Below are 251395 nucleotides of genomic sequence, written 5' to 3' on the forward strand. Positions count from 1 at the left end.
ACCTGCTGGAAAAGGTCCAAGACAGCATTTGTGGGTGAGAAGAAAGCGAGGGACAAGATATTGAATGCACTGGTTCTCTACAGACACCATCCCATTTCATCACAAAATAATTCTATTTTAGAGAAAACAGGCTGAGAGAAGTGGCTCCCCCAAGGACCCCACTTGGTCAGGAGCAGATGCCAGCCCCAGCCCCTGATGATGCCGTACTCCAGGGCTGCTCCAGGCCTGGTTGACTGGAAAGTGAAAGTGAAAGTCACTCAGTTGTGTCTGACTCTTTGCAACCCCATGGACTATACAGTCCATGGAATTCTCCAGGCCAGAATACTGGAGTGGGTAGCCTTTCCTTTCTCCAGGGGATCTTCCCAACCCAGGGATCAAACCCAGGTCTCCCTCATTGCAGGCAGATTCTTTACCAGCTGAGCCACAAGGGAAGCCCAAGAATACTGGAGTGGGTAGCCTACCCCTTCTCCAGGAGATCTTCCTGACCCAGGAATCGAACCGGGGTCTCCTGCATTGCAGGCGAATTCTTTACCAACTGAGCTATCAGGGAGCAGGTGGCAAAGCAGCTCTCTGGACTCTGCAGGATTTCAGGAATTTAGGGGGCTTCTGCAGGGTGATGGCAGGGCCTGGGCTCTTTTTTCTGGGGGTCCCAAGTCTAGGGGCTTGGGGAATTCAGAGGCCAAGGCTCCCATCTGGTTCCCCGCGGTCGCGGGCAGCCCCCATTATGAGGCCTGAGTGTCCACAGCTGCTCTCTGCTTCCATCCGCCGGGCTGTTGGTCTCACACCCACAGAGCCTGCAGACCGACCTCCACTTCAAGGCCACCAGGCCAAGGGGTGCTGGGCTATGCAGCGTGCCTGAGCGAGCGGGCAGCCAGGAAGTGCATGCTTGGCCTCTGCAAGAGGGCACGTTTGTTAGTAATCCCAGTCTCTGGGAGGATGAGGTTCTGGCCTTTCACAGGCTTTCAGAGCTCGGCCTGCCTGGCGTCAGGGTGAGAGCAGGGCCCTCTTAACACTGTCCTGACCCACTCTGAGGGCGGTTCCAGGACTCCAGCATCTCCCTGAAACTGCCACAGAACCCGGAAAGGCTCGCCAGGGCCGAGGCCTGATCCAGCTGGGAGGGGAGAAAGCTAAGGGGCTGGGGGCTCCCAAAGCGCTTATCACTGAGGCATGGAGCTAGCAGAGGGATGGGAGGATGGAGTGTGTGTGTGTGCGTGTGTGTGTGTCTACACGTGCATGCATGTGTGTGTGCATGTATTTGCATGTGTGGGTGTGTGTGCGCACGTGCGTGCATGTGTGCACATGTATGTGCATGTGTGTGCACATGTGTATTTGCGTGTGTGTATGTAAGAGAGCTCACTAATGGAATGGACTACAGTTGGTGGGGTGGGGCTGAAGATTTTAAGACTTTCTAGAGAATTTATCAACTGACTTGACAAAACAAAGGGAAAGAAGAGGAAAGGAGATAGAATCAAGGGGCTGATGTCCCTGCACGGGGCCCCTCCTGGAAGCCGCCTGTCAGTCCGGGCCTCCCCTCAGCGCCTCCTCTCCATGCAGGCTGGTCCCTGCAGCTGCCAGTGGCACAGGGCCTGAACCAGCCCTCCCGAGGGGCTCACGGCCCCCTCACACAGTGATGAGGTGGGGTGGGGGATAGGTGAACAGCCAAAGGCCCCCAGAAGAACAAGAGTGGCCCAGCGTGGAGCTGCCAGGGCACGTGATCTCTGCATCGTCAGGTTTCAGCCTAGTGGAGGCGCTTCTGACTGGGGATAAGAGACAACGGTGGGAGGGGGTGCATTGGTCACAGGGAAGACTAGGGGAGCGGGCGCGCTGAGGGAGAGGCCAGGAGCTCTGGAAAGAGCTGGAGGTGGGGGCTGCGTCTTCTGAGCCCCCTGCCCCAGGCCAGAGGTCAGGACATGAAGGGCTGCATCCATGTGGCTCAGATGAGCTCTGTATCCATGATGAACGGTGGGCTCTGCACTGGCCTCACCCCTGAGCCAAGGGGCGGAAGGCACCAGGCTCACCAGATAACCCCTAGGCATCTGCAAAGCTGCCCCCAACCTCCAGAGTGCAGGGCATGGGGGAACACGTGTCACTGACAAGCTAAGCCCTTGAGGGTATGGAAGCCTGATGAGTGGGGTGTCTCGTGAACCCTGATGACTCGTGATTTGGCTGGTGCCAGCCTCCTCTCACAATTCCACACACCCCACCAGCCCCTCCCCACTGTCTGCCCTTCCTCAGAGGGCATCTGGGTCATGGCTGGGCCAGGTCTGAGCTGAAGCCCCTCAGCCCCACAGACAGCCGTGACGTGAGTTCGGGAGACTGGGCTCTTTCCGCAGATCCAGGCACTGCCAGCTATGGGACAAGTCCCGAAATCTCAGGGCCCGGTTTCTGCACCTGGGATGGAGGGCAGAGAAGAGACTAATGCTCCAGGGATCATGCTCTTCCTCCAAACAAGGGCTTGGTAACCTGGTCCCCTTCTCCTTCAACTGCATGGTCCCAACTCCTGTTCTCCACTGCATGCTTGCATGCCAAGTCACTTGAGGCATGTCTGACTCTTTGTGACCCTATGGACTGTGGCCCAGCAGGCTCCTCTGTCCATGGGATTCTCCAGGCAAGAACACTGGAGTGGGTTACCATGCCCTCCTCCAGGGGATCTTTCCAACTCAGGGATCGAACCCCCGTTCTCATATGTCTCCTGCATTGGCAGGTAGGTTCTTTACCACTAGAGTCTCCAGTGACAGGGTCTCAAAGGAATGCATGGGAAATGAGATGCTGGGCTGGTAACCAGGGGTCGGGGAACACCCACAGGTCTGCAGAGACCAGTGCCCCTCACCCAGACCCTGGGAGGGAGCTGTGGCTTGAGAGACTCTGGACCAGAGAAGAAAATAAACAAGCCAGTTCATGGGAGGCTGACAGCTGCGGCTGTGTCTCAGCCCCTTTCCTCCTCCCTCCCCTCCTCCTCCTGACACTCATCTCTTCCCCACTTCCTGGAGCCAGGAGACCCTGACATCCCGATTTATTTTTAGTCTGCTGCCTCTGGAGCAGGGCTGTTGGCCCCAGACCTCATGCTGCCCTGCCCTCTGCCCCTAGGGAGAGGCAGCCTGGGGCCAGAAGGCATCTCAGAACGTGGGGGAGAGCACACCCGAGCCACAGTAAGGCCCAGGCCCTCCCCTCCACCCTTTCCCGCCTAAGACTCCAGCCACCAGTCCTCTGCTGCCTGTAACCTCCAGAAGGCCTGCTCCAGCTTCTTGCCCTCACCCAGCCCAAGCCCTGCTGAGCTCCATCCCTCAGCGCTCTGTGACTTTGTGCTGGAAGCCCCTCCTCCACCAGGGCACAACTCAGCACCAGGGGTCCGGCTGGTGCTTGTGGAATCCTAGCCCAAGGCCACAGATGGGACCTCAGAGTCAAGGTCACCTCTGAAATTGTCTGAGCCCCTTTGTAACCATTGCTAAAAGCCCCCCTGATTGTCACTAGCTAGCTTCCTCACCCCCTATTAGGCAAAAATGCCCACCCCGGTACTCATCCTATAGCGTCCCAACCAATCGCGTAATACTACCATTCCGTAAAACATTTTCTTTGCCTTGAGGCTATAGAAATCGGTTACCAGCCCAAGAAAAACTTAGGCTCTCCCTTGAGCCGGCCCACTGTTCTAACACTGTCTCATCTGCTCTCCCTGATCTGTCAGAGGTCGGCAAGCTGTGTTCTCAGCACCCACCTTATCTCTGCTCTTTGTTTTTAATAAACTCACTCCCTTCTGAAATGCTCTGGGTCTGGAAATTCTTTTCCAACCTGTGCTCGGACTACCTCGTCAGTGTTGGCTCTCTCTGTGGCCCTTTGAACAAGTCACAGAGCTTGGCACACTGAAAGGGCAAGGCAGGAGGGGACCCAGATGTCCAGGCAGGTTCAGCACAGGGCCCTCCCGGCTTATCCCGGACCAGCCAGCCATCCCGAGACGGCAGCCAACATGGGCGTGGGGGCAACTGACATCACAGGGGCCACCACTGCCCATCTCCATCATCCCCCAATTCCCTTCCACCCGAAACTTGCACGCTACACTCTGCCAAGCTAAAGCTGTGCAGTGGGGGGGACTCACAGCCCACCCTCTGGGCTCCCCAAAGATGATTCGGCCAACAGCCTACATCTGCCTACTATTCTTCCCTCCCTGGGAGGAGTTCGAATAGCTGTGACTTTCTCCACCTCACCACACCCCCAGGGACACATTAGTGCCCTAGGGACTGGCGTCGGGGCAGCTGACTGCAATCCCTTGTGTTTTTGCTCTTTGCCAGGCACTGTCAGTCCTGGGATGCACAGTGAACAAAGCAGATGAATATCCCAGCCCTCTCAGAGCTTACAATCCAGGAGAGGACAATGGTAAGGAGCAGATCAGATCAGGTCAGTCGCTCAGTCGTGTCCGACTCTTTGCGACCCCATGAATCGCAGCACGCCAGGCCTCCCTGTCCATCACCAACTCCCGGAGTTCACTGACACTCATGTCCATCGAGTCAGTGATGCCATCCAGCCATCTCATCCTCTGTTGTCCCCTTCTCCTCTTGTCCCCAATCCCTCCCAGCATCAGAGTCTTTTCCAATGAGTCAACTCTTCACATGAGGTGGCCAAAGTACTGGACCTAACAGAAGCAGAAGATATTAAGAAGAGATGGCAAGAATACACAGAAGAACTGTACAAAAAAGATCTTCACGACCCAGATAATCACGATGGTGTGATCACTCACCTAGAGCCAGACATCCTGGAATGTGAAGTCAAGTGGGCCTTAGAAAGCATCATTATGAACAAAGCTAGTGGAGGTGATAGAATTCCAGTTGAGCTATTCCAAATCTTGAAAGACGATGCTGTGAAAGTGCTGCACTCAATATGCCAGCAAATTTGGAAAACTCAGCAGTGGCCACAGGACTGGAAAAGGTCAGTTTTCATTCCAATCCCAAAGAAAGGCAATGCCAAAGAATGCTCAAACTACTGCACAGTTGCACTCATCTCACTAGCTAGTAAAGTAATGCTCAAAATTCTCCAAGCCAGGCTTCAGCAATATGTAAACCGTGAACTTCCTGATGTTCAAGCTGGTTTTAGAAAAGGCAGAGGAACCAGAGATCAAATTGCCAACATCCACTGGATCATGGAAAAAGCAAGAGAGTTCCAGAAAAGCATCTATTTCTGCTTTACTGACTATGCCAAAGCCTTTGACTGTGTGGATCATAATAAACTGTGGAAAATTCTTCAAGAGATGGGAATACCAGACCACCTGATCTGCCTCTTGAGAAATCTGTATGCAGGTCAGGAAGCAACAGTTAGAACTGGACATGGAACAACAGACTGGTTCCAAATAGGAAAAGGAGTTTGTCAAGGCTGTATATTGTAACCCTGTTTATTTAACTTCTATGCAGAGTACATCATGAGAAACGCTGGACTGGAAGAAACACAAGCTGGAATCAAGATTGCCAGGAGAAATATCAGTAACCTCAGATATGCAGATGACACCACCCTTATGGCAGAAAGTGAAGTGGAACTCAAAAGCCTCTTGACGAAAGTAAAAGTGGAGAGTGAAAAAGTTGGCTTAAAGCTCAACATTCAGAAAATGAAGGTCATGGCATCTGGTCCCATCACTTCATGGGAAATAGATGGGGAAACAGTGGAAACAGTGTCAGACTTTATTTTTCTGGGCTCCAAAATCACTGGAGATGGTGATTGCAGCCATGAAATTAAAAGATGCTTACTCCTTGGAAGGAAAGTTATGACCAATCTAGATAGCATATTGAAAAGCAGAGACATTACTTTGCCAACAAAGGTCCGTCTAGTCAAGGCTATGGTTTTTCCTGTGGTCATGTATGGATGTGAGAGTTGGACTGTGAAGAAGGCTGAGCACCGAAGAATTGATGCTTTTGAACTGTGGTGTTGGAGAAGAGTCTTGAGAGTCCCTTGGACTGCAAGGAGATTCATCCAGTCCATCCTAAAGGAGATCAGTCCTGGGATTTCTTTGGAAGGAATGATGCTAAAGGAGCAGATAGGTAGGTTGAATAGCTAGTATGATAGCTGGAGATAAGTGCTGAGGGAAAAACTCACAGCAGGGAGGGGAGGTAAGTGCTTGGTTGGGCAAGAGGCGGGGTAGGTGCAGGAGTGACAATGCTCATGGGTGGATGGGGCTGCTGGGCTGGCCCCGCTGCCATGGAGCACTGTACCCGTGAAGGGAAATGAAACTCAAACTCCTCTCCTGGAGCAGAGGGACAACAAGTCTGCTCAAACCAGGTGCTCAAACTCACAAGCAGCATAACAGGCCATTCAGCTGTGGGGACTGGGTGGCTCTTGAACCATCCTTACCTCGCTTTGCACACTTCTGAGAGAATAAGACCTCCAAGGGGCCCCAGCATCCCTTTCCTACTGCTACTGCTCTGCTCCAGCCCAGGTCAAAGTGTGAAGCCCAGAGAATTCCCTGGAAGTCCAGTGCTTAGGACTCTGAGCTTTCATCACTGAGGGACCCCATTCAATCCCTGGTGGGGGAACTTCGATCCCACAAGCCACATGGCACAGCAAAAAAGAAAAGTGTGAAAGCCCAGGAAAACCCCCATTCTCACCCAAATCCACCATGATGTTTAGCCTCAATCCTGGAAATCTTCTCCCAGATCTCCCCTCTGCTGGAAACTGAGAAAATGCAGTTTTCTCAGAATCTCTGGGGTCCTCCTGGGATCTGACATCTGATCTCTGGGTGCCCGGATGGCAGCAGCAGTACCAAGACCCTAGACGTCTCCAAAGATGGCTCCCGTTCTCATCCCAGTGGCTCCCCTCACGTCACGCTGGCAGCCCTTTCCCCATGCCTACAGAGGACAAGGCCAGGACTCCCCTTAAACCTGAGAGGCAAATAGGTTTCCTCTTGTACATTAGCTGCAATCGTTTGATTATGCCTTCCTGGCACCCCCTTTAGCCTCAGCTCGTAGAGTGCGGGTCTCTGTTACTAATGTCTGTCATGGGCATAGTAGTAAGGCTGTAGGCACAGGTGTGGTGTGGTGTATTTGACATTTGCCTGAGAACATTTCCCTCTCAGCTACACACTAGAAAAAGCCTGGCAGAAGCTCATGGAAGCATGGGGTGAGGGAAGGTGGGTAGAGGAGATTCCATGAGCAGGATAGGGCCATTTTCCAGGGCAGAGTCCACCCTCTTTCTATCAGGCCACTGAACAGTGAGTCGGGGCACACTTGGGGGACAGCGGCTTCAGCCAGCTCACCTCGGAGAAGACCCAGGCTTCCAGAGGGGTCATCATAACGACTCTGCCATTCACAGTGCCCACTCTGCACTCCTGCTCTCTATCAGGACATTTTATGTGTCATATCTTCATCTCAACACACCTTCCCATCTTAAGGAAGTTAACATAATCCCACTTTAAACATGAGGCAATTGACGCTCAGAGAGGTTTTACACTTTGTCTGAGGCCACATAACCAGCAGAGGATGGAGTCAGGTTTGACTGCAAATCCAAGAGCTGCTTTCGTGCTGCCCTGGGATAACCTGGGAGGCCCTCTCCCTGCCTGTGCCTCCTCTGCCCTGCTGCCCCTGGGGTCACCCGGGCAGGCCCTCTCCCTGCCTGTGCCCCTTCTGCCCTGCTGCCCCTGGGGTCACGCGGGCAGCCCTCTCCCTGCCTGTGCCCTCTCTGCCCTGCCACGTTAGCTTGTCCCCACTCTGGGACAGGACCCTGCCACCACCTCCCAGGATGCCCCGGTGCTTCCCCAGCTCCACAGGACAGTTCTCTGCCTGTAACTCAGCCAAGCCCAGGATGGAATCTTCCAAGAGAATTTCTCTAGGAAATTGTGGGAAAAACATAACAAATCAAAGCAGAAAAATTAAACATCCAATCAGAGATGCATTCCTGGAGCACAGGGTTCTCAGCCTTAGGTGACCGAGGCCAAGGCTGTCCCAAATTACTGGGAAAACAAATGTTTCTGTGTGCCGTCTCCGTGCTGCTCTGTGCTGTTAGGCGAGGAATGGGCATCAAGGAAGATGAGTCCCCGCCCTCACCCGGGAGGCCTGCAGGCACGTGTGCCCATGGCAGGGGTCACTTAAGAACCGTATCTTGTCCTCGCATCATTCTGGGCCATGACCCCATGGGAGCCTGTTTTCCCCGGGAGCCCCCTCCCTTGCCTACTCCTCCTGGAGGACCTGGGCTCACTTCCTCCTCTGTGACCCCCAACCCACATCTCAAGTCCCCTTCCAGCCTTACTTTAGACACGATGTCAAGCGCAGGCTTGCTGCTGTCACCCCCAGGCACATCCTGACCCCCTCCCTCGTCCCACCAGCCCCCAGCCTGCCTTGGGGGAGCATCCTTCAAGATGGCCCTTCATGCCACCTAGATTTCCCTGGGACACTGGTGTCACAAGCAGGCCAGGGAAGTGACTGAGGGTCATTACTTGAGCCTCGGCTGGGGAGGAGATGGTGGCCCTAAGTGCCAGCAGAGGAGGAAGCCTGGTGGGTGGGGCGGGGGGCTGCTTCCTGAACGATAGACAGGGGTGAGGTGGGGGTGGGAGGCCGCTGACTCAATCCCCTCTCCTCTCTGTGCCCCAGGGCATCATCTGAACCATGCTCTAGTCTGACTCCACCAGACGATGAGGCATTTGAAGCCCAGAGAGGTGAAGGGATTTGCCCAATGTCACACAGCCATTTGGCAGCCTGGCTGGGGCAAGCTTCTGGACCCTGGCCGGTGCCTCCAAACCAGCCAAGGAAATCCTTCTGAGGGCTGCCAGCCCTGTGCCCACCTTAACTCCAGCAGGGGGAGGAGAGGCCATAGCTGGGATTTGCGGCTCGGACAGCCTTGTCCCATGAGCAGCTGAAGACAAGGGGCGCCCAGGGAGCCTGCTGTCTGTGACTACCCCGCCCACCCTCCTCCTGCCTGGGACAGGGAGGGCCAGCTTTAACCCTCGCCGGCCCGAGTGTCCAGGGACTCCAAGTGGCAGGATCAGCCAGCCTCCCACGCTCCCTCCCTCCCAGCTGCAGCTGGGCTGGGTGGGAACAGGGACGACTCAGGGACAACCGGGCTCCCCACAGCCTGTGTGGCCCAGCCCTTTTCCCTCTGGAAGCAGCCCAGGTCCCCTGCCATTTGGAGGTACTGGCATTGCATCTGAGCCCTGGCTGCGCTAAGATGGAGAGTTCCCCCCACCCCCCACCCGCCCACTCCCCAGCCCTGCCTGACTCCAGAAGGGGCATGCCCCTCCCCAGGGAACTCAAGAGGTCAGGACCTTTGCACACTTGGTTGGAGCCCAGCACCTCCCCTGCCTGCGGGGGAGCCCAGGGGCCCCAGAGGGCTGCAGAAATAGCCAGAAATAGCTCCGACTCGCCAGGGAGGGAGGCTCTGTTTTTGGTCCCCAGTGCATTCTGGTCCCCTTGCCATCACGATGGTCCATGGAGCCGGAGAGCCCCAAGAAGAGCCAGGCCCATCCGCAAAGGCAGTCAGAGGGTCAGCAGCAGACAGAGGGGAGACTGAGAGAAGGTGGAGAAAACCCCTGAGGGCCCGGAAGTGGGAAGAGCCAGAGAAGGGAAAAGAGGGGGGAGAGAGGAAGGAGCAGGGTAGATCCCTGGGGGTAGAGGGTGGATATCACCAGGGGTGTGCCTCTCCCTTTGAGATCACTGTTATCAATAATCTGTCACAAGGTCAAGCCAAGGGCAAGAGCCTTTGGCCAAAGGCCAGGTGAGGGTGTGAGAAGATCAGAGGCAGTGAGCCCTGGGGAGGGTGCAAGCTGACATCCAAGACTCCTCAAGCCCTGGCCTTCTGACAACCACCATCCCCACACGCCACTGCCGGATGGAAGAAGGAGCGGATGCGGGAGCTCGAAGAATCTAATTTTAGCTGAGTGCTCCCTGCTCCCCTGCCAACAGCCAGCAGAGCCTGGAAGGGTGGCGACCTCCCACTCCCTGCCCAGTGCCAGCAGCAGGGAGGCTCCCCCCAAAGCTATGGGGTCTCTGCTGGTGAGACCCTCCAACTTACACAAGGCAGGGGCTTTGCTGGGCTGGGGGCTGCAGGGTCTGCCCCCCGGTCTTGAGGAGGTGGGCACTAGGCCAGTGAGCGCCACAGTTGAGGTTAGATTGGGTGGATTTGTGTCCTGCTCTGGGTGATCTCAAAGAAGGTCTTCAACCTTCCTTGGCCTCAGTTTCCTCAGCTGTAAAATGGGTATGTCAATGTCTCCAATCTCAGATGACATGTGTCAGGCACTGGCCCTAATGACTCACAGCAGTCACTCACCTCAGAGGGCCGTAAACTGATTCCAGACCCGGTCTGCATCTGCACTGAGGTACAAAGATGAGGAAAACAGTCCTAATCTGCCCAGGATGTCGACTCTAAGAGCAACCGTTTAACTCCAGGAGTCTCTATGTCTGGACTTTCCTGGGAGCTGGGGTGGGAGTGGGGCAGAGGTGAATCCTCAAGCTAGGGGTGATCCCTCATGGGCAAACAGGTTCATCAAGGCCCCGAGAGGGACCCAGCCCTGCCCGGGAACAGATGGAGAGATGACAGCAGAAGCAGATATGACCCTGGCCTCTGTACCACCTCCTCCCTGGGATTTTCGCTGGAGTGGAAATCCCACAGCAACCAGGCCCTCTGTGCAGAACTCCCAGCCTGCACAGGGGACATGAAAGGGCCTGGTGTCCACCCCAGCTGGGCAGATGCCTCCTGAGGCGGCAGCAACCTCATTAGCAGGTCGCATGTCCCCTTCCCGGAAGACCCACCCGCTCCTCCAAAACACACAAGATGGAGATCAGACGGAGGATGGGGAGGGGCAAAGGCCTGATGGAGCATGAGCCTCCCTCCACCTACAGTCTTGCTGGCAGGGCAGCACGCCCTCCTGCCATGGGTACCTTCTAAGCTGGTGGATCTGAAGTGCTTCCTGCAACAATGCTCCAATGAAGAATTCCCAGCACCCTGGATTTCTCAGTAGCTGGCCTGGGGCAGGGGCTGTGTCTAAACTCTGTTTCAAGGTTATTCCTTGTGGCCTAAGGACCCAGATTCCCACAGAGTGGATGCAGATGAGGGGAAGGGTCTTCCTGAGCCCTCCCCACGCTGTGTCTTTTCTGTCTTTTCTGTCCGTGCTTCCCTTTGGTCAGAGAAATTTTTTCTTAATTTATTTATTTGGCTGCACTCTTAGTTGCAGTGATATCTTTGATCTTTGTCGAGGCATGCAGGGTCTTTGGTTGCAGCATGCAAACCCTGAATTGCAGCACATGGGTCCCTCTCCAGTGCTGGAACCTGGACCCCTGCATTGGGAGTGCGGCGTCTTAACCACTGGACCACCAAGGGAGGAGTCCCAGGGACATCTTAAGGAAAGGGGCTTCCAGAAGGTGGAAGTGCCTGGCCAAGATGGCTCACCCGCTTGCCTGCTGTCCCCTCCCTCACCTCCAGGCCATTCACCGAGAGTGCTCCTGGGAGGAGAAGGGCTGCACCCCACCCCCATATCTCTGCTGGTCTGAGCTCAGCTCATTGAGCCACTAGCCCTCAGATGAAACCTGAGGGCTCAGGGTGAAATCAAAAGTAGGTGCTGCTCACACAGAACAGCAGGAACAGGGTATGAGAGGAGGAGAGGGCCAGGGTGGGAGCCAGGGGTCCTGGGATCCAGCTCCAGCTGCACAAGCCTAGCACAGGACCTGTCAGACAGAGGACTGTCAGCAGACGTGTCCTGGGTGTGGACCTTTTATTCCTTGTGTCTGGATGCAATCCCTTCAGTACGAAGCTGTGGTGTGGTGGGCTCAGAGTCAGACTGCCTGGGTCCAATGCCTGGCTCTCCCGCTGTGTGACTATGGTGCTGGGGGATGAGGGTGAAGGCTCCAACCCAGTCATCTCTCTCTCTCTGGGCTTCCATCTCTTCTTTAACAAAATCCAGGGATTGCACTGAGCTGTCAGGAACAGAAAAGCTGTGACACACACTATCACTCACCCATTCCCTGGCAGCGACAGACATGAGCAGTGGATCACAGCACCACCACTAACTGAATCGAGCCAGATGCAGCCTCAGCATCCCCTGACCCCCAGCAGCAGCTGGGTGACCTTGAGTCCCAGTTTCCTCTCCTGTAAAATGGCCACACCCAGCTACGTTATGAGGATTAAACAAGATAATATATCCAAATTGGACTGCCAGCAGTCGGGCTCTAGCAGGGGTCTTTTTCTGCTATTGTTTCCAGAGACTAGGCCGGGAGAGCTTCTTCCAGAACAGCAAGGAACAGTGTGGTCCGGCAGAAAGAGCTTGGGCCTGGATGACCTCAGGCAAGCCATCTTAGCTTTCTAAGACTCAGTTTCCCCAGAATAAGATGGGCTGATACTTACCTTATAGGATGAGCATAAGGATGAAACGAGTTAATCAGACAAAGACACCACAGAAGCCGTGAGCTCAGTAAATGGGAAGAGGAGAGCTACCTTGTGGCACTCGTGGTGAAGAGCCCGCCTTCCAATCCAGGAGACATAATAGACGCAACTTTGATCCCTGGGTTGGGAAGATCCCCTGGAGGAGGGACTGGCAACCCACTTCAGTATTCTGGCCTGGAGAATTCCGTGGACAGAGGAGCCTAGTGGGCTACAGTCCATAGGGTCACACAGAGTCAGACATAATTAAAGCAACTTAGCATGTGCAAACATGAGCTACCTTGATCTGCCGTCATCTGGCTGAGGCTTTTAGGGGTGAGTATACAGGCTGGTGTGAGGTGATGGGAGTTCCTCAAGGCAGGGCGTGGCTTCCTCGTAAACTCTCCCTTGAAGCCCCATTTCCCAAGCCCACCAGTGATGATGAACGCATTAGTCTTGGGTGGTTGCCCCTCCTCCGCCGGCAGAAGCCATGGTCCCACTGAAGTATGAAAGCTTGGTTGTGGTGGGCGTGGCCTCCCCCCAGCAGATCCGGGTCCTCCCCTCCCAGGCCTCATCCTTCCCTGGGTCTGCCACTGGTATCAGTCCTACCCCTGCCCTCTGCCAACTGCTACTATTAATACAACCAGCCTGCTTCCTGGCCTCCCCTGCCAACAGAACCTGGCCCACCTAGTTCGGGCCCCAGAAACTGCCTTCTCTGAGGCGACAGGAAGCCTGCTGGACTCAGCTCCTGACCCAACTCATGGGGTAACTTGGGGCCACAGATGCTTCACCTGGAAAGTGGGGAGACTGACAGGAACCACCTGCAGGCCTTCCAGTTCTGAATCCTCATGCCAGACAGCCTGACATAAAGCAGATCCATCCCAATCTCCTGCCCCTCACTGAAGTCATTGATATTGTTCAGTCTCTAAGTCGTGTCCAACTCTTTGTGACCCCATGGACTGTAGCACGCCAGGCTTCCCTGTCTTTCACTGTGCCCCAGTTTGCTTAAATTCATGTCCATTGAGTCGGTGATGCCATCCAATCTCATCCTCTGCCACCCTCTTCTCCTTTTGCCTTCAGTCTTTCCTTAGGCATAGGGTGAAGGCAGCAGCTTCAAACCTTCCTTTGAGTGACCTTCTTTCCCTCCCTCCCTCCCCGTGTTCCTCCCATTCTGTGTGGGTGGTGTCAGCCCCCATGTGCTGGTCTCCTGCCCAAAACACCCTCCTGTCTTCCTTCTTGGTGTACTCCTGCTCTTCACCCAAGGCCCTGCCCAAAGGTCACCTCCTCTGGAAGCCTTCCCTCCCTTCCTTCCCAGGCAGCCAGTCTCAAACTCCCCTGGCGACTCTCACCCCCACTGACTTGTAATGATGAATGAGGGAAGCTGAGTGGACAAACTCAGGCAGGTGGGTGGGGACCAGCCAGCCACACCCAGAGGTGGAAAAGGCAACTGGCCCTGGGAGGGCCCCTGTGCCGGAATCTGCTACACAGGTAGCTGAGAAATAACTACTATCGGTCGTCTTTGGGCAAAGAGGACACAGCTTGCTTATTACAAAATATCCTTTATTGATAAAATAGCTCAGACTTTAAAAAAAATAAAACCTGCATATCACAAGGGGACACCAGCAACATCAGCAGTGGTCCCGCGGGGGGCACACGTGAGCCTAGTCAGCAGGTGACACAAGTCAGCCCCTCCCAGGCCCAGCCTCCCTGGCCCTGCCCCCAGGCCAGGCCCAGCCTCACGCTGAGACCAGGGAATGAGCTGGATGGCCTCCTGCCCCAGGAGCGACTCTGGTCCCCTCCGTTCTCTCCACCCCAGAAAATTCCCCCAACATCCCTCCAGATCCAGCCAGGCCCATCAGTGCCTGTGCTGCTCAGCCCAGCCCCCAAGATAAGATGCTCACTGGCTTAATGGTGAGCCACGCATACCCATGGGGAAGGCTGGGAAACATCTTCCCAGTGCTCCCAGTTGTTCCAGGAGGGATGGGAGAGGAGACCAAGAGGGAGAGGCCCCTGGAGCCCCCGCAGTGGGGTGGAGCAACACGGCTGGGTCTGAGATGGGCAGACGGTACCCACCAGGGGCAGGGTCAGCTATGCATCACAGGGGCCCACGTGGGGCTTGGAGCCCAGCCTGGGGACTCCAGTGGGAGCCCCCTAGGAGTCCACGGGCCCCTACCCACCTGCTCCAGCCCCAGCACTCCGTCACACACTCTCATCTCACCCCATTCCCTTGCAGTGGGTATCTTTAGAGATCTTGGGGAAACATTCACCAGCTTGATGACAAAAGATTTCTCCCCCGTTGTGGGGGAGGGGGGTCCAATCCAATGAAAACCCTCTTGGTGTTGCAGGTGAAATGTTGGGAAGTTGTCATGCAGCATAATAACTCAAATCTTTGCAGGCATAAGAACACATTCTCAAAGAAATCCTCGAACTGAAACTGTGGTTCTGTCTGCCACTCCCCACTTCCAGTTTGGGGTAGGAATTCACACCCCAGGCACAGAACAAAAGTCTACAGGAAGACAGGCAGTGGTAAACACAGAAAAGGGGGATTTTTGTATCACTGAATAATCACATTTTCTGGTTCTCTAATGCGTTACCCCCATGGAGCTCAACGCTTTCAGCCATGCCTTTCGTCTCCCGGTGGCAAGTAGGCGGCAAGCTATTGTCACCCCAGTTTTTGCAGGGGGTGAACGCTAGTGATCAGGGCCCTCCCGTCGAGGAGGAGGCCAGGCCTCCAGACCACCCCACCGAGGCATCCACACACCCACCTGCCTTCCAGAGGGGCGCCGAGTGAGGAAAACGATCCGAGACTCTGGTCTTTAAAGGAGTTACAAACCCAAAAGCAGGACGAAGGTGAAGAAGGGCCCAAAGACAGTGTCAGCCCGTACACCCCCACCCAGGGCCTCATCGGGACCTGCGCACCCAACGTGGGTGCCTGTCGTCATTTCTGCTGCTTCCTCCGCAGCAGGCCCTCCCGGAAAAAGTGGAAGGCTGGCTTCCTGCTGTTTTCCAGGGGAAGAAGAGAAAGAAAGAAAACACCGCAAGTGGTCAACCAGAAGACACGGGATTCTCAGGGGAGGGAAGCCCACCAGTGGTTGGCAGGGGTCTCTGGTTCTGGGAGGGGAGCCCAGAACATTCAGCTACGTTCAGGATGGGCCAAGCCTCGTCCATCTGCCCTTGTACAGGCAGTGGGTGGAGAAGATGGCCCCCCACAGCCAAGCCAGCAAGTGTGTGTGTGTGTGTGTGTGTGTGTGTGTATGGGTTAGTCGCTCAGTCGTGTCCGACTCTTCTTGACCCCATGGACTGTAGCCTGCAAGGGGAGCCTTCAGATAGACCCCCTGACCCTCCCAGGGGGTCCCCAGGATGAGGCTTCAGGACCGGGAAGGGACCAGAAAGCCCAGGGAGGTGGCCACCTAAGACAGGGTGAAGCAGGGTGACCCGGGCACCACCTGGCACCACCCCACACAGGCAGCAGGCTGGCGGGCTCACCAGGCTGTCTGGGTCCACTCGCGGCACAGGATCCTCCGGAAGGCACGGCGAAAGTCCTGGTTGAAGACAGTGTAGATGACGGGGTTCAGCGAGCTATTGCAGTAGCCGATCCAAAAGAAGAACTGGAAGAGGCCGTGGGGCACCTTGCAGTGCTGCGGGCAGATGGCACCCAGGCTGTAGCTGAAGAAGAAAGGGAACCAGCAGAGCACGAAGACGCCGATGACCACAGCCAGCACGAAGGTGAACCTCTTCTCTCGGCTCAGCTGCGTCCGCCGCCGCCACCACTGCGCCCCCGCGGTGCCTGTGCCCCTGCCCAGGAGCACCTGGCCACGCAGGGTTGCCAGCACCCGGGAACCCTGTGGCTGCTGCAGGGGCGGGCTGCAAGCTGAGGCAGGAGACGCCGGCAAGGCCTGCGGCTCACAACCCTCTTCTTCCTCCTCTTCTGCCTCCTCCTCCGGAGATGAACCACAGACCCCTTCCTTCTGACCCTGGCCTGACTTGGGGATGGCAGGCCAGCTGGGTGGCAAGGCAGGAGTGCCAGGGGCTTCAGGGGTCTCCCCGTCACCCTTCTCCCCTGGGCGAGGTTGGGAGCATCCGTTGGCCTCTCCAGGAGTGGCCAGTTGAGAGGCCAAGGTTGGCAGTTTGGCTGAGTCTGAAACTTCCCCAGGGGCAGGGTGTGGCTGCTTAGACTCCCTCTCCCCAGGCCCCCCTTTGGCCCTGGGGCCTCTGCAGTGGCTGCGCTTGGCAATCAGGTAGATGCGCAGGTAGACCAGGATCATGATAAGGCAGGGTGCAAAGAAAGATCCAATGCTGGAGGCAAGAATGTACCAGGCCTCTTGGTTGAGCTTGCACTGAGGGCGGGCCAGGGGCTGGGGACCCTGGTCGCCCTTGTAGATGAGGGGCGGCAGCGAGATAACCGCTGCGATGAGCCATACGATGAGGATGATGAACTTGATGCGGCGCGGGGTGCGCTTGGAGTTGTACTCCAGGGCCCGGCTCACCGCCCAGTAGCGGTCCAGGCTGATGGCACACAGGTGCACGATGGAGGAGGTGCAGAAGAGCACGTCGAGCGCCAGGTACACCTCGCACCAGGTGCGCCAGAAGTACCAGTAGCCCAGCAACTCGTTGGCCAGCGAGAAAGGGATGATGAGCGTGGCAACCAGGATGTCGGCGGCGGCCAGCGACACTAGGAACAGGTTCTGCGGGGCGCGCAGCGAGCGGCTGGTCAGCACAGCCAAGATGACCAGCGCGTTGCCGAAGATGGTGAAGAGGATAAGGAAGGTGATGACCGCCGCGATGGCCGCAGTGGCCTGCACCGAGTAGGGCTCCTGGTGGTCCATGGCGGGGCCGGACGCGGCCAGAGCGGGCGCTGCTCGCCCCAGCGCGCGCACAGCCGGCGACGGCGCTGTCCCACCCAGGTCGGCTGGACGAGGGGTCGCCCCCCTGGCGGTGCTAAAGGCGCTGGAGCCCCATGGCCAGGCCGAAAGGGGTCGGGGGACGCCCCGGAGCCGGCCACGGCCCTCCTACATCCCGGTGTACCGGCGTCCGGCGCCCCTGCCGTCCGCCCCAGAGAAGTTTACCAAGTTGTCCCTCTGAGGTCCCCGCCCCGCCGGGAACCAGGGGAAAGTTGCGCCCTGACGCGGGGAGGCTGCTGGACTCACGCTGGGGCGCGGGGCCCGGCCAGCCGGGCAGGGGGTGCGCAGCCGGTTCGGAGGAGGCGCGGAGGCAGATCCGCTCCCAGAGCTCCTGTAACCCGGAGCCGCGCCTGCAGGCAGCACGCGCCGAGGCCGGGGAGTGGGGAGGAGAGCAAGCGCGGCTGGAGGAGGGAGGAGACTGGAGGCGGGAGCGGGAGGAGGAAGGGAGGCGGGGCGGGGGGTGGGAGGGGGACCCAGGGTGGGTGGAAGGTGCGCCTCGCTGGGGGGCGCGCGGGCCGCAGCCTCCCCGCGCCCCTGGCCTCCTCTCTGGCGCCCCTACCCTTTTCCTCCCAGCCTCCACTCTGCGGCAGGTCAGAGAGGCCGGCGTCTGGGATCTTCCGGACCGAGGGAAGGATGCTGGCAGAAGTGGAAGGGTCGGTGCACCAAAGGAGCCGGGACGCGGCGCTGGAAGGTCCGCGGGCACGAGGCTGGATGTGTCTCCTGCGGATTGCGCGGCTAGGGCCGACCCCTCCGGTCTGGGGGGGGGGTGGCCGCAAGTAGATCTCCCCTTCCCGCTGCCCAAGAGCCCCAAGGAGAGGGTGGGTGGGTGTGTCGGGGCTCTGGAGCATCATAAACCACACGCGCTCCCCGGAGCCCGACAGGCCAGAAGCCGAGCGGAGGGCGTGAGGCGAGTGGGCAGACCCTTCCCCAAATGCTTTCCCGCCCCGACTGGACTCCGTCGGGCCTGCGGACCCCGAGGAGGAGCGCGTGACAAGGTAGCGAGCGCCCCCTGCCGCCGCCCGCCTGCGAGCTTGTCCTCGGCCACCGGGGACCCGAACCCTCACAGCGTCTTGGGGTCGCTGAGAAGGCTCCCAAGCCGAGGGTCAAGCAAGTGCTCAGAGCCTGGGATTGCCGACTTCAGCTTTCCTGTTTCTCCTGCAGATGCCTCAGTTTCCCCTATTAAGGGCAAAGAGGTAAGAAAAAACTGGCCTTGGACTCAAGTCTCGGCAACACCTGAGACTCGGGCGGGGAAAGGGGGTTGAGGGGGGCGGGCGGTGTCGGGCAGTTGCAAACTCCGACCTCCTGACCAGTAGGAAGAGGATGTCGCCTGGTGCAGAGCGAGGAGATCTAGTCAAAGGCAGGGTCTTTTGACACAATTTCTCAGACAGTAGAGAATCTGCCTGCAATGCAGAAGACCCAGGGTTCCATCTCCGGGTCAGGAAGATCCCCTGGAGGAGGGCATGGCAACCCACTCCAGTGTTCTTGCCTGGAGAATTCTATGGACAGAGGAACTGGTGGGCTACAGTCCATGAGGGTGCAAAGAGTCAGACTTGACTGAGCAAGTAACTTTCATTTCAGAGAAAATGTAGGTTTTGGGGGCAGCTTGCAAGGGAAGAGCTGTGCAGTGACCCCCTCCCTGCTCCAATCTTGCTGATGGCGCCCGCCCCATGCATGCTGCACACCCCTCTTGAAGTGGCCCTGGAAAGTACATCTGGGGTAAGAAGAAACTTCCAATTAAGCACACTCAGTCCTGTCTGACTCTGTGACCCCATGGGCTGTAGCCTGCCAGGCTCCTCTGTCCATGGGATTTCCCAGGCAAGACTAGAATGGATTGCCATTCCCTTTTCCAGAGGATCTTCCCGACCCAGGGATCGAACACAGGTCTCCTGCATTGCAGGCAGATTCTTCACCATCTGAGCCACCAGGGAAGCCTGATTAAGCACATACCCCACCCTGACTGCCTTCTGGCCTCAAAGTGCTTCAAAGGACAAGGACTCCCCATGTACCCTCCTCCTACCCACACTCCCTGTGGCCATTGCAGTGCCAGCCTGGGGAGCTTCAAGGGCATTTTTTCACTGTTTCCAGAGCCTTTAATGCTATAACCCCAGCCTAGACCCAGCCCTCATATATCTAGCCCATAGCCATACGTGGCATCCTCCCTATAAATAAGCATCAATCTGCTTCTGAAAGTAGGGCTCCTCTGACGACACGGCCTTGATCCAACATGCCTGCTCCATCTTCATGGGAGCAGGGAGTGTGGCCTCAAGGTGCCCCAGTGTCTCACCCCCAGCCAGGTTCAGAAGAGGTGGTACCCGCCCCTAGCCCCCAACACAGGGCAGGACTGAGGGGGCTCTCCCTTGATCCTGGGCTCTCCCTGCCTCCTGCCAGCTCCTCTGTTAGATGTGAGTGCCCACAGCCTGGTGGGGAAGGTGCTACCTAGGCTCGGTTGGAGAGGCAGCCAGCCTCCCTGGTCCCCTCCAAAGACAGGTGTCGTGAATGCATCCTTCCACTTGCTGGGCTTCCACCCCAGGGTCACCAGGGATGGGGAGGTGTCATCAGACCCTTCGCTGAGGAAAGACAGACAGGTGGCCATTGGAGCCTGGGAATCAGCCACTTGAGCAAATTCCTGCCTATCCCCCTGGTCCCTGCCCCATGCTCTCTGTCCCACGGCAGGGAATCTGGGCACTCTGGTGACCCAAATAGGCTTTGGGAAGGACCACTTCTCATCCTCTCCAACCACTGTCAGGCTGGGAGGCCAGTAGGTATCTTCCCAGACACTGCAACTCACAGCAGCTTTTTGTCTGCTGGCCTGTTTTCCTTGAAAGGCCACGCCTCCAGGACTCTGCAGAACTGAGGCCAGGGCTCCTCAATCCCATCCTGCCCCACCCTCCGCATGCTGATTCTCAGCTGGGCCTTCCCTGTAGAGGCAGCTCCACATCCACCTATCCCTGGGCCCTGCTGGGTACCACCCTTGGTTGAGGACAGCCAGAAAGAACCCACAGGAACCCACGAGGCTCAGCCAACACCCAGGCTCTGTGTCACCCGCTGCCGTCCCCCAGCCCCACCCAGCCCTAAGACCAGCAGCTGGCTCTCGGGGCAGTGGGGGCTGTTACATAACTCAACTCCCTGCTGCTCTCTGCCATCTCTTTCTCCCCTACACACACCCCTTCCCCAGCTGCCTGCTCTGCTGAGCCGTTTGTGAATCAGAGCCTCAGGCCGCAGTAGGGCTTCCTCCCGCCCTTCCCAAACTAGCTCTGACCTACCAGTATCATCCTGCTCCACCAGGGCTGGCAGAGCTCAGTCCCAGACCTGCAGCCAGCCAGCAGTAGCTGCTGCTGTTACTCCCAGCCACGTGTGAGGGGGAGGCCGAGGCAGAGACAGGCTCTGGTCCACCTTCTGTCCCACACCAGGCTACATACTGGTCCCTGGATGCGCCCTGAGCGCCCGCATCGCCAGTCCTTTCCAGGACTGTTTGCTCTGCCAGAAACACCCTCCTCACCTTTCTTTCTGTGCTTGGCGGAGCCCTACTCTCTTCTCAAGGAGTTCACCCCTCACCACCTCTCCTCCCTTGGTGCCACTCTCACGTCCAGAGGCTATACCACAATGGGGTCTGAGGGCCTGTTGTACCACCTCTTTCATCAGAGCAGACATCCCTCCTCGGTCCGCAGTACCTGGCCCAGATTGTTGAAAAGTGAAGGGTAATGGCAGTAGGCCTCAGCAGATGAAATACACATAAGCTTTTTTCAGACAGGTGGTGCCCAAATGAAGGAACCCCCAGGGATGTCCTTGAAAAGAGGGGCCATGGTGGAAAGGTGACCTAGTAGCATCTTTTCCAAGAAAGGGGAGACAGTTGTCCTATCCTGGCCGTGAGAGGACAGCAGGAGATGCACCATGTTAGCTGAAAGCCCTGGAACCACTTCTCCAGGTCTGAAGGGCAAGACTGGCCCCACTGTCTCCTGGGCCAGGACGCCAGCAGCTCAAGCTGCTGCACTTCCTACCCCGAGAGCCCATGGGGACGATCCCCAGCCAGGCTGCACCCACCCCCAGCTTTCCCCAGAAGCCCCAGCCTTTCAAATCCCCAGGGACCTTGCCCCCAGACCACCCTGTACCACCCAGCCTCCCCACCTCCCCAGACCCCTGAGCGTGCCCTCTGTGATGTCAGTCGGCCATCCTCTCTCCCCCCATCATACCTCACCCGACAAAACCCCAACCCTGGTCAAACCTAAACCATCCACCCTGCCTTTGACCAAGCGGCTGCTTTTTCCAGAGCAAAGCGCTCAATTGTCGGCTGGCTTCGCTTTAGATTCGTGACCACAGATCTCCAGATGTTCCCAGTGTGCTCACTTCCCCACGCCTCAGAGTCGGCGTCTGTCTCCTGCTCCTCTTCCTGCCTGCGCCCTCCTCGCAAGCTGTGGCTTTGCCTTCTACTTAAGAGAAAAGGGAAGCCAACCCACAGGCACGCATTCCCCGCACACCTGCCTCCAAGCCGCGTCTCGGCTCTTGGGGCAGGTCCTCTGCATACACCCTGGACCTCGAGTCCTCTCGTGTCCCCTGGGGCTCCGCTCTGTTGATTATCCCTTCACCAGCTGTCACTCCCTGCACTTTTAGGAAGCTCTCCACACCCTCTGTGTGCATGCATGTGTGTGCTAAGTCACTTTGGTCATGTCCAACTCTTTTGCGACCCCATGGACTGTAGCCCACCAGGCCCCTCTGTCCGTAGGATGGATTCTCCAGGCAAGAATACCAGAGTGGGTTGCCATGCCCTCCTCCAGGGGATCTTCCTGACCCAGGGATTGAACCCGCGTCCCTTACCCCTCCTGCATTGGCAGGCGGGTTCTTCACCACAGGATCATCTGGGAAGCCCCTGCAGCCTCCACATTCTTGTCTGCCTGGTCCCTGTCTCTAGCCCCTCACGTTCTCCCTTCGCCCTCCACTGAGCCCACTCCTGGGCGTCACTCATGCCTCCGCATCGCCAAGGGCCAGGCTCGCGTCTGTGTCCTGGTCCCAGGCAGTTTCTCAGCCGCATTTTATACGACAGACTCTTCCCCGGGGCCACTCCACAGGCCCTGCTCCCTCCTAACAGGCCACTCCTCCTCAGCTTCCTTTCCCTTTCCCAAACCCCAAATCAGAGATTCCCACTAAGACTGGTTTTTGCCCCTTCCCAGGGACGTTGGGCAACGTCTGGAGACATTTTTGACTCACCACAGGAGGCAGGAGGTTGCTACTGGCTTCTAGCGGGTAGTGGCCAAATATGCTATCAAAACACCACACAAGGTCCAGCCCAGCCCCCTCTCCCCAGCGAAGACTCATCAGTCAGAAAATGCTGCAGGACCAAGACTGAGAAACTGCAGGGAGCGATTCAGCACTGGTTCAGTCCTGGGATCCTTTCCTTCTGCGCCTGAACTCTTCTTGGGGAATTTCACCTGGATGCTAACCACTCTCCAAAGTACGTGCCCTGCCCTGAACTTTAGGCTCACTCAGCCCACGCACTTCCTGACCCACCCATTTGACATCCAGGAGCCCCCAACTTACCTGGTGGCTCAGCTGGTAAAGAATCCACCTGCAATGCGGGAGACCTGGGTTCGATCCCTGGGTTGGGAAGATCCCCAGGAGGAGGGCATGGCAACCCATTCCAGTATTTCTTGCCTGAAGAATTTCATGGACAGAGGAGCCTGGAGGGCTACAATCCACAGGGTTGCAAAGACGCGACTGAATGACTAAGCACAGCACAGCCCCCGACTTAAAACACCTATTTGCCCTGAACTCTCTCCCCTCAGTTCTCAAGGCTGAGACGCCTTCATCCCCTGCTCATCCAGCGGCAGGTGTGGTTATTTCAACCTCCAAAACGCACTCCAGAGCACCCACTTTCGCCCTTTCCCATCATCCCCTCACTCTCACTCGCGCGGCTGCAGGGGCTACCAGCTGTTCTGCCCGATTCCAACTCGCTTTTCAAGGCACATCCAGAATAACTCTTTTAATATAATTTTGTCTATTTGGGGCTGCTCTGAGTCTTCGCTGTTGCATGTGGGCTTTCTCTAGTTGCGGTGCTCGGGCTTCTCACTGCAGCGGCTTCTCTTGCTGTGGAGCACGGCTTAGCTGTGGCGCACACGCTTAGCTGCTCCGCGGCTTGTGGGATCTTCCCAGACCAGGGATCGAACCTGTGTCTCCTGTGTTGGCAGGTGGATTCTTTACCACTGAGACACCAGAGAAGCCTCTGAATGACTTTTTAAAATTTTAGATCAGGTCTTGTCACACCTCTCCTTAGAAACTCCCAGCAGGGGCCCCTGTTGCTCTTGGAATAAACCATCCCTCCATGACTGAGCAGGCCCTTGCCTGCCTCCTCCTTACCTCCCCCACACACACCTCTCTCCACACACGCTGGCCTGACACACCTTGCTCCTTCCTGCCTCAGGGCCTTTGTACTGGCTGTTCTTTCCCCAGATGGCCCCAGGATAGCAGCGTCCTGCCATTCAGGTGAAATGCCATCCACAAACGCTCCCTCTTCCATCACTTATCAACCCCAGATGCTTCATTTGCCTGTTCACTGTCCATTCCTCTCCCCATCCCCAAATAAACTCTGTGAGAATAGAAAACCTGCCTGTTCCCTATATTATTCCCAGTGCCTATAACGGAGCCTGCCTGGCCCCCAAATACAACAGATGTGTGTTGGGTGAGTGAATAGACTGATGAATGAGCCCACAGAGCTATGTGGTCGGGGACTGGTGAACAAGTCGCAGGCCGTGAGAGGTGGCGGGTAGCCCCCTGGGCCCTGGTTGACACCCCAGGTCCCACACATGTCACACCCTCCATGCTGGGGCTCCGGGGACCAGACCATGACTGGATCATCAGGCCAGTGTGGGGCTCAGGGGACAGGCCTGGGCCCAGAGCTGGCCTGGGGCCCGGACTCTACTGACAGGCATCTTCTTGGGGACGACAGGACAAGGACAGCCTTGTCCCTGATCACCACCAAAAGAGAGTAAGCAGTCTTCCCCGTGAGGCATCAGGATTAACCAGCCCCACCGCCCTGTGCAGAGAACCCAGCATCCAAGATCAAAAGCCGCCTGTTGATGGAGGCTCATGACAGCAGCCTCTGCGAGCTGGGCGGGTCTCGCAGTGCAGAGCACATCACCTCCTCTGACCCACAGTGGCCATCAGGAAATCCCAGCCTGGTGTCAGCGGCCTGGCTCACTACTCAGAGACCCACAGGTCATGAGGCAGCCATGCTGATAAACAGGCACACGTACCATCTCTAGCCTAGGGTTGGCCCAAAGTCTTTTCTTGGGAATCTTCCAGGGGAGCGGTCACCCTGCTAGGATCATGGCCAGAGCCCTACTTCCTTACTGTAAACTGTGGCACCCCACCTCCCAGGTCTGGAAGCAAGACAAGGGACAGCTTCTCTACACCACAGTCCTCCCCTGACATTCACACCTGAACTCAGGCCCTTGCGCAGTCTCAGAAAATCCTTGACTCAAGACTGAAACCACAGATAGACTGAGGGCAGAGGCTCCAGGCCCCCTGACACAGTGAAGAGGACGGCAGAGGGCGCGTCTCAGCCCTGCTGCTCAGCCCTATTTCCTTGGGCACACCAGTTTGCTTCCCCGAGTCTGTTCCTGACTCTGAAATGTGGGTCTCAGTGCCTAAAAGGCCCCTCCCAGGGCAGTCAGGGGAGGTCAAGGCACCGGGTATGAGGTAGACAGCACAGCCCAGCACCAGACTCCTGGAGCACGTTCCCAACTTTATTTCTACTTTTCCCAAGACATCAGGGGGACCTGGCCCCACTGGGACGGGCAGGGGCTCCTGCTGCCCTCCCACCCAAAGCAGGCCCCTAGACCTGCACGGGGTCGCTCACTGCAGTCCCTAGAGACTTTCTTGACCCTGAACAGCCCTCACCAGGGAGGCCGGCAGCTGAAGGAGAGGAGTGGGGATTGGCTGAAGAAAGACAGTCAGGGTGGCCCCGCAGCCCCTCCCCACCTTCCAGGGCGTCGTCCTCGGGCCAAGTCTGGGGGCGCGGGCTCTGAGCAGAGGCAAAGTTCCTGGAAAGCGCAGCGGGGGGGACAGCTCTTGAGTCCTGACTTCAGGTCCTCATGTTCTTGCTGAGTTTCCCGCAGCAAATTTCCCTGCACCTAGGGCCCCCACCTCTTCACCTCCCCGGGAGGCAAGGGAGGAAGTGGGGCTCTGGAAGCCTCCTGGAGCGCAGGGCTGCTTTCCCAGGTTCCCAGCGCTCAGACAACCGGGAGAGGGGCTGCTCCCAGGGTCCCGAGCACGGGGCGGCCTGAGGGTTCGTTAGTCCCTGCGGGGGGCTGCGCCTCAACCTCAGAGGGGCTCCCGGGGCCTTCAGGGAGGCCCAGCCCTCCAGGTCCCTTGTCCCTGGAGCCGTGGAGAAGTCACCTCCCATTCTCCCCAGGGGCTGAGGCAGGAGATGAAAGCTGGCAGAGTCAGCACTCCCCCGACTGACCTAGAGGGTCTCTCTGTCCTAGGAGCCCTTGGGGAAACATGACCAGGAAGGAAGGAGCAGAGAGAGGGGCCCAAGCCTCAGATGGGGGAGCCAGAGAAGCTGGAAGGCAGGGGTGCTGCCCAGAGTGGCCAAGGGCCACAGGCTTGACCTCTGGGTGTCCTCATACAGTGATTTCTGGGTGCACGGGCCCCTGGCAGAGCAGGGTTCCCCAGAAGAGCCTAGACGGATGTGGATTGGTCTTCTTCTAGAGATGGGGCACTTGGTGCTGCCGGGGTGGCGCCAGGGCAATGTCAGGAAAGACTGCCCCAGGCCTTGGCCTCAGGGAGGAAGCTGGGGGCTGACGGGGCAGGGTCGGCAGAGGCCTTCACTTCGGAATTCCTCAGGGCGGAGGGCTTCCATGCACGAAGGCTCTCTTCAGACTTGGCAGCAGCATGTTGGTCTTCTGCCCCGAAGCCTCTGGGGTCAGATCTCCTGGATTCCTCCAACAGTGCCTTCAGAAGCTGCTGCAGCCGTGATCTAGAGCCAGGAGTGGGGCTCCTACCACTCCCGGGGGTCTGGAGCCCTAAAGCAGGAAAGACAGGTTATGTCCCAAAGTCACAGAAGGACAGTGTGAGAGCCAGAGCACCCTTCAGCCTGTTCATAGAGACCTAGAACCCACCATGTTCCTGCCATGCCACTGCCCAACACCTTCGAAACCCTGATCCCCAACTCCCCAGAGAGACAAGAAGCGTGGAGCCATGCCATCCCCTCCCCACTTGGCCCCAGAGGTCACTGTCAGACGGTCAGCCACTGGGACCCTCAGTGACCTCCTATCATACCCTGGCTCCGCTGATGGCCAACCCCCTTACCGAGCACTGCAGCCCTCAGCACAACCCCCCCGGGGCCACTCTACACAACACCACCTCATCCCTTACCTGTATCTGAAGCCTTTTCCAGAACTTCTACACTTGCAGCTACACCCTGACCCAGGGTGTCAGCAGGACACACATGACTGTCAGGCCCATGAGCTCAGCAGAGTGGGTCCTGCTGGCCCTTCACCGCCACTCCCAGACCACAGCTGGCTGCCACCGGCTACTTCCTAAGACTCTTCATTTTGGGCCCAAGTTATCTGGCTGGCCAGCCACACCCCCTAAGCACTGCTTTGATCCTTGCCCATTCTCCAGCTGCTTCCTAATGAGGCCGTATCTTCCATCTGTGAACACTGGCCCATCTGAGTTGACACACTTCAGCCAGTGAGTTCCCAGGCCGCTCCCTGCCTGGACCTGCAGAAACCACGCCCCCTAAAGTCTTGGGCCCCAGCAGCCCACCCTCTGACCTCTGCCTCCTCTGCTTCCAGCCCACTTGCCTCAGCACCATGACCCCCCAGCCCCGCTGAGCCCCAAAAGCCCATCTTCTTGCTCCATAGCCTCCTCACTTCCAAAACACCCTCCACACCTGGCATGGGTCCCCAAGACATCCCCAGGCACCCCCACTCTGGCAGAACTGCCACAGCACCCCAGTCCTAGAGGACGAAGTGACCAACCTGGGCCACCTCCGTCGGCTGCCCAGCACCACTGCGCCCCCACCGAGTGTCTCTCAGAGGTTTCCTCTCCTGTGCCCCAGTCAGCCACTCCACACCTTTCCCTCCCCACACATCCTCTTCTCCCCAGCCTCTCACCTCACTCTTGCCATCAATGCCTGGGACGGAAGCCCCTCATAGCACATCAAGACCACACACCAACTGGAGTCTGCTCCCATCTTCTTCCTTGCCACTAGGTCCAAGAAAGTGCCTCTGCTCCCAAGAAGAACAGCTCCTTCTCGAATATTCTAGATATTCTTCTGCCCCATGAATCCATTCCCCCTTCTCCACGGGGTCATTATTTCCATACCCAAACTTGCTTGTATATCCACTATCTTGATGCACTTTCCATTGATCCATGACCACTTCCAGCCACCTCTCAATTCTGTTCTTAAAGCTAATCAAACCTCTCAAATTGTGACCCACAAAACTCTTGCTATTGTCTCTTATTGTTTAATGTTTAATCTTTCTAATATTTGATATCATAGGAAATAAGTCTGCAAAATGGTGCTGGAGCTGCATAATCACATGCAAAACGACTGAACTATTAAGCACAGCGCACGTCCACCTCTTTGACACTCCATGGACTGTAGCCCACCAGGCTCATCTGTCCATGGCGTTTTCCGGCAAGTATACTGGAGTGGATTGCCATGTCCTTCTCCAGGAGACCTTTCCAAACCAGGGATTGAACCCAGGTCTCCCATATCACAGGCAGATTCTTTACCATCTGAGTCACCAGGGAAGGCCTGGTGTACATGCAAAATACATTGGATTAAATCTACATGACCTTGAGTTAGGCAAATCCTTCTTAGATATGACACCAAAAGCACAGTGATAAAAGAAAATGTAAGTTGGACTTTGCTTATAAACATTTGAAATTTTGACGCAAAGAACACCATCTAGAAAGTTAAACAACCGATAAAATGTGAGAAAATATTTCTAAATGATATATCCTATAAGGGACACGTATTCAGAATATACAAAGAACTCCCACAATTTACCAGTAAAAGACAACCCAACCAAAAAACAGGCAAAAGATTTGAACACTTTTCCAAACATATACAAAAGACCTATAAGCAGATAAAGAGGTGTTCACAGCCATTCAGGAAACGCAAACCAAAGCGACAACAAAATGCCACTTCACACCCACTTGGGCATGGTTATAACCAGAAGTGGTGACAAGGGCTTCATATGAAACTTCATATACCTGCTGGTAGAAGCGGAAAAGAGTGCAGCCAGTTTGGAAAACAATTTAGCAGTAAAGTATGGAGTTACCAAAGAACCCAGAAATTTCACTCCTACGTATATATCCAAAAGAAAAGAACATACATGTCCACATAAAATCTTGTACATGAATGTTTGTCCCAGTAGAACTAGAAATGGCCCAAAGATCCTTTGATAATGGATAAACAAGATGTGGCATATCCTTCAATAAAAATGAAATACAGTTGACCCTGAACCACACAGGTTTGAACTGCACGAGCGCACTGATACGTGACTTCTCAGCAAACGTTCTACAGTACCACACGGTCAGTGGAATCCTTGGATGTGGAGGGCTGACTGTGAAGCCATAGGCAGTCAGAGGGTCTGTCGACAGAGGGTCAGCGCCACTAACCCTCAGACTGTTCAAGGATCGGCTGTACTGATATGCTATACTGTGGATGAACCTTGAAAACAGAATCCTACGTGAAAGAAGCCGATCACAAAAGACCGTCTTGTATGATTCTGTTTATACGACATGCCCGGAGTAGGCAAACCTACAGACACAGAACGTAGAGTGGAGACTGCCTATTGCTGGAGTTGGGAGTACACGTGTGCGAAAATACTAAGGAGTAGATTGAGTCGTGGGGTATACACACGTCAACTTTGCAAGCTGCCAAATTGTTTTCCAAGATGGTGCAGCATTTATACGCCCATCAGCAGAGTATGGATGTCATCATCGCTTCATCATCTTATCTGTATTTGGCAGTATCTGACTTCTAAACTTCTGCCAACTTAAGGGATAAAAAAGGGTACTGTGGTCTTTATTTGCATTTCCCCAATTACTAATGAGGTAATGGTGATGAGAGAAGGTCACCAGGGCAACCAACTTCAGAAGAATGTTTCTTCACAAGAAGAAATAACAGTTGCCAACTGATGGGTATCTCACAAGCTAGAAGGCAGTCACCTGGTCATGCCCAAACGCAAGGGAGACTGGCAAATGTAGATTTTATCCTAGCCAGCCATGTGCTCAGCTAAAAATCAGCGGGCCTGGTACTATAGTCAGGGAACTATAGTCAACACGTTATAATAACCTGTAAAGGAAAAGAATACTCGAAGCCGTCTCAATTCTCTTTCCTGTGGATCTTCATCACGCCTCCTGCTTCTCCCTTGCACAGCCACTGCCCGATTCTGCACTCTCACCCCTGCCTGGGCCAGCTGCATCTTTTTAAAGGCTTAAAATGTATTTTAATAAATTGATGCTGCATTACAATACAACTGACTTTTGTATATTGATTCTATTCACCTTTAAAAATTCTTATTAGTTCTAGTAATTTTTTTGTAGATTCCTTCAATGCAGATTGTCATCTATGAATAGCGACTCTTTTCTTCCTTCTCAAACCTCAAGACTTCATTTTTTGTTGTACCACAAGGGCTAAGACTTACTACATTGTTGAATAGATGAGACAAGAGTGAAAAACTTGTCTTAATGTTTTGACATTTAAAATGATTTTTGGTCTGTTTTTTTTGTAGGTACGTTAAAGTTAGGAAAGTGACCTCTATTCCTATTTGCTAACAGTTTTTAATCATAGCTGATTGTTAATTTTTTTTCAAGTGCTTTTTCTGCATCTGAATGGTGAGCCCCTGGTCTGCCCTGCTAACCTCTACAGACTCACCTCCTAGCACTTGACCCTCACTAATTCCACTTCAACCTTCTTCCAGCTCCTCAAATCGCTCTGCTCCCTGTCACTCACCTTTCCCACTGGGCTCGTGGCCACTTGGGCTGCAGTCATAAAACCTGAGGACCCGTGCAATGTCCGAGTTGCTGAGGTTCCATCGCTGGCCAATGTGGACACTGGGGGCCCAGAGTGGAGTGATGGTGGGCAGCCCGCGCCGGCTGAAGGCGAGCCTGAAACCCAGGAGGCAGGGGCCTGAGTCCAGACTGGCTGGGCTGGCAGGACAGTGCAGAGGGAAGAAAACCAGAAAAGGGGTCCTCACCTCCCGTAGTGCATCACTGAAGAGTAGTCATAGGGCACCAGCATGTTGCTGCTCCGAGATTTGATGAAGTTCATTTCAAAACCTGAAAAAAGCACTTGGCGATGGGGAAGGGGGGCAGGGGAGGAAGGGAAGGCGGCAGGGGGTTCCTGGAAGCGTCCAGCCCACCTGAGGGGGTCCAAAACTACACCCAGAGTGCATCTCCTCACCCCACCCCCGTTTCTGATCCCCGTCTCCTCGGTGCCCTGGGAGGGTTCCAGATCTGCGCCAGCTGATGTATTAATACAAGCACAGGGACTTGGTGGCTGGCCCGCCATTGCCTGCTAAGACTTCTCTCCCCCGTCTCTCCTCCTCTCAGGCTCGCCCTGTGTGAAACTATCTTTATACTAATATAGTCCAGCTCTCAAGAAGTCCCACGCTGCTCAGAGCCTTGGATGCCCACTACCAGTGAGACCAAGGGCCTACTCCTCACCCCGCTCCTCCTCCCCACCCCAGGCTTGGAGACCTGTGAGCCCACCATCCACCGGGGGTATGCCCCACCCCCAGAAGCAAAGCCACCCGCCCTCCCTGCCCCCAGCCAACAGCACCTGCCCCACCCCCAACCCCAGGTGTGGAGCTCAGCCTTTTCCCATTGGCCAGAGCGCTTGCTTCTTCCTGTCCCTTGGCCCCTGCAGGCCTGGGAGCAACAAGCTTCCCTCCCTCAACTTCTCTCCTGCCCTTCAGTGAGCCTCTGAAAGAACGGCTGTACCCCCATCTTTGCTCCCCTAAAGACCCCAGGCCCAGCCAGCTGCCTTTACACTCACCCATGGTCACCAGCAGCCTCCTCACCACTAAAATGGTAATCTAACACCTTTATATCCCATCCCTGCCTGGAAATACCTACCCAGTAGAGTGCTTACTTTTTCCTTTTAAAATCCTTTAAGTTATTAAACATAACTTTGAGTAGGCAACATATTCATCTGACTCAAATCTCAGAAAATATGAAGATACATAATGCTCCCCACTCCATCTCCCTTGAGTTACCGCCTCCACAGTTAATTGATGTTACTGGCTTGTGTATTTTAGCCGTTTGTTCTTTACATATTAACTAAGTACAAACATTCTCATTTTTCCTTGTTCTTTAGCAATTTTTTCCATTAGGGTAGCTGCTGTTTAATTTTATTGTTAAAAGAAAAAACAGCTTTTTCATTTATTAGTGCTGTTTTGTTTTCTAACTCATTAATTTCTGCTTTTCCCTTCACGAATTCCCTTTTTTTGCTTAACTTGAATTGAAATGCCGAATTTGTCCTCTATCTTTGTTGATCTAAGTATTTCAGTCTACATATTTTCCCCGTGGGTTGCTTTAGCTATGAACCCTTGGTTCTAATTTTCATGCTCTAAGAATTCCTGCAATTTCTTTAACTCCATAGCTTCAAAAAAGGTTTGTTGTTTTCTAAATTTTAATTTTCAAATAGATAACATTTTTCACTTGTTACTAGCTTCTACTTTTTACATCATGATCAAAATGTTTGTATTAACTCTACTTTTTCAAATTTGAAGGTCTTGTGGCTATCATAAGTCTTTACAAGGATTCCATGGGCACTTGAGCTTTTTTTTTGTCTTCACTGCGCAGTGACATGCTCCCTAGAACGGAAGCACGAAATCCTAACCACCAGACCTCCTGGGAAGTCCCTCCATAAGCACCGAAAGGACTGTATTCTATTTTTATAGCGTGGTGTCACTATGGCCTCCCCACGTCTAGACTAATCTCTGATCTCAATCTCTATCCCCCATCCCACTAAGAGGCGCTGCCCATTTTCCCATCCCATTCTCGGCATGGGGGGCATCCATGTACGATGGCTGCTGTCTTGGGCCTCCTCCCCTCCGCGTAACCCCACAACAGCAGCAAAGGCACTCATACCAGAAGCCCCCCTCTTACACAAAGCCTTTCAAGCGTTCATTTGCTTCCATACCCTCAAACCCAAATCACTCACCTCCTCTGCTCTCCTCCCTCATGAATCAATTGTCTCGACTCCTCTCACCTCCTATGTCAGGCTGTCCCCCTCTGCCAAGGACAGGGCCTCACCGCTGCTGAAGTCAGATCCTCGGCACCTTGCCCAGCACATAGCTTCAGCTCCCTGGCATCCAGTGCAGTGACCCACTCTCCAGACCAGCCTCAGCCTTCCCACTGCCACTTTTCAGGACCTGGTCCCCCTACACTTTATCCCAGAGGCCCATCAGCAGCCATCTCACAGCCTCTGCAGGGTTGCCCTCTACCTCCTGCATCGGGCACTTGGCACACACACATAGCCCACTACCTCTAAGATATCTGTCTTGGCTCAGCTCCTCAACCAGAGCACAGTCCCTGCCCTGAGCCTCAAGAGCAGTGTCTAAGGCATGCAGGGCTGCTGGTTGAGTATAAGTGAGCAAGAGTCATAAGACCATCAACTCCATCCTTAGGTAACTGCCAGTGTCAGTGAGGAGAGACGAGACAGGGCAAATTGATGCCCTAGTTCAGGGTAACTCTGGGTGGCACTGAAGCCTCAGGGCCCAGAGCAGCAGCATCTGGGTTATTCTCCATGTCTTGGAGGAAAGCAGGAATCCCACCTTCCCCATGGGAGACAGGCAGATCGTGGGGAAGATGGACAACCTTTCCCAAATAGCCAGGCAATTCCCTGGGCGCAGGCCATGCCTGCCACCTTCTGGCAGGACCACCTCTCCTCCACCTCCCCCACCATGCACGACCTGGCTTACCTGGGAGGATCTCATTCCAGTTCACACGGATGTAGTGGTCCCGGTCGGCCCGCGAGTGCTCATGCCAGAAGCCCAGCACGTGCATAAGCTCATGCAGGACGATGCCCGGGCCCCTCTGGAGACAGCTGGGCCCTAGAGATACCACCTGCATCCCTCCGCTGCGGCCAATGCTCGAGAAGCACCTGCAGGGCCATGAAAGTGCTGGGTGGGCATTGGCCAGGAGAATCGGCAAACCCAGGCCCCTCGCCCCTCCTCCCAGGACCTGGGATAAGAGAGCACCCAGAGCGAGTCCCCGTCCTGGGCTGTAGCCAAGTCCCCCCACTGCTTGGCCCTCTGTGAACAGGGTGTGCTGGAACCCTGTTCCCAGCCTGCACTGTAAGGAGTTGGTGAGAACTGATGTTAACATGGATGATGGAAGCAGCTGATTACGTGACTGTCTCCACACGGGGAGCCCCGAGTCAAAGCTCTCATGCACATTCTCTTAGGGCCCTAGCAAGCTAGGAAAGCAGTATTACCGTCACCCACATTTCAGAGAGAAGACAGAAGGGGCTCAGAAGTTAAGGGACTTGCCAGAGTCACCTGGCTCCTGCACCATGGAACCTGGATCCGAGCCCAGGTCTGCCCCATGACACCTGCACTCACGCCCCAGGTCATGTAGTCTCCTGGGAGATGGAGTGGAAGGTTCTTTAAAGGATTGAGCACCTCCTTGCCCACCTCTCCTGAGTATTTGCCCTGAGTATTTGTAGGTCTAGCTCATGCTGAGCAGACCACTCAGATGGGCAGGGGGACTCTAGACTAGGGAGGACAGGCCCAGACACAGGTTTTAGACAACAGTTTTGTTAATTTCAGGCTGAACTCAAGACAGCTGAGGCTCTCACCATGCACACATAGGCACACTCACACACTCACCAAGAAGCACTTACCCAGACATGGGGATGATGGAAATGAAGTCCCTCTGGCCATCATAGGCAACAAACCTGATGCACGTGAAGCGTTCAAACTCGGCAAATGCCTCCAGGATGACTTGGCGGCTAGGCTTATCTGGGGAAGAGACCCGCGGGCTAAAGCCCCAGCCAGGCTGCCTGCACTGTTCTCCCCCAGATGTCTGCACGGGGGGAAGGAGCTGAGCTTTAGATCATTCTCCAGTGTAGAACGCCAAGAAATGTCAGCATGGGGCTTTCCTGGTGGCCCAGTGGTTAAGACTCCATGTTTCCAGTGCAGGGAGCATGGGTTCAACCCCTAGTCAGGGAACCAAGATCCTGCATGCCTCACAACATGGCCAAAAACAAGTAAGGATGGATGGATGGATAGAGGGGTGGATGAATGGGGGCGTGGATGTATATAGATAGGAAGAAAGGGCAGCATGATGGTGTGGGAAGGAAAAAGCAGGGCTCCAGGTGCACCCTGGCTGTGTGACCTTGGGCTGGTCACTGTCTTCTGGGCCATCTGGTCTTGAAATGGATCAGACTGTCCCTAGGTGTGGCTTCCCCATCAGCTCCTCCAGGACTTTAGCATCCCAGCTCAGGGGCCCATGAGACAGAGGGCTTCTGACAGAAGGATTCTTTGGGTGATGGTGGAGGAAGCACAAAGGGGAATTAAAACCCATAGAGGGAACTTCTCTGGTGGCTCAGTGGTAAAGAAGCCTCCTGCTAATGCAGGAGACATGGTTTGATCCCTGTTCTGGAAAGACCCCACATGCCACAGAGCAACCAAGCCCATGAGCCACAACTGCTGAGCCTGGGGTCTGGAGCCCACGAGTGGTAACTGCTGGAGCCGGCTCGCCCTGGAGCCACTGCTCTGCAACAGGAGAAGCCACCGCAACGAGGAGCCTGTGCACACAGCTAACGAGCAGCCCCTGCTCACTGCAGTCAGAGAAAGCCCGTGCAGCAGCGAAGACCCAGCACAGCCAGTACAAATAAATAAAAATGAAAACTAAAGTCGCTGTATGTCATTAAAGAAAAACAAAGCGAAGAGGAGCCGGGCTGCGCAGGGAGGAAGGCCCACGGCTCCGGGGCCTGGGGCCGACTCACCGTATTTGCTGGAGAGCAGGAAGGGGACCTCCACAACACCGCCATTCTTAGGCCACTTGCTGCTGGTCGCCGAGAACAGCCGGAAGGGACTCTGAGGAGAGAGGGCGGCTCAGGGAGCGGCCGGCCAAGCTTCCCGCCCCGAGGCTGCCACCCCTCAGGCCCCAGGAGCCCTCAAGATGTGCGCCGTGAGGGTGGCTGCTCATCAGAGAGGGGCCAGCAACAGGGAGGTCAGTGGCCAGCTGTGTGACGCGCAGCACAGCCCTTTGTTGTAGAGAAAGAAGTTGCCACTTACTCTATTGGGCAGAGAAACCCATGAAATTCAGAATGCTTATCTTTTCGACAGTTTTTCTAAATGTCCTGTGGACATCTAATAACAACATATGAGATACAAAATTTTAAACACTTTCTGTAGGATATGATTAATAAAATTAAATATAAATCTATTATATTTAAATTATTAATGATATCATTCAAGATCTTAATTTTTTCTGCACTTGATAAAATATTCTCAGGAATGTTAATATGTCTCACTATGATCATATATTTTTCTTTTTCCCTCATATTTCTTCTGATTTTTGCTTTATGTATCTTTGTTTGTTTGTTAAGGTAACTAATGGTTTATGATGTCTCTTTTTTGTGAATTGTACCTTTTATCATTAAGAATATTCACCTTTGTTTCATTTAAAAATAAATTAATTTTTTTAAAAAAAGAGAAACCCAGACAAAATATTTCCTGCAGAGGCTACCAAAGGTTTTACTGGATCCCGCGTTTACCCTGTGCATTCACTAGGTAACTGGGAACAGGGGCCCTGCCCTGCCCTAGGGGTCCCTGCCCTGGCCTGGGCTGGCCTTCGGCTCTCCCGCCCAACTCAAGCTGAGCCATCAGTGGACAGCATCAGACCAGCACCGAAGTCTTGCTCTCGCCAAGTCACTGTCCTATTCAAGAGCCTTCTGCCATCCCCAGCCTCCTAAAAGAAGGCCCCGATTTCCATCCAGCCTTCTCCCTTTCTGACCCGCCCCTCATCCCTAGGCAGGATGGTTTGTGTGTTATTCCTCATTCTGTCTTCCTCAGACCATCACTGCCGCCCACGATGTTCACCACAGACACCTCCCCACATCCCCACCAGCCACTCTGCCAACCTGTGCTAGCCTCTTCCTTCGTCCCAGTACTCCCTGAGCGCCTCCCCGGGCCAGGGTAGCAAGCTGGGGCTTGACATTCCAAAACCTGTCCTGCAGGAAGCCCTCCCAGACTGACTGCTGCCACCATTCCAGATGTCACACCCTCCGCCAGGCTGGCTTATTCCTAACAACATTCGCGCTGACTTTGGCAAGAAGAGCTGTGAGTAGCAAAGAAGGATGGCTCACAAGTCACACCCCCATGATGCCTAGGGATGAGCTCACAGGTCTGACACTGCTGTGAGGTTATTTTACATGTGTGTGTGTGTGTGTGTGTGTGTGTGTGCGCGCGCGCTCACACTCACCGGCCGGAGGATGTCCCCCTCAAGGAGGAAGCTGCTCTCTGGGGACTCCTCTGGAATCAGCCCTGAGAAGGAAGGGACACACGTGTGTGGTGCATGCCCCCACCCCCACAACAGAGACCTCCAGCCAAGCAACTCCAGGGTCCACCCTTCCCTGGGCCCTGAGGCTGTGTGACCAAGTCACACAGCCCCTCTGAGTCCCCATCTACAAGCATGTGCAGCCCTTCTCAGCCTGATCACACCCTTCCCTGCTCAGACAGTACGTTTCTCCCGGGACCCACACATGTACACTATCCAGTCCCAGCGAATTCTCTGGCGGTTTAGTGGCTGGACTCCACACCTCCACAGCAGGGGACATGGGTTCAATCCCTGGTTAGGGAACTAAGACCCTGAATGCCATGCAGCCCAGCCAAGAGGGAAAAAAAAAAAAACAACAACCCAGTCCCAGCTCCTGCCTCCTGCATCTGACACCCTCTGCTCCCAGGAAGTTGCCATTTCTTCCAGCTATCTCCACCCTCCGCTCCAGCCCGAGCCACGCTTCCAGCACACGCCCTGGCCCTCCTGCTCCACTCACCCCCAACCCATCCGTGTAGCACTCTGGACCCTCACTGCAGCAAGTCCCAGAAAGTCCAGCCCTCGCTATCACGGCAGGGGGGCTACGGCTCCACCCTCGCCTCCTACCACCCCCCCACCTCCCCCTGCACAGTGGGCAGCCCCTCCCTGCACAGCCTCCCTTCTAGGACACCAGCCCCAACAGGAGTCTTAGAAGAGTGCCTGGCATCCTGAAGGTTAGGCTGTTTTGGTCAGTCGCTCAGTCATGTCCAACTGTGCAGCCCCACGGGCTGCAGCAGCCAGCTTTCCTTGTCCTTCACTGTCTCCCTGGGTTTGCTCAGAGCCCTGTGCATCCTAGAAGCTGGGCTCCCCAGAGCAGAGCCTGAGCCAGGGGGCCATCTGCAGGTGATTGAAGCTGGAGCGCCGGGGGAGGGCTGGGTTCAGCAGGAGGGCCACCCAGGCTGACCTCACAGGACCTTCGGACCCCAAGACTTATCCCGCCTTGACATGTGCCTGTGCATGCCCCTGTGGGAGGGCCGCCCCAAGCAAGGGAGGAAGCACTTTCCCCGGCATCCCTGGATGAGGGCCTTGGGCTACAAGAGGTCTGAGCAGCAGCATCCCCAGCAGCTGGGGAGGGGGTGTGCCTCCCGGCAAAGGGCCTCCCAACTGTCACTAGGCTAGGCTCACAGGCTCAGGAGTCCTCGGGCCACCAGCAGCCCTAGCAGAGTGTCCTCCACAGCCGCTGAAAAACAGTGCCAGCACAGCCTCAGGCTGACCTGGAGTTGGCCAGCTCCAATTAGTGACCCCAAGGTGGTGAGCCACCCTGCTCCAGCATCTCACAGAGCAGGAGGGGGCGAGCCACACCCAGCAGGTTCATAGCTCCAGGACAAGCTCTCCCTCCGCCCCCTCCACTGTGCTCTGAAATCCCCGTCTTTCTTTCTTTTTCTGCTTCCCCAGGCAGGAAGGCCTGAGACTCGCACTTCCTGAGACCCGCAGCGCCTCACACCTGCAGGTCATCCCACACCAGGTGGAAGGCATGTTTCCTAACAGCCGCTAATAATTCCACTCACATCAGACTCGGCCTGATAAAAGCCAAGTGTGTGTAGTCAATTGCTCAGTCACATCCGACTCTGCGATTCCAGGGACTGTAGCCTGCCAGGCTCTTCTGTATTCAGGCAAGAATACTGGAGTGGGTTGCCCTTCTCCAGGGGATCTTCCTGACCCAGGGATCGAACCAGGGTCTCCTGCATTGCAGGTGGATTGTTTACCATCTGAGCTACCAGGGAAGGGGCTCGCCATATTTTAAAACCTCTGCTTTTCCCCCTTCTTGTAAAAGTAACACCCCAGTAGAGAAGACACAGAAAAATAGACTTAAGTTTCCCATGAACTACTGCTCACCATGGCCCCCTTAGCAAGCTGGCACATCTCCTCGCAGCATTTTCTACTCATCTGAGTGTCCAGCATGGTTTTCATAGGCTACATGGACAACTTCATACTCCTCACCCCACGAGAAGACAGTGTCCTCACCTTGGTTTATTGCAGGGATGTCCTTGTCCCAAGATGTCTGGGTCTCCTCAGGGGTGAGGTCTTCTGAGAATCTGGTCTCACAGGCTCCAGCGCAGTGAGAGGCTGAGGGTGCTCCTACGATGAAGCCTGGCCCAGACGCAGGTACGTACGCACAATGGTTACGCAGGACAAGAGCTCGTGGGGTGAGGGGAGTGGGCTGTCAGGCCTCAGGACCCAGGCCCTTCAGGCAGGCCTCCAGGAGGAGTCCTGGGAGCCCACCTGGCCCTGAGGCCTGGACAACCTTGCGGAAGGAACTTCCCTAGGGGGACAAGGGTTAGACGCTGAGTCGTGTCCAACTCTTTGTGATCTCATGGACTGTAGCCCGCCAGGCTACATGTCCATGGGATTCTCCAGGCAAGAATACTGGCGTGGGTTGCCATTCCCTTCTCCAGGGGATCTTCCTCGCCCAGGAGTCAAACCTGGGCCTCCCACACTGTGGGCAGATTCTTTACTGCCTGAGCCACTAGAGAAGCCCAGACAGTAAAGAATCCACCTGCAATGCGGGAGACTTGAGTTCCATCCCTGAGCCAGGAAGACCCCCTGGAGGAGGAAATGGCAACCCACTAGGAAGACCAAGACAGGGCTTCAAAAGGCAACCCTGGGCTCCAGGTGTCTGGGCAAGTATGAGGCAGGGGAGGGAGGGAAAAGGAGGGAGCAGGGGGCAGCCTCAGGCTCCAACACTGAGGCCACGGTGTGGCTGAGCTTCAGACCCTGCCCCCAGCCCCCTCCTCAGCCCATGCCTCGGGAAGCGGGCCAGGCAAGCCTGGCGCGGAGGGCAGGGCATGAATGTCTGGAGGCGTCAGTCCTGCTATCTCCTGCGAGGCAGGCCCTCCACCCCCAGCATCCTCCGGAGGTCCCCCTGGGACCCCTGCGAGCTGACTTCTAGGAGCATCCCTGGAAGCCCATTCTCCGAGCCATGCTGGTCAACTTACATCCCTGCAAGCTGCAGCTATGCCCTCTGGTCATTCCCCACATGGGCTCCACAGGCTGGGGCCAAAGTGAGGGGGGTAGGAGAGTGAGGCAACCCACTTACCAGGCAGACAGACCATAATCAGGACCCATGGCCAGAGACCTTCCATGCTCATGCTACCCGCAGTGGGCCCCCGTGGCCCCTCAGCTAGCAAGAGCACCGATCCCTGCGAGACGAAGCAGCCTAATCACAGACAGGACCACCGCCTTCCTTAAATAGCATCTTCGCCAGCCCCCACCTGCAGGCCCTCCCCAGCCAGTTCCACCTGGAGCCCAGCCCAACAGCTCCCAGCTGCAGCCCTGCCCTCTCCTACCTGCACTGCCCCTCCCAGCCCAGGCCTGCACCTTCCAGACCCTGGCCTGGCTAAGCGGGCCAGCAGGGGTCCCCAGCCTCTGGGCTCTGATGCCCGACGACCTGAGGTGGTGCTGATGGGCTAATAATGAAGTGCGCAATGAATGTAACGTGCTCGAATCATCCCGAAACTGCCCCCCACCCCCACCCATGGGAAAGTTGTCTTCCACGAAACGGGTCTCTGGTGCCAGAAAGGCCGGGGACCCCTGGAAGAAGCGGGCACGAGGCAGCCTTTGGCCTCCCCCTGGGGGTGTACCTCTTCTCAGGTTCCCTCCCACCACCAGGGGGCAGAGAAACACTGCAGAAAGGTGGGAGGCAGCCAGCGCAGGGCGGAGCTTCACCCTCCAGTCTGCGCAGACCCCTTTCCTGCCCCTGCCCTGTGCTCAGACGTGGGGAGCACTACCTGAGATCCTGAGGCACCCCCAGTCTGACTGTGGAAGGAGGAAGAATCACTACGTTTTTATAAGCTTTTATTATGGTATACGGGCTTCTCTGGTGGCTCAGACTGTAAAGAACCCGCCTGCCAATTCAAGAGACCCGGGTTTGGTTCCTGAGTTGGGAAGATCCCCTGGAGAAGGAGACAGCAACCCTCTCCAGTATTCTTGCCTGGGAAATCCCATAGACGTGCAGAAGAGTAAACAAGAGCAAAAGCAGGGAGAAATGAACACGGGGGTTGACAGCGCCCCCAGAGGAGCCTAATTTGTGGAAAAGTGGAACTTCTGGAGAGCTAGGCCCTCGCAAGGACGCTGCCTGTCACCCTCGCAATAGTCTTGCAATATCAGCGTTTATCCCCATTTCATGGGTTCAAGAACTAAAGCTCCTTCCCCATATTCCCCTCCTCCATACCCCCCTGGCCTCTCAGAAGCCCCATCCTCAGAGCTTGCTCACCAAGGGACAGCCTGGATTTAAATCCTGGAGGTGAAGGGTTTGGGGACATCCTCCCCACCAACACCCAGTAAATGGAATGACAGAGCCAAGTGGCTCGGCATCCTGCCCTGCCTGGAATCCAGCGCTTCTCAAAAAGTAGGAGTCAGAATTATGGGCAGAGGGACTTCTGTGGCAGTCCAGTGGTTAAGACGTCATCTTCCAATGCGGAGGTTATGGGTTCAAGCCCTGGTCAAGGAACTAAGATCTCACATGCCTCCTGTCCAAAGAAATAAAACATAAAACAGAAGCAGTATTGTAACAAATTCAGGAAAGGCTTTAAAAATGGTCCACATCAAAAAAAACCTTTAAAAAGAAATCATGGAGAGAACATGATGAAGACAGGCACCCCAACTGCCCAGGCAGGGTGTTAACATTTGTGCGTCCATGGGACGCTTCAGTCATGTCTGACTCTGTGCGACCCTAAGGACTGCAGTCCACCAGGCTCCTCTGTCCGTGGTTAGCAGTGTAGGGATGGAGCTGACCGCTTCAGATGAATGCTTGGTAAAATAACCATAACCAGAAGAGAAACAGATGAGTAGTTTAAGAAAATGCAGCTTGCCTTGAGGGCATTGTGCTAAGTGAAATAAGCCGATCACAACAGGACAAACAGTGTACGGTTCACTTACAGGGTGTTTCTAGAGGAGTCAGACTTAGAGGCAGATGGTGGGACGGTAGTTGTCAGGGGCTGAAGGAGCAGGGAATGGGGAATTGTTTAATGCGTACAGCGTTTCAGTTTTGCAAGACGAAAAAGTTCAGGACATCTGTTTCATAATAATGTGAATGAACACTCTTAACATAAAGTGCACACTTAAAAATAGTAAAGATGGCACATTTTGTTACATATTTTTACCACGATTGAAAATTTTTTCACAAATTAAAGGAAGGAAGGGAGGGAGAAAAGAAGGAAAAGGAAAGAAGGGAGCGGCTTCTCCGATGGCTTGGTAAAGAATCTGCCTGCAGGAGACTCGCGTTTGATCCCTGGTCCGGGAAGATCCCACTTGCTGCTGAGCAACTAAACCTGTGCTCCAGAGCCTGGGAGCCCCAACTACCGAGCCCACGTGCCGCAGCTACTGGAGCCCGCTCACTCTCGAGCCTGTGCTCCTCAGCAAGAGAAGCCACCACAATGAGAAGCCTGCACACCGCAACTAGGGAGACCCCCACTTGCTGCAGAGGAAAAAAAGCCTGCACAGCAAGAAGACTCAGCACAGCCAAAAATAATAAATATTTTCTAAAAGATCCTTATCTGCAAAGTCCCTTCAAAAAAAAAGAAAAGAAGGGAAAGAAATGCAGTTTGCTTGAAAGGCAGACTTAAGAACAGGGAAGGGAGGGTGGAGGGGGTTGGGGGGTGAGGTGGAGAGAGGTGGGATGGAGCTGGGTGACGGCGGGGTAAGCAGGGGCCTCAGTCCCCTGTCCTGCTGCCCCAGATGGCCCCCCATCCACCCCGAGCTGGGTGTGGGGGTTGTGTAGACAGAACCAAACAGACCCACTCAGGGCCTGCAAAATCCCTGAGAACAACCCCTAGCTCTGCTCAGTCTTCACTGGAGAGCAGCTCCCCCACCCCTAGAGCAGAGGGCACAGTGCCCGGGGGGAGGGGGCCCAGCGGGGTGGGGGAGGGGCACGGCAGGTTGGGGGTGCGGTAGGTGGGGCGGTGTTCCTTCCGTCTGAGCACAGGGCTGAGCAGACCACAGGCCCTGCCCTCCAGAGCATCCAGGCTGGCTGAGGCGCACAACTACACACCTGAACACCTTCCCTTCCCGGGTCTTCAGAAGCTAACATTTCCTGAGCACCTACTGTGTACAGGTGCTGAGCTAAGCCTTTACTTGAATTGACTCACTAATTCTCAGTACCACCCTACTCAGCGGGGGCCAATGACAAAACCCCATTTTACAGACCAGGAAACTAAACTCCAGAGAGGTAAGCCACATCGGGCCCTTAACTGTCAAACTACACTGCCCTCCTCGGGTGTATCCTGCCGGACAGTCAGAACGCCCGCAGTAAGACCCAGCATACTGCAGAGGTGGCCCTATGCTGAGTTTGGAAGGACAAAATAGAGTTAGCCAGATGACACTCTGAGGCCTAGGAGGATCAGCGTGGAGGCTGACTCAGGACGGCTGCTCACTGAGCTGTCCCCCAGGGCCTCAGTACCCCTGCTCTTTGGAAAATCACGGCACCCCCTTTCCAGCACCCTCTGCTGCTGGCTGGGCCCAGGTCGCGTGTCTCCCCAGACATGCAGTCCACTCTGGGCACATAACTCATGCTCAGTGAAGACATGCTAGCTGGCCGGTATGAAGAGCAGCGAAGCCCACCCCAGGCCACCTGTCCTCCCCCCAGACATCAGGCCACATGCTTTCTGGGGACAGGAATGAGCCCCGGTCACTACAGGCATTCTGAGGCCGGGAGACCCAGCCCAAGGATGTGGAATAAGAGCTGAGGGGCTTCCCTGGTGGCCCAGAGGCTAAGACTCCGCGATCCCAATGCAGGGGGCCCGGGTTCCATCATGCCACAACTGTGAGTTCACATGCTGCAACTTAAGATCTCGCATGTCACAACCAGGGCTCCCCAGGTGGCACTAGTAGTAAAAGGAACCACCTCCCAATGCAGGAGACACAAGAGGCGTGGTTCCATCCCTGGGCCAGGAAGATCCCCTGGAGGAGGGCACGGCCACCCACTCCAGTATTCTTGCCTGGAGAATCCCATGGACGGAGGCGCCTGCCTGGCTGCAGTCCACAGGGCTGGACACAACTGAGGCGACTCGCCACACACACACACACACACACGCTTCAGGGAGGAAGTGTGACCAGGGCAAGGCTGGGTCCAGCTCTCAATAGTACACAGTCTTCTCCCAAGATCAACGCTGATAACTGGAATAAGGCTGGAGCCAGCCTTCCAGAAATCCCCGCTTTCGGCTCTGCCTGGAAAAGAGCACCAACAGGGGGAGGACCAGGCTGGGAGGTGAGGTCACCCCTGCACCTTCCTCCTTCCATTTCCCAGACTCAGCCACACAACGGAAGGTGAGGTCTGCCTAATAAACAGCTTTGAACACTTCCCCAGGCGTTGACTTGAGACCAGACGCTTAAGTTGTTTCTTAAACAAAACAATATTTTATTGACACATCCTCAATGTTCCGTATAAATATAAAGTGCTAAGTTTCCAAACCCCCCCACCCTCCCCGCTGCCCACAGGGCTGGGAGGAAGTGGAGGAGGGAGTGTTAAATGTCAGTTGAACACAAATAACTTTCCAGCGCCAACACAGGCGTGAAACGCTCCTGCACACACACGCAAGCAAGAAGTTCAGACACAGCATCGGCGTCACTTCCCTGAGCCCCGGCACAGGGCTCAGGCTCCAGGCCCCGGGGTGGATCACCCCCTAGAAAGGGGCCCTGGTTGTCACAGCTTGTTCCTTAAAGCCCTCAGGCTGCCAAGAGCTCCAACGGGGTGGTGGGACCAGTGGGAGTCGAGGGTGTAGAGTCCAGTTAGTTTCTGCCAGAGGACAGGGGAGGAGGGAGGCAGACACGCCCTCCAATCTCCTTCCAGGATGAGGATGAGGGCTGGCCCTCAACCCTCTAGCAGAAGAGCACCAGGTGAGAAAGTCCAGCATCCCTGTGTTTCCAGCGCCCCCACCTGGAGGCTTCTCAAACTCCAAAGGGGCAGCTGTCCCTGAGATGGGAGGCACAGTGGGGAACTGGGGCCCCAGCTGTCCCCAGGAATCAGACAGCTTTGAGCACCTCCACCCCAGTGGAGTCAGCATGGTGGGGCCCGGCCTCAGTGACAGAGCACCTGAGTCTCAAACTGCAGCAGCTGCCCCATGAAACTGAAGTTGGGGGAAATGACTCCCCGGCGTTGCTTCACAAAGTCAAAGGCCTCATCCAGCCGCACGCGGCGACTCTGTATCAGGTACGCCAGGCAGATGGTGGCGGAGCGCGAGATGCCCGCCTGGCAGTGCACCAGCACGCGACCCCCACTGTTCTTCACTGAGTCTACAAGGGAAATGGGGAGAGGGGAGAAGCGAGGTCAGACGATGACGGAAAGGTGGGCAGAGAAGGCGACAGGTGCCCTGCCTCCTCCCCTGAAGCCCCGACAGGCCCCAGGGCTGTGGCCCGCCTCTTACCAATGAAGCCAATGGCCTCTGGGAACCAGGCACTGATCTCCACCATCTGATTGTCCTCCACAGGGATGCTCTTGTAGCGCAGGAGGCCTTCAAAGTGGTTGGGGCAGCTGGCCGAGACGTTGAGCACGGCGGTGATGCCGCAAGCCCGCAGCCCCTGCAGGTCTGACGAGTGGCTGCAGCTGCCCAGGTACAGGTAGGGCAAGATCTCCACGGGGCCGCCCTGGGCAGGAAAGAGGGACGCTGGTGAGGTCTCAGCCCTGACCCACAGGGCTTCAAGCCTTCCGGGTGGACAGAGACAGGGCAGACTGGCCTGGGCCAGAGGAGCTCTTAGCTAGGGATTACTGGTCAGGAATCAGACTCAGAACACAGAGATACACACCCACAGATACACTCTTCCCCCCAAACCCCCCAGTTACACTGCTCACAGGACATACACAGACTCACAGTGGTGCACACCAGCAATCCCCGCCAGGCACACCACAGCTGTGGTACCATTTGAGAGCAGACACACACACACACACACACAGCCCCTACGGGACGGACTGTGGACATGGACATTTGAGACCAAAGACATACACACACACATACACACACACACACACACACACACACACACACACACACACACCCCCTATGGGACTGTGGACGTGGACATTTGAGGCCAAAGACATACACACACTGGTGACTGTGTGTGGACATGGTGACAAGGTGACTGTGGACATGGGCACACTCCTGCGTCCAGAAATGGCAGACTACCCTGCACCGTGGGGTGGGCGGGACACTGACCACGAGCCCTTATCTCAACTCACCTGGTCATAAGAGGGAGCCCTGGAGTCCGATCGGCTGTTGTCGTTGTTGTCAGGCGTCATCGCGGGGACCGGGGACTCAGAGCACAGATCGGGGCAGCAGGCTTGAAAGCGATCGAAGCCTCCTGCAGGGAGGACCAAGACACGGTTAGCCGGAAAGGCCAGCCTGGGGTCGGACACCCGACGTCCGCGGGCAGGGGACGCGAGCGGGGGATGTGGGCCGGCAGGCCGGCGCTCACCTGGCAGGAAGCACACGGCGGTGGGTCCCGCGCGGGTCTCGTGCAGGAGCGCGGCGAGCAGCGCGTGGGCCGGGCCATCAGGCGGGAGGTCCGCCACCGAGGCGCTGCCCTCGTCCAGCACCACGGCCCGCGCCACCTCCCCGCGGGCCAGGCGCGCCCGTAGTGCGCGGTCTGGCAGCAGGCAGGCGAGGGCGGCGGCGGGCGGGCCCCGCGCGCGGCGGCGCAGCAGCGCGTTCCAGGGGACAGGGCGCGCGGCGCGCACGTGGCGGCGGCAGAAGGCCAGGAAGGGACGGCAGTCGAGCACCAGCGTGCGCTCAGCCTCCCGAGGCTCCCGCAGCAGCGTGCCCAGCGCCGCGCAGTCCAGCTCTCGCGCCGCCTCCAGCCCCATGTTGGCCCTTGGTAGCCTCCTTTCCCCTCTTCCCGTTCCTCTTCCTCTCCTTCCCCCTCTCCCTGCGCGCGCTCCCCGGGCTCTCGCGGCGGCCGCACTGCCCCAGCTGTCTGTTCTGGCACCCTCTCCAGCGCCGTGGTTTAAGTAGCCGTGGGCCGGCCTCCCGGGTCGCCAAACAAGGGCAAAGCAGGAAGGCGCCGGTGCCGCCCCCGCGGTCTCACGCGGTGCGCAGGCGGGGCGGGCCCGGGACTGGGGCAGGCTCGGGGGAGGGATGCGCTGGTAGAGGAAGCCGGGGACCAGCTCCGCAGGGAAGGTGTTTGCCCAAATACCCCCTCCCACCTTGGCGCCCCAGGGCTCTTTCTGAGAGCTCCCACCCCTCGACCTCACTCTGGGCCTTGATGCCCCTTGACTGGCTTCCTCTCCCATTTCCCTGTCCCTTTCCTTCCCAGAGCCTCCCCACTCCTAGGAATCTGTTACTACAAAAACTGACTTTTTGTAGAAAAAGTCAGCGGGTATAGAAGCCACCTGCAATGCAGGAGACACAAGAGACACGGGTTCAGTCCCTGGGTCGGGAAGATCCCCTGGAGAAGGAAATGGCACCCACCCTAGTAATCTTGCCTGGAAAACGGTATGGACAGAGGAGCGTGGCGGGCTGCAGTCCATGGGGTCACTCTGAGGCATTAGGCACGCTGTTACCGAGGGTGCTTTCCTTGGTGGCTGGGGACCCACGCTTTGTTGTGCCGTTTCTCTTCTTCATCCAGACCCTGTGCAGGAGGAGCTTTATACCCCGCCCCCATACCCCCACCCATTTCATGGCTGAGACCGGCACTGCTGCTCAGAGGCCAAGCGAGGCCAGAAGGTCATCCTCGGAGCCCAAGACCCAGAGCACTGGCCTGAGGAGGACCCCTGAGCTGTGGCGTGGGGCGGGCAGGGGACCTGTGATGACCCTCCAGTTATTAGTGGAGTGAGGTTTTCTCCCGTGGAACTCAGGGAAACCCCAGGGCCCAGGGTGAAGCACTTCCCCAAGTCGCAGACGGGCCCTGAAGGGGAACTCAGCTGACGCTGCTGGGCTGTCCCTGGGCCTTGTGGGAATTTCATGAGCCTCTCCAAGGGGAAGAGGGAGAAGAGCTACCTGAATCTGCCTCCCCCGCCCCATCACTCCCCGTCAGAGCCCTCCAGAGGCCGGCAGCAGGGACCCAGCACTGGACTTGAGCGGGGCCACGAGCAGTAAGACTGGGGAGCCCTTTAGTCCACATCCTGCCCGCCCCCACCTCATCTGCCAGCCCTCGGGCGGATGTGGTGAGCCCCAGGTGTGCGTGGGGGTCTGGGCCCCTGGACTGGGGCCAGCAATGTTGGCAGCTGAACTCCGCAGAAGCAGAGACATTCAAGTGTGTGGGGACAGTGCTCTGTAGTGGGAGCTGCCCCCACCCCCACCCCAGCTGCGTGGGATTTCAGAACCCACTCACCAGGCTCCCACTCAGGGCCTGTGTAAGAGCCTTCCAATCCTGCTGGAGACCCCTACGTCTAAACTGTCTTGGAGGACTACTGCCAGGCCCCGTTGCGGCCCCCCAAGCCCTCCACTTGGCTGGTTAACTCAACTCTTCCCAGTGATGTGTTGATGTGTCTGTGCATTCATCACATGTGTTCTGCAATGCTGGAGACAGAACCAGTAGCTTGTGTGCTGCGAGGCAGGGGGATGCAGCGGAGAGGAGCCTCAAGGACTCCAAAGATTCCTGGGGCAGGTCACCTTCTCAGGCCTCAGTGTTCCTACCTGTAAGATGGGAGCTTATAATAGACCAACTGCTCACCCACACTGGTCCGAAGGCTCTGAGCCTGTGCCATGGCCCGGACACCCTCAGTTCTCCATCCCTCCCTCCCAGGCCAGTCTGGAGGCTGAGATGGCAAAGCCCACAACAGAGCCAAGGAGTCTGGGCCACAGATCCCAGCAGCTGATATGGGCGCTTATCCTTGGCATCAGCCTGGTGAATGACTTAATGGTTGACTCCGGGGGCAAATTACAGAGCACACAGAGGGATAGTCAGGTCCCATCTTGCTGACCCATGGGCTGGCGTCACCTGCTCTGCTGGGAGCCACGGACTTCCAGCTCCAGGGGAAGAAGCCGACAGGATTGGCCAGCTGGGGTCCTGGCTCAGAAGTGAAATTCAGCCCAGCCACATAGGGGCTCCAGGACTCCTGTGCTGGGCTGAGCATCCTCCCCGCCAGGGCGCCAGCCATGCCGGGAGGCCCCATGTGGGCTTGGGGATGGGAGCCTGTTGGTGAAGCTTTGCGGGGCCCTGCCCAGCCCTCTGGTTAGAACCAGTGACTTCTGCCCGAGGTGATTACACCCTCTGTCTTTGGGGCTGTCCCCTTTTCAGCTCTGGGACACAGACTCAAGTAGGCCTGACTTAGCCACGAAGGAAGGGCTCACCTTGGCCCCTTTCTTCTATTCCCAAACTAGGGAAACCCCCACCCCCATAGGGGTGACAGCCCGAGCTCAGGGTGGGAAGAGATCAGGAAGAGGATGGAACCCACGTCCCACCCTCACTTCTGCTCTGACTAAAGATCCCCCCACCCTGGGTGAGTCATGGCCCTGGGATGGCTCTCCCCCATCTGCCACCCCCTCAAGGACCACCATGCCTGGCAGAGAGGAGGCGGGGCTCTGGACGCGTAGGTGGAGAACAGTGTGAAGAGGGGTCTCAGCCACACTGGCCCCCCACAGACTACAGGTCCTGGAGGGAAGGCCCCAGCCCTCTCCACTAGGTGGTAAGGGGACAGCAGGGGCCAGGGATGGGGGTTATGGTGGGTGCCATACCCAGAGGTTTTGGGGGTTTGTTTTCCTGGCCTGGCTGTTACAGAGCAGACAATATCAAGGAGGTTTGGGACTCAGCTTTTCTTTTATTAAAATCCCCAACTGGAACAAGTGATGATCCTGTGTCATTCTTGTTTGTAACCATCTATTTTGGCGGCTCTTTATGTGTCACTAGCCTCCTGCCTTTGGGGTTCCCCATCTGCCCAGGCCAGCACATCGACCTAGCTCCCCCGCCCCCACCCTCCTATGCAGAGAGGCTTCCCTTCCAGGGGCGCCCAAAGCCCTGTGTCTGCGTTGTGTTGTGGCGTTTTGTGGTGGTGTTGTTTTCCTTCGTCCTGCCAAACCCACACCCCCAGTTGGTGCCCCTGGGGAGAGAGGAAGAAATGAATGGTGTGACTACAACCCTTAGGCCAGGGCAGGTATGAAGGTGAGAGTGACAAGTGACAGCCACCCCCAGCGCACCAGAGCGAGCCTGTGAGTCACGGTGACGTCAGGCTTCCGGTGCCAGGCCCCTGCCTGAGTGGCGTGGGGGCCACCCCCACAGGCTCCTGCCGGACGAGGACAGTGGCTCCGCGCCCTGCGAAGATGGCCCTGTCTAGCGCAGTGGGGAGGGCAGGGAGGGGCCATTGAGGAAAAAGTCCCCGCGGGCAGCCAGCCCTCAGCAAGGCAGACTCAGAAGTGGCCCGCAGGTGGCTGAGGGGACTGGCGTCTGTCCCCATGCATGTGTCCTGGCACTGGACGCTATGGATGCATCAAGAAGAAAGTCTCCTAGAGAACAGGCTTGTGGTTGCCAAGGGGGACGGGGAAGGAGGAGGGATGGATTGGGAGTTTGGGGCTAGCAGATGCAAACTGGTATATATAGACAGATAAACCGCAAGGTCCTACTACACAGCACAGTCAGTTCAGTCACTCAGTCGTGTCCGACTCTGCGACCCCAGGGACTGCAGCACGCCAGGCTTCCCTGACCATCACCAACTCCCTGAGCTTGCTCAAACTCATGTCCATCGAGTCAGTGGTGCCATCCAACCATTTCATCCTCTGTCGGCCTCTTCTCTTCCTGCCTTCAATCTTTCCCAGCATCAGGGTCTTTTCCAATGGGTCAGTTTTTCACATCAGGTGGCCAAAGTATTGGAGTTTCAGCTTCAGCATCAGTCCTTTCAATGAATATTCAGGACTGATCTCCTTTAGGATGGACTGGTTGCATCTCCTTGCTGTCCAAGGGACTCTCAAGTCTTCTCCAACACCACAGTTCAAAAGCATCAGCTGTACAGCACAGGGAACTATATTCAATATCTTGTAATAACCCGTAATGGAGGGACTTCCCTGCCGGTCCAGTGGATAAGATGCTGCACTCCCAGTGCAGGGGACCCATGTTCAATCCCTGGTCAGGGAACTAGGTCCCACATGCCCCTCAAAGAGCCTGCATGCCGAAACTAAGACCCAGGCGAAGTGCTAAGTCTATTCAGTCGTGTCTGACTCTTTGTAACCCCAAGGACTGTAGTCCACCAGGATCCTCTCTCCATGGGATTCTCCAGGCAAGAGTACTGGGGTGGATTGCCATCTCCTTCTCCAGGGGATCTTCCCAACCCAGGGATTGAACCCAAGTCTCCTGCATCAGCAAGTAGATTCTTTACCACTGAGTCACCTGGGAAGCCACTATACTTCAATAAAATACATTTTTTTAGAAAAGAAGAAGGTTGCCATTTGGGACTGATGTGACTTTCATGCCTCTCAAAGATTTGCTTTTCCTCATTTTAACAAAGGCTCCAGAACCTTCTCTAAGCATCCACGTCCAGGTCACACATTCTTTCCCATATTTATTCATTTCCAGTCCCTCACTCAGAAAATATATGTTGGGTACCTGTTACATGTCAGGTACTGTTTTGGGTGCTAGGGATATAGCAATAAATCACAAACCACTGCCCTCAGGGAGCTGACCTCATTGTTTGAATAACATTAATTTTTGTGACTATGTTGTATTCATGGTTATACACCATGAATAATGACAATAGAGTAATGATATGGTTTCCTTTAAAAATAAAATTTAGGTTTGTAAAAACAGAGTTGAATGGTACAGATGGTACCCATGCGTGCTAAGTTGCTCCAGCTGTGTCCAGCTCATTTTTGACCCCATGAACTGTAGCCCGCCAGGCTCCTCTGTCCATAGAATTCTCCAGGCAAGAATACTAGAGTGGGTTGCCATGCCCTCCTCCCAGGGATCTTCCCAATCCAGGAATCAAAACTGCATCTCTTATGTCTCCTGCATTGGCAGGCAGCTTCTTTACCACAGCTGGGAAGCACGAAATGGTACCCAAGGATGTTAGAAAGTGTGATGCAGGGAGGAGATGCCAGAGTCTTTGCCAAGGAAAGCATCTGTGTGGCTGCTTCCAGCTCTGGCGTGGTGCACTTCTGTGGGGGCTGCTTCTCCCCCCTGCCAGGGTCTCCCATCCAGAGAGGAGCCTGAGGCACGAAGGGAAGAGGGGGCCAGGCCCTGAGGAAGAGAATCTGGAAAAGCCAAACCCATTGCCAAGGTCAGAGCTGGCGCCGCCACTTAGGTTCCCTTCTTGCTCCATGGGCGTGTTCATCAAGGGGACCTGGGTTTAGCTGGACCCCAGGATGTGCCTGGGCTTGGAGTCAGAGGAGACCCTCCTCCCCTGTCTCTTCCCCTGGCACTCACCCACTCCCAACACACCCTTGGCCCCCAACCCATGGCCACCAGTGATTAAATGGGTCCCGTTCCCACCTATTGACCAGAGACACCCTTGGCTTGGGCCCAGGTCGCCAAGAGGGGATGGGAGGTTGCTAGGGAAGAGCCCTGTCACTAGTAGTAACTATTGGGCAAGTGGTGAAGGATTCTCAGAAATGTGACCACACTGCGGTCACAGGGTCTGTGACAAGAGAACTCCCGGGGCTCCCCCGAAGCCAGGGCTGGGTACGGGCTGAGGGGTGGCAAAGGGCCTTTGAGGCCCAGAGGACCCAGAGACTACTCCTTTTTCCTTTCCCCCCGACACCTCAACCACCACCGAACACCAGGCTGGACCTCCCCCTTGAAGACCAGCAATACCAGGAAGAGTGGGTGAACAACGGCAGCAGTGGTGCCCATCAGGGAGCCTTGGCTCCAACACAGCTGGGCCGCTCGCTTGCTGTGTGGCCTTGGGCAGGTGACTTAACCTCTCTGCACCCACTTTAAACAACAGCGACACCCAGCACCACGCTAGGCATCTTCTAGGCATTGCTGCATCTATGCTTAAAGCTTGCGCTTCACTGGTGGCGCAGATGGTGAAGAATCTGTCTGCAATGAGGGAGACCCAGGTTCCATCCCTGGGTGGGGAAGGTCCCCTGGAGAAGGAAATGGTAATCCACTCCAGTCTTCTTGCCTGGAGAATTCCATGGAGAGAGCAGCCTGGTGGGCTACAGTCCATGGGATCTCAAAGAGACAGACACGACTGAGCAACTTACACTTTCACTTTTCAAGCTTAGGGCTTGGGGGCAGCATCGTCTCCCTCACTTTGCAGACAGGAAAACCGAGGCCTAAAGGGGTTATGTGGCTTGAACGTAGGCCACACAAACTGTCAACAGGAGCTCTGGGATAGGAACCTGGGCTCCAACCACTAGACCGTGCTGCCTCCAGGGTCTGTTGTCTGCCCCCCGCCTCCGATCCGCTTGTGTCTGCCCCCACCCTCCCACCAGGGCACACCTCCTGTCAGCTCTCATCTCCCTATATCACGACAGCCACACAATGAACACAGGCTTGCCCTGTGCCTGGCCTTATACTAAGACCTTGACAGGAGTTATTGCATTTAAACTGCAAATACCCCAAGGGATGGGAATGACTGACACTCCCATAACAAAGGAGGACACCAAGGTAGCGAGAGGTAGCTGACTGACCCAGACTGTCACAGTTAGTAGGTGGTGGCGCCAGGGGCTGAGCGCGCGGTGACGTGTCCCTCCTTCCTCTGGGTTCCATGTCCTCCCCAACCTGCTCAGACTCTTCCCATCTGCCTCCCACCCTCACCCAAAGTCCTCCTATCTCTGTGCAGGGCTCGGGCCACCCAGGCTGCTCTCTCGCGAGACCTTGCTCTTTTTAGGACCGTGGGTGCTGTGTCCTCAGCTCAGCTCCTTGGGGACGCATGATGCACAGGCCGGGGAAGCACGGGGCACAGCTCACGCTGGGAGCCCCATGATGCGTCTCCACAGATGCGGTGACTTGTCCCTGTGACTCCCAGCCAGCCCTCAAACAGGAAGCTGACTGCAGAGGAAGGTGAAAGCCCTCGTCACTGGACAAAGGTCAGCGTTGGCATGGAGCCCTGCGGCACCCCTCGCCCGCCCCCTTGCCCTGCTCCAGGGCAGAAGAGGTGACCTGAGGTCCCCGGAGCAGAGGATGGGTCTAGACGCAAACATGCCAGCATGGGAGTGGCCGACCCCCCTGCAACCTGTGAGGGGAGCTGGATGTCCTGGGTTCAGGGGTGAGCTCTGTCACAGGAGAAGGAAGCAGGGTCGGGAGAGGATTGCATGGGAGCTGGGGACACAGGATGGATGAACAACACAGTCCTAGTCCACAGCACAGGGTTAGATTCAACATCCCGGGACAAACCGTACCGGAAAAGAATATAAAGAAGGACACACGCATAGATGGATGACTGTGTCACTTTGCAGTATAGCAGTAATTAAAATGACATTCTACTTCAGGGATTTCCCCCGTGGTCCAGTGGTTAAGACTCCACACTTCCACTGTAGGGGCATGGGTTCGATCCCTGGTTGGGGAGCTAATATTCAACATATCGAAAAGCACGGCCCCCCCCAAAAAATCAACTAAACTTCAATAAAAAATAAATAAATAAGAGACATTCTTCACTAAAAAAAAAGCAAGCTCTGCCAGCACAGCGGGGAGGCCCTCGGCTTTCCTCAGGTGCTAGCGTCCAAACACTCACTGGGGACCTAGAGCCAGGCTGCGCCCTGGATGCTGGGCCAGACCACAAACAGGACAGATGAGCTTCCTGCCCTCATGGGCCGACCTTCCAGCGGGGAAACAAAACCTGGGTGAGTAAAGTTTAAAATGAGATAATAGGGATGGGGATGGCGAAGAGAAATACAGGTGAGGGAGATGAAGAGACACACATTTTCAGTTGCAAAACAACTGAGTCATGGGGGTGAAATGTGCAGTGTGGGGAGCATGGTCGATATTTATGTAATGCCCTTGTCGGGTGACATGGTGTAACCAGACTTGTTGTGGTGATCATTTTGAAACGCCTAGAAATACGGAAGCTCCATGTTGTGTAACAGGAACCAACACAGTGCTGGAGGTCAATTATATTTCCAAAACAAACACATAAACAAACTCAGAGAGGAGAGCAGATTTGGGGTTAACCAGAAGTGGGGAGTTGGAAGAGGACTGGATGAAGGCAGTCACAAAGTATAAATTTCCTTGGACTTCCCTGGTGGCCCAGTGGTTAAACCTCTGTGCTTCCACTGCAGAGGCATGGTTCGATTCCTGGTAGGGAACTGAGATCCCACATGCCGAGTGGCTTAAAAAAAAAATTTTTTTTTTAAAAGTTCAAACTTGCAGTTATAAGACAGATAAATAAGTACTAAGGTTATAAGGTCCAGCATGATAAATATAATGAACACTGCTGCATGTTAAATATGCAAAGTTGCTAAGAGAGTAAATCCCAAGTTCTTATCCCAAAGAAAAACATTTTTTTCTATTTCTTTAACTTTGTATCTGTATGAGATGATGGATGGTCACTAAATTTGTTGTGATCATCGTTTCATGAAGAATGTAAGTTAAATCATGATGCTGAATACGGTGAATGTATACAGTGCTGCATGTCAGTTACGTCATCGTAACACTGCAAGAAAAAAATGAGATGACGTCATACAAGGGCAGGCGCTGCGGATGACACCCCAGAGAGGAATGAGATAGAGCTGGGGCAGGCCTCGGGGAAGACTGCCCTTGCAGCTGTAACTTCAGGGATGAGAAGCGGCTGGCCAGAGCAGGGGGCAAGGAAGATCAGTCCAGGTCAGCGAATGGGAGTAGGGAGAGAGGGAAGGGACAAGCCAGCAGCCTCCAGAGTTGCTGTTGTTTTCGACGTACAGCATTATGACTTGACTTACGTATATCATGAAATGATGACCACAATGAGGTTGGTACTATCCATCATCTCACACTGATGCAAAGTTAGAGAAAAAGAAAAGAGTGGCAGGTCTTCCTTCGTGGTGGAGAACCTGCCTGCAATGAGGGAGACCTGAGTTTAATCTCTGGGAAGATCCCTTGGAGAAGGAAATGACAACCCATTCCAGTATTCTTGCCTGGGAAATCCCTTGAACAGAGGAGCCTGGCAGGCTACAGACCATGGGGTTGCAAAGAGTCGGACACAACTGAACGACTAACACTTTCATACTTTCCCTGGTGGTGGGCAGATGGCAGGAAAGACAGAGTCCAGCAGCCTTTTGGGTCTGGTCAGCCTGTGTGGGTCTGATTTGATTAAAAGGACAGTTAGAATTCTTGGCGGGTCTTGATTAAGGGGACTAACCCATCTGGCACCAGAACAAAGTCCCTTCAGCTTGTAGCTTGTAGCTACAGGGAGGTCAGGGGATGGGGAATGGACCCTGGACGCAGGGTGGTAGGGAAAGTGGAGGTGGGATGCAGGGTCAGGTGTGGGAAGAATGGACAGGAACTGTGGATGGAGCAGAGGAGGAGGCTTCTCGGATTTGGGCTGAGCAGGAGGTGACAGCTGACTAAGAGAATGAGGAGGAGGAGGCTGAAGCTTTCTGTCCCTTCCTCCCGGCCCCACCCTGCCTGGACATCTGCTCTTCGGACGGGACTTAGGAGCCAGCAAGGGAGGCCGGCTGCTGTGTGCACGCCCCCTGTCCCACCCCACCCCAGGACTCAGTGTGACAACTGGAAGAGGGACATTCTGAGAGCTAGAGACAGAGAAGCGAAGCTGCTGGCTGCACCCCAGCCGGACAGGAGCTGGGGGCCAGGAAGTAGCCTAGGATGGAGGCTGGGGTCGTAGCAGCACAGATGGCTGGAGACAGAAACCAGAGAGGAGGGGCTGGGATGGGATAGAGAGATTTAAGTTCCGCAATCAGATTATGCTGTCCCTGAAGATGACAGCTCCTGAAAAAGCTGAAGCCACTGAGACTCAGAGAGTTGCCCTGGACATCTACAGGTGCACACCCATGCACACAGACACACACTCACACCCTCTCCTCACACACATGGTGTCACACACCATCACACATGTTCAAAGCCAAGCCCCTGCCCATCACCATGGACACTTACACATGCCCTGGGGTTGTGGCCTCCCCGGCCCCAGGACAGCCCCCAGAAAACCCTCCATGAGCCACCGCGCTCCAGTGACCCCTGGGGCCAGTCCACAGACCTGCAGCCCTGCCCTGGCTCCAGGGCCCCCTGCACTGTCTCACCCAACTGCACCCCCAGCCTCACCTCTGCACAACCTGCACCCCACTCTGTATCACGGAATGCTGTCCAGTCTGGACACAAGTCCCCAGGGTCAGTTCTCACTGGGGCAGCTCAGATCTGACAGTCCTCTCCCTGCATCGCCACCCCACCCTGTTTGCGCTGCCACAGAAAAATGTTGGCTCTCCAACTGGTGAGGTGTTGGAGGGGAGCCATTCCTCAGGGTCTGCCCTCTGCCCTCTGGAACCACACATACGCATACACACACACATGCCACCTACACACATACACACATGCCACACACACACACATGCCACACACACACATACACACACACACACATACAGGTGCAAGGCGGTCCCCATCATCAGCACTGTTCTCTGAGGGATGTCAGCTTGAGGCTGGGCCTCCCAGGTGGCTCAGTGGTAAAGAACCCACCGCCAATGCAGGAGACACAGGCTGGAGCCCTGGGCTGGGAAGATCCCCAGGAGTAGGAAATGACAACCCATTCTTACCTGAAAAATTCCATGGACAGAGGAACCTGGCAGGCTACAATCCATGGGGTCGCCAAGAGTTGGACATGGCCGAGCAACGGAGCGCACACACACACTCTGAGGTTAAACAAGTGGCCCAACAAGATGATTTTGCAAATATGGAGGTAAGGGCCCCCTGGCTGTCAGGCACCATGCTAGGTGCCTCCAGAACGCTTCACTGAGAGCTGGGCTCTGCTGTCATTCCTACTGACACAATCCCTTGGAGCCCGCCCACTGCCCCAAGTTAGGAACCCCTACTCCAGGGAGAGGGCAGCTGGGCCAGAACGGTCCCAAGGGCCAGGCCACATCTTTACCAGGCCCTTCTCGAGCATCCCAACCAGGAAAGGTTCTCCCTGCTGCTCCTGCTCCTTTCTGGATTGCAGCTGTTGCCAGCCTGACTCACACACAGCCAGGCCAGGGCAAGCAGTGCTGGCCTCAGTTTCCCCAGCCACAGGGGCAGGCCTCCAGTTTTGTTGTTGTTCAGTCACTCAGCCGTGTCTGACTCTTTGCGACCCCATGGACTGCAGCATGCCAGGCTTCTCTGGCCCTCACTATCTCCCGGAGTTTGCTCAAACTCATGTCCATTGAATCAGTGATGCCAGTTTAGTCTGAGGCAGGAAAGGCCCTGGAGGCTGAGCCAGGCACCGGCAGTAGTAACCCTGGCCCGTTCCCCCGAGCAGACGAGGGCCAGGCGCAACCAGGACTGGCTGAAGCCATAAGATCGCCCGGCAGGGGAGGAGGGTGGCAGGCAGGAGGCCAGAACAAGGCCATGGGCCCCAGGGTGCAGCTCCAAAGGCAACAGTCATTAGGCTAGGATCCTGGGGAGCTGGAGCCTCATCATGGCTGGTCTGGTTGCTGAGGGCAAGGGAGGGCGGGGGAGGGTGCGCTGCCTTTGCCTGGGCCCCATGGGAGGAACCACGGCAGGGCAGAGGGTGACGCCATGAGACACAGCAGACTGGACTCCATCCCTGGGTCAGGAAGATCCCCTGGAGGAGAGGGCATGGGCAACCCACTCCAGTATTCTTGCCTGGGAAATCCCATGGACAGAGGAAGCCTGGAGGGCTACAGTCCAGGGGGTCGCAAAGAGTCGGACACAACTGAAGCGGCTGAACACACACAAAACCTTCTTCACTCATCAGGCACCTCTGCCCAGGCCTCGGACTCCAGACCAGAATGGCCACTTTGCTGATGGGCCCAGTCAGGAACCACCCAGAAGCTGTCCCACACTCCCCAGGAGGCTTGACCAGCGCTGGATAAGGCCAGGGCCTTCCTCCTGTGGCCCCACTTGAGACCCTAAGGGCTTCCTCGGCTCTGTTTCAGCAGCCCAAGGGATCTAGGTGTTGCCTCATTCTGGCTGAAAGCAAGAACCTCTTGGTGGAAAATTCCCTGTATTAGGATTCATGCTTCCACAGCAGGAAGCCTGGGTTAGATTCCTGGTTGGGGAACTAAGATCCCGCATGCTACGTGGTACGGCCAAAACAAAAAAACAAATGAAAAAACACTTGGCAGAATTTCCAAACTCACACTTTTTGGAACCTCCCGGGGGCTAGATATATCCCGTCACATCTTCATTGGTTTTACATCACTTTAAGAGATAGGAATTACTCATTCTTCCTGTTTTGCAGATGAAAAAAACTGAGGCGCAGAGATTTTCCCTAGCCTTCTCAAGGTCGAGCTGGAAAGACAGCCCTTTCTTTCCCCATGAGGTCCCTGTGGTCTATGCACTGGTCCTGCCTGTCCAACAGCCGAGGTCTGTCTGGGCCCGGACCCCCCACCACACACACACCGCCTGCAGGAGAGGCTCCCCAGGGATGTGCCGCAGGCCTGCTGGGCTGCCTGCCTCCGTGGCCCCTGGCAGCTTCTTATGTTGGTTGAAGTCAGCAATCACTCCCCTTACGTGTGGTTACAAATAGGGGGCCAGATTCCCTCTTCCAGGGGAGCCCCCTCCACCTTGGCTCAGAGAGGAGCCCACCTTACCTCTGCCTCCAGGAAGCCTCCCCGGGAGCCCTAGTGGAGCACTGACTCCCTCTTGGGAGCACCAAGCCCCACGGAGCCCCCCAGGGGCTGCCCAATGGAGTCTCCACCCACTCAACTGCTGCCAGCCCACCTGCTCGCTCAGCCCCTGCCAGGAACAGGACCAGGGTCAAGGCTGGTGACCTGACTCACCAGCCCGTCCTCACAGAGGGGCTGCCCAGTTACACAGCGAGTGGTCAGTGGGAAGGGAAAGACGCCCGCCCGGCTGAGCTGGCGGGAACTCACCAAGTGTACAGTCACACCCGCCTCTCCCTGCATCCCCTCGTCTAGGCCTCAGCCCAGGGATTTTCATCACATGAGGAAACAGGCCCAGAGAGGGGAAGTAAGTCCTACAAGGCCAAGTGCACAGCCAGGGGCTGGCAGACGGGACGGCTTTGTTCAGGCCACCCAGAACAGCACTCACTCCCACCCTGCCCCGGGTCAACCCCAGAGCCCCATGGGCCTCCCACAAGGGCCCCCCACACCTGACCAAGCTGGGGTCCTGCGGGGCAAGGAGCAGGTCACGGAGCTGCCAGGCTCATCTTCAGTGAAATCCCACCTCCCACCGCCCCATCCTCCAGAGCTCCAGGGGTTGGAGAAGCAGCCATGGAGGTGGTGGGTCCTGGAGCACCCAGAGCAGTGGCCACATGGGTCTACGGGGCACAGGGCAAGGCTGGGGGCAGCTGTCCAAAAGCCCTGGGGCGAGGCCAGCCAGGGCTCACCCCACCCCCCCACCTTTCACAGAATCAGGCCTGCTTCCCCACACTGAACCCCATTAACTGTAGCCCACCAGGCTCCTCTGTCCATGGGATACTCCAGGAAAGAATACTGGAGTGGCTGCCATTTCCTTCTCCACGTGATCTTCCTGACTCAGAGATCGAACTGACATCTCCTGCGTTGACAGGCAGTTTCTTTACCACTGAGCCACCTGGAAAGCCAGGGTTAGGGTTAGGGTTAGGGTTAGGGTTAGGGTTAGGGAAGAGGCCCCACAGCCCCAGTCAACAAATGAAACAGAAACTGCTCTTGCAGCAACAATGGGACGGGTGTCTTCCCCTTCCCAAAGTGCGCAGCGGGGCAGCCCCTTGAGGGCGCGCTGATGGGCAGACGCGGTGAGTCATGTCACCCCAGTCTCAGCCGCCTCCTGGGGAAGGGCTCTTGTCTGGCTGTTGTGGGAATTGAATGAGCCACCATCCGAGAAAGCAATTTGGAAACTATGAAGGGCTCGCTGTGTAATAATGTAAATAATGAAGGAACAGCAGCCTCCCGAGTGTGGGAGAGTGGGATCCCTCTGCTCAGGCTCCCTTCTCTTCGGGGAAGTTGCAGTCACTTCTGCCTATACCCCAATGGCCAGAGGTGGCCACCTGGACACACCTGACTGCCAGGAGGGCTTTGTTCATCCTGCGCAGACATGGGCTCAGCTAACACCCCAGTCTACACCACACCCAGCAGACTTGTCAAAAACCTGATACCGGGCTTCCCTGGAGGCTCAGTGATAGAGTCTGCCTGTCAAGGCAAGAGACCCGGGTTTGACCCCTGGTCTGGGAGGACCTTACATGGCACGAGAGACTGAGCCTGTGCTCTAGGGCCCGGGGGCCGCAACCACTGAAGCCCTGTGCCCTGGAGCCAGTGCTCCACGAGGGAGAGGCCACCAGCGCGAGAAACTGCACCATGAGAGAGCAGCCCCTGCGCGACACACTAGAGAAAAGCTGCACAGCAACGGAGGCCCGGCACGGCCACAAACAGGTAAATAAATTAACTGTTTACAGCTGATACCATTTAACATTCATCCTAAGTAACAGAAATCCTTAGAACAATACAAAGAGAAGAACAGAAGTCTTCCTGACTCCAGCAAACCTCACAGGGAACAGTGAAACTTGGGATCATCTCCATGAAGGAGGAGCAGGATAAAGGAGCCCACAAGAATGGGCACGGTGCCATGTTTTGGGGGTACCCATGTTTCCATGGAGCAAGAAAGAGATGTAGGGGACTTCCCTGGTGGTCCAGTGGTTAAGACTCCGTGCTTCCTGTGCCAGGGGCGTGGGTTCGATCACTGGTCAGGGAACTAAGATCGTGCATGCTATGCAGCAAAAAAAAAGCAAAAAAGAAAGAGATATAGAAGAGAATGCATGTGTGCCTGCTCACTCGCTCAGTCGTGTCCAACTGTTTGTGACCCCATGGACTGTGGCCAGCCACGCTCCTCTGTCTCTGGGATTTTTCAGGCAAGAATACTGGAATGGGTTGCCATTTCCTTCTCCTCCAGGGGATCTTCCCGACCCAGAGATCCAACCTGCATCTCCTGTGTCTCCTGCATTGGTAGGCAGATTATTTACCACTGAGCCACCTGGGAAGCCCAGAGATGATAATAAATCATCATTATTTGCAGAAAATACGACAGCTTGTCAGAAAAACCTAAGAGAATCATCTCACAAATACTGGGACCCAAAAGGGAAATCACCAAGGTAACCAGATACACGATCAGCATACAACAATTGCTTTTCTACACACCAGACAAACCAACGAGAAATTGTAATAGAATTTGGCTGTTCAAAATATTAACAAAAAACTGTAGGATACCTGAAACTGAGTCTAACAGGAATTGTAAGACCTATACGAAGACAGCTATAAAATTTGGATGAAGAAGTGATAAAGCTAATTATACAGATAATCATATCATGCCCTGTAATAGGAATATCTGACATAAAAATATTGGATCCTACCTGACTTGATCTGTGAATGATCATAACACAATCAAAATCACAAGATGTTTTCATGGGACCTGACAAGCTGGTTTTCATATGCATCTGAAAGAAAAATGTACAGAAATAGTGAAGAAAGTTTTAAAAATTAAAAACAGAGAGGGGAGGACTTCTCTGGTGGTCGCATGGTTAAGACTCCAAGCTTCCAATGCAGAGGGCCTGGGTTCGATCCCTGGCAGGGAAACTAGGGTCCCACATGCCACACGGTATGACCAAGAAAGGAAAAAAAAGAACAGAGGTGGGAGACCTGTCTCACTTGATAGAAAAATAAACTAAAAAAGTCTAATGATTTTTAAAGAGTTGTTCTGGCATCAGTTCAGTCCAGTTTAGTCACTCAGTCGTGTCCGATCTTTTCGACCCCATGAATCGCAGCACGCCAGGCCTCCCTGTCTATCACCAACTCCCGGAGTTCACTGAGACTCACGTCCATCGAGTCAGTGATGCCATCCAGCCATCTCATCCTCTGTTGTCCCCTTATCCTCCTGCCCCCAATCCCTCCCAGCATCAGAGTCTTTTCCAATGAGTCAACTCTTCACATGAGGTGGCCAAAGTACTGGAGTTTCAGCTTTAGCATCATTCCTTCCAAAGAACACCCAGGACTGATCTCCTTTAGAATGGACTGGTTGGATCTCCTTGCAGTCCAAGGGACTCTCAAGAGTCTTCAACACCACAGTTCAAAAGCATCAATTCTTCGGGCTCAGCTTTCTTCACAGTCCAACTCTCATCCATACATTCCCATGAAGTGATGGGACCAGATGCCATGATCTTAGTTTTCTGAATGTTGAGCTTCAAACCAACTTTTTCACTCACCTCTTTCACTTTCATCAAGAGGCTTTTTAGTTCCTCTTCACTTTCTGCCATAAGGGTGGTGTTATCTGCATATCTGAGGTTATTGATATTTCTCCCGGCAATCTTGATTCCAGCTTGTGCTTCTTCCAGCCCAGAGTTTCTGCCTCTTGATGAAAGTGAAAGAGGAGAGTGAAAAAGTTGGCTTAAAGCTCAACATTCAGGAAACTAAGATCATGGCATCTGGTCCCATCACTTCATGGCAAATAGATGGGGAAACAGTGGAAACAGTGTCAGACTTTATCTTTTTGGGCTCCAAAATCACTGCAGATGGTGATTGCAGCCATGAAATTAAAAGACGCTTACTCCTTGGAAGGAAAGTTATGACCAACCTAGATAGCATATTCAAAAGCAGAGACATTACTTTGCCAACAAAGGTCCATCTAGGCGTAGTAATATGCAAAAGGAAGCAATTAGAAATTCAAAGACCCATTAATGATAAAGGCAACATTTCAAACCAACAGAGTGAAGACTGGCCTTTTTAACATACAGCAAGAGTATATTGTTCATTAAAAAAAATTTTACCTATATCTCCTATCAGTCACAAAAATATACTTCATGGGAAATAAACCATTTAAATAAGACCCCAAAATACAAGCCTTAAGGAAAATATATACCAGAATGTGTTTATAACTTGGGGTAAAAAAAGCTTGAAGCAAAATTCAGAACACAAAAGCCACATGTGAAAAAACTGAAAGATCTGACCTCATATTAATTAAAATTTTCTGTACAATTAAAATTACCATAAATGAAGGTAAAGAGCAAGTGACTGACATGGAGAAAGTATTTGAAAAACAAATAACAGACAAAAGATTATTATGTATTCATTCTAGACTAATTAGGCATGCATACTACATGCCAGGCACTATTCTGGATACTGGAAACACTGGCATGAAAAAGGACAAAACCACGACTCTCCTGGTTCTGACATTCTAATGGGGTGAGGAGGCACAGGCATGAGGAAGTAGACGTAGAGTATGTCAGATGGCAGTCATGGAAAAAAACAAACCAGGGGAGGAGAAAAGGGAGTGTGGGGAAGGCGAGGCACACATCTTTATGTGAGACTCTCCACAAGTGAGTAAGAAAAGTCAAAGAACCGCAACACAGGATTCACAGATCAAAGGGACTTCCCTAGTCGTTCAGGGGCTAAGGCACTGCACTCCCCATGCAGGGGGCCCAGGTTTGATCCTGGGTCAGGGAACTAGAGCCCCCATGCCCAAACTAACAGAGATCAAAGATCCCGTACGCCAAAACTAAGACCCTGCAGAGCTAAAATAAGTTTTTTAATTTTTTAATAAAATTTTCAAAAATTAAAAAAAATAAAATAATTCAGGGGCTAAGAAATGCAAATGCCCAAGAAGCATGAGAAACATGCTGTCCCCATGGAAAGGATGTCAGGGCATTATTCTCCCACCAGGTTGGCACACATTCAGTGCTGGGAGTGGGGTGGGTCGATGAGTAACCTTGTGCCTTCTTGGTGGGAGTGCAGCTTGGTATTTTTAGAGGGTGACTGGGCAGAACCTATCCAAATGTGGGAAGCACATGCCCTTTGACTCCAACCCCTCTTCTGGATGTCACTCTGAAAAGAGAGAACTGTACCAAGATTTCCAGTGCAGCAAGTATCTATATTGGGTGAAATGGGACACTTAGTTTGTGTGATCCCTAAGCATTAAAAGACCAGTGAGGTTAATCTACCACAGAAATACAGAACAAGCTTCCAGGGACTTCCCTGGTGGTCTAATCATTGAGTCTGCCTTCCAGTGTATGGGACACGGGTTCGATCCCTGGCCAGGGAACTAGGATCCCACATGCCATGGGGTAACTAAGCCATCATGCCACAACTAGAGCTCCCACTGGCTGCACAGAAAACTCTCGCACGCCACAACGAAGAGATCCCGTGGCCTACCACTAAACCCGACACAGCCAGGAATTAAATAAATAAGTAAAAAGGAACAAGCTCCAAGACAATGTGAAAAGAGTGAATTGCAAATGAAGGGTCATGCAACATGATACCATTTCTATTAAAAAAAAGAGAAAGTTCTGTATGCTATATGAACATAAATATGTATGAAACACTGTAGGAGAAAAAGTCTGGTCATAAACCAAGGAAAGGCGCTAAGCCACCAGGAGGCTGATATGACTTAGCAGGAGCCTCAGAGGTGACACTCCCATGGCTGTCACCATGGAGTGGTGGGTGGGGCAGTATGTGCTGGGGGGAGGCCCAAGGTTTGCTGGGGTATGCGGGAGTGGGGGTAGCTCTGACGGGGAAAGAGAATGCTGGTGTTAATGCCAGTGAGTGACCAGGCCAGAGAGGAGACCGAAGGCCCTGAGCAGGCCAAGCAGGTAGATTCTGGCCACATTCTGGCAAAAAGAGGCCCCCAGTGACACTGGACTACACAGCTCAGTGCCCTGTGCTGGCTGACCCTGCCTGGGATGCCTTTAACCCGCCTTCCAGACTCCTCTTAGGTCTCCCCTCTTCCAGGAAGCCTTCCCAGATCCTCAGGCTAAACCCAGGGTCTCACAGAGCCCGGGCTCACTTCTGCCCTCCCAACACTTGGGCCTCCCTGAAGTCAGCATGGGCCCTGCAGTTTCACTTTCCCTGCTCCCTGCTCAGGCCTGGCCCTGGTGGGTCCTCCATCAGCATGGGCTGGGTGGACCAGTGCACTGTCCGCCCTGTTCTTCCTTCATTTTTGCTTTCACCATTGGCTACCAGGCCTCCCTGGGGATCTGGGGGGGGGGGGGGGGATCCGTCCACAGAGCAAGGCCCTGTCCTTGCCCGCCGGCCCCCCTACCCCCAGCCGAGGAGCCAGGTGGGCGGGGGAGGCCTGGCAGGGAGCAGGATGTGACCACTCCCACACGGCCCAGGCTCTTTTTCCGTGATCAGAACACAGTGCGCCAGGTGGCTGCCTTTGCTGGGAGCCACCTTGCTTCTCACGGCCCCCTCTCTGCTCACATCCTGTTTCCACCCGCTGACACCCGGGGCCCCAAGCCCTGGGCCCCCACCCCCGCCGCCTGGGTTTTCACATCGCATTTCCTGGGTTGCTCTAGGGGCACAGGGCCTCTCGTTTTCCCCTTCTGGGGGCTTGAGGGATTTTACACTGGATTTTGCTCTCCTGACAGTGTCCACTGTGGTTACACGGGGCAGGCTCAGCCGAGGACTCGCCAAGGTGGAGGGGGTAGGGCCGGTGACCTTGGGCCAGGCCCTTCAATGACCCAAGCCCCACTTTCCTCAGCTACCAGGTGGGAACCCAAGGGGGTGACCTCACAGGGAAAAGCCAATGACAAGGTCACCCACAGCAGGGCCGGGGCGGGCCTGGCAACCCCAAGTCCTGTCTCCCCAGGGACAGGGGCCTTGTCCCCACACCCACCCTGCACACACTTAGCACACACCATTTGCTACTTTCCTGGTGGCCCCAGACATCCACCCACACTGTAGAGAACGTGGGGTGAACAGAAGAGAAGGGAGAAGTCGGTGAAACACTGCCCCTAACCCATCCTGGTTCGTTCTTGGGGTCCCGTCCTCTCTCTGTGTGGGTCCTTTGCAAGGCTCTCAGTGAGAAGGGGCAGGAAGGGACATTCACCACAGCTACACAGCATGGAGGGGCCCAGGGTGGCGTGTGGCCCCTCCTCAGGCAGCGAGGGGGCCCTAACCCTCCTCCCCCTCGCTCCTCCCCAGCCGGTCCTGCCAGCCCTCCTCCGGGGCAGGCCCAGGGGCAGCCAGTCCTGAATGGGGACACAGCCCCTCACACCCTGCGTGGACAAGCCCTGCCCGCCAGGTGCCCTCCAGCCCGCCCCACCCCTCCCCCTTCCCTCGGCCTCCCCCTCCCTGGAGGCAGAGCCACGTGACTCCGAGCAGACAAAGAAATGTCACTTCTGGGTGAAGGTGGGACTTCCCAGTCTGGCTCTCTCTTCCTCTGCCTCTCCCTGATGGAGATGTTCTCCAGGCAGTGTCACCACACAAGGGAGTCTTCGAGGAGCCCAACCCGTCTATCACCATGTCAAGAGGCTGGCATCTCCTGAGCAGCCTGGCAGCCGGCCGCAGCTGGCGAGCTCGCCATCCACTTCCACTGGGACAAACCCACTCTGGGTGGCTCCCCTGCGCCATCCCTGATCTCCAGCCCAGGGCGGGATCTATCCAATCCCTCTGCTTCCTGCCCCCAGCCACTGTGGCCTGGGGTGAAGGGGCGCCACCTGCCTGGCCTGAGGGGCCCGTTCAGGACAACCCAACCTTCCCCTATGGAAGGGTGGCTGCCCCTGGACCTAACCCCAACAGGCATCACCCAGCGCCTCCTCTACCATTAGGCTGCCCTGGCCCGTGTGTGGACGGGTGAAAGCTTCCCTGTCACACTCACACTGGGTGAGAGCCCACACACTCAGCTGCCCACGCACAGTGTCACTTATTATAACCGAAGTCTGTTCCTGTGTCTCCAGCACCTGCCCACACCTGCAGGAACCAAAGACCCGTCTTTCCGCCCACAGCACTGCTGGCCCATCCGGCGCACTTCCGGCCCTGCAAAGCCCTGAACGCCCTTCCCTCCTGGCCCTTCCAACTCTGACACCTGAAAAGTCCTCATGTCCTCTTTATGCGACTCTCAGCCCTGGCAGCTAAGGGTTGCTGGAGAAAACCACCACCAGGTCAGACTCAGGGCCCCCAACCCCTGCGCCCCTCTGCTGATCCCTGGCCTCCTTGCTGCCCTGCTAGTGACGTTTAGCACCTACAGCTGGGAAAACAGGGTAGGAAATTTCAGGTTGGATCCCCATCCCACAGCCCTTACCTAACAGTAAATTGTTGCTGTTGCTGTTTAGTTGCTCAGTCGTGTCCGACTCTCTGCGACCCCATGGACTGTAGGCTTCCAGGCTCCTCTGTCCAAGGGATTCCCCAGGTAAGAATACTGGAGTGGGTTGCCCTTTCCTTCTCCAGGGGATCTACATGTGTAAAATAAAACTCTAAAGCTAAGAGAAGAATATGTAGGAGACATCTTTTTTACTTTGAGGGAGTAAAGGTTTAAAAGTATAGATTATAGGTGAAAAAATTATGGATTCAACCACATAAAAATGAGAGCTCTCAGGACTTCCCGGCTGATTCAGTGGTTAGGGCTCAGCACTTCCACTGCAGTGGCCCCGGGTTCAATCCCTGATCAGGGAACTAAGATCCCGCAAGCTGCATGGCACAGCGGAAAAAAGAGAAAGACTTTTGTTTAATAAACAATACCATAGAGTTAACAGATGGGGGAGAAGTTGGGAGAAAATATTTGCAGTGTCTAAAACTGACAAGAATTGGAACTTCCCTGGCAGTCCAGTGGTTAAGATCACATCCAGTGCAGGGGCTATGATCAGGGAATTAAGATCCCACACGCTGTGTGGCACAAAGACAAAAATTTTAAAATAAATAAAACTGACAAACTGAAATTGAATATAATATTTAATTTCATGAATAAAATAAACAAGGAATTCTAATGTAGCATATACAAGGAATTTTTGCAAAGCAAGGAGAAAAATAGAGGAAGTATAGAAAAATGTCAATAGAGAAATGTATACAGCCATGATTGGCAACTCATACAAGGGATATCTGAATAGTTAACAAGTCTGTGAAGAAATACTTAAACTCTCTAGCAATTAGAGAAATCAAAAATAAAACTATGACACATTCTTTTACAGGTTGGCAAAAAAAAATTAAAATCAAAGTTAGATAATACCAATTGTTTGCAAGGATATAGGGAAAGCAATGTGGCAGCATTGAGTCAAAAGTATATTCTGTATTAACAAAATCTCTATGTATCTTTTCTCTCTCAAAAAAAAGAAAAGAACAGAAAACAAAAACCATAAAACCATCCCTATAAGGGGTACAGGATAGTGTGGAATACAGTGAAGAGGAGGGAAAAAAACAGAGAAATTTCATATTTCTTCCTCATACGAAATATGAAATAAACATGAAGCATGGATGTATATACAATAATACAGAACAAAAAAATAATTGGAAATATACTCAATGTCAAACATGACGCATACCACATACCTTATATAAAAATGAACTTGAGCAGATCGCAATCCTAAATGCAAAGACCTGAAACTATACAATGTCTCAAAGAACACATGGGAGAACACCTTTGCATCCCTGAGTTAGGCAAAGGCTTCTTAGAACATAAGAGCACAAAATGCAAAAGAGAAAACGGATAAACTGGGTGACAGCAACATTATAAACTTGTGTCTTCTTTAAAAGACACCATTACAAAAAATAAAAGGCCAGTCACAGACAAGGACAAAATATCCCCAACAAATATATCAGACAAAGGACTTGCATCTAAAATATACAAATACACAACTTAAGAGTAAAATGACAAAGAATCCAATTAAAAGTGAGCAAAGGTTTTGAATAAACATTCCTCCAAAGAAGATATACAAATGGCCAAGAAGCATAAGAAAAAATGTTCAACATCCTTAGTCACTGAGGTGACGCACACCAGAACCACAATGAGATACCACATCACACCCACCAGGGTGGCTAGAATTAAAAAACAATAACAAGTGTTGTTCGGAATGTGAAGGAATTGGAACTCTCAGAGGCTGCTAGTGGGAATACAAAATGGTACAGCTGCTTTGGAAAACAATTTGGTGGTTTCTCAAAAAGTTAAACACAGAATTACCACATGACCCATCAATTCCACTACAAGGAACATACTCAGGAGAACTGTAAACATACGTTCATACAAAAACTTGTACCTGAATGTTCAGAACCCCGTTGTTTACAATAGCCGGAAAGTGAGGGGGGGAATTTCAAATGTCCAGTAACTGATGAACAGATAAATAAAATGTGGTATACCCATCAAGTGGAATACTACTCAGTCATAAGAAGAAATGAAGGGACTTGCCTGGTGGTCCAGCGGCTGAGACTCCATACTCACAATACAAAGGGCCCAGATTTGATTCCTGGTCAAGGAACTAGACCCCCCAGGCCACAACGAACACCAGGCACAGCCAAATAAACAAATGAAAATAAATACTTTTTTAAAAAGGGAATGAAGTGCTGACTCACATGAAGGCATAGCTGAAACTTGAAAACATTATGCTAAATGAAAGGAGCCAGTCACAACATGTCACACATTGTATGATTCCATTTATATCAAAGGTCCATTTGATGCAGTAGACAGAAAGTAGATTACTGATTGGTTGTCTGGGGTTGGGAGGAAGAGGATGGGGGAGTGCTTGCTAATGAGTCTGGGGATTTTTTTTTGCAGGGAAATGAAAACATTTAGAGTTAAATAGTGGTGACAGTTTCCACAACTTTGTGAATATGCTAAAAACCACTGAACTGTACTCATTAAAAGGGTGAATTTGATGATATAAGTATAATAATTCAATTATTAAAGAGAAAAAATAAAATTCTTACATTGCAAAAATGCCTATAGTGTAACAAGAAGTGAAAAAACACAAATAAAAAATGAGCAAAGGATTTCAAATAGTACTTTAAAGACTCATGGATTCCCATAAACACATAAAGATGCTAAATATCATTACTTACTCAGTTCAGTTCAGTTCAGTCGCTCAGTCGTGTCCGACTCTTTGCGACCCCATGAACCGCAGCACGCCAGGCCTCCCTGTCCATCATCAACTCCTGGAGTTCACCCGAACCCATGTCCATCGAGTCGGTGATGCCATCCAACCATCTCATCCTCTGTCGTCCCCTTCTCCCCCTGCCCTCAATCTTTCCCAGCATCAGGGTCTTTTCAAGTGAGTCAGCTCTTCACATCAGGTGGCCAAAGTATTGGAGTTTCAGCTTCAACATCAGTCCTTCCAATGAACACCCAGGACTTATCTCCTTTAGGATGGACTGGTTGGATCTCCTTGCAGTCCAAGGGACTCTCAAGAGTACAGCATAATAAGAAGACTGGCCACAACAAGTGTTAGCAAGAAAATGGAGCAACTAGAATGCTTATACACTGCTGTTGGGAATATAAAATGTTACAACCACTTTGGACAACGGTTTGGTGGTTACCTAAGCATATTTAAACATGCAACTACCATTTGACTCAGCCATTCCTCTCCCAGGCATTTACCTAAAAAAACCAAATGAAAACAAACCTTGAAAACATACTCACACAAAGACTCGTACATAGAGCGAGTGGTGCTCCAGTGTTTAAGAACCTGCCTGCCAATGTAGGGGACACGGGTTCCACCCTGGTTCAGGAATGGAGATCCCACACGCCTTGGGGCAAGTAGGCCAGTGTGCCTCAACTGCTGAGCCCACACACTTCCAGAGTCTGCATGCCGCAACCACTGAAGCCCATGCCCCACGACAAGAGAAGCCACCGCAACAAGAAGCCTCAACACCGCAGCTGGAGAGTAGCCCTCGCTTCCTGCAACTGGAGAAAGCCCAAGCACAGAAACAAAGAGCCTCTGTGCTTCCTCTAAGACTCAACACCGCCGGCATTTTTTTTAATGTTTGAAGACTTGCACATAAATGTTTGTAGCAGCTCTATGTGTAACAGCCAAAAACTGGGGGCAATCCAAATGCTCCTCAGCAGGTGAACCAACTGATCCCTCCGTTCAATGAACTAATTCTCAGTAATATAAAGAAATGAACCATTAATAAGTGCAGCACAGACAAATGTCAGAATCACTGTGGTAATAAAAGGAAAAAGCAGTGCTTACTGTAGGATTTCATTTATGAAAAACCCTAGACAACGTAGCCTACTTTATGGACACAGCAGGTCAGTGGTTGTCTGGGGATGGGGGAAATAAAGAGGGACACAAGGAAACTTGTGTGGATGATGAAATATTCATTATCTTAATTGTGACAATGTCACAGGTGTATACACACATCAAGTTGATCAGACTGTTCATTTGGAACACATGCCGGTCACTGTACTTTGATTACATTTCAGCGAAGTGCCAGCAGGAGGAAATACGTAAAGAAACAAAAACAGGCCAGGTAAAGGGTCTCACATTTTTTTTTTAAGGGTCTCACATTTATGTGATTTTTTAAATCCAGATTTTTAAAACTATTATTTGGCTGTGTCAGGCCTTAGCTGCAGCGAGCGGGGTCTTCCTGGTGCCGTGTGGGGCCTTTTGCTGGGTGCACGGGCTCAGCGGTTGTAGCACACAGGCTTAGTTGCCCCACAGCATGTGGGATCTTAGTTTCCTGATCAGGAATCGAACCCATGTCCCCTGCAGTGGAAGTGTAGAGTCTTAACCCAGGGAAGTCCCTGGAAATTTTTTTTTTTTAACATTTTCAATCCATGGTTAGTTGAATCCATAGTTGCGGAACCCTGGCTATGTGCAGGACCAAGTGTAATGCCTGAATGAAAAATCAGGGTGTGGTGATATAAGCCCAGTATTTAGAGACCTGGAGGAAAATACCAGCAGAATCCGCTGTGAGAGATGAGCCTGGCTGTTCCTAGATAGAGGGAAATGGTAGGAGAGAGGTTTTCGCAACAAACTTGCTAAGAACTATGTTTGACTCTTTATATATGCAAAAAACCTACGTGTCCATTGATGGATCAATGGATAAAGAAGATGTGGTATATTTATACAATGGATTATGATTATTCAGCCACTATTGATATCATTCATCCATAAAGAAGAATGAAATCCTGCCATTTGCAATAACATGAATGGACTCTGAAGGTATTATGCTAGGTGAGATGTCAGATGGAGAAAGATAAATACTGTACGATTTCACTCATACATGGAAACTAAAAAAAAAGCAACAACAAACTGATACAGAGAACAGCTCACTGTTTATTAGAGGAGAGGGCCTGGGAGGTGGTGAAGTGGATAAGGGGTCAACTGGATGGTGAGAGGTCATTCTGGAGTATATACAGACGCTGAGCTACAATACTGTACACCTGAAACTTATACAGTAAGAAGTTTAAAAGCACAAAAGAGAAGAATTATTCGACTTTTTAAACTATATGCATGAAAGCTTTAGATAAAACTACAAAAAATTATGTACAGATACAAGTAAGTAGGGAAGAGACACTGAATCCTTGACTTGTAAGGATTCTAGATCATTTTTCTTCATGCTTTCATGTATAAAATAAATTCATGACCTTTTTAGTCACATAGTTATTACTTCGGAAAATAAAAGAGTATGAAGGCAAAATCCAAAGAGTGTCAAGAATATTCTGTGGGGGGAGGGGATACCTGGGAGGTTGGAATTGCCATATGCACACTGCTATACATAAAATAGATAACTGATAAGAACCTTCTGTATAGCACAGGGAACTCGATTCAATGCTCTGCAATGACGTCTATAGGAAAACCTAAAAAAGAGTGGATACATGTATGTATATATGTACATATATATGACTGAATCAGTGTGCTGTAAAGTGGAAACTAACACAACATTGTAAATCAACTGTACTCCAATATAAGTTTTTAAAAAGAACAGGCCACACAGAAGGGCAGACCCCTGGTCCTCGGTGCTGAGCTGTTTAATTCTGTCTACTCCAGGGCAGTGGTCATGTACAGATATGAGAGTTGGACCACAAAGAAGGCTGAGCACCAAAGAACTGATGCTTTCAAACTGTGTGGTGCTGGAGAAGACTCTTGAGAGTTCCTTGGACTTCAAGAAGCTCAAACTAGTCAATCCTAAAAGAAATCAGTACTGAATATTCATTAGAAAGACTGATGCTGAAGCTGAAGCTCCAATACTTTGGCTGCCTGATGCCACCTGAGCCGACTCACCGGCAAAGACCCTGATGCTGGGAAAAAATGAGGGCAAGGGGAGAAGGAGGTGACAGAGGATGAGATGGTTGGATGGCATCACTGACTCAACGGACATGAGTTTGAGCAAACTCAGGAAGACAGTGAAGAACAGGGAAGGCTGGCGCACTGCAGTTCACTGGGGTGGAAAGAGTTGGACACGACTTAGCAACTGAACAGCAACCAGTGGCGTCTGCCCAGCTGCTTCACAGTTCTTTTGAAAGTCACAGCACATAGCGGGCCTTCAGTAATTCCTTGTGAATTATCTCTTTCTTTCTAGGTGCAGAAATACAGCAATCGAACAAGAATTACAACAGGAAATGCAGGAATGATGGCTGGAAGATGGGACATCCAGCAGTTGAGCCCTTCATCAGCCTGCCCACCAGGCTGGGTCTGGGCGAGCCAACCCTCCTCCTAGACTGGGAACAGGATTGGCCCCTCGAAGCAGAAAGGCTGGACGGAGCGGGCAGCAAAGCCGAGCTCGGCCCCCTTTATCTGCCCTCGGCCCCCCACCTCCCCCATCTCTCCCAGGCACTCTCCTTGCCCCAGAGCTGGGGCCCTGAGAAGCCCTCCTTCCCCTCTGCCTCCTCTTCTCACCAACCTGCTCTGCACACCCAAACGGGCCACGCTTGTCTGACCCACTTCCTCTCTCCTTGATTCATAGGTCTTGATGCCAGTGAAGGCTCTGGGGCGGGGGTGGGGATGCCCAAGGAGACCACAGTGAAACTTCGGCCGTTTTGATGGGCTTCCAGCAGCCACGGGTGGCCTGAGAGCGAGCTCCAGCAGGCGGTGCAGCCCTGCCCCCTGCTGCCACCACAGTGAAGTGCAGGGCAGGTGACCCGGGCCAGGCAGGGCAGTCGCTCTGGAGGCCCTAAGGGGCCATTGCTTTTGCATGGATTGTATTTGTTTAAGATTTTCTTTTCTTGATGTGGACCATTTTAAAAGACTTGTTGAATTTTTTACAATATTGCTTCTGCTTTATGTTTCGGTTTTGTGGCCCTGAGGCATGTAGGACCTTAGTTTCCCGACCAGGGATCGAACCCACACGCCCTGCATTGGAAGGCCCTGGACCACCAGCGAAGTCCCGGGAGGGCCACTGCTTTTGAAAAGTCATTCTGAAGTTGAGTTCTCTGCAATCTTCCCTTGTTTTGGGTTGAATCGCGGCTCCCCAAGGTTCCGATGTTGAAGTCCTAACCCCCAGCACCAGGGAAGGTGATCTCATGTGGAAATAGTGCCATTGAGATGTCCTTTCTTAGGTTAAGATGAGATTATACTGAAATAGAATGGGCCTGTCACCAATACTACCGGTGTCCTTACAAAAAGGGAAAATCTGGACCTAGACACACACACAGGGGAAGAGGCCACATGAGCATGAAGGCCAAGCGTGGCGGGGGCTGGGGGGATTACATCTTCAAGCCAAGGGAGGCCAGAGAGGGCCACTGACCACCAGTACCTGGGAGAGGCCCACCCTCCTGACACCTTGCTCCCAGACTTCTAGCCTCTTGAACTGGGAGACCATGCGTTTTTGTTGTTTAAGCCACCAGTTCATGATACTTTTTTTTCTGCGGGGGGCGGGGGGTGTTTAGGATTTTCTTTTTTAGATTTATTTATTTATTCTTTGGCTACGGTGGGTCTTCATTGCTATACACGAGCCTTCTCTAGTTGCCGTGAGTGAGGACTACTTTCTAGCTGGGTGCTCAGGCTTCTCATTGTGGTGGCTTCTCTTGCTGCGGAACACAGTCTCTAGGCCCTCGGGCTTCACCAGTTGTGGCACATGGGCTTAACTGCCCCGCGGCATGTGGGATCTTCCCAGACCAGGGATCGAACCCTTGTCCCTTGCATTGTAAGGCAGATTCTTAACCACTGGACCACCAGGGAAGCCCTGATACTTTGCTTATTTGCTTTGCTTTGGTTTGTTTTTTTGGCCATGCTGCAAGGCATGCAGGACCTCAGTGCCCTGGGATCTTGTGAGAATAAACAAGGATGGCTCTAATTCTTTTGTGTGGCAAAAGGATCTTAGTTCCCCAACCAGGGATCAAACCGGGGTCCCTTGCAGTGGAAGCACAGAGTCCTAACCGCTGGACTGCCGGGGGATTTCCATGGTAGCCTTAGCAAACTAGAATACCTCCTACCATTACTGCCTTTTTAACGAAGTCCTGAGTCTTGGAAGTGACTGTAGCTCTATTTGAGCTATAAATTGGCAAAGCCTGCCAAATGCCCCCACTTCCGCTCTCTCCTTCTTCCTCACCAAAATGCCCTCTGAATTTTTACTGGGCACTTGTCAGCAGTGGGGCATGGTCTTTGGCCTACGTTCTGGTCCCCAGCTGTAAGTAGAAATGGTGCGCCACCCTGCAAAGTGTCCTCAGGGAAAAAATAGTCTCTTTTCCCCCTGCTGCCTCCTGCTGGCAGAGCACAGACATGATGGCGGGAGGAGGAGTGGGCCTAGGGGCAGTGAGCGAGTGAGCAGAGGCAGCCCCCTGCTCTAGTGACGCTCCTCTGCTAGGGAACAGACTAGCGCCATTCTGGACTTCACCTTTTAGGATGAGCACTGACAAACTACAATACATCCTGAAGCGTAACGCAATACTCACGTCTCACCCTCCAGATTCTGATGTAACTGATTTCAACCCCCTGTGAGGCAGGAGCCTGGGTCTGGGAGGACCCACGGGACTCATGGGGAGCCACCGTGTCCGGACCAGAGGCATTCAGAAAAGAATATCAATGTCAGTCTTGTCCCTCAAAGCTGAACACAATCCTAATTCATGTGCTCAGCAGAGTTTTAAGATATGATAAAATGTGTTAACCATAAAAACACCTAAACACTACTGCTTTCAAACAACCATGCTATCTTTTTAGGTGTGGTTAGGAGAAGGAAATGGCAACCCACCCCAGTGTTCTTGCCTGGAGAATCCCAGGGATGGGGGAGCCTGGTAGGCTGCCGTCTATGGGGTTGCACAGAGCCGGACACGACTGAAACGACTTAGCAGCAGCAGCAGCAGGCTCTTTAAAAATTGGGCTTCCCTGGTGGCTCAGATGATAAACAATCTGTCTGCAATGCAGGAGATCCAGGTTCAATCCCTGGGTGGGGAAGATCCCCTGAAGAAAGGAATACCAACCCACTCCAATATTCCTGCCTGGAGAATTCGGTGGAGAGAGGAGCCTGGGGGGCTACAGTCCATGGCGTCACAAAGAGTTGGACACAACTGAGTGACTAACACTTTTCACTTTCAGGCTCTTTAAAAATAGATGATAAAGTTAGATCATTTGTAACTTATCTGTCTGAAAAAGTTTTTAAGTTCATCTGTGGACCAGAATCAACTAGAACGAGGTCATTAAAGCAACTGTGAGTGTGTATAGCCTAGGAGTTCCTTTGAAATGACACTCTTTCAAGTACTACTGAGGTTTATAGAAATAAGCACATTTTACATCAAAATCACTTCCATCCAGAGTTTAATTTTTTTAATTTATTTAAGGCTACACTGGGTCTTCATCGCTGCACACAGGCTTCTCATTGCAGTGGCTTCTCTCGTCGTGGGCCACGGGCTCTCAGTGGGGCTTCAGTAGCTGCGGCCCACAGACTCAGTTGCTCCAAGGCATGTGAGATCTTCCCCAACCAGGAATCAAACCTGTGTCCCCCGCACTGGCCGGTGGATTCTCAACCACTGGACCACCAGGAAGTCCCTATAGTTTAAGATACTTCTGAAGGTTATTTGTTAGAAATCAGAGTTCTCACATTTTCTGAAAGATGTTTTCATTTTAAAAAGAATTTCCAAACTCCTGTCCTACTATGCTGTGTTCAGAGACTAGTTTCTTTGTGAGTAAACATTTTTAGAAAATGCTACCTCACAAGGAGCCCAAGGAAACTGCCCCAGCTCTTCATATTAATCCATGTGTCACGCTAGTGGTGTATGTCCTGAAATTTTCAGAAGAGAAATTATATTTATTGCTTCTAATACCCGTAGAAAGAGCACCAAGTACTGGTAACTGGATAATGGAGCTAGGCAGCAGTGCAAGACTAAAACCACATAAAATGAACACGGGGGATGAAAAGAAAGCCCACAATCCAGGTTCCAAGGTAAGTCAACAGCCCTGGGAAGGATTCCAACATGCCACCTATGAGAAACTGGCCCAGCTTGAAGCCATTTGCCCGAGGAGTCTTTGTAGGGTCAAAATTAGGTCCGCACCCTGGCTCGACTGTCACTTCCTGTGTGACTTTGAGTAGGAAAATTACTTAACCTCTGATGCCATTTCCTGCTTATAAAACAGGGAGAGCTACATTCTCGCAGAGCTGTCGTAGGTAGGATTATAAGAGACCTTGCACAAAAGCATGAAGCAGAGTGCTGGGCACAGTAGATGCTCAGTGACTGTGCTATCAAGCACAACAGAAGCCAACAGTGTGACGAGACAGGCGACAAACTAACGGCACTTTAGCTTATGTTAGCAGTATGCAGATCAAGGGGGCTGCCGCCTGTTGTATCCTTTAGGTTGCGGGACAGTGTACTGCTGTCAGCACCTGCGGTGCTGGGGTAAGTAGCCTGGGGTGGGGGCCAGCTATGGGAGTTCCCAGTTTGAAAACTACATTTCAATAAGGATTTCCCAGGTGGCGCAGTGGTAAAGAATCCGCCTGCCAGTGCGGAAGACACAAGAGACACGGGTTCGGTCCCTGGGTCAGGAAGATCCCCTGGAGGAGGAAATGGCAACCCTCTCCAGTATTCTTGCCTGGAAAATTTTCCAGGACAGAGGAGCCTGGGGGGTCTATAGTCCAAAGGGTCACAAAAAGTTGGACATAACTGAGCACGGGACAGGCAGGCACTAAATTATCTTAAGCACCCATGAAGCTACATTACAAAGGGCAGGCTGCCAACTTAGCTACTTGGCTGCTCTTGACAACGGACACAAATGCAACATATACTTAACAGGATATTAATTTGGGGGATGGGTTGCTAGTCATTTAGGGAGCAACCAAGGAAGTTTTAATATGAGCTATTAGATATTATGTGCGACAGCTTATCTGTATGCTATTTGCAGTGTAGTTTACACAGAGTATCTTTATTATTTAAAAAAAAAAAAATAAAGCGTGCTCAGGCACTTCCCGGGCAGTCCAGTGGCTAGGACTCCATGCTTCCACTGCATGGGCACAGGTTCGATCCCTGGTCAGGAACTAAGACACGGCATGCTGCACAGCAAGGCCAAAAAAAAAACCATGGTCAAGTATTTAATGAAATATGTTTGCAATTTACTTTCAGATGGTCATGAAAAAGTATATTAGTCTAATCGGGGCACTGTAATGAAATGCCGCAGACAAGAGTGACTTAAACAACAGATTTCTCACAATTCTGGAGGCTCAACAACCGAGGTTGAGATGCTGGTCTATTCTGTCCCTGGTTAGAGTGCTCTGGCTTTTCATGTTCCTCCTGTGGTGGAGAGGGAGATCAACTTCCGCAGCAATTAGTATAAAGGGCACTAATCCCATCATGGGGGCCCACCCTCAAGACCTCATCTAATCACTTCCCAAAGACCTATCTCCATCACGTTGAGGGTTAGGGCCCCAGCATGCATACACATTTGAGGACACAGTCCAGTCATAGCAGTGTATACAGCGAAGATAAAGCACACACGACAACAGGTTAACAGCCAGCAAAGGCAGGGGAAGGGTATACCAGGTTTTATTAGTACTCTTTCAACTTTTCTATATGTATAGAATTGTTCAAAATAAAAAGTTGAATTTTTTAAAACATTTTTTTGATGTGGACCATTTTCAAAGTCTCTATTGAATTGTTACAAAACTGCTTCTGCCTCTGTTTCACGTTTTTTGGTTACAAGGCATGGGGGATCTTAGCTCCCCACCAGGCATCAAATCCACACGCCCTGCATTGGAAGGCAGAGTCTTGACCACTGGACCGCCAGAGAAGTACTCAAAAAGTTGGAGGATTTTTAAAAGTTGCTGGTGACATAAAGCCTGGGAAAAGCTCTCACACGAGCACCGCCTTCAAGAAAATGAAGGGTTCTTCCACGGGAGAGTTTTCCAGTGTTGCGTCAAGCTCAGGGCTTTGACCCTTCAGTAGACAGGATGAGGCCCACCTGGCGTCAATGTAAAGAACTTCCTGAAAGCTGGAGCTGTCTGGCAGCACGAACGCTGCTCTGTTAGGAACCCAACCGCTTCTCCATGCAAGTGTTCACGCGTAGCCTGGACAGTGGCCAAGGTGCCAAGCAGGGCGAAGGCCAGCACCCAGCTCCCCAGTAAGGGGTTACACAGACCCACGTGTACCCACAGTCCACGACCTCTAACAGGAGGTCTGCCAGCTGAGAGGACTTCACAGCCATGTGGAGGAGCCGCCATAGTCTTGGGTGTGCATTTGTGTTCACCTCGTGTCTCCCACAGGCAACATCACACATACACTCAGAACTCATCGTGAGCTCGGAGTCTTCAATGGATCTTTCACCCGGCACCAACCTGCACCCCAGCAGAACTGCCTGTGTGACCTCACTTCCCGCCACACCCTGGGTTTTGGGGCTCACCCCACTCTCCAGCTCCAGACCCAGACCCAGGCCAGAGGCCCTGCCGCTCTTCTAATGCTGCTCCCACCAAGTCCATCCTTTTAAAGCAAAGGGTGTGGGTTACCAGTGCATCCAGACAAGGAAGTGGAAATGGTGGTTTGTTTTCAATCGCCAATCTGGTTCCCTGGAAAGGCCTTATAGTCTGTAGGCAAGGTGGTGGGTGGTGTTTCAGTCACCGCCAGGGAAGACCAAACCTCGCTGCTTTCATGTGCCAACTCTGCTGGCGGGAATATGCTTTTTGATCAGGAAGAAGTAATAATCCCAGTATGCAAGACTTCCTTGACAACATACGTCCAAAGACACATTCCTTCATACCAATCCTTATGTATTTATTCACGCATTTGGTAAAAACGTCACGGTCAGGAGTGAAATCATTACAATGACGTAAGTAACTATACAGACCAACACCAAGTGCAGAGTCAAACTGCCAAAAAGCACACGAGCAACGCACAGCTCCTCTGCTCGAGTGTCCTCACGGCACTCGCCCACACCACCCGTCCCAACAGTCACAGGCGCTCAGCTCCAATGCAACCCAGGGACTCATCCCTGGGGAAGAGGAGGGAGACACAACCGATGAAGAGAAGCGGGACTGTCTGAGGCACCCCTCTGGTCTGCCAACGACGCAGAGACTGCAAGACGTCAAAGAGTGGGGCAGGCATTTCTTTGGCACAAAACTTAGGCCATAAAAAGGTTAAGGGGCTTAATCTCAGCTTTTGCTCCTCTTTCAGCAACACAAAAGGGTAGCAAGTGGGGGTGGGGAAAATCTCGTCATTCATATTCTAAGAAATAAGGGGGAGAAGGAGGATCTGAAGCCCTGAAGCCTGTCCCGATGCTCCCAGTCAGAGTGCAGCATGACCATAAGCTCCATTAGCCAGGCCAGGCTGATCCCATCTGATTGTGACTTTATCCAAACAGTGTGGTTTGCCTTAATTTTAGCTCAGAAGACGACGAAGTTTTTCACAGGGTCACATGAGTCACCTCCCCCTTATATGAGCATTTGGGACCGACTGCACCTGCCTGCTCACAAAGCTTGTCTGCAGCTCTGAGAGCTTCCAGGGAGGTGCCCGACCCCTACCCCTCTGCCTTCAGCCTTCCAAGATGGCCAATTTGCGGGCATCAAATCAAACCCAAAGTGTGATAATAATGCCTGAATCAAAACGGTGCTGTCTATACAGTCCAGACTATGGAACAAAAATCCTATTTCATTCCCTAATTCCACCCCCCATTTTTAACACAAAAGTTAAAAAAAACACAACACACAAAACTAAACTGGATAATGTTTTGAGCATCTCCACTGATGCTATCAAAAACACTGATGATAGAGTTACTGTCTGACAGCGTTAGTTTCCCGGTTCTTGGTAAATGGGCTACAGGGACGCAGTGCCCCAGATGGACACAGCACATGAATACCGAAGAACTGGCTGACTCAGGGAAACGGCTTTGCGTGGGGAAAGGAAACGGGAGGCGGAGACTGACATTTCTTGATACAAACTATGTCCCTAGAGACGGGAAGGTGAGGACAAGGCACTTACGCTGCCAAGCAACAGTTCACACCCCCTCAACACCAGGACTTGTGACCAAGAGTGCCCCCGGCCATGACCCCTCATTGGAGACTCAACCGTCCACATGGTCCAGCTGGACCTTCAGAACCGAAGGAAACCCACCCAAAGTGCTGCAGAACCGAGGCTGAGAACGGAATGTGGGCAGAGAAAGCAAAGGATGCTGTCCCCTCTGGCCTGAGGCGAGGCTGGCTCCAGAGGAGCTCCAGGAAACACCAGTTTCAAAACGCTTGGCCCGAGAACGTGCCCAGGGTCTTCGAATGCCTCCTCCTCCTGTTCCAACACTGAGCAGCAGGGCTCTGAGAGCAGTACCGAATCAGCCTGCAGTGGTGTTCCGCAGCAGAGGGCGTGGCGACGCCAAGACAGGGCTGGAACCCGCCTGGCCCCGCTTCCCCCAGGGCCTGTCAAGCGTACTCAATGCGGGCAGGCCCACAGCTGCCCTCGCTCTTGCGCTCAGAAGATGGGGTGGCGGCTTTGGCCTCACTCCCCACTTCCAAAGGCTTAGATGAGATATAGTCCTTCACTTTGATCTCCATGTTCTTGGCTTTCAGAGTGGCCGTGTGCAGCTTCTCCAGGAAATCTGGCATGCCTGTCGGGAGAGAGGGCAGTCTGGGTGGGCGGGCACACCAGCCAGCAGGCTCAACATGTTTTCACTGTTTTACTTACTCAGTCGTGTCCGACTCTTTGCGACCTCATGGACTGTAAGTCTGTCCGTGGGATTTCCATGCAAGAACATTGGAGTGAGTTACCGTTTCCCCATTTCCTTCTCTAGGCAATCTTCCAGACCCAGGGATCAAACCTGAGTCTCCTGCATCGGCAGGTGGATTCTCTACCGCTGAGCCACCAGGCTCAAAATTAGCAGGGCCTGTTTCTTTCCAGGCAGGAAGTCAATGCCTCCTTATAGAGATCACAGCCTCACGGACAGACAACAGACTTATAGGGAGTGAAAACCACCCAGGACCTCCGGGATCCTTTGAAAAGGGGCATTGATCAAACCACCTAAGTCCCCAAAGGCTCTCTTTTATGTGATTCAAATATCACTTATCAGTGGCACAGCCAATTTTGCTGAAAAATGTCTAACAGTAGAAACACCTAACCTCCTCTCCATACCCCCTGAAGGGTAAGACACCGCTTACAGAGAACAAGAGAGAAAATCTCATGAAGCTGTTTCTAAGGGAAGAGACTGGCCAGGAAAAATGCAGTCAATCACAGCAGTGATGTGCTGCTGCCTTTCTTAAGAAGGGTGGCGGCCCCTTTCTCCAGTGGACTGTCCTATAACCACATGTTTTAAGGCTTCCGACACGATCTAAGAAGAAAATCTGTAAATGCATTAATGTACACAGTGTGTATTAAGCAAACGTTCTTCGATTCACCTCTGGGCATAGGCTTCATTTTGGGACCAGAATGCTCATCCCTCCCAACTGCAGCCGGAGGCTTCACTACCTTCCAGACAGTATTCAATATGGACTCGGAAGGCCTCCCATGAAACAAGTGTTAACCTCCCTGAAGCCACTGAGAAGCTAGAGAAAAATAAAACGTTCAGCCCAAGTACCCAGCCCTGTGCACAAGCACCCACTCACCACTGGAAACCATCCAACTAACGCAGTAGCGAGGAAACACGGTCTGGGGGTTGTCACTATATGTCAGCAAGTAGTCAAAGCCGTTCTGGAAAAGAAAAACAGCAAAGATGAAGGTACCCAAATTACCCCTCACAGCCTCCGTACCCAGTGCCACAGAATAACCAAGATCGGACTCTGGGGTGGAGAGCGGCATTTTTTTTTTACCCTGAGCAGAAAAGAGTTAACGCTGAAGACCTGAGAGGTTACTACCTAGTGAGGCTGGCCCAGTGGTGTCCAGGAACTTGGTGCCTGCCTGACCTCTGTCAATAGTTAAGTCCTCCAGGGCTCCCTGCGCCTCCTCTGTGCAAACAATGTGCTTCCTGCTGAGCCCCCGCTCTCCCCCTGGGGTCTGGGGTTGTAGGACGTGCTAGGCAGAGGGTGCCTGTGTGACCAGCCCCCAGTACAGACACTGGGCTTCTCCAGGCAGAATCATCACACGTGTTGCTGCTTTTCTGTGGCTGGGACAGGATGTGTTCCAAGAGCCCTCACGGGACAGGGAGTGTGGGGAGCCTGCAGGGATTCCTCCAGACCCCGCCTGCATCTCCACCTTTTGATCCAGCTGTGCATCCTCCCATCACTGTGATAAATCTTAGCTGTGAGTAGATTGTCAGCTGGGTCCTATGTGTCTTTCTAGTCAATCTTAGAATGTGGGAGTGGACCTCAACACATACCCCACCATGTTTAAATATTTTAATCGTTATTGAAATGATACTAACTCTTACTACTATCACTATTAACACTAGCATCAAACATTTACAGGGCACTTACAACTATGTGTCAGGAACTGCTTCAGCTCCTCACAACAATCCTATAATGTAGACGCTGCTAATCCCCATTTTACAGATGAAGAAACTGAGCACAAAAAGGTGAAGGGCTTTGCTCGAGCTCACCCACATATTCAACCAGAGCCAAGATGAACCCAGAATCCTGACCACAGGCCCAGGCACCCACTCTCGCTGACTCAGCCCTCTCACTGGTACACTGAAGACAAAGATTAAAGAGATTTACAGGGATCCCGATCCTCGGAGAGGTCTGAAGCAAATATGCTTCACCCAAAGGGTAAGAGAGAACCACTTTTAAAAACTTCTTATTGAATTTGTTATTGTTTCTATTTTATGTTCTGGGTTTTTGGCTACAGGATCTTAGCTCTACAATCAGGGATTAAACCCAAACCCCCTACACTGGAAGGCAAAATCTTAACCAATGGACTGCCACAGAGGCCCCAAGTCTGCACTTTTCAAAGCAGACTGGCCACAGCTGTAGACAGCAGCACTGTGACTCTCACGCCTTTCCACCAAAGCCCACCTTCTTCACTCCCTGGGTGAAATGTTGAGTCCTTTATTCATCTACTTAACAGTTCTCTGAACATCTGCTATGTGTCTGGGGACTGTGCTAGGCACTATACGGGAAATAAGAACATGCCAGTCCTTGCCCTCAGGAGCTTCCAATTAGCAGGACAGACAGGTGCTGTAACAGAGATATAGCCTGAATACCACGAAGTAAAGGAGAGGTGAAGCCTGCACAGCGGGAACAGTGACACCACAAAGGCTCGCCAGGAGGCTGCCTGAGCTAACACGTATAGAAAACTTGAAATGACCCTTCCCATTAAACACTTGGACTGAGAAGTCGAAGTCCTGGGTTCTCATAGACTACTGCCTATACTGAAAAAACTCAAAACTGAAAACAATTGCCGTCAGGAAGAAGAAATTAAATGGGTAGAAAGAACAGGGATGTAAGCTAAATTACTCTTAAGAGTGAACAGGCCCAGAAATATGAGAACTTCTAGATGCCAAAGGGTGGTATTAAGGCTCCTAGAAGAAATGCTCATTTTCAGATTCACACCTAAAATTATAGAAGGTGAACCTGAAACGTAGCACCAGAAGACAGGAGAGTTTCTGAGGTTAAGTCAAAAGGACTCTGGTCAATAAGAGGATCCTAGATAAAAGTGATTGCAAAACAAACCAAATATGCTTAAATTTTTGAGTTTCTAATAGCATGTCTTTTTTCTTTTGGCCGTACCACACAGCATGCGGGACTGAATCCAGGCCTCCTGTACTGGAAGTATGAGTCTTCCAATGAGACTTACCACCAGGTAAGTCCCATCATTTCTTTAAAAAATAAAAACTTTAACCTTTGGAGGATTGTTTGTTGAAAGAACTAATTCAACATTTTAAAAACTAGTAAATGAAGGAAACAAATCAGCATCTTTCTTATTTCCCTTTCCTCTGTGAACTATAGGAAATAAAACAGTCCATGTATAAACTTTCAAGTACTGGCTTCCCCGGTGGCTCAGCTGGTCAAGAATCCGCCTGCAATGCAGGAAACCTGCATTCGATCTCTGGGTTGGGAAGATCCCCTGGAGAAGGGAACGGCTACCCATTCCAGTCTTTTGGCCTGGAGAATTCCATGGACTGCATAGGCCATGCGGTTGCAAAGAGTTGGACATGACTAAGCAACTTTCAAGTATGTCATCTAATAAATGGAAATAAGAGAAGAAAGAATGAAGAGTTCATACAAATAGTATTTTGTAACTTCTAATAAAATAGTTGAGCTGAGTAATATTCATCAATCACCTCCAAATTCACAAAGAAAGGGATCAGAGCCTTGTCGTGGCGAAGGGGCTTGATAACTCCTTGAAGCTATGAACCATGCCACGCAGGGCCACGCAAGACCATTTGTTCATAGTGGAGAGTTCCGACAAAATGTGATCCACTGGAGGAGGGAACGGCAGGACACGCCAGTGCACTTGCTGTGAGCACCCCATGAACCGTATAAAAAGGCAGTATCAGACATTATACACCTCTTAATAAAGCAGTCTTGCTCCAAGCAAATAACCTAAATCTGTTCAAGCCTCTAAGTACCCACATATAGGGAACACAGGGGACAGAAAAACATGTTAGATGACACTGTGATAACATAACCAGCAAAATCTAGAACAAAGAAACTGCTTCTTCAATAAATACAATTCCAAGGGGGAAAAAAGGAGGGAGAACTCAAGATATAGATGCAAAGCTACAGTGTGAACACATTTCCATATCTGGATCTCACCTGAAATCAGGAATCAAATAAATACAAAAAAATTCATGGATGATCAGGAAAGCTTAAACACTACAGATATTAGATATTAGGGAATACGATATTATGTTTTCAAAAAATCTCTCTTCTTTTTGAGATAAACACTAAAATATGTATAGAGGAATTCTTCGGTTCTTCTATAGCAAAACCAGAATCTGCTTCAAAAAAATCAGGGTTGTGGGAAAGTGACCAGAAAGAGTGCAGATAAAACAAGCCTGGCCAAGAGGATGGTCACTGCCGGAGTCAAGGGAGGACAGAGTCCACGCCTGTTACTTTCTCTACTTGTCCATCTTTCGTCTACATCTCAAATTTTCCATAATAAAAAGGGAAACTGGGGAGTTCCACGATGGCCTGGCGGCGAGCATTCCAGGCTTTCACTGTCGTGGCCTGGGTTCAACCCCGGTCAGGGAACTGAGGTCCTGTAATCTGGCAGCACAGCCACAATAGAACAGAATACCACACCCTGGCTCAGGATCTACCTTCCATCTGGCAAATCCAAACTCAGCTGCCTGGCTTTCAGGCATCTTCTGTACACGGTCAAGGTAATCACCACTCCTCCCCAGACTCCGCCTTCCTTTCTAAGCACTGAGTCTCTCAACACCCACGTTCCCTCCTTCGTCTGCGGCTGAATCACGGAATCATGTCTTCTACCTCCAGGTCCTTCCTGTTTTCCTCTACCTAGAGGCTGCTTTTTTACAAGAACCAACTCCAGTCTTACCTTTCTCCTAAGAGCTTGCCACAACGTGCTGCAATACTTACAATTCATACTGTCCCCCACCTCAGCTGAAAGAAGCTACTTCCTGGTACAACACGCTCCGCTGGTGGCCCAACTCTGCCTTAGCTATCTCACGGTCAGGGTCTCCAAAGGCAGTAACGCTGGGACTCGAGCCACTTTTCCCCCCAAAGAGGAAATACGCGGACAAGGTTCAGACTTCAGAAGCAACATCAAAGCAAAGCAGGAGGCATAATTCCAACTCCCACAGGCCCAGCCTGCCCAGGCGATCGCAACATTCTTGCTTCTAATGCGAGGACTTTGAAACATGTTTAACTGTACTAACTTACAACACACTGGAAACAATACTTTCTACATTGCCAACCAAGTTCTTTCTTTCTCAGCCTCTCTCTCACATATACTTGTACATATGTAATCAAACAAAAGTTTCATAAAATATGCTTACATTCAGTTTCTATTTATTCCTTTTCTAGCACTAATTAAGCCTGTCTTCCACTAGCGGGTAGCAACTCATGGTTTGAAGAACACTCTCTGGGACTTCACCAGTGGTCCACTGGTTAAGACTCTGAGCTTCCACTGCAGGGGTTCGATCCCTGGTGGTGAAGATCCCACGTGCAAAAAAAAAAAACCATCGCGCTAAAACGGTACAAACGTCAACATACAGCTCCCCCAAAACCACCACTGAGGCAAACCCCGGTTTCTGTCATGCTTCGAAGAGTCCCATTATGTAGGTGGTGTAAATAAAACAACTTGCAAAAACAAAAGCTCGGCTAAGAGAACAGTCACACAGCTCTAAAACACAGGTGACGGGGAGAAACAGTGATTTCAAAGTGAACAGGGCTAAAAACAGCAACCACCGCAATCAGTATGTACGCTCAACAGAGGTTTGGCTAAAATATCAAAACTAAAACACCACACTAAGTTGAAGAAAATATTCTTTGCAAAGAAAGGTCATAAAATGTTCAAGGAAGCAGACAGCATTGATAAGGAAACAGGAGTCCTTAAATGTGTTACGTGTTCTGCCCACTGTGGGGAAATTCTGATGGGAAGGAACAGTAGCTCGCTCTGGCTCCTAAGAACGCTGCCAACAAGCCTGTATGAGTCAGGGCCGCTGTCTTCCCATCACTGCCCCTCAGGTAACAGGAGCCAAGGGGTCATCACTGCTTTGTCTCAAGGGTCTTCCAGGTACACCACTTTAGGTGGGGTCCTGAAGTGTGGGTCGCAGGCCAGTAGCACCAGCCTCCCCTGGGAGCTTAAGACATGCAAATTCTCAGGCCACAGCCCAGCACTATTTAAGCAGGCTCCAGTGGATTCGATGCAAGCCAAACTAGAGAACCAGAATGCCCTCCCTAGTTCAGACAAAAGGCATACCTTGAGAAAATTCATAAACCACTAACCCATCACATCTCGGATGACATACAACTCACCTCATCAAATGACTTGTGTGGACGGATAACCATTTGGGACTCATATGATCGGACCCTGACGAATTCCGGAGACTCTGGCACACTCGGGTGCTCCACAGCACTGGCAAGGAAAGAAGCAAAAGAAACTGAGGACTGTCTACACACAGGACCACCGGAGCTGGAGTTACGGAGTAAAGGCAGCCTCTTAACTTTTAAATGACTACATCAGAAAAGTCATGAATGAATATACACTAACTTCTAAAAACAGAGTGAGTTAACTCGGTGTCTCTTTAATTATCACCATTAAGGAACTGAAGGATTATTCTGATGAAAGGTTTGCATCCCTTCAACCCTCTGAAATAGTCACATTCTCGCTGGGACGCACGGCGCCCTGGCTTCACTCACAAGACAAGCAGACTCCCACCAGACACGTGTGAATGAAGGCCAAGCTGCTCAGCATGCGTACCGTGACACCAACACCATCACGTTGTTTTCCTCATCCACGCTGTACCGCCGAACGTACACATAATCCCGTGAGTACATCGGGTACTAAAGAAGAGCAAGGGTGGGAGGATCAGGGCTCTGTCTCATGTGGACGTGATCAAAGCAAAACCAGAGGTACAATACTCACGGGAAAATGGGTCACCCAGTGAAGAACCTCAGAGCCACTGACCACATCCCTCTCGATCACTTCCAGCTTGATCACCAGGGCGTCCCACTTTTTCCTATATTCTGTATCCAGCTATAGAAAGAGCAAAGACCATGAAGACCCAAGAAATCCAGAACAAAGCTACAGAAGACTTCTCCAGAGGAGTGGGCCTCTTACCCAAGAGCCTTCTGAAACAGTGATCTGACCTAAGGACAGTGCCCAAGTGTCAAAGACACAGCTGTGTTACTACAGATGAGTCCTTTAATAAAATCCCTTCCTGTAGGCCAATCCCATTACTTTGAAAGTGAATCTTAAAAAAAAAAACCCACAAGTGTAAGAAAAAAATATTGTCATAGACATGTCTAGAGAAAATACAGTAGACAGTGATAGAAATTTGTAAGGGTGAAATAATTCCAAAAGGTTTTAAACAGACAAAACGTCCGAAAGTACGGGCAGACACCTCACACAAGTTGCTTTATTTTAAAAATTTCTAACATCATTAAGAACTAAGGAATCTCAAAGAAAGACACATATCATACACATTCAAATCAACAAAAATTCAATACAGATTGACAGAATTCAGTGCTTAGAGGAAAGCGTGCACTTGTGTGTTAGCAGTGGGTGTTATAATCACCAAACTAGTTACTCAAAGTCCAGTAAACCATGAGAACTCCAGGAAGGAAAAAACAATTTCTGTAGAACTCTAGGTGATCCCAGCTCCCCTTTTCTGTATTTCCCCGCAAGGAGGAGCAGTCTCTGAACACATACTCTTATCTTTATAACACCTTTACTGTGGACAAGTTCCAGATAGCGAAGTCCTGACTGCATCTGTATACTGCAGAGGAAGGACATCGCGAAGCCAACAAACAGGCAAAACTGGAATGCAAAGATTCTATCAGAGTTGCATCAGTTACATTTGCTGACTTTGATACTGGTACCATGGCTAGTTAGGAGAATATGTCCAGTTTTTTAGGAAATACACACTGAAGGGTTTTGGAACAAAGGGCATGTAACTTACCCTCAAATTGTTTAGGGGGAAAAAACTATGAAGTCTTATAAAATATATTAAAGCACTCAAATCCTTCCTCTATTTGCTCTTCCCAAAAGTCTTAAAAAGAGCAGAACTGGCCTCATCCCCAGAAGGCAAACTGTAAGTCAAAGGCTCACCCAGAGGCTAGCTGACGTGAAGTGTGGGGCTGAGAGATGGATGGACTGAAGCCAACATCTTGTAAGTCAGAGAAATCACTCATGTGGATGATGGCAAGAGGACTTCTAGGCTTAGCAGCTCCTGATCTGGGAGGAGAAACGTACTCACCTGAACATTGAAGAACTGCCGCGGTGTTACGTCCGTGTAGGTTCCAAACACTAGAACAAAGGATAAGCAATGTTTGCCACACTCATCTCCCACTCTATTCCTATCACTTAACTGCATTTGAACTGCAGAGTACTGACGGACAGATCTTAAAGGCAGATTCAGAAACAGAAGTCACACTGGGGCAGCAAAGTATGACAGAGACAACCTATAGCAGAGTAACAAAGACAACGAGACTCTTGTCATCAGTTCAGTTGCTCAGCTGTGTCTGACTCTTTGCAACCCCATGAACCGCAGCACGCCAGGCCTCCCTGTCCATCACCAACTCCCAGAGTCCACCCGAACCCATGTCCATTGAGTCGGTGATGCCATCCAACCATCTCATCCTCTGTCGTCCCCTTGTCCTCCTGCCCTCAATCTTTCCCAGCATCAGGGTCTTTTCCAGTGAGTCAGCTCTTCGCATCAGGTGGCCAAATTATTGGAGTCTCAGCTTCAACGTCAGTCCCTCCAATGAACACCCAGGACTGATCTCCTTTAGGATGGACTGGTTGGATCTGCTTGCAGTCCAAGGGACTCTCAAGAGTCTTCTCCAACACCACAGTTCAAAAGCATCAATTCTTTGGGGCTCAGCTTTCTTTATAGTCCAACTCTCACATCCATACATGACCACTGGAAAAACCATAGCCTTGACTAGACGGACCTTTGTTGGCAAAGTAATGTCTCTGCTTTTTAACATGCTGTCTAGGTTGGTCATAACTTTCCTTTCAAGGAGCAAGCGTCTTTTAAATTCATGGCTGCAGTCACCATCTGCAGTGATTTTGGAGCCCAGAAAAATAAAGTCAGCCACTGTGTCCACTGTTTCCCCATCTATTTGCCATGAAGTGATGGGACCGGATGCCATGATCCCTTATTATCAGGGAGAGGAAAAACAACAGCACAGCAGGGCAGTGTTCCCAGAACAAAACCAGAATGGAGAGTATAAAAGAACAGAGTGCCATGTACCTGCCGGGGCGAAACACACCCCCAGCAGCCAGGTGGGACTCACCTCGGTACTGGTAAAGGGGGGTGCCTGAAATGGGACGCCGCCACAGCTTGAAGTGTTTCTTATCCATCACCATCTCCCATGGCTGCTCGGTGCCTCCTGAATCTTCAACCCCTTCTGTCTGGGATTTTGGTTCTGGGGGGTGGCGCTCAACTCCAGAGCTCCGAAACATACCTGACATTTCCTCCAACCGTTTCATCTCATCAATGGATCTGGAGAGGAGAAAAACAACAGGCATGGTGGGGTGGTTGGAGTCAGCCCTGAAAAATGAACTGGCCACACAAAGACTTACACAGAGCGGAGTGGGTTTAAAACGGTATAAAGTGTAGGGAATAAAAATATGAGTTCCTGAGTCTGAATCCCAGTCTAACATTCATCAATGAGAATATTAAATTACTTAACAATCCCTATTTCTTAACCTGTAAATTGGGGATGATAATAGTACCTACTTCAAAGGTTGATTATAAAAATTAAATTTACATGTAAAGTGCTTAATACTAGCCATATAATTAGCCCTCATATTTTATGCCTATGAAATGTCATTTGATATCGTTTGCCCATTTTTTAATTCGGTTGTCTTCCTATCATATTTTAAGAGTACTCACGTATTTTTCCTCCTTTATTTTAAAGAGAGATAATTCACTTGCTATAAAAATTTATACTTTTACTATATACAAATCAGTGCTTTTTAGTATAGTCCCAAGGTTGTACAACCATCACCACCAATTCCAGAACATTGTCACCAACCCCCAAAGAAATCTTTACCCACAGCAGTTACTTTCTATAGCCCCTGACAACTACTAACCTACTTCTGTCTCCATGAGTGTGCCTCACTGGACAATTCATATAAATGAAATCTTACAAAATACGACCTCTTGGGTCTGGCTCTTTTCACTTAGTAGTATATACAATTCCCTCACGCCCTGGTGTATTGCTTTTACGGCTGAATGATACTCCACTGTACGGATACATCATATGGGTGTATCACGCTTTGTTTACCCATTCATCAGGTGATGGACGTGCAGGGGTTTCCTACCTTTTGGCTATCATGCATAATATTGCTACAGATATCTGCATACAACTTGTGTACAGATGAAAGCTTTCAGTTTCCTTGGTAAATTCCTAGCGTGGACTTTCTGGGCCTGGGAAACTAACTTTTTTGATTCCAGCAATCCTAGCGGGTATAATGACTAATGACGTTGAGCGTATTTTTATGTGCTTATGAGCTATTTGTGTATCTTCTCTGGAGAAAAGATGTATTGAAATCTTTGTTTTAAATTGGGTTGTCTTTACTGTCAAGTTTTAAAAGTTCTTCATATATTCTGAACTAAAGTCTCCTGTTAAATATTTACAAATATTTTCTCTGAAACTGTGGGCCGTCTTCCCACTTTCTTGATAGTAACTTTTGCTGTACAGAAGTTTTCAATTTTGATGAAGTCAAATTAATCTATTTTTTCTTTGACTGCTCATGTTTTTGGTGTTCTAGCTAAGAAACCACTGCCTAACCCAGTATCGTAAGAACTCATGCCTATATTTTCTTCTACAAGTTTTAGTTTACACTTAGGTCTCTGATCCATTTTAATTTTTGTGTACAGTGTGAGGTGTGGGGTGTAAATTCACTATTTTACAAATGCATCTCCAGTTGTCCCAGCACCATTTAAAAAAAAAAAAAAAAACACGATTTTCCCTTTAATCTTTAAAGAGCAGTTAGCAAAGCAAGACTGCTAGCTGACTCTGTCACTTTTACACTTCAAGACTGAAGATACCACCTACTGATATGTTCTGTTTGAAATGCCCTTTCTTACTCCTCTTTAACCTTCAGAAACTGCACAAAGGGATTTGCCTGGTGGTGCAGCGGCTAAGTCTCTGTGCTCCCAATGCCAAGGGACACGGTTCAATCCCTGGTCAGGGAACTAGGTCCCACATATAAGAGTTCGTATGGCACAACTAAAGATCCCATGTGCTGTAACCGAGACACAGTGCAGTCAATAAATAAAAATATAAATTAAAAAAAAAACCATAAAGTTCAAGGTTAACTCCAAGAAAGGGTTAACCAGACACATTTACTTTTATTCCTCTACAGAAACATACTGCACTATATTATAATTAATCTACCTTTATGCCTATCCTCCTTACTAAAATGGCTCTTAGCAAGTACCTGGTAAACATTACATGCTCAGTAAGTGTTCACAGAATAAACTGAGTAAAATAAATATGGGGGTAGGCCTCAATAATTCAAATTCTTACTAAAAGATTACATTAATACTAGTTTAGAAGTCGAAAATTCAAAATCATACCAGTAACCCCCGATTAAAAGTTTAGAGCCATCCAAACGATAGTGCAGAGATCTGGGTTCTAGTCCCAGCTCTGCCAACTTGAGCTGTGATTACAAGTCATTTTACCTCAAAGGCTCCCTAGTTCCACCTGTAACATGAGCACATTCTTTTTTTTTTTTTTTGAGCACATTATTTCTTGAAGGTCTATTCCAATTCTATTATTTTTAAACTTTGAACTTCAATGAAAGTATTTATGTACGAGGACATTTGTGTTTTGACCACCTGAAATCTTTTCCTATTGAGGAGAACCCCCAAATAGGTGAGATACAGCCCAGTCCCCCTCTTGCGCCCTAGCAGTGATCAAATGACGTTAATCAGAGACTTCTGGTAGAGGAAATAACCCGAGGCACAGGACCTTTCAGATTTCCTCACCTATCTGGAGGGAAAAATGCAACAGATCTGGGGAAACTAAACCAGCAACACTGCCCGAAGCAGAGCATTCCTGTAGCTGTCCTCTCAGCCAACCTGGGCTCTCCCTGGCCTTCAACGCTCTGTGTGTCCTAACACCTTTCTGATTACACCCTTTTTGAAGAAAGTTAACCAGTATCAGTTTCTCTGTTTGCAACTGATAACCCTAGCCAGTCAATTTATATTGATGTTCTGATGAAAAATGTTTAACCTTTTAAAAGTTTCAGTGTGAATTAAACATTGCAAAACGGGATTGACTGCTACCATTGCAAAAACCATAGAGAAATAGGGAAGGAAATTTAGAGTAGGCAATAGGTCTTGCAGAGGAGAAAGCAAAAGTAAAGACACAGCTAGCTGTGGCTGTGAGAACAACAATGCAGGCATCATGCAGACCAGTCATGGCCTGCTGAGGACTAGTAAAGCACCCTTCAAAAAAAATTAAGCCGGACTCTTCAATGTCCTTATCACATAATGAAGAGGGGCAGGAACATCTTGAGAAAAATACATCAGAGGCTCACAAAATTATATAGTAATATGGTTTTAAGAAAATTAAACTATATGACTATAGGCAATATTTTTAATGGCCTTCTAAGACTCAAAGTGGTACAGAGTTTCTGACCCACTGCTTAATCAGCCTCTTAAGATTAAAGGTCACTGGGTGAGACTGAGTGCCTTCGGGGGATAGCAATGCCCTGTGAAGGCGTGACACTCACTCTTTGTACAGCACAGTATGAATGCTAGAAGGAGACTGCATCATGAAAATGCCAATGAGCCCTGTCCCAGGTTTAAGAATCCAGAAGGGTCTCAATTTCTAAATGCTGACATGACAGACATCATCAGCTCAGTCACTATTATTTGTGTGAAGAAAAAAAAAACTTCTCACTATGTATCCCATTATTCTGCTGTGTCAAATCTTATCTGGAGGGGATGGTTGCCTACACCTTGTTATCTGAGAGACAAGTAACAAGGGAGAAAGAAGGACAAAAGAGATTAAACCCAAAATAGCAGCAGAACCAGATTAGTAAGAGGATCAAAGAAAGACAGTCAATGCTTTCCTTTCTTCAAAACTAAAGTCATCTCAACATTTAAGAAAGGCTGTATAGAAAGCTATGGAAATTGAAGGCATAAAATCATGAAAACAGTAAGTATTATCATATTAGGCTCATCTAGGGGAATCCTACCCTAAGTGCAGAGCTTAATATAAGGCCCCAAAGAGTCAAATGAAGCCATTCCGGTAATGAGTAATTTAACAAAGTAACACTGCTTTGTTTCAATGATCCCCTCCTCAAATTCCCAATTATTGTCAAAGTTAAAGACTTTGAAGAACAACTGTCATAGGACATACCCAAAAATGAGACATCAACAGCTCCCTGCAATTCTGAGCCAACTGGTTAACCATCAAATAATGAAGACAATCTCAAAAAAAAAAAAAAAAAAAAAAAACCCCTCAGTTTTTACATAGTTCTGATTATCTAAGAATGTATGAGAGTAAAAACATCGTTAAGTGACAGGGGGGAGAAAAAAGTCCCTTTAAGTCAAAAGGACTTTTTGTTGATCATTTATCTAATTAACAGCACAGTGAAAAGTTTAAAGGCTGAAATAGGAAAATGGCCAATTTTCTTCATGCAACTTTATTGGTACATATTTATTCAAATTTCGAGCAATGAATTGTAAGTTTTTTTAAAAAGAGGAGGGAAATTAATGGAACATTTTCCGCTAGTCTTTCATATTTCTTAACTTCCTTTTTGTTCCTGTAATTTTTTTTAATGTTCCAAAATAATAATAATAAAAAAAATTACTATTAGTATTTTTCCATAAGATTTGCCCTGCACTCACAGAATGCCAGTCAGCACCAAAAACAGTGGTTAAAAGTTATTTTGTCTGGTCATTTAATTAAAGTCAATCAGGTAAGAAAGCTAGACTAAGCATTAAAATACCTGATTTCTATACCTGGACCATCAATGAGTACAATTTACTTCTTTCCTCAAATGTCCGTGCTGATTCTCAATTAATGATGTTCACATCTATTTAAGATGTTCACATTCAAAAAGGGAGCCTTACGGCCCATCATTGTGTGACAACAGCCATATGAGAATGAGTGTGTACCAGGACAAGCTGGCACAGAAATGGCACAGAAGACCCAAAGGCTGTGATTCAGGGGCCATGGGACAATCACGCTCTTCTTCCACGAACAATGAAAGAAATGCACATGTCCCGAGGCACAGGCACTATGCTCATTCTGGAAGCTACCCAAAGTCATCCAACCAGTGCCAACAGAATCTAAGATCTTCTAACCTCAGCAGTGCATCCTGTAAAGCAAACAAAATAAAGCACCAAGCCTAAGCTTGGATGGGAAGGGAGTCTGGGGGGAGAATGGATACGTGTACATGTATGTCTGAGTCCCTTTGCTGTTCACCTGAAACTACCACAACATTGTTAATTGGCTACACACCAATATAAAGTTTAAAATATACATAAAAACCACCAAACCTAAAAAGGCTAACCTGTACCCGGAACACCTTATTTAATAAAATACTGGCAATTCCCTAGTAGTCCAGTAGTTAAGATCCCTTGCTTTCGTTGCCATTGGATCCCCAGCCAGGAAACTAAGACCCAGCAAGCGGCACACGACCAGAATTAATTAATTAATAATAAAATACAAACAGGACCAGCTAGGAGAACAAAGACCTTTGAAATCACCGTACAACCTACATACAGCTGACAGCATATCACCTGCCCCCCCATCAAGGTAACATTTCTAAAAATCCTCAAAATGGACTTGATCAAATTTTAAGTATATGACTGAACTCAAGCATGAACTGGACATGGAGAGTCAAATGAGGGCCTTTGCTGGAACAACAAGGCTGGAGAGGGTCAAAAAGGGCACCTTAAGTGCTCTTACTGGCCTTTGTCTAAGCTTCTGTATTAACCCCAAGTGGGTTAATACAGAACAATACCTCTTTAGGAGCTGGATTAGAATCAAGTGCTTCAACTGTCTGATTTCTTTCTCCCACGGCAGGTAGTTGACTATGGACTCAAATGTTTACCACATCTACTTCTTATCCTATTTTCCCCCTCCAGTTCCTGGAAAGGGGAGACCTACTGAACAGAGGTTCTAGAACATATCATCAATAAAAATACATGACGAAAAAGTATGAAATCTATCACCCGGGCCTCAACACTACTCAACTCCTATTCCCAGCAGGGCACCCAGAGGCCCTTTCCTGGTCTTTCTCTTTCCCAAACCAAATCCAACTAGGAATTTTCCCCTCAAACTTCATGACTGTGGAACATGGGTATTCCATCATCATCAAAAAACAGAATGCAAATTCAAACAGTCGACTGGTAATTTTACAACTAAAAAGTTACCTTTCCATATTTCTTACACCTGAGAACAAAATACCCCAAAACACTAACAGAAACTAGGCAGACCACCTCTCATGCTTTGATACCTTAACGTTTTTGAGTAAGGTTGTTCATGGTTATGAGTTTAAAGTGCATTTGTAAAACAGTCCTTTTTACTGCTAGGAAAATTATTACCAGCTCTAAAGATACACTTTGCGTTTACCGACAACTCACAATGTTGCCTGGCATCTGGGTCCTACACTTCCAGAGAGATCACAGTATTAACTTCACTGAAATATTTCCACTTTCACCCAACCAAAAGTGTGAAATAACAGAAGAAATGACCAGAACAGACTTGTATTGGAATTTATGTGAGGTAGGGGGACTATCGGAGGTTCTTGAAATCAGTTTCAGAGTTCGGGGGCAGAATATGTGGAGAGACACATTTTGTCAAAAAAAAAAAAAAATACAGCGACACTGTAAAGCAAGACCCAAAGCAAGGTTTCCTCATATTGCATGAAAACTGTAAGGGCTCAGTTTAGAACCACAGATGAGCGGATTCCACTAATGGTACTATACTTCTCACAGAAGTTTTTGATGATGACAACATGATTACAGAGCCTAATGAAACTCTCGGAGTTCTAGTGGAAGTAGCAAGAAAAACTGACCTAATTCTTCCAGGTTAAAATGTGTGGGCTACTAGTTTGTCCCCGGAGGGCAAAATCTCCAGTCTCATAATCCTGCCATGAGTCACAATGACAAAAGAGCTCTTCTGGCATATCTCACGAAATCCCATTTGGAACAATGTAACTTTGTAAATTGCATATCTACATCCTCAGGTCCATTTTAAAACCTGTTTGGTTTTTGGACCCTCTATGCGTGCGTGCTTGCTCAGCAGTCCTAATCTCTGCGACCCTAGGCCCCTCTATCCATGGAATTTTCCAGGCAAGAATACTGGAGTGGGATGCCATTTCCTTCTCCAGGGGATCTTCCCCAACCAGGGGTCGAACCCACGTCTCCTGCATTGGTAGGCGGATCCTTTACCACTGTGCCACCTGAGCAGCCTTTGCATCTTCCTGAAACAATGTAAGATGACATGAGCAATAGCTTACATGTCTTCAATACCAACTTCCCACGTTATTTTTTTTAATTAGTCAAAAAAAAAAAAAAATTGGCCGCACCCTGCGGCATATGAGATTTTAGTTCCCTGACCAGGGATGGAACCTAAGCCTCCTGCATTAGAAACGCATTCTTTTTAATCACTGGACCACCAGGGGAGTCCCCAAAACGTTATTTCTATAGTGGCACGCTCCCCCAAAGTCCCCCTCTCCACTAGCCTACACCTGCAGTTATTTCTAATTCAACAAATCAAGTTAACCCGCAGAAGCAACGTAGAAACGTGGGTTTGCTACAACATGATCGAACTACTTGCATCGTCACTTCCAGTACCACAGGGTCAACAGGAGACAGTGATCACCAAGGCCGGCCCCAGGTTTTAAGGTTTCCACCTCCCAGCCCCACCGCCCCGACCCTCCCCCCACCCCAGAGAGGAAGCACGACCTCGCCACCAAGCCCACCTCTGCAACTCCTCCTCCCGGATCCTCTCCTCGTCCCACACGAACACGCCGGCGAGCGCCGCCATCAAGGCAGATGCATGGCCCGGGCGTCCGCGCAGCCGGCGCCAGAGGCGACCGAGGAGGACGCGGCGCGAGCTCTCCGAGTACAGGCGGCCGTAGAGCTGCGCGATCTGCTGCGCGCGCCGCACGCGCAGGCCCGTCACGAAGCGGCACTGATTGGCCAGCAAGGCGAGCAGGCCCCCGCCCCGCGCGCCCGCGCGCCCGGCCGCCGCCGCCGCGCCCACCAGCCAGGCAGCCAGGCCGGTCGGCGGCCTGCGCGGAAACATGCCGCCCGATCGCCCCGCCGGGGCCGCGTGCACACGCCGCGCGCCCGGAGGAGAGCGACACCTCGCTCACGGCGCCAAAGGAACAAGGCCGGGAGGGTGCGGGCGCCCTCTCGCCGAGTCCTCCTAGTTGGCCGACCCCGAAGTCGCCTCACGGTCTAACAGGTCCTTCATCTCCCTCTGCAGCAACCGCTGAGGAGAAGTCTCCTTTAAGAGAGTCGGTCAAGGCACCGGCCGCGGCGGTGGGCCTGCGACCACTGCAGCAGGCTCTCCGCGGTTCCGGCCGCAACGCCGGAGGGCCGACGGCCCTTTCGGCCACCTGCCTCCTCGGCCTCCTCAGGCCGGCGACAGGGGCCGGAGTACAGAACGCGCGAAAAGCGGCGAAGCTGGCGCAGAGATCCCGAGCGTTCCGCGTCCACCACATGCGCTGCCAACTTGCACCCTATACCCCCCCCAGTCTCCGCCTCCCGGCCCTGATTGGGCGCGGTCGAGACTCCGGGTTCTGATTGGTGGCGCCAGGTGCTCGTCACTGCCCCCTCGCGCGGCAAGCCTGGAACCCTCGCTAGCAAGGTAGGTGGCGCGGCGGCGAGAACTAGTCAAGGGCGGCTCGGAGAGTGACCGGCGGACCCCGCCGCCACCGCCATCTTCCGGCCGCCCGACCCCGCCCCGCTAGGGTCGGTGGCCAGGTGCCTTAGAACCCGGCTCAGTGCCCTCTCGATTGTTTTAAGAGGCTTGTGATCGTCGCCTCTAATTTGAGTCGAGGGTGAGGGTGGGATCTTGGCTTTGCGTCCGCGAGGCGCTGGGGATATCCAGATGGGGGACTGGGGGCGGGACAGCGTAGATGCCTTTGGTGGATGGAGACCCTGCCGAGCCTTCCTCGGCCTCCCCGCTAGCTTTCCCGGAAGCGCTGTACGAGCCAAGACCCCTGAGCACCGACCCTCTCTCTGCGACACCTCGACCGAGAGCGGGCCAGCGGGACATCCTTAGAGCCTAGGACACGGTCAAGAGAGCTGCTTGGGCAGGTGACCCACCTCAATGTGGAAATGCGGTAGCCCTTTCGTAAAAGGGCAGCAGAATGGAGTTATCTGGGGCAGATGGCCCTGGTCGCTTAGTAGCTGTCCTTCTGTCTTTGACCCGAAGGTGACAGCGTGAGAAGGTAAACAAGTTTCCTAAAACCTACTTGGCACTATCCAAGAACAGCCTGGCTAAATGATCTTGAAGAGTATTTAATGACTATTCTGTGCACAACCTCGTTAAAACGAAAGGGCTGGATGTCCAGTAGGAAAACCTACACGAAATTGTTTTATTTTTTAAACTTATATTAAGCTTATATGTTACAGTACTGTAAAAGGAAGTCTTCATGTGAGAGACTGCTCATTCCAAGGCAGTGAGTGCATTTAGAAATTTCACACTTAATGTACCTACATGAGCAGTTTTATGTGGTCTTAATAAAAGATATTTCTCCAAAAAGAAAAAAATTGCTTTACTGGGAGCTGAAATTTAGATCTATCCAGACTGTCTGCTTTGACTCTGGGGATGTTTATTTTCCATTGAAATAAGGAGAAATGGGTATATAATAGAAAATGGTATTTGATGCTTTGTGGAGCCAAGCTTTTCTCACTGGTGGTAGGATAGCTGGAAGCGGATGTGAGGGTGTATGGTCAGGCCACTCAGGATGGTGGTTGACCTCTCTGTGCATGCTCTGCGAGACCTGTACCTGCTTCACCTACACCCTACTCACATGATTGACCTTGCTACACACCTCCTAGGTACTTGCCCCAGGCCCCAGCTAGTGATAGCTTATCAAAGGGGTGGTGAACGGCATGTCCCTTTGCTGTTTTCCCTGGTAACTAATGAGCCCACCTGAAATCAGTTCCACTACAACTGGCCATCTCCCCTTCCCTGCGACAGCCAAGCCTGCCACCATGTCCTGTCTGCCCTGCACTTCACAGGGTGGGGTGTCGCTTCAGAACCTTGCTTCAGACGTGTAAGCTCCCCCGTCCATTAAACCAATGATGTCTCTGTTGCTGACTCCGTGCTCTTCCGTTTGGAAGCTGGGCAAGCACAGAAGCAGTCCAACAAAGGGGGAAAGGTTGGATTTTCCTTCTCTCCGGCTTCCTTTGATTTTAAGGAGCTTAGGGCTTCTGCTTTTGTTCTTTTTTGGGTTTGTTTTTTTTTTTTTCCTGTTTTCTGTTTACCAAAATGAGTTCTCAGCAACGCCAGCTGCGCAGCTCCGATCCAGCCATTTTCCCTCCTTTGTTGCCTCTTTCTGCCCAGTACATAAACACTGTCAAGTTCACTGTGAAGAAGGAGACCTGAACTCTTCCTTTTTTCAGACACCACCGCTCTCCTTCCTTTTGCAGCTGTGGTTTGTTTTTGAAAGTGATGCCAAGCTGGACCCTGTGGGGCTCCCGGCTGAGTAGGCTTTGCAACCCCACGGACTGTAGCCTATCGGGCTCCTCCGTCCATGGGATTTTCCAGGCAAGAGTGCTGGAGTGGATTGCCATTTCCTTCTTCAGGGGATCTTCCCGACCCAGGAATCGAACCCAGGTCTCCCGCATTGCAGGCAGATGCTTTACTGTCTGAGCCACCAGGGAAGCCCAAAGGGCAAAAGACTTGCTAATCAAGGGAGGAGCAGTCACAAAAGGACCCGGGGCAAAATTAAAGGGACCAGAGAGATTCAGCAAGATTAGCAGACTAGACCACCTATGACCTTGTGTTGTGTTCAGTTGCTAAGTCCGACTCTTTATAACCCCATGTGGACTGCACCGTGCCAGGCTTCCCTGTCCTTCACTATCTCCCTGAGTTTGCTCAAATTCATGCCCAATGAGTCAGGGATGCTATCTGACCATCTCATCCTCTGCCACCCTCTTCTCCTTTTGCCTTCAATCTTTCCTAGCACAGACCCTAATTTGTCAACAACCTCGCCCTTTTTGAAACTTCCCAGAAGGATGGGTTAGGGTTAGATCCTGATCACATACCCTGCCTGACTGTATAAGCTCTCCCTGTTCACCAGGGAGGGGAGCACAGTTCTTGAAGGGCTAGCCTACTGTGTTCCCCCTTTGCCTGGCAAAGCAATAAAGCCACTTTTCCTTCTCCTCCCCATAACTCTTTCTCCGTATTTCTGTTTGGTCTTGGTGCACAGAGAGCCAAGATTTTGGCATTAAAAGGACGATCTGAACATGCTTGCTGTCTCCATTGCTGTACCTACCTATCCATTCAGCTTCAGAAGTTTCAAAATCCATTTCTTCTCTACCATCTTCTCTACCACTTTGTTGTTCAGACCCTAACAGTACTCTCTAGCCTAACCTCTCTTCCAGTCCATCAGCAAACTTTGTTTTGCTTCTGTATTCCCAGAACAACATTGAAAAAACGTATTCCCTTTGTATAATTTTGACTTGATCCAAAATTCTTAATCATTAGCTTGTCTTATATAAGTTAGGTTCTGCCTATTAGACTCACTAAAACATAAAGCTGAGTAGGCATAATAATCCATAGTAAGTGGTGCATGCAGAATTGGGATGAGAGGCCAGGGGCACAGTAAGCCACACAAACAGATGCCCTGGACGTCCGTGTCACCTAGCATTTATGCATTGAAAACAGGAAGACGCAGGGTACAGCCTTCCAAAGAGCGGCATAGCCGTTGAGGACACAACATAAACTGGTTAGAACTGACTAGATCCAACACAGCAGACAAGTTGACTTCCACTTGAGCCTCAGTATACGCTCCTAATACATCAGCTACATGACACACCCGTAAGTGCCATGACAGCTCCAAGGCCCAGCACAGAAGACCAGAAAGTGGGTGGTGACCCAATTCTGGGGCCCCTCTCCAGAAATAGTAGGAATAATCCTCCCACCTCATTAGCCTATGAAATTACCCAGCCCATAAACCGCCCCCCCATATTTCAGGGCCTCTCACCTGAGATGGCCCACCCTCTTGTCTATGGAGTATCTCCCTGAACAAACCTGCTTTCACTTTACTATGACTTGATCTTGAATTCTTGCCTGCACAAAGCCAAAAACCCACCCTTGGCGGCCATCCCAAGGACTCGCCTGATATCTGGGACGTGAGCATCCTTTCACCTACACATTCTCTTTCCTGGTACACATTGATGCCTCTCCCTCAGCCCTGCCTATGGCTGCATAGAAGGTGGAGTCTCTTTATGACCATCTGGCCAAGGAGGAAAAAAAGCAAAGCTTGGACTTCTCTGGTAGTACAGGGGTTAAGACTCTATGCTTCCACTGCAGGGAGTGCAGGTTTGATCCCTGGTCCAAGAAGTTCCACATGCCACTTGATGTGGCAAAAAAAAAAGCTTGATTTGCTTATGACACTTTGCTTTTTACAAAGGTCAAAGTGGTGTGTGGGTGCAAGCTGAAAAAGAACCGCAGCTGCACTACAGCCCCACCCTAGGGTGATCTTGAAAGATGGTGCCAAGGGAAATTGTCCCAGTGAATAATTCCTGTCACACTTGGTATAAACAGAAATGTAGGCAAGGTTGGAATATATATGGATTTAAGGCAGTAGCAATAACCTCAGCTATGCAGAAGACACCACCCTTATGTCAGAAAGCAAAGAAGAACTAAAGAGCCTCTTGATGAAAGTGAAAGAGGAGAGTGAAAAAGCTGGCTTAAAATTCAACATTCATAAAATGAAGATCATAGCAAATAGATGGGGAAACAATGGAAACAGTGACAGACTTTATTTTCTTGGGCTCCAAAATCACTGCAGAGGGTGACTGCAGCCATGAAATTAAAAGATGCTCCTTGGAAGAAAAGCTATGACCAACCTAGACAGCATATTAAAAAGCAGAGACATTGCTTTGCCAATGGAGGTCTGTCTAGTCAAAGCTGTGGTTTTTCCAGTAGTCATGTATGGATGTGAGAGCCAGACTATAAAGAAAGCTGAGAACCAAAGAATTGATGCTTTTGAACTGTGGTGTTGGAGAAGACTCTTGAGAGTGCCTTGTACTGCAAGGAGATCAAACCAGTCGATCCTAAAGAAAATCAGTCCTGAATATTCATTGGAAGGACTGATGTTGAAGCTGAAGCTCCAGTACTTTGGCCACCTGATGTGAAGGACTGACTCATTGGAAAAGATCCTGAAGCTGGAAAAGATTGAAGACAGGAGGGGAATGGGACAACAGAGGATGAGATGGTTGGATGGCATCACCAACTCGATGGACATGAGTTTGAGTAAGCTCCGGGAGTTGGTGAAGGACAGGGAAGCCTGGCATGCTGTGTAGTCCATGGGGTCGCAAAGAGTCAGACAGGACCGAGCGACTGAACTGAACTGAACTGATGGTACTAGCGTGGCTTGGCTGGTTGCACAGGAGCCCGGGAGGAGAGAGAAGACCAAGGACAAGGAGGTGTTGGATACAGGCATGCGATTGGATTATGTGTTTGGGCAAGAAATGAGCAGATGCCCAGCAGAGGGCACCTACTGTGCAAGAGGCAGTAAATAGCCAAATAGAAAGAATGACTCACCAATCGATATCAGCCAGATGCTGTGACCACCTCGTGCTGGCAATGAATGGAGTAGCCACAGTGGCAGGGATGGGAGCAACATGTGGACCCAAGAACATGGGCTCCCATTCACAAAGGCTGATAAAGTTCCTGCCATTGCTGAACGTCCAGTCTACCAGCAACGAAATCAATGCCGAGCCCCTAGAATCAGTATTCCTCATAGAACACAGTCAGCTGCTTGATGCCAAGTTGACTACAATAGATAACTTCCATCCTGGGAACGGGCAGCAATTGATTTTGATTGGAGTTGCTGTGTTCTGGGTATGGTTGGCCTTTTTTGCTTGCCAGGTGTCAGCCAGCACTGCTATCTTGAGTGTTTACGGAGTGTCTGACACATTGTCACAGGGTCCCACATATCATCAAATCAAGACCAAAGGACCCACTGCACAGCCAAGGAGGTATGTGACAGTGACACATGACCATGGAATCCACTGGCCCTACCACATTCTATACCACCCAAAAGACACCAGCCTGAACAAAGAGAAGGAGTAGCCTGTGAGGGCATAGCTGGGTGCCAGCACAGAGATGCTGCAAACTAAGGATGGAGCAGCACCTTCCAGGACATAGTTTGCACTCTGTCAGTCAGTCAGCATGGCGCTGTGTCCCAACAGGAAGGATAGAGAGGTTCAGGAACCAAGGGGTCGAAGCAGGAGTGGCTCCATTTCCCATTAGTCCCATTATTCCATTTGGGTATTTATGTCACCAGAACTCTGAACTTTGAGGATTTTGAGGTCCTGTTTCCCAAAGAGGAAGTATTTCCATCAGGAGATACAGCAAAAGTCCCATGGAACTCATTCACAGTTGGCACCAGGCACTTTGAGCCAAAGGACCAGCAGGCAAGAAGCAGCAGTCACCATCCTGACAGCAATGCTAAATAGGCAAGTGCAGCAGCCGTGGCCTAGAACGGGCATGGTGACCAGGAGCTCAGCAGAGGTGCTTCCTGCCAGTGAGAACAGAAAATGGGGAGTAGGGGAGGGAGACGATGAGTATTAGTTGGGGCCTCAAGCTCAGCTGCAGGGGTGGGGGCTGTGGTTCGTCCCTTTAACCATCCGTTTCTGCTCCCAGAACTTACACAAAATGGGCCTGAGAGGCATGAGGAGCAGCAGACACGAGGACGCGCGACCCGGGTTGCCCTTCACGGGGGAAGGTCTTCTGCCGCTTGCTGCTGAGAAGGGGCTGGCTTCTAGGCCCCAGTTATCAGCCCTCTCCAGGAATTCCCCTCAAGTGAAAGGAGAACTTCACCCAAAGTCACAACCTCCACCCTGGGGATAGCATGCATCAAATGACTGGCTGAAGCTGGAATCTAAAGGCCTGGGCCCCTCACCCCAACTCAGGACAACTCAAAAAGCCATCCCAGGACTTCCCTGGAGGTCTAGTGGTTAAGAATCCGCACTTCTATTGCAGGAGTCACAGGTTTGATCCCTGGGTCAAGGAACTATGATCCTACAAGCTGTGGGTGTGGCCAAAAAGAGAAAAAAAAGGTGATCCCAGCTTCAGAACTCCCACCTTCTCCACCTGACAAAAGCTGTGTATGAAACTCCCAATCCACATGCTAGTCTCTGTCTCGAAGCCTGCTGCCCAGGGAACCCTGCCTGAATCAGGCTATGTCATGGAGCTCAATAGAGTACTCCTCTCCAGAGAGCGGGCTTCCTAGGTGGCTAAGTGGTAAAGGAATCCGCCTGCCAATGCAGGAGACACAGGAGATGTGGGCTCAATCCCTAGGTCAGGAAGATCCCCTGGAGAAGGTGATGGCAACCCACTCCAGTATTCTTGCTGGGAAATCCCGTGGGCAGAGGAGCCTGGTGGGCTACAGTCTGTGGGGTCACAAAAGAGTCAGACAACTGAGCACGCACCACGCACGGACGTCCTGAGAGCTGGTATGGGGAGTTAGGTCGTGGGCGCTCTCTCTGCCTGGTCGGGGCGCTGAAACGCCCATCCAGCGGTCCCTCCGTGCTGTCCCTTAGCACACACCCTTACCCCCTGTTCTGTGCTTCCTTAGGGCCTGCAGGTTTCAGGTCCTAAACTGGGCATCATCCTAATTTCAGGATGTGGCAGAGAGACAGAAAGCACCTATTTATTGGCTTAGTGATGGTGTGTGTAGAATTTAGTTACAGCATTACACCTGAGGATAGGCATTCCTGAAGGTTAAATGGACCCACTCTAAGTGAATTAGGGTTGTTGTTGTTCAGTCACTAAGTCGTGTCTGACTCTTTGCGACCCCATGAACTGCAACACACCAGGCCTCCCTGTCCATCACCAACTCCTGGAGTTTACCCAAACTCATGACCATTGAGTCGGTGATGCCATCCAACCATCTCATCCTTTGTCGTCCTCTTCTCCTCCTGCCCTCAATCTTTCCCAGCATCGGGGTCTTTTCAAATGAGTCAGCTCTTCGCATCAGGTGGTCAAAGGATTGGAGCTTCAGCTTCATCATCAGTCCTTCCAATGAATATTCAGGGTTTATTTCCTTTAGGATGGACTGGTTTGATCTCCTTGCTGTCCAAGGGACTCTCAAGAGTCTTCTCCAGCACCACAATTGGAAAGCATCACTTCTTCGGCACGCAGCCTTCTTTATGGTCCAACTCTCATATCTTTACATGACTACTGGAAAAACCATAACTTTGACTAGAAGGACCTTTGTCCCAAAGTGATGTCTCTGCTTTTTATTATGCTGTCCAGGTTTGTCATAGCTTTTCTTCCAAGGAGCAAGCATCTTTTAATTTCATGGCTGCAGTCAACCTCTGCAGTGATTTTGGAGCCCAAGAAAATAAAATCTGTCACTTTTCCCTCATCTGTTTGCCATGCGGTGATGGGACCAGATGCCACGATCTTAGTTTTTTGAATGTTGAGTTTTAAGCCAGATTTTTCACTGTCCTCTTTCACCCTCATCAAGAGGCTCTTAGTTCCTCTTCGCTTTCTGCCATTAGAGTGGTATCATTTGCATATCTAGAGTTAGCTTTTTTTTTTTTTGGCTGTGCCGGGTCTCAGTTGCAGCATGCAGGATCATGGGTCTTCATGGCAGCATGCAGGATCTCTTAATTGTATCATATAGGATCTAGTTCCATGACTAGGCATGGAGCCCAGGCCCCCTGCATTGGGAACTCGGAGTCTTAGCCACTGGACCACCAGGGAAGTTCTGAGGGTTAGCTTTGATGCCTATGGCTTTAGTCCCTTTCCCCCAAGAACTTGGAAATTAATCTGCTTGAATCTGATGCAACCCCTGGGCTCCAACTGTCAGGCCAAAAGGTAGCAGTAATTACCTTCTTTCCCTTCAAAATGATACGCAACCCAAAGCTCTATTCATCTATTGTTTAGAATGGGAAGAGTTTGCAGTATTCACCCACTTATTCATCAGTATGTGAAATCTTTTCAGAGCAGGCAATTTCCCCCTAATTCATAACCTAGAAGCAGTGCATGAAAGCATCTCTTTGTGTCATCAAGATGGGCTGCACATGTACTGCAAGACCAAAGACATCTCGGATCAACTCGTCCCAGAAGCACATCAAAATCCCTGATGAGTACCATGTTCAGGCAACCTCCAGGAAGCCTGCCTTTGGAGCAAGCGCTCCCTGCCTCGTGGAGGCAAGAACTGTTCCCCTTTTCCCAGCTGGACAGTGGAGGGCCTGGAGCCCAGGGCGTGAAGTACACATGACTCCTACTGCTAGGCCTTCCCTCCTAGCAACCAGTGCGTTTCTGGCTCAGCTCAGGTTGCCCGCATCTTCAGCCTGGCCCAGGTCACAGCGGGAAGAAACCCAACTACAGGGGCCACTGCACCTGGGAACGGACTGCTCATTGCATTGTAGGCTGGGACAGGACCAGAGATGCACAACTGTGCAGGCAAGTCAAGACCCGAGGAGCCCAGCTGGAAGGCAAGCAGGAGAGCAGTCATTTAGGACCATGAGACAGAGCGGTGACTAGAAACTGCATCTTAACTTCCCTGGTGGTCCAGTGGCTAAGATTGCCCCCTCCCAGTGCAGGGGGCCCAGAGTTTGCTCCCTGGTCGGGAACTAGAGCCCACATGCTGCAACTGCGAGTCTGCATGCCACAGTTAAAGATCCTGCGTGCTGCAGCGAGGGCCTGGTGCAACCAAAGAAATACATTTGAAAGAAAGAAACTGCAGCTAAGAGTGTTGGCCTGAAGCCTCTTCAGTGCCTCCTGCTTGGAACCCAGTAGACCATCTTAAATACCACCTTCCGTAAGGCCATTTCCACCTTAGGAAACCTTACCTGTTTCCTTCCATGTGCAAGGAACTCCACAAGGGGTCATACTCCTTTCCTGTCTCTACCCCTTTTTTACTTTCAATTCTGAGGACTTCCCTGGCAGTCCAGTGGTTAAGACTCCGACCTTCCAATGCAGGGGGATAAGTTTGATCCCTAGTCAGGGAACTAACCAGAGAAGGCAATGGCACCCCACTCCAGTACTCTTGCCTGGGAAATCCCAAGGACGGAGGAGCCTGGTAGGCTGCAGTCCATGACGTCGCTAAGAGTCGGGCACAACTGAATGACTTCACTTTGACTTTTCACTTTCATGCATTGGAGAAGGACATGGCAACCCACTCCAGTGTTCTTGCCTGGAGAATCCCAGGGACAGGGGAGCCTGGTGGGCTGCTGTCTATGGGGTCGCACAGGGTCGGACACAACTGAAGTGACTTAGCAGCTTAGCAGCAGAGAACTAAGATCCCACAGGCTGCACAGCACAGCCAAAAAACTAATGACAAGTTTTCAAAGTCTGTAAAGCTGCCCGTTCTGGTGGAGGTGTGGGGTAAAGAGGGGCACTGGCCATGCATCGGGCAGCTCCACCCCTCCTTGGTCTTGGCAGTGAGCTGCCTGCATGGTACAGCACCCCGTTGCTCTTGCTGATGTAGCTCTACCCTCTAGAGCTCAAGGGCCAGGCAGGCTTTCTCTCGGTCTCCTGTCGCCGTGACTGAGTGGGTTCAGATCAGATCAGATCAGATCAGTCGCTCAGTCATGTCCGACTCTTTGCGACCCCATGAATCGCAGCACGCCAGGCCTCCCTGTCCATCACCAACTCCCGGAGTTCACTGAGACTCACGTCCATCGACTCAGTGATGCCATCCAGCCATCTCATCCTCTGTCGTCCCCTTCTCCTCCTGCCCTCAATCCCTCCCAGCATCAGAATCTTTTCCAATGAGTCAACTCTTTGCATGAAGTGGCCAAAGTACTGGAGTTTCAGCTTTAGCATCATTCCTTCCAAAGAAATCCCAGGGCTGATCTCCTTCAGAATGGACTGGTTGGATCTCCTTGCAGTCCAAGGGACTCTCAAGAGTCTTCTCCAACACCACAGTTCAAAAGCATCAATTCTTCAGCGCTCAGCCTTCTTCAGAGTCCAACTCTCACATCCATACATGACCACAGGAAAAACCATAGCCTTGACTAGACGAACCTTTGTTGGCAAAGTAATGTCTCTGCTTTTGAATATGCTATCTAGGTTGGTCATAACTTTCTGAGTGGGTTAGTCAGCCTCATTATGGGATCTGTAGTAACAGCCCACTTAGCGAACAAACCTAAAACCATATCCTCCAACTCAGCCTCTCTGCCAGTAATAAAGGAGATATTTTGGCCTCTGTTGGCCATTCCTTTATTTCTTAGACCCACAGAGACACCTTAGTATAGCTTTCCTGACCCCATCATCTTGCCCTTCTCTGAATTCCCACTGCACTTTTTTATTGGAACTCTAGAATGACCTTCCATCACTTGGGTTTCCCTTCCCTTCTCAGCTGAGAAGATCTCAGAGAAGACACTGGAGATCAGCTGGGGAAACAAAGATGAATAAAGTGAAAAGCTTGAGGCAGACATGGAAACAAACAATGACAAGGCCATGTCATGAGGGTGCTCAAGGGGATTTTGGACAAGGGTCCCTCAGGGGTGCTGGGGAACGGAGCCTGACCCTGCAGGGGAGGGAAAGTTCAGCATGTAGATTCACCAGTTCAGCATCCTCTCCATTTCTGGGAACCACCGTGTCTCAGCTGCTCAGCCTCCATCCCACCTTCTCTTAGTGAAATACTTTGGTTTCCTTTTCATGGAACCATCCCTCCCTACCCCTCCTTCCTTTCATCCATATGATCCTATTCCCAGGATCAGGGCTTGACGAGTGACCCTCGACCAAGCCAGTCAGGTCATCCAATCCTCCTGGCCAGGAGTGTGAACCCTGGGTCCTGAAGCGTGAACCCTGAGGTATTTGGAAACGGCAAGAAAGAAGAGTTTGCTGTGTCTTCAGCTGGACCTGGTGCTCGGAGGAAAGTCTGAAGCTAGCCGGTCCCTGTATCACCATCAGGGAAGAGCCTGGCTGGGAAATGAGTGGGGCCGAGAGAGATAGAGGTGGTCCAGGGAGCACCCGTGGAGCCCCAAATTCACTGCATTACTTGACTTTCCTGGTCCTCAGCCAGTAAATTCCTTTCTTGCATGACCAATTTGAATTTTGAGTCATTCTTCAACTTTGGTAATATCAGAAAAGATGTTTCAACATGAAGAAGGAAAAACAAGTATTGGTGAGAATGTGGAGACATTAGAAACCTCGTATGTTGCTGATAGGAACATGAAATGGTGTGGCTACTTTAGAAAACAGCCTGGCAGTTCCTCAAAGTCTTAAGCATGAGAGTCACCATGACCCAGCAGTTCCTCTCTTAGGCATGTATGCAAGAGGACTGAGAACATGTTCACAACAAGGCTTGGACAGAAATGTTCATGGCAGCATTATTTACAGTAGCCAAAAAACAGAAACGTGTGTCACTTGCCTGATTGATGGATAAACAAAGTGCGGTATGTAACTATGGTGGAATAGTCCCCACACAAATCAGTGAAGGATTGACATATGTTACAACATGGATGACCCTTGAAAGCATTATGCTAAGTGATAGAGACAGTGAGTGAGGTTGCTCAGTCGTGTCCAACTCTTTGCAACCCCATGGAGTGTAGCCGGCCAGGTCCCTCCATCCATGGGATTTTCCAGACAAGCATACTGAAGTGGGTTGCCGTTTCCTTCTCCAGGGGATCTTCCCGACCAGATACAAAAGGACACACAGTCCATTTACACTAAATGTCCAGAACAGACAAATCCATTGAGACAGAAAATAGATTAGTGGTTGTAAAGGGCTGGGGCAGGGACAGGAATGGGAAGTGACTGCTGATAGCCACAGGTTTCTTTGGGGGGGGGTGTGATAAAAATGTTCTGGAATTAGTGGTGATGATTGCATAACCTTGTGAATATATTAAAAAGTACTGAATTATACGTCACAAGGGTGCATTTCACGGTACGTGAATTATGTTGCCATTTAAGTCACTTCAGTCGTGTCTGACTCTTTGCGACTCCACAGACTGTAGCCCACCAGGCTCCTCTGTCCATGGGATTCTCCAGGCAAGAATACTGGAGTGGGTTGCCATCCCCTTCTCCAGGGGATCTCTCCGACCCAGGGACTGAACCCATGTCTTTTGCATCTCCTGCACTGGCAGGTGGATTCTTTATCACTGGGCTACCTGGGAGGTCAGGTGTGTGAATTTTATCTTAATAAAAATTAAATGTGACAAGAATGTTGCCATTTGGTACATCTAGCTGAAAGGTATATGCGAATTCCTCGTCCCATCCTTGCAACTTTTCAGCAAGTACACATTTTTTTTCAAAACGGTTTTTTTTTTAATGTACATTTTTTTAAATGTACATCCTTTTTTTAAAAGTACATTCAAAGTCATTCTGTCTTGCTTCCCCCAGAGTGGATATAGAAGGTGGCACCTCCTTCTGAGGAAGCTGGAGATTAGGATGACAAGAACATTAAAGTTATTCAGTTCTGCTCCTCATTTACAGATAAGGAAACTGAGTCCCAGAGGGCAGTGCTGACTCTGTGCGACCCCATGGACTGTAGCCCATCAGGCTCTGTCCATGGACTTCTCCAGGCAAGAATACTGGCGTAGGTTGCCTTTCCCTCCTCCAGGGGATCTTCCTGACCTAGGGATCAAACCCCAGGTCTCTGGCACTGCAAACAGATTCTTAAAAACTGTCTGAGCCACCAGGGAAACCCTTTTAAGGTCCCACATCTTTTTTTTTTTTTTTAATTGGCTACAAGATGTGGCATGTGAGTCTTAGTTCCCTGACCAGGGATGGAACCTGCGCCCCCTGCAGTAGAAGGCAAAGACTTAACCACTGGACTGCCGAGGAAGTCCCAAAGGTCACACATCTCATTGGTAACTATCTCCTCACACATTTCAGATTGTTATTGCATCCTTTTCTCTAGAGATGTTTATTTTTCTCCTAGTCTTTCATCCATGTAGAATGCTTACCTTGACTCTCTCCAATTCTCATCATCTTTCTGAAATACGTAGGTCCCACATTAGGGGATGGAAACCCACCTTACAGACATGGGTATTAGCTGTTGAACATGTGTCAAAGAAGGCATCATTCCTTCAGAATGGTATTTCAGGAGCTCTGGTGTCAGCCCCTGCCTGTGCCCTGGAGCCTGCTCCCTCCCCACCCCACTGGGCTGACTAGCAGTGGGACTGGGGTGAGGTAGGTGGTTTCCCCAAACAGCTGGATGCACGCAGGCTGTGTGTGTCTTCAGGGGTGCCAGGCACTACTCAAGCAGAGCACTGAGCTCAAAGTAGACAAGAACAAAGTTGGGAAAGTCAGAAGCCAGGTGGACCCAGGAATGAAGGTGAAAGAAAAGGGCAGAGCATCAGAGAGAAGGAAAAATAACAATTCCTGAGAACGAACCAGGGTGATCCAGGCCATTGGCCTGTTTGAGTGTGGGCCAGCCTGATTTCAAGGCTCAGCCCTGTTCGAAGATGGGACACACAGAACTTCTGCAAGAGAGCAGAGCTGGCCGGTTTTCATGTGTCGCAGTGTCCCAGTCAGGAGGGCTGGGGGCCAGGGGGCGGAGGCGATTCCAGGCATTTCATCTCCATTGTGTAGGCCAGTGCCGGCAAAGGGTCTCTTCACTGGTGTAGGCCTCATACATCCCAACCAACACTGTAGTGCCATTGCTGAACCCAAGATCCCAAATGTCACCATCCCCATCTGGACCATAGGCTAGAGCTCCAAACCCTCAGCCACAGTGGAGGGGAAGGGCCATGATCTCGGCTGGGCAAGAGAAACTCATCCTGGTCTTTCAAAAAGAGGTTAGTGTGCACCTGCGGCTGCCGTCTTCACTGTCGTTGGAGGGAGACTGCCTGAGCCCACGCACAGAGCAGATGCATGGAGAGCAACCACGCCTCCACGTCATTGTCTGAGGCCCCTTGCCACCAGTCCTGCTGGCTCAGATGGTAAAGAACCTGCCTGCAGTGCAGGAGATCCAGGTTCAATCCCTGGGTCGGGAAGATCCCCTGGAGAAGGAAATGGCAACCCACTCCAGTATTCTTGTCTGGAGGATCCCTGGCAGACTACAGTCTACGGGGTTGCAGAGTTGGACACGACTGAGCGACTAACATACACACAGTCACCAGCCACCTAACCTTTCAGTTATGGAACCAACAAATTCCATTTAATCACGATGGCTCTGTGTTAAGGGTTCGGTATCTCACAACCATGTTCTGATAATAAGGTTAACATTCCAGACCCACACAGGCTGGGTCCAGCCACTAACCAACCCCCTCCATGGGTATCTCAGAACACCAGCTCGCTGTTCCCTAAAAGCCCTGTCCCTCTCCACTGACTACCTCGTTGTCTCAGGAAAGCCTACCCATTCTTCAAGGACCATGTTAAGTATCTCTGTCTCTATGAAGCTCTCCTGTCTCAAGGCTGAGCCTACAGTCTCAAGGGGCATCCAGTGCCCCCTGCCAGGTTTCTGCCTTCCTGACAGCTGGGTCGGAGGGCCTTGGTGGGAACAGAAGCTTGTGACCCATTTAGTGGCTGAGACACCTGTGGGCAAGATGTCAGCTGAAAAGATTCTCTAGTTAAGTAAACTGCTCTCCCACAAGATGCAACAGCCTCTTCCTCTTGCTCCCAAGGTCCTCTCCCTGCTGCCCTTCACCTCACACACACACAGCCTTCTAGCTGTGATGGGTCAGCAGGAACTGGGGCTCCTGTGTTCCCAACCCCGGAGGCCCTGCCTTTCAGGGTCACGGCCTCCACATGCTCTCAGATTCTCCCACTTGCCAGGCTGACCCTCCTTAAGTCACCAGTCATTCAGATAAACCCTCTTTCTCTTCACAAAATCCTTCCAGGGCTTCCCACTGCTTCTGGCCCCTGCAACGGGCCCCCATGCCTTTCTGGCCTCTTCTCTCACCACATCCGGGCCACCAGCTGTTCCTCGGTGCTTTCCCTCAGCAGCAGTCCCCGCCACCCCACTTCCAACAGCCCCTCACACAAAGCTGCCTCATGCAGCCTCCCCTCTGGGCCCGGCATTTCCCCAGCTGTCCATTAGTCACTTACTTCTGTCTTTCCACGGACAAGTCCATCTCCTAGACTAAGAATGTAAAATCTTTGGCGAACGGCCTGTGAATGTCGTCACATTTCACTCATGGAGACTAAATGGTGCTTTTTATGCAAAGCACCTTTCATTAAGTGTCTGAAATGAAATGAGAGAAGAAAAGAACACATTCCCAGCTCCTGAGAGACATGTGTACTCTCCCCAGTAATAATAATAATAATAATAATAATGAAAAGGCCAAGTGGGCTGCTCCTTCCAGGGAGCCCTGAGCTCTGTCGCTGTGATGCACACTGGGGCCCGGGTGCCAGCTGACACTGTGAATGGATAAAGGGAATGTGGGGAACCATCAGGGATCATTCCCCATGGCTTCTAAAGAACGTGCATCTTCTTCTGCGAGTCCTGGCCCTGAAGTCTGTGCACACAAGGGCTGGACTTCTGAAGCCATGCTCTTCTGCAGCTCACGGGATATAGAGGGAAGAGCTCAGGGTCTGAAGTCAAGACCTGGGGGGAGGCATCCTTGGTTCCCAGCCTTGGAACCTCGGGGTGGAAGTTGTCAGGATTAGAGGACTGTTTAGGTGCGGATGCCTCGCATGGAACAAGCAGGGTCAAGTTCCTTCTAACTTTTTAAAAATTATGGCACACTTCCTCAATTTGTTTTGTGTGTGTGTGTGGCCATGCCACAGAGGATCTTAGTTTCCTGACTAGGGACTGAACTTGTGCACCTGCAGTGGAAGTGTGGAGTCCCAGTCATAGGACCGCCGGGGAACTCCCTTCTTCAATTTCTCCTGCTTCTCCCACAGGCAGGGAACAAACCAAATTGGGGAAACTGGGACAGAAAAATGACAGGGAGCCACTGGCAACTGCATTCTTATTTGTGGTTTCTGGTTTTTTGTTTTGTTTTGCTTTTTAATTTTTTTTCCTAGGAAAAAAAAAAAAACACAACCAGGGGAGTTTATATGACAACTATCAGTGTCAGGAGGGCAAGGGAAAGAGAAAGAAAGGCTAGAGGCTTGGGGAGCGAATAAAAACTGGATTCTGAACCACGTGGAACGGCTCACAGGGTCCTGGGTGTGGGTCCTCGTGAGATGACCGGTCACTTTGGCATGCGTGTTCAGTGCCCGGTCTCCTGTCTGCCAGCTCAGACCCCCAGGGTCAGAGAGAGCTGTCCACGTCCTGGAAATCCTCCAAAGACAAACTCGCACGTTACAGCAAGATGAGACTGATTTGAGCTCCATAACTGTGCTCAGGTATCACGCATTCTTGCCTGAGAGAAAAGTCCGGAAGAGTGTGAGTCGCCATGGGACGCTCTGGCATCACACTGAGCCCCAGGAGGCCGCTCACTCAGGCACAGGCATGGCTTTCACTGCCCACACGGACATCTGTCTAGACACTTGTGGGCAGTCTGGCCATGGAAGGACAGGGGACATGGCAGTCCCTTCGAGCCACAGGTCAACGATGGTGTCCGTTCTCCAGTCTTACTCTGTCTATGGCCTGTGAAGGACACGAAGATCTGTCTGCTTTTCTGCTCAACCCTGGACACTGATTCCCAAGAAGCGTGGCCATCTGGATCCGCACCGAAGCGCTCAGATTTCTCCCACTTGATGCCCCAGGTCTCAGGGCAGAAAACTCAGCTGATCCAGGACCATGTGTGGCAAACAAGACAGCCGGTGACGGCCGGGCAAGAAAGAGCTGGTAGCGCACTGTGAGACCAGAGTACATTCAAGAAGGGGAGGGGGTGTGCAGCAAGCCACCGCCCCAAGTCACAGTCCAGGGGACCCGCCGAGCTTGAAGGACACAGGCAGGTCTGCTCATCTTGACCAGGCGGCTCTGACGCCTCACGCAGCTGGGGTCCCCTGGTTGTGGTTCCTATGTGGAGGGCGGTGGGCTTCCTGCCCTGCTGCAGCCCCTGTTTCTACTTGGAGGCCAGGTTATGTCTCAGCGCTGCAGTCCTGAGGAGCACCACGCTGGCCAGCCAGCCAGGCCACAGTCCTCAGCCCACCGCCGGGCAATGATGCAGCTCTGGGTCCCACAGGAAGGCCCCCAGGGGCCACGGTCACTGGGAGGGAGGGAGAGGGGGACGGAGGAGGGCTGCATTCTGTCGGGAGAGATTCGGGGAGCAATGGCCAGGGACTGGAAGGGACAGTGGCCCCAAACGCTGCAGGGCCAGAAGGAATGGGATCAACAGACGACGTTCTCGTCACTAGTTTAAAAAGAGAGTATTGGTGGTGTTGCTTGGCTGTTTTTCCCTTTTAAAACCACTCACATTTTAAGAGGTGATGGGGCTGGGGAGATGCGGCCCTCTTCACACTGGTCCTTTCCAGGCCTCAGGAGACCCACTGTCCCCACCGGGTCTCGGGCCACCAGCAGGGATGGGCGGGGCGGGCATGTGCTCTGCTTCCTGGAGGCCATCCCTTCTTCCCGCAAAAACAGGACCCATGTGACGGGCAGTCCAAAGACTAAAGTGCAGAGAAATCCACAGAGTGGGCGGCCCTGTGCTGGGTTTTCCCACAAGGGGCGGGAGAGGGGCTTGGTCCAGAGTTACCGCTAGGGGACACGTGGGGACAGCTACAAGGCGAGCCTGCGGGGCATGGTCCCCTTTCTCTTGAGCTCCAGGGATGCTTCTTCCATCAGGGACTGTCCACTGCTAACAGAACCCCAGGGAAAAATCTCAGCCTCAGAGATCAGGCCCACAAAGGGGGAAACGTGTATGACCGTCCCTGGTTGGTAATGACTAGTGACCGTGGAGGGAGAGGCAGGTTCAAGAGGGAAAAGAGTGTGTTATCTAAAATCAGTGAACCCCAGGTTTCGAGAGTGGGGATCCAGGAACAGCCCCAAAGGTAGAGCCTCTCCCGGGGAAGGTTGGTGGCGGTGGTCAGGATCCTACCAGTGAGACCTGCTGGGGAAAGGAGCACCTCTGGGTGGGGGCGGCGCTGTAGAGTGGGGAGGGCGGCCCAGGACCAAAGCCCACGGTGGGCACTACGGTGTATAGGCCGGGGGCGGCTGGAACTGGTTGATGACCTCGTACTCTGCCGGGTAGGGCTCGTTCTCCTCCATCTCCGAGAGCAGCTCCAGCGCTTGCTCCTCCTCCTCCGTGGGGTAGTGGCGCAGGAGGTTGGCCGCTGTGGCCAGGATGGAGGCCCCGCCAGCGCCAGCCACCAGGTAGAAGCTGACGGCAAAGGTGACGTAAACCTGGGACCCGTGGTACTTCTTATGCTGCTGCTGCTGGGCCAGGATGAGTTCGGAAGCCCAGTAAGAGAAGCCGATGACTGTGGCACACTGCAGGACTGGGGGGACAGAGGGAAAAGGGGGTTGGCAGGCACCCCGCAGCCTGGGTGCTTGAACCAGCTGCAGCCTTCCCACCCAAACCCCATTCTCAGAGAAGCTGCCTGCCCCCACACCCAGTGCCGGGGAGCTCGTATGGCCAGGGTTGGGGACAGAGGCCTGACCCTGCCGAGGCCGGTCAGATTCTCTCTGTCTTAAGAATTCGGAATTGGGCTGCTAGGCCTGCTGGAGGTCATTGGATGCCTAAGAGGAATAGGTATCAGAGTCAGTACTAACCCAGGTCAAATCAACACAGCAGCCCCGTCATGAGGGACAAGAGAAGCCTTTTACCAGCAGAGCAGCCTGGTCTACAGGAATGGTGAGGAGAGGGAATCTGAAACCGTGCGTTCCAGGGAGACACAGTGTTTCCTCTCTGGCTCCTTCTGGGCCCCATGAGCCCAGCCAAGCTTCAGATCCCATTCTTGGAGAATGATGACAGCTCTTAGAAGTTCTAACAACATTTGCTCCCTCCGGCTCAGCCGAGTGGGTCTGCCCTGCTGCCCCATGCCGCCCCTCTGTGAAAGGCCATAGCTGGAACGAGCAGCAGGAACTGTCTGCACGTGGAAAGCCCTCGGTCCCCACTTGCGACTCCAGACAGGATGCCCCAGCCCCGTGGCAGTCGGTTCCACACTGGGAGTGGCCCAGGCTTACCCGTGAGGATGTGGGCGAAGGCATAGCGACGGGTGATCTTCAGGGCGGGATGCTTGGGCCCAAAGACATCCAGAAGGAACGCAGAGAGGCTGCACAGGATGCCCAGGAAGCAGAAGGCGGCGATGACCCGCAGGAGCAGGACTGTCTGGGGATTCATGCAGAAGTCTGCAGGGGAAGAACCAAATCCTCAGGGCTCCCAGGAACACCCTGGGGCAGGAAGTCCCCACCTGGGAGGAGTTCTCCCCACACCACAATCCAGGGGAGCTAGGAGAGGACCCAGGGAATCTGCAAAGAAGGGGGAGGATCCTCTATTAGCAGACAGGACTGCTGGGTCACTGCTCCCATGAGCCTCGAGTCCTTCCCCCTTCCCCCTCGGGACTAGTCCAAGTGCAGCACCCGACTTCAGTGGACAGTGGACCCTTGAACAATATGAGGGTCCACTCATATGTGGATTGTTTCTCAAGAGTACTATACGATCAGAGTTGGTTAAATCTGAGATGTGGAATCACAGATCCAGAGGTCAACTATAAATTACATAAGTCATACATGATTTTCAACTGCTGGGAGGGTCACCATCCCTAACCCCATTGTTGTTCAAGGGTTAACTGTACTTGTCACGCTGTTCTAATCATCTTTAAAGACTCTGAGAATTAATGTGACATATTAACCCATTCTGCTAAAGTGTGCTTCCAGCTGGCAGGAGAAGCCCCTTGACTTCTGAGCTGAGACAGCCAAAGGGACAAGGGCCAGAGTCCCCTTTGAGTCCATTCTCTATCCAGTCACTCCGTCCTCTTTTTCACTCAAAAAGACACTGAAGGGACTTCCCTGTCTGTCTAGCAGTTAAGACTCTGTGCTTTCACTGCAGGGGGCATGGGTTTGATCCCTAGTTAGGGAACTAAGATCCCACATGCCACACAGTGTGGCCAAAATAAGTAAATAAATAAAAAAGAAGCTGAAGCAGCTTAGAGAACCATAGAATTACAAGCGAGAACTAAATACATGAGGAAATCTGGTAGACTGGACCTCCTTATTTATTTTTGCTCCTCCCCAAATCCTACTAAAACAAAAAAAATTTTTAAGACCTAGACCTGCACAAAGAGAGGAAGGGCAAAACAGAGTTCTGAAAACTGGGAAGTAAAGGGTCTCAGAACTAGAAGGGACTTGACACAAGAGATAAGCTGAAGTATAAGCCAGAAATGGGAAAAGCTAAGAAGCAGATTTATACCACAAAAGCGTGAAAGGTTCAGAAGCCGACAGCACCGAATACCTTCTAAAATGAGGGCAAAGCCTTTGGGGGCTGCTCGCTCTAGCAAAAACGAGGGAAGGGACCAAGAAAAAGGAAGATGCTAAAACAGGAGACCCAACGTTCAAAGAGTGAGGAGGCCCCAGGGTCCTGGTGAAAGACCCCAGGACGACAACTGCACACCAGACACAGCGAGCAGCCTACATGTTCTTCTGGGACTTCAACATCGTTCTTGCTTTCTTTAAAAAAATATTTTTTTTTTATTCCATCTAGACTGCACTGTCAGTTCCCTTTGATATCTATGCAACCTGCCACAGTTCTAGAAACACAGACAGGATAAAGGCTGATCCAAAAAGAAACCATTTTAAGCTTTGATAAAAAGTAGAAAATGGGCCTTAACTTCCCCTATTCAGCCACCAGCAAGTTCTTCTTTTATTTAGACCATGGATCACCAAAATGGACTTGGAAAATTTTGAAAAGGGCTGACGAGATTTACACTGTCCACTCCTTTCCTGAGTTTGGATCTCAGGCCAAGAGGCTGTGGGATGGTGGTTATCCCTCTCAGGTGCACAGAGAAACAGCAGAGTGCTGGCTGAGAGCATGTGCCCAAGCTGCAGAGGATGTGAGCTCTTGGTTTGGAGCAGGGCCTGGGAATCTGAATTGTCACAAGAGGCACAGGCGGCTTGAGCCTTACACTCCAGTAAACACTGGATCCAAAGGAAGAGTCCAAAAGCTGGGGAGGGCACCTGAGCTCAATCAAGCTGACTGGAATAACCAGACGTTGACTAGCCTCATGGGGTCACCTGGCCTGAGGCCTGGCCTCCCACAGAAAAACCAGACCAGATACCCAGGGGACCTGGGCCTTTGTGACAGCGCACACTTCTGCCTCGGGCACAAAATTCGCCAGGCAGATGTTGGCCGAGCCCACATGACTCATATGCCTTGATCTGGCTTCAGGTCACCTGCCAAGCTGCCCTCAGAGCTATCTGTCACTCTCCTGTCAGCTGACCATCTGTTTGGAGCCCACTCATCCAGCCTGGGTGATCGCCTGCTGCCAGGAGGCCTGCCTGTGCCTAAGCTCTGCCAGCAACAAGGTCCAGCCTTCACTTACTCTGGCCCTGCGGGCCTGAAGGAGCCTAGAAGCCCACAGGGCCTCTCTGAAACAAAAGCTCCCAGACACGGGCCGTGTCCTGGCTGCACTGTGAACGTTGCTAAAAGCTCTACGCCACAGTTCCAGGGGTCCACGTAGCACACGGCAGGGACCCGGCAGGATGCAAGTATTGTTCTAGTGCCCCCAAGAGTAACCTCTGAGCAGCAGGGTGGAAGGGTTTACATCACACTCTGCTCTGCAGCAGGCTGAGGTCAGATTCCTCCCACATTACTCAACATGGCCAGGCCCTCTGAGTGATGCTTTAATTGTGCTACTCGGTTTTAATTTAACAACTAGTTTCAACTGAAAAATGGAACACCCAGGGCTTCAGAGATCCTTTCTTTGGTGGCATAGTGACTACAGGATGTCCACTGTATTAGCATCCTTTTACAACATACAGGATCCTTTACACACGTCCAGGGGCCTTATGTTTCAGAATATCCTTATTTCAGTCACAAGGAAGACTTTCACAGATGTTCAGCTGCCCCTCCCAAGAGATAAACATCTTTTTTTTTTTTTTTAATTTTATTTTGGCCACACCATATGGCACGCGGGATCTTAGTTCCCCAAGCAGGGATTGAATCCAAGCCCCCTCCAGTGGAAGTGCAGCGTCTGAACCCCTGGACCTCCAGGGAAGCCTCTCAGCTTCCTTGTTGGCAGTTTCTTGCGTTGCCCTCCAGGGATGCCTGCCTGCGCACACAGGTGGGGCAAATGTTATCTTAGTTAAGCCTCACTCCACTCCAGGGGATTCGTCATCCGGTTCAGATGAGGAATCAGAGGCTCCAAGAGGTTGTGACTTCCTGCAGGTCACACACAGCACAGAGCTAGGCTGCGAACCAGTGTCAGGCTCCCTCGCACTGTGATGCTCACCATCACCAAGCACCAGAGTCAGCTGCCTTACATTTCCCCGATGGAGCTAATCGATCAAATCCTGAAGAGCTGGATTTGAGTGAGAAGTCAAAAAGGACCGTGGATGCTGGCAGAGCCCCGTCAGCACGAGTGGCCGCTGAGCTCACTACGGAAACAGCTGGAAGCATGAAATCTCTTCTAGGCCAAAAAGGTTTGGGTTGTTAAGCAATAAATGGAGCTCCTCCTGGGAATTATTGGGCCAAACCTGTTGGGTGTGGTCTAAGCTTCAGCAACCATCAGAGCCTGGTTTGTTTTTTTTTTTAATTAAAAAAATACATATACTGTGTACTTTTATTTATTTATTTTTGGTTGCTCTGGGTCTTCGTTGCCGTGTGCGGGCTTTTCTCCTCTTGCAGCGAGCAGGGGCTACTCTCGTGGCGCCTGGGCTTTTCTCACTGCGGTGCCATCTTGTGTTGCAGAGCATGGGCCTAAGGCCTTGGGCTTCAGCAGTTGCAGCTCCCGGGCTCTAGAGCACAGGCTCAGTAGTTGTGGCATATGGCAGGTGGGATCTTCCCGGATCAGGGATCGAATCCGTGTCTCCTGCATTGGCAGGTGGATTCTTTTCCACTTGGCCATCAGGGAAGGCCAGAGTCTTGACTCTTAAAAGCAGAAGGCAGGGGACTTCCCTCGTGGCCCAGTGGCTAAGACTTCGAGCTCCCACCACAGAGGGCCTGGGTTCAATTCCTGGTCAGGGAACTAGATCCCACATGCCACGACTTAAAAGACTCGCATGCTGCAACCAAGACCTGGTGCAGCCAAACAAAGAAATATTAAAAAAAAAAAAAAAAGCAGAAGGCATATAAACTGGGCACCCAGTCTCAGTCCCACCACAGGTCATGCATCACCTCGAGCAAGTTGGCCTTGACATCTGCCCGCTCACCTGTCAATGGAAGCAATGACACCTGCCCCATCTGCACAGGGGCCCTTGAGGGCAGCCAGACCCCAAAGTGCCAGGAAGGAGCAGCCCCACTCCCTCTGTGCTGGGTGGCCACAGCAGTGTCTTCCTTGGCATGCCTTTCCTCCCAACACCAAGAACTGCCCCGTCCACGCACATCAGCCAGTGGGGGCTAGAGGATCAGCACCACGGGGGTGATGACATGGTTCAGAGAAGGGGCTTTGCACCCACAGTTCAAATAGGTTTTGTTTCCACCTGACTGCTTTATGCTTTTCTCCACTCTAAAGTTCTGAGCAAACCTTCCAGGTCAAGGGGGAAAGCCAATGGAAGCTTCCCTTGGAGTGATGCTGACAGATACCCCAGAGCCCTGCCCCACGCCCCCGCGGTGCTCTCATCAGAGGGTCTCAGAGCACGCAGCAGAGACAGGCAGCGTTACCCCAGCCCTCCTTGGAACCCTGCTCAGGCTCTCCTGGGGTCGGCATCTCAATGTCCCTTTCTCTCCTCCCCTGCCAGACATCGGTGTGGCAGGGAGGGCCATGAATATCTGCTTTGTTGAGAGGCCTGCCTAAAAGCAGCCCATCCTCAAATGCTGTGTGTATGTTGTTTTATTTATGAAGAGAAATGGCAGGTGGAGCTGAATTTAGATCCCACCAGCGCCGCATCCACTACACCCTGGTCAGACTGAATGCACCCTGTGCTCCAGTTGTGCTGTGGCCTGTTTACTTCGGTAACCATTGCTTGCCTGTCCCCTCCAGTCACCGGGGAAGAAGGCAGCTGCTGTGTAATAGGATCCCACAGACCTGACTTTGCCCAAGGTCACTGGTGAGTCACTGGGCTGGATTTGTTTGGAAGGCCCCTGCTCTTCCTGTCTACCTGCCCATGGCTCTCATCCCCTCCTGACCCAGAGAGGCAGCAGGCAGGAAGCTTCTAGTGGCTTCTCGCCAGTTCCCTTCTGTTCCTTCTCCTATTCCCCCCTCACTGGAGTCCTTGAGTCAGTCCTTCCAGCATTCATCCACCCACTTTATACAGCTGCACCCTACTCTTGACTTTTTAGCTTCCAGACAAGACTTCTGACACAAGACTCCAAGAGGGCCCTCCACTGCCCAGCTGGGTCGTCCCACAGATCCCAAGGGTCCTGGCCAAGCTGCCTCCAAGGATATGCCCCTACAGGATCTGGAAATGCCAGCTGCATTGGTCACCACCCCTCAGACACACCAGCCCTTCCCAGAAGGCCTTTGACCTTCCCATGGCTTGCTGTCAATCATGATCCCCCCAACTTCACATCTTACACTCCCTCATTCTCCAGAGATGTTTCCTGAGCCTCTGGTCCCGGCTGCCCCCTTGCTGGGCACACTTGAGGGGCAGAGAGGGCTTGAGGCTCAGAAGGAATGGTTATCTGGGCTGCCTTGTTGGGGGCCACCAGAGGTCTGGGCATGTCTCTGGCCCCCTGGCCCAGGCTGAAGAGCTGTGTGAGAAGGGGGCAGCCCCGGGGAGCAGAGGAATTCCCAACAGGATCTTTCAAGCCGTGGCATTTGTAAAAGCCTTCAGGGCTCTGGGATTGAGAGAGGATGATGGGCTTTGACTCAGCCCAGCAATGAGAGGGGAAGAGGAATAAAGAACATAGTTTTGCCTGGGCTTGTGAGAAAAACTCAGCCAGAATGGGGAAGTAAGAGGCCCGGGACAGCTCGGACGGAGGAACAGTCTAGTGTGCACTGAGGCGCAGTGGTGAGGGTGGAGTCCATGCCACTCGGAGCAGCTGGGTGCCCCTTAGCAAGAGACCAGCCTGGGCCCGAGACCTGAGAGTGTTTGTGTGTGTATGACGGGGGTGATGATAGTTACCTACCAAATAAAGAAGTCGTTTAGGTGACACTACAGCCAGGCATGAAGGGTGCTTAGTGTGATGCCTGGTACTCAGGCAAGGGGCCAAGAAACGGGAAGGCATCATGCCAAAGCCTGTTGGCCCGCTCCACTCCCCATCACCTGCAGAGACCTGGCAGGGTCTGCTCTCCGTCTGGAAGCACCCACAGGCACGAGGCCTGTACCCCACAGCTCTGGCCTCTCCTGAGATGGGGAATAGCGAGGCTTCCACACTAGGATTTCTGCTAGACCCTGAGGCTTGGCACAGCCCTACAGAGTAGCAAACGACTGAAGGCCCAGCGGGCACCCAAAAGCCAACTGGTACAGAGAAGAAGGAGGCTTCCCTGGTGGACCAGAAGGTAAAGAATCCACCTGCAATGCAGGAGACCTGGGTTCAATCCCTGGGTTGGGAAGATCCCCTGCAGAAGGAAATGACAACCCACTCCAGTATTCTTGACTGGAGAATCCCGTGGACAGAGGAGCCTGGCGGGTTACAGTCCATGGGGTCACAGAGAGTCAGACATGACTGAACAACTAAGCACGCACCAAGAAGAAGCAATCAGGGACCTTCAGATTCTTTACCACCTTCTGTGACAGCTCATGAGGCAGCACTGTCAGCTTTGTTACGGGACACCAAGCGCTCCCAGCTTGCAATGGCCGCCGAGACCAAGGTAAACCAGGCTGAAACCATTCGTGGGCTGAGACCCCTAAACACATGGACGGGCAGGCACCATGTAAAGGTGGAGGCGACCTGCCTTATAAAAGACAAAATCCAGCTTGGATAATTTCTCAGAAAAGGTAGATACGTGTGTGAACAGAGGAGAACAGAACCAATAATTTACTTTTGATGTGCCTTTGACAAGGATGTAGGCCAAAGTGAGATAAACCATTGTGAGGTCGTTCCTTACGACAGCTAAAGTAAAGCAAACATAACGAGATGGCATCACTTTATACTGATGTCAAAAGTGAGGTGAACTCAACTCTGCCGTTCCCAGCTGTGTGCCCCTGCAGAGATCATTTCACTTCTCTGAGACACAGTTTCCTGGACCTTTGGAATGAAGACATGGAATCAGATGGGCCCCTCCCTCCATCGCAGGAATTTTACAAGCCTTCCTAGGAACGATCTGAAATAGAGAGGCATCATGAATTCCCTTTCAGCTTGGGGGCTTTCCAGGAAGCTAGTGGTAAAGAATCCACCTGCCAATGGAGAAGATACAGGAGATTCGGGTTCAATCCCTGGGTCGGGAAGACTCCCTAGAGAAGGAAATGGCAACCCACTCCAGTATTCTTGAGGAGCCTGGCAGGCTACAGTCCGTGGGGTTACAAAAAGTAGGGCACGACTGAGCATGCATGTACACTCCCGGTTTTGATGCAACACCAAGCACCTGAAATACTGACCACCAAGGGGATCAACTGCAAGGTCTGGATGAAGCGGTGCAAAGTGGCAGCTGTGCCTCAAGGCAAGTTCTGGGGAACATGCTAACAGAAAAGTCACCCTGACTCGACTCAAGCTTGATGGGCTTTTTGCCACAGAGAAAGCTGCATAGCACGTGGTCTCCATCCTGTGGGTAAGTGTTAGTGTTAGTTGCTAAGTCGTGTCTCTCTGTGACCCCAGGAAATGTAGCCTGTGAGCTTCTCTGTCCATGGTATTTCCCAGGCAGGAATACTGGAGTGGGCTGCCATTTCCTTCTCCAGGGGATCTTCCCCATCCAGGAATCAAACCTGGGTCTCCTGCATTGCAGGTGGATTCTTTACTATCTGAGCCACCAGCGAAGCCCATAGGTCTTAGTGAGCCAACACACTGAAAGCTATCATCACGGTGATACCTGGAAATAAACCAGAAGCCCCCATCCTGTTCTCTACAAAATCATCCGAAAGCTTTGAAAACTCAAGAGAAATACGAACCAGCAAGAGAACTCTCAGAGAAAGACAACATTAGGCCACAAGGACAGGGCTTTTCAGCCTCGACCTGCACAAGTGGTGTATGATCCAAGGCACTCAAAGAGAACTTGACCTTTTCACCAAACCCCAGGCAGTGTGAATCCTTAAACAGACAATGTTAAAGATACCTAACAGGAACAGGAATCCGAGATATGGGGCAACACACATCTGGAATGAATTACAGCCAGGAGTGGCACATGGAGAAAACCTTCAGGAATGGTTCAAAAGGCCTTGAGGGTAATGAACTCTGCTGTTAATAAGGGCTGTTTGCAATCCACTGACCATTTTCCCTGTAAAAACCAGGCAGTGCAATACTGCCCCCACACCACACAGCCTGTACCTTCATTACCAGAGAGGAAGGCTGGGAAGGATGGGCTACAGGCCTCCCCTGTATCCAGTAAAGATGATGGTCTGGTTCCCCTTTCTTCTGCTTCCCTGGCCGGGAAGCACCATAATGAACAAAGCAAACTTACCTCATTCCGTCACACTTGTGAGGGTTCCACGAGCCAAACTCCTATTGTTTTACTGAGGGTAGCAATGGAACTGACTTCTGGTTATTGAAAATACCGTAGACTCCCTTTTTCTCTAACAATCCAAAGACTGCAGAACTCACAAACATCTTTTAAAATCTTTAAAAATTTTAAAGTTCCTTTTTCTCAAGCTGACCACCCCGCCCCCCGCCCCGACCAAAAAAAAAAAAAATCTTCCTGTATCTCGGGCTCCTTAGAAGGAGACAGGTAATTGGGATGCCTAGCACCCTTATCTTCTCTCTGATATACAGCGCCCTTCCCCCAAAAGAAGCCGAAAATAGCAGTCCAGATTACCGTGGAGTTGAGGAGTGGGTGCTTGGCTGAATAACATCAGAATTAATGAGGGGCCGGACCCCAAACAGAGCCACCTGGTGGGCAAGAACATCAGGCAGCAATGGGCTGTTTCCTTCAACCAGGTGCCTACCCCAGGCTATCTCAGCTCCAGTCCGCACCCTTCCGAGGATGCCCGGGAGCCCAGAAAGAAGAGGGCTGGCGCGCAGCGCCCTCACCTTTCAGCAGGTCCGGGTGCACGTAGCCTAGGACGTCGGAGACCCCCAGCTCTTGGCGGGAACAGGTGCCACCGTGGATGTGCAGCCAGGCAGGCTCGGCGAGCGCGGTGCACAGCGCGGTGATGGACAGGGCACCCGGCAGGGCCGAGGCCAGACTACGCTCCGGCTGCTTGGGCAGAGTGCTGCCTCCCGGGCTCCTCCGCCGGCGCCCGCCGGGTAGCCCTGCGCCTCCGGGGGCGTACATGTCCGGGGCCGCCCGCCGTCGCTCAGCGGTCGCTGCTGGTAGCCGCCGACCTCCGCGGGGCGCAGAGAGCCTGCCTGTCCGGGGGGAGGAGAGCAACGTACTGGGTTCGTAGCAGGTGAGGCTGGAGGAAGGCGGTCAGGGCCGACCCCAGGGGATGGGGGTGGGACCGAGGGCTGAGCAGAGACAGAAGAGCTGCAGAGGTTCGGGGGGCGGGGACGGGGTCCCCGGAGTGGAGCTGCGGAGGTGCGAGACGATGACCCGGAGAGGGCTGGGGGCCCGCTGGACCTTGGCAGAATACAGTAGGGAGAGGGGCTGGGGCGGAGGTATCCGTTACTGGTGGAAGAAAGAGCCGGACTCGGGGTCCTGGCCAGAGGGTGCCCAGGGGCGGAGGGCCAAGCTGGGCCGCAAGGATCGGGGACCCAGGATCTGGGAACTGCGCTCTGCGGTGCGATGTCTGCCCAGATAGGACCCACCCCTCAACGACTCCTGATCCTCACCAGTCAGCAGGCTTCAGTGCCGGGATGGCGTCGTTCCGTCCCGGTCACGGGCTCCTCAGTTACCCCGACCCGAGAGATCTCAGGGCCCAAACCCGCAACGCCCGGACAGACCCCGGCCCGATCCACTTCCGGCTTCCTCCACCTCTGACCCCGCCTCCTCCGGCTCCCCGCCCCGTTCCCGGCGCGCGACACAGCCCGGGCGCGCCGCCGGCTCCCTGCGCAAGGCCTCACGGGACTGGTAGTTCCAGGCCGTGCCGCGATGCTTTTCGTTGAGGTGGGGCCGCGGTTGGGGGAGTAGGGTGGGGAAAGGACGACTACAACTCCCAGAAGGCAGCGCAGCCGAAGCAGCGGGCGCTTCATTTCCAGGGTGGACCCTGGCAGTCGGGCCCAAGGGTTTTGCTCTGTGGGAACCGCAGTCGGAGCGGCTAGCTCTGCTCATTTTTGTCTCCTCCTGCGCCGGGCAGCCATGAAGGACTCGCTGGTGCTGCTTAGCCGTATCCTGGCGCACCCGGACTCCCGCTGCTGGTTCCTGGCCTGGAACCCCGCGGGAACTTTGCTGGCCTCGTGCGGTGGCGACCGCAGCGTCCGCATCTGGGGCAGGGAGGGTAAGCCCCGATCCGGCTGCACGACCCCTGCCGCCAAGGGGTCTCCTTGCGCTTGATGTGGGTGCCAGTCTCGGGGAGTACGCAGCCTGCGGGACAGGCAGACCCTGGACGATGGTCACGGGCCGAGGGAGAGGATGGAGGGGTTTTCTTAGAGTTGAACCTTAGCCACTTTGAGAACGGGTTTTCCGGTGAAGGAGTCAGCAACTATTAGAAGCTAAAATGTCAATAGAGAGACTGAAACTGTTAGGGAAATTGTGATAGTTGCTGAGGCAGGAAAATGAGAAGAGAAGGAAGAAAGTAGGCTTCAAAGTAATTTGCAGCAGTTGAAGAAGTTTAAATTTAACCCGAGGGCATTTACCAGGTGGCAACTGCCAACACAAGAGAGGCCAGTTGGATCCCTGGGTCAGGAAGATCCCCTGGAGGTCGGAATGGCTATCCACTCCAGTATTCTTGCCTGGAAAATTCCATGGACAGAGGAGCCTGGCAGTCTATGGTCTATGGGGTTGCAAAGAGTCAGAGGTGACTGAAGTGGCTTAGGGCGGGTGCACACACACACACGCACGCACGCACGCATGTAGGTACTCTTGACAATTTTAAATCAGGAGGGTGATTCCTCAGATTTGTTTCAGAAGGATGCCTCCAGCTTTCTGTAACTGTAACTGGAGTCAGTTAAAGCCTGTTGTTCAGTACACTCACTGAGCTCTGACCCCCAGCCTGGCTCTGATGCTGGACCCTGTTACCCAGTGGCACAGCTAGTGTTCAGCACCTTCTTGTGCACCCGGCTCCAGAGCCTGACCTGTCCTCTGCTTTCAGGTGACAGCTGGATCTGCAAATCTGTCCTTTGTGAAGGCCACCAGCGCACCGTGCGGAAGGTGGCCTGGTCTCCATGCGGAAATTACCTGGCCTCGGCCAGCTTTGATGCCACCACTTGCATTTGGAAGAAGAATGAGGATGACTTTGAGGTAAATAGATGGGACCAGGATTGTTGCCTGTTTGATCCCCAGGGCTGGTTTAGGAACGTTTTTTTATTCTAATATTTATTTTATTTTCGGCTGTGCTGAGTCTCCGCTGCTTCGCGTGGGCTTTCTCCAGTTGTGGCAAGTGGGGGCTGCTCTTTGTTGCGGTGCGTGGACCTCTCCTTGTGGTGGCTTCTCTTGCTTCGGAGTAAAGGCGTAGAGCTCTTGGGCTTCAGTAGTTGCGGTGGACAGGCTTAGTTGCTCCAGGGCGTGTGGAGGCTTCTGGGGACCAGTGTTGGAACCTGTGTGCATTGCACTGGCAGGCTGATTCTTAACCACCGGACCACCAGGGATGTTCCTGGTTTAGGAACCTGAGCCGGCCTGGGTCAGTGGAACTGGACTTGCAAGGACCGCAGGGGTCTGAGCTGGCACTGATTTTAGTCCCTCTTCACTGTTCGCAGTGTGTAACCACGCTGGAGGGCCATGAAAATGAGGTCAAATCAGTGGCCTGGGCTCCGTCTGGCAACCTCCTTGCCACCTGCAGCCGAGACAAGAGTGTGTGGGTCTGGGAAGGTGAGTCCAGATCCCTCCAGGTGCACTTGGGAGCCTGCCACCCAGTCTCCGCGCCCCACCCTTGTGCCCCTGACGGTCAGCTTGTGTGCCCCTTCTTTTCTTCTCCACAGTTGATGAAGAGGACGAGTATGAGTGTGTCAGTGTCCTCAACTCCCACACACAGGATGTCAAGCATGTGGTTTGGCACCCAAGCCAGGAGGTAAGAGCCAGGTGTCTTGGTGGGAAGTAATTGTGATGTTGGAGGGTTGTACCCAGCTGCCTTCTGCTCTTCAGCCTCAACCTGGTTTTCCCAGGAATCTCTGTCTGTGACCAGAAGATGTCAGTGAGTCCCTTTATAAAAGCACATCCCTGGGACTGTCCTGTCCCGGGAGGGAGAAGTCTTGGAACCGCAGACACTCCCGGGCCCTACACACACATACGGTGCTGTCCTTGGCCTCCCCTACAGCTGCTGGCCTCCGCCAGCTACGACGACACAGTGAAGCTCTACCGGGAGGAAGAGGATGACTGGGTGTGCTGCGCCACCCTCGAAGGCCACGAGTCCACCGTGTGGAGCTTGGCCTTTGACCCCAGTGGCCAGCGCCTGGCGTCCTGCAGCGACGACCGCACCGTGCGCATCTGGCGCCAGTACCTTCCAGGCAACGAGCAAGGTGAGGGCCCAGCCTAGGGGCTGAAGGCCCATCTCTGCGGAGGAGCTGAGACACATGGATGAGTCACAGAAAACTGGGCCCTTCATAGATGTGCCGTGGGAGGGCTCCAGGGAAAGTGCTGGGAGAGTCCAGGGAGGCTCTGGGGAAGGGGGCCTAGACTGAAAGGAATGTGTAGCATTTTAACATAAGAAGAGACTTCTGTGACTTCCGGTGGTTAAGACTCCATGCTTCCAAAGCAGGGGGCACTGGTTTGATCCCTGGTCAGGGAACTAAGCTCCCACATGTTGCCAGACATAGCCACAAAAGAAAAAAAGGAAATTCTAGATGCAAAGAGGACCACATGAGCAAAGGCATTGAAAGTAAAGGCGGCCTACATTTATACCAGGAACAGGGATTTGCATAGGGTAGATGGAACATAGGGCATAAGGAGTTTGGAGAGAAATAAGGTAGGTTGGGCTGGGTGCCTGATGTTGTTTAGTCACTAAGTTGTGTCCGACTCTTTGCAACTCCATGAACTGTAGCACGTGAGACTTCCCTGTCCTTCACCATCTCCCAGAGCTTGCTGAAACTCATGTCCATTGAGTCAGTGATGCCATCCAACCATCTCATCCCTTGTTGTCCCCTTCTCCTCCTGCCCTCAGTCTTTCCCATCATCAAGGTCTTTTCCAGTGAGTCAGTTTTTCGCATCAGGTGGCCAAAGTATTGGAGCTTCACCTTCAGCATCAGTCTTTCCAATGAGCATTCAGGGTTGATTTCCTTTAGGATTGACTGGTTAGATCTCCTTGCTGTCCAAAGGACTCTCAAGAGTCTTCTCCAAAAAGGCAGGATAAGTTGTCAGACATAGTCTGTAGCAAAAGGGATTTTGAGGAGCAGGACGTCTCCTTCTCCGAATCCTGGTGTGAAAATGCCAGTCTGGCTGCAGTGTCTAAGGCAGATCAGGGCGGATGGGGACAGGAGTGAGCATGAGGCCTCAGGTGGTGCGGATGGGGGAGGGCAAGTCAGGGTCTCCTCTGCAGCGGGGCAGGTTCTCCCCTGAGGTGCCCAGGGCATGGATACGCCCAAGGCTCAAGAGAAGTCTGTCACGCAGGGGTTGCATGCAGCGGCTCCGAGGCCAGCTGGAAGTGTGTCTGCACCTTGTCAGGCTTCCACTCCAGGACCATTTATGACGTCGCTTGGTAAGACCGCCACTCCTCCCCTCCACCCTGCCCACCCATTCTAGTGATTTTCAAGAAATCAGGGTGCTCTTTCACCTTTGGGAATACGTGGGGATATAGAGCAGCCACCCTCATGTCATCAGATCAGGCTAGACTGTCTCCATGCTGGTTTAGCACTGGCTGGCCCAGGGTTCACAGGAGCAGGGGACAGACTTAGACCCAGGCTGAGGGTAGCTCCATACCATCCACAGCATCAAACCATCCAGAAATACGTATTCTTGAAACTGTGGCTTCATGGCTCGGGTTTTATGGTTTGGTAACACTGCTTCTACCTTAGGGAGCCTAGGAAAGCCATACCGTTCACATAGGAGAGTCGGTCAGAGGGCAGTTCGGGCCCTGAGAATCTCTCCTCAGGAAATAACCCTAAATAACTGAAAAAGTTGACGTGCATCTAAGTTTTATTTATACTATCAAACATTTGGAAATAGCAAAAATGGACTAAGTGTGGTAAAATTAAGTGACCTGTCGCATCAGTTTAAAAAAACGGTCAGGAACACTTCATGTCAGGGCAACTGCTGTGCCAAGTGAGAAAAGTACAATTCAGAGTTATATGTAGTTTTTTAGGTTAATTACATGGAAAGAGACCTAGATGGCAGCACTTGAAGCTTGGGGTGATATTTGCAGCTACGTTTGTTAGAGGCTCTAGGGTAAGAGACTTACAGCTGCGTCCTCGAGTTTGAGACTAGCACCAGCCCCTTGCCCCTGACTTGCCAGGTGGGGAGGGAGGAGCCACCTGCACGCCACCGACGCACCTGTTCCCCCCACCCCCCAGGTGTCAGCTGACAGGGACCCTGGCTACCGCCTGTGGGGATGATGCCATCCGAGTATTTGAGGAGGATCCCGGCTCAGACCCGCAGCAGCCCACCTTCTCGCTGACAGCCCACGTGCCTCAGGCCCACTCCCAGGATGTCAACTGCGTGGCCTGGAACCCCAAGGAACGGGGGCTTCTGGCCTCCTGCAGTGACGATGGAGAGTTGGCCTTCTGGAAGTATCAGCCGTCTGAAGGCATCTGAGCCACTTTGGCTTTGGATAGAATCGTGCTTCCCCAGAAAATGTCCTCGGACTTCCCCAGTCCCTAAGAGGACCAGGAGCATCCTTGACCTTCCTTTATTTGGCCCTCCTGCATTCAGACTTGGGGAGAGGCTCAGGGCCACCGGCCCACTCACTCTTCCCCCTTTGACACGGAGCCCCTGGTAAAGAGCTGCAGAATATCTGTGCCTTGTACTTAAGGCAGATTTTGCTTTAGGGCAGTGTTCAATTGGAGAGCAGAGATTAAGTATACTATTTATAATCATTATATCTTTATGTAGGAGGGATGTAGCTCAGCCCTTTCTGAGACTATAAGCTTTATACAAATAATCGGAGTCCCAAGTCCTATTTTATGTTATAGGGACATTCACAATTTAAAAGAATTTCATGGTGAGTCCTTCTCTGAAGTAGGCCCTGTCTTCCCAGTTTCTGGGTAAATCCTTGCATTTAAGACATGCAGCCAGTACTGAAATTAATTCCTTAATGTACGTTTGTTAGAATAAGAGACCCCTCTGCTTTCCCTTAGAAACCCTTGCATACCTTCTGTGCCAGGTGCTGTGATGACAGTCGGGGAGTGCTGAGAAATAAACGGAGAGAATGTGAACCCTAGCAGCAAGTTACTGTTGGCCACAGGTCATACAGTCTTAGTGGGGGTGAAAATTGGGTCCTGCTGCTGCTGCTGCTACTCCTAAGTCGCTTCAGTCGTGTCTGACTCTGTGCGACCCCATAGACGGCAGCCCATCAGGCTCCACTGTCCCTGGGATTCTCCAGGCAAGAACACTGGAGTGGGTTGCCATTTCCTTCTCCAATGTGTGAAAGTGAAAAGTGAAAATGAAGTCGCTCAGTCGTGTCCGACTCTTAGCGACCCCATGGACTGCAGCCCACCAGACTCCTCCATCCATGGGATTTTCCAGGCAAGAGTACTGGAGTGGGGTGCCATTGCCTTCTCCGAATTGGGTCTTGGGTGAGGGGCAAAATAATCCTAAAGGGACAGTATGTGCCCTCTAAAGAACCACAGTACATAAATACTCTGTGGTCTGTCATGTTAGATTTCCATAGTGGGGGCGAGTGGTAAGAAGCAGCCCCTTAAGGAAATAATGCTGAAAGAGGTAGAAAAACAGGCACAGGCCAGCAGCGCTGGGGTCTCAGGCTGTCCTCAGACAGGAACGACCAAGTGGGTTTTGACTTGAGGACCATCCTCAAGGCCATGGCCTTCAGTTCAGTTTTATACCACAGAAATCACGACCTTAGATTTTGAAGACAGCTGGGGCAGTATCTAGAGCCGTGGTTCTCAAAATGTGCCTGCCAGTCAATAGAAATCCCTAGAGTGCTTCAGGGCGTGTAGAGAGGTCAGCACCTCCGAAGCAAGGGAATGGCACCAGATACTGCAGTCGGGTCTCCATGCCTTGCCCTCAGTGAAAATACTGCCAACTCCACTGAGAAACATCCTCAGTAGAACCAATACAAATAAATTGTATTAGATCTCCACCCTTGAGCACACAGCATTCTGTCGGAAGCAGGCATGCTGCGGCCATGCTGCACGCGGAGGTGAGGCTGTCCTGAGGAAAAGCAGTTGTGCAGTCGCGTGCTCCATCAGCCGTGTCCATGGCGTAACCATATCTACTTGCAAGAACGAGCAAACTCTAGTGTTTAGACTTGGCTATTTGGGAGACATTTTCTGGGAAATGAATGGAATGAGCCTGTCACTTCAAGGGAAACTGATCGTGTTGCCAATGATAAAACAAGCTTTCCAGCAAAAATTCAAATTTGTGAAAACCCATATTGACATCAGGAGCTTGACATCTTCTCAATGCTTAGGCTTTTCTGAGGGGATTGGTGGTGATAGGAACACATGATTTATGATGAAGTGTATTAAAGAAAGATTTGCATAATTTAGTGAGTGAGCATTTTCCAAGTGACTAAGGCACGTTACAAAGACACTCATGGGCAAGACTCATTAAGTGTAAGAGACAAGTGGGTTTTAATGCAAGTGTTGCTCTTGATAAGTATGCTCACTGATAAGGTTTCACATCCACATTGCCTTTAAGAATCTACCACCTGTGTAGTGACGTATCTCATAGCCTCTATTATCTGAGAAGCCTATTTAGAAACTTCTTCCAACTCCCTACCTGTGTGAAGTCAGCTTTACATCAATTCACACAACAGGTTTTGGAAACAGTTGTGAGAATCCAACTGTCTTATTAAGCTGGTCATGAAAGAGATTTACAAAAATGTAAAATGCTGTTCTCCCTGAATTTGTTTTCGAAGTTGTTCTTCATAAAATGTTAATTAAGTTACTTTAAAATGCGTTTACTCTAGTAAATAAACATCAGTGGCTCTAACCCAAATAATAAAAGCTGTTTGGAGTTCTTTTTGGTAGCGTAGAGGGGTCCTAAGACTAGAAAATTGCCAACCTAGGGAAATTATCCTATCAGAATCATCTTCCAGTTTTATGCACATTTACTCCTAAAAAGGGCTTTTCAGGTGGCTCAGTGGTAAAGAATATACCTGCCAATGCAGGAAATGTGGGTTTGATCCCTGGGTTGGGGGAGGAAATGGCTGCCCACTCCAGTATTCTTGCCTGGAGAATTTCACGGACAGAGGAGCCTGGAGAGCTACAGTCCATGGGGTCACAAGGAGTCAGACACGCCTTAACACACACAAAACAGTATTCCCAGAAAACAACAGAAGGCAAGAATCTCAGAAGAAAATTTATAGATCTGAATCTTGGAACTGCTCTAAGCACGCAGCTGCCACTGCCTCCTTACGGGAGGGGACGCTGCAGATCTTGAGAAAGCGCTAACCTGTTGGTTTCCACCAACGATCAGTGTTAGCTCTGCAGCGATGCCGACACAGAAGGGCCCAGAGGCCCAGTCCTGACAGGACAGGGCACCAACACTGCCCTCTGTGCTGGCTGAACGCGTGCAGCCCGACTGAAGAGCAGCCTCAGCCTCTAGAAGTAGTGTGCACTCTAAGCAAGCTCACAGGCTGAAAAACCAATCCTAAGACTGGGGAAAGGAAACTTTTAACTTGGAATCACTGCAAAGACACATGGTTTCTCCAAGTCATTTTATTAGACTGAAAAGGAACTACAAAGAACACGCCTCAAAATGCTGTACACGGTTTGTGCCCGACACCTGCAGACACTGGAGCCAGGGTGTGGACGGCAAGGGAGCCGGGGGAAAGCAGGAGGGTGGGGTGGGGCCAGGTCTCCACAGAGGTCCCATGCACTGCACACGCCCCTAACTCGGGTTCGGCTCTCCTCTGTGCAAGAGTGAATGCCTCTGGACTCAATCTGAGTCACTGTCTGTCTCGGCTTCTTTCACATCCACGCTGAATTTGTACTCCTGGTCACACCCCATGTAAGCATCACTCATGAAGTACAGGGTGTAGTTGTGGGCGCCGGTGGCCGGGGCCACGAAGTCGAGTTTCACCTGGAGACAGCAAGCACAACTCAGGGCCCGCTCAGATACCTGCCCCCTCTCGCAACCCGCGGGGGCCAGCGGACACACTCACCTTGGCCTTCTGCTGCAGGGTCAGCCTCTTGATGGAGATGAGACTGTTGGACTTGGCGTCTCCGATCACCACCCACCAGCCCTCTTCACGTTTCTGTAGTGACCAAAACCCAACAAAGTCAGTGAGTAAAACCTGATGACTGTGACACCAGGCAAAAAGTTACAAAAACAGGAAACCAGAAAGCAAGCTTTAAAAATCTTCATACCAAAAGATAATCGGATACAGGATTTTAAACTAAGGTTTCTCATGTGAACTCAATTTTTAAGTAGACAGGTGAGCTCATCTGTTGGTTCTGGCTCACTTCCTTGCCCCAGAGTACCTTCCCGTTCAGTGCCTGACACTAGGTCAAGACTCCACTATCAGACATCTAGTCTTTGAGGCTGGAAGCTTTGAGTTCCTCAGAGACGCTTTTAGGTAAAAGGCAGACATGTCAGAGGACAAAAACATGTTAACATGAGGTGAGCCTGCCAGCAGAGTGGGTCCAAAGTAGGCCTTGTGCCAGGACTTCCCTCAGCAGCCAGTCACCCAAACTGCCTTAAAGCAAAAAAACTACAGACTTCCATAAAAAGCACTCACAGCCCCCAAATTAACCCCCAGCCTTGTGACGTCATCACTGCTCTAGACCTCCCCCGCTGACGACTATGTGCCCTCGCAGCACAGACCATAGCCCACGGCAGGGCCTCGAGGGGACCCCAGGAGGCCAGTCCCAGCACATACCTGCGGGAAGAGAGGCGCGATCACAGGGCCCGTGACTTCCTCCTCCCGCTCCAGCTGCACCAGCACGACGACTGGCCCGCCACTGTGGGGAGACACCCGGGGCGCATCACAGCTGTGCCCGCTGGGGGCTGACCCGGGGCGGCGCACCCGGCCCGCGTGGCTCACCTGCGGATGGCATCCTTGTCCACCACCTCGTAGGACAGCTCGATGTTGGGGTAGCGGTTACAGAAGCGGGCCACGTCCGCGATCTGGCTGTCCGACAGCTGGAGCAAGGCGTTGCGCTCTTCGTCCTCCATTTCCATGATGTCGAAAACACTCTCCACCCCCTGGGCGGGCATCAGGGAGGTCAGGGAAGAAGGCAGACAACCGCAGAGGAAACTGGCTCCGGCGACTCATCCTCAGCCAGGTGACTCCCTGAGTACTCTAAACTTCCCTCCCCAGTGACTTCAGCCCAGACTCCCCCTGATGGAGAGAGTCCACGGGCTCCACAGAGTGGCCTTTTTTATTCCTATGCTATCAGATCATCCAAAGAACACAGCTCACAACAGTCAGGCTCCCTGGCGCCTTCTTGGGTAACACCTTCAGAGAAGCCAAACGTGACGTCTCCCCTCCCACAACCAACCCCAGTGCAGGACACCCGGCCTCCAGACTTGGCCACCCAACACTGCGATGCAGGCCCGGCTCACCTTGTCTGTGCAACGTTTGATGTGCTCGGAGGTGAAGTGCGGCAGCTGTTTCAGGTAGGAGTCCTTGGACCACATGGCTTGGGTGGCCATCTGGGCCAGCTCCATGGCCGCCAGGGCGGGGCTGAGCCACCCGTTGCTAGAGAGGACGTCCACACAGGCCTGGATGAGCCGGATGGCCTGCCGAGGGACCAGAGAGCATAAGCAGGAGTGGGCACTGCTGCCTCACACGCCACGCTCAGGCCTCCACGCCCCCGGTGCCCCGCCTCCACACCTTGCTGAGGATCTCCTCTGTATCCGACTGCAGCTCGGCACTAAGCTGCATGCGGGACAGGTGGGCCTGCAGAAGCAGGTTGGTCTTGACGTGCGGGTCGTTGAACTTAGGGTTATTCAGCTTGTGGGGGACCTTCTGGGCCAGCTGGAAAGCGGAAGAAAGAGCGGCTGGTGAACGGGTGACCCTGCCTGAGACCCACACTCAGGCCCAAAGCACCACCCGCCCCAGGCCCACAACCATTCCACACTCGGGGCAGATGATGGCTGTGGGTGGTGGGGCTTGAGATGTGTGTGGAGTGTGTGAGGAGCTCGGGGGCGGGGGAGTGGGTGTTTTCCTGACCTGACTGCAGGATCCTGTGCTCTGGGCACGGGGGCCAAGTTTCACCCAGCTCGGAAGATGCGCTCACCTGCCGCAGGAGGCTGTCCTCGTGGTGCCGGATGGGGATGTTCTCATACTCAGCCGCATTGGAGATGATCTCGATGAGTCCTCGCACCTTGGTCTTGGCGTTCAGGGACATGCTGAAGAGCTCTGAGAGAGGAAAGGAAGGACATTTGGAAAGGTCAGAGCAGGCAGAGGAGGAGTAGAGTTAACCGCTGGGCTAGCCCGGCTCCACCCTGCAACGCGTCCCTCTGACGAGCACACGAGGCCCTGGAAGCCTTGTCGTGTCGTCCCCGTGGCTGCAGGCCCCGCCGGCCCTCACCGATGGTGGTGTAGTTGATGTAATAGTAGGCGGCGATCATGCCCAGGTTCAGGGGCGCCACGTCCATCTCGTCCTCGACGCTGATGCACTTGGACTGCTCCAGGTCACTCAGGGTCTGCTCCACGAGCTCCGACAAGTGGTCAGACAGGTGACGATGGGAGATGCCTGTGAAGGTGACAGGTAAGCAGGGGTGTCCCAGGGAGACGGCGGACGAGGCCTGTGCCAACCTCCGGAGGATGCTGCGCAGCGCCACCACCGACCCTGCAGGTTGTAGTAGTTGGGGTTCTGCGTCATGCGGCGGTACAGGAAGGTCCAGGTGAGGTAGTCCACGGCGTCCTGCTTGTTCTCGATGGTCTTGGTGACGATCTCGGCGTTGAAGTGGTCGTGCATGCAGTGGTCCAGGTGAGACTCCACCGGCAAAGGCTCATACAAGAACTTCTTGAAGAAATCCTATGGCAAGAACGTCAGTGACAGTACAGTCCAAAGAAAGGCCAAGGGCAAAGAGGGCCGCTGTGCAACAGGCACGGCTCATACGAAACGCAAGAAACCAGCTGCACAGACAAGGTGAGCTGCGTCTGCACCTGCAGAGTTGGGTGTGTATGCCTGTTCCCCCTGGCATCACTGGTTATTTCTACCATGGAGGAAGGTACACCAAGCCCCACGGGCTGAGCAGGGCATGAGGAAGACAGACCCAGCCAGAGGGTTAAGATCTCAATACACAGAGTCAACAGCAGTAGCAAAAATCAAAGGCTACAAAATTCTATGCAGAGAAAGGCTTGTTACAAAAACAATGTGGAAAAGAAAAGAAAACAGAGAGAATATAAGAAAGTAAAGACACCTATAGAGAGAGATTAAAGAATCTGTTCTGAGACCCAGGCTCAGAAGCCCGTGCAAAGGCCGGGGCTGACCTTCTTGGAGCCCTGGCACATGATGACGCAGCGCCCCTCATCATCCTGCAGAGGGCGGTTGGCATGGCCCACCATCTGCAGAACATCGTAGATGGGGTAATCCACGTACCTGGAGATGCAGGGAAAAGAGGACTCAGGACGCTGCCTCCCTGAAGGTCGAAGGATAAAATGCAGACACAGGGAGACGTGGGAAATCCCAGCAAACCTCTGCGAGTGTGCTCAGTCCCTAGCGTCACGGGTTATCTATACATCAGTTTAGTTTTCAAGTGTAAGAGTCATGACGTTGTTGCTCAGGGTCTGTGAACCAAAGGTATTAACCCATCTAATGTGTGTGTGTGTGTGTTCCCTCATGTCCATCTCCTTGCGACCCCATGGACTACAGCCCGCCAGGCCCCTCTGTCCATGAAACTTTCCAGGCAAGAATACTGGAGTGGGCTAACATTTCCTCTTCCAGGGGATCTTCCTGACCCAGGATCGAACCTGTGTCTCCTGCACTGGCGGGTGGATTCTTCACCACTGCGCCACCTGGGAAGTCAACCCACCAAATGGCAATAGCCAGATAACTCCATATTAAAGCATTTGATATGTAAGGCAGGCTCCCAAACCTCACAGCCATATAGTTCATAAGTGATCAAGTCCCCCCCACTCAAATCCAAACCTAGAAGCAGGTTCAAGCATCAAAAATAAGTCTGCACAAATAAAACCCTAGCTGGGGTGGAATCCCAGCTATTTATTTCCCTAACACCTTTTCTTCACAATAGTGACCTTCTGGAAGTGCAGAGGTTACGCCCATCCTAGGAGAAAGGGGCCCATTAACACACAGCACTGGACTCACGCGTGGGTCTTGCCGTTGTAGTACTGCGTGTCCATGATGATCACCAGGTGCGCCGCCACATTCAGGCCCCAGCAGAGACTCCGAGAAGCGACCACCACCTGGATGGCCCCTGAGCGGCAGAGGGGAGGAGCAGACTGAGCACAGGGCTCCCCAGGGGGGCAGAACCTGCTGCCTCCAGGGCAAACAGTGGCTTACCCTACTCTACACTTCAGAACTCAGTGCAAAGCTGGGCGGAGACAAGGTTTCAGGACTAAGAGGCTAACGCGGTACTACAGGAGGGTCTGCCTGTCACTGCTGCTCTGCTGGGGGGCTACCCTGTAGGAAACAAGGTCACCGTGGAACAGACCCCCAAGCCCAGAGAAAGTCAGGCTCACACTCCTGCCTGACAGGCAGGCTGTGCCGACTGGAACATGCTACCACCAACTCAGCCACAGGCTGGCCAGTCCGTGGCAGCAAAATCGAGCTCTAAGGGTGCCCCAAACCACGCAGATTCAGGAGTCAGAGTGACAAGTGATTCTGGCAGGAGCACTGCCACTGCAGCTCCCAAAGCACTGTCAAAATACTACTCTGCACGAAATGCCTAACGAGAGACAAAAGCACACAGCCACCCGAGGGAGACACACAGAATGGACTCCTCCTCTAAAGCCCAACTACCCTGCTGAGTCCGTATCATGGGAAATTAGGTCTAGAGGCCAAAGGTCCAGGTCTAAAAACCCAGGTTCTAAAAGAGTACAACTTGATGTGCCTGCCTGCTTTCTCCTCTACCAAGTAGACTGTTCCACCTTCATCTCAAGGACACTGAGCTCAAATAAAAGTATTATGAAAATGAGATGCGTGCCTGCTGCCGAGAAACATCACCCACACGGGAAGTGTATCCACACCCCGCCGACACCTGGAGCGGGTCTCACTCTGCACCTCAAGGCCTGCTCTCTACCTGAGCTGAAGAGCTGCTCCACCAGGCGCCGCTCTAGGGGGCTGAGCCCCTCATGCAGGTAGCCGACTCCGTTCAGCAGCGTCTCCTTGAGCGTGCTGTCGCTCAGCTTCTCCAGGTACGGGATCAGGTCCTTCTCAGTGCAGTGCAGGAATCTGGGTGGCGGAGCGCTGACTCAGCCCGGAGCAGGGCCACACCCCCAGGGCCCCTCCCAGGGGTGCTGGCTCAGCACCCAGCCAGGTGGGGGCTGCCCCACGGCACACACGGCACCCGGCAGTGGGCCACCCACCTCTGGCGCTGGATGTCGGCTGCGCACGTGGTGAGGATGTCGATGGCGGTGAGGCGCGTCTGCTTGCGGGAGGGCACGAAGACGATGACGGGCTTCTTGGGCGAGTGCTTGGTGATGGCGTGGTACACGGGCTTGGCCATGGACAGCAGGCGAGTCTGCGTGTGGCTGATGTTGAAGCCCTGAGGCCGGGGAGGGAGAAGAGGTTAGGACCCCGGGGAAGCTGGGCGGTGGGGCCGCGCGGGAGCCAGAAGCATGGGCCCCACCTGGATGTGCAGCTCCAAGGGCACGGGGCGCACGTTCGGGTGGAAGTTGAAGGTGGAGGTGGCGCTGCAGCCCAGCCAGTGGGCCACGTCCTTCGCGTTGGAGAGCGAGGAGCTGAGAGCCACGATGCGGATGGGCCGCTCGATCTGGGAGGAGATGTAGCGCATCCGGGAACAGATGACCTCCAGGACGGGCTGTGGAGAGGGGCAACGATCACTGCAGGCCTGGGTGCTCTGGCCTCAGCCCTGAGCGCCTCCGTGGGCAGCCCAACGTCCTCAAGAGGACCTCCGAATTCTCCCTTCCGATCAGGGCTCTCCCGTCTCTGGGGGCACCTGTCCCCAGCCAATCTCCACTAAGCTATGCTGGTCTCAAAAACACCTACTAAAAAATCTCAGGTCCTCCTTTTGAGACAAGGGGACAGGCAGAAGCAGCCCCGCACCTGTGGCCCACACTTACGGCCCAGGGCCAAGGCTGCACTGCGGCCCAGCCCCGCCTCTGTGCGGCGAGGCCAGCCGTACCCCGTTCTCGCCCCCGATGAGGTGGACCTCGTCCACCACGAAGAGGTTGATGTTCTGCACGTTCTTGCGCTGCTTCCAGCGCCGGGAGAGGATGTCCCACTTCTCGGGCGTGCTGACGATGACGCTGCCCTTGCCCAGGAGCTTCAGGTCCGTGCTGGTCTCCCCGGTCAGGAGCACCACCTTCTTGCTGAGCCTGTCCTGGAACTTCTCGTACCAGTCCATGTACACCTGGCAGAAAGACGGCAGGACTCGTTCATTTGGAGAAAAACCCGAGAGGCCGACACAGAGACCTGTCGCCCTTCAGATCTCAACCGACTAGACCAAGTGACCGGAGAGCTTTTCTTTAGAGTGCAAACCGAGGAAAACGGCCCCCAGCAGGTAAAGCCTGGCCCCAGTTGGCTCCCCAAGTTTTAGGGCTCTGAAAAACCTCCATCTGGACTCGAGATGAGAACGGCTTCTAGGAAAACGCACCCAGGACGCACCTGTTCAGCGAGGGCCTCCATGGGGGTGATGTAGACACAGCGGCCCTCCGAGTTCTGCAGCAGCATCCGCAGGATGGCAAACTCCGCACAGATGGTCTTCCCGCTGCCCGTGGGGGCCCCCACAAACACGTTGTCATCGCTGTTGTACACGGTGTTGAACACTGAGAAGCGACAGAGCGGCAGTGAGACCCCGAGGGAGGCTCGACGGAGGCCATGTGGGAGAACTCTGCCCACAGGTCCAGAGAGGCAGCCAGCAGGGGCGAGGGAACGGCGCCCCGCTGCAGGCAGGCCTGCGCCTTCTCTCCCTCTCACCTGCCCCTCCCAACACGAGGAGGAGAGAGACCCCGGTAAGGAGCTCAGGTCTCCTGGAGGTCTGCCGGAGGACACAGGAGCAAAGGAGGCCGGGGCTCCCTCCTCGCTTCTCCGCCGGTCTTCTCAGCGACCAGGGTGCCAAACCAGAGGGGCCCAGCTCCCCCACTCTGGCCCTCCAAGTCCTGCCCACGCCTTCTGGGCAGCAGCTAATACACAGTGAAGCTAAACATCTAACCCCAGCCCTCACACTGGATAAAGCCCAGTCCCACTATTCACTAGGGTCTCCGCTGGCGCGCCTCTCTTGTCCTCCATTCCTCATCCACAGAACAGGACCAAGACAGCAGTGTCTCCAAAGGGAAACCATGCGTAGCACCGGTGGGAGGAAGGAACCACTCAGGCTGCACCCAGCCCAGAGAACCTGGAACACGGGGCATGCTCCGGGAACACAGCTGTCATTTCAAGCAGTGAAGCAGAGGAGGCCTCAAAGCCTTCCCACTCTGGCTCAATACTGGAATCTCCAAAGCCTGAGGAATAGCCGTGCACCATAAGACCTGCTCGACCAACCCTCTGCAGGGAGACGTGCAACAACGTGAAGCAAATCTAAGTCACCAAGGCCAGCTGAGGACAGAAAACGCCCTGGCTGCTCCCACACTTGACGCTGAGCTCCCACACCTGCCAAGCCCCTGGGCGCCCCCTCCCTCTCTTCCTGCAGAACCTACCTGTCTCCGAGGGACCTTTAAATGTCCCCAAAGGAACTGCCCGCCTGGAAATGCAAACACCTACCCTGGGTCTGGATGGGGTTGAAGAAAGGAAATTTATCCTGGTAGAGGCTCTCAAAGGCGCTATTTCTCAGGGCAGACACAGGCAAGGGCTGAAGGTCTAGCAGCTCGGTTGGGGGCGGGTACTTCTCTGGCAGGATCAGGTGCCGGAAAGAGACGGGCAGCTGGGTCTCACAAGCTGCCAGCAGAGAAACGGGAAGGGCTGTGAGCACGCTGGAAATCCCAAGGCAGCCTGCGTGTCACTCTCCCCAGCTAAGGCCAGCCCAGCACGAGGGGCTAGATCTCATCTAAGAGCCCCAGGGGGAACCTGGCCCCGGGGACCCCACGGACCCTGCGGAGCAGGCACACTCACAAAGCCAGCGGTCAGACACCACACGGATGAAGTACTGAGGGGGCAGCGGCTCAAAGACGGGAACGAAGAACGTGATGAGGTGCTCGTCCTGGGCATACTTGGCCTTGAGCAGGAAGTACTCATGGTGAAGGATCACCTCACTGTCCACGTCTTCCACAAGAATCCAGAAGGCCTCTGACGAACCGTGGACCTGCCCACCCAAGCACGAGGGACGGGAACATGAGCCGAGAGGTGGGCAAGGGGGACACACCCTCCCCCTCCTCTCGCCTCCAGGCCCCGAGGCCTGCCCCTGGCGCTCCCAGCCGGACCTTCTCATCCCACTGGAAGTCGGGCGTGATGGTCAGCTCCACCTTCAGGGTGGAGCGCGTGATTGGCTGGAGGTGCACCGACAGCTCCAGCTTGGGGAAGAGGTGGACATACTTGTGGATGGTCTTCCCCATCTTGGGCATGCGGATGAGCTCACCTGTGAGGACACGAGGGTGCACACAGCTGCAGCCCAGCCTGATGGCCGGTCTGGTGAACCCGGCCCTGAGGGAAATGGGCGGGTTCCACTCCAGGCATGGGCTCTTCCCTCCACTCAGTGGGGCCCAGGGGATTCAAAGCTCTGAGACCAAGGGCAAGGAGCCTAGCAGTAATGGGACAAGACACACGAGCGTAGGGCTTGGGGCCAGGAACAGAGAAGCAGGCACAGGGAGACATCTGAGCTGTGCAGATGAGGAGGGAAAGATGGCTTCCCACACACCTATCTCATTGTGATTCAGGTCGTACAGACGCTCAAAGGGGAAGTTCTTCTTCTCAATCTTCTTCACGACCTCCTCAGGGAGCTTCCGGAACTGGCGCAGAGGACACATGGACTGCCACCTGTCCAGGAAGGAACGGGACCTTCTTGGTCTCAACTTCTACCCCGGTGCACACATCACACGTCAGGTTGCGCTCTAAGGCTTTCCCACCAGGCCCTCGGCCGGAGGACCCCCAACGCAGGACCACGTTCCAGCTCACGGGGACTTACATGCGTTTGTCGATCATCTTGCAGAGGTTCAGGGTCTTGTCTGTAAGCTGTGCCCACCCGCGGTTCAGGACAATTTCAAAGATGGCCCGCATCAAGCGGCCAGCCGACTGGGGAAAGAGGAAGCATTTCCTCTGTTAAGTACCCATTGTCCCCAGAGCTAATGAAGCCGCTCTGCTGCTGCTGCTAAGTCGCTTCAGTCGTGTCCGACTCTGTGCGACCCCAGAGATGGCAGGCCACCAGGCTCCCCCATCCCTGGGATTCTCCAGGCAAGAACACTGGAGTGGGCTGCCATTTCCTTGTGCTCTACACACAGCTTAATCACCTCGAGCTTTGATATAATCAGCCACATCAACTCAAAAACCAAGTCCCCCATAGATGCTTGGGGACACAACAGAAACGGGGCTCGAGCTCACTGCCCAGTATTTAACATACTGTTCTCTGCATGACTTTACAGTTTTTGGCCCACTTAGCATTTAGGATCCCAGCAAGTGTAAAGGTGCTAGTGACTTGCCCTGAGGAAAAGACAGAGTAGCTAATGAAGCCTTTGGCCATTTCTAGGTTTATTTAGGAGCCCAGCAGTTATAGCGAGAAGTGCTTCTCTGCAGAGAAGCAGACATGTGGAGCCTCCCAGACCTCTCTAATGGCCTCACCTTCCCAAGAGCTCAAGATGAGCAAAACAGAGTATCCACACCATACACACAGCAGCCAACAAGCCAGCTGAGGCACAACTCAGCATTCTTCTCCCTCGCTAGTATCGGCCTCCTTTCTACCAGACACACTCAGCACAGAGGACCTGACGTATCAGGGCAGCACAACCGCACCCTCACCTGAGTAACATAGACCATGTCGGCCATTAGCGCAAAGCCCTCCAGCTTCAGCTGCGAGATGAAAGCCTGGAGCAGCACATTGATCTGGGAAAAGCAAGGAGGGCAATTACTGAACCATCCAAGGTGAGTAACGCTCCTGCTCCGGGCCTCCGTGCCAGGTAAGATCTAAAGCTCTTCGTCTACAGACACTGAGTAACTGATATTCTATGCAAAAAGAAGATGTGAGAAAGATGCAGAGACTGGGAGAAGGGAGCAGGTTACCAAGCACAAGCCCAAGCCCCAGGCTCATCTTTTAGAAGATGAGGAGAACCACCTGACTCTGTCCCGAGCAGAGAGGAGCCGGGCTCACCTTTGCACTGGGCTCCTCAATGCTCTCCTTGACGGGGATGGGCACCCTCTCCAGCAACTTCTGCAGCTCCAGTTTCTCCTCCTGCCACAAGCAGGAAGCAGGTCAAGGAAAAGCCCAGAGGTCAAGGAGAGAACCACCCGGTGACACGGTGGTGAGCACCAGCTTCCGGTTTCCACATGCTGGGTGGACTCACCTCTCTCACAGTGATGTTCTTGAACTCTGAAGACAACGAGAAGACTCTGAAGAGCTCAATCTCGCTCAGGGTGGGCTTTAGAAGCTGGTTATAAGTCTGCACCGTGTCATTGGTGATGTAGTAGTGGCTGGCTATACGGCCCAGTTCTGTCACCTATGAAGAAGGAAGACTCAATTCAAGGGCGATCATTAACAAGCAATAACCTCTCACTGTGGACGAGAGATGCCTACAGAATGAACTCACAGCAATACAAGTGCCTGGCTCGTGTGTGGGAAGAAAGACAGCACAGGGATTTCCCTGGTGGTCCAGTGGCTAAGACCCTGAGCTCCCAATGCAGGGGGATCAGGTTCAATCCCTGGTCAGGGAACTAGATCCTGCATACTCCAGCTAAAAACCCCCCATGCCACAACTCAAAAGATGCTGCATGCTGCAACGAAGAGCAAAGATCCTGCGTGCCGCAGCTAAGACCTGGCACCGCCAAATAAATTTATTTTTAAAGAAAGATGGCCCAATAAGCTGACCTACAGTGACCTGATGCCCACCCAGAAAAAGAGAGCACGATCAGCTACCACAGTTCAAGATGCAGAAAGGAGGCACCATCAGGTTGTACACCGCTTTAGAAGCTCCTAAGTGCAAAGGGCACAGTCCAATACTGCCTGTTTTTCCGCTCTTCCAAGCAAAGGGTAAGTAGACAGGCAGGCCTCCAATCAAGAAAGCCGTCTGAAAGGCTATCTCCAGGGGCTCCAACTTTTGTGGGGATCTGTGACTCCCTTCCGTGGCCCACTCACCTGGAAGTTGCCTGTCTTCTTGTCGTACTTGACCAGGTTGTTCTTATCCAGCATCAAGGCAGCGGTATGAACCAGATCCAGTCGGCGCTGGTCTAGCAGTGGGTCTCCCTTGAGGTCATCATGAGAGATGCCATAGAGGGTCGGGGACCGGAGCATTCGGATGTACAGGTAGGCGTAGCCCAGCCAGTTCACTGCATCCTATCAGAGATAGAACATGGGTCTCTGCATCCAGAACTGATGTCCACATGAAAAGCTCCCATGGAGGACTTCAGAATTAATTCCCAACTATGAAAATATGTCTTACACCACCTCATGAATGTCCATGATATTCCGTTATTTAAGAACACAGTCCTTACTGAGATTCTGGCAACAAGGGCGACTGTCACAGTGCCGCCTGAAAGCACACTCACACGGAGGACGTGGTGCCCAGGGCCGGAGGACCCCGGTGCCTATGGCCCACATCACCACACTCCTGGTGCCCCGGCCCCTCTGGAAAAAGCCAGAGGCGCTGAATGCAGAGGCCACCCACCTTTGCGTTCTGCACGTTCCCCAGCACGACCTCGGCGTTGAGCATGTCGGGCAGCTTGGACACCATCTGGCTCTCAATGGGAAGCTGCTGGTTGAGCAGCGACAGGTAGTACTGCAGCTCCCCGTGCGAGGTGATGAGGATGCCTTCGCCCTTGGTGTCGTACTGCGGCCGGCCTGCTCGTCCCAGCATCTGGGAGGAGACAGCAACCAGAGGGCCACGGCTCAGAGCTTCCGGCTCCTGACTCCGGGCTCCTACACCACAGAACCTCGCCCTCCACCTGCCCCCTTTGGGTTTTGCTGGCATCTTATACACAGCATGCTTTCCCCACCAAGAATAACTCAGAAGCTCCGTACTTGCAGGATGTCCAGCGCTCCCAGCTCAGTCCAGCGGCCCTTCTCGGGACTGTACACCTGGGTGCCTTTGATGATGACGGTGTGGGCAGGGAGGTTCACACCCCAAGCCAGGGTTGCCGTGGAAACTAAAACCTACAGAGCCAGGGCAAGGCAGTAAGGAAAACCGACCTTGCCACCAAGGGTACCTTTCCTCAACTTCTCTAGGCACCTGGCCTCAGGGCTTCCAGCAGGACTGAGGTTGGTCCCGTACTTGTCAATGAAACATCAGAATAAAGAGGAAAGGAGTCTTTGGGTTCCTCATCTCTTCAAGAATCAACATTTCAAGGCTCTAGAGACACTTAAGAGGCAGTAATGCGACCTATCTGAATCAAGGTTGTGGTTAGTCACTCGGTCGTATCCAATTTCTTGTGACCCCATAAACTGCAGCCCGCCAGGCTCCTCTGTCCATGGGATTCTCCAGGCAAGAATACTGAAGTGGGTTGCCATGCCCTCCTCCAGGGGATCTTTCCAACCCAGGGACTGAACCCAGGTCTCCCACGTTGTGGGCGGACTCTACCGTCTGAGCCACCAGGGAAGCCCGAATCAAGGTTACTAGACAATTAAAAATACAGACTGTCTTGAGAGAAGGACTGAACAAGGTCCTGACCTTATGGGGCCTCGTGTGACAGTATCTGGAGTCACCCACATCCTGGCTTTGCTGCGCTTCTCAGACGCCTTCCTAAACTTCCTCAGCTTCCCTCACGTATGACGGGAAGAGCTGAGAGAGGCGGTGTGAAGTTCCACTGACTGTACCTACCACAGCCCTCTGACCTGGGCCACCCGCGCCAGAAACAACAGAGCGCCGGGCACGAGCACGCGGCCCAGTGCCCAGCATTTCCAGTCTCCCTGCCTTAGCTCTGCCCACCCTCACCTGGATGTGTTTATCAGCAAAGAGATCCTCGACAAGTGTCCGGTCAACTCTGGTCATGCCCGCGTGATGGATAGCAAAGCCATAGGGCAGCAGGTCCTTCAGCTCCAGGTTCTGGGCAGCAGAGAAAGAACAGGTGACAAGGCAAGCCCGCCGGAGGGGACTCTCCCGGAGAGGAAGCAAACCTCCTCAGCCAAGACCTTGCCCCTTGTCCAGTCCACAGACACAGCCAGTTACACCCTGCCCTGTGAAGCAGCAATGCCAGGCAGCCCCAGAGGACGGCCCAGCCGATGTGGATGGAGCCAGTGACCAGGGAGGAACAAGGGACCCGGGCCTGCCCCCCTCACCTTGCACTGCTCAGCTTCTGTCCGGAGGACCTCTGTGGAGGCCGAGCCCTCTCTCAGAAACAGACCCAGCGTGTCCTTCTCCAGGCACATGTCCCGGATGGCCCTGGCTGTCTTCCCGGTCTCCTTCCGGGAGTGCACAAATACCAGTACCTGCAGAGAAGCCACAGTTGGCCCCAGTCAAGGGACACCGCTCCAAGAGCCACTCCCCGGCCTCAGGGAGTCGGCAGCAGGAAGCAGAGGCTGCACCATTAGCAGGCCAGAAACTGAGGTCTTGAAGAGGGGAGATGGTAGGAACGCACACCAGCTTGGAGCCTAACGGAGCCCTCAAGACCCTAAGCAAACAAACCTACCAAGTATGAGGGTCCTGGCTCATGACGAGGACGAGAGTCCTGTTACTAGGAAACCCAACTAACTCCTAACACTTTGTCTTTAATAGCAAGTTTAAATATAGCATAGATGAAAATTCAGGAGTCTCAATTAAAAATTTGTGTTCAGGTATCTGATGAGATTCTAAACAGCTGAGACACGTAACAGGCACTGGCCTACATAAGCGGACTTAGGAAATAAGTCTCAGTAGAAAACTAGCACCATTTTATAGGAAATAAAAGTCGTCCGTCTTTCTTGCCAAGAAAAGATTTGTCCCTTCCTCTAAATCCTTATACTTCTTTTTATGAGACCAAATACAGTGTTCAATTAAAAAATTACATCACACTGTCCAGCAAAACGCCCTTTCACTAAGTTTCCATTTTTATCTTTATTTTTAGAATATTTTTAGTGTAAGCCACTCAAATCTTTCATGGAAGAACCTTTGATAATCTAGATAGATAGACTGCTTATCTGTGCATGGGGATTCCTTTTCTGGGCGTTTTATTATTACAGATTCAGTTTCATGTTTTATCTATTTCTTCAAGGCTGTTTTGCTAGTTGGTAGTTTCTAGGAGACTAGCTCACTTCTTTAAGGTTGTCAAATGTAAGTGTAAGGCTGTTCACAGTATTCCTTTAACAGCCTTTCAAACGCAAAGGTAACGGGTCCTGTAGTAACATCCCACTGCATTTCTGGTGCTGGTGATTTGCTTTGTTTCTTTCTTTGCGTCTATCAGTGCTGCCCAGTTATCAGTAAGTCAAACATTCAAAGAGGTCAGGAGTGACAAGAAACCATGACAGACCTGATTTTTTCCAGCATGTTCCATGATTTTCTCATAGACAATTTCATTCATGATTTGGAAACGCTTGATGGCTTTCTTCTCCGTGATGCCCACATACGTCTGTTCTAGAGGCACTGGGCGGAAGCTAAAAGTTTAATAGTCAAATCAATGAGACTTGGGCACAAAACACTGAATAAAAAGTCCTTTTCACTGCCAGGAGTGATAGGCCTCTTTTAGGATTTGTACCACATCAAAACTAAGGGCCATTCTAAAACTCGAATCTAACAGAGCTCCTTGGCAAAGAAGGAAGACATCAGGAAGGTCACCCTGCTTAAACTTCTTCCCGTCTCTTCTCTTACCTGTTGTCAAAGTAGAAGAGGCCCTTGGCAGGATCTACACGTAGAAAGGTAGCCACATCTTCATAGTTGGGGAGGGTGGCGCTAAGGCCAATGAGGCGGACGTCCTCCTGGGTCATTTCAATGTTCCGGATGGCCCTGGCCACCAATGCTTCTAGGACAGGACCTCTGTCATCATGGAGAAGATGGATCTCATCCTAAGGAATGGGAGGGCAGCAAATTACCTTTGGGACCAGACAAATGAGGCCCCCTTTCCTGAGAGCAGTCCCGTTTTTTAAATACATAACTACTATTGCAAATGAAGAAGACAAGAAAAGGGATCCCAAGCCAGGGACTCTCAAAGGATGAGGCAGTATTCACCATGAAACATCCCAGCAAACGTGCTGAGCATGAGCTGCTTTGCTCCAGTTCAGGGGGACAATGCGTTACGGTCAGGGAAATCTGACACTTGGGTAAATGAATTCCTAGCTCACCTCAAAGATAGATTTCTTTACTAAAAATGAAGCTTCTGATGAGACCAAATTTGTATCAAATTAAGTCTCACCTCTAGGCAGTTATCTTTACCAAGAGCAAACAATATGATGGATCAAATAAAGAACCCACATAGCCTAAGGCAGTGCATGCCAAATCTCAGCAGGCATTCAAAGCAAACGGAGCCCTTACTAAAAGGCAGACTGTGCTTCAGTAGGTGGGAGTGGGGCCAGGGACTCTGTATTTCTAACAACACTTGGAGTAGCAGGCTCTAGGCAGGGGATGGCCAACTCTTTCTTGAAGGCCAGAGAGTCAACATGTAAGGTCTCCTTTCTGCTTCCCTGGAAAACCTAAAGAAACTACTCTCAGACTGCCGTTCCTCCCTGAGGGCCTCTGTGTATTCAGAACACCATATCCTGACTCCTACTCATTCCCTGTGAAAAGGGATTACTTATAAAGCCCTTTTAGTTCTGGGAATACGCAAGCAGCTTTCTAAATTGTCTGTTTACATTTATTTCAAAATATTTCAGACATAAAAAGCCACAAACGATACGGCAGACACCATGCCCTTCCTGGGAAGTGTTTCCACTTCGTGCAGACCCTCACTTAGCAGTAAGAGCAATGCTGACAGCAGCCGCTGTTACAAAGGCCAGTGACTGGGGGACGGGCCCTGAGGAACACAGAGTGAGAGCCCGGCAAGCCCTCCTCGCTGGCCGGCCTCCACGTCCCCACCAGGCCGCCCTGCTCACCAGGATGACGAGCCGCACGAGCTGGGTGTAGGTGCGTTCCCCGCCCTTGCGGGTAATGATGTCCCACTTCTCGGGGGTGCAGACGATGATCTGGGTGGCGCTGATCTCCTCCTTACACAGCTGGTGGTCGCCAGTCAGCTCCGCAACAGTGATGCCATATGTGGCCAGGCGCTGGGTGAAGGAAAGGCACGTCAGGCAAGAACGCTGGGGGGTGGGGTGGGGGCCAGACTCCACGGTCTCTGTGAAGTCTGAGTGCGGGGTGTTAGAGGCAGGCATCAGCCCTTCAGAGAAATACCAAGTGTATGAGATCAGTGATACGAACGCTTATTTCTAAGACAAATCTGGACTTCCCTCGTGGACCAGTGGTTTCGACTCTGTGGTTCCACTGCGGAGGGGCTAGGTTCGATCCTGGTCGGGGAACTAAAACCCCACATGCCACACAGCATGGCCAAAAACTAAAAATTAGTAAAATAATAAAGATTCTCTGGGAGCTCTACACACAAGAGCGGAAATGGAAGCTTACAGAAAACAGACCTGGAGCAACATCAGGCCTGTTACCAAGCACTCATGTGAGTGCTTCATAAATATTCCAATAATGCAAATGATACCAACTGCAGAAAACGGCTAAAAAGGAGATTAAAAAAATAGTAAACCCTTGTTAAAACCCAAAACAGACCCAGGACTTTCTTACTTCATAAACACTCTATATGGGTCAAGCTCCATCTTTGAAGGAAGAAAGAAATACCACATGAGGTGTTCTGGAAATGCAGCGAGAATGTAAGGCGAGAAGCAGAGAAGCACCAGAGCCATCCCCAGGACTTTGAGAGCTGTACCCAACACCTTCTGGAGGGAAGTTCCACCCTCTTACCTTTCCAAAACTGCCCACCATCTCCTGCACCAGAGACCGCATGGGGGCGATGTAGATGATCTTGAAGTCGTCCACGTTGATGGTGCCGTCCATGTTAATGTGCTTCCCTATCTCTCGGAGCATACACATCAGGGCCACGTTGGTCTTCCCAGCACCCTAGGGATAGGGACAGGAAGGCCTGTGTACCTAGTATACTCACTGCCCCAACTTCCAAGGGCTTATCACCAAAACAGAGTGTGTCTGGGGAATTTTATCTTACCATTTAACACCTCTTCCGCCAAAGGATACAGAATTAAGGAGTAAGGATGGAGAGGAACCTAAAACACACACCACGCTCCACAAGAAAAAGGCAGCTAGGGCAGTGCTTACTGTAGGAGCGCAGAGCAGCAGATTTTCATCCGTCTCCAGGGCGGCACGGTAGAGCTTACTCTGGATCCGATTCAGGGTTTTGAAGCCCTCAAAGCCAGCCTGGGCATACTTGGGCAGCTTCTCCACTGGAAGAAGTTGCTAGAAAAAAGAAAGGCCGTGTGCATCATATTAGCAACATCCCTGAGCAGGCCATGGCTTTGCAAGATTATACTTCCTGGAAAGCTCTGTGTGTAACTCTCCTCTGAAAGTCAGACCAGAGAGACCAATACTGCCCCCTGGGCTCAAAATCAAAATGGGAAACCCAGCAGCAGCTTCCAGCTCTGGAATAAATCTATAAGACAAGGCCACGTGGAATGGGTTGAAATACAAACTAGAAGGGAGGCAAAGTGAGCAGAAAACTGAGAACAGCAATCCCCTCACTTCTTCAGAGCCGAAGGGCTTGGGCTTCAGGGCAGGCACGTGCACCTCTTCGTAGCCCTTGCGCTGGCGCCGGAAGGACCCGTCAGGAAGCTGGCAGCGTTTGTTGGCCATAAAGTGGCTCCCCTGGGTAAATACAAGGTCCTCCAAGTCCAGAACCTGCCGCGGAGCCAGTGCCTGGTAATATGTGAAGAACAAGAACACACAGGAAGTGAGCGAGCTGCGCAAACGAGTCTCCACCCTCCACAGCCTTGGACATGACCCTGGTCCCTACCTCTCCGCCCTGGTCCAGATCCATGGTTTCCAGGTCCGTGTCCATCCGGGACTGACGTACTCGCTCTCTGCGGGACCGTTCCTCCTGGGGTGGGGAAGACAGAAACAATAGCAACAGTTCATCACCACCCCAGCTTCTTGTCCTTTTCAGTCCCTTAGCTGAACTTGACTCACAGCTACTGACTAGCAAGTCCTGAAACAGACAGATGGCCCTTTATGTTCAGACACCTGCCATGGGGACCACCAGAATGACAGTATCAGATCATTTTCAAGGGACTATACATAGTGTAGAGGTCTCAAAAGTCAACATTCAACACCCCAGCACCAAAGGCTACCCCTGAGGGGCAGAGTGTGGGTTCTGTGTTCAGCAAACATGTGTTGTGTTCCTGTGCTGTCAGCAGACACGACTTATTGTGTGAAAAGAGGAAGACCCAGGTGCTGGTGATGACAGCAACAGGTCAGTGGTCTCTCAACAACATCAGCGTGAAGGCACTGGTTCCACTCTGTACCGAGGACCACACTCAGAGCATCTGGAGAAACACTTCACTTCTTCAACTGCCTCCTTTAATAGGAATTTGGCTTTATGCTGTAAGCTTCTAACTGGTGTCTCTTTTCCAAAGCAAACACTCTAGCTCAGCAATTGGAGAGATAAACAACCCAGCCCTCACCCGGATTAGGTCCTCCTTCTCCGTTTCGTGCAGCTGGTAGAGGAACTTGGACAGCTCTGGGTCAGCCTCCATCTTGCCCATGATCCTCTCCTTTTCAGCTTCACTCTGTGCACTGGCCAGCAAGGTGCAGTACAAAACTGCCAATAACAAAAGGAAAAAGGGAAGACAAGATATAAAAACAACCTTCAACCTCGGGGTAGAAAGAAAAATAACCAAGTGAGCTGTGAAAGCAACACAACCTCCATCTCTCTCTCTCACACAAACACGTACAGAAGGGTCCACAATCTACTCACTCATCATCCTGTGCTGCCGCAACACCTTGATAAAATCAAAAGTGTTGAAACCGAGGAGCAGAACCAGCTGGTTCTCACACTCCCGGTCGTCGCTGGCCGTCTGCAGAGAGAAGGTAACACCACGATTAAGGCCACAGCCACCCGCTTCCTGCACTGCCCCATCTCCTAAGCTACAGGGGACACGAGAACGGAGTCCGAGCCGTACCTTCAAAATCTCCAACACCTCATCTGCCTTCTTCTGTGACACAATGGCATCATCGTAGAAGCGACTGAGCTGCCGCTGAAGCCAAAAGGCATCAATGTCCCGAGGGTGCAGATCCTTCTTCTTGGAACTCATCAGTTCCCCTGAGGCCACAAGCTACGAAGGAACCATGCACTGGGCTCACCCTGTTGCCCTCTGCCCCAAGCGCTTTCTCACCGTCCTGCAACAAAGCTCTGCAGCCTACTCACAGCCTACCCTCTTCTGAGGGCTTTCTGATGAGAAGCACGGGATGGGGGGCGGGGTGAACTCTGCTATATTGAATTCAGAAGCACACCAACCCAAGATTTCATCAACACATGCCTTTCAGAAGCAGGGTGCATCGACATATATACAATACACGGGTAAAGCAGACAGCTGGTGGGACGTTGCTGTTGAGCACAGGGAGTTCAGCTCTGTGCTCTGTGACGACCTAGAGGGGGTAGGATGGGATGCAGGGTGGGAGCAAGGCTCAAGGGAGGGGACATATGTACACATATAGCTGATTCACGCTACTGTGTAGCAGAAACGAATACAACATTGTAAAGCAATATCTTCCAATTAAAATAAATAAACCACTTACATGGGGGGGAGTGACTGAAATCTTAACGAAAATCAAGACTCTACACATTTATTACAGCTCACCCTATAAAAGGGTAGCTCAATAATAAGAGGACCAAGGTACGGGACAAAGTGCTTCACCCAGAATTCACCTGCACTGCGCCAACGGGCAAGGGTAACCTTCACTCACATTAGCTGAGAGGGTGCAGCGCACCACGGCCTCATCCCCTTCCATGTCGTCGTCAGACGCCTCTTCACGAACCTCCCCGTACACATCTTCATCACCTTCCTGTGGAAACAGCCCCAAGCCCAGCGCTTCTGAAGCTGATCCTGGCATCCCCAAAGAACCTCCCCTTTGCGTCTCACTTAAAAGCGCGCTCCAGGGTTACAGCAAAGGCGTCTGTGGTGAAACCAAGCTTATTGGAAGTAGGGTCAGCCTCACTTCAGAGCACGTTTAATGGACGGATAATACAGAAGCACGCACGGGAAAGCAGCAGTGACCAGGAGTGTGCAGACCACACTTCACCTGCTCACTACTGTCCTTACTCACACTGTACTGTGTACTGAGCACACGGTCGTGTGAAAAGCAAGTCCGTGATAACAAGCATTTACTCTTTGAATAAATGCTCTCAGCAAAGCATTCTTCCAATTTGTTGCTACTTGAAACCATAAAATCCTACTATTGCAGGAGGGGACTTGGCAGTTTTCTGTTTCAATCATCTCATTTGATAGACGGAGACACGGAAGCAAAATGACCTCCCTGAGATACAAGATCAAAACTCAGCCCTCCTGGCTCCCAAGTCAGTGCTCTTTCCTCTGACTCTCCTGTGCAATCCCTTCCTCCTGTCCTAGTTTATGATACTGCAAAGTCAGCATTAATGATCAGGAGTCAAACGCACCCACTGAGAATTCAAATGCAACTCTGCACATTTTTTTCAAGTGTTCCACTGGTTCCTGTTTTTATTTATAGTCAAGAAATCCTAGTTAGATGGTAAACCTCAGTCACTGCTGCAACTGTTACTGAAACAACCACGCACAAAATACAGGCGCGTTTTTGGGCAAACGTGCATTCTTTTGAAACTGGCAGTAGTACTAAGAAGAAGAAAACTAACACAAGGTGAAAAAGCACCAAAACGTGACAGCGTGTTCCGCAGTGAAACATACACTGTGCTTTTTTCTTCTTGCTGATCCACTTGGTTTATCGTCAATTATCATACAATTAATGTAAGTTCAAGTTTGCTTTACAGTATCAAAAGACAACCACAACAATTTCTCAGCAAAATACTACTGATGCCCAAGTGTGACATCCACACAACACCATAAAACTTACCTGGCTTAAGTTAGGTAGCTTCTTTACACTAGAAGTGGTCCCCTCACCATAACAATTTAAAAAAGACTAGTCTGGGTTTGTTTATCACTTACCTCCTCATCAGACTCAAACTGTACATTCACACCATATGTCTCATCAATGTTGTCGTCTGAAACAGTGAGGGATTAGAAAAAGACGACAAGGAACAGTTAGTGAAATGAGGCACTCGGGAGCTAATTTCCTCCCTAACTGCCTGACGGGCCTCTCCTCAGGACACATCTAAGGTCTAAAGACTCACAAATGATCAACAATAGAGGGCCTTCTGCGCTGCCACCACGAGGCTTGCTCCAACCTGCCAGCTTCGGACACAACCGCTCTGCCTCCTCAACCACGTGCACACCACCCCCATCCAGGCGCTGGCCAAGTTTTCTCCCACGTTCCATACAATAAAAGGGTCTCAGAGTAAGAAATAGTGGCTGGAATCTAGGGATGCTGGTATCCACCAATCGTAACTCCTCCAAAAACAGCAAATAGGATATGGGACACTTTTAAGGCATCTTTCAGCTGCTTTAATAACTGAGGTTGGATCATGTTGAGGGGTCAACAAGCAGCCAGGTAACACGGTCTGGACACCAAGAGCTCCTTACCCATATTCTGGATCTCCTTGTCTCCACCGTAGTCTGTGATCTTTTTGCCCAAGTTTACTAGCACATGGTATCTGGTATCATCTGTCTGACCCAGCAGCAGATCAATCTCCTTTCTCCTTTCCTTGTCCCGAAGCTTTTCATTCTTTAAAACAGCGAGAACTTCATCTGCTGCCCCACAAAGAATATCACGTGGCTGGAGGCAAAAAAAAAAAAAAAAAACTTAGAAAGAAGAGACCAAGACGAAGAACATCACTGATGGGCTTTACACGACAACAGGATGTGGAGAGCCATATGTCTCTTAAAGCCTACATACCAGGTTCTGATTATTTTCACTCATGTTAATTTAAAAATGCCACCAAGGGTCACACAATTGAAGGGAGACCCCTCTGTTTCAAAAAAAGATTACATTCAAAAAAGAAGGGGGGCTTCCTGGTGGTCGAGTGGTTGGGACTCCACACTTCCACTGCAGGGAGAAAGGGTTTAACCCCTGGCTGGGGAACTAAGATCCCACAAGCCATACAATGTAGCAAAAAAATAAATAAAAAATTAAAAAAAAAAAAAAGAACTTGCACAGCCATCTGCCACATTCCTCCAGATGACAGAGGCACTTGGCAGGCTTGCTCTGGCCTGCTGAGCTTTTGGTAATTCTTTCTCCTCACCTCCTCTAGCAACCACCTCACCAGAGTCTCTCAGAGACTCACAGAGGGCCTTAATCTAATCACGGACAATCTTAAGAGCACAGATTCCGAATACAGACTACCTGGGCTCATACCCTAGCTCTGCCAAACACTACTTCCATGACTTGGGAAAGTTACTTAAGTATCCTTTGCCTCACATCTCTCCTGCAAAATAAAAAATGAATATTAATAGCACCTAGTCACAGAGCCAACGAGACTGAAAGAGGTGCTACCTCACGTAAAGTAAACATCAGCCACTTCTGCACACACAGGAAAAATCCACAAACAAGGTTCCTCTGGGGCCTCCTAGCTGTGACTTCCTCCCTCTCCAAAAACACGTGGCTTCGCCCTCTGGCTGCCTCACCTGGTCCCCAAGGGCAGCCTGGATGAAACTGAGCAGCACTTCATAGGTCTCCCGGGTCTCCTTGGTCTTGGGCTTATAGATGATGCCCACCATCTCATCGATGCCCTCTGAGAGCAGAGTATAGCCCTTCATCTTGTTGATGTCGTGCCGGTCCTCATCACGCTTTCTTCGCCTAACAAACACATAGTATGACACTGAACAGGCAGAACCTTCCCTGTTAATGTAAGACTCAAGCCCACTCTCCTCTCCTCAGCTTCATGATTCACAGGTAGTATTTAAAACCACAAATGTGTGCCTCAGCAATTGATGCCCATTTGGCCTTGGTCACTTGCAGGAGTATCTCTGTGGGAACACAGTAAGAGCAAGGGGATCCCGTCATCCTCTCACTAGATCACTGCATGCTATGAGACATCCTCCCCATTCATTTAAAAAGACAACCCTTTCTACTTTGTATGACAACATTATATGATTGGATTTGACTAGTTTTCATCCCTCAGACACATCTTCCTTTCTCTGCAAGACAACTGAAGCTCCAAAGGAATCTACTGCCATTGATTCCTGGAAAAGAAGTCATACTCTTGCAAAATGGAGGACCAATGATATGTAACTCATCTCAAACATAACTGCTTTAATCAAAACTGGACCTACGAATTTTTGAAACTTCATCATGGGACAGATGATGATCAGGTTCGAAGGATAACCGTGAGATAAAGTTCAATGATTCTTTAAAGTCTGGAAAAATATCACCCTTCCCCAAAGTAAAAAACCAACTAAAAGGCAAAACAAAACACCGGCCTTTCAGGCTCGAATGGTAGTTTATAACAACAAAAGAAAAAGCAGGCAAGAGCAAACAAAAGTAGAGGAAAGTTAGTAATAGAAGAAAAGAGTTACTGTGACAAGAGTTTACCAAGTCTTGAAAATACCATGAAGAAAATTAACACCTCTCTATGGATGAGATACACATGCTGGAAAAGGGTCTAAAAGCTGTTTCCCACTTCAGGTACACTTGTTAAGGCCAAAGAATCTTTCAATTCTTATGTTTTTACCTTCACTGAGTTGTCTTAATGCCACTGATGGCTCATCCTGCACCAAGCAATTCAGCAAAACCACTGCTCAAATACCAAGGGAAAATGGATTCTGCATCTGAAGAAAAATCATGTTTTCCCTTTGATACTCACTTAGCTCGTCTTTCCTCTTGCATCTGTGGTTTGGTTCGTTGAGCCTTATCTCCCATCCGGGTACCCTCCAGCTTCCCAACCAGGGATAGCACTTCTCCTGTGGGTTCATCCCGGCGGGTCCGGTCAATGAGAGAGCGATCAGCTTGGAGAACAAGATTCGAGTTCTGAAAAGACCACAATATTATTGAAGCTCTGAGGTAAGCAGGACTCAACGCCTATATCACAGGGATACCAGCTGACAACAAAGGAAGAATCGGAGCGACCAAGTGTCGATAATCACTAATCGGAATAAAAAGATGTTTTCCTTGAGAAGCACATCCTATAATCGCGCATGAGCAAAGGGCAAACAAATCAATATAATAATCACTGCTTCTAACACTGCTCATAATAATTCCCACCTGGGAGAAGCGTCGGGCACGTTGGGGATGACACATGGAAGGGGGCGGGAAGAGCGCTGACGGGACCGGGACAGACACTCTTAACAGAGCTCTTACCCATCCCGGTAAGAACTGAGCCCCAATCACCAGTGGGGTTATTCACATCGCCGTGTACCCCCACCTTCGCCGGGTTCTGATTTCTCCTCTGCTTTCGCGGTTCTCGCGTAGACCTTTAGACTGAAAACTCCCTTCTTCAGCCTCCAGCTCCCTATCGGACTCCCCCGCCCAGAGCCCTCCGCCGAGCCCATACGCACCGCTTTGTACTCGTACTGCAGGCTACGGGCGGTTACATCCGCCATGGCCGCGGCTGCTCAAGAGTCTCAGAGCTCCGCTCCCCGGACCACACGCTACGAACGGTCGCCGATCTCCGCTACCACCGTGCCGGAACGACGCAGGAGAGACGCACTGCAGCGGACAAAGAGGGAGAGATGGATTCCCTTCCGCTTCCGGGTCGGACGCCGGAAGTGCAGTCGGGAAATAGACCGGGCGTGTGATCTCCGATTTGGGACCGGCGAATCCTGGTACCCTCGAACGATCGTTCCGGAATCACGGCCCGTACTCCCCTGGGCTCTGGCCTTCGGCTCCCGAAGACTTCCCACATTAAAGCGAAATGTATGCCTGCTTAGCACCCTATCCTGTCCCAAGTGCTTTTCTAACCCCTTCTTCCTCTGGTAACAGTCCTATGAGCTATGCAGGCATGGAGGGGCTAATGAGCCGGATTTCTGTCTGAGGAAACTCTCGCACCTTGCAAGAGACTGAACCGTGTGTGTGTGCGTGTGCGAGTGCGTGCGTATGTGTTATCTTCCTTTCGGTTTTTCCTCTGTATTGAACAATTGATACAAAGCTCTGTTCCTCACCTACCCCCACCTAGAACCCATGCTTCCGCGACCCTCGTTCTGGGCACCCAGGCGGCTCCCCTTTGCCCCCAAATGCTTGTCACATTCCGCAGCAGGGCCCTTTCCAAGGCCCCAGGAACATCAGTGAAGAAAGTAGCTGCCCGCCCGCCAGGGCCAACTCATTGAAGACAGTGACTTAATTTCTTCTCCAACAATGAAGCGCCCCCCACCCTCACCCCCCGCCACGGAGAGGGGCAAGAGGCACCTCTGCCCTCCTACCACTAGTCAACCAGTTCTAGTCTGTAAAAGAGACCCTGATGCTGGGAAAGATTGAGGGCAGGAGGAGAAGGGTTAGTTAACTACGCAGGATGAGATGGTTGGATGGCATCACCAACTCAATGGACATGAGTTTGCACAAACTCAGGGACATAGTGAAAGATAGGGAAGCCTGGCACACTGGGATCACAAAGGGTCAGACACGAACAAGACTGAATAAGAACAATTCAAGACTGAACAAGAACAATTCTGTGGAATGGTGATGAACAGCTGAATGGTTACAGCCTTCTTGCTTTTTTTTTTTAATTGCTTTATTAAGTTTATATTTTTCCATGCAAATGGGTGAAACTTTACTGTTGAGAGAAACTTAGATTGTGTGCCAAGGCAACACAAAACCCACCTGACACATGGAAATTACATAAGGGCCACAGAAAACAGATTAGTAAAGGCATTATTAGGAAAATGCAAGGAAAAAGAGAACAACAGTGGGAATCACAGTAATAATCTCATGGAAATGACAGGAACCAGGGCATAAGGCAAAATTCATCATGATAGTCATGCTGATTAGAGATCCCCATAAGGATATGCAGACAATTCCTGAATTGCAGCTCCCAAAGTTTTCTCCTGATTTCTCTCATCTCTTCCATGAACTCTTCCATATCATCTCCATCTCCACCCATCCCATTGTTGACCTGCCTATTGGGTATGGCCCATCAGGCTGCCCAGGTGGCACTAGTGATAAAGAACCCTCCTGCCAATTCAGGAGACATAGGGACATGGGTTTGATCCTTGGGTCAGGAAGATCCCCTGGAGGAGAGCCTGGCAACCCACTCCAATGTTCTTGCCTGGAGAATCCCATGGACAGAGGAGCCTGGCAGGCTACGGTCCATAGGGTCGCAAAGAGTCGGACACAACTTAGCATGCTCGCACACTGGGAATTAGGGGCAAGTCTGCAAGCCTGTCCCCGTCTATGATTTCTTTCTGGCTGGTGGCCTTCATCCCCTCCCAAAGGGTGGCCTTCCTCTCCATTCTGCACAGGCTGCTCCATTTCTTCATTTCCCTGGTTGATATTTGCCATGATGAGACTTTTTTCCCCCTTGGCTATTTTTCTGGGCCTCTCCTCACTGTCTTCTGCTCCTTCCAGTTCTTGCCTCAAGTGTGCGGCTATCGCGTTTAGTTTCGTAGACCTGCTCAGCTTGCCCCGCTCCTGATGCCATCCCACTGTGTGCAGGGCAGCGTGGAGCTTGTACCCAGACGGGAATTGCCTGTTTGCTTTTGAAAAATGAATTAAAGGAGGCTTAAGGAATTCATCCTCAATGGCCATCTGCTGGGCCAAAATTGGACCTATGGAGATATTTTGACTCCAGTATTGGTGCCTAATTTAAAAATGGCAATAGTTCGCACCATGTGGATTTCTGGGATCTAGGGAAGAGTCAGAATACCAGCCACATGGGACCCACATGCAGCAGCTGCCAGCCTTAGTAGGTGCACATGCATCTCTCACTGAACCTGTCTTCTTTCTCTTGAATCCCTCACTCCTTGGTGTTAGCTGCCTGGCCCCCGTAGGCAAGGAATTTGCAGCCCTGGCTGTGTTTTGATATATCTGACTGGGCCTTCCAAGGGACAGTCAAGTCCTGTGACAGCTCTGCTTCTCAGCAGCTGCGTGACTTGTAGCTACCTTGTCTCTTTAGGTGAGTGTCATGTTGTCATCCTTAAAATTCAGGCAAGCGCCTTCCCTGGTGGTCCAATGGCTAAGACTCTGCCCTCCTGATGCAGTGGGCCCGGGTTCGATCCCTGGACAGGGAACTGGATCACTAAGAGTTTTAATGCCCAACTAAAAAAAAAAGATCCCACATGCTGCAACTAAGACAGCCATTTGGAAACTTGCATATTGGATCATGGAGTGGCTCCTGAACGAACTTTTTGGCCAACCCAATAAACAAGTGGTTGTCGATGAGGTGGGAATAGAGTGAGGGAGACAGATGGGGTGCAGGAGAGGATGGATGGTGGGAAACTGCTAATGGGAACACATTTTCTTGTTGTGATAAAAATATTCTAAAATGCAACTGTGGTGATTAGTGCACTTTTTTTTTTTTTTTGTCCACACCATGTGCCATGTGGGATCTTAGTTCCCTGACCAGGGAATGAAAGGGTTTTTTTGAAAAAATTTAAAATAAATTTTAAATTTATTTGAAAAACAAAGATTTTTTGAAAACATTTAAAAACAGAATTATTCCCAGGACGCTGAAGGACCTGGAAGCACTCGGAAAGGCATAGACCGTTGAGGGGGCATTAGTTAGCAAGTTGGGCTCAGCTCTGGCCTCATTTCAGTTTGTGTGGGTCACATTGTGTGGCCTCTCTCCAAAGATGACCTTCAGGAGTCACTACTTCTTAAGCCTGAAACCGGACATAGGGTTACTCAGGCTCCTGGGCCCTGTATGTCTGCACCTTAAGACCTGTCACCTCATTTAGTCATCTCTGAAATGTGTATATGTGCACTAAACCCCATGAGCATTTATGGGTACACAGAGAAAAATGAGACCCAATTAGAAACCTTGAGAACCAGTCTTACAGGAAGAGTAAAACCTGAGGACTGCAAATAAAAAGCAGAATGTACAAGGGGTACCACCAGGGGGCACTGGACGATCAGTATTCTCTTCTGATTTAGGAGTCAGAGTGAGGCTTTGTTGTGGTGAGGTAAAAATGCCCACCAGGATTTCAGTAGAGGCAGGGAGTGGGAAAGATTTCAGGGAGACACAGAGAAAGCAACTGCACAAGGGCAGAAAGACGGAGGCAAGTCCCAAGAAGAGTTAAGAGCTCGATTCAGCTGCGTGGGCGCCTGCTCAGTTGTGTCCGATTCTTTGTGACCCTGTGGACTGTAGCTCGGCAGGCTTTGTCCATGGGATTTCCCAGGCAAGAATACTGGAGTGGGTTGTCATTTCCTCCTCCAGGGGATCTTTCTGACCCAGGGATAGAACTGGCATCTCCTGTGTCTCCAGCATTGCAGGCAGATTCTTTACCTACTAAGCCACTGAGGAATTCAGCTGAGTGCAGGGCAAATGTAAGAAATGGAACAACAATGTGATATAATTGGGTGGGCTTCCCTGGTAGCTCAGCTAGTAAAGAATCCCCTGCAATGCAGGAGACCCCGGTTAGATTTCTGAGTTGGGAACATCCCCTGGAGAAGGGATAGCCTACCCACTCCAGTATTCTTGCCTGGAGAATCCCCATGGACAGAGGAGCCTAGCAGGCTATAGTCCATGGGGTCGGACATGACTGAGCGACTTATGTTGTTGTTACAACTTAGAATCTCTTGAAAAAACAATGCCATTGTAAAGAGATTTTTCTTTTTCCTAGGAGACAATGGGGCTTCCCAGGTGGCAATAGTGGTAAAGAATCCACTTGCCAAAGCAGGAGACATAAGAGACGCAGATTCAATCCCTGGGTTGGGAAGATCCACTGGAGAAGGAAATGGCAACCCTCTCCAGTATGCTTGGAGCTTCCCAGGTGGCTCAGTGGCATAGCACCCACCTGCCAATGCAAGAGATGCAGGTTTGATCTCTGGGTCAGGAAGATCCCCTGGAGTAGGAAATAGCATCCCATTCCAGTATTCTTACCCAGAAAATTCCATGAGCAAAGGAGTATGGTGGGCTACAGTCAAAAGAGTCACAGAGTCAGACACGACTGAGCAACTAGGCACACACAGCAGACAATGGGAAGCCAGAGCAGATTTCTGGTTTGGGAGGAACTTTATAGCAGGTGTTTGATTAGAAGGACCAACATGTAGATTAAGCAAAAATGAAACCATACTATTTATCATGCATTTGGCAAGCATTTGCAAAGTACCATTTTAGCATACAGTATCTCATTTAATTCCCACAAAGTCCTATGAAATATATTGATTTTTTCCCCATTATACCAAGGAAGAAACTGAGGCCCAGAGAAGATAACTGATTTGCCTGGCCTCCCTTGCCTCAAAGCCAGGCCATGTTACTCCAGATGCTCTTTAGAGGGGTTTCCTCGCAGAACTAGTTATGGGGAAGGTGGTACTTGGATGGATAGTGGAAGGGTCAGGGTGGGGGACCGGAGATAGGGAGTACGGCTGGGAGGCTATTGCAGGAGGTGGAGCAGGAGACTAGGGGTGTCTGATGGAGGGACCATGGGCAGAGATTATGGAATGCTAGAAATGAGATTGAAACACCAGGGAACTAGGTGATTGGTGTGTCCAGGGAACCCCAAACTCTTGGGGCTGGTAAAGAGGAGTTCTGGGTTACCCGAAAGCCCTTTGGTAACTTGCATGTTGGATGGTGAAATGGGTCCTGACCTGGAATTGAACATACACCTTATAGTTAGAATGAGGTTAAATCATGTGACTCCAGAAAACACAGTGTCCTACAAGGACATTTATTGATTCCCAAGGACATTTATTATTTATTGATTCCCTTCTACAAGGAGAAGAGACTCAATAAATGATACCTCCCTCTCTGCCTAGAACACCCTGCTGCTGCTGCTGCTAAGTTGCTTCAGTCGTGTCCAACTCTGTGCGACCCCATAGACGGCAGCCCACCAGGCTCCCCCATCCCTGGGATTCTCCAGGCAAGAACACTGGAGTGGGTTGCCATTTCCTTCTCCAGTGCATGAAAGTGAAAAGTGAAAGTGAAGTCGCTCAGTCGTATCCAACTCCTAGCGACCCCATGGACTGCAGCCTAGAACACCCATTCACCCATTAATGCACACTTTATTCATTCATTCACATCTTCATTTAGCAAAATTTATTGTCTCCTATGTGCCAGTCACTGTACTAGGTTCCAGGGCTGTACCAGTAAACGAGACAGATTTTATATATATAAACATAAATATACATTATATATGCAATATATTTATATATAATGTATATACATTATACATAACATTTATATATAATGTGTACATATATTATATATAAATATATGGTTTAGATATGTAGAGGCAAAATTGATTTTCTAACTCTTTCATTTGGTGTATGTTTCTAAGAAAGATTTGTTCTCTTCCGAGTCTTCACCTTAGGAGGCAATGCCCTTGTTTTAACCAAGAGGCAACTTGTAGCGATTAAAAGCATGCAGTCTTGGGCTTCCCTTGTGGCCCAGAGGTTAAGAATCCACCTTGCAATGCAAGGGACGCAGGTTCAATACCTAGTCCAGGAAGATCCCACATCCAACTCCCCATGTATCACAATTACTGAGCCCATGCTCTAGAGCCTTCAAGCCCCAAATACTGAGCCTGTGTGCTGCAACTGCTGAAGACCCAGGTGCCTAGAGCCTGTGCTCAACACTAGACAAGCCCCCAGCTCACTGCCACTAGAGAAAGCCCACAAACAGCAGCAGAGACCAGCACAGCCAAAAATAAATTAAAAAAAAAAATTTTTTTTAAAGCATGGAGTCTTGTGTCAGACTGCCTGGGTTCAAATCCAAACTTCACCCCTTACTAGCTGTGCAATCTTGGGTAAGTTCTTAGTGACTCTGGGCCTCAGGTGCATTGTCTGTGTAACGGGGTAGTTTTACCTACTCCATAGGCCTGCTGGGCGCCTGGAACCATGCAGGAAGTAATGTTTCTCAAAAGCATCTATGGAATGCTGTATTTGGAGGCAGTTTGTAACATAAACACAGGAAGACTGTCTCATTCTTTGTCATATCCTTCTTTTCTTATCCCAAATGGCCCTATGAAACCTGATGGCCCTTCGACACAGCACACTCGGTTTTTTATTTTTTTTCCGCCATACTGAGCTGTTTGTGGGATCCTGGAGTTGGGTCACTGCAGTGAAAACACTGAGTCCTGATCACTGGTTTGTCAGGGAATGCCTCAGTGCACCTGGTTCTGAATGGCTGTTGGCTCTTCCGCACATTCTAGCACTCACAAAGATAACGGGTTGCCGGCATTTGGTGCGTCTAGCAGCATGGCTGTAGGTTGGATGGCTGTGCCGGAATGCATTGTGAGGCTGACTGTACAGCCCCAGCTCACCAAGTGGCTGCTTTGTAGGGACTGAGAGTTCATTCTGGCCTGCAGGTTTCCATATGCTCATTTTAAAATGAGATAATATCATGACTACGTGTAAATGCAGACTCCTGCAAAGGCAGTCATGTGTCAAGGCACGGCTTGGCATTCGCAACAATACTGATTCTGTGACGGATCCATCCCAAGCCAGGTGGGGGGGTGACTTGCCATTTTGAGGACTGGCTCCTGCCACAGATGGAGGAGAGACTCTTCTTGACTGGCTTATCTCCTCCTTATACTGGGCAGATCCTCCGTTAGGCTTCCTACTCCAGACCATGCTATCCCCTGCAATTTCTATGGCCAAAAAAAAAAAAAAAAAAACCTGCACTGCACTCCTGCCCACCTTTCTCTCTAGAGTCTAATTTTGGTTTCAACTCGGCAGCTCCAATTCTTGCCTATTAATCCCCCCCAGCCCAGACCGCTGGTTGGGAGCAGTCCCAAGTTCTAATCATTTTTTTTTCCCCAGGCACCATAGTTTTCCCAACTGTGTATCCAACCAGCTTATTATTATTATTATTTCAACCTCTCTGTGCAGCATCTCAGTTCCCTGACCAGGGATAGAACCCACACGCCCTGCAGTGGAAGCTCAGAGTCCTAACCACTGGACCGCCAGGGCAGTCCTCAGCCAGCTTTTTAGCAAGCCAACAAGCATGGGCACAGCACCTCCACAATCGGGCCCGTGTGACGGGGATCACCAAGCTCTTCTCAGAGGCAGACACACAGCTGGGGGCAGGCTTCAGGAAGGCTTGGAACACAAACTGCTGTCTGAGACCAACATGCCAAGGAGACAGGAGAAGAGATCATACACCTATGACGTGCCCATCACCCTAGCACCTCAGAAACCCTGTGGAGGGGCTCCAGTGGTTCCTCCCACCATCCCCCTACCAAAAGTAACCACTTCCCTGAATTTTATGTTAGCTATTCTTTTGCTTTTTTTTTATAAATTTACTACTTATGTATGATCTCTAATCAATATATTTCGAGATCACTGAGCCACCAGAGAAGCCCCATATATATACACATATACATATATATATTCTTTATAGGTTATTACAAGATATCAAATATAGTTCCCTATGATGTGCTGCAATTCATGGGGTCGCAAAGAGTCGGACATGACTGAGTGACTGATCTGATCTGATGCTATACAATAGGTTCTTTTTATTTGTTTTATATATACTAGTGTGGATCTGTTAATCCCAAACTCCTAATTTATCCCTCCCTTCCCAGGACTCTTATTTTTTTAAGGGTGTCTTATTCTAGTTTTATGGATAAAATGTTTTCTCAAAAGTCTTTGAGGGTATTAATAGTTCATTCACGAAGCATTCTTCTCACTGCTTTGTAATGAATTCAGAATTAATTGAAATATGTAATAGTGGTTGAGTTAATTTCATTAATCTATAGAATATGATATTATAATGATTATATTTATAGAAAAGACTAATAACTTAGGACTATCATGATACATCTTAGAGCAAAAAGAGCAAGTTAAACAGTACCACAGTATTATATACTTTTCCCCATATTTTATATATTATTATAAAAATTTTTATTGTGAAAAATACCAAAAGTTGAAAGAATTTTATGATGAACACTACCTCAATTCTAACATTAACATTTTAGTATACTTGCTTTATTGTATTTCTATCCATCTATCAACCCTCTATATCCATCCATCAATCTACCTCATTTTTCGATGCATTTCAAAGTAAATTGCACACGCCAGTATTGTTGTTATTGTTCTTCAGTCACTAAATCAGGTCCAACTCTTTGCAACCCCATGGACTGCAGCACGCCAGGCTCCCCTGTCCTTCACTGTCTCCCAGAGTTTGCTCAGATTCATGTCCATTGAGTCAGTGATGTCATCCAACCATCTCATCCTCTGCTGCCCTCTTCTCCACACCAATTTCAGTTCAGTTCAGTTCAGTTCAGTCGCTCAGTCATGTCCGACTCTTTGCGACCCCATGAATCGTAGCACGTCAGGCCTCCCTGTCCATCACCAACTCCTGGAGTTCACTCAAACTCACTTCCATCAAGTCGGTGATGCCATCCAGCCATCTCATCCTCTGTCATCCCCTTCTCCTCCTGCCCCCAATCTCTCCCAGCATCAGAGTCTCCACACCAGTATACTCTCCCCTAAATACTTTAGCATGAACATCATTAACAATATTTCAATATTTGCTTCCAGTGCTTATTCATCTAAAATAAAATTTACATATAATGAAATACATAAACCTTAAAAGTGTAAAATTTTGAGTTTAGACAAACTCACAATCTGTGTCAAGTCAAATGCTTCCCCAGGTGTAAACATTATTCATTACACCAGAAATTTCCCTCATACCCTTCTTAATCAATGTCTGTCCCCAGGGGGAATCACTGCTTTGATTTTTTTTTTTTTCTACCTTAGGTTAGTTTTGCCTGTTATTTCAGTTTTAAACATAGAAGAGAAAAAGAAAATTATGTAATATGCATGTTGTTTTACCATATGGCTGGCATGTGCCAGTACTTGTTCTAAGTGCTTTAGAAATATGAACTCACCTACCCATATCAACACTTTGAGCAAGGTAGTATCATTTTCTCCATTTTACAGATAAGGAAACTGGGAGGTAAAGTAGCCAAACAGCTTAATCAATGCCTCATTACTGAGGAGTAGGGCTTGGGCCCCGCAGTCCCCACTGTTAACCACACATCAGCCTCTGTGTGAACATCTTCCAGACCTACGTCAACTTCAAGATGCTGGCAGCAGTTCTCTTGGGTAGTAGGGTTGTGGGTGACTTTTGTTTTCTTCCTTTTGCTTACCTGTATTTTCTAAGCCCTGAATAATCATTGGAGGGACTGATGCTGAAGTTGAAGCTCCAATATTTTGGTCACCTGATGCGAACTCACTGGAAAAGACCCTAATACTGGGAAAGATGGAGGGCAGGAGAAGAGGGCATCAGAGGATGAGATGGCTGGATGGCATCACTGATGCAGCGGACATGAACTTGGGCAAACTCCAGGGCAGAGTGAGGGACAGGGAGGTCTGGCGTGCTGCAGTCCATGGGGTTACTGAATCAGAATCAGTGTCACTGAATAAGAATCAGAAATGACTGAGCAACTGAACAACATTTTCTAAGATTTCTTCAATGAACGTATATTACATCTCTTGCTTGTATACCTAAAACTTTAAAAAGTATTTTAAAATATTTCCTGGAGAAGGAAATGGCAACCCACTCCAGTATTCTTGCCTGGGAAAACCCACAGACAGAGGAGCCTGGCAGGCTGCAGTCCATGAAGTCGAGAAAGAGTCAGATACAACTTAGGAACTAAACAACAAACAGACTAGTGAAGAAATTACTGAGAAGTCCCTGTAATTCCAAGACACAGATGCCTTTGAACAGAACAAAAGTTTTTACATCACTTAAACAAGAAAGAAAAAAACTATGGATTTATAGTTTAAAATTGTATACCTGTTTACACTGAATTTCAAATAAAGGGACTTTGTTATTTTTCCTTAAGGGCTGCAACATATATATATATACATATAAATATTTCTGTTTTTAAATAAAAGTTATTCTTAATGTGTTAAAAAAATAAAATATTCTCAACATGGCCTAACACTACTCTTTTCTGAGTCATGACACCCCCTCAGCTGAGCTCTCTTCACACTCACAGCCAAACCCTTGAATACCGACAGGCTAAAGCATGAGCACTTTCTGCATCACACTGTGTCTCCTCAGGGTTCACTTATTTGACTATTTCAACCAAAGAACAAGCAGACATCCGGTGTCACATAAGAACTACGTCTATGAGTTGACATGTGAACACGGGTGGGCGAGAGGCAGGAAGTGACTCATTCACCATGGTTTCTGAGTTTGCTCTTCTTGAAATTATGCGTAGGATTTCAATAGATGTGCTCAGCATCTTGAAATCAGTAGAGTCTGCTTATATTTCTGAAATCTCCATTTAATCATCAGCATCTATTTGCTGTCCTCCTAGCAGTACGAACGCTACATCTGAGAGGAAAGAGCCTGCTGTTCAATGTGCGATGAGATGCCATTCAGACTGATGAAGCAGGAGCTGCATTCTATGCACAAGTAGCAGCTCTGCTATTCATGATTCTCCTCCTTTACAGGGCATTCCGGGCTGACTGGAAACAAGGCAGCGAATTTTTACTTTCCCTCCACGTTCAGCAGCATCAGCAGCGTACAGCTCTGTCCACACAGGCTTTGACTGCACAGCAAACTTTGAAAACTGTTTGTCACCAGAGCAAGCTAGCTCTTCCAGCTTGTTATAACAAGAAGTTAGTTCAATGAAAACCTTGCAGTTGTTGAAAAATTGATTTTTTTGAAATTTCTGGTTGAGAAAAAATGGTTTTTACTGTATCATGATTATTTTGCCTTAGCTTCCTTGATGCCCAAACCTGGTATTTTATTTAAGATCCAAATGTTTATTGGATCTTAAATGTTTACACCTCCCTGGTATTCAGTGATTAAGACTCCTTGCTCCCAATGCAGGAGGCCTGGGTTCATCCCTGGTCAGGGAACTATGCCCCACAAGCCATACCTAAGATCCAGTGCAGCCAAATAAACAAGTAAATAAATTAAAAAATAAATGTTTATTTGCTTATCTAATTCTTGGCCATAGACTCAATTTCTACATCATCCTGGTCAGGATTCTGTGTGGATCTTAGGCATGTTTCCTGTAAATTATCCCCAACTTCCAAAGAGCCTATAAAAACAAAAAGATACCCATCCAAACAGTCTCCTATTCTTCATAGCTGGAACACTCGGGATAATGAATGAATGTGTCAATCTTTTATTCCATTCATTCATTCCAAGACACAGCTGTTGTAAAACCAGCATAGAATTAAGTTTAATTTTAGTCTTTGCCCTTAAGAGTCCCAGAATTTCATTAGTGATACCGAAACTTAGTGGGGCTTCTCTAGGTATCCACCTGCCAATGCAGGAGACGCAAGAGACTCAGGTCTGATCCTTGGGTCAGGAAGATCCCTTGGAGAAGGAAATAGCAACCCACTCAAGTATTATTGCCTGGAAAATTCCACGGACAGAGGAGCCTGGCGGGCTGCCACCCGTGGAGTCACAGAGTCTGACAGTCTGACAGTGACACACACACACACACACACACACACACACACGACTAAGCAAGGTGCAGATTTCTGTGGTAAGTACCGTATTTTGTAATGTGAATATGGATGACAGATACCAACACCCAGGAGGGTGGGTGGCTACTCCCTGAGCAAGGCGCTCTAAATATATGGGGTTATTTAATCCTCATGTTGTAGCCACGCGTTCCGGGAAACGAACTCACTCAGAAGGACAATGCAGATAGTGGAGTGCAGTTTATTACACCGGCGGGCCCAAGGCAGAGTCTCCTCTTAGCCAAGGACCCTGACCAGTTTTTGTGAAAACCTTATATACCCCAAGTGTATGTGGCCAAACCCACCTCCCCAAATTCCCTTAAACTAGTCTGACCAAAGGAAAAAGAAAGATACAATCAAAGTTAACCTGTGATTCATATGCCTTAAGCTTAGGTAGTTAACAGTGGACAATTATCAATAGGCTTGTGGTCATACCCCAATAAGCATAATAGAATGTATGATTCTATTTGGTTACATAGATAAGTAGGGTATTCTTTGAGGCAATAGAGAGCCCTGGGGCCCTTCCTTGCAGGGGCCTGGTTTTCCAGTTGGTATGTCGTTTCCACAGTTACTGGGCATAGAGCTCAAAGTCCACAGTCCGGCCCAAGACGGAGTCCTGCTTTCAAGATACAGCCTGTTCTGTTTCCTCCTTCACTCACACTAACCTTAAGAGAAAAGGAGTTTTATCATCGTGTTTATCACATGAGGAAGCTGGGGCTCTGGGAGGGTCAGAACTTTTCAGGCCTCAGACAATAGGCAGCAAAACAGGGCTCTGAGTCTTGGTACTGTTCTCTTTCTCCTGCCACACCAATCTGCGTCCATGGGGGAAGGATGGATCATGCAAAGTGTTAGGCACTCAGTCTTATCTGACTTCTTGAGACCCTTTAGACTATAGCCCGCCAGGCACCTCTGTCCACAGAATTCTCCAGGCAAGAATACTGGGCTGGGGGTGATGGGTGGGGTGGGGCTGGGGTGGGCCAGAATTCCAGGAAAGTGCCAATGTTCCCCTTGCAACAGTGCTCTGCTCATATGTGCAACTCTGGGAAGTACTGTCTCAGACATTCATTTACAGGCTCTACACCCTGGGGCGGGGAGGATGGGGGGTGGGGCTGCAAGCTTCTCTCAACCACGCACCCCAGTCACTGTGCACCCCTATACTCTCCTGAGGTGACCTCAGTGTCCTGATAAGCAGACTCCGCTGAGAGAGTGTAGAGGTGGGGGGATGGTTCCTGGGTGGGGGAAGGAGCCACTGGGGGCACAGTTGGTGGTGAAGGGCTGAAGGGAGAGTGCTCATGGAGCCCCCAACACTGATCTTGAGGAGGAAGCCCCTTCCTGAGTCTCTGGAACCAAGTGGACAAAGCCCAGAGTTACACAGGCCAGCGTGGGAGCACCTGTTTCTTTCAGTTCAGTTCAGTCCCTCAGTCGTGTCCGACTCTTTGTGACCCCATGGACTGCAGCACACCAGGCCTCCCTGTCCATCACCAACTCCCAGAGTTTACTCAAACTCAAGTCCATCCAGTGGGTGATGCCATCCAGTCATCTCATCCTCTGTCGTCCCCTTCTGCTCCCGCCTTCAGTCTTTCCCAGCATCAGGGTCTTTTCCAATGAGTCAGTTCTTCCCATGAGGTGGCCAAAGTATTGGAGTTTCAGCTTCAGCATCAGTCCTTCCAATGAACATCCAGGACTAATCTCCTTTAGGATGGACTGGTTGGAACTCCTTGCAGTCCAAGGGACTCTCAAGAGTCTTCTCCAACACCACAGTTCAAAAGCATCAATTCTTTGGTGCTCAGCTTTCTTTATAGTCCAACTATCACATCCATACATGACTACTGGGAAAACCAAAGCTTTGACTAGACGGACTTTTGTCGGTAAAGTAATGTCTCTCTGTTGTCTAGGTTGGTCATAACTTTTCTTCCAAGGAGCAAGTGTCTTTTAATTTCATGGCTGCATTCACCATCTGCAGTAATTTTGGAGCCCCCCAAAATAAAGTCTGTCTCTGTTTCCACTGTTTTCCCATCTATAAAATTCATTTTGAGCACCATCCAACCAAGACACACCACCCCCTTTAATATTTTATGATTTATTTTCCATGTTAATATAGATTTACATTATATTTTTTATATATACAGTATATTTCTATCTTTTTAATAGGTGTATTGTGTGATGATCAAAGCATAAGATTTGTGTAGTGAATTCGGAGAAGACAATGGCACCCCACTCCAGTACTCTTGCCTGGAAAATCCCATGGACAGAGGAGCTTGGTAGGCTGCGGTCCAGGGGTCGCTAAGAGTTGGACACGACTGAGCGGCTTCACTTTCACTTTTCACTTTCATGCATTGGAGGAGGAAATGGCAACCCACTCCAGTGTTCTTGCCTGGAGAATCTCAGGGACAGGGGAGGCTGGTGGGATGTCGTCTATGGGGTCACACAGAGTCAGACACAACTGAAGCAACTTAGCAGCAATTCAGATACATGGGTTCATGACAAGACCCTTTTACAAAAACTTTATCATTTTAAAAAATCTTCACAGATCTGTGGCTGAGCTTATCCCAATGATCATAGTTATCTTTTCATGCATAATCTGCCGTTTCCTCTAGCTGTGGGAGTCTTTGTGTGGCCTCTGGGCACTTTCTCTAACGTCATCTGAGACCGTCTACTGATGGTTCCCTCACTTTAAAGATCAGCAAGATGTCCTAGGCTTGCCACACCTTTTTGGATATCCTGAAAAATTGTGCTGTCACCCTCCAAAGAATTCGGACTCTTTTTAGTGAAGAACAGCAGCACAGTGGGCTTCCCTGGTGGCTCAACGGTAAAGAATCTGCCTGCAATGTACAAGACCCAGGTTCGATCCGTGGGTCAGGAAGATCCCCTGGAGGCATGCATGGCAACCCACTCTAGTATTCTTGCCTAGAGAATCCTATGGGCAGAGGACCCTGGCAGTCTGCAGACCACAGGACATGACTGAAGTGACTAGGCGGCAGCAGCAGGACAGTGAACCCAAATCTGGTCTTAAACATATGGATTCAGGGACTTCCTCGGTGGTCCAGTAGTTAAGTCTTTGTGTTTCTGATCTAGGGGCTGTGGGTTCAATTCCTGGTCAGGGAACTAAAATCCCACATACTGCATAGCACAGCAAAAAAAAAATCATGGATTCAAACGTGTTTGTGTAACACAGCAAGTGGGCTTGTTGCTCACTGCACACAAAAGCCCAAATACCATTTTGGGCAATTTTGTTTTTTGCTGAAAGAAAAAGGCTTTATTGCAGGGCAGCCAAGCAGGGAGTGAAACCAGTCCATCCTAAAGGAAATCAACCTTGAGTATTCATTGGAAGGACTGATGCTGAAGCTGAAGCTCCAATACTTTGGACACCTGATGGGAAGAGCCGACTCACTGGGAAAGCCCCTAATGCTGGGAAATATTGAAAGCAAAAGAAGAGGGTGACAGAAGATAAGATGGTTAGATAGCATCATCAACTCAATGGACATAAGTTTCAGCTAACTCTGGGAGATAGTGAAGGACAGGGAAGCACGGCATTCTGTAGTCCATGGGGTCCCAAGTGTTGAACATTCTTAGTGACTGAACAACAGCAAGCAGGGAGACAGGAGGCAAAGTTCAGATCTGTCTCTCCCGTGGCTTGTGACTGGGATGTCTATTCTGAAAGTGGCGACTTATAAAGGGAGGGGCCTGGCAAATGATTGGTGGAAAGTAGGTTTACCTTACTATGTAAACTGCAAGAGTTCTCTATGGGGACATCCCTGGTGGTCCAATGGTTAAGACTTCACCTTCCAATGCAGGGGGTACAGTTGGATCCCTGGTGGGGGAGCTCAGATCCCACATGCCTCATAGCTGAAAAGCCAAAACATAAAAAACAGAAACAATAAGGTAATAAATTCAATACAGACTTTTTAAATGGTCCATATTTTAAAAAATCTTTTAAAAAAAGTTCTCTGTGCAGGTCCTTGAAGCCTCTTCACGGATTGCATGTGCAGCTTGCGGGGAGCAGTTCCTATGTAACACATGGTGCATTTTTGGCCTGTGGCAGCCAAAGTTCACCATCAGTCACTCTAGTCCCTCAACTCATCTGCACGATGCTCAGTCAGGAGGAGCTGTCAGCAAGTTGTTTACTTAGCTTTCTCTGTGTGCCAAGTCACTTCATTCGTGTCCAACTCTTTGTGACCCTACGGACTGTAGCCCACCAGGCAGCTCTGTCCATGGGGTTCTCTAGGCAAGGATACTGGAGTGGGTGGCCATGCCCTTCTCCAGGGGATCTTCCCAACCCAGGTATCAAACCCAGGTCTCTTACATCTACCTGAGTTGGCAGGTGGGTTCTTTACCACTAGTGCCACCTGGGAAGCTGGTACTCTGCAAAATAAGCTTGGTGCTCTTGGTGCATCATTTTGTTTCTATCTTGTTTCTACCTTAAGCTACAGGGTGTAGGGTGTGGTTTCATCTGCCTGTATGAGGTGGCTGGTTGCAGTGCGAATTCACAGACTGGCACTTGTTTGGGACGAACTTGGGTACTTTGGCAGTGACGTGCATCTTCTCTGTCTGCCCCTGCCCACCCTCTCTCACCTTTCTCTCCCTGCTCTGTGCCCTGGGGAACTGGCCCTGAAGGATTAAATCAGAGACTCCCTTGTCCACTGGCTTCCAACTGGTTTTGGCCAGTCAGAAATCAGTCTTGAGAGAACTCAGCTCTTTTCCTATGGGGTCCCAGAGGCACAGTTTCATCCTCTCAACTGAAGGCCACATTTTTTTAAAAATCAGATTTTCTCCAAATAACTACTCTTCTCAAGTTCTAGTAACAGATCACCCCACCCTCCTAACCCGTACCCAGAGCTGGGCTGGCTTCAGGAACAATAGCCATCCCTTGTATGCATGCATGCTAATTCACTTTAATCGTGCATGACTGGGTTTGAACCTATGAACTGTAGCCTGCCAGGCTCTTCTGTTCATGGGATTCTCCAGGTAAGAATACTTGAGTGTGTTGCCATGCCCTCCTCCAGGGGATCTTCCCGACCCAGGCATCGATTCCAAGTCTCTTAGGTTTCCTGTATTGGCAGGCAGGTTCTTTACCACTAGCGCCACCTGGGAACCCCGTTATCCCTTGCAGCTTTCCCCAAATCCCCACCCTTTTTGTTCCTTTATTAAATTCTTCTCAATTACTCAGCATGAGGATGCCATCAAATCCCGCTGGGAACCCTGATACCAGTTTCAGGACTTATTTTAAAAAAAAAAAAAAACTGATTTTTTAAAACTTTTCTATATTTTCTAAGCTTTTCAAAATTACCATGGTTTGCCCTTATGAGTTGTTAAAATATTATCCAGAAACATCATACACATTCTTTTTTGAGGGTCATCTTGAGCAACTGGTGTTCCAAAAGATACATTTTTGGAAATATTAGCAAAAATCACTTCTAGAAGTTACTCCCCAAATCTCTAACACTTGTCTCTGGGTCAGGGGGTGTGACGGTAGCTTCTTTATTCTATTCCTCCCATATATTTTTACAATGAGCATGTACCATTTTTACAAAAAGATACAAACTTGAAAATTTTCTAGGGAAATGCGTATATTTTGATGCTTAAAAGCAAAAGTGAGTTAACTTTTTCTGTAAATGACCAGATGGTAAATGTTTTAGAGTTGCTAGCCAGGAGGCAAAATGGAGAATATTATGTAAGTGCTTACATAATCAGAGAAAATAATTTTCCACGTAATTTTCTACAAAGTTCATAATAAAAATAATCAAGTGCAATTTTTTTGGTAATATGGGTCTACTAATGGAAGAATTATTCCATGATTATACAGTGGAAGTGACAAATAGATTCAAGGGGTTAGATCTGATAGCATACCTGAAAAACTATGGACGGAGGTTCGTAACATTGTACAGGAAGCACTGATCAAGACCATCCCAAAGAAAAAGAAATGCAAAAAGGCAAAATGGTTGTCCAAGGAGGCCTTACAAATAGCTGAGAAAAGAAGAGAAGCTAAAGGCAAATGAGAAAAGGAAAGAGATACCCATTTGAATGCAGAGTTCCAAAGAATAGCAAGGAGAGATAAGAAAGCCTTCCTCAGTGATCAGTGCAAAGAAATAGAGGAAAACAATAGAACGGGAAAGACTAGAGATCTCTTCAAGAAAATTAGAGATATCAAGGGAACATTTCATGCAAAGATGGGCACAATAAAGAACACAAATGGTATGGACCTAACAGAAGCACAAGATATTAAGAAGAGGTGGCAACAATACACAGAAGAACTATACAAAAAACCACGATGGTGTGATCACTCACCTAGAGCCAGACATCCTGGAATGGGAAGTCAAGCGGGCCTTAGGAAGCATAACTACAAACAAAGCTAATGGAGGTGATGGAATTCCAGTTGAGCTATTTCAAATCCTAAAAGATGATGCTGTGAAAGTGCTGCACTCAATATGCCAGCAAATTTAAAAAACTTAGCAGTGACCACAGGACTGGAAAGTCAGTTTTCATTCCAATCCCAAAGAAGGGCAATGCCAAAGAATGTTCAAATTACCACTCAATTGCACTCATCTCACATGCTAGCTTAAAATTCTCTAAGAGAGGACTCAACAGTACATGAACTGTGAACTTCCAGATGTTCAAGCTGGATTTAGAAAAAGGCAGAGGAATCGGAGATCAAATTGCCAACATCTGTTGGACCACAGAAAAAGCAAGACAGTTCCAGAAAAACTCTACTTCTGCTGTATTGATTACACCAAAGCCTTTGACTGTGTGGATCACAACAAACTGTGGAAAATTCTTCAAGAGATGGGAATTCCAGACCACCTTATCTGCTTTCTGAGAAACCTGTATACAGGTTAAGAAGCAACAGTTAGAACTGGATATGGAACAACACACTGGTTCCAAATCAGGAAAGGAGTATGTCAAGGGTGTATATTGTCACCCTGCTTATTTAACTTGTATGCAGAGTACATCATGCAAAATGCTGAGCTGGATGAAGCATAAGGTGGTATCAAGATTCCCAGGAGAAATATCAATAACCTTAGATATGCAGATGACATCACCATTATGGCACAAAGTAAAGAGGAACTAAAGAGCCTCTTGATGAAAGTGAAAGAGGAGAGTGAAAAGGCTGGCTTAAAACTCAACATTTAAAAAACTAAGATCATGGCATCCAGTTCCATCACTTCATGGCAAATAGATGGGGAAACAATGGAAACAGTGACAGACTTGATTTTCTTGGATTCCAAAATCACTGCAGATGGTGACTGCAGCCATGAAATTAAAAGACGCTTGCTCCTTGGAAGAAAAGCCAACCTAGACAGCATATTAAAAAGCAGAGACATTACTTTGCCGACAAAGGTCCGTCTAGTTAAAGCTATGGTTTTTCCAGTAGTCATGTATGGATCTGACAGTTGGACTGTGAAGAAGGCTAAGGGCCAAAGAATTGATGCTTTTGAACTGTGGTGTTGGAGAAGACTCTTGAGAATCCCTTGGACTGGAAGGAGATCCAACCAGTCCATCCTAAAGGAAATCAGTCCTGAATATTCATTGGAAGGACTGATGCCGAAGTTGAAGCTCCAATACTTTGGCCACCTGATGCGAAGAACTGACTCATTTGAAAAGACCCTGATTCTGGGAAAGATTGAAGGGGATGACAGAGGATGAAATAGTTAGATAGCATCACTGACTCAATGGACATGAGTTTGAGCAAGCTCCAGGAGTTGGTGATGGACAGGGAAGCCTGGTGTGCTGCAGTCCATGGGATGGCAAAGAGTCAGACACAACTGAGCGACTGAACTGAATGGAAGAATGGAATTAAAAAAAAAAAAAAAAAACACGAGCTGGGGCTCAAAGTTAGTGTTCCCTATCATCCAAATTTGGCCACCTGATGCGAAGAGTTGACTCATTGGAAAAGACTCTGATGCTGAGAGGGATTGGGGGCAAGAGGAGAAGGGGACGACAGAGGATGAGATGGTTAGATGGCATCACTGACTCGATGGACGTGAGTCTCAGTGAAGTCCGGGAGTTGGTGATGGACAGGGAGGCCTGGCGTGCTGCGATTCATGGGGTCGCAAAGAGCCGGACATGACTGAGCGACTGATCTGATCTGATCATCCAAATTGATTGCAAATTTCATCTGTAAGTGCTGATCTGTAATGAAATATTACACATTGCTTCTTTTTCTGTTGAGGTGTGGTTGATGTACAGTATTATATGCTTCAGGTGTATGACACAGTGATTCACAGTTCTAAAGGTAACATTTCATTTACAGTTATTGTAAAATATTAGCTATATTCCCTGTGTAGTACATAGTGATTCTTTGAAAATATTTTTTCAGTACAGATAAAGATTGTTAATTGATATTAATCCACAACTTATGATTTTAATTGAGCATATTTATTCTTATATGGAGAAGGAAATGGCAACCCACTCCAGTATTCTTGCCTAGAGAATTCCATGGACAGAGGAGCCTGGTGGGCTGCTGTCCATGGGGTCACACAGAGTCAAACACGACTGAAGAGACTTAGCAGCAGCAGCATTCTTATATAATTAGATTTATCTCAATATTTGACTTTTAGTATGTCATTATACTGCAGATTAATCACTCATTAGAGATTACCTGGAAGATCCTCAATTAAAAGTTAAAAACAAAGTTAAATGGATTTTGAAATATGGAACTGTTCTTTCCAATTGCACCAGTATCTGGCAAACTGCTGGAACTGCAGTTCAGAAATAATTCAGAAAATATATCTACTGCAGATTTATGTGGGAATGGACATCCTGCTTCTTGTTTCATCTTTCGACAGTATGGGAAGTGTATTGAGCAGCTTGCTATTACTTGTGATTCAGTTTGTTGAAATGACTTTATCACAGAATAAATTTCACATATGCCATTTTGCCTTGTAATTTTAGGTTGACCTCACTAAGAAACAATATCAAGTCTGCAGCAAAAACTAATTTCCAAAGCCACTCAGTGTTTGAGCAAAATAGTTGAGGACAGTTTCAGAGAGAAAAATGTTACTCTCAGCTCCAAGCTTGAAAAAATTGCAAACTGCTGTGTGGTAGGGCAAGTCAGTATATTCAGCTTCAATTTCTAAAGAAAATTGGCAGAACTGATGATTTTTAAGTCCATGAGAATAAACTAAGTTCACCGTTGACACTGTTGATCACTGAAACATGAGGGATTCAAATATTTTCCACAAAGTACCTGTCAATGAATAATAGGACGAATAACCATGGACTTTAAACACTTGTTCGCTAGTTTTGTAAATTTGTTCACCAAAGGCTTTTCCTGTTCCACAAACATTTTTCCCACCATCAGATGTAACACATATTAGCAGATTCTACTTCAGGTTGTACTGAATTAGTGTTTTCTCAACTTTGAAATATTCCTGCCTCTAGCTGGTCCATGAAGATATTCATGAAGTCTACTTCTTCAGTAACTACAAACTCTGCTCTGGCTTCTTGAATCAACAGCAACAATTGAACAGTATCAATAATACCTGTAGGTTCATCAATTCTGGGAAGACCACTCAAAATCGTTTGCCTTGTTTTTTAATTATTGATCTCTCTGCGAATGTTTTCAAGTCTTTGAGCAACTGTTCTCATCAGTATAATAGTTTTCAATAAGTTTTAGATTTTACAGGCTAGGAGGCAGAATCGAATAAATTATTTAGGTACTTTCTGCATATTTATTTTTAATGATGAAAATAAATTTATTTTGGGGGAAAGCTACTATATATTTTTTAAATGAGTGACTGCTGCTACAGTTTATTCTTGTGTCATTCGTGTACAGTCACCAATTAGTGTGACTGACAAGGCGTCCGAACAACTTGGTTTGGACCAACTTCATCATGTTGAAGAAGAAAAATCACTGGAAATCAGACCAAGAAGTGTTCACTGCTAGAGGGCTTTTTGTTGATGTGCAATCTATGGAATTCTCCAGGCAAGAATACTGGAGTGGGTTGCTATTCACTTCTCCAGGGGATCTTCCCAAAATAGGGATCAAACATGCATGTCTTGCATTGGCAGGGACTTCTTTACCATCTGAGCTACCAGGGAAGCTCTTAAATGGATTAGTAGGTCTCTAATTTGGAGTCTCTAATTTGGTATAACATCTAACTTCATTTCTGTGCAGACCATCAATTAGCAAATGTCTTCTAACCTGACAATCATTTTAAAAACAAACCCTGGCCGTCGCTCTCCAACACCAGCGCCGCCTCTACTCGCCGAGCTCCAGCCGAAGGAGAAGGGGGGTAAGTAAGGAGGTCTCTATACCATGGCTCCTACAAAGCAGACTGCCTGAAAATCGACCGGTAGTAAAGCACCGAGGAAGCAAGCAGCTACAAAAGCCACTCGCAAGAGTGCGCCCTCTACTGGAGGGGTGAAGAAACCTCATCGTTTCAGGCCTGGTACTGTGGCACTCCGTGAAATTAGTTGTTATCAGAAGTCCACTGAACTTCTGATTCGCAAACTTCCCTTCCAGCGTCTGGTGCGGGAAATTGCTCAGGACTTCAAAACAGATCTGCGCTTCCAGAGTGCAGCTATTGGTGCTTTGCAGGAGGCAAGTGAGGCTTATCTGGTTGGCCTTTTTGAAGACACCAACCTGTGTGCTATCCATGCCAAACGTGTAACAATTATGCCAAAAGACATCCAGCTAGCACGCCGCATACGTGGAGAACGTGCTTAAGAATCCGCTATGATGGGAAACATTTCATTCTTTGAAAGAAAAAAAAATTATCTTCTTCCTGTTATTGGTAGTTCTGAACGTTAGATATTTTTTTTTTTTCATGGGGTCAAAAGGTACCTAAGTATATGACTGCAAGTGGAAAATAGGGGACAGAAATCAGGTATTGGCAGTTTTTCCATTTTCATTTGTGTGTGAATTTTTAATATAAATGTGGGGACATAAAGCATTAAGGAAAGTCAAAATGTTTCAGTGAACAAGTTTCAGCAGTTCAACTTCATAACAATTATAAATAAACCTGTTAAATTTTTCTGGACAATGCCAGCATTCGGATTTTTTTAAAACAAGTAAATTTCATATTGACTGCAACTAAGTGGTGTTTGTAGCATTTTTATCATACAGTAGATTCCACCCACTCACTATACTTTTCTAACTGAGTTGCCCTACGTGCAAGTACATGTTTTTCATATTGTCTGTCTTCTGTGCTGTTCCTGTAAGTTTGCTATTAAAATACATTAAACTATATAAAAAAAAAACCCTTAGTTGATCATGAAAACACACCTTTAAACACATGACTTTAAAACCCATTGTTTTGCCCACTTTGAAATGTATTTTTTTTCACCCTGACATTGTCATGGCATCAGTTTTAAAATAATAATTTCATTATCACTGATTGATTGCACTGATGCTTAGTAGCAGGAGCCTGTGGTCTATTCTTCATCATGGAAGTTTGTAAAGAGTAACTTTGGAACTTCACTCATGGCCAGTGAGAAGAATCTTTCCCCCTCCACCATAAGTCAGTATTTTTGGAAGTACCGTCCAAGTTGTTTGACATCCCTTCTGCATAGGGACATTCTGCATCCCTAACCACTGGCTGCTGCTGCTGCTGCTAAGTTGCTTCAGTCGTGTCCGACTCTGTGCGACCCCCATAGATGGCAGCCCACCAGGCTTCCCCGTCCCTGGGATTCTTCAGCCAAGAACACTGGAGTGGGTTGCCATTTCCTTCTCTTTCCTCACTTTCCTGCGTGAAAGTGAAAAGTGAAAGTGAAGTTGCTCATTTGTGTCCGGCTCTTCGCAACCCCATGGACTGCAGCCTACCAGGCTCCTCCGTCCATGGGATTTTCTAGGCAAAAGTACTGGAGTGGGGTGCCATTGCCTTCTCCGAACCACTGGCTAGGAGGTGTGAAATTTATCCTTCAGCAGAAGGATTTCAATTGGTAATTATGGAGAGATTGTGAAATCTTCCTTTTCTCCTCGGACAGCCAACACAAGACAGAAAGGCTAAGATTCCTTCTTAGTCTCTAAAGATCCTTTTCTTTATTTTTAAAGAATTTTGGCCATGCTGTGAAGCATACAGGATCTAACCCCAACCAGGTATTGAACCTGTATCCCCTGCAGTGGAAGCGCAGAATCTCAACCACTGGACCACCCAGAAAGCCCCTAAAGATCCTTTCTAAAAAGCACATTCCGTTGGCATTTCTTAGCGAATCATAAGCTCGTCTGGTCTTGACACTTTGTAAAGTTCTCTTTCACCCACTAATCTCACCAGCTGAACTACCTGGTAGATTTAGGATACTTATTCCCAAGTGGCTAGTGACTGGGTGAGTAAGGCCTCCAGCCAAGTCTTTGGGTGAGGTCCGGGCCTTTCATGAGAGCTACTTTGATAAGAGAAAGGAGTTGTGGAAAGACACCCGAGTCTGGGTGTTGGCTGGGAGTGAGGCATATTAAGGAGGTTGACAACAAACCTCAGGTGCTGTACTGACTCAGGCTAGGAGCTGGGACCCCTTGCTGCAGTGCTTGCATCAACATCTCCTCTGGCAACAGAATACAAAGAAACTGTAAGTGACTAAAAATAACTACATGCATGTTGCAGTTGGGACAAATTACGAACAGCAAGACACAAAAAGACCAACAACCCAGCTGCCACTTCCGAGGTTCCCCAGCAAGTGCAGTGTCCTGGGCATGATTCCTGCACATGGTGCCACCAAGGGGATGGGGCAGACCACCGGGCCACTACTCTCCCCAGAGCCCTGGACCTGCCCCTACCCTCATCCATTTAAAGAACCAGCTTGCCGCCACCCGCGCCGCTACCCGCTACCCCCATGGAAGGAGTAAGGGAACCTGTTACTTTTCTCTCTTCTGCTGCAGCAGAAGTCCCAATACAGCCTTGCCTAAATTTCTCATCTGGCCTCATCAATTTCTATTGATTAGAGTTCAAGGACCCAGGTTGGTAGCTACCATTTTGCGCAGAGCCAGCCGCAAGTGGAAATGCCAGACCCGCCCACCTTTCTTGCTTATGCCACCATCATCCTTACTGTAAGCATATTCTAAATTCCCATCAAGTATATTCTCCATTGAACCCCGCTGAGTGGGGTTGACAGCCGGCCCTGCAGTGCCCCCTGGCGCCACCTTAGGGAGGCTGACCGGCCAAGACGTGAGTGCCCCTCAGCAGCGAGTCTGGGGCCACAGCCCCTCCGCAGGGCCTGAGGAGCGGAGGCGGCGGACACAAAGCTCCGGTTTCGACGGCAAGGAGGATCCCTGGGCCCCACTCCCGCCGCAAGGTCGCTGGGCGGCCAGCCACTGGGTGGGCGGGGCTGGGCGGGGCTGGGCGGAGCCTGGACGGCGGGAGCGCCTAGTCGGGCTGGCGCCCTCGGAGCCGCCCGGGGCACGCTGGGGTCTCGAGGCCTGCGGCTCACGGGCGATCGGACACTCGAGCGAACACGATGCGCTCCCCGGGAGAGGGCAGCGGGACCACTCCTGCGGGCGGACTCGGCGAGGAACCCGGCGCCCCCGCCGCGCGGGGAAGAGGGCGGGGACCGTCAGGCCGCGCGGGCTCTTTAAGACCGTATCCGTGCTAACACCGACTGTGAGTAACCTGGCCCCGGGTCCCTGGAGAAACCGTGAGTTGGCTTGGAAAAAATAGACGGATGAGAGTTCAGATCTCTGGGCGTGGAATTTGGGGAAGTTATGAATGGCGGCCCGGGGCGGGGAAGGGGTGTGGGTGGTGGTGTACGACTTTGATCCAGACCCCAGGTACCTTGTAAATGTTAACAGGGCTCCTGGAGAGGGCGGTGAGACTAAGCAAGGACAAGTTCCAAAGGGAGGAGAGCCCACCACCTGGCTTCAGGGCCCACACGTTGTAGTCCTTCATGATCTCGGTAAGGCCTATAGCTTGTGAACAGGTGGGGTGGATTCAAGATCCAGGAAGCTTTAGGCCACTGCGGTGGGTGGAGAGCCAGAGGAATCCACCACTGTGGGCTCTTAGGAGGCCTGGGACTTCTGGTTCTTCAGGAAGTTTCCTGGGCTGAGAGATGTAGCTGCGCCTGCCTTTGGGCCTGGCTCACCAATGGGGCATCCCGCAGCCCCCTAAGGATCTCAGAGAGCACAAGGGCAGGGCTGGAGAGGTGACTGGTGGCTCTGTGTCTCCTTGGCTCCCACTGGGGTTTGGTCTACCGGGCACTGGGGAAGAGGAGAGGCTGAGTGGTCTGATGACACAGGGTGTGCCGAATGAGGATTGTGAAGTCACAGAGGAAGTGGGGTGCTACAGCCGGGCCTGGGGCTGACCTGGGGCAAGAGGAGAAAAGGTGTTGCTCAGGCAGACCTGTGGAAGGGAGCCTCTGGGATCAGCGGGGCACACCTGGTGCCCACAGTGGACTGATGAGTCGGGTGAGGCCACCCTGGCCCAAGGGTCCCCCGCCCCCTCCTCCTCAGGAACGCAGACAGTTCTGTGGTCCACATCCTGGAAACCTTAAACATCACCCACACCATGTGGAAGGAAAGCAGTTGAGACTGGGTGGCACATCTGGTTGCTCCCCTTTCCCACCCCAGACTCCTCCCGGGCTCACCGCCCTTGCTCTGCCTAGCCCCAGCTCTGTGAGCTTTCTGTTCCTCCTGAGTAGCTGGCCTCCAGGACTTGGGGTTCCGGGACTCCGGGGAGTGTGCGCCGGAGAGCAGAGGCGTCCTGAAGAGCACCACTGACTCCCACCCTCCTACTTCTCCAGATGCAGGGGCCTCCATGGCTGTGATAAGCCTTCTGTTCTTGGCAGTGATGTACGTTGTCCACCACCCCTTGCTGGTCAGTGACCGGATGGACTTGGACACACTAGCCAGAAGCCGGCAGCTGGAAAAGCGGATGAGCGAGGAGATGCGCCAGTTGGAGCTGGAGTTTGAAGAGAGGAAGCGAGCAGCAGAGGAGAAGCAGAAGGCGGAGAACTTCTGGAGAGGGGACACCTCCGGTGACCAGCTAGTGCTGGGGAAGAAGGACAGGGGGTGGCCGTTCCAGGTGGACGGCCAGGAGGGCCCCCTGGGCTGGATGCTAGGAAATCTGTGGAATGCTGGCCTCTTTTGCATTTTTCTCATTTTTGAGCTCCTGCGACAGAACATGCAGCACGAGCCAGCCTTTGATTCCAGCAGCGACGACGATGAGGAGGAGGTCCGGGTGGTGCCCATCACCTCCTACAATTGGCTCACTGACTTCCCCTCCAGGGAGGCCCTGGAGTCCTTCCACAAACACCACGTCCAGAACGTCACCCGGGACCTGCCCTGCACCTGCGAGTTTGTGGAGAGCTTTGTGGATGACCTCATCGAGGCCTGTCGGGTGCTCAGCCGCCGAGAGGCTCACCCACAGCTGGAGGACTGCCTGGGCATCGGGGCGGCTTTCGAGAAATGGGGAACCCTTCATGAGACCCAGAAGTTTGACATCCTGGTGCCCATCATCCCCCCACAGGGCACAATGTTTGTGCTGGAGATGAGGGATCCGGCCCTCGGCCGCCGCTGTGGCTGCGTGCTGGTGGAGTCAGAATGCGTGTGCAAGCGCGAGAAGCTGCTGGGGGACGTGCTGTGCCTGGTGCACCACCACAGGGACCACTCGGCCCTTGTGGGTAAGTCTAACAGCTCCATCAAGGCGGCGCTCTGCACCGGCTCCCACCTGGATGTGTACAAGACTGTACAATGGTTCCGGAACATGGTGGGCAATGCCTGGGCCCTCGTGGCCCACAAGTATGACTTCAAGCTCAGCTTGCCACTGTCCACCACCTGCTGCAAGCTCAGGCTGGACTACCGCTCGGGCCGCTTCCTCTCCATCCGCCTGGTCCTGGGGGTGCAACGGGAAGACACCTTGGTCTACCTGGTGAGTCAGGCCCCTGACCAGGAACAGGTCACCAGTGTGGACTGGCCCGAGTCCTTTGCAGCCTGTGAGCACCTGTTCCTCAAGCTGGTCGGGCGTTTTGCTCCCGAGAACACCTGTCACCTCAAGTGCCTCCAGATCATTTTGAGTCTCCGGGACCTTCAGAGTTTACCCCAGGGAGCGTCCCGCCCCATCCTCACCTCTTACCACTTCAAGACAGCCCTCATGCACCTGTTACTGCGGCTCCCCCTCACAGACTGGCAACACGACATGCTCTCCCAGCGACTCCAGGACATCCTCTGGTTCCTGGGCCGAGGCCTCCAGCAGAGGTCTCTCCATCACTTCCTCATCGGTAACACCTTCCTGCCCCTGACCATCCCGATTCCCAAGACATTTCGGAATGCTGAGCCCGTCAATCTCTTCCAACACCTGGTGCTAAACCCCATGGCACATTCACAGGCGGTGGAAGAGTTCCACAACCTTCTGGCCCAGGTGAAAGCTCTGCCCTGTTCCTCGCTGGCCGGGGCACGTTGACTTGTATTCAGGCCATTAAAAAGGGGGAGATGGTATTTCTGATTCCTCAGGCAGCAAAAAGAGTTTTATTTCTCAGACACATCAGCAGTATATGTGACCTTCACCTTGCCAGTAGGGGGTTATGATCGATTAAGACACTTAAGTATACATGAAGCGGTTATGAGGAGGGGTCCAGCCTGCAGGGGCTAATCTAGGGTGGATCTTTGAAGTTTTCTTCTCCTGACTTAACTTTCATCATGACCCAAAGAAGGCCCAGGGAAATGGATGTTATGGGATTGCCTTGCTGCTGAAGAGTTGAGATCTGGAGGGGACCTGTGAAGTTGGGGTGTGTAGCAACACTGGAAGTGAAAGAACCAGAGAATACCTCCATTCCAGCTTATTCTGTGTGTGTGTGAATGACTCCACACACATCCCTTGTAAACTGGCTTCCTTACTGAACTCAGCCCAATTCACAGCCAAGCTGGTAGCACCCCATTTTACCCCAAATACTGTTATGGCAGCTTCTCGTTATTTTAGGATCAGAGTTTTCAGACCTTCATTATTTTAAGATGTTTATTTGCCATTTTCTTCATTTAGCCCTTTCTTCATGTTATGTGAAATATAATATAGCTGTTTTATGCATCTGAAAAAAACTCCAATGCTACCCAAATAACTTATTAGCATTGATTCACAAACAAATATTAAGTCGACAATGGCCTGTCCCATAATTGAGATGATGTGTATTCTAAAGTTAATGACATTGCCAACATCCGATGGCCAACTTCGGGCCTGGAAACATCAAAAAACCCTTAAGGACAGTCTCTTGGGAGGCTTGGAGATGAACAATTACTGTTTCTGAGGGGAGTCACTTATTTGTTAAATGGAAAGAAGGTTTAGCTACCACATGTAGCTGTGCTTCTTTTCAGTCTGGTAATGCCTTTGTATTCTCTCTTCAAAGATGACAAGGTATTATTTGAACTATGTTTGTGGGTTTGCAAAGTGGGGTCATTGCAATCCAGGCCCATTGCCAGGGCTGGACAGGAAGGGGCTCTGAAGCTGATCAGCTCTAACAAAGCCATGATTCCGGAGATGTGATTGGTATATTTCCCCGTCTTTCAAAACCCTGGGTATCCTGGGGAGGAGCATTAAGAAATGTGAGACTCTAGCTGTGGGTGTGGTTGTTTTGGAAATACCAGTGCTATTCCTAGCCAGCACACCAGCACTGCCAGAACCGGGCCCCACGTTTACCTTGACCTTGGGTGGGGGGAGCTCTGGGAGGGTTAGATGCTGGCCACAGAGGCTTTGGTTATAGAATCCACACCCTCCCTTCCACAAAAATAAATGACAAGGGTCCCAGATGCTGATGCCAGCCAATATTTAGGGCCCCCACTGCTGCACAATAGCTGCTAGGTTCTGACGTTGTCTGTAGGTATCGGCCAGGTGCTGCTTTCAAGTTCAGATGCAGTGATGCTGGTTCTCTGCTGGTGGGATTCTGGTGTTTTAAAAACATCTATACGCTTTTGTTTAGAAAGTAATTTGCTGATGTTTTACTTCCAAATCAATAAAGGAGACTATTTTCTGTATCAACTGGAATCTGGTGCAGTAGCACACAGCAGATCAGCCTGTTTCTTTCATCCAGGGCCTCCTGGTCTTTCTCAGTGTATGTTGAGCCAGTCTGCCCTGTGGTTTCCCATCAGCGTGGCCAGTAGCCAGGAAAAAATAATTCAGAATCTTAAGGAACACCCAAGTTATATACTTTCAGGATGCCCACACCAAAATATTCAGCCACACTGAAAGGTCTTAATGTCTACAAGCAATATATATAAACACCATAAGGCTTATGTCTGTCAGGTAGAAAGAAGGTGGATCTAGGACTGGGTGGTTTCTAGTCTAGGAGGAGACAAGGAAGAAAATGTGAAGTTACGAGTGGGCAGAAGAATACAAAGGGAATAGTCAGCAAAGCTTGGGTGCGGCAGAGTGTGTAAGAAAGAGTATAGGAAAAACAAGTAGTAATGAGAAGAGCAGAGCTGTTGTGCTCTGGGAATATTTCTACAATAAAAGGGGAAACTTCCAGATATTTAGGAAGCTACGTTTTATTCTCAAACAATATCTGGCTAGTACCCAGGATACAACAGCAGTTATAATAATGGGAATACTTAGTGTTCATTGAGCATTGCCAATGGCCCAGACACATCTGGTAATTCATTTAATCCTCACACTATAACCCCGTGAAGTGGGTGCTGTAACCCCCCGTCTTACCTAGGAGGAAGCTGAGACTCAGAAGGAATACACAGGGACTTTCCTGGTGGTCCAGTGGTTAGGACCCAATGCTTTCAATGCAGGGGGCCTAGGTTCGATCCCTTGTCAGGGAACTAGATCCCACGTGCTGTGCCTAAGAGTTCACGTGCCACAACTAAAGATCGTGCATGCCACAACGAAGAACCCAAGTGCCACAGCCAAGTACATTTTTTTTTTTAAGAGGATACAACTTCTCCCAGTAACATAGCTCGTAAGTGGCAGAGGCTAAAGAAAGTACCCATCCTACCACCTTCCAGCATAGTCTTGGGAATAAATCAAGATGTAGGGTTTACAGAGTTTTGAAAAGCAAAAAGCACTATACTAATTTTAAGATAAAAGGTGGTATATTATTGTCTGGGAATTCTGGAAAATAGAAATTGTTGGTTCTTCGTTCAGTCTTTAGGTCAGGAATTTCATTCCACATAGAAAAAGGCATTTGCTCAGAGCCACTTCAGCTACGTGTTGAACCCCAGTGACTTGGTTTATATCAGGAAGTACATTATGTACATTATGATATGAGCCAGCTGCAGGCTGGAAGATCTGGGCAAATTTAAGCTGAAAGATTGCTTGTACAGGTAGCCAACTGACAACACTATTATTCCTCACCTAAACTAAGGCTGTTTGGCATTCGGTTTGAGGAAGCAGAATCTGGGTGAGGAGTGAAAAATAGGAAAGGGGAAATGGCTCCAGCCCGGCTCTGGCCATGAGGGGTGGGGGAGGGGCCCCGGGACTTTCACTCTTGGAGACAGCAGAGCTGAGTTTTGCACACCACTGATGAATCCATCTCTTGGCACCCGCTGTAGTCCTAATGCCCCCAAACAAAGAAGGCATTCACAACGGGAGGTGCAAGACCTGTCTGCAGCAGGCGGGCCTGGCTCAGAGATGCAGGGGGTGGAGTTGGCATTGCCTCCCTGCAAGTGGAGCCCCACGCAGTCTGCTTAGGAGGCTGCATTATAACCAGCGAACAGCTTTATGGGTCTGCTAGGAGCCTTCCTGCCACACATTCCAAGCCAGTTCTTCAGAGGCTCTAGGTTCAGTGTCACCTGCCAGCCTCCCAACCCCCCTGCTCTTAGATGTGCATGCACGGAATCCAGAGAATCACACTCATTCCCACTTCCTGTCACAAATGCACATAGAGAACGATAGCTGGGACCCTAGTGTAACCTGAGTCCATGTGCTCACAGGATCTTTTATCTAATTCCTCATAAAGCCTAGTGACAGGGGGGTATGAGCATCACTGCTTTATAAATGGGGAAGAACATGTAGCCCAGAGGTTAAGATGCCCACCCCAGGATTTAAACTTGTCTTCCAACTTTGCTCATTCAATATGTATTTAAGCACTTGCTGTGTCCAGGGCTAGCACCAAGCTCTGGGAAAACAATGGTGAACAAAGGTATGCTTTGACCTCATGGAGATGACAGTCTATGGAGGAGACAGATACAAAAGAGTCACCCCAGCAGATGTAAAATTAACAAAGGTAGGGACTTCCCGGAAGTCCAGTGAATAAGAATCCGTGCCTTCACTGCAGGGGGCACGGGGTTCCATCCCTGGTCAGGGAACTAAGATCCTGCATGGCACATGGCACAGTGCAGCCGAAGAAAAACACGAAAACAAAATCCACAAGGGTGGCAAGTTCTACTGATGCCTCCGGTAAGGACACTTGAGTGTATCAGGGAAGGCCTCCCTGAGGACGTGAGCTGAAACATGATGGGAGTTAACTGGGTGAAGATGAAGAAGAAAAGGATCCTGAACTTAGGAAACACCACGCTGGGCCCCAGGAGAAGGAGGTCTGAGCAGGTTTGTGGCTGCTGTGGGCCAGCAGGAAGGAAACACGGATGGAAAGAGATGTAGTTTTGAAGAGACTTTTAGCAACTAAAGAGAGTCCAGCAATGGATTGAGCAGATCGAGTGAGGGAGAGGGAGGTGTCCAGGATGGCTCCTGGGTGCTGATTTGGGTTCCTGGGTAAACTTGTTTTCTTTGTTCTATCGAACACTGCCTTATACGAAAGATTTGAAGGTGGTCACTGGGAGCACAAGTTTGTGCAAAAGGTAAATCGGCCTAAAAAGTCGTTTTCAACGGGTAGTACTTTTTTTGGTTACCAAAATGACTGAAGGGCATTCAGTGTCAGGGACACTGAACAGTCCTACAGAGAGGGCAAGAGTGTCACATGCTAAGAACTGTTTCACCCTGAATGCCAATAGCACCCTTGCGAAGAGGCACTGTACAAAATGCAATGTGTTAAGAAATTATAGGATGCTCTAGGAACACTTGGGGGAACAGTCTTTTCTCCCATAATACAATTCTTTGGATGCAATGATGGAATGAACAGACAGGCAGCACAAAAACACCTGTCTCACTTCCAATCTTAACCTTACTTTTTTGACAGGGGATAAGATATCTAGGAATCTTTTCGCAAGAATATATATTAACGACAGTCTTCATTAAAGTACACACAATATTTTGCATCAGTTCTTCCCCCGCCTGTTAACGCTCTTCATTCCGGTGTCCGCTCCCTCTCACCTCCATCCCACATCCAGTCCATCACTTCCCGCCTCCTTAGTGGGTGTTCTGCTGCCCTCACAGCACAGGTCTCAATGGGAAAATCAACCTTCGTTTCCTTGGTCACCTGCCTCCTCCGTTAGTGAATTTCGTGAAATCAGAAGTGCCGCCCGCTCAGCTCCACGCTCGGTTCTTAGGACCCAGTTTCGCGTCTAGCGCTTGAAAGGATGGAGTCTCCATACTATTTCGGGGGGATGGCGTGCTCCACAGATCCACTACGGTCCACCCTCACGACTCGAGCCGCGAGCCCTCAACCCTGATTTCTCACTTCCACGCGCTGAGCGAACTCTCCGCGCGGAGGACTAAAGCGGTCTGCGCAGGCGCGCCTCTGGCCCCGCCCACGTTGGCGTCATCACGGCCGTTACGGCGACCTGGCGTCTCGGCGCGCAATTTAAAACCAGCTCTGGCGACGCGGAGGACAAGATGAGACCTCCCTGCTCTGGTGAGGCTGTGTGGCGGGGGCTAGGCGGGAAGGGCGCGGTGCGAAGCGGTGCGAAGCGGGCGGGCCTGAGCGGGGAGTGCGGTTATTCTCGGCCTTGTCGCTGGTTTTGTTTTCCCGGGGCTGAGCGAGAGGCCGGCAGACTGGGAGAGGAGGGCCGGCGCGGGGTGGGCAGGCGGGCAGGTCCGGCCAATCAGGACGCGGCGTCGGCCCGGGCTGCACTTCCGGCTGTGAGCGGGATACCAGACGCCTTTTCCTCGGGCTCTTACACCTTGGGTGGTGTCTATTCGTTAAAAAAGAGATTTTCCCGGAGTGCACGTTTGTTCAGGGCCATAGAAGTATGGAGGTTACCGCTATATGGTTATTACGCTTGCATTTATTTTTACATCCTTTCAACAAGTACCCAGTGTCCCCATTGGGCCAGACCCTCTCTCAGATGTAGAGATCGATTACAATAAATAACAAAATAGATAAGATCCCATCCTCTTAGAGCATGTGTTTTAGTTCGGAAGAGAGGAAACTAAATAGTTACAGATGAGGCTGAGTGCTCACTTTGAGAAGAGCAGAGTCGGGGGAGGAACTCAGAGATCTTTAAGCAGATTCTGGAAAACGAGTTCCAGGCAGAAGAAGCAAGCACACAGAAAGAGTAAGCAAGAAAGAGCCTTACACGGGCAAGGACCATGACATTGTAACTGAACATCGAGTGACGTCCGACCGGTAGGCAGGGGCTTTGTAGGTCTTGTGACCAGGTTTGGAAATTGAGAGTTACTTTTTTTGGACGTGGTAAGTGACTTACCCGGAGAAGGCAATGGCAAGCCACTCCAGTACTCTTGCCTTGAAAATCCCATGGATGGAGGAGCCTGGTAGGCTGCAGCCCATGGGGTCGCTACGAGTCGGACGCGACTGAGCGACTTCACTTTCACTTTTTACTTTCACACAATGGAGAAGGCAATGGCAACCCACTCCAGTGTTCTTGCCTGGAGAATCCAGGGACGGCAGAGCCTGGTGGGCTGCTGTCTGTGGGGTCGCACAGAGTCGGACACGACTGAAGCGACTTAGCAGCAGCAGCAGCAGCAAGTGACTTACCTGAGTGGGTCAGGTGAAAGGGTCAATAATCACTTGGATAAGAGTTTGACACTGGGGGAAGTGGCCTATGGACTGAGAAGTAAATTTGGTCATCATTACTGTATAGCTCCCAGCTCCTTGGTGGCTTAGATGGTAAAGAATCTGCCTGCAATGTAGGAGAGGCAGGTTAGATCCCTAGATCAGGAAGATCCCCTGGAGAAAAGAATGGCTACCCATTCCAGTATTCTTGCCTGGAGAATCCCATGGACAGAGGAGCCTGGCGGGCTACAGTCCCTGAGGTCACAAAGAGTCTAAGCTACACGACTGAGCGACCAACACTTTCACTTTCATTGTATAGCTGGCAAAACCATGGAAATAGGTGAGAACATCAGGAACACCCTGTAGAGAAAACACTTGGGACCAATGTTTAGAAGCTTGTTAGAAAAGGAAGAGCTGGAAAAACTCAGAAAAGCATGGTGGTATAGAAGCCAAGAAGCCTCTGAAATCTCAGAGGCAGGCACTCTCTCAGGTGGGATGAGGCCTGAAAAGTGACCATTGGGTTTGGCAACATGGAAGTTGTGGGTGATGATGACGAGACAGTTTTCATAAAGTGGTGGGCATGGGAGCCACACCAGAGGGGTTGAAAAATGAGTAGGAGGTGAGGAAGTGGATATACAAAGTAACTATCAGTTGAAAGAATGGATGTATAATGTTAACGGGAAGGAGAGAAATTTGAGGAAAGACAATTCTGAGAAATAAGGTGTGGCTCAAATTTCCATTTTGAGTTTCCCTCTTGGACAGATTCCTCCTCTAGTGCTTTCTATATCTGTTTTTCTTCTCAGGTCCAACTTCCTTCCTTACATTGGTTGCAGTGCCCACATTCAAGTAGTCACAAGTCCTCTTGATTTAGCCTCTAAAAATGTCTATTGCATCCTTCCTATTTTTACTTTATTTTTCTTTTGTTTTGACCTCAGCTGAAGGTTCTGTTAATCATACCGTTTAGCTTGTGGGACGATATCAGGGAAACTTATAAAGCTGTATTTTTAATTCTCTTTTATCCTCAATCATCATTCCTTTCCTTCTCTTACTTGGACAGCCTTTTAAATTTATATATTTATTTTATTTTTGGATGTGCTGGGTCTTTGTTGCTGCACAGGCTCTCTGTTCGCAGCGAGCAGGAGGTACTCTTTGTTGTGGCGCGTGGGCTCAGTAGCTGTGGCTCCTGGGCCCTAGAGCCAGGGCTCAGTGGTGTGGCACAGGGGCTTCACTGCCACTCTGAGCTTCACTTCGGCACTGGGATCCTCCCGAACCAGGGATCACACCTGTGTCCTCCATCAGCAGGCGGGTTCTTTACCACTGAGCCACCAGGGAAGCCCATGGCAGCCTTTTAGTGTTCATTGTGTGTCACTAATGTGTTTTTATGAAACTAATGTGTTCTTATCTAACCTGTGTTATATTGTGGGAGTTTTTTCACATTACCAATTCTCAACCAGCCAAGGTATACATTCTTATTCTCATTTGGAGGATGAGGAAGCAAACCGTTAGAGCATTTACTTAAAATTTCTCCAGCTAGTAAGTGATGGAGCTGGAATTTGAAGCCAAGTCTTCTGATTCTTAAATCTGAAAACTGTCCCCAGGTTCCTTCAGCTCTCCCTTCCAGTGATCGTTTCTTGATCTACTCTCCTCGGCCGTGGCCATTCACCGTGTTGTCATACCTTGCTGCTGCTGCTGCTAAGTCGCTTCAGTCGTGTCTGACTCTGTGCGACCCCAGAGACGGCAGCCCACCAGGCTCCCCCGTCCCTGGGATTCTCCAGGCAAGAACACTGGAGTGGGGTTTATCATACCCTAGACCTTATCATTCGGAGAAGGCAATGGCACCCCACTCCAACACTCTTGCCTGAAAAATCCCATGGACCGAGGAGCCTGTTGGGCCACAGTCCATGGGGTCACTAAGAGTCGGACAAGACTCGGCGACTTCACTTTCACTTTCATGCATTGGAGAAGGAAATGGCAACCCACTCCAGTGTTCTTGCCTGGAGAATCCCAGGGACGGGGGAGCCTGGTGGGCTGCCGTCCGTGGGGTCGCACAGAGTCGGACACGACTGAATCGACTTAGCAGCAGCAGCAGCAGCAGCCCTTATCATTCTCAAGAACTGTGCCACTCTCATCCCAGTGCACCCTGCCTCTCCAACACTCCTGTCGCTCCAGCTTACTCCTCGTTCCCCAACTCCAACAGCCCTTTGACCCAGCAGACCTGTGTTCTGCTTTTCCCTGTCTCTCACCTCTCTCACGCCCTTGTTCCCCTCCTACATAGCTTACATTCCGTGGTCAATCAGTGTAATCACTTCCTTTCTTAACGCCCGTAACCCCTTACCCTCTTCTTGCCTCTTTACACTTGCTTGTGACAAAGTCACAACTCTGATTAATCCCTACTCTGCCCCACCCGCCTTGCACCCTTCATCTCACGGGGACCCTACAGATGCCCAGCAGTCACGCTGTATTCCCTGCTGCACCCAGCGTCCTTTTAGATGATGGTTTTCCTTGTTCCTGGCACTCTGGGAAAGCTGCTCTTGTCAGTAACTTCTAGGCTGCTAAATCTAACGGTCAGTTCTCCGTCCTCACTTAATTGACCTGTCAGGCGCATCTGATGTAGTGCACTACTCCTTCCTCCCCTGAAATATTCTCTTCACCTGACTTGTAGACCACCACCCTCTCCTCTACTTGTCATACATTACCCGTCTCTTCACTGATTCCTTGTGGTTCCCTTCTCTTTAAACTGTGAAGTATTCTAGGACTTAGCCTTTTGCTTTTTTCTAACTGTCCTCCTGTTTTTGGTCTTCTCATCCCCCGTAGCTTTGAGTATCCTCTCTGTGCTTACAACATCCACATATATATTAATATATCCAGCCCAAAACTTTTCCCTAAACTCTACATTTAAGTATCTGACTCTCTATCCCCGTTGAATGACTAGTAAGCCTCTGAAGCCCAGCAGGCACCAGACTGAGCCCCAACCTTGCCTCCTTTCTCCACAGATATGCTTCTTCTCTAGTCTTACTCTCTCGGGCCCTGGTAACTCCCTTCTATCAGTTGTTTAGAGCAGTGTTGTCGTTACCCTTCATTCTTCTGTTTCCTCTCATGCCCTACATTTAATCCACCAGGAAATCATCTTGGCTCTACTTTGAGACTATATCTTGTCTGACCTCTGCCTACCACCTCCACGGGCTTCCCTGGTGGCTCAGACGGTAAAGAATCTGCCTGCAATGAGGAAGGCCTGAGTTAGATTCCTGAGTCCGGAAGATCCCCTGGAGAAGCAAATGGAAACCCACTCCGGTATTCTTACCTGGAAAATCCCATGGACAGAGGAGCCTGGCGGGCTACAGTCTATACGGTTGCAAAGAGTTGGATACATTTGAGCAGCTACACTTTCTTTCTTTCTATTTTTTCTTTCTTGCTTTCTCTATTTCTACCACCTCCACCATCCCCTCTCTGGTCTGAGCCACCAGCATCTGTTGTCCTGGGGTTGGTGGTTGTTTAGTCGCTCAGTTGTGCCTGACTCTTACAGCCCCATGGACTATAGCCCACCAGGCTCCTCTGTCCATGGGATTTCCCAGGTAAGAATACTGGAGTGGCTTGCCATTTCCTTCTCCAGGGGATCTTCCCGACCCAGGAATCAAACTCGTGTCTGCTGAGGAAGGCTTTCTTATCTCTCCTTGCTATTCTTTGGAACTCTGCATTCAAATGGGTATATCTTTCCTTTTCTCCTTTGCTTTTTGCTTCTCTTCTTTTCACAGCTATTTGTAAGGCCTCCTCAGACAGCCATTTTGCTTTTTTGCCTTTCTTTTTCTTGGGGATGGTCTTGATCCCTGTCTCCTGTACAATGTTACGAACCTCCGTCCGTAGTTCATCAGGCACTCTATCAGATCTAGTCCCTTAAATCTATTTCTCATTTCCACTGTATAATCATAAGGGATTTGATTTAGGTCATACCTGAATGGTCTAGTGGTTTTCCCCACTTTCTTCAATTTAAGTCTGAATTTGGCAACAAGGAGTTCACGATCTGAGCCACAGTCATCTCCCAATCTTGTTTTTGCTGACTGTATAGAGCTTCTCCATCTTTGGCTGCAAAGAATATAATCAGTCTGATTTCGGTGTTGACCATTTGGTGATGTCCATGTGTAGAGTCTTCTCTTGTGTTGGAAGAGGGTGTTTGCTATGACCAGTGTGTTCTCTTGGCAAAATTCTATTAGCCTTTGCCCTGCTTCACTCCGTACTCCAAGGCCAAATTTGCCTGTTCTCCAGGTGTTTCTTGACTTCCTACTTTTGCATTCCAGTCCCCTGTAATGAAAAGGACATCTTTTTTGGGTGTTAGGTCTAAAAGGTCTTGTAGGTCTTCATTGAACCATTCAACTTCAGCTTCTTCAGTGTTACTGGTCAGGGCATAGACCTGGATTACCATGATATTGAATGGTTTGCCTTGGAAACGAACAGAGATCATTCTGTCGTTTTTGAGACTGCATCATTTTGGACTCTTTTGTTGCCTATGATGGCTACTCCATTTCTTCTAAGGGATTCCTGCCCACAGTAGTAGATATGGTGGTCATCTGAGTTAAATTCACCCATTCCAGTCCATCTTAATTCGCTGATTCCTAGAATGTTGACGTTCACTCTTGCCATCTCCTGTTTGACCACTTCCAATTTGCCTTGATTCATGGACCTAACATTCCAGATTCCTATGCAATATTGCTCTTGACAGTGTCGGACCTTGCTTCTATCACCAGTCACATCTACAACTGGGTGTTGTTTTTGCTTTGGCTCCGTCTCTTCATTCTTTGTGGAGTTATTTCTCCACTGATCTCCAGTAGCATATTGGGCACCTACTGACCTGGGGAGTTCTCTTTCAGTGTCCTATTTTTCGCCTTTTCATACTGTTCATGGGGTTTTGAACTCAAAGCAAGAATACTGAAGTGGTTTGCCATTCCCTTCTCCAGTGAACCACATTCTGTCAGACCTCTCCACCATGACCCACCCGTCTTGGGTGGCCCCACACGGCATGGCTTCGTTTCATTGAGTGAGACAAGGCTGTGGTCCGAGTGATCAGATTGGCTACTTTTCTGTAATTGTGGTTTCAGTCTGTCTGCCCTCTGATGCCCTCTCTCAGCGCCTGCCATCTTACTGGGGTTTCTCTTACCTTGGACGTTGGGTATCTCTTCATGGCTGCTCCAGCAAAGCACAGCTGCTGCTCCTTACCTTGGATGTGGGGTAGCTCCTCTTGGCCACCGCCCCTGACCTTGGATATGGGGGAGCTCCTCTTGGCCGCCACCCCTGACCTCGGACATGGGGGAGCTCCTCTCGGCCGCCACCCCTGACCTCGGACGTGGGGGAGCTCCTCTCGGCCGCCACCCCTGACCTCGGACGTGGGGGAGCTCCTCTTGGCCGCCACCCCTAACCTTGGACGTGGGGGAGCTCCTCTCGGCCGCCGCCCCTGACCTCGGACGTGGGGGAGCTCCTCTCGGCCGCCGCCCCTGACCTTGGATGTAGGGGAGCTCCTCTCGGCCGCCACCCCTGACCTCGGACGTGGGGGAGCTCCTCTTGGGCCCTTTGCCACTGGGCCAGCAGGGGAGCCCCCTGGCTGTTGGTAGTTCCCTGCTAATTGGTCTTCCTGCTCGTCCTTTCAGTCTGTTTTCAACAGAACAGCCATAGGGTCTTCACGAAGCATAAGTTAGATCACTTAATGCCTTTTCTAAGCATGTTCGATCACTTCCCTTCTCATGAAGGCCCAAGCCTTTACAGTGGCCCATAAGTAGGGCTCATACACCCCTACCCGTCGTCCCAGCCTTACTCTGTTGGGTGCTCCTGAGCCACCAGGCCTCGCAAATCTGACACCCCGTGACCTCTCTCACTTCCCCCACATCCCTCTTGCACCACACTGGCCCCCGGGTGTGCCAGGCATGTACCTGCCTCTGTACTCACTGTTCCCCCGGCTTCCACGTGACCTCCCACAGACATCCACATGGTCTTGATTCTGATGTGATGTTCTCGCTGAAACATTTCTTGACCACTGTATTAAAAATGACCTCCCACCTCCATTCCCCAGTCCTGTTCCCTTTCCATGCTTTACTTTTCTCCAGAGCTTGTATCTCCATCTAACATGCCATCCATTTTCTAACTTCCTGTTATGAAAATGTTCAAACACACCAGGGACATGGAAAGACGAAGACAGTAGAGTCTCACACTCACAACCCAAACCCAACGTTGTTAACACTTTGCCACATTTACTCTTCTTCCCTGTCACATGCATACTTCATTGCAGGGGGCACAAGTTCAGTCCCTGGTCAGGGAACTAAGATCCTACATGCCCAGAGAAAAGAAACATTTTTCCCTCTGCAGTTAGTAAGTAATCTTTGGGTGACTCTGTTTATTTTACATATTTGTATTGTTTTTTCTGTCTCCCTGCTGGGATTAGAACCCAGTCTGTCTGACACGATAGCCCATACCTCACCCTTATCTCAGCATCTCGCCTTCTCTATCTTGCCTGGCATTATGGTTGAACATGTCTGTTGTTCTGCTAGTTTGTGGGCTTCTCAGAGGCAGTGACTTTTTCTTAACCACCTTTATATCCCATATGGTGCTTTAGGTTCACAGTAACTGCACAGTGGGTATTTGTCCAGACTGGCAGGAAGCATCAGAAACCCCTCACTCGCCAAGTAACTCGAACTATAGAGGTTGTGTGTGTGTGTGTGTGTGTTAAGTAGTGTCTGACTCTTTGAGACTCCATGGGCTGTAGCCCGCCAGGCTCCTCTGTCCATGGGATTTCCCAAGTAAGAAGACTGGAGTGGCTTACCATTTCCTTCTCCAGGGTTCTTCCCAGCTCAGGGATTGAACCCACGTCTCCTGCACTGACAGGCAGATTCTTTACCACTGCACCACCTGAAGCCCATAGAGGTTGTACCACAGAATATTAGAATTGGGAAAGATCTTGGTGGGAGATGCTCAGTGAGTGTCCGCCCTGCGACAGGCTGCGGCCCCCCTTTAGACATGGGGAGTGTCCTGCTGAACTTTTCCTGAGCCAGTGTTTCGTTCCCTCGCCCTTAGCCACAATGAAGAACTCTCCTTCAGGGCCCCGTGGACGCCACCACAGCACTGCCTCACCTGCAGAGTGGGCGTTCCCCACGGCCCTGCCCCGGAAGGCCCCTCTCAACACTCCTGGCACCCCAGTCCTTGAAGACTTCCCTCAGAATGATGATGAGAAGGAGAAGCTGCAGCGGAGGCGCTCCAGGGTCTTTGACCTGCAGTTCAGCACAGACTCCCCACGTTTGCTGGCCTCCCCCTCTGGCAGGTGAGTGGGCACTGGGCCGCCTCATTGTGGCAGCCACCGCATCATGGGTCATGCGGGTTTGCATCACCATAGTACCTCATGGTTTCTAGGTCTGGATTCTCAACAGCGCCCATTTCATTTGTTTTTCCTTTAGGAATGTTGAAATTTCAGCGACAATGCCCAAGTTTACAAACACACAGATTACTGAACATTACTCCACCTGTATCAAACTGTCTACTGAAAATGTGAGTGTCTGCTGGATTAATCAGTAAAGATTTCGCAGCCTGGTCGGAGAGGAGGTCTAGCCTTGGTTCTGTAGAGAGTGCACGGTCGGTGATGGTGCACTTACACTTTCAGTGACTCTTCCATGCTGGTGTTTTCAGTGTGGTTTTACTGTTTCTTATAGACCATGGCCACCCCTGTGACAAGTTGCCTGACCCCTCTAGTGTGACTAGAGAGGCAGCATACTAGAGTTAGTAGTGTAGTTCTGGAGCTAAACAGTAGATAGATCCTAGGCTTGTGGACTCGTTGTGAGTCCTAGAATTGGCCTGAGTTGAAATTCTGTCTCGGCCACTTACACACTGCGTGGCCTTGGCAAGGCACCCAGCCGTTGTGCCCCAGGGTCCTGCTCTGTGAAATGAGAGTGAGCTATCCCTGCCTCAGAGATGCTCTGAGGGGCACTGAGCCCCTCTGTCAGCACCTAGAACAGGGCGTGCGCACAGGGACACTCGGGAGTTGTGCCGTCACTGCAGACCTCGAGAAGGAAGAAGTGCACACAGGGACTTGGCTGCAGCACCAGGTGTGGGTGGGGTTCGATGTCTGTGTTGAGATGTGGGCTATTCCTGTTGCAAACTTAGCTTCCCCTTGTCAGGGCAGCGTTGTTTACATGAGCCTAGGCTCTAAATGACAGGCCTTTCTGCAATTTTCTGTTTTCAGAAAATCACCACCAAGAATGCTTTCGGCTTGCACTTGATTGATTTTATGTCAGAGATTCTTAAACAGAAAGATGCCGAACCGACCAACTTTAAAGTAAGAAGGATGTCCACCTACTCTTGCATCTGAGTGAATGCTGATGATGACTAATATTTAACACAGCACAATGATTGGATTCTACCAATACACGCGAGGCTTCCTTGTTTAGGACACTTTATTACCTACTTTACTTTCTTTCCTAAACTGATGAAGAGCTGATATCTTTCCATTATGTTCTGTTTATTCCCTATCAGTTTTAGGGGGATCTTTGTCATTTTTTTCTTAAGGGCAAGTAAATATTTGATGCAGATTGCTGTGTTTTGCCTGTTCAGCTGCTCCTTTCTCTGATCCACACGCGTACCCCTCTGCTTGTTTGACCAGGTAGCTGCCGGCACTTTGGATGCCAGCACCAAGATCTATGCTGTGCGGGTAGATGCCGTGCATGCCGACGTATACAAAGTCCTAGGGGGGCTGGGCAAGGACGCGCCACCTCCGGAAGAAGCAGAGGACCATGGTGCAGGTATACGGGCTGGGATCTGAATATAAGGGACTTTTCAAAGGACATAGCAGGTAGTTGTTCAGGTAACATGCTGGAATGAAGTCACAGGAAATAGTTCCCATTTTATTGAAGACATGGACTTTTTTCAGAATTGTATTTCAGAAGATAATCAAACACTAGATTTGCTTGTTTGTTTTGGAAAAGAGAAGGGCCTTATAAAAGCTTTTGAATTTTATTTAGACAAGATTGAGTAAACATCACCAACTAGGGAGCTTCTGATTTGGGGGGATGTGTCTTTGGAAATTGACTTGTATCAGAAGCCAGATACTTAATTTAGTAGCTTGGTTTCTCCCTCCCCTGAGGATTAGATGTGCCTGCTGCTTTGAGGGGATGGTGTGTGTTGCAGTGATGATCACTCTTTAGAGTTTGAAGAGCTTGTATTGATAGATTCAGTCACATGCTCCAAAGCAGCCCCTACAGTGCACAGTCTTACTCCTTCTCACAGATGGAAGTGCAACTGAAACAGGAACAGCCAAGAAGGCCCCAAAGCCAAGGAAGAAGCACTCGTGCAAAACCATCGAGCAGAATGTAAACAACCTCAATGTTTCCAGCGCTGATCGAAAGTGCGAGGTGAGGAACTGTGTGCCCAGTGTGGTCTCTGACTAATTCAGAACCTCAGAGGTGGAAGTGCTGGTATGTGCTTGTTCGGGCCTCAGGGTAGTAAAACATTCAGCTGGTCTCTCTGCATTGTCATCCTTCAGCTTTTCAGTGAAGACTGAAGAGGGCCGGTCCCTGTTTTCCCCCGTTTTCAGAATGAGTACATTACGGTGTGTCTGCAGGCACATCTTGCTGCCCTAGGCCTGTGACAGCCCGTTCAGTCCTCACAGCACCCTTGCTCCAGTTTATGAGGAGCTAATTGAGGCACATGAAGCTAAGCGATCTGCCTCCAGAGTCCTTGCTGTAAACAACCTTACATGATTTAGCAAATCCAAGGAATCTGCTTAAAGGAATGATTCCAGAGGCTTCTTTATAAATTAGCAGTTAATTTAAAGCAAACAGATATTTCTACAAATTTAAAAACAATTTTGTTAATGAAAACAATTTCAGTGAACATTCTTGTACATATTTGCATTTTTGTGGGAGTATATTTGTAAAAAAAAAAATTCTGAGACACGGAATTTCTGTTGCCCTTAGAAATGGTTGTATCAATTTACTCTCCCACCAACAATGGGCTCAGTTATTTCTCTTATCTGCACAACATTAGCAAATGGTGATTAATGTCACGAGAGTGGAATTGATCTCCAGGGGAACAAGTGTACATGGAAAAAGGACTAGGGCCCTGGGGTACCCGTATCTTAAGAGTTCAGAAAGCTGACTAAGAAACGTCCAGTGGCTGGGGGAAAACAAGGAGAATGTGGTATTGAAATGAGAGTTTCAGGGAGGGGGGAAATGGTCAACTGTGTCAAATATGGCGGCCTTAGGCCTTGGTGAGCTTGGAGAAGGGGCCCTGGGGAGGTGCAGCCCAGGCCTCCAAGGAAGGGGTGCCCCCTGGCTGAGTTTGAAGGAGGGGCCTGGGGCTCAGGACCCAGACCTCTGAGGAGGGCATCCCTGCTGGTGCTGGTGTCTCTTTCTGGCTCTGGATAAGGTTGGTTCTGTGAGCGTCAGTACGAAGCGCAAGTGAAGTTCGGCTGCTGCCTCAGGTGGGCCTGCTGCTGCTGGGGCGGGCCGTCACTGCTGCCTGACACTCCCAGGAACCAGAGTCCTGCGGAAAGAAGCGGTCCCTTCTCCTTCCAGCCCTACCAGCTCCCTCTAGTGCCTCCTTTTGGTGGAGCCCAGTAGGGAGCTGCTGACACAACTGAGATGTGGCCTCTGACCCAGCATCACAGGGCAGAGCATAGATGGTAGGCTTGGAGCTGAGTGGCAATAGCTTAATAACTGGCAGAGAGCCAGAGTCTTGTAATACCCACTTTCAAGAAGATTCTGTTGGTCGGGGGACAGGGAGAAAGCAAACATGAAAAATGTCACCTGTTGGGAAATTTAGGTGAAAGGTAAACAGAGATTCTTATGACTACTTCAACATCCTTGTAGGTTTGAAAATTTTTTCGTAAAAAATTGGGAGAGGAAAACAAGTGGGGAGAGAGGAACAGTTTTGCTGTAAATTGGGGCAGAGTAATAGAATGGCAAATGCAGGGAAAGTAAGGTCCAGAGTTTGTGTGGGGTTTTTTTGTTTTCTTTCCTAAACAATGATGTAGTATTTATTGACATGGGAATATTTGCAGAATATATTCTTTTTTTTATTTTTAAAAACTCTTTCAGGTATAATTTATTTACAATGTTATATTAGTTTTGAGTGTACAATATAGTGATTCAAAATTTTCATAGGTTATACTCTAAAGTTACTGTAAAATATTGGCTGTATTCCTTGTGCTGGGCATTATGTTCTTAGAGCTTCTTTATTTTGTACACAGTAGTTTAAACCTTTTAGTCCTGCACCTCTCACGTCCCTCCCTCCTCTCCACTGGTAAACACTAGTTTGTTCACTATGTCTTTGAGTCTGTTTCTATTTTGTTGTATACATGCTTTGTTTTATTTTCTAGATTTCATATATAAGTGATAACATATAGTATTTGTCTATGACTGGCTTATTTCACTAAGCGTAATAACCTCCAGGTCCAGCCATGTTGTTGCAAATGGCAAATCATCTTTTTTTTTTAATGGCTGAGTAGTATTCCATTGTGTGTGTGTGTGTGTGTGTGAGTAAATGTGTATATACACACATGCATATACACACACACACACACACACACAGCATCTTCTTTATCCATTCATCTGTTGATGGATACTTAAGTAAATAATTATTGTAAATTAATTATTGTAAAATAATTAAAGTAAATAACTATTGTAAATAATGCCACGATGAACATTGAGATGCATGTACTATATACCTTTTGAAGTCAGTGTTTTCATTTTCTTCAGATGTATACCCAGGAGTGGAATTACTGGATTATATGGTAGTCCTGTTTTTAGTTTAATGAGGAACCTCTATACTGTTCTCCATAGTGGCTGCTAATTTCCCTACATACAGTCTCACCAACCATATACTAGGGTTTCCTTTTCTCCACAAAGTATTTGTTATTTGTGGTCTTTTTAACGGTAGCGATTCTGACAGGTGTGAGGTGGTACTTCGTTGTTCTGGTTTCCGTTTCTCCGATGGTTGGCAGTGTTGCACATCTTTTCATATGTCTGTTTGGCATCTGTATGTCTTCTCTGGGAAAATGTCTGTTTACATCTTCTGCACAGTTTTTGATAAAGTTTTGTTTTTCTGATTACTTAATTGTATGAGCTATTTATATATTTTGGATTTTAATCCCTTATCAGTCATATCACTTGCAATTATTTCCTCCCATTCAGTAGACTGTGTCTTCATTTTGTCAGTGGTTTCCTTTGCTGTGCAAAGCTTTTAAGTTTAACTGGGTCTCATTTGTTTATTTTTGCTTTTGTTTCCTTTGTCTTAGGAGACAGATCCAAAAAATAATGTTATGATTTATATGAAAGAGTGTCTGCCTCTGTTTTCTTCTAGGAGTTTCGTGGTTTCCAGTCTTACATTTAGGTCTTCAGTCCATTTTGTTTATCTTTGTGTAGGTGTTAGAGAGTGTTCTGACTTCATTCTTTTGTATGTAGCTGTCCAGTTTTCCCAGCACCACTTATTAAAGAGACTGCCTTCTCCTCATTGTTTATTCTTGCTCCCTTTGTCATAGATTAATAGACCATAAGTGCATGTGTTCATTTCTGGGCTTTTTATCATGTTCCATTGATCTCTATGTCTTGTCTTTTTCTTTTTAAATTTTATTTTACTTTCGGCTGCAGTGGGTCTTTGCAGTGGGTCAGAAGGCTGAGCGTGGGCTTTGTCTAGCTGTGGTGAGAGGCAGCTACTCCAGTTGCAGTGGTGGGCTTCCCATTGCAGCCTGCTGCTGGATGTGGGCTTTCTCTGGTTGTGGCGAGAGTTGCAGCATGTGGGCTTCCCATTGCAGCCTGCTGCTGCAACTGGGCTCCGGGGCCCGTTGGCTCCAGTAGTTGCGGCATGCAGGCTCAGTAGCCCCATGGCATGTGGAATCTTCCCAGACCAGGGATTGAACCCATGTCCCCTGCATTGGCAGGCAGATTCTTAACCACTGGCATACCTGTGAAGTCCCTATGGGTCTGTTTTTTGTGCCAATACCATAGTGTTTTGATTTTTGTAGTTTTGTAGTATACTCTGGGAGCATGAATTCCGTTCTTTCTCAGGATTGTTTTGGCTATTCGGGGTCTTTTGTGTTTCCGTACAAATTTTATAATTCTGTGTTCTTATTCTGTGAAAAATACCCTTTTTAAAAAAATGGGAGAATTAGCAGCGTGTTTACTTGTTGATGGCACCCATCTAGTGGAGAAAGAATTATTGATGATGCAGAAAAGGGAGGATAAATGTTAGGGTGGTGTTTGAGTGTGTGAAGAGGTCAAGGAGTAGACAGCTTGGATGGGGCTTGGCGGAGGAGCACAGTGGCTGATGAGCAATGGGGCTTGAGTGTGTGCACGTGGGCACATTCTGGATATCCTCTTCTGGCTGTGTCTCCCCTTCCACCCACTCCTGCCCCATCAGTGAAGTAAGCCAGGTCTTCGACCGACAGCGAGTGTAGAGGAGGAACGTGTTGGAGATTTGAGGAGAGAATTAGGTAGGAGAGACTCGTCCAGGAGGGTGTTGAGTGGAGGGACTAGGGAAACGTAGTCTGGTGGCCAGTCAACACTTGGGTCTCCCTGAGATCTTCCTGGACCAGGGATGGAACTGGTGTCCCGGTGTTGGCAGTGGGTCTTAGCCACTGACCGCCAGGGAAGTCCCTCACCACCATTCGTGCACGTGCTTTGGTGCTACACGGAATGTCCAACGGCGTGGCTGGACGTTCTCTTTTCCGGCCATCTTCTTTCTTCCCAGGTAAACCCAATTCTGGGGAGCCTGAGGACGCTTACACTGGCCTCTCCATTGTCCTAGAGAGAGCACAAGAGTGAGCAGTGCCGCTCCCTGCAAGCCTGCGGCTATCGGGCTGTGGTCTGTTTATGCAAGTGAATCAACAGGGTGTTGAAGAGACACCGAGATTCCCCCACTTCGGAAAGCCTTTTTTGCTCTGTAACCTCCAGTAAACTTGTAATAACTGAAAGAATGGAAGATAAAGAAGGAGGAGGGGATGCACACAAACCTAAAATTTAAAGTTTCAACAGAACTTCCAGCTTGTTGAACCCACATTCTCTGGATGGTGGCAGAAGATGGGGAAGCAGATGTTCTGTGGGTGGGTCTGGACCAACTGAGAACCCTTGTTTGCGTGTGAGCTGATCTGGTTTGGACAGATTCTACTGTGTGCAGAATTCTTGCTGCCACGGGGGGTCCAGCCTGCTTCTGTTCTAGTTCTTCAAGCCAGGACCGCACAGACAGACAATGTGAGGAAGGCCAAGGCTCCTACTCAGGAGACCGGAGTGGGTGGAGGTCAGAGTTTACGAAAGAGGTGAGAGTTGCCTTGGGCCATGAAGGGTGGGTAGGTGTTTGCCAGGTGGTGACAGGAAGGGGACTCTGGGCAGAAGCACAAGCAGAGGTCATGAAGCAGAGAAAGTTCTGGTTCCTTCAGCAGCTGGACAGTGTCCAAGTTGGACTGGAGGGGAGGATTTACTCCTGAAATGACTCTAGACTTCAACCTGCAGTCTGCTGTCTACCAAGGCCTGCTTTTACTGCTTCTCTCCCCTGCTGGGACCCTTATTTCAAAGAGTTCATTTTTCCAGACTGCATAGCCGGCAGTGATTCATTTTCCCATCCAGTCACTCAAAGATGTAAGTCAAATCTAATTCACATGAAAGAACCATTGTTCTCACACTGATGTGATCTAATTCTAGGCAAAAATGAGGAAAGTTATCTTAGTGTTTTCAGCTGTTAATGTGGGTTGATGTGCAGATTTCATGTGGACTCTTTGAAATGCTGAGTTTCGGTAACTACCTGCATAAGACTTTGGAGGTGTGGGATCCAGGAGGAAAACCATTGCTGTGGTGAGCCTGTGAGGAAGGGCATGTGAGTAGCACCTCTGGTATTTTTAGGATAAGGCATAGGAGAGACCAGAGACAAGGGTTAACTCAGGCAGGGGTTATATTAATGGCAGTGAGGGTGGGAAGGACAAGGTAGGTGGTAGAGACGGGCCCACCAGGAAAGCCCACCAAGCCTTGTGCTGACTGGGTGAGGGGTGAGGAGGCAGAGCGCAGGGGTGCCGTGCGTGCTGTTCTGGGGCTTGCGTATCAGGAAGTGAGAGGAGAATCTCAGTTCTGGTGAGGTTGGGCTCAGGGTTGAGGGGGCCAGTAAAGAGCCAGAGAGCCATGTCCATCCTCATAATTGAGGGCTCTGTCTGCAGAGTAGCCTTGTCCTAAGCCGTCAGGAAGACCTGTGAACCCAATACCAGCCTCTTCCCTGTCACTGGCCTCCTGGAGAGTCCGAGGCGGCTCCTGCCCTCTGGCCACACATACCTGTGCGCCTGTGCCTGGCCCCATGCTGCTGTGGGGCTTGATGACACATGGTTATGCCCCTCCTGCACCCTGGCCTCAGCCTTGGGGGTCTTCTGACCACCTCTCCCCTGTGTCACCCAGCCATCTAACCCTGATGACTCTGCCTGTCCTTTGCCTGATCTCTTATTTGGGTTCTTTCTTCCACATCTTTGAAAATATTGTTGTTCAGAGGATTGATGGGATTCTGTGAATCCCTCACAGAAACTTTTTATAAATCAGCCGAGTTTGTTGTGATAGCATTCTACTAGAGATAGATGTTCAAAAAGTGACGGTGGACGGGCGTCCCTTGTGATCCAGGGGTTGAGAGTCTGCCTGTCAGTGCAGGGGACGTGAGTTCGATCCCTAGTCTGGGAAGGTTCTATATGCCGCGGAGCAGCTAAGCCCGTGCTCCATGACTACAGAGCCAGTGCTCTAGAGCTCTCCAGTCACCACCACTGAAACCCGCTCACCTAGAGCCTATGCTCCAGAACAAGAGAAACCACTGCAATGAGAAGCCTGCGTGCAGCAATGAAGACCCAGCACAGCCAAATAAATAAAATCTTCACAGAGCCCACACTTGACTGTGCAGAGACCAGCAGAAGGTCCCTGTCCGGGAATACTGTGGGCAAGCCCGCTGGCCAGGTGTCAGCTTCTCACCACTCACTGTGTGCCTTTCTCCCTCCGAGCTCACACAGCCCTCCTTTTGAAGCAAGGGGGGCGGTTTTACCTGGTCGGTTGATCATGTGCAGAGACATTCTGATCCCGTAGATGCAGCTGCGCACGAGCAGGGTCCAGTGAATGGGGTTTCCTGTTTCCTTTGGCTGCGTCCCGTAACTCTGGGGGTCCCCTCTGTTTCTGCACTCAGGTCGACCCCATGTTCCAGAAGACGGCAGCCTCGTTTGACGAGTGTAGCACAGCAGGTGTGTTTCTCTCCACCCTCCACTGCCCAGACTACAGGAGCGAGCTGCTCTTCCCCGCCGACATCCAGACCCTCTCCAGCGGGGAGCCTCCCGAGCTGCCGGATTTGGGCTGGGTGGAAATGACCGACTTAAAAGGTGAGTCCAGTGCCGGCTCTTAGCAGAGCAGTTCAGTCATCAGAGAGGTTTCTGTATATAACCATGGCTAGCAAGCCCACTGCGCTCTTGTGTTGCTTATTTACCCAGAAGGTTCCTCTGGAAAGACAAAGTGGGCTCTTTTTTTTTCAGGAGAAACTCACTTTTAGCTTCTCTGCAGCATGGAGTCTTGAACAGTAGTAGCCAGTGCTCATGGCTTATGTGTCCTAAGGCCTTCTGGTGCCCTGTGGGCTGGTGGTTCTCTGGAGGATGAGAGTTTGGACTTGGGAAAGGGACTGTAAGAGACTTGCTGCACCAGAGGCCTTGTGTTCACGTGTTATTAACCCAGGGGACCCTGAGGAGAAAAGGGCTGTATGAACTGTCTTCAGAATCCCCCATGGTGGTCTGAGAACAGATCTGTCCTGCCGTCAGTCCCCTATACTGGCTTAGCAGTGGTTTCCGCCACCCCCTGCCGCCCATCCAGCCTGTCCCCTCCCACTGCTGGGGGTCCTCTGAGGATGTGGTGGGCAGTGTGAAGGCCAGGCACTAGCGTGGGACAATTTTGTGGTACATGGAATTTATCCTCCCCTCTGCAGGACCACACCGATATTATGGTGCACGTCCTCCTCCTGTCCTTGTCTAGAATTTGCTAAGAATTACTGGTTAGTACTAACAGTTGTCCAGGGGTGTGCACTCAGATGGGGCTCTAATCCTGTGAGGTGGGTAATCTGTACCTAGTTTGGTCGTTGTTCAGTCACTAAGTCATGTTCAACTCCTTTGGGACCCCACGAGCTGCAGCCTGTCAGGCTTCTCTGTTCATGGAATTCTCCAGGCAAGAATACTGGAATGGGTAGCCATTCCCTTCTCCAGGGGTCTTCCCGACCCAGGGAGCAAACCCACGTCTCCTGCATTGCAGGCAGATTCCTTACCTCTGAGCCATTAAGGAAGCCCGTACCAAGTTTATTTTGGGCTACAGTACGTGACACTGCACAATTGTCTGTGCAGTTAGTACGCTTTAAGGATGGGTTTTTGGTTTCCCAGCTCCAGCATGGGACACAGAGTCCATTCCAGAGTCAAAAAGTCTGTGCTTCAGGCTTCTGCTCTGGTGTTTTCCCGATTCATGGAACACCAGTGTGGAGCCTACCTCTGGCACTGGTGTGAGCCTGAGCACACGTCCTCTCCTGGGAGAGCGGTCAGCACACAGGTGGGTGGCCGGCCAGCCTCTGTCCGAGGACAGGAGGTGGCTGCACCGTGGCTGCGCCTCCCCCTCCATGGGGCTGCTCCCTGTCCGAGGACAAGAGGTGGTTGTGCCTCCCCCTCCCCGCGGCTGCTCCATCATCTCCAGGGGCTGAGGCACGTCTCCAGCCTGCTCTGATCCTTCTTTGTGATCTTCCTGTCCTCCCAGCGGCCCTGCAGCAGTGTGCGGAAGATCGCCAAATCTGCCCTTCCCTGGCCGGCTTCCAGTTCACTAAATGGGACAGTGAAGCACATAATGAGGTGTGGTCAATTTCTGGACTTCTAAGGGCCCTGGGCATTTCTCCAGCAGCTCGTGGTTTCAGTGAGATGGCCTGAGATGAGTTCTGCCCAGTGGGAACCAAAACTGTGGCATCATTTTTATTTAGCTGGCAGTAGTACAGAAAGTATTTGCTTTGGCTCCTCCATAGGGACTGAACACTGGGGCAGGGCTGGGAGTGGGGCTGTGCGCTGCCCTCCGCAGGCCCGTTAAACAGCTGGGAGTAGCGTGTGGGGATCAGTTTCGTGTTTCTTCCTGTCTGCCCCCTAGGGGAAGGCAGTCCTTCCATTCCTGGGTTCACAGTCTTATCAGATTTACTCTCAAACATGGCTGTCCCAGTGGCCTCTGGTCTCAGGCTGCTGTCAAGCTCAAGGAATTTCCTGCTCTTCAGAGTTGAGTCCCTTGGCACAGAGTTTCCTGAGAAATTGTCATGTGTGAAGTTTTCCTCTATTTTTAGCCTGGCCCCCTTTAGTCTACTTACTACAACCTCCAAAATAAATGGTCTCCATGGAAAACTGTTTAAACATGGGGTTAAAGGATGCAGATTCCAGTTTTGTGTTTTACAAAATGTGCCTGACCACAATCCAGCTCCATCCTGTGCGCACAATATAAACTTCCTCAGCGCTCTGCTGTTGAGAGAACGCTGGCTCCGCGGAGGCGGGCGTGGGGAGGAAGGCACCTCCAGTGGGGCGGTCTCCCCGCAGTGGCGGGGTGGTGATGGGAGTGGGCTGGTGATGGGAACGTGGGGGACTGGGGAGCTCTCCGTCTCTTCCAGTCAGTGTCGGCTCTGGTGGACAAGTTTAAGAAGAAGGATCAGGTGTTTGACCTCGATGCCGAGGTGGAGGACAGTGACTGCGAGGACTTCCCCAACGGGCCCCTGGAGGATGACTTCGATGCCAATGATGAAGCAGACCAGACCGAAGCTGGGGATCGCACCGAGCTCAGGAGCTGGAAGGAGCCCTGCCAGGTTCAAAGCTGCCAGTAAGGCGCTCAGGGCCTCGGGAAGTGTTCCCATAGCAGTTCTCCCAGACGTCCTGCTGGGACAGTCCGATTTTGTCTCTGTGGTCTGCTAGGCTGGTGTGTCTTGTTACGCAGGCTGAGCCATTCTGACTCACGATGGAATCAATCTGCCTTGGAATACCGGCTCAGCCACTTGCTGGTCATAAGCCTGACATTTCAGGAGTCGATAAGCATGAGACTACGACATAAAAAGCTGGGCTATAGTAGCTCCTTTAGTGGCGGCTGTCATCACCACTTCCATTTTGGTAGCACGGACTGTGCTGCCTTTCAAGCCCCTGGACGTGGTCTGGCTTTTGGCTGAATCACTCCATCTCAGTTGTAGGCAGAAAACAGGCTTATGTATTGATTACTGAGAAAACGTGGGCCCAACCTAAAGGGCAGAGGGGTCTGAGCAGAGTTGGTTATCAGATTGGTAGACTGGGGATGAGCAAAGCAAGGAAAACTAAGGCAGCAGGTAAAATTGAGCATATGAGATTGAGGAGATGGTAGAATTGGTCTCTGATAATTTAGATTTTTGATTACTCTAGTAAGCGTCATAGGAAAATCTGGACTTGCTTTATCTTTATTATGTGTACTTACTAGATTAGGTTATGTTAATTTTGAGTGTGATCTGGAAGCAGGATCCCACAGTCCTGCTGTGTGAGGGCCTCTAACGGTCTTAAATGGGCCTGGGTATACCAGGTTCCATGAGACTAGAACAGACAGACCTTCTGATGGCCCTGTGCCCATAGCAGCAGTTTGGCAAGTCGGGTCAGGGACAGCCCAGCTGGTTCAGAGTGGGTGAAACTGTACAAGTTGTTCAGCGTAATTCCCACCAAGGCAAAATTCCTTCAAGAGCCTTGCTGAGTGTCCAGGCTGAGAGTGCTTTCTGGACTCACTTTGTTTGCCTGCATGGGGAATGATGAGGTCGACAGTGCCTCTTCAAATCTGAGAAGTCAGGGGGCTGTGTGGACTTCAAGGAAAAATTACCTCTGCCCCCCAGACCCTTTATAAACCGCCTCTCCTGGCATGTGCTATTACCAACCTGTGGTTTTGTCCCTGTTCCCATCCTGTCTTCCGAGAAGTGAGCACTGGTAGGCAGATTGATGGGATGAGCTCTTTTAATGTCATTTTCAAAGGTCAGGGAAGAGCTGTCACTGTGTAAACAGTGAGGTGGCATCTGGGGAACTGAGGTAGCAGGGTTTTCCTCACTTCCGTTGTTATAACCATATAACCCATAGATGGTTATTTTGAACACATCTTGAACAAAAGTCTCCATTTCTCGCCCCAGTTGGACAGAATAAAAGTTTAGACTCCATCCTGCCAAGTGCCTGCGTTAGGGGCACAGGGCTTAGGTTCTAGTCCAGGGTCTCGTCTGCCTTGAAATGCCTGCCCCTGGTCTGGTGCTGGCCTTTCCTGGGAGCTCAGCAAGTGTGTGAACTGAACTAGGCCCGACTCTGCCGCGGATGGCTGGGAGATGTGGGGCAAGCGGCCTCATCTTTGGGCTCTTTGTTTTCTCACCTGTAAAGTGAGTGATTGGGACCTGATGATAATATTAATAGTATTGTAGTATCTGATGTTTCCTGAGCTCCTGATTATTCTGATTGTGCCAGATACTCTGCCGGGTTCCTTACCTGCGTATTTGACATAATTTATATAATATATAAAAGTAATGTCTTAATCCTTACAACAACCCTATAGGTCCTGTTACCCCATTTTACAGGTGAGGAAACGGGTTCAGAGAGGGTAAATAAAGGTGGAGCTGGGGAGTTACCCAGCACCCTTGACCAATCTGGCCGTATGTGATGACCTATAGGTGGAAGGCTCCACCCTGGGGCACTAACTCAGGAGTGTCTAAGGCCAGGAATGCCTCATAACTTTCCCAGAGCTGCTGGGGCTTGTGCAGTACGCAGGGCTGAAAACACAGTACTGAACTGCAGGGTCTTTAAGAGCTTCTCTAGTTCAAGGTGGGGTGGAGCGATGCCAAATTAGAAACACCAGTGCTTGCAGGAAGCCCTGTGTGACTGGTCCCTGGATGGCAGCCCTTTGACCGCCGTGCACGTCGTACATTAGTAAGGAGGTGACCGAGAAAGCGCTTCGTGACCTAGGGCTGCTCAGTTGCCCTCCATCTTCTGCAGCTGCGGGGCCGTGTACGCTCTCTGATCTCCTGGGTGCGTGCGCTCACTGTGGTTAAAGGCCTCGCCCGTGGTCCAACCCAGACCACAGCCTGCTCTGTGCTCGAAAGACTGAGGCCTTCTGCTGCATGCTGGCTGAGGTGCTAGGAGACAGTTGAGAGGAGACCTTCAACCTGCAGGTGTTCGTGCAGCACGACTGAGCTGGTGCTAAATTGAAGGAAGGACTGTGGTTGCGGTAGGCTGGGGTGGGGGTAGGAGAAATAAACACTTCCTCCAAAGGGGATGAGAGAAGCCTGACAGAGGGGTAGACTGGATCAGGCTGGTTGTTGAGTGGGGGAGTCAGGTGCCTGCCACATAGTACTGTGTTGTATTGAAAGAATTATTAAAAGCCTCCAGGGCCTCATCCAGTTCTGGCCCTCAGAAGAAGTCCGACTCTCAGAAGATAGGAGTCAAGCTCTTTATAGCTTTACCTCTAAGTTCCCAACAAACTGCCAGCTCAGCTGCCAGCATTTTGACAGACGAAGACCCGAGAATTTGAGTGGGGATGCTCCCAAAGCCACCTTCTCTCTCGCCCTGGGAGAAATACAGCAGAGTGCAGTGCAGTTATTACTTAACATAGGAAGGCAGTTACAGACTAGAAGTGGGGATTTTTTAGTGTATTTTAATTTTAAAAATTGTTTTCATTACACCTTAAATGTACAGGTACAGTTTACTGGATAAAATTTTAAAAAAAGATTCCATAGATGAAAGCAAAGTCCTTTTAAAGCTTTTATCTTATACCATAAGGTTTGATATAAAGGGGATTTATAGGTACGGCTCAGTACAGGTGAAAAGGTCGTCATTGTCTTTACCTTTAGAGGGCAGTACAGCAGCGCTAACAGGCTTTCTGACCTGGCAGGGCCTGTGGGTGAAACCTACCCGACACGTTTTAGTTACCTTGCAGAAAGGGCGAAACACCAGTCCAAAACTGCCATGCTGGATGGGCCAGTTAGACCCTTCATACACAGCAAGAAATACAATGTAGATGGTTTAACAGATAGGTTATTGTCCCCCAGTCATGTGGGAGACATAAATTAGTTGTTTTCACTTTCAGTAGGAACTACAGCAGTGTTAGCGGAGCCCTCGTTTGTGGGAAGATGGTGAGCAAGAACTGTGACAGTCGTGTCATGTGGCCGGAAGCCTTGTGTGTGGAAAGACCCTGAGGCTGGGCTTCAGGGAATGGTGTCCAGTCCCCAGCTCTGGCATTTTACTAGCCATGTAGTCTTATACAAAAACTCAGTTTCTTTCTGTTTTCTTATCTCTCAAGTGGGTAAACTTGGATTTTATGAAGCACTTTGAAATATCCGAAGTACTTGCATAGATATGATCGTGTTGTTACAAAATGAAGAGAAGCAAAAGCACTGACTGAGTAAACTAAAGGATTACTAGTCATGTGTTTCGGAGAAGGCAATGGCAGCCCGCTCCAGTACTGTTGCCCGGAAAATCCCATGGATGGAGGAGCCTGGTAGGCTGCAGTCCATGGGGTCGCTAAGAGTCGGACACGACTAAGCAACTTCACTTTCACTTTTCACTCTCACGCGTTGGAGAAGGAAATGGCAACCCACTCCAGTGTTCTTGCCTGGAGAATCCCAGGGACGGGGGAGCCTGGTGGGCTGACGTCTATGGGTCGCACAGAGTCGGACACGACTGAAGCGACTTAGCAGTAGCAGCAGTGATGTGTTTATGTTGGGCTTACTCTTAGCAGTGTTGCTCATTTGTGGAAAAGTAGTGTCTTCAGCTGGGTTGTATTCTGCTTTATGTGTAAATACATGATTGTATTGTCTACATCGACACACATATGACTGTACATATAAAAATGGATCTTATGCATTGCAGAGACGAAGTGATTCCCCTCGGGGACGGAGACATTTGGACCTTGTGTCCCCTTCTGTCCATGAAACCTGGAGAGTATTCCTACTTTAGCCCCCGCACCATGTCAATGTGGGCTGGCCCGGATCACTGGCGCTTTAGACCTCGATTTAAACGTATGTACTTCTAGACAGAACTGTTAAGAAGAGAAAGTGCAGATAACCAGCCAGTCTGCCTTTCAGCTCAGGATGGGAAAATGCCCATCAGTCTTGTACCTCCCAACAAGCTGTAGGAAATACACAAGATAAGCAGCCTCCTGGTTGGACAGGCAGTTGACCTGGCCCGGGATGAGGGATCAGTTAAGACTGAAGCCTCTAAGTGGGAAGGTCTGGAGGTGCCGAGTGAGTGACTGCATGGGTGCACGCTGCAGCCCCCTGAGGGCTCCGCCAGCACTGTGACTTTTGTATTCTCTCTTTGAAAAGAAGTGATTAATTAGCGTACCTTTTATTGAGTGTTCTCAGCAGAAACAGAGATCATAAGGATAAATATTGGGTATAAGATTTGCCTTTCCTAGTGCTGCTCCGACGCTCCGATACAAGTGCACTCTCGCGGTCAGTAGGGCTGTCAGGCAGAGTCGCAGGATGGGCAAATGAATGGGCCCGAGAGGCGAGCAGTGCTGACACGTGACTTCGTTTCTGCAGGTGACACTGCTTCACAATCAGAGCACAGAAAGAAGAGCTCAAAGGACTTTAAAATTGACTTTGACGATGATATTGACTTTGATGTACATTTTCGAAAAACAAAGGTTTGTGCTAGATTTATTATCCTTTGTGCTTTCACAAATTCTTTGCACTCCTCTTCCCCTTTCATCTGTGCTTTTTAAGAATTCATATAAATTTAACTCTTAGAGTAAATGGATAGTTTCATTCTCCCTCAGTCCCTGAAGGAATTGAAAGAGTCCCAGACTCAGTGGCAGAGAGACTCACAATGAATAATGTCTCACAGAATCACTCCTTTACACAGAAAGGGGAAGACTGTTGCAGCTGTATGTATATAGACCATTTTTATTAAAGATGCATAAAAACTACTTTTCTTTTTCTTTAAAATCAATAGGCTGTTACTGTTCTGACCAAGTTCACATTGGAGAACCAGAATTGGAGAGCCACCACCCTTCCTACAGATTTCCAGTATGAGACGGAAAATCTGGTCCAGCTGCATCTCAAACCAGGCACCAGGGTAAAGCTGCTCTTTGGTTCCCTGAGGTCATGCTGTCGTTGCACCCCTTCTTAGCATCAGAGGTATCAGTGGCCAGTAGGGTGACTGTTGGTGCCTCTGAGGAGGAGCGTGTGAGGTGGGACTCGTCTGAGCCCAAGGCAGTTGCCAGGAGATGGCGTGGGGAGGGCAGAGCTGGAGAGTAATGCTGGCAGGACAGATGAAGTGCCTCACCTGCCTCGAACGCCGGACACTCTGGCCTACCTCCTCACGGGCAAGGGGGATGAACAGCGCTTTGTCCAGGTTTTACATGGCGTTGGTTACTCCTTGATTCTTTGATTCTCATTAGAGTTGTGGATTCAGAAGCCAGGTGCTCTCTCCAGCTCTCACAGCCTCCCCACGATCACGCCATACGCTCAAGCCTCCTGTGATGTGCGGGGGGTGCAGCTGCCAGTCCTCGGGCCCCCAGTGCTGCACAGCCTGCCTGCATTCCTTCCATGCCTATTCAGACGAGCGCTCTGGCTGCGCTGGTGTGCACCGCAGTCGCTGTTCGCTTCATTTGCCCGTGGCCCCCGGTGATGCTAAGCAGCAAGCCTGCACTCCTGTTGCCGGGGTAACCAGGCAGTGGGTCGTGCTCAGTCCCTTTTACCCGGACCCTCTGCTCATTTGCATTCCTGGTTGTTTTCATCTTTGCTGTCAAGTCTACAAACAGTTGATAGTTTCCTCTGCCTTATTTTACCTGTCTCTCCACAAGTCTTAATGATACATATACAGTTCCCTGAATTCACTCATATTGCACATTCTGTTCTTATAATTTAACACTGGTCATTTTCTTTCTAATCAGTACTGTTCAGTTAACAGAAATGCTCTTAAAAATGTGGAAAGAATGAATATGTTATATGTCAGTTAAACCTCAATTTAAAATAATGCAGAAGGAGAGACAGTCGCAGTAGCAGAAGCAGCCACGGCCACAGTCAGTGTCAGACATGCAGCTGTTTGCTCGAGTCAGAAACCAGAGCCCTGAGGTGGAGGGGCAGAGCCAGGCTGCTGGGGGCCGGAAGGAAGGCAGCGAGACACCCCACCAAACTGACCCAGCCTCAGCTGCTTTCCTAGCCACAAGCCACAAGCCACCTCCTCCTCTCTCAAGCCATATGAACATTGAAGGGTGTGGCTTAGGTGGTAATTTGCATTTTCAGATGTGAAAATGGTTAAAACAAGGTCATTGCATCACTGCACTCCAGGAATTGTCTTTTTTGTATTTTGTGTGTTTTTTCCCATCATTGTTTCTTAGAGAGGAAAGAATTCTTGCTTCTGATTATCCACAGGAACAAATTTCCCTTCATGTTTATCAGGGCAGGCAGGCAGAAGCCCAGGATTCCTCACCTCTTCTTTCCAGGAGAGCAACACTAGCAAAGTGACTGTTAAATAGCAGAAAGTAGACACCAAATGATTATTAAGCAAACACCCAATCTGGATAAAGACTATACAGGTCAACCACCCATTCTCTTTAATATCTTAAAGAGCGATGTTAATAGCAGCCAGTGAATACATGAGGGGTCTCACATACCCTTCCTGAAACATTTCTAATAGACTATGGACAATTTAGAGTGTGTCGAGAGTATTCCACACGGAGAGGGATTTAGAAATCATCATATGAAGAAAAGTGGGAGAAAGTGGGTAATTCTTAATAAAAATCTGTTGTTTATTTTTGGATTTGTATTATAAAAACATTGAGGTTTGGGGGCTACTTTTGGAGTATATAATTATATTATGTTACACTAAAATATTCAGTGTGCTTCTGTAAACTGTACACACCTTTAATCTCATGTCCTCCACCCCAGAGACACACCCTAGATGAAGATCAGTGCCCTAAAGGCCTGAAAATCTGGAGGGCTGTGGTGGACAGGCACTCCCAGGAGAGGAGGCAGACTTGTTCTGTGAGACCCCTCGAAGGTGGTTCTTGGCCCTTGGGTGTGGTGCAGAAAGGAGGGCTGCTGGGGAGCAGTCACGGCCCAGGAGTGGGACTGGCTGCTTGAGAGTTACAACAGGGAGTGAGTGAGCTGTCAAAACTAGTCAATAAGCAGCCTCAAGTAGACTTCGTTTCAGATAGGCGTAGGTGGTTTTGTTTTTAGTGAAGGAACATGTTTTCAAATACATTTGTGGGCAGACCTAATTGTGGCTTGGCTGCTTCTGCGTCTTTGGGATAGCTGGCAGCTAGGAGCCCCGCTGCCCTGGGCTTTCTCTAGAGTGGAGTTGGGCGGTGAGTTAGAAGTGGACTGGGTGAGGTGATTTTCCAGGACCCTAATGCTCTGGGATGTGCATTGTTGGAACTAAGGTCATCTCCCCAGCCTAGTCTGCTGCTACTGTTAAGTCGCTTCAGTCGTGTCCGACTCTGCGATCCCATAGACGGAAGCCCACCAGGCTCCCCCGTCCCTGGGATTCTCCAGGCAAGAGTACTGGAGTGGGTTTCCATTTCCTTCTCCAATGCATGAAAGTGAAAAGTGAAAGGGAGGTCTCTCAGTCGTGTCCGACTCTTAGCGACCCCATGGACTGCAGCCTACCAGGCTCCTCCGTCCATGGGATTTTCCAGGCAAGAGTACTGGAGTGGGGTGCCATTGCCTTCTCCGAAGGCTAGCCTAGTCTACTAGCTGCTTTTCTAGAAATTGCTCTCTGAAGCTGTACTTTGCTCCATTCAGTTACTGAAGGTGGCCCAAGGTCAGAAGGCAGGGACCGAGCATTGTGAAGAAATTGGAAACTACGATTACAACAACCCTAACGACACCTCCAACTTCTGCCCTGGGTTACAGGTAAGCAGGGGCAAGCATTCTGTCCTCTTTTCGGCAGGGTCTCTGCCTCCCTTGTCTTTTCCTGTAGGCAGAAGGCTGCAGGACATTCTGATCCGGTAGGGGTCTGTGTGTGCTTGCCCTGCCCCAAGCCTCAGAACTGAGCAGAGCCGGGGAGCAGCCGGACCTCGGCCTGCCTCACGCTGAGCTCTGCACGCAGGAGAAAAGCGGACATAGTCCAGTCAACGTGTGGATGGAGTGTTCATCCTGTACAAAGCACTTAGCTTGGCTATTTTCAGATTTCAAAGGAAAAGAAACGCTCTTCCCACTCAGGAACTAAAGTTTTGGGTGGGGAGACAAAACGCATAGACGTGTGATGCCAGTGTGTTCTAACGGGGAAAAGGTATATGGAGTGGATCTCAGGAGACCACGTTATAGCCCTGATTGTGGTTCACACATTGTGAACTTGTACAAACTGCTCCCCCGCTTTAGATCTTGCTTAGACTAGATAATCTCAGAATCCCTTCTGTGACTCTGTGAATGAGATCGCCTGACAGAGGGGGAGATATTAGACCCCATGTGTTCCTGAGAATGAGGAGAGGAGAAAGAATAGGAAGAACAGTTTATTTACTGTACTTTCTTTCTTGGAAGAGAGTTAGCTTTTTATATTATATTTTTATTTATAGTTTTTTATATTTATTATATTTTATATTATTTTTTATATTTTTATTTATATATTACTTTTTATTTATATTTTAGTGAAAATCTAGTTGGCCACTTGACCAGTGCTCCTCAAACTTAGTGTACGTAAGAATCACTGGGAGAGCCTATTAAAAAACCACCTCCTAGGCCCCACCCAGAGATCTGGTCTGTTTCTGCTGGGCTCAGTCCAAGAATGTCTTTGTCACCAGCTCCCAGCAGGACCCCTGCCGCTGGCCAGCTGGCAGGTCACGTCTCTGGGGTTTCAGGAATGCTTTCTATAAAAGGAGATCCTAAACTGTTTAGAGACAAAGGACGCTGTGGTGATGACCGTGTTCCTTTGAACTCTCACTGCAGAGGTCTTAGTTAACAGATGCCTCCCTAGTACCGTCTTTGCACAACAGGAAGATGACTAGAGGACCTCGAAGCCCGTGACCTCTCAGGTGCTCTGTTCTTGCTGGGTATGGGATCTGTTGCAAAGCTGTTTCTGAGCCCCTCACACAGCTCTGCCTAACTTGAAGAGCTATTTCCTTGCCCAGGCCGCTGACAGCGATTATGAAGAGTCTGATGACTTATTTGAGGGACCAGGTGGAACCCTTGGCCATTCTGACCATCCACCTGCGACCACACAAGACAGCAACGAGGCATCTGAGGCCCACGGGTTGGACATCACCACTTACAGGGAGTCAAATCTGGTAGCTGAGCCTCAGAAGGTAAAGACGAAGCCAGGAGTTACAGCCGATGTTGTTTGCCTGAGAGCTGCTTAATTTGCCTCTTATATGAGAATCGTATTAGTCTGAGCTTGATTTTTTTTTTTTTTTCCCTTCTTGACTTTAACCCATTACTCTCTAAGTGGCTGATTCTTAAATAAGGCTGTAGAGAATGGGCTGATACCGATTATGTTTGTGTGGAACCAGCCATCTCTCCAAAGATTGTGGTAAACCATATGACTAGGGACAAGCCTGCTGTGCACGCGCAGTACGCGAGTGAAGCCTGCAGAAAGAGAAGTGGGCTGGGTAAGGGCAGGTGTAGCTTTGGAAAATCTAGACCAGATTCAACTCATATAAAGTTAACATGTATCAAGCATCTATTCCATACCAAAATGGCAGGCTTGGTGCTTTTATATATATTTGATTCACTTTTCTCTTTTACACGGCAATTCCAGGGTACCCTTAATGAAGACTGTACTTGATCAAAAAGAAATTATCAGTAGATTGAAACGAGGGACTCTATTTTAATACGTCCAAAGAAAGCTCAAACTTGGTAGTGTAAACTAGGTTTATTCATTATTTCATCTCCAGACTTTTTCAAAGAGCTGATGGTAAATGCTTCTTCTGCTTAGTTTTACTTGTCACATACCGTTCTCAGGTAAATAAAATTGAAATTCAGTATGCCAAGACTGCCAAAAAGATGGACATGAAGAAGCTGAAGCAGAGCATGTGGAGTCTGCTGACGGAGACCCCCAAGCAGGCAGATGCAGAGGTAACGGGTTCCTCTCTCTGGTGCTCGGCACCGAGGCGGGCGCGGCTCGTGTCTGTGCGCCAGCTTCAGTAGCGCCAACCTGAAAAGCAGTTGTTCAGCAATACAAGGACGACATCAGACCTCCGAAATGGAAGTGGACCAAGTGTGTGAACCGGTGGGTCACACGGAAGGTGGTACAGATGGATCTTTTTTCTTCCAAATGCACCAAAGAAATTGTTTCGGTTTCATTCCAACGTAGGCTTTCCTTTTTCGAGTTCCAGCTTCATAGGTTTACGTTGCTGTCAAAAAGTAAACTGGGCCCATTCTGATCCCGGAGTGTCCTTTCCTCTGTCAGGTAAACCACAGTGAGGATGGAGAAGCAGGACCCCTTGAGGAGGGGCCTGACAAGAAACTCAGCAGTCTCACAAAGGACCTGCAGAAGAGGTGTGTGCGTGCCGCAGACGGCCCTGCCCCCCGCCTCAGCGCTCCTCACCCCTGCCCTCCTCACCCCTCCCCTCCTCACCCCTCCCGCTCCTCCCCAAGTTGTTGGTGTAACAGAGCCCCCCTCCACACAGGACATGCCATTTTCACACTTCTTGCGGTTTTTCCATTCCTTCTCTGCATTGATAAATGAGTTAAGGTAGCCCACCTTTAAAAAAGGCATTTTTCTGTACCAGTGGCTGGAATAGAACAGGAAATATTTCCAAATAAGAAACTGGAAAAACCTGCTTCTAAAAGGCATCTGAAATATTTCTTTGTTTCCCATTAGTTTATTCACTAGGCATGTGTATTCATACTTGATGAAAGCGCCTTTGTTCCTGGAGTTGCAGTGACAGCTAAATACTTCCTGGCCTTTCTCTTTCACAGCCTGCCTCCCCTTATGGCTCAGAACCTCTCCATACCTCTGGCCTTTGCGTGCCTCCTACATTTAGCCAATGAGAAGGTAGGTAGACCTGGTAAGCATGGACTATTACAGCCTGCCTACAGGAGCTTTTTATGGGATAACTTAAGTGCAGTGACTTAACATAGTACCTACCTTCAACCCAGAGCATTAACCAGATACTGAAAAATTGCTGAGAAAAAAGGCCAACATGTATGAGTAGAGATGAAAATTATGAGGAGGATCCCAGTGGGAAAATTTTAGATGTTGAAGTTGTGATCTGTCGGTTCCCAACTTGAAAACACGTAAGGTGCTTTTACATCACTGGGCGTCAAAGGCCAGATCCTTCCAATGTGAAAGTCAGGACAGGTGGGCACCATGGTGGAGAAAAGGGGAGCGAGGAGGCAGCAAGGAGACAGACGCTGAAGGAGAGCTGACTGAGCGGAGTCAGTGGGGCAGTCACTGCGGAGCTGGCCGGACCTATCTTCCCAGTGGACGCTTCCAGGAGGCAGGCGCCCCAGCGAAGCAGCCAGCAAGCCCGGGCACTTGGTGCTGCCTGAAGCGTGGTGTCCTCTCGTGTGCCCAGGACACGGCTGGGCTGTAGCACAAGCCGCGATCTTCACCAGGGCTGGAGCTAGACGCCTTCATGGTGTCACTGCCAGCTTCCCTCGTGGACGTCGGTGCTGTGGGCTCCCCCTTGGGTGTGTTCTCCCAGCCCAGCCAGGCCCCCGAAACACAGTGCCACCCCCGAAGCTCAGAAGCACCCTGAGTCCAGATTCTTAAGGTGTGAGTGACTCCACCACTGAGCCAGCTGGAGGGTCAGCGCTGGCTAGGGCCTCGTGTCTGCTTGAGAGCGAGGCTTCATTACCCTCCCTCGACTCCCAGGCGGCCGGGGCCGGGCAGACAGTGCTGGGAAGCGCGAGCGACTGCAGGCTTCACTGGGTCCGCATGCTCTGCCACCACTTCGCCCGCAGCAGCAGAGACAGCTTTGCTTGCTTTGCTATGATCAGATTTCTCCAAGGGGCCCTGGAGTGCTCAGCATTGGAAGAATCAGGAGGTGTTCCCAGACCAGCACCTGCTGGGCTGGCCTTTGGACTGTTTGAGGAGATCTCACTGGCAGCACTGGCTGACAGCTACCAGATAATCCCCAGGGATCCACGGTGACTCAGAGCTTAAGCGCCACCAAGACAGGTCTCACACCACACCTTGTGCCAGAGCGTGGCGCTGGTGCGGTCCGCCTCCTCCCAGCCTCTCATCCCATCTGGGCTCATCACCAGCCCCTGGTCACGAGCTGCCCCTCGGCCGTCATGGGGGAGGCGAGGTGTGTGCTCTCCATCTTTCGCAGGGGAAGGTGTGCCAACACACCTGCCTACCTCCAGTGCCTGGAAAGGGGTGTGTGGTCCGGGTACAGTTAGGCCTCCGTGTGCCAAGGGGCTGCTGACAGCTGTTTAGCCCTGGGGGGACAGCTGCCTAGGGTTGGTGGAAGATCCATGAGGTGGGAGGGTCCAAGAGGAAGTGGGAGGCAGAAAAAGGCCTGTGCAGAGATGGGAGAGAGAGAGCGGTGTCAGGGCATTACCCAGGGGGAGGTTTCGGGCAGGGCAGGAAGGCCACGTATGGATGGGGCTGACGTGCCTGTGCCGTGGCCCCTGGTGGGCTCCCTGTCGCTTCCCCCAGTCTCCCAGCTCAGCCGTTGGTCCTTTACAGAGATTGTCGCAGGAGCCAGGCTTGCATTTTGCTTTCCTTCCAGCAGTCGACAGAGCTTTGGAGCCAGCTTTTTCATGCAGGTTACAGTCGCTGTTGACAGTGTCACTTAAAAGCACGGGGACAAGCCTGGTTCTTTGTGGTTACCACCTTGTTACCTCCAAGTTTGGTTTCTGGTTCCTGTATCTTCTGTGCAGTAGCGTTCACCTGTGTTTGATCTTCCTTCAGAATCTGAAGCTGGAAGGAACCAAGGATCTTTCGGATGTTCTGGTGTGGCAGGAGGACTGAGCTCGTGGGGCGCTCCTCACTCCCAGTGACCAGGATGCCCACACTTGGGGCTGAGATGCCAGGGGTTCGAGGCGAGGCTGCCGTGACTGCCTTCTCCCAGCGCACCTTCTCCCCTTCACTGTCTGCGAACCAGCTCCCTGACCAACTCTGTCCTTGATCGAAATTTTCTGTTCTGTGGTGACCACCTAGGAGGGAAGAGAGGGCAAGGATACCGTCCCTGATTACGGAAACAGTGTCCACTCTTCGTACCCATGTAGTTTGTCTCCTCCATTGCTCTGTTCTCCATACTTTATTCTTGTAGAAAAGAATTCCCCAGTAGGACTTGTCCTTTAATAGCTACCAAAACCTTGTATATAAAGCATATATACACCATATATATGCTCATGAATGTGTATATAAGCTTAAAAATAAAATCCTTTGATAATTTGTTTTACAAACTAGCTGAATGCCCACTACATAAGTATCAGACCTGGTTTTAACACTTGTTTGGTATCAGGCAGGAAATCCTTAAGGGCTGAGGTGATCTGTCTTGTAGAATAGGGGTTTCAAGATTGGGTCCATTGAGGGGCTTCCCTGGGGGTCCAGTGGTTAAGAATCCACCTTGCAGTGTAAGGGACACTGGTTCAATTCCTGGTCCGGGAAGATCCCACATGCCGCAGGGCACTAAGCCTGTGCACCACAACTGCTGAGCTCCCAACCACAGCTGCAGCCTGCACACCCAGAGCCATGCTCCACAATGAGAAGCCGGGCACTGCAGTGACGAGTAGCCCCTGATTGCTGCAACTAGAGAAAAACCCAGTCCATCAACAAAGACCAGCACAGCCACAAGTAAAACAGATTTGCTTTAAAAAAAAAAAAAGAAAAGATTGGTTCTCTTGGGCCTGTAGTTCTGCTAGAGGGTGATAAGAGTAAAAATTTCCAACATTTACTAAGTGACTACTAAGTACTTTCTGTGGCTGACTTTTCAGCCTTTTCAGAATCCCCTGTGAGGAACATCCTGTTAAGTATTATCCCTCCCACTTTACAGAGGAGAGACAGGTACACGAAGAGAAAGTAACGCACGTGGGAGAAGACGGCCAACTGCCGAGACCTTGGCCTTGAACCAGGAAGTCTGCTTTTAGATCTTTATTATTAGCTACTATGCTCCACGTGCTCATGTCACAGGCTCCATACTTGGGAGATGTTGATCCAAATACTTGTATCCTTGGCAGGTCCTGGGTCTCTGCCAGAGCACCCTGTCACCATCCATGGGGTAAATAGCTTGGATGTTCGGTCAGAAGCAGTGAAGGATGTGCCTGGTGATTACTCCTGATAATAACTTGCTCCTAAACCCCAAAGCACACAAAACAAAAACCAGTCCCGGGATTTTCCTGGCAGTCCTGTGGTTAAGACTTCACCTTCTAATGCAGAGGGTGTGGGTTTGATCCCTGGTCGGGGAGCTGAGATCCCACATGCCTCATAACCAAGAAACCAAAACAAGATAGAAACAATATTGTTAACAAATTCAGTAAAGACTTTAAAAACGGTCCACATAAAAAATCTTAAGCCAATCCCGTCTCCCGAGGAATGTACTTTCCAAATTGTGTCCAAGATACCACCCAGGCTGCCGAATGGAGAGGTTTAGACCCGTGGACGTGCTTCAGGAGGAAAAGCAGTGCTGAGTGAGAATCCACACCCCGTCCTGGGCCAAAGCCGCAGCACCTCTCTCCAGGTCTGGGGAGCGCCCGTCCTCTCACTGCAATCGCCAGCCAAGCCCCTCCTGTGTCCAGCACACATCTCTGTCGTGGGGCCTGGCCAGGGCCTGTCGTTCAGTTGCTAAGTTGTGTCCGACTCTGCAACCCCATGGATTGCAGCAGGACAAGCCTCCCTGTCCCTCACAGAGTTTGCCCAAGTTCATGTCCGTTGAATTGGTCTGCCAATAAAACTGGCAGGGGTGGTAACAGCTTCTTCAATGAATTCCTCTTCTCTCCACCCTGCTTCTTGCAAGCTTCTCCCCCTCCTTCACATGGTTGCTGTGCCAGGATTCATTTGGCCACTGGAGTTACTCTTCATGTGGGTTTCTCCCCCATGCAGGCTAATACACTGTTTTTCTTTGTTAATGTGTTTTTTTTGTTAAAAAAAAAAAAATCTCAGATCAAAAGAGCTGATGGGAAAGTTGGGCAACTGCATATAGAAATAAAAGCAGATATAAATAGGACCTAATCAAAAATTTGGGCTTCCCTGGTGGAAAGAATCTGCCTGCAGTGCAGGAGACCCTGGTTTGATCCCTGTATGGGGAAGATCCCCTGGAGAAGGAAATGGCAACCACTCGAGTATTCTTGTCCGTGGATAATTCCACAGACAGAGGAGCCTGGAGGGCTATAGTCCACAGGGTAGCAAAGAGTTGGACACGACTGAGCAACTAACACTTTCAATCAAAGGTTTATGAAATAAGATGTTGGGGTTGCATTTGTGTCCCTTTATAAGATTTTCAAAGGAATAAAATCCTCAAATCAGGGAGAAAAAAACCCTTACAGATTAAATGGGACCATATGGCATTTGTACCTGTCATCCCACAGGCCGTGGAGGGCCTCTCTCTTAGCGGGTTGATATCTTAATCCTGTTCATTCTCGATTAAACGTCTCTCGTTGTTTGTAATTTCACCGCCCCATCTTGGCAATGACAGTTCAGACTTTGTGGTGCTGCAGTGGGCAGTTGGGGGTGCATTTCCAATAAAGATAAACTTCCTTTGTTCTTTGGGGATGGTCGGTTGGAAGGTTTCCTTGTGGAGCTCAGTCTCCCAAATTTCCCTGCTTATCAGGAGGCTCTGGGGCAAACGTCATGATTTCTGAAAAGAAGCCCAGAGTATTTTTCATGACAGAAATCTTTTTCCTAGGGACAGTTTTCCTTGGATGAGAATGAGTGGAATTCACATACGACTGGGTTTCCCAAAGTGGGATCTGGTGACAGTTCCTCAGGAATTACAAATATTGCAGAAGCAGGGAGCAGAGGGACCAAGCCCTGGAGGGAAAGGAGATGAGGAGAGTCTGAGCTTGCAGAAAGAGCGATGAGGCAGGAACACAGGTCATGGGGAGACAGGAGGCGGAAAGCTCCCATGTGCCAGGAGAGTAGGTTAGTGAGGAAAGAAGAAAAGACACGGAGGTGGACACACCGCTACAACGTGGGTGTCTTGGCCAAAACACAGCTGCTTCACTGTGTCAATATGGAGGCCTAGGATGGAAAAGAATACACTGGGAGGTTGGGATTGACCTATACTCACTGCTATATACAAAACAGACAACACGAACACCCTGTATACAATGTGTGTGTGTGTGCTGCCGTGTCCGACTCTGTGACCCCATGGACTGCAGTCCGCCAGGATCCTCTGTCCATGGGATTCTCCAGGCAAGAATACTGGTGTGGGTTGCCATTTCCTCCTCCAAGGGATCTTCCCAACCCAGGGATCAAACCCATGTCTCTTGTGTCTCTTGCGTTGGCAGGCAGATTCTCTTACCCTAGCACCACCCGCGAAGCCCAACTGTATATCATGGGGAACTCTATTCCACAGTCTGTAATAATACGTATATTTACAACTGATTCACTCTGCTGTACAGCAGAGATTAACACGTTATAAATCAATTATACTCCAACAAAAATTAATTTAAAAAAGGGAAGCCCAGTTGGAAAACCATCTCTCTGTTCCTACAGATGAATGAGAGTGCTAACCTTATGGTACTGCCTCTGGGCCTCAGTCCCCCCTTATGTTAAAATCAAGACGGGAGTTGTACCATCAGGAGACTAGTCAGGAGATAGAAATCCGATACATGAACACAGAAATTGTAGTAAGAACTGCTTACTGGGTGTAAAGAATTGTTGATACTGAAAGGGTAAGAAGAGAACTCATTCTAGGGTATCAGGTAAGTAAGTAGCAACTGCCAGAAGCAACCAGGCAAGGACTGGGAAAGCCGTGGGCACAAAGAGAAAAACTTAAGAGACTTTGAACAGGAGTTCCACAGAGCGGAAACTGACCTGGGCTGACGGGGACGCAGTGAGGCTGGGTCTCAGTGTTGGGAAATGTACAAACTGCAGCCTCAGGAAGGAATAACTGCTGCTGGGGGTGGGGTGGGAGTCGCTGGGAACCCTCACAGGATGGGGAAGCAAGTGACGGGGCAGGTCACTTTTCCTGCAGCCCTGCAGCCTTCCTCACGTGCCTCTCCTTGGCATCAACTGACAAGGAGCGGCTGGCAAGGTGGAAATGTGGTCTGCAGTGCGCTGGACGCAGCATCGCCCAAAAGAGAATAGGTCGTGGGTTTGGAGCTGAGGATGGTTACTTAAGGGACTTCCCAGGCGACGCCAGTGGTAAAGAACCCTCCTGGCAGTGCAGGAGACCTAAGAAACGGGAGTTCCGTCTCTGGGTTGGGAAGATCCTCTGGAGAAGGGCGTGGTAACCCACTCCAGTATTCTTTCCTGGAGAATTCCATGAACAGAGGAGCCTGGTGGGGTACAGTTCATAGAGTCTCAAAGAGTCGGACACGACTGAAGCTACTTAGCACACACGCAATATTCCCAGAAACATTTTTTAAGAGAGCCTCTCTCCTATTTCCTCCTAACCACGGTTGAGACTGTGGGTGCAAGGTGAGCAGGAGGCAACCTTGAGCATGGAAGCCACATCCCAGGGATGCAGAAGACACAGACAGAAGGAATCCAAGTCCTTAGTGACCCCGCAGCAGCCAGGTCAGTCCCCCACAGCCTATGATAGAATCCCTTTGATGTGAAAACAAAAGCACTGTGTTGAAACCACAGTGACGTGGCCCTTTCTGTTAGATGAAGCTGAGTCTCATCCTCTGACACAGATGCAGTCAGGCAGCTCACCCCTGAGGACACACCAAGAGCAGGCGAGGAGATGCGGGCCAGCAGGGAAAAGCAAGTCAAGGCAGCAAAGGGATCAAACAGTGGGGAATGAAAGATCTTATGAAGGGTTTGCAAGACTGTGGGGAAACTGGTTCTCTCTCCCCATTGCTGGGAGAAGTGGATGTTGCTGCAGCCTCTGTGGAGAACAATTGGGCAGTAGATATTTCATAACAAACATAGGCACCCTCCAACTCAACAATGACATTTCTAGATCTTTCTTTTAGAGACATACTCAACTAGGTACACAGAGAGGCTTGTAAAGAACATTCTTTACAGCATTAATTAATTAATTAATTAAAATATCTAAATACTAAATGTCTACCATTGATGAAGTTATTAAATATAAGTAAACAGCCATAATTAATTAAAAAATTAAAACTAGAACTACCATATCATCCAGTCATCCTTCTGGGTATGTATCCCACAGAACTGAAAGCAAGCTCTCCAGGAGATATTCGCATATCCGTGTTCACTGCAGCATTATTCACTACAGCCCAAAGGTGGAGGCACCCCAATATCCATCCATCTGAGATGGCCACACTGTAAGTTATCGCAATTGCAGGGTGGAGGGAGTTGCCTGGGGCAGTGGGCGGAGATCCACAGGCAGGCCTGAGTCTGCCAGCAGCTCGTTCTGCGATGTGGGCAAGTCGCTTCCTGTCGCTCTGGCCCTGGGCCCCTCATATGTAAACACTGGGGTTGAATGGACCTCTTCCAGCTGGCCTGGTTTTCATCTGCTGAGAACAATGATTCCAGTGTGCCAGCCGGGCAGACGCACTCAGTCGGCCTCAGGAACTGCGGGGCTGGAGCGGCGCGGGGACACTGATGTCAGATCACGGACGTCAGCACCCGCAGCTGGCTGAAAAGAACGTGCCCTCCAGGCGCGAGTTACAATGGACTGGTTATCTGAAAGGATACATGACGCTGGATGGGGGTCTCTTCTCTGCTTTTCTGCTTACAGTGAGGTCAACTGTGTGCCCCCTGCCCCCGGGTCCTGCCCCTGTGTCTCTCTGCTCAGCTGACCCTGGCTGGCCCCTCCCACAGGGCACTGAGCAGTCCCTCCAAGCCTGGCTGGCGCTGGCCTCAACTTGGCCTCGTGGAGTCCAGCCTCCCACCGCTTTGTCCTGTCTTCTTGCCCTCAAGCATGACCCCATCTCTCTGAATCCTGCTGTCCCTGGTTTCCACTCGGCCGCTCTGTCCTGGAGTGCACCCGGACCTCTCGAGCCCAGAGCCTGTGTGAGCCGCCGGCTGGGGTCAACGCACCAAGTGGTGGGAGGGCTCCCCACAAGAACTCATCAAGGGCAGCCTCGCAGAAGAGAGGTGTTGGGGAAATACGATAAAAAGCATGATCTTCTCCAAACCCATTAAACTCCACAGAGGTAGCAGGAAAATGGTTTTATTATAGCCTAAGCACGAAGCCAGCAAAGGAAATCAAAACATCACCCCAAAATGTGCCTTTTGGCGTAAACGTGCTTCAGAGTTGAAGGCAATGAAGAGGCAGAAGTGCAGAAAAGCTGCCTCTAAAAAAAAAAAAAAAGAAAAGAAAAGCTGCCTCTATCCTCCCCCTCTTTCACTTAAAGGCAGGTTATAAATTCTCCTCTTACTGGAGACAGACTCCTATCAGCCCAGAGACGGCACCAGAGGAATCCACAAGCAAAGCTCACTCCTTGTCCATTATCTCCTCCCATATGTTTACCTTCCCATGTCTGGCTCCCTGGGAAGGCTTTCCTTTGTCCTGCTATCCTCCCACACGTTGACTGCTCTTTGTTGAGGATACTCTATAAGCCAGAGTTCCAAGCCACCACCGTGAGTGACTTTTCTGTGGGTTTCTCCCGCAGCATGTGTAATATACTTTTCTGTGGGTTTCTCCCGCAGCACGTGTAATATACCATTTGTTTCTCTTTGTTACTCTGTCTTCCTTCCCATGCAGGGTGTGGGGGGTGACTAGGAAGAATCAAGGCCTCATGTGTGGTCAGTGTCTGCTCTCTCCTTTCGTTAATTACCTGGGGGGACACTTATATTAGGCAGGCAACTTGAGTTTGTCTCTGAGTGGCTAGAAGGGTGAAGGCAGGGCGGTTTTCATTAATTTTGACTAAAATGGTCCCTTGGGTAGAACTAGCACTTTACTGAGTAGAGTTTTCCTCTTACACAGAAACTAACAGAAGATAGATCAGCAGGAGAAAATGCATGCAATTTTAATTTTGTGTGTATAGGCATTTCAGAGAAAAGGAGTGAAAACCCCAAAAGCAGGGAGACACTGGCGCTTATGCGCTTAATAAAGGGTGATAAACTGTGGAGAAATAACTAGACAGATGGGAAAGACTAGAGATCTCTTCAAGAAAATCAGAGATACCAAGGGAACATTTCATGCAAAGATGGGCTCGATAAAGGACAGAAATGGTATGGACCTAACAGAAGCACAAGATATTAAGAAGAGGTGGCAAGAATACACAGAAGAACTGTACAAAAAAGATTTTCACGACCCAGATAATCACGATGGTGTGATCACTGACCTAGAGCCAGACATCCTGGAATGTGAAGTCAAGTGGGCCTAGAAAGCATCACTACGAGCAAAGCTAGTGGAGGTGATGGAATTCCAGTTGAGCTATTCCAAATCCTGAAAGATGTTGCTGTGAAAGTGCTGCACTCAATATGCCAGCAAATTTGGAAAACTCAGCAGTGGCCACAGGACTGGAAAAGGTCAGTTTTCATTCCAATCCCAAAGAAAGGCAATGCCAAAGAATGCTCAAACTACTGCACAATTGCACTCATCTCACACACTAGTAAAGTAATGCTCAAAATTCTCCAAGCCAGGCTTCAGCAATATGTGAACCGTGAACTTCCTGATGTTCAAGCTGGTTTTAGAAAAGGCAGAGGAAACAGATCAAATTGCCAACATCCACTGGATCATCGAAAAAGCAAGAGTTCCAAAAAAACATCTATTTCTGCTTTATTGACAATGCTACAGCCTTTGACTGTGTGGATCACAATAAACTGTGGAAAATTCTGAAAGAGATGGGAATACCAGACCACCTGACCTGCCTCTTAAGAAACCTATATGCAGGTCAGGAAGCAACAGTTAGAACTGGACATGGAACAACAGACTGGTTCCAAATAGGAAAAGGAGTATGTCAAGGCTGTATATTGTCACCCTGCTTATTTAACTTATATGCAGAGTACATCATGAGAAACGCTGGACTGGAAGAAACACAAGCTGGAATCAAGATTGTCAGGAGAAATATCAGTAACCTCAGATATGCAGATGACACCACCCTTAGGGCAGAAAGTGAAGAGGAACTAAAGAGCCTCTTGTTGAAAGTGAAAGAGGAGAGTGAAAAAGTTGGCTTAAAGCTCAACATTCAGAAAATGAAGATCATGGCGTCTGGTCCCATCACTTTGTTAGGGGAAGCACACTGATTGAAACCACCCACCCTGGCCAGGCACCATAGTAACCATTTGCATGAGTTATTTTATGGCAGGAGATCCTGATAAAGAATATGGAACTAACAAGCCACCACCAACCAGAAGAGTTCAGGAAAGGTCTAAAGGAGACACCGCGTGTCCGTCCACTTCCCAGCATCCCTCTCGCCAGCATCCATCTTGGCTGAGCCATGCGCGCACCACCAGGAAAGACTCTGAATTAGAATGATTGGCCAAAGACCACCTGGAAACTAATCCCATCACCATAAAACCCGACATTGCGAGCCACGTGGCAGAGCAGTTCTCCTGGGTTCCCTTACCCTACTGCTCTCCACCCCGGTGCCCTTTCCCAATAAAATCTCTTTCTTGGTCAGCATGTGTCCCCTTGGACAATTCTTTTCCAAGTGTTAGACAAGAGCCCGGTCTTGGGGCCCTGTAGGTGTCCCCCATTCCTACAACAACTGGCGACCATGAAGGGACACCCCCATTTTTACTGGGGCTGACATCCAGACCGCTCGGGGTACTCCAGGACCAGCTTGCCTGCCAGCGGATCTGACCCAGCAGCCGCGACTGGGACTCGTTTGTCCCTGGTCTCCTCCTGACGCGGACAACTGGCCAGGGTGCCCCAACCAGGTAAGGAACCAGAGATTTTGTGGTTTATCTCACCCCTCCTTTCAATCTATCCCATCCTATTCCTCTAGTCCCCCGGTCCTGGACGCAGGAGTCTGTCTGGTCGAAGGGCCTCAGCCTGAGCTGAGGATTGGAGACTGATCACCTCCTCTTGGCAGAGAACTCGAATTCTGGTTCTGATTTCTGGTAGAGCCAAGTTCCAGTCCTCCCTTCTCTGGAGGCCCAGGGAAAAGTCCCGTAACGCGTGGGTATCTGTAGGTGGCAGGGGACGTCTGTAAGGCCACCCCTTTTTTTCTTTCTCTCCCCTTTTTTTGTTTTTCCTCTTTCTCTCCCCGACTCTTACACCTTTTGTCTCTTCCCACTCCTTCTCTCTCAACCTGGCCTCTTTTCCTCTCTGTGAAGACCAAGTTATTTCCATTCACTCTGTCTGTCGATACTTGGGCCTGAAGTTCGGGGTCTTTGCAAGAGATTTTCTGAGAGGCTACACTCTCTGCTCCCTATCAAGTGTGCTTTTTTGTTCTTGGGGAGACAGTCGGGTGTTAGAAGCTCTCCATTGGGTGCCTTGTTTCTATAAATTCAGCCATTTAATTGAGCATTTGGCTGAGTGCTTCCATGTGGAAGTGATTGATGGGGTTCAGTATAGTCGCACCTGGTCTTGAGTGAAAATTAACACCCTAGACACATCCTTAGGGGTTAATTCACCTTTCAGGACCAGTCCTACAGCACCGTTGATTGTGCTTACTACTGAACATTTCCTTTGGTGCATATACAATCAGGCAATTTGGGACCAGGAGAGAGCTTACAATCTCTCTAGAGTCAGATATAGGGGCATCCACCCCAATACTGGTCCCCTGAGAATGAGATATAAACTATACTGTCACTAAAATGGGAAATAAGCCTAGCTTCCCTTTAGACACCCCGCTGGGTTGTCTTTTGGCCCACTGGGAGGGATACCAACTGGAAGGCTAAAAAAGAAAAAACTTATCAAATACTGTACTCAACACTGGCCTACTTACTCCCTGGAAGGAGGGGGAAAACGGCCCCAGTCGGGATCACTTGGATACAACACCATTTTACAGCTCAGTCTATACTGCAAACACGAGGGTAAATATAAGGAAGTTCCCTATGTCCAGGCCTTTATGGCCCTCTACCAGGATTCCGGGAAAAAGGGAAAACATAAGCTTGAGGACTTTGATAAATGCTCTTCCAAAATCCTTTTAGCAAGATCTGAAACAGAAGATCCCCTTGACCTTCTCTTGACCTCCTCTGCTTCAGCAGAGAAGTCATGGGGAATGGAAGGTAAGACACACCTGGGAGTCACGAGCTCGGATCTGGAAGTCAGGAGGCTAGGCCCGGGAGTCACGAGCTTGGACCCCGGAAGTCAAGGACCCGGACTCCTCCATATGGTCCTTCCCCCATGGCGTTATGAACAGGAAGTAAGCTTTGTCCTCCACAGAAGGAAAGCTCATCCTCAGACAAAATCTGCCCCCTAAGAGAGGTACCAGACGGGGAAGGGGGAACTATGCACGTTCATGTTCCGTTCTCTATGCAAGACATTACCCAATGCAAGGAACAATTGGGCTCATGTTCCGAGAACCCCCAGAAATTTAAGGATGAATTTGAGCTTCTTAGCCTTAACTTCTCCCTCACCTGGAGGGATATAATGGTCATCCTCACCTGGTGTTGTAATCATGAGGAAAAAGCTCGAATCGTAGATCAGGCTAGAAAATTGGCTGATGAAAGACAGCAGGTAGATGTCAGTCTGGCCCCTGCCGAAGAGGCAATCCCCTCTACAAAGCCAGACTGGAATCCTAAAACAAGGGCAGGAAAGGAATCCTTAAGACACCTCATTACTTGCCTACTACAGGGAATGACCCAGGGTGTCCAAAAGGTTGTTAATTATAATAAGATAAAAGAGGTTACACAGGAAGAAAATGAAAATCCAGCTGTTTTTTGGGGCTGACTCACAGAAGCCTTTAAAAACTTTACCAAGACAGATCTAAAAAGTATGGAAGGAAGGGTCCTGTTGGCCCATTCCTTCATAACCTAGGCAGCCCCAGACATAAGGAGAAAATTACAAAAACTAGGAAAATTTCCCAATTTCTGATTTGGTGGAGGAGGCAAATAGGGTGTTTTGAACAGGGACCAGGAGCAGGAAGCAAAAAGGGAGCAAAAGGAAGCCTGAAAAGATAGGAGAATAGAGGGGCAGACCCAGGCCTTGGCCCAACAACAGGCTAAAATCCTGGCTTTGATTCATCCTGCCACTACGCGAGAGTCTGGGAGAGACCAAGGAAGGAAAAAGGATCTTAACAATCCACCGCGGTTGAGACACACCCAGTGTGCCTAGTGCAAAGAGGGTGGGCATTGGAAAAGGGAGTGCCCATATCGCCCTAAGGGAAGGTATATGGAGACCCCTAAACCTGCTCCCTCTGCATTAGTCCTGGGCGATCGGGACTGACGGTGCCCAGAGGCTCGAGAAACCCCCGCGAATGGTGAGGTCCAGATCACTCCTCCCGACCCTTGGGTGACTCTACAAATACAAGGTAAGGATGTGAACTTTCTTTTAGACATGGGGGCTGCCTTCTCTGTTCTTCCTTTCCGATTAGGACCTCTAGACTCCCAGACTAAAATGGTGATAGTGGTAGATGGAAAACCCCAAAGCCGAAATTTTACTAAGCCCCTCCATTGTAAGGTGGGCAATTGGCAAGGAACCCACCCCTTCTTGTACATCCCTGGTTGCCCTGCTCCCCTACTGGGGAGAGACCTTTGCCGCCTCCAGACCAGAGTGACTTGGGGAAAGCTAAAAGCCGATAATTTCCTTTGCCTAGTGTCTGAATATTTACAGTCAGATGTAGAAAAGGAAGAGTCTGTCCCTTTCTTAGATGAGGTCAATCCCCAGGTGTGGGATGTCTCCAGCCCTGGTCTAGCCATAAATGTTCCACCGGTAAAGATTCTTCTGAGGCCAAATGCTCCCTACCCCTGGAAAAGACAATATCCCTTAAAAGCAGAAGCTCTTGAAGGTCTTAGACCATTAGTTAATAAATACTGAGATACTGGAATTCTAATCACCTGTGAGTTTCCCTGCAATACTCCAATCTTGCCTGTTAAAGAACCAGATGGATCTTATCGATTCGTCCAGGATCTAAGAGCTGTTAATGAAGCTGTGGTTCCCATCCACCCCACAGTCCTAAACCTGTACACCCTCCTATCCCAAGTCCCAGGAAATGCTAAGTACTTCTCAGTCTTGGATCCTAAAGATGCCTTCTTCTGCATTCCTCTCCATCCTGAATCCCAAAAACTCTTTGCTTTTGAGTGGCAGGACTTGGAAACAAGGGAGGCCATACAACTCTGCTGGACTCGACTACCACAAGGATTTAGGGACAGCCCTCATATTTTCGGGACTTCCTTGGGGAGAGAACTAAGGGAATTAACTTTAACAAGCAGCAATCTAATACAATATGTGGATGACTTGCTCATAGCTAGTCCAGACTTTACCAGCTCTCAAACGGACACTATTAAAACTAAATTTCCTGTATGAAAAGGGTTATCAAGTATCCCCCAAGAAAGCTCAGATTAGCTTAACCCAAGTAAAATACCTTGGATTTATAATTATGGAAGGAAAAAGAATGCTCGACCCCCAGAGGAAATCCCTTATTTTAAATACTCCGTACTGCCCCCTCACCCCCCGCCCAAAAAAAAAACCACTTAGGGGATTTTTAGGAATGACTGGGTTTTGCAGGATCTGGATTCCTAATTACGGCAATCTGGCCCGACCCCTATCTGAAAAGTTAAGAGGGAAAGAGGAAGAGCCACTCGACTGGGATGAGACCTGCAAGGTGGCCTTTAATGCCCTAAAAGAGTCTATCACTACAGCCCCAGCTTTAGGCCTCCCAAACCTGGAAAAGCCTTTCAAGCTTTATGTTTCTGAAAGGATAGGAACTGCTCTTGGGATGTTAGGACAAATGATGGGGCCTGTATTACAACCCGTGGCTTATCTCTCAAAACAACTAGATGAGGTGGCCAGAGGGTGGCCCACTTGCCTCCGGCAGCAGCGGCCACCGCTCTTATGGTTAAGGAGGCATCTGAGCTGACCCTGGGTCAGCCACCACAGTGTAACGCCTCACCAGGTGCATGCAGTCTTGGAAACTAAAAGGGATAGGTGGGTGACGGGGGGAAGGATCACCCAATACCAAGCCCTCCTCCTTGACACTCCAGAAATAAAGTTGAGGGCATGTCAGATTTTAAATCCAGCCACCTTACTGCCAGATCCCCCTACTTCCCCTTTGGATCACCAGTGCATGCAAATCACAGTCGAGTTATACTCTACTCGCCCGGACCTATCAGAGACACCTTTATCTGACCCAGAGGACAAATGGTACCCAGATGGCAGTCGTTTTGTAGAAAAGGGAGAGAGGAAAGCAGGATATGCTGTAGTGAGCCTAGAAGAAACTAAGGAAAGCGGGTCTCTTCCCCCAGACACCTCAGCCCAGAAAGCTGAACTTTTTGCCCTGAAAAGAGCTTTGGAATTAGGGGAAGGAAAGAGGATTAATGTGTATACGGACTCTAAGTATGCTTTCCTCATCCTGCAGGCCCATGCAGCAATTTGGAAAGAAAGAGGGATGCTCAGTGCTCGAAGCTCTCCTATTAAACACAAAGAGCTCATTCTCAGGCTCCTGGAAGCATCAGACTTCCTGCTAAATTAGCTACCATCCACTGCAAGGGTCACCAAAAGGGGCAAGAGGAGGCCCAGGGAAACAGAAAAGCTGATCAGGAGGCAAAACGAACTGCTAGGGAAGCTACCCCTGTCACTGCTATCTGCCTCCTTTTCCCCAAGGAAACCCTGACTCCAGATTATACCCCAGAGGAGCATTCCCGATATGCTGAGCGGGGCTGGGAGATTCAGTCACATGGGTGGTTTCAGACTGATCAGGCCCAAGTAATACTCCCTGACTCTCAGGTTTGGAAAATTATTAACTCCTGACATAAAAGTACCCATTTTGGAAGAGATAATCTGGAAATCTTGCTCAAGCCTATTATCTACCATCCCCAGTTGGCTAAGGTTGTTAGGTCACACAGAATTGTGATACCTGTCTAAGAAATAATCCAAAAGCCAGACCCTTGCCACCTCCTCTAATTAAACCTGTCCAACATCGGGGATCATACCCAGGAGAGGACTGTCAGGTGGATTTTACAGCCATGCCAAAGACCCAAGGGTTTTCTTATTTGCTAGTCTTTATTGACACGTTCACAGGATGGATTGAAGCATTCCCTCCTAAGACAGAGAGAGCCACAGAAGTCTGTAAAGCTCTACTGAAGGAGATAGTACCTAGGTTTGGGTTGCCTCCATCACTTCAGAGTGACAATGGGCCCTCATTTACAGCCACGATATCCCAAAACCTGGCTGCATGCTTAGGCATAAAATACCGCTTCCACTCATCCTGGAGGCCTCAAGCTTCGGGAAAGGTAGAGAGAGCCAACCAGACTCTTAAAAGGGCTCTGGCCAAGCTATGTCAAGAAACACGTAAGTGGATCCATATGCTACCCATAGCCCTCATGAGGGTACGACAGCCCCCAAACAGCCACTATTATTAAGCCCTTATGAAATGATGTATGGACGTTCATTCTTAACTTCTGATTTGTTTTTTGATGAGGACGCCAATACTCTCTTAAAACATATAATTGACCTGGGAAGGTTTCAACAAGAACTCCAATGATATGGAGAACAGATCCTCCCTAGACCACAGGAAAACTTGAAAAATCTCCAGGTAGAGCTGGGGGACCAAGTATTAGTAAAGATCTGGCAAGAAAAAGGGAGTGGGAGCCAGTGGTCCGAGAAATGGACAGGACCATATCAGGCTGTCCTAGTAAGTTCAACTGCTGTAAAAGTGAAGGGTCCATCTGCCTGGGTCCACAATTCTAGAATAAAACCCTATGGCCTACAGGAGGGGGAGATGGGGACTGAGGCTCTGAAACCAGAGGACAACCATTCCTGTGAACCTGTTGAAGATCTCAGACTCTTGTTCAGGTGGAACCCCATCAACTCTCCCTCAGATAAGTAAAAATGCATCATATGATGTTCTTCCTCTTTCTAATCGTATCTCTCTGTGTGGCTATTAATATCTCCCTCAACTCAACCTAACCAGCCCCTGCTGGATCTGCATTAATGGCAGAAATTGGGGGTGTGTCCACCCTATCCCAGGGTATCAATTACCCACCCTTCCAGCTGAGCTACATGCTGTTACCCAGCACACCCCATCTGGTCGCGGTATGGCCTTTTGGGAAAAAGGGGAAAAAAACTTCATGCCTTGGTATCAGCAAAAACTGTCTATCTTTACCCGCTTGGTAACATCTGCAATCCCACCTGAGCCCTTATTTTCTCTCTTGACTAACATTCCCCAAGTGACCTTCCCTATCTGTCTAAAAAGCGACTCCCTGACAGGGGCGTCAGTGGGAGATCTAGGCAACTTCCAAGGTGTGGTGACCTTCACTATTGAAACTGATGGGAAAAACCAGGACCTAGAAACGTCACTGCTGCTACTGCTAAGTCGCTTCAGTCGTGTCCGACTCTTCGCGACCCCATGGACTGTAGCCCACCAGGCTCCTCCGCCCATGGGATTTCCCAGGCAAGAGTACTGGAGGGGGTTGCCATTGCCTTCTCCAAGAAATTTCACTAGGGTATTACAATTTAGCCCAAAGTCTGGGAGCTAGAGGTTCTGGCAGAACTGACACACTATACCTATCCCTGAACATGAGGCTCTCCTCGGATACTATTAACCAGTCTCGAAAACCCATGTTCTGTTCTGGACGACCAAAGAACCACACGCATTCATCCTGGTTCCTAAATCAGGCAGGCAACTCTGACCCCTGTTATTCCCTTGTAGGGGTACCCACCCCTGAAAACCTAACCCTGTGTTGGGAGCCTAAACGAAATACTCTCTACCTTGAGGACAAAACCCAGGATGCCTCACAACACTTAAATCCCTTCCTAAATGCCCTCACTGCTGCCGGTTTTGCAGCAAGTGGAGTGACAGTCTCCTCCCAGCTACTAAGAGACTGCCCGTGTTCCATTATGCCATGTTGCAGTTGTAAGGCAGGTGGAAATCCTGTTTCTCTTTGGCAAACCCATTTTGCTGCCCAGCTTAAACCCAGTCATGGTGTCTATTTCATATGTGGGGATAAAGCTTATTTACCCCTACCACCTTTTTGGTCAGGAACTTGCTCCCAAGGTATGTTACACCCCACACAGATCTGGCCTGGAGTAATACTTCCTTGCCTTTACCAGTATATACCCAGTTCTTGGGTCCAGTGATAACTGTCTTATTAGGCCTCCTGTTTGTATACTCCAACTCCTTACAAAGTTTATTTCCAGCAGACTCCAGCAGTTCCAAGCCAAATTGTTGTTACTACAAGGGTGGAAGCTGGTTTCCGATGTGGAACACCCCAACTTAGATCAGATAGAGAGAGACTTCTGCTCTGCTAGGCAGGCCTACGCCCATGCACAGCAGGAAGAAGTTACAGAGCAAGAGACCTCTGCCCCAATTCCCAAGAAGTATCTTGAGTATGAAGTCTCTCAGGGGGGAGTTGTTAGGGGAAGCACACTGATATTGAAACCGCCCACCCTGGCCAGGCACCATAGTAACCATTTGCACGAGTTGTTTTATGACAGGAGATCCTGATAAGGAATACAGAACTAATAAGCCACCACCAACCAGAAGAGTTCAGGAAAGGTCTAAAGGAGACACGGCTGTCCGTCCACTTCCCAGAATCCCTCTCGCCAACATCCATCTTGGCTGAGCGATGCGCGCGCCACCAGGAAAGACTCTGAATTAGAATGATTGGCCAAAGACCACCCGGAAACTAATCCCATCACCATAAAACCTGACATTGCAAGCCACGTGGCAGAGCAGTTCTCCTGGCTTCCCTTACCCTACTGCTCTCCACCCAGGTGCCCTTTCCCAATAAAATCTCTTTCTTGGTCAGCACGTGTCTCCTTGGACAATTCTCTTCCGAGTGTTAGACAAGAGCCTGGTCTTGGGGCCCTGTAGGAGTCCCCCGCTTCCTACAACAACTTCATGGGAAATAGATGGGGAAACAGTGGAAACAGTGTCAGAATTGTTTTGGGGGGCTGCAAAATCACTGCAGATGGTGACTGTAGCCATGAAATTAAAAGACGCTTACTCCTTGGAAGAAAAGTTGTGACCAACCAAGATCAGATCAGATCAGTCGCTCAGTCGTGTCCGACTCTTTGCAACCCCATGAATCGCAGCACGCCAGGCCTCCCTGTCTATCACCAAATCCTGGAGTTCACTCAGACTCACGTCCATAGAGTCAGTGATGCCAACCAGCCATCTCATCCTCTGTCGTCCCCTTCTCCTCTTGCCCTCAATCCCTCCCAGCATCAGAGTCTTTTCCAATGAGTCAACTCTTCGCATGAGGTGGCCAAAGTACTGGAGTTTCAGTTTTAGCATCATTCCTTCCAAAGAAATCCCAGGGCTAATCTCCTTTAGAATGGACTGGTTGGATCTCCTTGCAGTCCAAGGGACTCTCAAGAGTCTTCTCCAACACCACAGTTCAAAAGCATCAATTCTTCAGCGCTCAGCCTTCTTCACAGTCCAACTCTCACATCCATACATGACCACAGGAAAAACCATAGCCTTGACTAGACGAACCTTTGTTGGCAAAGGAACATCACTGCTTTCGAATATGCTATCTAGGTTGGTCATAACTTTCCTTCCAAGGAGTAAGTGTCTTTTAATTTCATGGCTGCAGTCACCATCTGCAGTGATTTTGCAGCCCAGAAAAATAAAGTCTGACACTGTTTCCACTGTTTCCCCATCTATTTCCCATGAAGTGATGGGACCAGATGCCATGATCTTCGTTTTCTGAATGTTGAGCTTTAAGCCAACTTTTTCACTCTCCACTTTCACTTTCATCAAGAGGCTTTTTAGCTCCACTTCACTTTCTGCCATAAGGGTGGTGTCATCTGCATATCTGAGGTGATTGATATTTCTCCCGGCAATCTTGATTCCAGCTTGTGTTTCTTCCAGTCCAGCGTTTCTCATGATGTGCTCTGCATATAAGTTAAATAAACAGGGTGACAATATACAGCCTTGACATACTCCTTTTCCTATTTGGAACCAGTCTGTTGTTCCATGTCCAGTTCTAACTGTTGCTTCCTGACCTGCATACAAATTTCTCAAGAGGCAGATCAGGTGGTCTGGTATTCCCATCTCTTTCAGAATTTTCCACAGTTTATTGTGATCCACACAGTCAAAGGCTTTGGCATAGTCAATAAAGCAGAAATAGATGTTTTTTTGGAACTCTTGCTTTTTTGATGATCCAGCGGATGTTGGCAGTTTGATCTCTGGTTCCTCTGCCTTTTCTAAAACCAGCTTGAACATCTGGAAGTTCACGGTTTACATATTGCTGAAGCCTGGCTTGGAGAATTTTGAGCATTACTTTACTAGTGTGTGAGATGAGTACAATTGTGCAGTAGTTTGAGCATTCTTTGGCATTGCCTTTCTTTGGGATTGGAATGAAAACTGACCTTTTCCAGTCCTGTGGCCACTGCTGAGTTTTCCAAATTTGCTGGCATATTGAGTTCAGCACTTTCACAGCATCATCTTCCAGGATTTGGAATAGCTCAACTGGAATTCCATCACCTCCACTAGCTTTGTTCGTAGTGATGCTTTCTAAGGCCCACTTGACTTCACCTTCCAGGATGTCTGGCTCTAGGTGAGTGATCACACCATCGTGATTATCTGGGTCGTGAAGATCTTTTTTGTACAGTTCTTCTGTGTATTCTTGCCATCTCTTCTTAATATCTTCTGCTTCTGTTAGGTCCATACCATTTCTGTCCTTTATCGAGCCCATCTTTGCATGAAATGTTCCCTTGGTATCTCTGATTTTCTTGAAGAGATCTCTAGTCTTTCCCATTCTGTTGTTTTCCTCTATTTCTTTGCATTGATCGCTGAAGAAGGCTTTCTTATCTCTTCTTGCTGTTCTTTGGAACTCTGCATTCAGATGTTTATATCTTTCCTTTTCTCCTTTGCTTTTTGCTTCTCTTCTTTTCACAGCTATTTGTAAGGCCTCCCCAGACAGCCATTTTGCTTTTTTGCATTTCTTTTCCATGGGGATGGTCTTGATCCCTGTCTCCTGTACAATGCCATGAACCTCATTCCACAGTTCATCAGGCACTCTATCTGTCAGATCTAGTCCCTTAAATCTATTTCTCACTTCCACTGTATAATCATAAGGGATTTGATTTAGGTCATACCTGAATGGTCTAGTGGTTTTCCCTACTTTCTTCCATTTAAGTCTGAATTTGGCAATAAGGAGTTCATGGTCTGAGCCACAGTCAGCTCCTGGTCTTGTTTTTGCTGACTGTATAGAGCTTCTCCATCTTTGGCTGCAAAGAATATAATCAATCTGATTTCGGTGTTGACCATCTGGTGATGTCCATGTATAGAGTCTTGTCTTGTGTTGTTGGAAGAGGGTGTTTGCTATGACCAGTGCCTTCTCTTGGCAAAACTCTATTAGTCTTTGCCCTGCTTCATTCCGTATTCCAAGGCCAAATTTGCCTGTTACTCCAGGTGTTTCTTGTCTTCCTACTTTTGCATTCCAGTCCCCTATAATGCAAAGGACATCTTTTTTGGGTGTTAGTTCTAAAAGGTCTGGTAGGTCTTCATAGAACCGTTCAACTTCAGCTTCTTCAGCGTTACTGGTTGGGGCATAGACTTGGATTACTGTGATATTGAATGGTTTGCCTTGGAAACGAACAGAGATCATTCTGTCGTTTTTGAGATTGCATCCAAGTACTGCATTTCGGACTCTTTTGTTGACCATGATGGCTACTCCATTTCTTCTGAGGGATTCCTGCCCACAGTAGTAGATACAATGGTCATCTGAGTTAAATTCACCCATTCCAGTCCATTTCAGTTTGCTGATTCCTATAATGTCGACATTCACTCTTGCCATCTCTTGTTTGACCACTTCCAATTTGCCTTGATTCATGGACCTGACATTCCAGGTTCCTGTGCAATATTGCTCTTTACAGCATCGGGTCTTGCTTCTATCACTAGTCACATCCACAGCTAACCTAGATAGCATATTCAAAAGCAGAGACGTTACTTTGCCAACAAAGGTTCGTCTAGGCAAGGCTATGGTTTTTCCTGTGGTCATGTATGGTTGTGAGAGTTGGACTGTGAAGAAAGCAGAGCACCGAAGAATTGATGCTTTTGAACTGTGGTGTTGGAGAAGACTCTTGAGAGTCCCTTGGACTGCAAGGAGATCCAACCAGTCTATCCTAAAGGAGATCAGCCCTGGGTGTTCTTTGGAAGGAATGATGGTAAAGCTGAAACTCCAGTACTTTGGCCACCTCATGTGAAGAGTTGACTCATTGGAAAAGACTCTGATGCTGGGAGGGATTGGGGGCAGGAGGAGAAGGGGACGACAGAGGATGAGATGGCTGGATGGACATGAGTTTGAGTGAATTCCGGGAGTTGGTGATGGACAGGGAGGCCCGGCGTGCTGCAATTCATGGGGTCGCAAAGAGTCGGACACGACTGAGCGACTGAACTGAACTGAACTGAACTAGACAGAGAAAGGGGGTTTGGGTTCTTAGGGGCTATAACTGTGGGAAGGTGACTAGGAAAAGTAAAGCTTTGTTTATTTCCTGATGCAGCCACAGCATCTCCTTTGGGCTTCCCAGGTGGCACAGTGGTAAAGAATCTGCCTGCTGATGCAGGAAGATGCAGGAGATATGGGTCAGGAAGATCCGCTGGAGGAGGGCACGACAACCCGCTCCAGTAGTCTTGCCTGGGAAATCCCAGGGACAGAGAGCCTGGAGGGCTCCAATCCATGGGGCTGTAAAACTGTTATTTTAGACTTAGTGACTAGACAACAAGTGAGGTCACCAGGGTTCTTATTATGGGAAGAGAACACCTTTACAAACGAACATTTACATCCTGCTTTTTGGCAGAAAGGGTGAGAGAACAGTTCCTGTGTGTGCTGTTTCTCACTTGCCTTCAAGTCAAAAGGATCCTTACTCTAAACGGGCATATTTTGGGGTGGCATGTTCTAAATCCCTTCAGCTGCATTAGCTGAACAAATTATCACCAAGCCCATATATTCTTGGCACCTGGTTTTTATATAGTATAGAAAAGCTAAACATATTTGAGTCTATGAATAAACATGAAAAACTGCTATAAAGACATGTTTGTTTCTGAAGATTGTGAGATGGGGAACTTCCCTGATGGGTCAGTGGTTACGGTTTTGTGCTCCCACTCCAGAGGCGAGAGTTTGATCCCTGGGCAGGGAACTAAAATCCCACATGCTGTGCAGTGCAGCCAAGAAAAACAAATGAAAGGAAAAAAAAGAAAAGAAAAATACATGAATTTTAAAAAAAGGGTATATAAAGCGAAGTTCTAAACACCTCTTTGAGTGCCTCATTTCTGAGTGCTCCCGTGTGTGTGTGTGACACATATGTTAATAAACGTTTACAAAAGATTGTGAGATGGTCTATATTTTAAAAATTTACTAGTCTGCTCGTAGAATACTGGTATGTGACAGACAGTTCATTATTGTCCACTTCCTAGTTTTCTCTGTTAAAGGAAGTCTATAAATGGTTAAAAATTATAAATTACTATATGTAATTAAAACTACTAGAAACAATATGAATGAAGGGAAACAATTATGCACAAAAAGTATGCGAGGAAAGCATGATGTGTTTTCCGTAAGGAAATGTACGAGGAATGAATGTGTTTTAATTAAGAGCAACTTTATTATAAAGTAGCATGACTGGTTTTTCCAGAATGAAAAAAGGAAAATAAACAAAGGGCTGAATGAACAGAAGAAAGCTGTAAAAGTTTTGCAGAAAAGAGATCTGATCTCATGTAGTCAAACTGAATAAGATTTGAGTGGATTTATTTACAAGGTTAAAAAAATGAGCCTTAAAGCCATGACACCATAAAATTCCTAAAAGAGAACATACACAACTTATTCTCTGACATAAATCGTACCAATGTTTTCTTAGGTCTCCCAGGGCAATAGAAGTACAGGCAAAAGTTAACAAATGGGACCTAATCAAACGTACAAGCTTTCGCACAGCAAAGGAAACCATAAACAAAATGAAAAGACAGCCTGCAGACTGGGAGTAAATATTTGCAAATGATGCAACCAACAAGGGATCAGCTTCCAAAACATACAGGCAGCTCCTTCAATAACAAAAAAAACAACTCAATCAAAAGATATGCAGAAGACCTAAACAGACATTTCTCCAAAGAAGATGTACAGATGGCCAATAGGCACATGAAAAGATGCTCAACATCACCAATTATTAGAGAAATGCAAGTCAAAACCATAATAAGGTACCACCTCACACCAGTCAGCATGGCCACCATTCAGAAATCTAAGATCAACCAACACTGGAGAGGCCGTGGAGAAAACGGAGCCCTCCTAC

General features: G+C 50.4%; 10 protein-coding genes and 2 pseudogenes across 13 annotated transcripts; 5 read left to right on the forward strand and 7 right to left on the reverse strand.

The window, feature by feature from the left end:
* Nucleotides 1–13858: 13858 nt before the first annotated feature.
* Nucleotides 13859–17607, reverse strand: ADRA2B (adrenoceptor alpha 2B). The gene has a single exon (XM_019969658.2). It carries the CDS (start codon nt 17139–17141, stop codon nt 15798–15800), a length of 1344 nt encoding a protein of 447 aa, XP_019825217.2. The 5' UTR covers nt 17142–17607; the 3' UTR covers nt 13859–15797.
* LOC109565490 (collagen alpha-2(I) chain-like) lies at nt 17140–23803 on the forward strand. The gene is made up of 3 exons (XM_070798151.1): nt 17140–17360; nt 17422–18409; nt 22382–23803. The coding sequence occupies exons 1-3, from the start codon at nt 17140–17142 to the stop codon at nt 22616–22618; spliced, it is 1446 nt and encodes a 481-aa protein (XP_070654252.1). The 3' UTR covers nt 22619–23803.
* A 1128-nt stretch (nt 23804–24931) lies between these two features.
* Nucleotides 24932–39862, reverse strand: ASTL (astacin like metalloendopeptidase). The gene is made up of 9 exons (XM_019969659.2): nt 39817–39862; nt 38745–38870; nt 36669–36730; nt 35188–35278; nt 34081–34198; nt 33158–33339; nt 30428–30509; nt 30184–30338; nt 24932–26233 (listed from the first exon to the last, which is right to left on the reverse strand). Exons 1-9 carry the CDS (start codon nt 39860–39862, stop codon nt 25962–25964), a joined length of 1134 nt encoding a protein of 377 aa, XP_019825218.2. The 3' UTR covers nt 24932–25961.
* Nucleotides 39863–44109: 4247 nt separating this feature from the next.
* Nucleotides 44110–46676, reverse strand: DUSP2 (dual specificity phosphatase 2). The gene is made up of 4 exons (XM_019969660.2): nt 46185–46676; nt 45949–46070; nt 45140–45359; nt 44110–45008 (listed from the first exon to the last, which is right to left on the reverse strand). Exons 1-4 carry the CDS (start codon nt 46570–46572, stop codon nt 44794–44796), a joined length of 945 nt encoding a protein of 314 aa, XP_019825219.2. The 5' UTR covers nt 46573–46676; the 3' UTR covers nt 44110–44793.
* A 33846-nt stretch (nt 46677–80522) lies between these two features.
* Nucleotides 80523–99999, reverse strand: STARD7 (StAR related lipid transfer domain containing 7). Its single transcript, XM_019969665.2, has 8 exons — nt 99276–99999; nt 91613–91821; nt 90571–90620; nt 89238–89348; nt 89073–89155; nt 88628–88727; nt 83354–83438; nt 80523–82362 (listed from the first exon to the last, which is right to left on the reverse strand). The coding sequence occupies exons 1-8, from the start codon at nt 99599–99601 to the stop codon at nt 82178–82180; spliced, it is 1149 nt and encodes a 382-aa protein (XP_019825224.2). The 5' UTR covers nt 99602–99999; the 3' UTR covers nt 80523–82177.
* Nucleotides 100000–116360: 16361 nt separating this feature from the next.
* Nucleotides 116361–129402, reverse strand: TMEM127 (transmembrane protein 127). The gene is made up of 4 exons (XM_019969668.2): nt 129247–129402; nt 128506–128823; nt 119472–119636; nt 116361–118783 (listed from the first exon to the last, which is right to left on the reverse strand). The coding sequence occupies exons 2-4, from the start codon at nt 128747–128749 to the stop codon at nt 118476–118478; spliced, it is 717 nt and encodes a 238-aa protein (XP_019825227.1). The 5' UTR covers nt 128750–128823; nt 129247–129402; the 3' UTR covers nt 116361–118475.
* A 155-nt stretch (nt 129403–129557) lies between these two features.
* CIAO1 (cytosolic iron-sulfur assembly component 1) lies at nt 129558–136626 on the forward strand. The gene is made up of 7 exons (XM_019969669.2): nt 129558–129851; nt 130665–130813; nt 131269–131380; nt 131491–131579; nt 131826–132027; nt 133115–133202; nt 134014–136626. Exons 1-7 carry the CDS (start codon nt 129713–129715, stop codon nt 134252–134254), a joined length of 1020 nt encoding a protein of 339 aa, XP_019825228.1. The 5' UTR covers nt 129558–129712; the 3' UTR covers nt 134255–136626.
* A 699-nt stretch (nt 136627–137325) lies between these two features.
* SNRNP200 (small nuclear ribonucleoprotein U5 subunit 200) lies at nt 137326–162587 on the reverse strand. Its single transcript, XM_019969673.2, has 45 exons — nt 162404–162587; nt 161713–161876; nt 160535–160706; nt 159494–159686; nt 158960–159015; nt 157728–157826; nt 156944–157096; nt 156739–156838; nt 156446–156582; nt 155779–155862; nt 155508–155681; nt 155088–155225; nt 154719–154874; nt 153851–154021; nt 152634–152827; nt 152296–152419; nt 151130–151279; nt 150786–150896; nt 149876–150007; nt 149523–149711; nt 148994–149191; nt 148206–148358; nt 148013–148093; nt 147664–147747; nt 146837–146943; nt 146570–146688; nt 146136–146290; nt 145828–146017; nt 145480–145653; nt 144385–144545; nt 143903–144130; nt 143387–143578; nt 143124–143302; nt 142838–142989; nt 141904–142012; nt 141069–141177; nt 140421–140610; nt 140161–140325; nt 139867–139988; nt 139461–139604; nt 139190–139366; nt 138669–138829; nt 138504–138585; nt 137787–137879; nt 137326–137704 (listed from the first exon to the last, which is right to left on the reverse strand). Exons 1-45 carry the CDS (start codon nt 162446–162448, stop codon nt 137561–137563), a joined length of 6411 nt encoding a protein of 2136 aa, XP_019825232.1. The 5' UTR covers nt 162449–162587; the 3' UTR covers nt 137326–137560.
* A 1180-nt stretch (nt 162588–163767) lies between these two features.
* LOC109565491 (protein BEX3-like) lies at nt 163768–164339 on the reverse strand (annotated as a pseudogene).
* Nucleotides 164340–184671: 20332 nt separating this feature from the next.
* LOC109565763 (histone H3.3C-like) lies at nt 184672–185630 on the forward strand (annotated as a pseudogene).
* Nucleotides 185631–187706: 2076 nt separating this feature from the next.
* ITPRIPL1 (ITPRIP like 1) lies at nt 187707–192315 on the forward strand. Of its 3 annotated transcripts, XM_019969676.2 has the most exons (3): nt 187707–187960; nt 188149–188252; nt 189096–192315. In XM_019969676.2, exon 3 carries the CDS (start codon nt 189110–189112, stop codon nt 190751–190753), a length of 1644 nt encoding a protein of 547 aa, XP_019825235.2. In that variant the 5' UTR covers nt 187707–187960; nt 188149–188252; nt 189096–189109; the 3' UTR covers nt 190754–192315. The 3 variants fall into 3 exon arrangements, with proteins under 3 accessions (XP_019825235.2, XP_019825236.2, XP_070654303.1); XM_019969677.2 differs by lacking the exon at nt 188149–188252; XM_070798202.1 differs by lacking the exons at nt 187707–187960; nt 188149–188252 and adding an exon at nt 188265–188760.
* A 136-nt stretch (nt 192316–192451) lies between these two features.
* Nucleotides 192452–229927, forward strand: NCAPH (non-SMC condensin I complex subunit H). Of its 2 annotated transcripts, none has more exons than XM_019969678.2 (18): nt 192452–196031; nt 204186–204429; nt 204563–204653; nt 205345–205437; nt 205762–205900; nt 206385–206509; nt 213294–213483; nt 214886–214977; nt 215769–215974; nt 220003–220151; nt 220677–220780; nt 221089–221211; nt 223884–223994; nt 225209–225382; nt 226038–226151; nt 226486–226574; nt 226998–227073; nt 228940–229927. In XM_019969678.2, the coding sequence occupies exons 1-18, from the start codon at nt 196013–196015 to the stop codon at nt 228997–228999; spliced, it is 2199 nt and encodes a 732-aa protein (XP_019825237.2). In that variant the 5' UTR covers nt 192452–196012; the 3' UTR covers nt 229000–229927. The 2 variants fall into 2 exon arrangements, with proteins under 2 accessions (XP_019825237.2, XP_070654302.1); XM_070798201.1 differs by having other exon boundaries at nt 204210–204429.
* Nucleotides 229928–251395: the final 21468 nt, after the last annotated feature.

This window comes from Bos indicus, chromosome 11 (assembly GCF_029378745.1).
Source record: "Bos indicus isolate NIAB-ARS_2022 breed Sahiwal x Tharparkar chromosome 11, NIAB-ARS_B.indTharparkar_mat_pri_1.0, whole genome shotgun sequence".
NCBI classification, from domain to species: Eukaryota; Metazoa; Chordata; class Mammalia; order Artiodactyla; family Bovidae; genus Bos; species Bos indicus.

Excerpts from the sequence above, each read along its gene's own strand:
- DUSP2 (XM_019969660.2), bottom strand. The coding sequence starts at position 46,572 with ATGGGGCTGGAGGCGGCGCGAGAGCTGGACTGCGCGGCGCTGGGCACG. Across the intron at positions 45,360-45,948 it reads GGGCTCCCTCTTATGACCAG|GGCGGCCCCGTGGAGATCTT; the intron begins GTGAGTTGAGAT and ends TTTCCTGCCCAG. Across the intron at positions 45,009-45,139 it reads AGAGGCCATTGGCTTCATTG|ACTCAGTGAAGAACAGTGGG; the intron begins GTAAGAGGCGGG and ends TTTCCCTTGTAG.
- ADRA2B (XM_019969658.2), bottom strand. The coding sequence starts at position 17,141 with ATGGACCACCAGGAGCCCTACTCGGTGCAGGCCACTGCGGCCATCGCG.
- ASTL (XM_019969659.2), bottom strand. The coding sequence starts at position 39,862 with ATGGAAGGTCTCTGGCCATGGGTCCTGATTATGGTCTGTCTGCCTG. Across the intron at positions 35,279-36,668 it reads AGGGGGACATCCTCCGGCCG|AGTCCCTTCCGGCTGTTCTC; the intron begins GTGAGTGTGAGC and ends CTCTCTCCTCAG. Across the intron at positions 30,339-30,427 it reads TCAGTGATGCACTACGGGAG|GCTCGCCTTCAGCCGGCGCG; the intron begins GTGAGGACCCCT and ends CCTGGGTTTCAG.
- LOC109565490 (XM_070798151.1), top strand. The coding sequence starts at position 17,140 with ATGGCGGGGCCGGACGCGGCCAGAGCGGGCGCTGCTCGCCCCAGCGCG. Across the intron at positions 17,361-17,421 it reads CGGCGTCCGGCGCCCCTGCC|GGGAAAGTTGCGCCCTGACG; the intron begins GTCCGCCCCAGA and ends GCCGGGAACCAG. Across the intron at positions 18,410-22,381 it reads CCCCTATTAAGGGCAAAGAG|GGACGTTGGGCAACGTCTGG; the intron begins GTAAGAAAAAAC and ends GCCCCTTCCCAG.
- CIAO1 (XM_019969669.2), top strand. The coding sequence starts at position 129,713 with ATGAAGGACTCGCTGGTGCTGCTTAGCCGTATCCTGGCGCACCCGGAC. Across the intron at positions 132,028-133,114 it reads CCTTCCAGGCAACGAGCAAG|GGGTTGCATGCAGCGGCTCC; the intron begins GTGAGGGCCCAG and ends TCTGTCACGCAG. Across the intron at positions 133,203-134,013 it reads ACCATTTATGACGTCGCTTG|GTGTCAGCTGACAGGGACCC; the intron begins GTAAGACCGCCA and ends CCCACCCCCCAG.
- SNRNP200 (XM_019969673.2), bottom strand. The coding sequence starts at position 162,448 with ATGGCGGATGTAACCGCCCGTAGCCTGCAGTACGAGTACAAAGCG. Across the intron at positions 146,291-146,569 it reads CCTGAATCACAATGAGATAG|GTGAGCTCATCCGCATGCCC; the intron begins GTGTGTGGGAAG and ends GTGTCCTCACAG. Across the intron at positions 138,830-139,189 it reads TCAAACGTTGCACAGACAAG|GGGGTGGAGAGTGTTTTCGA; the intron begins GTGAGCCGGGCC and ends ATGCCCGCCCAG.
- ITPRIPL1 (XM_019969676.2), top strand. The coding sequence starts at position 189,110 with ATGGCTGTGATAAGCCTTCTGTTCTTGGCAGTGATGTACGTTGTCCAC.
- TMEM127 (XM_019969668.2), bottom strand. The coding sequence starts at position 128,749 with ATGTACGCCCCCGGAGGCGCAGGGCTACCCGGCGGGCGCCGGCGGAGG. Across the intron at positions 119,637-128,505 it reads GCACCCGGACCTGCTGAAAG|ACTTCTGCATGAATCCCCAG; the intron begins GTGAGGGCGCTG and ends CTTCCCCTGCAG. Across the intron at positions 118,784-119,471 it reads CTTCGCCCACATCCTCACGG|TCCTGCAGTGTGCCACAGTC; the intron begins GTAAGCCTGGGC and ends CTGTCCCCCCAG.
- STARD7 (XM_019969665.2), bottom strand. The coding sequence starts at position 99,601 with ATGTTTCCGCGCAGGCCGCCGACCGGCCTGGCTGCCTGGCTGGTGGGC. Across the intron at positions 89,156-89,237 it reads ACTGGGTGACCCATTTTCCC|TACCCGATGTACTCACGGGA; the intron begins GTGAGTATTGTA and ends GCTCTTCTTTAG. Across the intron at positions 83,439-88,627 it reads CACACAAGTCATTTGATGAG|AACGGCTTTGACTACTTGCT; the intron begins GTGAGTTGTATG and ends TTTCTTTTCCAG.
- NCAPH (XM_019969678.2), top strand. Across the intron at positions 204,654-205,344 it reads TCAAACTGTCTACTGAAAAT|AAAATCACCACCAAGAATGC; the intron begins GTGAGTGTCTGC and ends TTCTGTTTTCAG. Across the intron at positions 226,152-226,485 it reads CCAAGCAGGCAGATGCAGAG|GTAAACCACAGTGAGGATGG; the intron begins GTAACGGGTTCC and ends TTCCTCTGTCAG.